At 42.0% G+C, this 288358-nt stretch overlaps 5 protein-coding genes and 3 long non-coding RNA genes across 12 annotated transcripts; 4 read left to right on the forward strand and 4 right to left on the reverse strand.

The window, feature by feature from the left end:
- Positions 1-1608: 1608 nt before the first annotated feature.
- LOC140507283 (uncharacterized) lies at positions 1609-14483 on the reverse strand. Of its 2 annotated transcripts, none has more exons than XR_011968276.1 (3): positions 11851-14483; positions 9690-9866; positions 1609-2245 (listed from the first exon to the last, which is right to left on the reverse strand). It is a non-coding gene; the product is annotated as an uncharacterized lncRNA (long non-coding RNA). The 2 variants fall into 2 exon arrangements; XR_011968275.1 differs by having other exon boundaries at positions 10879-14483.
- Positions 14484-20647: 6164 nt separating this feature from the next.
- On the reverse strand, positions 20648-47157 carry LOC140507280 (uncharacterized). Of its 4 annotated transcripts, none has more exons than XM_072615404.1 (4): positions 47060-47157; positions 40142-40217; positions 27343-27388; positions 20648-26867 (listed from the first exon to the last, which is right to left on the reverse strand). In XM_072615404.1, the coding sequence occupies exons 3-4, from the start codon at positions 27371-27373 to the stop codon at positions 20968-20970; spliced, it is 5931 nt and encodes a 1976-aa protein (XP_072471505.1). In that variant the 5' UTR covers positions 27374-27388; positions 40142-40217; positions 47060-47157; the 3' UTR covers positions 20648-20967. The 4 variants fall into 4 exon arrangements, with proteins under 4 accessions (XP_072471505.1, XP_072471503.1, XP_072471506.1 ...); XM_072615402.1 differs by having other exon boundaries at positions 38946-40217; XM_072615405.1 differs by lacking the exons at positions 40142-40217; positions 47060-47157 and adding exons at positions 30268-30335; positions 31040-31250.
- On the forward strand, positions 41110-46494 carry LOC140507281 (uncharacterized). The gene is made up of 3 exons (XM_072615406.1): positions 41110-41999; positions 42126-42175; positions 42887-46494. Exons 2-3 carry the CDS (start codon positions 42145-42147, stop codon positions 45781-45783), a joined length of 2928 nt encoding a protein of 975 aa, XP_072471507.1. The 5' UTR covers positions 41110-41999; positions 42126-42144; the 3' UTR covers positions 45784-46494.
- A 4351-nt stretch (positions 47158-51508) lies between the features above and the next one.
- Positions 51509-129320, forward strand: ADGRG7 (adhesion G protein-coupled receptor G7). The gene is made up of 19 exons (XM_072615782.1): positions 51509-51563; positions 54032-54236; positions 60156-60291; positions 65484-65490; positions 75169-75279; positions 79176-79280; positions 85402-85514; positions 90310-90459; positions 92902-92984; positions 96789-96928; positions 97055-97162; positions 101428-101612; positions 103925-104083; positions 105840-105952; positions 115234-115565; positions 116808-116889; positions 120151-120306; positions 124335-124491; positions 128515-129320. Exons 1-19 carry the CDS (start codon positions 51509-51511, stop codon positions 128767-128769), a joined length of 2652 nt encoding a protein of 883 aa, XP_072471883.1. The 3' UTR covers positions 128770-129320.
- Positions 129321-141888: 12568 nt separating this feature from the next.
- Positions 141889-159837, reverse strand: LOC140507284 (uncharacterized). The gene is made up of 4 exons (XR_011968277.1): positions 158573-159837; positions 155909-156104; positions 150109-150647; positions 141889-148560 (listed from the first exon to the last, which is right to left on the reverse strand). It is a non-coding gene; the product is annotated as an uncharacterized lncRNA (long non-coding RNA).
- Positions 159838-163261: 3424 nt separating this feature from the next.
- On the forward strand, positions 163262-167896 carry LOC140507285 (uncharacterized). Its single transcript, XR_011968278.1, has 2 exons — positions 163262-165337; positions 166439-167896. It is a non-coding gene; the product is annotated as an uncharacterized lncRNA (long non-coding RNA).
- A 49449-nt stretch (positions 167897-217345) lies between these two features.
- On the forward strand, positions 217346-221558 carry LOC140507286 (class I histocompatibility antigen, Gogo-A*0101 alpha chain-like). The gene is made up of 8 exons (XM_072615409.1): positions 217346-217712; positions 218489-218767; positions 219038-219313; positions 219682-219957; positions 220107-220214; positions 220727-220759; positions 220939-220983; positions 221169-221558. The coding sequence occupies exons 1-8, from the start codon at positions 217361-217363 to the stop codon at positions 221171-221173; spliced, it is 1374 nt and encodes a 457-aa protein (XP_072471510.1). The 5' UTR covers positions 217346-217360; the 3' UTR covers positions 221174-221558.
- Positions 221559-235849: 14291 nt separating this feature from the next.
- Positions 235850-255182, reverse strand: LOC140507287 (uncharacterized). Its single transcript, XM_072615410.1, has 7 exons — positions 253849-255182; positions 253350-253470; positions 252869-252945; positions 246833-246959; positions 245331-245429; positions 239873-240909; positions 235850-239272 (listed from the first exon to the last, which is right to left on the reverse strand). Exons 3-7 carry the CDS (start codon positions 252899-252901, stop codon positions 238181-238183), a joined length of 2388 nt encoding a protein of 795 aa, XP_072471511.1. The 5' UTR covers positions 252902-252945; positions 253350-253470; positions 253849-255182; the 3' UTR covers positions 235850-238180.
- Positions 255183-288358: the final 33176 nt, after the last annotated feature.

A 288358-nucleotide genomic window follows, 5' to 3' on the forward strand; every position in this document is an offset into this window, starting at 1 on the left:
ATTCCATAGTGATGAATGGAATGCCAGCTTCTGGATTCTGCACAGACTGAGTCTGGTATTAACTCCAGTCAGCTTCAGCCAAGAGATCACAAGTGGTTAAAAGTTTTGATCCTGAGGTTGCAAACTGGTAGAGGTGTGGTCTGCTGGGTGGGACTCTGCGGAAAAGCTGAATGGTATTTCAGGTTGGTAATAGGTCTTCTGCAGCCACATTGGTCAATTAGGGCCACAGGATTGTAGCAGTTTGAATGAGAACTCTTTCAAAAAGTTCTAGGACTTTTAAAATGAGATGATCAGTTTCTCCTACCCATTGCAATTCCTACTTTGGGCAGCAAAGAGAGATGATGGAATAAATGAATATTCACAGCAGGTTGGGAAAAAAGAATGAAAAACCATTATTTAGACCTTACTATGTACCTGTGTTAGGCACTGGGGATACTGACATAAGCAAGCAAGATAGTGCCTGCCTTTGAGCAACTTCTATTCTAATAAGGGAATCAGGGATTAATTTTTTTTCCTCATCTGAATAAGGAAGTATATTGAACTACAAGCTCCCTTACAATTCTAAATTTTATTTTATTGAGGGATCTCCAGTCACTAAGCCACAAGTGTCCTTAGATTCTATTCTCATGAAGTGAGAAACAGCTGCCTCCACCTCCGTCTTATCCCACTGCTACCCTAGGTATCGTCCTTTGTCTCTTCTTTCCACCTTTTAAGTAGATCGAATCAATTGCCAAATCTTATCAATTTCACTTCTATGACATCACTTGTATGCATCCTCTTTTCTGTATTTACACAACCTAATTGGATTCCCTGCTCCCAGTCTCTCCTGTCTCAAATCCATCCTCCAGATAGTTACTAAAATTGTTAAAGGTCCAATCATATCACTCATCTGCTCAAGAACTCTCAATCGATCCTTTTTGGCTTTAACACAAAATAACTCCCCTGTCTGATATTTTAAAGCCTTTCACAGCCTGGCTCTGTTCCATCATTCCAGGCTTATTGCATAGCAGCAAGGTTTTAGACCTTCTCCCTGACCCCTACTCACTCCAGAGTTGTTAGTGCTTTTTTCCTTCCCCCAAATTATATTTTATTTGTTCCTCTGTATAGAATCATATCTCCATGAGGTAGATGGTTTTATAAAGAAGAAATCTGCCTACACAACTTTTGTGGAAGAGGATAGGTAGGATTCTCGTTCTTCCTATGGCCTCCGCAGTTGTAATGTTGGGAGTTCACAGTCTTTTCCAGACTCTCCCCTCTCCTCCCACCAGGCGTGACTTACTCTCTATTGCTTGGTCTCACCCCCACCCAGGCTGGGGTGGAGACACGATTGGTGAACGTGCATGAAGCAGAACCATGGGGAAAGCCACATGACCCCACAGGTTAGCCCAGTCTCCCCAGCAGTGAGCAACTGTTTAATTAATCTGGCATTTTGCTTAGGGGAAAAGAGGAACCAGATTTATCCTTGTTACTGTCATTGTTGTTTTTAACCCTGCTTTGGGAAGTTTATAAAATAGAAATTATTAAAATTTTTTCTTATTGGGAGTATTTGAGTCTCCCATGAGGATGGCCTTGACAATTCCATCAAACTCTATCTTTTCTTTGCCTGTCTCTGACCTTCTCTCTGGTTTCTTATGATAAAGAAGCACACAAATCAGCTGTTATGACTCAGCAAAACTTTATCTTAAGCTGGCATTCCATATTAATTAAGCAAAAATATAAACAAATTTTAAAAAGGAGACTTGGGACCTAATATAAGCCCTTTAGGACAGGGCATGGGGAGAGAAGACACTGTTATAAAACATGACCATCTGCAATGGGCGTTCCTAGTGATGATCGCCCTACTCCAAAAATGCTTCTCATGCTGAAAAGGGTAGCAGCAATGGAAAGCTCTGATGGTTACTCAAAACAAGACATGCTCTGGCCTCTTCCCACTTCAGTCCCCCTGCTCTAATCTCTATCTCCCTCTCTTGTGAGTTCATTGTCTTCACTGGCCTCTGTGCTGTGTAGAGCCTCTTTTGAGATCTCTTCTCCCTCCTCCTTTCTAGATGAAAGAAGAAACAAACTCTTTTCAAAATCATCCAGCTTGAGTTTCCTAGAACCTCACATAAACTTGGAGATTTTTCTTCCATCACAAAAAGGAAAAAACCCCCAAAACCCAACTTGTCTCCAGAGACCCTGCTATATTTTTCTCCACGGTTAGGAATCTTGCAGTCCCTTGCAAAGACAGCTGTAGTATACTTGATATCTGAAATAATACATCAAAGGATCAAAATTACTTCAGTGCTTAATAGAATAAGGATAATTAACTCAGTAACCCAAGTAATCACCTTAGGATGCTCCTCACAGAAAATATACATCAGCAATCCATGCAATAGGCAAAATGGTGTAAAACATTGCTTTCCAAGCTACAGGTCTAAATTAATATAGGGCATATCATATGACTATATCACTGTAGCACATGCATATCCTTAGAACATAAGCAAATATACATAATATGAAGCAATAATATCAGTAAACTTACAAAATAACCAAATATCAAGAAACAACAACATAAGCTCAACATGTATGTGTTCGTCCTTCGTTGCTGAAGAAGACCATGCCATGAGAGAATAATGACATAACTTGCACTTGACTCTGTTTTGAGTGAGGGAGGGCTGTGCAGGTCACCAGCCTCACTTCTCCTCCAGAGCCATCTGAATCCAGTGACCTGATATTCATCAGGATGACTGGAGATGACCCAGGATGCAATGGGGGACCTTGGCCTTTTAGGCTAAGGCCTTTTCAGGTACTCACTTAGAGTTATGTAATGCCCATTCAGTGAATAGGCCTCTTTAAAAAGTAGTCAAAGGAAGGGGCCCTTTAATAGAAAAGAGATTACCAAAGGATCCATGAAAAAAGTTTAGTGACTTCTTATCTAAAACTATGAGATGCCAACCTGGTAGAAGTTTTATCAGCCAGGGAGTTCGCTCTACCAATGCCATTACAGATCCCTCCCATCCTCATTCCTACCTCTCCTCAAAGGACTGTTGTGAAACTCAAAAGATTAAGTACCGACCAGAAAAAGTGATTTCTCTGCATCCAATACTCATTATTCACACTGGTTGTTGGGTTACCGTATGCAGAGCCTTCATTGGAAATGCTTGTTTCTCCTCCCTTGTCTGTCTCAGATGGAATTTTCTTGACTGCAGGAGGTCTTTTTTGGTTAAAGTCCACTACAGTAAACATCTATCAGGTTCTACTAATGAATGAGGGAGTCCTGCTAACTTACCTCTAGGCAAAAAGAGATTGAAGTGCATTTATTGTCTTTATGAGTCCAAGACTGATCCCTGGGACTCAGTTGTAAATAGGAAAGTTTGCCTGGTCTCTATGCAAATAGTTGTTGTGTAGCTATCCCTCATTCTAAGAACTTGTATGTCTCACAAACACTAAGATAGCTCACTAAAACTCTGTCACCTTGTTGAAGGTCTTGACAATGAACTCAGGCTTTATTGTTTGTTTATGTCAGTGTCCCGATCTGAAATTGTAGCTATGTATTAACTTCTAATGGCTTCTTTAGTTTCTTGGAGATAGCTGATGGTACAGTGAATGAACACCAGGTCTGGAGTCGGAAAGACCTGAGTTCAAATCTGGCTTCAGAAAATTCCAAGATACGTAACCTTGGGCATGTATCTTAACCTTAAACCTCAGTTTCCTCAACTGTAAAATGGGGCTAATGGTAGTAGCCAATTCTCAGTGTTGTTATGAAGATCAAATGAGACAATATTTGTAAAAAGCACTTAGTACAGTGCCTGGCACATAGTAGGGCTATCTACATAAATGCTTTTTCCCTTCCTTTCCCCATGCATTCTTTCTTAACCTTGAGACATGATGGTTATGATTGCCCATGCTCAAACATCCATGCCTGGTGGAGATGTACATATGCATTAGAGATGACACATGTGGATTCTACTAGGGTTTTTGTTCTGGTTTCAGTGTCTTGAACATGTCCAACAAAGTGTAGTTGAAATGTTCAGGCTGAGGGTCCCTTTGAAAATAGTAATGTATAGTCCTAGACTTCTTAGTTCTAACCAAAGCCAACCTCTCCTTGGACCCTGGCAGAAAGTCCATACCCTGAAAAGTACGCCTCTCACAATACTCCCAACTGAGTACTGCTTATGTATTCCTTGTCAAGTGATCAGCCACCACCATTAGATGGCTTATATTATTACTATTGCCTTCTAGACATAGAAAGTCAGTGCAGATATATTCCAAAGGTTTGCTAATACTTATATTATCTAAATATGAATAATAAGATGGTCATACTTTGTGTACAATAAGAATGTGTTGTGGTTCTTGGTGATGTTTGCATGAAAATATATTCATCATTATTTTTGGGGTGCTTCTTTGACTGGTTTTTCAAAGATGATTGTAAAAAGCTTTCGTAGCCATAGAGTGATATGCTCTGGATAGCACTCTTGTTTCCAAATACTTTGTATAGGAGCAGTGACAATCTGGTTCAACATTTTGTGGCATATCCCCATCTCCTACCATTGTCTCAACAGTAAAGTGCCTTCCAGAGGACTATAACATTAGTCCTTGATATCACTGCCTTCTCACCTATCACTTCTCATAGTCCTTCATTAGCCATTGGCTCACATCGCTAGTCATTCACACGTGAAGATAAAGAGCATTGGTTCAAGGAAGCAAGGTTCACATTCATTGCTGGGTGGCTGTCTGATTGAAGGGTAAAACTCTCAGTTGTGCTAATATTTAATTGGATCCCAGCTCCCTAGGTGTTACATCTAACCTTTACTCTTTTCTTGGGTATCACTGTGGCTTTGGTGTTAGGTGGCCTTTGTGACAGAATCTGTATCCACATTCGTCTTCCCTCGCTGGTAGTGAATGTTGAATTCCTAGTTGGATGGTGTTACTACTCATGTCAGCAAACAGCATCTAACTTGGCACTATCAAGAATACAAGTCAGTGGCTTGTGTTACGTTTTGTTTTGTTTTATGGTTTCTCACATTCATTTTAATTTTTCTATTTAACATGACTAAGATGAAAATGTATTTGATAGGAACACATGTGTAGAACCTCTATAAGATGGCACACTGTCTCAGGGAGAGCGTGGGGAGGGAGGGGAGAAAGGGGAGGGAGGAGAAGAAATCTAAGGTATGTGAAAGTGATTGTAGAACACTGAAAACAAATAAAATAAAAAAAGAATACAAATCAGTGGATTCTTGTCAGTCCACACCTGTAACTGTTCTCTAAACATAGTCCTAAACTGTGCTCTAAACATAGTCCTTGAACTCTTCTCAGTGACAACCCACTTCAAAACCAAGAAATAGAACTTTGTGTGGGGTAATAGTCACCCAAGATTCTGCTGGCAAGTGGTTGGTTTCTGGTGGCCATTACCCACTCAGTACAATACTTCTCCTGAGTCCTCTAACTTGGCATTGGCATCTGTACATAAGATAAAATTCTTGCTTGGATTTGCATAGACCAGTTTGGATGACTGTGTGCGACAACTGACTGGATCTTTGAAGGCTTGCTCATATCTGTTTGTTCATCTGTTTCTAAAGGGCTTTATGGGTTTTAAGACAACTTTCTAAACCTTGCCTTTCTGATTCTGTGCCTCTTCTAAAGAATATGCCTATGTTTAACCAGTAGTTTAGAAATCTACTGCCATAATATTGTAAAATCCTAGAAGACTCCTTAGATCTCAATAGGTTTTTGGATGTGGCCAAGTCAGAAGAACTAATTTCTTTAGATCAATGCTCATATCTTTTTGAGATACCATGATCCACACGGAAGCTCTGTAAAAATGGCAGTTACCTAAATACTTCAGGCCATTCTCTTCCAGCCAATTCAATACTTTAGTTGGTCCGTTTTTATTTTCTTCTGGGGTCTTCTCAAGGACAATTATGTTATCAAGGGTTACCAACACTTGTTGATAGTCCATGTACCCAACAGTGTTCTCCATCAGTTTCTGGAAAGTGGCAGGTGTTCCCAAGATGCCTTGGGAGGGGGTATATGCTCAAGCTGATTAAAATCCAGCTCGGGAGATGAAAGCAGTCATCTTTATCTTCCTTCAACATAAGAATCTGGTAGGTGCCATGAATCCAGTACTAAAAATCACTAGCTGCCAAACAGACAGTCCAGGACACCTTAAATTCTTGGTCTTGTACACTGGCTCTCTTTGGTTCTTTCTTCCAAAGTAGGGCAGTCTACACATATTCATATATTTCCACTCTTCTTAAGTTCCACCACAACAGACAATGCATATGGGCCATCAGACTCTGGGATGGCACAACTGACCTGTAGGTTCTTGAGAAGGTTTCTGAGGTCATTCCAGACAAAGGCATTATCCTAGATCCTTCTCAGTACTGACAGAAGTCGCTGAGCTAGATCTTGTGTACTCTTCCTCAGGCATAACCCACATTCTACTCATGCAATGAAACCATGTCTGCCCTCTTACTGCGCTTTCACCTCAACTCTTCCTTCATTCTTCTGGTACCCCAGATCTACTTCAGGGGCCGGAGGGCTAGTACTCTTGTGATGGATGTGAATAACATGGCTTGATTGTCTTCCTGTGTGTCTATGCACAGGTCATGTGCAGGGTGGTCAAAGCATATAGGTATTAGGGCCCAGATTGCTCTTTTAAGTACTGCTATTATTATAAAAACAAATAATAAATAGTCATCATTATTGTTATTGCTAATAACAATGGCATTAATAACAGCTAGCATCTATATAGCACTTTAAGGTTTGTAAAAGACTTTACTTTGACTCTCACAACAATCCTGGGAGCTAGATGTAGTCGTTATCCTCAGAATAATGCTTACAATCTCATACTAATATGTGGACCAAAATGAAGTCAATGATAAGCACAGCTGATACTCTCCTGATAGGCTGTGGGTCTGGACACATGAGAACCAAGGTTTCCATGGCTTTGTTGAAACTAACTGCTTCCTTGGGTAATTCCAAAATTGTTTCAATGTACCCCAACAAAGGATACATTGTAGTGTCAGTCACTTAGTCCTTCTAGGTGTAATCATTCCAGTTGTTGGAAAAGTATTTTCCTCAAATGTCTTCTATAATGACAGGAACATATTTGTCACTTGTACTCCACTCTCCAGGACAGCGGTGCAATCTACATTGTCAGTCTTCACTGTTATCTCTCTGTGAGGTCCCATGAGTACAGGTGGAAAAGACCCACAAAAGGGTCACTTGACAAGGTCATGATCCTTGCTTATGAGAACTGGAATGATCACCTTCTTAGGCCTTATCTTCTTTTTCTGATGCTGGTATGGTAGACATTCACTCCTGAAGCAACAATGCTGCATTCTCCTTCCTGGTCCATAGGCCATCTTCTCTGCAGCTGCAATAGAAGATAATTCTGCCTTTCCGTTATTTTTCTGATGATGGTATTTATTTTTCAGGTTTGCATGACTTTTATTCCCTTACCATGCTACTTTTCTAGGTGGAGTGGTTTTGTCCATAGGTCTGTCTTTCACTACATTTTCCATTAGTCTCTTCTCAGCTGACTTTGCATCTTAAGAGCAGATCCCTTGTTTGATGGATTGTGGAAGAGAAAATGTTCCTGATGTAGTGGCAGTTGTATATTTGTGAGGATGGATATCTTGTCAGGCCTTCACCATTAACTCAAACAGTTTTGTGTGGTTTGCCAGCTTGTCACAGAGTCAGGATTATTATATCACTATGGCAATATTTAGGGATATCTGAAATCAAGCAAACCCTAAAGCTCTCTGGTGACTTGAATCATTCTGGTCAGGTCTGCTTTTTTTCTGGGGAGAATCAGTGCTTTCCTTATTAGTCTTGACAGGTGCCTGGTCACCCACACCAGGAATTAGCAACTCTTTGTGCTGAATGGAATTGCCACCCTCCCTAAGTCCTATTTCTTCTATGAGGCCAAAGACATAGCACACCTCAAAATCCTTTCTGTGTTACTTCATGGTTTCTTTGTCCCACAAGGATTTCAGAGAATACCCTCTGATACTTCACATCTAGCACCCACTCTTGTCCTTTCTTTATACCTGCTAGTTCTTTAGTGATTCTTTTGTATACCCAGCTTAGTACACAATGAGTCTTCTGGGAGTGTTGAGAAGCAGGGGAGACACAAAGTCCAGTCCTGAGAAATATCCTCTCTTGGATTTTTTTTCTTTGTGTAGTGAAATATTTTGCCTGGAAGCTGATGCCCACTGATACTTCTCTATGCAGCTTAGTTAGCCAGTAGGGGACATAGCCCTGGCTCTATTCAGAGGTGTAGTTCTGCTCCCTGACTTGAGGGAACCAGCCTTCTCTCTAGACACAGATAGTACTTTAATAAAGGATGTAAGATCAGTCTCATCCACACTGGAGGCATTTAACTCTGATGGCAAAAATCTTGCCTTGGTTTTCTGTTCAGGTGAGAAACCAAGTATATATTCAAGCTTGTGTGTTTGTCCTTCATTCTTGAAGAGGACCATGACCTCACGATGATGACATGATTTGTAGCTGACTTTGATTTGAGGGAGGGCTATGCAAGGTCACCAACTTACTTGTTTCTCTTGAGGCTGGCCCATAGCAGGCACTTAAAAAATAACTATTACTATGTTTTATTACCACTATTCATTAATATTGCACCTTTTCTATATCACTCCACTTTCAAGGGGGGGGGACTATAATTCATTTTGGGGCTACTGTCCCCATCTAAATTTTTCCAGGTACTTTTTTGAATCATCAGCTGGGTCTGGTAATTTACAGAGTACTTTAACAGATTAAAGTTAGTAGATTCTCCTGACCTTGTCCCAGTATAAAGAATCCCCTAGCTGGGTCCCTCAAGACCTTTATAATAGCCCCAAATGTAAGCTCATTGGCTCCAAATATCACTAATGTCCATGAAATGAGAGAGCTTTGAAAATGTAATACTTAAACCGTCAAAATACTGATTCGTAATGCCAATATTTGGCCAACTACAAAAGAAAAATGAATTAACCATGCAGTTATATTATTCAGAAACTATAAACAAGTGCTCCAAAACAATTAACATGTAACAATAAACAGTAAAACAAATTTGTAAACAGTAGCAACTGTATCCACTTGCATACATATAGGCAATTTAGTAACAATGTCACTGTGATAGTGGTTCATTTAAAAAGAAATTTATGGAAAGGCAGAAGATGAGCATAGTGAAAGCAACACACAGAGAGCCTGAAAACCCAAATACAAGACAAACTCACAGCAAAGCAAAACCACCAGATGGAACCAACATTAATAACAAAAACCACATTGAAAATGGCCAGAAGAATCATAAAGTAACATAAAAATAAAAAAGTATATTTCAAAAGGAAAACAAAATTGTGCATCAAAATCGTAAATCCAGCAAGCAGCATAGTGAACCTACAAAACTGGATAAAGAAGCTTTCCACAAAGCAACAAAATATTAAACTAAATTCAACTCAACACAAAGCAAGGGAGAGGGAAAAATCATAATTTAAATAATCATAGCACATGTATCTTTCATACTTACAGCAACAATATAGGAAATTCTACTTAAAAGGAAACAGGAAAAATGATTTAGCTGAGTATGCAAACTCTCAAAACAGAAAAATAACCCCCAAAGTTCAAAATACATGCTAAAGACAAGCTCCCTATATGTAATAGAGTGCTTGTAAGGTAGATGGTTTGTATAAAGTAGACATACTCACCTGCTGAATTGCCACAGTAAAGGAGGTGTAGGATCCTTATTTCTTCTCTGGTCTTGTTAGAAATCTCCATTCTTTCCAGCCTCTCTCCTCCTCCCAGGAGGCATTGTGTTCAAATTCTGCCTTAAAAGTATGGTCATAAGCAAGTCACTTAACTTGTCTCAGCCTCAGTTCCTTCATCTGTAAAATGAGAGGATTGAGCTAGATTGCCTTTTAAGGTGTCTTCTAACTCTAAATTTATGATCCTGTAGATCCTAAGTCTAAATCTATGATCCTTGGCTCTTCCCCAAGCGTGGGTGGGGGTAGGGATTATGAAAGTGCATAGAGTGGAAGAATGGAGAAGGTGACGTGACCCAAAACAATAGTCCAACCTCCTACCAGAGAGTATATAGTTTTAAGCTTTCATTTCTCTTTTTAAAAAAATTACCTTTTTTAGAAAGTTTATAAAATGTAAAAATCAGTAACTTTTTCTCATTTATAGCACAGTAGAAGTTCTGCTGGATTTGAAGTGAGGGGGCCCTGGGTTCACATCTCGATTCTTTTGGGTCCTAGCTGTGTGACTTGGGCAAGTCACTTAATCTCTCTGTGCCTCAATTTTCTCATCTTGAAAAAGGAAGGGGCTGAACTTGAGGGTTTCTACAACCCCTTCCAGCTTTAAATCTGATCCTCTGGCACTGACAGTTCTGACACAGAGAGACCCTGTCCTCTGTCCCACGTGTCTCCCGTCCATGTGCCTCGCTAGTCAATATTCTTCCCTTCCCATGCACGTTTATGAAGCACACAGATCTGAAAGGGCTATGAGCAGGCAAAGCTATATTAAACCTGTTTTCCATTCTAATTAAACAGAAATGTTATAGGAGAAGTTTGAGACATTATATATAACCCCCTCCAGGACAGGTGAAGGGAGGAGTGGGCAATAACAGAACAGGCCAAAAAATAGAAAGTAAAAAATCTCTGTCCTCTTTCAAATGGGTAGTTCAGCAAAGATCAGTCAGCCCCAGATATGCCAACCTTCAAGTTAGAGCTGCTGGCACCAAGGAGCTCCAACTGCTCAAAGCAAGCTATTACACTAGCCTCTCTCTATCTCCACCTGCACTCAACATCCTTTTGTCTGTCTGTCTGTTTGTCTGTTGGTCTGTCTGTCTGACTGTGGAATTTCTCCAATAGTGTGCTCAAGAATTCTGCTCACTACCTTGCTCCTGTTTACACACAGATTCTCAGAGATCTCTTTTTCCTTTAGGATAGGAGAAGAAACAAACTCTCTTTTCAGACCAATCTAGCCTTGCTGTTCCCAGGGGCTCCTGTGAGGGACTTTTCTTCTGTCAGGACACTTCTGTCTCTAAGGCCCTGCTACATGGATAAATGTATTTTCCTCTTCAGTTCCTTGAGGACAGGAACTATCGGTTTGGTTTTTGTACCCTCAGTTCCAAGGACAGTGTCTGATGTGTAGTAGATCCTTCACAAATGCTACTTGTATTGAACTGAAGGAGAGCTGTATCCCTCCCTGTGAATGTTGTTGACCTGTAGGCTTTTTAATTTGTACATCTCCCAGGACTAAGTGTAGGATGATTTTTCATCTGTCACAGAAAAATGAGTTCTCCATCATTTCATATATTCTCGTAGATGAGGGAACTAGTTATTTCATTAACAATTCCATTGGAAATAATCTTCCTTCATGCCCCTTGCTGAATGGATTAATACTATTTAAACCCTCTGGAGATTATGTTTTCTAAAGGTAAGAGAACAGATTGACCCTCATCCTAGCAGTCAACCTGAAGTTCAAAGTCTTTTGGGGCCTCATTGTGCTGGCGGGAACTACTTCTTGCACATCTAAACCTGTTGAAAATCCCTCTTACTAGGACTGATTGGGATCTGAAGTATTCCCAGTCTCATGACCAGCATTGTCCTGAGATTGAAGGCTCTGTGGGGCCTAGTATTCTCAGCCTAGTCTCCTGATGGCTTGTTGTCTAGAGGGTGAGGAAGACTTATTAATAACAGATCACACTAGACTCTGGCCCTCTTAGGAAGTCATGGCTAAGTAGAGATTTGATGTGGGGCTTTGGACTGGATAGAGATGTTGAGACCATGGATAACATAGTTGAGGTATATGTTCTGTGAATTTAGGTAGGTCCCATATAGATTTCACCTGAGGATTAGAACTTACAGCTGAGGCTGTAAGTAGCTGAGGGATCAATTTGTTTTAAGGAGGTGTGTGGCAGGTCAGGTTTGGAGACATTGCTGCTCAGCATTTCAAGCACATTAAAAATATTGTCTGTGGAATGGTGTCCTATGCAGTATCAACCTGATGATCAGGACACGTTGGAGGTATCACTTGACATTCTTTGTCAGATGTGGTCTGGAGAGTCGAGCTTGGTGCATGACCTCGCAGTAATTTGACCCAAAGGGTCAGGTGGAACTTAGGTCAAGTGGACCAGGAAGGGCAGAGATATGGTCTGAAGTTCAGAACCTCATGTACCCATTTTCCATTGGTCCAGGCTTGGAAGAGTGGCCAAGATATTGTGGTTCACTGTCACTTTGGTCAGGCAACTGGTACCCATTAGAGTGATGGCTCAATGGACAGGACCCAGTGTATCTTCACCCTGCTGGTCTAGGTCTGTTGAAGTGCATGTTCAGATGTTCAAGACCTCATAGAGTGTGGCCTGGTAGTCATGGCCCTATGACACTGCAGTCTAGTATCAAGGATTCTGTTGATCTCTAGTTGAATATTTGGGACAAAGACAAATGACCCAATGGTTCAGCTTGGTTAGAGGTACAACTTGAAGCATTGGACCAATACAGCCTTGGCCAGATGGTTCATAGTCTATGAAAGTGCAGCCAGTGGAGGTAAAGGCCAAAAGAGTTCTTTGCCCCATTGCTTAAACCTAGTGTATCTGTCTGCACCTATGTTTCTTCCTCTGTAAAATGAGAGTGGGACAAGATGACCTCTAGGGTTCCTTTCAGCTCCAAATATATGAACATATGATCTTGCCTGCATCAAGGAGCCTGTCGTACCTCTCATCTTTTGGTCCTGGCCCAATATAACCTCAGACTGATACTCCAGACTTAATGTAGGTTAAGTCTAGTAGGATAATTCCACTTGCTTGGCTCTTGCCTGGTAGACAGGGTTTAGTGCAGACTTGGTTCACTCCTCACGTCTTCATGCCTCTGATGTTTGACATTTGGGGTTCAGTAAATCTTCTTCCTGAAGTTCAGGCCACAGTGCTGAAGTTTTGATGCCAGGATCTATTGGAGTTGCCACTATGTGTGTGGTTCAATAGTCTAGGCTCAGTGAAGCCTCATTTCCTATATAGACTCAATTGAGTGATTGAGTCTCAGGGTTGCCATGGCCTTCACTTTAGGCCCAGGTGAACCTCAGATCAGAAGTCCAAATGCCATGGAATAATCACTTAGTGATTCATATTCAGGAAAAATAGAGCCTCAGCCCAAGGCATGGGCACCTGATTAGCTTTAGGAAGAATTTGCTCTGGTAGCAGCAATGGACAAGCCTCAACATGGTAGCTTGGATTGTTGGCCTGATGGTTAGGATAAGATTGAGGTATGAGCCATTAATTAAGGTAAAGTTAAAACTTTTGTGCTGTTACTAATGTCTAATAAAATTGTTACTCACAGATTTAGACCTGTGGAACTTCAAGGTTGTTGGTCTCGAGGTCTTAATGAACTCAAATGTATCCCTAGCTTTGTAATCAGAGCCCACTGGACTCTCAGATGGATAGCCAAGGCCTGGAAAATAAGCAAATGTTCTCCTGGCCCAGTGGTCCAGACATGGTGAAGGATTAGCTATGGCTCTGGTTTTAGGTCACTGGAATAGTTATCCAGGCCTAATGGTTTGGGTCAGTGATGGCACAGTTGGAGTTACAATCCAGAGGCTGGGGCGTAGGGACCTTGAAGTTGAAGTCCTGACCCCAAAATTGGGGGTGCCATGAAGTGGCAACCCAAGTTGTCAGTGGTCAAGGCATTGTAACAATGAAGCTGTCATCCTGGCACAGTAGTGTGAACAAAATAAAATGGCAGATGTGACTGTCTTTCACTAGTCATAGCTTTGTAACAGGAAAGTAGCCATGTTAGCCCTGTCCTAGCTCTGGCTTTGGTGGTGTCATCTGGTGACATGAATAAGTTAATGACACAGCAAGGGTCATGGACGTCTGGTATTTGAAGCCCCTGGGGCTTCCCTTAGTCTTCCTAGGACCTCAAGCTATCTAGATGACAGTATTGAAAATCTGTATTCCCAGGGTTGATCTGGAAAAGATATCTCTGGACAACCTGCAGTCAGTCTTCTGACAGACTTCTCCAGACAGGCATTAAAACCACTGGAGAACAGGAATGACAGTTAGTAGCTGGGTTCTATTTCTGTTGAAGCCTAGAGAATATTACAGATTCCTTTAGTAACACAACAAGCTAAAAGAACATTTAGTTCTCATTATGTGTGATTTTGTATCTAGGTCTTTTTGAGATAAAGGATCAGATTCCAGGCTTCTAAGACTTGCACTCCAAATTGAAGGAGTTTTTTTTAAAGGAATGATCATTCATGCTCATTTTTATGAAGAAGACGTGAGGAAAGATGTGGGAGAAAAGAAAGACTGATCAACACCTGAATATGAAAATGATACAGATATGAATATGAAATAGAAACGAAACAAAGCATTTCTAGGCACTTGGTTGGGATTTTGCATTTGTTCTGGCCTCAGAATTCTTTCTCCCTTTTTAGAAAGAGGCTGCCTGGCCCATCAAGAGCCTATTCTCTCATTTTGGAGAGTAAGGTGTACAAATTCTGTCCCTTATGGAACACATTTTAACCAAGAATAGGTCTAAGCCTATCCCTTGTCCTTGAACTCAAACTCTATTCTCTAAGTTAGGGACCCCTTCCCAAACTGAGTTTTTCTTCCTAAGTTTCCTTCAAAATGAAGACGCTGATAATTCCTTTTGCACCAAGGATGTCATACTGTTTGAATTGCAGTGGACAAGGAGAAAGGAATATAATTTGGAACTCAAAACTTTAAAAAAAAAGGGGGGGGTAATTCTTCTGAACATTCACTTTTACAAGATTTTCAGTTCCAATTTTTTTCCTTCTCTTCCCCCTTACCAAGACAGCGAGCAATCTAATATAAGCTATACATGTACAATCCTATTAAACAGATTTCCACATCCGTCATGTTGTGAAAGAATCAGAACAAAAGGGAAAAAGCACGAGAAAGAAAAAACACAAAGAAAATAGCATGCTTTAATCTGCATTCAGACTCCATAGTTCTTTCTCTGGATGACGACAGGATTTTCCATTATGAGTCTTTTTTCATTGTATTGCTAAGAGGAACTAAATCTATCACAGTTGATCACTGAACAACATTGCTGCTACTGTGCACAAAGTTCTTCTTGTTAAAAAAAAATGTTAAAAATTGTTTTAACATGTAACTGGGGAAAAAATAAACATTAAGTGTTTAAAAGAATCAATAAATAAAATGGAATAGAATAAAAGAATAGGTCATGGAAAATGAGTTGAAGATGTTTGAGAGATTATCACTGTGATAAATTCTCATTTCTGGCATTTCAAGGTCTTCACAGCCTGGTCTTTTTCTGCAATTTCAGCATTCTTACACATTATTCCCTTCCACAGACCCTATGGTCCAGATGAGGAAACAGAGGCTTAGAAAGGTTGAGTGACTTCCTTGAGGTCACACAGGTAGTATGCATCAGAGAAGATCATACTGAGACATCCCATTTCCTTCCTTTGTGGTCTCCAGTATTGTCATTGCTCCTCATACATATTCTCATTCCTCACACCCACTTCATGGAACCCCTGGTTTCCTTGAAAACTTAGGTCAATTACCACCTTCAAAGCTCTTTCCTCCTCCAAGTAGTCTGCCCTTCCCAAGACTGTTTAGTTGTGATTCAGTCATTTCAGTTGTGTCCAACTCTTCATGATCCCATTTGAGATTTTCTTGGCAAAGACACTGGAGTAGTCTGCTTTTTCCTTCTCTAGTTCATTTTACAGATAAGGAAACTGAGGAGAACAGGGTTAAGTAACTTGCCCAGGGCTACACAGCTAGTAGGAGTCTGAGGCCATATCTGAGCTTACATAGATGAGTCTTCCTGGCTCCAGGCCTGGCACTCTGTCCATCTACTTCATCACCTACTGCCCAAGCTGCCTTTTATTAATTTTGCACATATTCTGTATATACTTATCTGTGTACTTTTCCTCTCCCCTGTTAGAATGCATATTCCTTGAGGAAAAGGATTTCATTTTAGTGCTTAGCACAGTACTTGGCACAAGTTGATTGATTGATTCTTCCTTTTCATTATTTCTTTTGTCCCTCAAACTGATGATTTTGCCAGCTCTGCTTCACTTAAATGCAATTCACTTCCAAGTCAAGACACCCCCTGCTGATGTCCCTGGTCCTCTTCGAGAATGAAGGACAGACAGCAAGTCCCCCATACACAAGCAAGTTAGTTGGGTGCACAACAATTCATCATGGCTAGTAATGGGTTTCACAGCATGGTATATTTACTGAACTGATTAGTATCAACCCGTCCAGTGTACTCAGGTTTTCAATTTAGATTAAACATCCCAATAGAACCAGACACAATTTTTTTCTACTCCTTCTTTATTATAACTCCCTCTCTTGTCCTCTGGTCCAGAGTCACACCACATTTCCATAAGCCTCAGTTTAGTCTTTGAAGGAGCCTAGTCCACTCACCTCTGTCCTTAGCCTCCCTTGGGCTTCAGGCCAAAATCAGCCTGACCCTGTACCAGCCACTGCTTTCATCACTGCAGCAGTTGCTCTCAGACTTTGAGGTCTTAGAAATTATGGAGAACCCCAAATAACTTTGGTTTATGTTGACTATATCAGTATTTCCCTTTTTAGAAATTAGAGCTGATACAATGTTAAAATATTAACTTATTTAAAAATAACTAGCATAAACCAATTGCACAAGCACAACTAACAATGCTAAATGAGAAAAATAACTGTTTTCAAATCCTTTTATTAAGGGAATTTGTTCTGTGGGGTTTAGATTTGGTTGTGGGGGGCGCACTTGAGAACCTTGAAGTCACAGGTTCCCCACCCCTGTGAGGGACAGTGAGGCAGTGATTTGTCCTTTAAACATTAATAATAGAGAGGCTGGCTGTATTCTTGGGACATGAATCCAGGACAGAGAATTTCCACAGACTTACGAAAACCACAGGGTTGCGATGTACTTCTGGTCATTAACAGTAGGAATACATGATACCGTCAAAAGGAATTTGGAAAGCATTGGCAAGGAGTACAAAATCCTAGGGAAAAATTAAAAGTCTTTGGGGCAGAGCTGATGTTTTCATCACTGCTGCCAATCCAAAAGACAAAAGTAGATTTGAGAAATGAACAGCTGGTTAAGAAAATAGTGTCTTCACATGGAACCTCTATCAAATTGCTTCCCATCTTAGGAATGGGGGGAGGGAAGGGAGGGAGAAAAAATGTGGAACCCCCAATTTTATAAAAAATGAATGTCAAAAATTATCTTTACATATAACTGGAAAAAATAAAATGCTATTTAAAAAAAGAAAAAGTAACTGTTTTCTAAGAAAAAAACTGATGAGATGTTTTACATATTTGAGAAAATTCTTTAAAAACTTCATTTGAAATTCAGTCTCAGAAACTTCCTGGCTATATGACCCTGAGCTTCTGGTTTTTGCAACCATAAAGTGGGAGATAATGATAGCGCTTACCTCCCAGGGGATTGTGAGGTTCAAATGAGATAGTCTTAAAATGCTTAGCATGGCACTTAGTAGGTACGCATTCTCTTCTCTCCCTCCCCTTGCATTTGTGAGCTGATTTTACCTCATCCTTCCTTAGAGAGAACGGGGCTTGTTACATAGCTTACATCTTCCTGAGTCTATCGCATAGGGATACTGTGTATGCTCTATCTCCCTTTTTGGAAATTGGAAGTCCTAAAGAAGAAGAGTTGGAGACCCAGAGCTGCAAAATTGCATTGCACAAATACCATCATAAGGGAGGGCAGCTAAGTGTCACAATGGATAGGCACCAGGCCTGAAATCAGGAAGACTCATCTTTCTGAGTTCAAATCTGGTCTCAGAGACTTAATAGCTTTATGATCCTGGACAAGTTACTTAACCCTGTTTGCCTCAGTTTCCTTATCTGCAAAATGAGCTGGAGAAGGAAATGGCAAACCACTCCAGTATCTTTGCCATGAAAACCCCAAATGGGGTCATGAAAGAGTAGGACACAAAGCAACTGATCGATAACACAAGGAAGCATTGTCACCAATTGAAATCAGGCTGTAAATTCTTTTCTTTGCACTGTTGAATTAGGCCACTAAATTGGTCTTTACTTCTTCCAATTAACCTGTACTATTGTTGATAGATTAAGCTTCTTTATACCTATATTTGATCCTGCACCCTCCCTCCAATCTTCAATAGCTCCCCATTGCCTCCCAAATATGTGTCAAACTTCTTATTCTGGCTTAAATCTGGCTCTATCTTTTCACTATTCCCATGTCAATATCTTATGCTAAAATACTAGCTAAGAGATTCATTTCCAGTAATTTTCCTTAAGTAGAGAGCTGATCATGTCACTCACTTATTCAGTCAAATTCAGTGACTACCTGTTGCCTTGAGGGAAAAAAAATGTAAACTCTTGTTGAGCTTTTAAAGCCCTTTCTAACATGGGTCCATACTTTCTTTCCAAACGCTTGAATTGAACCTCTTCCAATCTCTCTATGGCTACCTTGTGTGATACAGCCAAATGGCTCTTTCTCTGTTCCTTACTCATGATATTCCATATCCCCATCTGCACTGGTCACCTCTGCCCTTCTGTACTATCAGGACTAGGTGATGTGAGTGCTCAAGAAACTGAATTGGCACGTGTTGTCAGACTAAAGGCGGCCACCCCTCATCTTTACTAGGATTAGCTGGTGGCAAAATTTGTATTCTTGCAGTACTGCAGAATAAAAGTGAAACTGAGGATGTATATGTATGTATGTAGGTGTGCATGTATAATGTGGATGTGTGTATATGCATGGTGTGAGTGTGCATATGCATGTGTATGCGTGTGTACGTGTGTGTGTGGGGTATTGTTTTCAAGCTAAGTGGATAGTGTTTTGCTACTGAGCAGATCTCCTGGGTGGCAGTCACCGATCACCCTGCTTACCTTGGCAAAGCTAGACTGGCACTTCACTTGGGTGCTAGGAAACTACTTTCACAATTTGAAAACGGACTTCAATGAGGAAGACATTTGTATACTAGTGACCTGAGTCATTAGTTGCAAATAATTGGGAAGTGCTCTTGAGGCCACACTAAGCAAGGTAAGTAGAATAATACTGTTTGAGCTGGGAACTGTTAATTATTGAGGGAACAAGACAAATTCATCTGACTGCCTTGGTAAACAATCTCTCCTCACTATTGTGCATTTACATGTAGTCTTGATATAACTGTCCAAATTATTTATAAGACTCACTGTGCTCTCTACCCAATTTTAATACCCACAGGGGATATATCATGGAGAGGCAGTAGTTACCAGTTTCCAGACCCACTGAGACCATGACTCAACATTAGTGAATGGTCCATAGTAAGGTTTGGGGTTTGGCAGCTGCCTTGGTTAGGTCAAGGTGTTAAACCCAGAAGGGTGAAACCAGAGGTCAAATCCTAGCAATCATTTTGATCGTTCAGGCCAGAAGAGTGAGGGATCTGCCATGCCCACTCATTGCCTGTGCCCTCAGTTTTGGGAATACCACTAGACCACAGGTTAAAGAGCAAACAAACCAGGAATAACCTGAGGGATTCCTAAGGGTTTTGACTAGCACTGAACCCAACACTTCCAAAGATAGCTCTGTTGTTCAAATATCCAAGAAAAAGATCTGAGAGCTGCTGCACTAGACAAGGTATGATGTAAGAGGGTGTGAATACCATGGTCACCTCAGAGCCTAGGATTCTGGGTCTATGGGTTCTGACCAGGAGGGGGTTGAATCAGGTGAGGTCCCTTTTAGTTCTAAACCCATGATCCTTTGACCTCCTCCAGAGCAAGGAACAAATATGCTATATAGGATAAATTAAGTAAGAAAGTGCATAAAGATGGGACACAATTGGAACTTGTTATTCTGGAATGGGTACTTACTGGGGGGACTGGGTGACCTTCTGGATGTTTCATAGTATTGAGTGGGATAGGCTTAGTGAAGACTTCTCAGATTTTAATTCTTCTCCCAGGGGTGAAGTAAGGCCTAAAGGCTTAAGGTTACAATATTTTTAGAATAGAATAGTTCCATATAAGGATATAAAACTGTGTAGTGTATTAGGGTCTCAATGATTGGACAAAACTCACATAATTTCTCGGTCTTCATTTCAAAAAGAATTGGTTAGATTTCGTGTCTAGAATGTAAGATCATATTCTCAGCTAATGAGGATAATGGTCAGTGGGGGAGGAGGGACTTGCGTTAGGGTCTATATAAATCACTGCCCTTTTCTTTGTCTTTGGCTTTCCTACTCCTACAGGTGAGCCCCGCTTCTCGAGAATCGAATAAATCTCTTTTCTGTCATCACTTTGAGAGGCCTCTGAGTAATTGATTTATGTAGGGACCTGAGCCATCCCACACAGTATCACTTAGGAATTAGGATTAGATACCAAATAAGAAACCTATCACCTACTACAGAGTTGCTGGTTTTGCCTGCACATAATCTATGTTGCCTAATAGCTTTCCCCTGAAGACAGGGGCTTTCCAGGACAAGGTCCTCTGCACCTGCATAGATTCATCACAAAAAGTTGTAAACCAGAAGACAACTTTGCTGTTTTGGTCAGTTTTTTTCCCCTGCCTAAGTAGAAGGCAATGGGAAGCTGCCACCATGGAAGTTTACCACATTTCTAATGTGTTGTTTGAAGAAATGAGGGTACTGATATCATGGATTTTGTGAATCTTTGAAATACTAAAATAGGGAATGATGAATTCTGTTACTCTGTGTGTAACCTTTACAGAGCTTTATTTTTGGGGGGGTAGAAGGGGAGAGGGACAGAGGGCAGAGAACCTGTCTTTTGTGCTGTGGAGCTTCCTTCAATCTGAATGTAATCTGTCTGACTGGATCCTAAAATATGGTATGAAAGGGAAGAAGGAGAAAATGGCATCTCTTCATTTGGCATGTGCAGGAACGGGCCCATGCTGGACTACATCAGGAAGAGAAAGACAGACTCAAGGTCTCCCTGTTTAACTGCATAAAATCTGAGACGCAAAATAAGACTTAAGTTTCAAAGGTGCACGCTCATTTCCGAAGAAAAAGACGGGTAATTTAATTTTGCCTTTGCTTTTGGAATTTCTCAAGCAGAGATTTGAAAGCCTTTCCATGTCCCTTTGACTTCTCCTTTTCATGACTCTCCTTCTTCATGGGGACTGATTCTCTTGGAAAGATCGAAAGATTCTCTTCTGTGAGTGGCTGGTGACCTTTAGATGTTTTAATTTTATGTGGGTAATTATCAGTTTCTGAATAATCCAACCACTTGTCCTTTGCAGGCACATGGGACACAGTGCGTTTGCGTGAGAATGATGGAACGTATGGTGCATAGTATGATGGCCATTGTATATTGAGCTCCGGAAAGAGCTGACGGAAGAAGGAGAAAGGCTTATAGGGTACTCTCAGGACAAATTTCAAGCCCATTTCCTCTTCAGAGTCTGGCAGAGGCATTGGTATGACCAACATCTCTGCTTCAAACTGATGTTTCTTTCTCTTGTCATGGAGACAGCCATTTGGGACCCAGGAGGCACACTCTAAGCAGATTGAATAACTGGTTGACATGCATTCACCAGGCCTCTGCTGAGGAGTTTCCTTCATCCGCCTAAAGAGAATTTGTTTACGTATGTCCCTTTTTATTTTCTCCTCAGGGATGGAATTGATGATGGCACGCACAGTTCTAGCAGAAATATTGTCTGTGCCCTCAATGGTGTATGATTTGATGTACTTCAAATGCCATGGAATTTCTCTCTTTTTTATAGTTTGATGCTGGAACCCAGACTGAGCCTCATCTCTGTGGGAAGAGGTCATTGAAGCCTTATCCTGGTCTTGGCCATGGCCTGTTGGAGCATCCTTCTGGTGGCTGAGAGTGGACAAAGGAATAGTCTTTTTTTTAGGTATGACAAAAGGTATAACTTGATTATCTTTGCCTGTTGGAAGTGCACTCTGGTTGTTGGTGGTGTCTGATCCAGTTTCAACCTGGTTGTTATGACCAAATGAAGTTGTATTTTGGGACTCCTGTCTCAATGACATGTTTGCTTCATGGTCTAGATCAGGTAGAGGTGTGACCTGCTTACTGGGTTCCAGTATACCCCCTAATTTGAGGTTTGGACTTGGTGTAGCTATGGTGAGGTGATCAGAGTCAGGTAGGGCTGTTACCTCATGGTCTATGCCTTGTGAAGGAACTGGACTATCATCTTGGCAGGGTGTTGTTGTGACCTGGTGGTCTATATCCAATGAAGGTGTCTCACTTTCATCTTGCCTTGGTGGCATCATGGCCTGCTTGTCTATGCCTGGGAAAGGTGTCTCACTGTTGTCATCCTGCCATGGTAGAGTTATGACCTGGAGGTTTATGCCCAGTGAAGGTGTTTTGGCGTCATCCTGCCCTGGTTGAGTTGTGACATAGTGGTCTCTGCCCAGTGAAGGTGTCTCACTGTCACCCTGCCCTGGTGGAGTTATGACCTGGTGGTTTACGCCCAGTGAAGGTGTTTTGGTGTCATTCTGCCCTGGTGGAGTTGTGACGTGGTGGTCTATGCACAGTGAAAGTGTCTTGGTGTCTTCCTTTCCTTGTGGAGTTATGACCTGGTAGTCTATGCCCAGTGAAAATGTCTCACTGTTGTCATCCTGCCATGGTGGGCTTATGATCAGGGGCTCTATGTCCAGTGAACTTATCTCACTGTTGTCATCTTGCCCTGATGGGCTTATGACCTGAGCATCTGTGCCCAGTGAAGGTGTTTCATTGTCATCCTGCCATGATGGAATTATGTTCTGGTGGTCTATGCCCAGTGTAGGTGTCTCACTGTTATCTTGCCCTGGTGGGCTTATGACCTGGTGGCCTATGCCCAGTGAAGGTGTCTCACTGTCATCTTGCCCTGGTGGGCTTATGACCTGGGCATCTGTGCCCAGTGAAAGGATCTTAATGTCATCCTGCCCTGGTGGGCTTATGACCTGATGGTCTATGCCCAGTGAAAGGGTCTTAATATCATATTGCCCTGGTGGGCTTATGACCTGGGGGTCTATGCCCAATGAAAGGGTCTTAATATCATCTTGCCCTGGTGGGCTTATGACCTGGTGGTCTAAGCCCAGTGAAAGGGTCTTAATATCATCTTGCCCTGGTGGGCTTATGACCTGGGGGTCTATGCCCAATGAAAGGGTCTCACTATCATCTTGCCCTGGTGGCCTTATGACCTGGTGGTCCACGCCCAGTGAAGGGGTCTCACTGTCATCTTGCCCTGGTGAGCTTATGACCTGGTGGCCCATGCCCAGTGAAGGTGTCTCACTGTCATCTTGCCCTGGTGGGCTTATGACCTGGTGGTCTACGCCCAGTGAAGGTGTCTCACTGTTATCTTGCCCTGGTGGGCTTATGACCTGGTGGCCTATGCCCAGTGAAGGTGTCTCACTGTCATCTTGCCCTGGTGGGCTTATGACCTGGTGGTCCATGCCCAGTGACGGTGTCTCACTGTCATCTTGTCCTGGTGGGCTTATGACCTGGTGGCCTATGCCCAGTGACGGTGTCTCACTGTCATCTTGCCCTGGTGGGTTTATGACCTGGTAGTCCATGCCCAGTGAAGATGTCTCACTGTCATCTTGCCCTGGTGAGCTTATGACTTGGTGGCCTATGCCCAGTGAAGGTGTCTCACTGTCATCTTGCCCTGGTGGGCTTATGACCTGGTGGCCTATGCCCAGTGAAGGTGTCTCACTGTCATCTTGCCCTGGTGGGTTTATGACCTGGTAGTCCATGCCCAGTGAAGATGTCTCGCTGTCATCTTGCCCTGGTGAGCTTATGACTTGGTGGCCTATGCCCAGTGAAGATGTCTCACTGTCATCTTGCCCTGGTGAGCTTATGACTTGGTGGCCTATGCCCAGTGAAGGTGTCTCACTGTCATCTCGTCCTGGTGGGCTTATGACCTGGTGGTCCATGCTCAGTGAAGGTGTCTCACTGTCATCTTGCCCTGGTGGGCTTATGACCTGGTGGTCCATGCCCAGTGAAGGTGTCTCACTGTCATCTTGCCCTGGTGGGCTTATGACCTGGTGGTCCATGCCCAGTGAAGGTGTCTCACTGTCATCTCGTCCTGGTGGGCTTATGACCTGGTGGTCCATGCTCAGTGAAGGTGTCTCACTGTCATCTTGCCCTGGTGGGCTTATGACCTGGGGGTCTATGCTCAGTGAAGGTGTCTCACTGTTATCTCGTCCTGGTGGGCTTATGACCTGGTGGTCCATGCCCAGTGAAGGTGTCTCACTGTCATCTTCCCCTGGTGGGCTTTTGACCTGGTGGTCTATACCCAGTGAAGGTGTCTCAGTGACATCAAGCTCTGGTGGGCTTATGACCTGGGGGTCTATGCTCAGTGAAGGTGTCTCACTGTCATCTTGCCCTGGTGGGCTTATGACCTGGTGGTCTATACCCAGTGAAGATGTCTCACTGTCATCTTGCCCTGGTGGGCTTATGACCTGGTGGTCTATGCCCAGTGAAGGTGTCTTACTATCATCTTGCCCTGGTGGGCTTATGACCTGATGGTCTATGCCCAGTGAAGGTGTCTCAGTGACATCAAGGTCTGGTGGGCTTATGACCTGAAGGTCTATACCTAATGAAGATGTCTCACTGTCATCTTGCCCTGGTGGGCTTATGACCTGGGGTTCTGTGCCCAGTGAAAGTGTTGTACTGTCATCTTTCCCTAGTGGAGTTATGACCTGGGGGTCTATGCCCAATGAAGGTATCTCATTGTCATCTTGTCCTGGTGCAGTTATGACTTGGTGGGCTATGTCCAGTGAAGATGTGTCAGTGTCTTCCTGATGTGGTAGATTTATTACCTGGTATTCTATACCCTGTGAAGGTGCTGCACCATCATCTTGGCATGGTGGAGTTGTGGTCTGATGGTCTGGATGCTGTGGCATTGTTTTCCTGAAGTCCACTTCTGTTTGATATGGGGTGACCTGGGCACTTGTGTCTAACATAGTCTCTCTTACTTGTTCCACAGTGGTTTGAGGGTAAATCATCCAATTCCCTGGGCATAATTGAGGTATTACTTGTTTAAGAGGGCTTGCTGGTTGAGTGGACTTCTTAGCCTGTGATTCAGGCTCTGTTGTGCAGTCATGACTGAGTGGAGGTATGGCCTTGGTATTATCACTTAGTGGAGGTATGATCTCATGTGGGCCTGGTATAGTCTGAGTCTGGTAGAGAGGGCCAACTAAGTCATGATTGACATGGGTATCTGGGGCCAGTGGTTCTTTCTCTTGGTGGTCAAAAATATTTAGAAATTGTACATGGTCACTGGGGCTTAGTGTCATTGAATTCTGGCAGCCTGGGCCTCTTATAGCCTGAGTTTGTTGTTCAGGGCAGAGTGATGGGGTGACCTGGTTATCAGGGTCTACTGGAGCCTCAGCTTGCTGCCCAACACCAGCTTGGCCTTGGGCTTCATACTCTAGTGTCGGTGAATCCTTACCCAAAAACCTAGGACAAGGTAGGGATTCAATCAGGTTGAAGGGAGGGAACAACGGTGTTTTGACTTGGGTCTTTGATCTAGATGCTGCTGTAGACCCACTGCTCAAGACTACTGAAGGTGAAGTTCTTTGTTCAAGGCCCACCATTGTCTGGTGGCTTAAATCTGGTGAGACCTCATTGGAGTGACCAACTCCTGGGGGAGGTATTTTAACATTTTGCTCAGAATGTAGTGGTGGTGCAGTGGTATCCTTGACCTTGTAAGCAGAGCCTAGTGAAGCCTCAGTTGCATCTTCAGGGCCTTGGGAGGGCCCAGAGGTCCCCCAGGTTCCCAGGGATAAGGAAGGATCAGAGGCTGCTCTGGTACTCGGTACGAAGCCTCGTGACTGTCTCATGGTTACCCTGGCCTGGTGGTTGGGATCTGGTGATGTAATATTTGTGAACAGAGCATTGAAATGAGGCCAGGAGACTTCTGTGCTTGTGCTCCTGTTGACGTATTTGGGCAAGGATGAAGATGAAGCCCAGGTTCCAGACTGCTGGTTGAGGCTGAGGAAAGGTAAAGCGGTTTCCCTGAAGGCAAGATCAGGATGTCTTGAAGCCTTGTTGACCAAATAATCAAGGTCTGATAATTTTTCCAAAATGATAGCAGTCTTAGAACTGTGGTCCTTACAAGGTGATTGTAAAAGTAGACATTTGGGTAAGAAGGTGGTTCCTCCCCCACCTAACATAAAAGTTAGAATTCTGACTTGGTGCTTACAATTCTGAGCTGCTTCTGTGGAGATACTAGAACTCACTGGAGCAGGTCTGGCACTGGCCTGAGAGTCAGAGAATGTGGATGGTTCACCCATTGCCTTGGTCTTACGTTCCATCACTGATGTTGCCTCCAGCTGGTAGTCGAGGATTGGTGGTGATGAAAGGAGCTTCTGTCTGTGCTGTGATAGTTCTTCAGCCTGGTAGTGAGGATTGAATTCGAGATGGGACGTCTGCTGTTTGAGGTGTGGCCACTCCTCAGATCTGTGCTCAGGGAATGGGACAGCTGGCTGCTTCTGTCTGAGATGTGGCAGCTCCTCCTTTTGACAGTGCCCACTCCGTGAGATTGTGGGAAAGTGCTCAAGGACGACAGGAGTCTCCACTTTGTGTTTTGGACGAAGTGGAGTTTTAACACATTTAGAAGATGTGACTATATTTGTCCTTTCCCTGGATTTGGGGTTAGGCAGAGATAAGACAGAGGAATCTGTATGGCATGGGCGCGGAGATGGTTTAGTTGTACCTTGGTATTTCAGGTACGGCAATGGCACAGCATTTGTATCTGGATGCTTAGGCCAAGGTAAGGTTGCAGGCTCGCTTCTTCTATAAGAATGATAGGACAATTGTGTGGAGCCAGAATGGTCACTGAATTTGGACATCTCAGCTCTGGGAGGGCGGTCTCTTTCCCACAGTGGTGCTATGCGGTGAGGTGGGCATGGCAATAGCACTGACTTGCTGTGGTGACAGAGGCCTTTCGGAGGGACCTGAACCAAGGATGCTGCAGGAAAGGAAAAACTATGTGAATGAGGATAAAAAAATACTACTCCCAGAGAGAATGACTAGGAAGGCCAATTATACCAAGAGTATGTGTTATTGTCACTTTACAGAAGATGAAATGAGGTATAGAGACAGTGACTTGACCAAGGTAATGAATACATGCTTGCATACAGCTACTATAAATACTGGACTTTGGACTCACACTTAAGGAGCCAAGATGAAAAGTAGTTAAGTGACTTGCCCAAGGGAACCACAAAACTGCTAAGTGATACAAGCAGGGCAAGAGTCCTAGTTTTCTGATTCCAGATTCCAGGTCTTTTCATTGGGTAAGGCTGGTTCTGAGGGTGGCAGGGTAGTCCTCATTTATGTGATCTTGTGTGACTGCCCTGGCATCTTCAGAAGGAAAGAAATAGCTCACAAAGAAAGATGTGAGAGGTTCCATTTGAAAAGCAAAAAGAAAAAAGCAAAATTCTCACCTTTTGGAAATAACCAGTGTCTTCTCCCCATCTGTCCAAGGATTTCCTTGAAAAAACAATATGTTAGTAAAGAAGTGCAAATGCTCTTAGTTCTAGTGACTCCTAAAAAGGCCCCTGGTTATGTGACTGTCTTTTAAAGGTTGTTCTACTCTGGGCCAGAAGATTTCTTCATCAGCCTACTTCCTATTATCTCCATTACAAGTCGCTACTAATTCATGTGGAGCTGTTATATTTTCTCTCCTTTGGAATAACCTTCAACATATTTTGAAAAATTCTTGATACTCCTTATTGCTCTCTGGGTCCTCCCGTTTCTCCATTCTCTATTTATTTTCTCCCTCTACTCCAAAATATAGTTTTACATCTTTATTAAAAACTGATTCAAGTTTTTAAAAACTGATCCCACCCTTGAACTAGTCTAAATAAAGAAAATGAAAAAATTCATTTACACAGAATTATGATCAACTACAAGAATATGACATGTCTCTCAGGACATTTTATTTATTTTTTAAAAATTCTATTTAATTTAATTTCTATTTCCAAATTTTTTCTCTTCATCCTCTTATCCCCTACTCATTGAGAAGGTGAGGAAAAAGAAAAACTGTTATAGATATGTATAGACATTCAAAACAAATGTTTGTATCAGTCATATTTCCAGAGGGGGGAAAAGCAATGAAAAAGAATGAAATAGAAGAAAATACGGTTCAATCCACACTGAGTCACGAGTACCTCATTTTTCTTTCTGGAGGTGGACAGCGTGTTTCATCCTAAGTCCTTTGGAAGTCTGGTTGGTCATTGTGTCAATCAGAGCTGCTAAGTCTTTCAGAGTTGAATATCTTTTCAATGTTACTGTTACTGTATAAGTCATTCTCTTCATTCTGCTCATTTTGCTTTATATCAGTCGTATAAATCTTCCTATGTCTTTCTGAAACCACCCTTTTTATCATTTTTTATAGAACAGTAGAATTCCATCACATTGTTCAGTTATTCCCCAAATGAAGGGCATTCGCTCAGTTTCCAATTCCTTGCTACCACAAAAAGAGCTGCTATAATTTTTGTGCATATGAGCCCTTTTCTTCTTTCATCTTTTTGGAGTACAGACCTAGTAGCAACATTTCATGGTCAAAGGATGTGTATAATTTCATAGTTTTTTGGATATGGTTCCAAATTGCTTTCCAGGACTAGTTCACAGTTCCAAAAGAGTGCATTAATGAAACTACTTTCCCACATCCCCTCCAGCATATGTCACTTTCCTTTCCTGTTATCTTAGCAAATCTGATGGTGGTTTTACAAAGTTGTTCTAGTTTGCATTTCTCTAATTATTTAGAGCATTGTTTTCATATGACAATTGACAGCTTTGACTTCTGAAGATTGCCTGTTCATATCCTTTGACCATTTATCAAATTTGGGAATGTCTTTTATTTTTACAAATTTGGCTTAGTTCCCTATATAGTTGTAAAATAGGACCTTTATCAGAATAACTTGCTATATAAAGTTTCCCCCCCTATTTTCCTACTTTTCTTCTAATTTTAGCTATATTCGTTTTGTTTAGGAAAACCTTTTCTATTTTTCACAATTAGTATTATTTATTGCATTTCCTACGAACATCTTTATTCTCATTTGGTCATGGACTCTTCCCTTATTCATAGATCTGATGGTTGATTGCTTCCATGATGCACTAATATGCTTGTGATATCACCTTCTATGTCTAAATCATACAACTATTTTGAACTTTATCTCAGTGTATAGTGTGAGATGTTGGTCTATGCTTTATTTCTGTCAGATTCTCAGTCCATTTGAGCAGAAATTGAAACCTTAACTTAAAAGAATGAAGCTCTCAGGGTGGGATTTTCAATCCCTCCCAGAACTTCTTAGATGAGAACATCTTCAGATTTTACAAGTTGTCCAAGCTCCATCTAGCAGTATTTGATTTTGGCAAAACAGTTCAACATTTTCAGACACATTTCTGCTCCATAAAATAATGTTCTTGTGCAGTGTTTTCAATTCAAAAACATTAAATTGAATTTTGAGAGTGGAGAGAATTTTCCTTAAACTGAAGCATCACAATAGGAAAGCTGAGAATCACAAGCTTTAATCACCTAGAACTCTCTTCTTAATTCCCTTTTCTCTAGTGACTCACCCCAAAGTTGCCTTTCACCAGAGTTTGAACAACAAGAAATGAAGGATTGGTGTAACAGTAAACACCCCAACATACACAGGGGGAGCTGCTATCACAAGTTTTTTGATCTGCATTCATAAAAGAACGGGCAACTTTTGAGGGACAACAATTACTTTGACCAAGCACATATATCATTCACCTATTTCAGGGGAGCAGCACCCCAACCTTCAATGAGAATACAGAGAAATTAAAGATAAACGGACATGGCTTCCTCTGCCTGAATTCAATAGATAGTTGAACCCCAACTATCTGACCACAGTTACCAGAGAGGGAAGCATGACATCTGGGCTCTCAAAGCTGCGGGGCTCCTTAGAGGCTTCCCAGAGTCCTCATCTGGCACTCAAACCTTATTACAAAACTAAGTCCCAAAGTAAAACCTCACCCTCAGAGTCTTTATACATTTTTTAGAGCCAGAGGGCATCACATCCCTAGAAGACTAGTGCCTCATTAACAAAAGGTGTGGACCTTCTTACAAATCTTCTCAGGCCCCACAATGGAGGGGAAAGCTCCTCCTCTATCACATTCAAATAGAGGCATTATACTTCTTGATTATACTAAAGCAACAAACTGCAAAGGATCCTATTTTGCTTGCCATTACAGTTGGAACCAGGCCATTTTAAATATCCTAAGATCAGGTAATAGACAATTTAATCCCCAGTGATCTTAGAATTTCTTCCCAAAGGGATGGAGATTGAGAGAATAAGTCACTCCCAGAGATACAAAGCAAGTAAAAAATTATCAATTTGTACCTTTGGAGAAACAAGGATACTCCTGAGACGACTATATATCCCGAAGTAGAGAGAAACTGGGTTCTTTCCTAGACACCAAGAACAGGATTGAACTCAATGGTCACAGCCCAAGTAGGAAAACTGAGATCAGAGAATACCAGTCTTCCTTTGTTACCTGGTATCACTTGGTATAAGGGAGGGAGGATTAATGTGAAGAATACATTGTCCTAGAAATGGGTTTTTCTGGTAAATCAGAACACACGTAAGTCTTGACTTGGAATTATGTGAAAAATGGAATTTCTGTCCTCCCTTCTGTCCTTTCCACACAAGATTCAGTATTAGGATCATAGATGTAGGGCTGAAAGAGATCTTAGGTATAAAGTATAGGTGCTCCTTCCCACTCCATCCTCACCATTTTATAGATTACAAAGGACAATGACCTACACAGGGAATGGTACAGCTGAGATTCCAAACCAGGCTCTTGAACGCAATGCTTTTTCCTCTATACCACTTGACAAAGCATGAAGTATGAGCTCTTTTGTTCCTCCTGAAGTCATATCTCTCTATAGCGAGCTCCAGGAGAATAGGAATATATATGTATTTTTTTAAAAACTATTTTAGCTGTTCTATAACCTCTAGCCCAGTGCCTTTGACCACTGAAGAAGTAGGTACCCAAGAGCTGCTGTTATTGAGAACTATTCTCACTTTTGAGAACAGACTGAAATTCGGCATGTCATTCTCTCACTCCTGCCCAGCTTCCCCTGGCTATGAGCTGATTACCAGAGCCACTCACCAGTGAGAAGAGCAGGGGATGGACCAGTCCAAACACAGTTTGTGGTTTTAGTGGCTACAAAGTCACCTAGGAGGGAAAGGCTAAGATAACCATTCCCCAGTAACAGAGTAGAATCAGTTCAAAAAAATCGCACCCTCTACTAAGAGGACTGTGTCCTGGGATGCAGAGAAAAGTAGTTGTGCTTCCTCAGGAGCATAGAGTTAAACTGAGCCTTGGATCACTCCCTCCTAGAGAGGGAATGTGAGGTGATGGTGACATCACAAAGCCCAGTTGTCTCTTTTTTTATCTCTTATTTTGGGGACCAGCCATTGGGATGGGTGGTTGGGGGCAAGGAATTCAGAGATCTTGAGTCCTTTGCACTGAACACAAGCAGCCCAGTCTGGAAGGTGTACTAAGCATTCAATTTCATATTGATTCTCACCAGTTATTCAATACTTCTACCCACCCCAAGCTTCACCTTAACTTTCCACTGACCTGACCATTCTGCTGAGTTCTTAGTAACTTCTGGCAAGCACAAAGTTGTAGTCTCAATGAACTTTACTCTTGAGAACAAGTGTCATGAGTGGACAAGAAGAATTTTATAGATATTCAAATGGTTTATAGAGCAGAGTTATTGGGAGTCTTTAAAGCGGAGGTGGTAGAAGATGAGGTGATATGAACCTGCCTCACTCAGTGTGACTTTTTTCAGAAAATGTTTTTTAATTATTTTTTTTGAAAAATGGCAAAATTTTTAATAGAATAATTGTAGTAAAGCAATAATAGCATACTAACAATAGAAGCTATTATTATCCCTATTACCATCCTCATCATTGTTTCTTATTTCTTGAGGATGTACAATTACAGGACCTTGTCAGCACTTTTTCACACTTAATTCCTTCATTCCTCTTTGGGGTCCACTCTTGACTCTCTGGACTCTGCCTATCTTTCTACAGCAGTCTCTTTACCTTGGAATTTCCCTCTGCCCTTGGACATCACAAACTAGAAATATGTGCCACTCTTGTAGTCCCTTCCATTGCTTAGTTATTTCCCCCTAGGACCTTCATTTTAAAGGAGGTGCTCATGCCAGCCATGTCTTTACTCCTCTCTGGGTTCCATTCTGGATCCTCCAGGTTTTTTCATCATGCCTCCTACCCCCAGGAAGCCCTCCCTCCCACTTTTCAACTTCCTTTTGTGTGTTGTCCTCTCCCTCTAGGATACAAATTCCTTGAAGGTAGAGACTGTCTTTTTGCTCATAAATGCCAATTAATTGGCATTTATTATGCCCCTACTATGTACCAGACACTATGCTAAGTAAGCATTGACATAGAAAAAAAGGCCAACAAAAGTCCCTGGCCCCACAAGGAGCTTACAGATTTTTTATTTGTATTACCAGTGCTGGGCATAGTGCCTGGACCATAGTAAGCAAGTAATAAATCCTTGTTGACTTGGTTTGTCTTTGAGACAAATGTCAGTACAAATAACACAAGATTCATAACGCTTAATATCAATTTATTGACTGTTACATTGCCTCAATTAGATGTGCAACAAGTCAATCCTAAAAATGAACCCAAAGTTATTTTTTCATACAGATGAGGAAAACCAAATTGGTTAAGAGCTAGTCACTGTTAAGTCCACAAAACCCTTTTCTATAAAGTCATAGCACTAAAAGAAAAGTTTGCAAGTGTTCATTATCTCTTGGATTTCTTGGAAGCCTGAGCCTAGTCATCAACTCTTTGGATATAGGAGGAATTTATTCTTGTTGAGAATACGTGGCCCTCTTTAGGTTAGAGGAGACTCACAGTTACTACGAGCATCTAATGACCTCATTACAATGTCAGAAGCTCCAAACCAGAAACTAATGTTTGCTAATTGCTAATATAATGACCATAAATATTCGGGTCTGAATTCATCTATGGTCTTCATTTCATGAGGATGATAGATATAACATGAACTGTGAAGGTCGGGACTTGGTGGTAGCTCTAAGAAGAGGTCATTTGCCTTCCAGATGTCATCCAGGAACTTGGTCTCTCCCCTTCTGTTGGGCAAGTTTCAGGCAGTGTGTTAAACCAGTGACTATCTAATAAGACTACTTAGAGGATGAAAGAGAAGGGTGGGGCTCTGTAGACCATGGTGAAATGTAGAGTGTTGGGAGATGAAAAGGGGATAGTGAAGATTGACGGTGTGTGTGTGTGTGTGTGTGTGTGTGTGTGTGTGTATGTGTGTGTGTCTGTGTGTGTGTCTGTGTGTGTGTGCATGTGCGTGTCTGTCTGTGTGCATGCATGTGTGTGCATGTGTGTGTATGTGCGTGTGTGTGCATGTGTGTGTATGTGCGTGTGTGTGTGTGTGTGTGTGTGTGATGTTTTGATTGTTCTGTTTTTGCTCCCTTTCAAGCTCATGAGATCCAGAGATTACATGTGGCTTCAAAGTCCTACCACAAGAGAAACTGGTGTGTTGTTTCTTGGATCAGCTTTGTTTTTTTCACCTAAAAGATGCCATTAAGCTCCAGAGAACACACCATATGCTTATATGCTTTTGACCTGAACATAAATGTTCTTCACTCAAGAAGTAAAGGAACAGAGACTAAACCTTTGTGTTTGGGGGAAAAATTACTGAGTTCTCTCTCTCATTTTTAAACATTTTATTTTAGACTCAAACACCAGAACATAAATACAGAAAAGAAAAAAAATACCGTAAACTTAAATATTGGAACTTAAATACAAAGTAAGAAAAGAAAAAAAAGACATGTCATGTGTATAGCAGAACATGAGAGGATTCAAAATATGTAATGATACATTTTCATTTCAAGAAAGCCTGTATAAAAAATACTACATGTTGTGTTGAGAGCTGTCCTTTTCTTTGCTTCCTTGTAAATTTTCTTTTGTTCTGTGCTGTGCACTTCTTACTTTGTTCTTTTTTCACCCTTCCTCCTTCCCTTCCCCAAGGGTGCAGTTAAATGTGGCTATATTGCTATATAAATATGTAATACATACATACATATATAGACACATACTTTCCCTAACAAATTTTACTCTTGATCTTTGTTTTTGTTTGTGTATCTCTTGTTTCCTCTATCACTCCTGACTCCTCTCCTTTACTTCTACCCTCTACCTTGCCCTCCTATTACTTAATTTACATCCCCCAACATCCCTCCCTTATCCTCCCAGTCCCAAAAATCTCAACACCCTTTTATATGCCCCTTTGACCTATTCCTTTACCCTCCCCTCAAGAGATCCCTCCCTTGTCCTTTCCCCTCTCCCTATCCCTTACTATTTTATTTCTTCTGAATTTGGAAGACTTTTGTTCTCTTCTAAATATATATGTATTGTTCCCTCTTAAACCCACTCCTGATGAAAGTATCTTACCAGAACTACCAGTCCTCTTCCCCCATCTAATTCCTCTGTGTTGATTCTTTGTCTTGCACCTCCTTTGTATAAAATAATTACTCTTTTTAGCTATTCCTAAAAGATTTTACTGGCTAGAGTCATATATTCAGGTCTCCCCCAATCTTTCTTAATAACTACCTAATTATTAATGACAATCTTAGACATACATTTTACATATATAAAAAGTAAAAAATCTGTCCTTTTTGTAATCAATCTTTGGTATGTTTCTCTTAGCTCTTGTATGTCAAATCTTCTATTAAGTTCAGTTTTTTAAAAAACAAAATCTTGAAAGTCTGACAGTTGATCAAATATCCATTTTTTTTCACTCAGGATTATGCTTAACTTTGCTAGGTATAATTTTTCTGCAGAGCCCCAGTTCTTTTGCTTTTTGATATATAGTGTTCCAAGACCTGCAGTCTTATAATATCTCCACTGCTAGATCTTGTGTAATTCTAATTGTAGCACCACCATATTTAAATTGATTTTTTCTTGTTGCTTTTAATATTTTGTCCTTGAGCTGCGAGTTTAGGAATTTGACTGTAATTTTCCTATGAGTTTTCCTCATAGGATCTCTTTCAAGTGGTGTTCGATGGATGTTTTTCTATTTCTACTTTCCCACCTTGTTATAATGCTTCAGGACAATTTTCTTTAATTCTTTTTCTTATATTATTGTATCAAGATTATTTTTTTGATCATAACTTTCAGGTAGTTGAATTATTCTTATAATTTCTTCAGATCAGTTGTTTTTCTTATAAGATATTTCACTATCTCTTCTATTTTTTCCTTCTTCATATTTTGTTTAATTATTTCTTGATCTTGTATAATTTCGCTGGTTTCACCTTGCCCAATTCTAATTTTCAAGGTGTCATTTTCTTCCTTAAGATACTGTATCTCCTTTTCTAATTGGCTGACTTGTCTTTCATAATCTTCTTTTTCTTGGATTATTCTTTTTTTTTTTTTTTTTTTAGTTTTTCCTCCATCCCTCTCATTTAATTTTTAAAGTCTTTTTTTAAGTTCTTCTATGAATTCTTTTTGGGAAGGTGATGTTACTCTTCGAGGTAGAAGAGGATTTCTTTGCTTCAATATCCTCTTCTGAAGATGAATACAGGTCTTCTCCATTCCAATAATAACTTTCTATGGTTGGATTCTCTCTCCTTTGCCTGTGCATTTTTTGTGGTAATAGCTTAATTTTTGTAATCACGTCTACCCCTGGGGTATGGGGAATGGTGCCTCTTGTCCCAGATCTTCAGTTCTCCCCTTTAGCCTGGAACCAGAGAAATCTCCAACTACTGTGAGTGTCTACAATCCGGGAATTTCTGTCGCATTGCTTCTGCACTCACCAAGCATGTGCTTGTTTCCTTTTGGGGGGGGTCCTCCCCCCAGCACAGCTGAGTCTGCCGTTCCTTATCAGCAGAGGTTCCCTTGATCCTCCCTATCCCAGAGATAGGGGCTGAGGCAGCCTCCCAACCCAGCTATCCTCAGTGCTTGACGCTTTCTGTTAACCAGGACCCTAGCCTGGTGGTGTTTCCTCTTCACTGGGACCCAACTTTGTCCTGAGATTTTTCTTCTGATATTCTCAAATTGTCCTAGGAAGACCCTGGTTGTGCTCCTATTCTCATTTATTTTTGCCCACACTTTGTTTGCCCTAAAGTGCTATTTTATCTCTTTTGTGGGGAAAATCTTGAAAGCTTAGTTTTCTGACTTACTCCACCATCTTCCTAGAATCCTCTAATGCGCCCTCTTTTAGAAAAAACTAACAGAAAACTGAGAAGTTCCAGCATGTAGGCAAGTAACAAGGATTTACTAAGTGTTTAGGAGCCCCAGGCATTGAGCTCAGCAAGATAGGAAGAAGAATATAGAATAAAAAAATGATCTAGATATAAAGACTGATACTAAAAACAAATTAGGGGAGGAAGGAATAGTGTATTTATCAGATTTATGGAGAATGGAGAAATTTTTGACCAAACAAGAGATAGAGAACATTGTGAAGTGCAAAATGGATAATTTTGATTACATTAAATTGAAAAGTTTTTGCACAAACAAAGCCAATACAACCAAGATTAGGAGGAAAACAGAAAACTGGGAAAGAATTTTTGCAACTAGTGTCTGTGATAAAGGCTTCACTTCTAAAATATATAGAGAACTGAGTCAAATGTACAAGAATACAAGTCATTCCTCAATTGATAAATGGTCAAGAGGAAGACTTCAGAAAGGTCTGGAAGGACTTAGATGAACTGATGCTGAGTGAAAGGAACAGAACCAGGAGAACTTTGTACACAGCAACAACCATAGTGTTCAAGGAATTTTTTTTGGTAGACTTAGTCCTTCACAGCAATGCAAGGACCTAAAAAAATTCCCAATGGACTCTTGAGATAAAATGTCTTCCACATCCAGAAAAAGAACTATGGAACTGGATGGCAGAATGAAGCAGACCATTTTCTCTTGTATTATGTTTTATTTTTTTTCTTGGTTTCTCCCATTCACTTTAATTCTTCTATGCATGATGACTAAGGTGAAAATGTATTTAATAAAAATGTATGTGTAGAAGATTGCATGCCATCTCAGGGAGGAAGAAAAATCTAAGTTATGTGGAAGTGATTTTAGAAAACTGAAAACAAACAAATTGATAATAGAAAGAGTCCTAGCCTCATGTGGGGTGAATTGCTAATTAATTTATGGAATTACTGTGACTAAGGTAATGGGACCACCAAAGGGTCCCTCCTCTGGGTCAAGTGGTGAGTGGGTGAGCTCAATTCTTTGGATACTCCCATCTGGTTTCCATGGAAATCTTGCTAATGATGAGTATCTGAAAAGATCCCTCCAATAAGAAGAGGCCTGGAAGTGGAAATACTCTGTTTTGAGAGGTTTCCCAATCTTTGCGTAACAAAAATAGCTTCAGGTATCTTAAAAGGGATGTCCAAGAAATTCTTAAAAATCTCTAATCCAAATGTTTTTTATATAAGAACAATAGTTTTATGTACTTTGAGAAAGTAAAGAGTTGACATGTTAGGTAAGGAATGGGGAGCACCGATCATGTCACCAAATAAAGCATAATTAGAGAGGGAAAGTCCTCCAAAACTGCAAAGGTGACATTAGCAACTGTGTTCTCACACAGTAAAATTATGGAAAGTTCATTTGTATATTCAATGGTAAATAATTTTTTTATTAATTTATTTTAAACAAATTCTAAAGCTTCAATACACAATAAGAAAAGAAAAAGAAACATAAACTTAAATACAAAATAAGAAAAGAAAAAGTATTGCCATGTGCCCAGCAGAATGTAAAAGAGGATTCAAAATACACAGCAATATACATTTCTAGAAAGCCTGTATATTCAATACCCTGCATTGTGCTCAGAGGTGTCCATCTTTTTTTTGCTTCTTTGTAAGCTTTCTTTTCTTCTCTGCTGTGCACTTTTTACTTTGTTCTTTTTTCCCCTTTTCTTCCCCCTCATTCCCACAAGAAGGCCAGAATTAAGCATGGATATACATACATACATATACATACAAAGATATTGTTACATAGAGACACATACATATATATTTAGATATGTATAATCATATTCACATATACACATGCACTCATGTGCATCTATGTAAGACTATACTATACTTATTGGTTCTCTCTTTCTCTCAGGGTAGATAACCTCTTCTTTCATAAGTCTGAGTCCATATTTTTCTAAGTCCACCAACTCTTTTCCTATACTACAGTAATATTCTGACCTTTTATACTATCTACTTTAAGTAGTCTAAAATAATATTGATTAATATGACTGACATATAGTGTAGTTTCCCTATTTTTCTCTTTTGATTAAATATATTTTAGCCTTAACTTTGTTTGAGATCATGATTACCACATCTACTCCTTTTCCCCTAACAAATTTTACTCTTGATCTTTATTTTATATTTGTATGTATATCTCTTATTTCCTGTTCCTCTTGACTCCTCTGCTTCTACCTGCTTTGACATCCTATTACTTAACATACTCCTACAAAGATCCCTTCCCTTTCCTCCCATTCTTGTTAATCTAAACACCCTTCTATATCCCCCATCCTCTTCTCTTACCCTCTTATTTCTTTATAGACTTAAAAGACTTTTATTCCCTTTTAAATGTGTGTATTCTCTCTTACACCCAGATCTGTTGTTAGTAAAGTTCCCTCTAAAAATCCCTCCTATATCCTCTCTCTATTTCCTATCCCTTTAGCCTTTTATTTCTTTCTGAATTTAGAAGATGTTTATGCTCTTTTAGATGTATATGTATCGTTCCTTCTTTAACCCATGCCCAATGAAAGTAGGGTTCCAGAAGCACCGACCCCACTATCTCACCTAATTCTTATTTCAGTTTTTCTTTTCACATCTCATTTGTGCAAGATAATTACTCTTTTTACTTTTTCCTAAATGGTTACTTTCTAGAATCACATCAAACTCAGGTCTTACTTACAGTTCTTAATAACAATCTTAGATATACATATTTTACTTTTCTTCATATAAAAAGTAAATGGTCTGTCCTTATTGAGTTCCTCGTAATTAGTCTTTGATATGTACCTTATATTTCTTTTGGATCTTGTATGTCAAATTTTCTGTTGAGTTCAGTTTTTTCTTTTTTTGCAACATAATTCTGAAAGTCTGGCAATTAATTGAATGTCCATGTTTTTCATTCTGGATCATGTTTAATTTTACTGGGAATGATATTTTCTGTCACAACTCTAATTCTTTTGCCCTTCAATACATAGTGTTCTAAGACCTGTGGTCTTTTAGTGTCACCACTACTAGGTCTTCTCTGATTCTGATGGTGTCTCTGTCATATTTGGATTGTTTTTTTCCCTTGTTCATAACATTTTCTTTTTGAACTGGGGGTTTTAGTATTTGATTATTATATTCCTATAGGTTTTCTCCATATAATCCTTTTCAGGTGGTCATTGGTAGATTTTTTTTTCTATTTCTATGTCCCCCTCTGTTCTGATGCTTCAGGACAATTTTTTTTAATTGTTGGTGTAATATCATATCAACATTCTTTTTTTATCATAGCTTTCAGGTAGTCTGATTATTCTTATATTTTCCCTTCTTGATCAGTTATTTTTCTTATGAGATGGTTCACATTCTCTTCTGCTTTTTCATTCTTCATATTTCACTATTTCTTGGTCTCTTATAACTTCACTGGTCTCCCCTTGCCCAATTCTAATTTTCAAGGCATTGTTTTCTTCAGATTCTGAATCTCTTTTTCCAATTGGTTGACTTTCTTTTCATAATCTTGTTCTTGCATTGTTCTTATTTTTTCTGTTATTACTGCTCTCACACAGTAAGATTATGAGGAGTTCATTTGCATATCCAATGGTAAGTAATTTTAAAGAGATTTCAAAGAATTACATAAGTTAACTTTTTGGAGTGGGCATTCCGGTTGGGGGTGGGGTGGTGATCTGATGATCTGATGGCCACAATCTTGGAGCTTACTGGATTTCTCTAAGGCTGCTTTCTTGATTACTTCTCAACCCCATGGACAGCATAAGCCAGAGTATATTCTGAAGCACTAACCTCACAGGGGTTCTGATTAATGACCATGCTGCATTTTCCAGTGTCAAGGAGTTCTTTATGTTAGAAACATTTAGACTGGGAGATAGTCAGGATGGCAGCTTATCTTAGTGTCAATGTTCTTGAATGTGACCTTTGGTCCCAGAAATTCACAAGTGTAGGTAGGGAAACGATATATTGTTTACTGAAGTTATTACTGCCTTTCTACTTACTCCGTCAGTCACTTTTATGATGAGTTCTGGATTCCTGCTGGACTTCCTGTAGTAATTGTGTATCAGCTAGACAAACCTAGGGAGACAGAGAAGTTCCTTTTAGTGTTCTCCCTTGGCATGCTGTTGAACTGATGTTTTGCAGGCTTGAAAGTGGAGATCTGGATTTTATTTGCCTGCAGAAAGGGTAACTGGCCCATACATTTATTTGTATACAAAATGCTTCATGCCTACTTATTAAATGTGCAAGGCACTGGGCTAGGCACTATGACAGATAAAATAATGAAAAAAGCATAGTGCCTGTCTTCACAGATTATGTATAGTAGATTGGGCATGAAGAGAGGCAGGATCTCATTCTCCAAGCCATCAAGACAGAGTGTGATATACAGGTATACCTTCAAGATTTTGTGGGTTCAGCTCCAAACCATTGCAATAAAGCAAATATCACAATAAAGTGAGTCACATATTTTTTTTTTGTTTCCCAGTTCATTTAAAAGTTATGTATATATACCTATAGTTTTAGATATACACATATAACACTGTACATATATATATATACATATATATATAAACTATATATGCATATAAAACTGCAGTTATATATTGTGTCAAAAGATTCTGGTTGGAATATATTTGGCCTCACTTTTCCCCATCTATAAAATGGGCTAAGGTAGGAAAGACTCTGCACTAAGTGATTTCTAAGATTCCTTCCAGATCTAAATCTATGATCCTAATACTGAGTCTTGTGTGGAAGAGAAAACTAATGGAGGGACAACTAATCAGTAAAGAAAATGGGAAATTCTGTTTTTCATATATAGCTCCACATCCAGGAATTTTGCGTGTATTGTTTACCAGGACAAGATGATCACCGAATTAAGTCTCTCTTACATCAAGTGATGCCAGGTGACAAAGGATAACTGTTGCACTGTGATGTCAGGATGACTTCAGATCCCCTGCCTAGCCTGGGACCACTGGCCTCAAGTCCACCTTTTGGTGTCTGGGGAAGATCTAGTTTTCTCTGTACCCCAGGATGTATTTAGTTCTCTTAGAAGGATCTTGATTTTTCCAAAGAGACAAATTTGGGATTTTCTAACTCTGTTTGGGGGGGGTGGGGGGGGAAAGGATTTATCCTTTTAATCTCCACCATTTGGGGAAGGTCTTGAGCCTCCAAGTTTATTAGGGATTGGACCTGCATAACGTCATGATCTTGGGACATTTCATATAGCTTGGTTTCTATCCTTCTTGTAATATTAACTGTGAGAGGCAACTTTGGAATGGGGTGGGCAGGTCTGTGTGGGTCATCAGGAATGTGGGTCACCTGAGAAGAAGGGATAAGGAAGAGAGTTCTAGGTGATTGAAGCTAGCAGCTCTTGGCTCTTTTTTTTTATGATGCTTCATTATGTTTTTAATTTGTAAGAGACTGATATAAAATCCTTCACACTCTCAAGATTCATTTTTTTGACCTAAGACGACAGAACCAAAAAACTCTCTGTTAGAGCAGCAGTGTATCTGAAGCTGTGGTACTATTTTACCAAAATTAATTAGAGCTGTTTTGTGTATTCCACTCTTGTCTAAGAAAGTGCCATGTGAGGTCCCTGGGTGATAACTGAAATTCCATCCTAAGAGTTTCATTCTTTTAGCTTTTGATTTCTATTTTTGCTCAGATGTCCTGAGGAGGATATGTTTTATTCATCTCTCAGTTGATCACATTTCATTCAAATAAGGTGGTTTTTTTAAAAAAGTTCCTTCATTTAGATTAGTTTTTAATAAAAAGTGTAAGGATTGTGTTTTGGAGTTGGGGGAGAAGGTAGGTGGGGAATGGAGAAATACAAGGACCCAGAGGGCAATGACTGACTAGGAGGTAAGTTCAACAAATTTTCTGGCCCATAGCTTTAAATATAGGCAGTCATTTGACTGGTGTCCTTTATTAAGAAGTCACTAGAACCTGGAATACTTTATACTTTTTTACTAACATTATTTTCTCAAGGAAATTCTTCAGAGGACCAATGGGGAAAAAACAGAGGTTATTTCCAAAAGGTGAGAACTTTGTTTATATTTCAAATGGACTGCTATTTGTGATAATCATTCCCACCTAGCTTGGCACAGTGAAAGGAATTAACTGGTCTGGAAATCTAAAGAATTGGGTTCTAGTCCTTCCTATGTCACATTCCAGTCATATACATAGCTTGGGCAAGTCACCTTAATTTCCCAGGTTTGATTCTTGGCTTCACCACTTTTACTAGTTGTATGACTCTTTCCAAGTACAAATAAAGACTTGGGATCTCTTTTTCTCATCTGTCAAATGGGAATGATCCTGTCTGTCTTCCATGCCTTGGTTCTTCTATGGACTCAATTGAACAGCAATACATATGGGAACTTTCATATGTGAAACTGTCAAGGTTCCATACAAATGCAAATGAGACTGTGGTTTGATCTTGGTCACTTCTTCTACTACTAGAAATCACGGGGTTATAGCAAATTTTGCACTGGAAAAGGACCTCAAAGTCCAGCCCCCTTATTTTCTAGTTGAGACTGAGACCGAGAGAGATTTAATGACTTTCTCAGAGTTGCACAAGTTGTACGTGTCAGAGGCAGGATTTAAATCCAAGTAGTCTAGACTCCCAAGTCTTTTACTCTGGGTGCTTTCCCAGGCTATTTCTCAGGGAGCTGCACATACCTTAGCTCTTCCCATTCATTCTTTCTGTGTAGTATTTTCATTAGCCTCATACATTTTTCCTTTTTCTTTAGCATCCTTGGTGCAGCCTTCTACAAAAGACTTCCAAAACCAGAACAATTCATTGCTGTTGCCATGTCCACCTCATCGGATAGCACCACCATGGGAAGAGGACTACCTTCCCAGAACTGGGAGTATGATCAGCCTCAATGGCCAGCTCAGCTCCATCCAATTACCACTTCATTATTCTCACAAAACTACATCTATGCCTGTACCCTTACTTTGGTATAAGAGTCAAGCCACAAATACTGGGCAATTACCTTACTTGAAACACCAGGGAATGATGAGAACATTTCTACCTAAAAAATACCACACCAAACCCTTTGGATTAACCTTTTCTTCCCCTGACTTTAGGACAAAAGTAACTACTGAACACCCAACATCCTCCAAGAAAGTTGTTATACCTCCTCTTGTGCCTGTCCATCAATCAAAGACTTCCATGAAACTCAAGCATCATCATTGGGCTACTTCAGGCACTGACTCACTCCCAAATATCTCACCAGGTCGAGATTATCAGGGTAAACAGAAGTTACCATGCCTCAAACGTCAGCCTCGATCTGTGGCATCCTCTAACCATCAGGTTGGAGGGGCTCCACTATCCATAAAACAAAAGAGCTCCAAGACAATGAATGAACTCTTACCACCTTTTCACTCCCAGACCAATTCCTCATCAATGTCAACAAATGAGAATCACAAAGCAGTTCATCGTAGTTCTACGCGCCAGCTCAAGATCGCAAATGCCTTGTTAGGAGGATTGGACCTTTGGCCCAAAGATGTTATTATTGAGCCAACTACTCCTAAAGACAATTCCAATGTCACAGAGTCAGAAAAAACATCAGACCAACTTGAACCAATAGTCCAACCCCACCCTGGAACCCCCCTACTATTAAAATCCCCACTTTCAAAGGAAGAACTACCTATTCTCACACCTTCAGAAACAGTTACATTTTCTCTAAACTCTAACAATAAGTCCAGACACATGCGTGTACCATCATCATTTGCCAAATTTGTCAGTAGAGGCACAAATACATACATACAATGGCCCCCAAATAAGAGTATATTACATCCCAATCACCAGACCAGGCTAAATGCTAGACCTTCACCAGACTTCATGCCCCAGGTCAGAGCAAAATCTGTTCCTTCTCTACCTCTGAAAATCTGGGAGACCTCCATGCCCCAGACCATATGGGCTGACTATGTAGCTGAGGCTTCAGCAGGCCCTGACTACAAGGTCAAGGACACATTTGGGCCATCACCACATCCTGTCCATCCAATCATAATACCTCTACCAGAATGTAATCAGAGTGGTGAGATTCCACCAGGCCTAAATAATCAGGCCACAGATCCCAGGGAACTCTATTATTGGTATGAAGTTTCCAGGGGTCAACGACACCAGGACTCAAGCTCAATGAGGCAGAGCAATGTGCTTGAGGCAGCATCTGTCTCCAAAACACCAGCTGTAACAGTATTGTCCCTCTTAACAGAGTCTACACCTAGTCCTGGCTTGTTGGATAAATCCTCATTAATAGCTGGCGATCATAGGTCCAGGGATCCATTTGGCTTTGACCAATATGTTAAAGCACCAATATATCCTCATTCCTGGCTCCCTCCATCAATCTTTTCTGAACAACCAGCTGAGTCTATTATTGGGCTAGACTTCCAGGCATTGTTGGAACTGGACAATCAGTCAACACATGAACTAAAACCTGACTCTCATGTCCTATCTCCAAATGACCAGGCCATATTTCTACCCATCCTGGACCACCAGTCTGAGCCTGCACCAGATGACAAGGCCTGGGTCACACTTCCTTCTGACTCAGACCATTGGGTTAAGATGTCATTGAGGCCAGATGACCAGGTCTCACATCCACCTAGCTTTAACAAACTGGCTGAGGTTGAATCAAAGTCCACCACCACCCAAGACTTGCCTCCTATAGATCTGGAGGATCAGATTAAACATATTTTACCTCAATTCAACCCCAAAGAGAGTGTTACTTCTTCATCTGATCCCAGGGACCAAAAATATAGTTCAACCAGCAATGACTACCGCCAGGCTAAGGAGGCATTGACCTTTGACTATCAAGATGAGGCTCAGTCTAGGCTCCAATATCAGAGACCGATTGTACAGAACAAAGAAATCTTATGGCGTTTGAAGTACATCAAACCATACACAACCAAGGGAGGCACGTTGCCTCCTGAAACTGTAAATGCCATCATCAATTCCATTCCTGAGAAGAAAATAAAAAGTGATATGTGCAAGCAGATTCTTTTGCGGAGGATGAAGGAAAGTCCCCCTCAGAGACCTGGGCAACCTATGTCATTAAGTTACACAGTCTGCTTAGAATGTGCCTCCTGGATCCCCAATGGCTGTCCTCATGCTGAGGGAATAAATCATCTTTCTGAAACAGAGTTGTTCGCCATACCTATGCCTTTGCCAGATTCTGAAGAAATGGGTGTGAAATTTGTCCTACAAGTGCCCAAGAAAAAACCCTTCTCCTTTTTCAGTATGTTATTCCCTGAGTATGAGATGTATTGGCCATCACGCCATTCAAAAGATGTACCATCATCTTCAGACACTGAGCCCTGTGGATGTCCCAAAGTCACCCGGATTTACCGTTCATCCTCATCCTTCGATGATGAGCCCAGTGAATGCCCCGAAGTTAGCCGGCTTCATCCTTCATCCTCATCCTCAGAGACTGAGCCCTGGGAATGCCCCAAAGTCTCCTTGTTTGACTTGATTCTTGACAAAGATTGGCAACCATCAGAGAAAAAATCACCCAGACATCAACTGCCACCATGCATAGATGAGATGCTCATGGAACACGAAGATGATGCAGAGAAGTTGAAGCCACTTGCAAAGGGTTTCAAATCTCTTCTTGAGAAATTTGAAAGTCAAATGAAAAATTGTTAACCATCCTTTTCTTTAAAAGTAATTAGTCCCTTGTGTGCATTTGAAACCGATGTCTGATTTCTTGTCTCACTTAATAGTTTATGTAGTTAAACAGGGAGCATTGAGCCTGTCCTTTTACTTGTGACATAGACCATTAGGAACCCCTTCCTGGGCATGCAGAGGGAAGGCACTCTATCTTCTCTTGATTCTCTCTCATAATCATGTTCTAGCTTTCAGTTAGATTGCATTCAGCCTGGAGAGAGCTACATGGGATGGAAAAGCCATGATCTCTACTTTCTCTTCCTCCCCTACTTCCCCCATAAGGTTTAGTAAAGGGGACACCCTTCCCTCTCCTATTTCTTTATTATGACCCTTTCTTTTCCCAAACCCACTCATAATACCCATCATTCTTTTAATATTTTGTAAGATCCATGATATCATCAGTGGCAGCATTTCCTCAAGCAACACATTACAAATTGGTAAACTTTAATGGTGGACGGTCCTCATTGCCTTCTATTTAGGTGAAAAAAAAAATACCAGCAACCCCAAACTGTCTTCTGGCTTAGAACTTTCTGATGATGAAGTTATCCAGACACTGAAGAGCTCTTCCTGGCATATGCCACATCTGTGGGTAAATCACACTGAAAATCTTTCCAGCCTGATGTAGGTCATGCCAGATCAGGCACAGTCTCTGAGAACTCTATGCTCATCTCTACCATAGAAATAAAATAAAAGAGTTGGAATTAGTGGAAGCATTTTTTAATGGGAAGTAGAATATAGAAAGGAATCTTTATTGTTGTATGGATCCTTATTGATGAATCATTTTTCTTACTGTTTTCTCCCCAAAATGGTGATACAACTACTTCCCTCTCTCAGACCTGGTACCATTAATTCTTATTATATAGAGAAAACCTGTTTACTTCATGAGATGCTACTTCCTGTCTACCTGCAGACCCTTAAAAGTCTAGTCCAGAAGTTCCTTTTAGGATTCTGAAGTCATCTGTAATTGATTGAGTACAACCTAAAAACAATTTTTTATTATCAGACATGGAACACCTCTTAGATACAGTGTCTAAATGGTTTTCAGAATGGTTTACAGGATGAAGCTAGAGATTATCAGATTTAAATGTGACATTCCTTCTAACTCCTCACCCCCTGGAGATATCCAACGAAAAAAGCAGCAGCTGGGAAAATATGGAATTCTTCAACTATTATGGTCCCAGAACACATAGAGGTTCTTTGCCATCTGGATCTTTGTCCCCTAACATATGTGAAATTTGTTTTCATGGAAACTTACCCATCACAGAATAAGCAGTGGTGATTTCATGATTTTGGTTGAGAGCAGGACCAAATCCTACTCTTGAGCAGCTAGCAGAGCAGTAAACTAGATAGGTGAGTAGGGAAGGAGATGATTATGACTCAGGCAGATGACAATAGAGAACAGGTCTCTGGGGAGATGAGGGAAATGGTTCACCCCCGGCCTCATATCACAGATCTCCTTTGGTAGAAATGGTCCTCTAAGTAAATTAATGCTTATCTTGTATGGTTTGCTCTGAATGACTTCTATGTGAATTGGATTAAGGTGGATTTTAATTAAATTTAATTAAATGTCATCTTTTGATTTGTGAGGCCTTCTTTTGTATTTGTCCAAAGACAGAAAGATGTGAAATGGGACCTCAAAAGAGGGATGTGGCAGTTGTGGAAGAGAAGGGACCGCTGAGAGAACTTGGAGCATCAAGGATCAAAAATGAGAATGGTGGAGATTTGAGAAATAGAGAAGTAGCATCATTCTGGACTAAATTCTGTGTCCTAATTTACTTCCTTTATCTAGTCTGTGTTCGGTCTGCTTTTCCAATCTATGGCTTGAACACTTTGTGTTAAGCAGATCTTAGAGAGAGATTCTTATGGATAGAGATGCAGTGGTCAAAGATCTAGCTAAGATGAAGGGTTCAAGTACCACTTCTGATACTGACAGAGTCTGTGACTTAGGCAAGTCATTCAAAATACCAATTTTCCAAGGCTGTAAATTGCAGAAAAGGTACAGATCTGCACTGACAGAAACCACTTTCTCAACTCGAGTTCCCCATACCAGTGAAGTCATAGGTCTAGTCTCGATTTTATAGATGTTTAAATCACTTAAGTTGCCATGAGAAAAAAGACGGAATTGAATTGTTTCTTTGACTTAAAAAGTAGTTGGTTAAAGTCATGGAACAATTACTTTAATAGAGTCTGCCCAACTAAGGAAGGGTAGAAAAAATGCTGGATTAGGTTGTGGTCCTGATCTCTTATAAATTCACCTTTGCAGGGGGTCCCAAAAGTTTTAGTGTAGCTGTAAGCTCTAATAACTTAAAATTGCAATTAGACTTTTGGGATGGGGGGGAGGATTTGGACTACACAATGATATGAGTCTGATTGATGTTTCATTTGTGAATATTTGGGATGGTGGGAATAAGTTTATGCTTGTGCTTTTCTACAGGACTGATCCTATTGTGGTACAACTTACTATATGCACCCCTACCATCTCATTTTTTTAAATCAGGAAGTATGGTTTTATTCATGTAGGGAACTCTTTCCACTGATAAAGACTGGCAAATTCATCTGTAAGGTAGAGTTAATGAGATTATGAGCTCATTATGAACTCTATGAGTTTATCTGGTAGTGAGTGAGTCTTTGGGACTTTGTATCTTCCTGTGGAAGGTGTGGAGAAGTCCATTGACAACTTCCTTGAAAGTACTGGATACATATACAAAGGATTACTCTATAAAACCTCATTGAGGCTGTGGGTATTTAAAGTCTCATCAAAGGGAGATTTTCTGCCAGGAGAAAAAGCAGAAGTTCTGGCAAGAAGGTTGCTCACTCTGTTCTCCTCTGAGAGGTGGCACTGGGTTAGAATTCTATCTGCTCCCTTAAGTATTGTTAGTATGGGAGATATGTTTTTCAGGTTCAAGTTAAAATTCTGGGTGCTATTTATTTATGGGGGAAGGAGGGTCCCCAGCTTTATATCCAAAAATCGAATCCCTTTCCATCAAATACTGGTTCCACAATGAATACACACAGAAAGTAGCAAAAAACAAATAAACAAACTCTCATTTACCCAAGTGAATCACCAAACAAAAATCAGATAATGTATGCATAAGAGAATATGTACGGAACAATAAAGAGTAAATGAACCCTCCCAGTGGGAGAGAGAGATTCCTGGATGTCACCAAAGGGGAAACTCCCTAAAGATTCTGGTGTAGCAAGCTAAAGATAGGGACATGATGGAGATTGACATCTGCTCCCATTTTGGCTTCTTCCTAGTCTTTTCCTTCAGTAACCTGAACTGAGGCTGGCATCATCCATCTTGTCTCTTAAAGATAGAAGCCAGAAGTGCCTGAAGCAACTTGAAGAAAACTTGAAGAGACTTTAAGCACTTTTAGATTTTGAAGAGACTGACTCTTTCTTCTCTCCAGCTCTTAACAACTCCAATAACTCTGCCACTTCTCTCATGCAGGCATGGGGCATTGATTTCTCCCAATGAACAGGCTTTGGGACATCAATATATCTGTATCTATAGATCTCTCTAAATAGTGCTCTGCAACCCTCAAAGCATATTACTGTGCAATGTTAATCAGAGTTAAAGATCTTCTCCACCCATTGATGGACCTATCTATTAAGAGAGGCTTGATTAGGGAAGGCCCACACCTTTTGTTAATTTATAATGAGGTATTGATTCTTGAGGGTCGTGATGCCCTCTGGCTCTGAAAACTGTATGTATACTCTGAGGTGAGGTTTTGCTTTGGGGCTTACTCATTGGAAGTGTTTGTCTGGCCAGATAACACTTTGTGTAGGTGCTAAGGAGCCCCCTGGCTTTGAAAACCCAGATGTTGGTGCTTCTCTCTCTGGTAACTATGTATATATATGATCAGACAGTTGGATCTGTCTGTTGATCTGTGCTGTATGTATTGCTTACAGTCAAACAGTTGGAAGCCCTGTCTGTTGATAATTATTTCTTTGTATTTTCTCTGAAGTTCAGGGTGTTGACTTTTTCTCCTGAACTAAGTGAATGATACATGTGCTTGGTTAAAGTGACTGTTGACCCCTCAAAAGTTGCCTTTCTTTTTAGAAAAAGCAGATCTAAGAACCTGTGAGAGCAGGCCATCCTGTGTATGTTGGGGTCCTTGCTTTTACAAAATGTTAACTTTGTCACCATCATCATCATCATCGCCACTGCCAATCATTATTTTCACCCCAAATGACCTAAGAGTTCCTGGAAGTTGAGTTCTTAGTCTACAGAGAGACAGTAGTTTAATCTCTCAGGATTAGAGATGGAAGCCTTGGAGGAGGGAAACAACTGTTGAGTTGTGGAAGCTCATTACTTAGTTTAGAAACACCAATAAGACAATAATAATAGCTTACATTTGTGTTATATTTTGAGGTTTATAAAGTGCTTTGCATCTATTATATCATTTGATCCTCATAACATGTGAGGTAGGTGTTAGTGTCATCCCCATTTTACAGATGAGGAAATTGAGGCTGAAAGAAGTCAAGTAACTTGCCAGGGGTCTCACAGTTAGTAACCACTAAATGTCCAGGTATGATTTGAGTTCAGGTTTTCCTGACTTCAAATTCAGCACTCTATAGTATATACAGTAGCACCACCTAGAAAATAGTCCAATCTTTAAATAAAAAATATTCATGTTTTTTTCTAAGTATGTGTGTATATACATATGTGAATATGTGTGTATATATGTATATATATGTATGCACACATACACACATGTTCCATTTTCTCCTCCTCCCATTGAAATATACATGTTTCTGGACCCAGGATCTTAGGGTCATATGTATGTGGGTATGCACATGTGTAAAAATGTATGTGTGTGTATAAATACATATGTGTTTTGTGTGTGTGTGTGCCTATATAGGCAGAAGGACAGCTCTAGTCCAGGGAGTGTAGGCCAAGGATGATGAAGTGTTTAAGAAGGTAAAGGAAAGAGAGATGAAGAGCTTGGCCTGGCCAGATGACTTCTCTGGAACAATTAGTTATGAACTACTGGGGAATGAAGGGGAGAGGATAAATATTGCTAGCTTAGAAAACACTATCAGAATATGAAGAAATTTTTGCCAGAAGATCTCCTCAAAGGAAAAGAAGTTCAGAAGACAAGCAAGAAAACCCCATACTTTAGTCAGTAAACAAAGCATTCATTTAGATTGCCTTTCAAAAGATGGTGGTGGTTTTGTTTTAATCACTCAAAAAACTATGTGGCACAGTTTGCAGGTAGACCAAGGGTCTAACTCTTTCTTCAGCTAGTTCATTCAGTGGTAGTTTGTGCAGTATGGTATATCAGTATTCCAGAAAGAAGTATTTAAAATATTGTTTTCATTCAATATGTTGGTTTCCTAAATTGAGGGAAAATTTACCATCTAGCCAATGTCTTTTCCTATTAGTTAAGTTGTCCTGAAAAGAAGCAAAGGTGGCACTTACAAAAGTGGTCATAATTAAAAGTTCATCTTAACTCCAGTAAGACATGGATCTAAAAAGAATAGAGCAGAATTGTTACATTGAAGGATAGAACTGAAAGGTCATAGGGTCATAGGTCTAGACCCGGAAGGGACATCCAAGTCCCCTTATTTTACTGAGGAGGAATGGGGAAGCCTGTTTGCCTCAATTTCCTCACCTGTAAAATGAGCTGAAGAAGGAAATGGCAAACCACTCCAGTGTCTTTGCCAAGACAGCCCCATATGGGGCCATGGAGAGTCAGACATGACTGAAGCAACAAGCACACATCCCCAGGGCCTGGCTCAGCACCTGATCCATAGTAGGTGATTAATAAACACTCATTGATTTGTTGAATGGGTTTTATTTATTTAGAATTAATTTATTTAACTTTTAACATTCATTTTCACAAAATTTTGGGTTCCAAATTTTCTCCCCATTTGTCCCCTCCCCCTACCCCAAAACACTGAGCATTCTAATTGCTCCTATCACCAATCTGCCCTCTCTTCTATCATCCCTCCCTTCCCTTGTCCCCATCTTCTCTTTTGTCCTGTAGGGCCAGATAACTTTCTATACCCCATTACCTGTATTTCTTATTTCCTAGCAGCAAGAACAGAACTTGACAGTTGTTCCTAAAACTTTGAGTTCCAACATCTCTTCATCCCTCCCTCCCCACCCATTCCCTTTGGAAGGCAAGCAATTCAATATAGGTCATATCTGTGTAGTTTTGCAAATGACTTCCATAATAGTCATGTTGTGTAAGACTAACTATGTTTCCCTCCATCCTATCCTGCCCCCCCATTGCTTCTAGTCTCTCTTTTGATCCTGTCCCTCCCCAAGAGTGTTGACTTCAAATTGCTCCCTTCTCCCATTGCCCTCCCTTCCATCGTCCCCCCCACACTGCTTATCCCCTTCTCCCCCACTTTTCTGTATTGTAAGATAAGTTTTCATACCAAAATTAGTGTGCATTTTATTCCTTCCTTTAGTGGAATGTGATGAGAGTAAACTTCATGTTTTTCTCTCACCTCCCCTCTTTTTCTCTCCACTAAAAAGTTTTTTGCTTACTTCTTTTATGAGAGATAATTTGCCCCATTCCATTTCTCCCTTTCTCTTCCCAATATAGTCCTCTCTCACTGCTTAATTTCATTTTTTTAAGATATGATCCCATCCTATTCCATTCACTCTGTGCTCTCTGCCTCTCTGTGTGTGAATGTGTGTGTGTGTGTGTGTGTGTGTGAGTGTGTAATCCCACCCACTACCCAGATACTGAAAAGTTTCAAGAGTTACAAATATTATCTTTCCATGTAGGAATGTAAACAGTTCAACTTTAGTAAGTCCCTTATGATTTCTCTTTGCTGTTTACCTTTTCATGCTTCTCTTCATTCTTGTGTTTGAAAGTCAAATTTTCTTTTCAGCTCTGGTCTTTTCATCAAGAATGCTTGAAAGTCCTCGATTTCATTGAAAGACCATTTTTTTCCCCTGAAGTATTATACTCAGTTTTGCTGGGTGGGTGATTCTTGGTTTTAGACCTAGTTCCTTTGACTTCTGGAATATCATTCCACCCCCTGCAATCCCTTAATGTAGCAGCTGCTAGATCTTGTGTTATCCTGATTGTATTTCCACAATACTTGAATTGTTTCTTTCTAGCTGCTTGAAATATTTTCTCCTTGATCAGGGGACTCTGGAATTTGGCCACAGTGTTCCTAGGAGTTTCTCTTTTTGGATCTCTTTCAGGAGGGGATTGGTGGATTCTTTCAATATTTATTTTGCCCTCTGGTTCTAGGATGTCAGGGCAGTTTTCCTTGATAATTTCTTGAAAGATGATGTCTAGGCTCTTTTTTTGGTCATGACTTTCAGGTAGTCCCATAATTTTTTAATTGTCTCTCCTGGATCTATTTTCCAGGTCAGTTGTTTTTCCAATGAGATATTTCACATTATCTTCCATTTTTTCATTCTTTTGGTTTTGTTTTGTGATTTCTTGATTTCTTATAAAGTCATTAGCCTCCATCTGTTCCATTCTAATTTTGAAAGAACGATTTTCTTCAGTAAGCTTTTGAACCTCCTTTTCCATTTGGCTAATTCTGCTTTTGAAAGCATTCTTGTCCTCATTGGCTTTTTGAACCTCTTTTGCCAATTGAGTTAGCCCATTTTTCAAGATGTTATTTTCTTCAGCATTTTTTTGGGTCTCCTTTAGCAAGCTGTTGACCTGCTTTTCATGCTTTTCTTGCATCTCTCTCATTCCTCTTCCAAATTTTTCCTCCACCTCTCTAACTTGATTTTCAAAATCCTTTTTGAGCTCTTCCATGGCCTGAACCCAATGAATATTTATTTTGGATGTCTGGGATACAGATTTTCTTTGTCTTGATTTCTATGTCTTTCCCTGATGGTAAGCATTGTTCTTCCTCATCAGAAAGGAAGGGAGGAGGAGATATCTGTTCACCAAGAAAGTAACCTTCTATGGTCTTATTTTTTCCCCCCTTTTCTGCCCATTTTTCCAGTCTGTAATTGACTTCTGAGTGTCCTCTCCACCCCCACCTTGCCTCCAGATCCACCCAGCCAGCTTTTGGGGTCTGAGATTCAAATGCTGCTTCCCAGTCTCAGGGCTTTGGGTGGGGGTGGGGCTGCTATTCAGTGTGAGATTAAGTTCAGGTGCTCAGGTGGGGGCAGGGCTGCCACACAGGCCTCAGATCCCTCAGGGGGTTTATGCAGAGACCTTCAACAATGGATCCAGGCTCCTGCTTGCTTTGGGAGCCCCTATCTGCCACTGCCTCTGCTGCTGCCTCCCAACAGGGCCCGAGTTACGGGGGACACTCCGCTCCCCTCTCAGCAAGCTAGAAAGAGCCTCTCACCAACCTTTGGCACCTGTGGATGAAGGGACTCATGTGGCCACTGGAGACTCTGTCCCTGAAGCCTGCTCCGATCTGCTCCTCTTGTGCAGCATGGCCAAGGCAGGGCTGGGCTCCGCTCCGAGTCCAGCGCATGATGGACCTTTCGTGTCAGTTCTTCAGGTCTCTCTGGAACAGAAACCTCCTCTGCTCTGTTGTTCTGTGGCCTCTGCTGCTCCTGAATCTGTTGGGAGTTCTTCTTTACAGGTATTTTATGGGCTGTGGGTTGGGAGCTAGCATATGTGTATCTTTCTACTCCGCCATCTTGGCTCCTCCTCTGAATGGGTTTCAAAAGCAAAAAAAGTGAGATAATGGATTCTTGCTACTTGATTTTCCTTGTCCGTGAAAAGTAAAACAGTTTAAACCTTTTGGTACAAGGGAATTGGAGGTCTAACGCAGTCAAGGAAACTTTTTTGCTTTAGGGCGACTAAGTGGCACAGCAGTGCTGGTCCTAGAGTCAGGAAGACCAGAGTTCAAATCCAGCTTCAGACACTTACTAGTTGTGTGATCCTGGGCAAGTCATTTAAACCTGTTTGCCTAAATTTCCTCATTTGTCAAATGAACTGGAGAAAAAAATGGCAAACCACTTCAATTTCTTTGCCAAGAAAATTCCCAAATGGGTCATTGTCAGACATGTCTGAAGAATGACTTAAAACAACAAAAACAATGAGCAGCTTCTTAATTTTGAAGGGAGTTTAGGAATAAGAATGAAGCTGGGGAAGGATCCAGTCTGTCATCAGTGGTGGGGAGTGGTAGGTCTGAATCTGTTCTAGGTCTACAATATGTACCAGAAAGATCAGAGATCATTAGGTCCTGGATCCAGTGAGACCTTGGAGGAATGGATTTCATCGTCTCAACGCAGAGGAAATTCTCTTGAGCATATAGACTGTTTCTATGATAGGATGTATACATAACTCTGAGATGGGAACAGAAGCAAAGCCCTGTGCTGTTTCTGAAGGATTTACTTTCTTGGCAAAGGTGTTGATACAAATTCTTTCCCTTCCTCGGCCCTTTCCAGAGCCACATTTAAAATTTGAAACTGGTTATCTTTCCTCAAGTAAGCTCCTTGAATTTGGGATGTCAAGTCTTTGCGAATTGAGAATCTGATGGTTATCTTTTTTATCTTAAAAGGTCTAAAGTGAAATAAAGAATAAAAGCCTTCCAGTTGGCTCCCATTTACATTTCAGATTCTGACTTTAACAGTCACATAACCCAGGTATCAACTGTCATGTTCTGTGATGGCTATGTTCCTCTTCAGTGATCCAATCATTGGACTTCATGCTCTTAAACTGGTCCTTTCTGGAGATTTAGATAGCTGATCAACTCCCAGGAGTACATATATGAAAGAATATCCACCAGATGGTGTGAAATTATGGTAAGAGAAAGAGTAGTTTAGAGGAATGAGATGTTGGATGGGGGTCAGTAAACCTGGGCTTCAAATACCAGGGCAGAAGTATAACTGTGCTGTTAATGTGCCCTAGTCAACAGATAGACTGAGACTTTATCAGAACCTAAGGACAGGTCCCTCAATTTCCCTATAATGATGCTTTAGCCAATATAACAAAGACACAATTACATCATCATCTTGTCCAGATCACTGATCTGGGGCCACAACAATGACATTAGATCTGGTCCACAGGGTCAAAGGTAAAGTTTCAAAGGTTTCCTTACCACAACAATCCTTACCACCATCCTTGGAAGGGGATGGAGGGGTGGGGACGGGACAGCCTCACTGCTATGATACCCTGATCCCTACAGAAGACCTGGATTGGAATGTCATCACATCCTATTCCTTGAACCAATGCTACAGTGTTAAGGTCACTGTGTTCCAATCTCTAGATTACAGCAAGAACTCTGTGACATCACTGGTCCCTGCCATTAGGCCAAGAGAATAGCTCCATGGCATCATCAGTCTAGAGCTACAACTGATCTTTTGGATCCCATGAAGGAGGTTGCTTTTGGCTACCTCCCATGTTTCTATTCACTCAGTTCAGATCCCATTGTGCTTTTATAAAGCTAAAAGACAAAACTGCATCCTAACTACCAAAAGATTCAGAGAATCCTGAATCTTTACCCAAATCAAGTAACGTCATTGGGGATGAGTTTATTGAAAACTAATCACAGGGAATCAGTCTTCTATCACTTTAACTTAGGGGTCACACCTCAATCATATCTGAACCATCATGCCATCTCAAACTCAAAACTCTCACTGGGTATTGTACACTATCCAACAGGATAAATCAAATTGCCCTCATCATTGACCACTGTGCAAAGCTACATTGAGTTCCAAGCCTTGAACTGAAGATCCTTTCCCCCTGAGCACAGGACCAATATTTCATTGGGATTTGACCATTAATCATAACTCCTCTGGAATTGGACTTCTGGTCAGTGGGTGCACCTAGACCCAACCTCTAGAATGAGTCTATACCAGGTCTCAAATGAAGGAAGAAAAATTCATTGAACTTAGACTATGGAATGAAGCACCCAGTAAACTCTTGCCTCCAGGAGTAAAACACCACTCTCTGACTTCTCTCTCCCTTAACTGAATAAATCTTAAAACACTGGGTTGAGGGCTTGTTAAGTTCTCCTTTCTCTCCGCCTTGTGCAATTTGTCACAGGAACTAAATTTGCTAACTAGACCTCTTGTCCTAGAAGACAATGGCCAGCTGGTACACAGAGATGTCAGCATGATCTCAGATTTCTTATCTAAACTCCTGCTGTATAAGGTGTCTGAGGAAGCATCTCTAATTTTCCCTATGTTATACATCACAGTTGTTTCAGAAGAAACTGTATCTCGGAAGAGACTAATAATATTTTCATTATTTTCTCAGTGATTTTGTTTCTACTAAGGACTAATTAGTTATTCTCTTAGTCTCCAACAATTAGGAAACAATAAGTTTCCAGGGCTACTGGGAAATGAGTTTGTCCAGTGCCTTGGTCTTGGGAAATATATGGCACTCTGGTTTATGTCCTTGTAGTCCTTGCTGACAAGAGAACTTTGGTATGAGGGTGAGCTATACAGTGTGGGATGACTGGGTGAGAAAAAAAGGAGAAAACATCAGGGAGGGGGTTAAAATATGATCAGGCAATCTAGAAACAGGGTTTTCTCTCTGCTTTTCATTTTATGACAACGTGAATATTTCCGATTTCTTAAAGGAAGTGATGCAAAAGTATGATATGAAATTAAATTAATTTGTGCTTGAATTAAGACATAAATGAACACATGAACATTCTGTTGGAGAGAAAAGTGATGGGGTTTGGACCTGGGAGCACTTTGTAGAATCAGACAATGTCAGACCTATTCAATGGCAGCTTGTGGTTCCTAAAGCTCGGGAAGAGACTCTTAATGTATCTGAATAAAGCTAAGTCATCTCCATGTTGTGACACCTAATTCCTCACCAATTCCTCAGCTTCACCCTTCCCTGCCTTTGATGATGATATCACCACTAGCCACCAGTTCTGGGCAATAATGACCGCATCATTAAAGTTCAAACGCTGGATTGGAGGAGGCTCATTTCTTTCTTTCTTTTTTTTTTTTTTTTTTTTTTTTTTTTTTACCATCCCTGGACACTGGTCTAAAGCCATTTTTCTGAGTACAGAGCAACTTTCTCCATATAGTGAACATATCATCCATCTCATGGGGCAGTGGATAGAGTTCCAGGCTTGGAGTCAGGAAGACTCATCTTCCTAAGTTCAAATCTGGCCTCAGACACTAGATATGTGACCCTGGTGAAATGGCTTAACCCTGTTTGCCTCAAATTCTTCATCTGTAAAGCAAGATGGAGAAGGAAATGACAAACCACTCCAATACTTGTGCCAAGAAAACCCCAAATGGGGTCACAAAGAATTGTACACAATTGAAATGACTGAACAACCACACAAACACCCTGCCAGTCCCTCCATCTTGCCTGATCTGCCTCTGACATTAGGTCAGTGACATTCCTTTAACATTAAAACAAAGGTCTACAAATCCACTAAACCCCAACCCCTAGAGGAAGGTTGAGTCAGGCCCTGATGTCTTTCCCAAGAGGAAAACTTGATTATAGAATCAGAGCTGAAAGGACTTGAGAGATATCTAGTTCCAGCCTCCCATTTTATTGATGAGAAAAGTGAGGCCCAGAGAAGTTGTGACTTGCCCAAGATGACATAAGTGGTAAAATCTCAACTCAAGACTTACAGCTACAAATTCAATACTTCAAGTTCATTACTCTTTCTTTCACTGTAATGAGAGACAGGTGAAAACTCAGAGGACATCTGTTTGAATCCCAGCTCTGTCTGTAAAATGAAGGGGCTCCTTCTATGCCTAGATTTGTTATCCTGTCCTCCTGTGACCATCTGACTAAGGAACTACCGTACCTCGACTAGACACTTCCACTTCCACCATTGCCTGACCTGAACTATTGCAAGAGACTCTTATTTAGTTCCCTTACTTCAAGCATCTCCCTTCTCCAGTCCTTCCTTCACACAACTGGCAAAGTGATTTTCCTAAAGGGCAGGTCTGAACATGTTATCTACTCAATAAGCTCTATGATCAAATACTATGACATCTTTATTTCATCCTTAGTTTAATTTCTATTTTTATGTTTTGTGATGTCTATAATTTTGTTAGTATAGTAGTACATGCAAATAATTAATACACAAGTAATATGTCCCCTTTGGGACTATGCCCTGCATATTTTTTTATTGATGGGATACAAGATCCAAAAATATTTGAAGACCATTGGCCTAGCTGACTGAAATTGATTAATCGGACATTTCTGTCTGGGTCCAGGGCCTCAGTCGCATTATCACTTTCTTGACATCTGATCTTGACCATTCAAAACTGTAGAGATAACACATCCTGACCTTTCTCTATTGGAAAGTGTTTCATGTTTTTAAGGGCATGACCACAAGTTAGGGGCCCAGGTTTCACCTCAATCATTCCTTAAATTCGATACCAGAGCCACAACTACATGAAACTATAGGTAAAGTGTTCTATAAACCTAACAGTATTTTAGAAATATCAGGTATTGTTATTTTACAACAAACATATAGGGCTATATATTTTTAATATGTGTTAGATTGCTCAGATACTTATTTAGACTATTGCCTGAAATTGTTTGCTCTGTGTTTTTTTTTTCTTAAAACCATAATTGAACTTCTTGGGGAGAAGGGAAATAGAACTCACAAGAGGGGGTGGGGTATGAGGGACGTCTATAACTACCCCTTTCTCTGACTTTATGTTCTTTCGGGCCAGAAGTTGGGGGGGGATGGGTAGGGAAGAGGCCCTGTATGACAGAAGCCAGATTTTTATGGCCCTAGAAAATCCTGAGTAGGGTCCAAACAATCCAGAGAGATTGTTATCAAAGTGAGTTCTTGTACACTGAATTCATTTGGGCTCTCAGAAATCAGGCTCTGACACACAGATTATAATGGCTAGATTTTTATTAACAAATTGTCTTCTTTTTATGATAAAAGGAATATAGTGTTTGGCACCTTCCAGTCTGTCTCAAAAGACCATAATGTAAGACAGGAGTGGTTTAGCCTTATGTCATCCTTTTATCAGCCTTGTATTATCAGCCTCCATGCTGATTTCTCCTTTTTCTTTTCCTTCTGTTTTTTCCCCTTCTGGTTCTTCCTTTAACTTTTTTTAGAACTCTGACCATTTCCCCTTTGTCCTTCCAGGTAATTCCCTCCCTTCTTTATGACCCCAAGCTCCCTCCCTGTCCTTACTTAGCCTAGTCCAATCCCATCACTTCTTTCTCCATATCCATAATTCCTTTCTCTGGGAGTGAGAAACTGAAACTAGTTCAGGTATTTTTAGCTCTTGTGCTCTGATTAAATTTGGGGATATTGGTAAAGTGAGGATCACTGATTGTATGTAAGAAGAGAAATACATGCACCACTGATAAAGACTTCTGGGAAGACTCCTGTTCACCTCTTGTACCTTCCAGTCTTTGTATTTTAGAATGGACTTTGCAAAGTTTAAACCCTCTGTTTAAGAGGAAAAGTAGCTGTGAATCAGATGGTATTTTGAAAAAACTACCCAGTGTGGACTCCTGCTCTGACACCAAGATGTCTTCCTGCTGTCGCAACTGTAACCCCAGGCAACTGGTGGCAATCATCTGCATACCCATAATTGTCATTCTTCTCGGGCTGAGCATTTGGAGGCTTGTGATCTTGCTAGCAGGTAATGTTGTCTTCATCTTGCTATACCTTTAAAAAGAGGAAGTTATTTCATATATATATATGTATGTAATGTATCTTATACAGGCACTAATGCTATGCCTATATAATCCATTAGACAAAGTAAGAATGAATCTAGTATTTGTGGAATTATAGTGGGATGACTTTTGTAATTGAAATGACTTAGGCAGATGAAAATAATAACCCTCTACCAAGATATAGAGAGGAACAACACACACACACACACACACACACACACACACACATACACACAGACAGATTGACAGACAGAGAGACAGATAGACACATACACAAAGATTTTAAGTCACAGGGGAGTTTGGGGAAATGCCTATTACCACAAGATTGCCACTTACTAATAGTGTGACCTTGGGCAAATCACTAAATCTCTTTTTCTCTGTAAAAGGAGAGGATTGAACTAGAATGATGATTCCCAAGATTGCTACTACTTCTAAAACTATGATTCTACTTCTAAAACATCTTGGGCAAGTCACAAGTTTTCTGGGCCTCACTTTTCTCATCAGTAAAATGGGAGGCTTGAACTAGATATCTCTCAAGTCCTTTCAGCTCTGATTCTATAATCAAGTTTTCCTCTTGGGAAAGACATCAGGGCCTGACTCAACCTTCCCTAGGGGTTGGGGTTTAGTGGATTTGTAGACCTTTGTTTTAAAGTTAAAGGAATGTCACTGACCTAATGTCAGAGGCAGATCAGGCAAGATGGAGGGACTGGCAGGGTGTTTGTGTGGTTGTTCAGTCATTTCAATTGTGTCCAATCACCTGGTCCTGGTTTAAATGGAAATTTAAGAAGTGTGAAATGACTTTGTGGTCTCTTTGGTTTTATTTAAAAAATGGTTATTTTGGAAGAATCCAACTAAAGGGGGGAGGGAATCTATGCTTTTATCATTTAATAATACTGTCTTTCATTTGCGTAACAGTTGAAGTTCATTGCTTTATGAGGTGGGGCAGCGTAAGACAGGTAGACACAGTGTAAGACACAGGAGGGCTGATAGCACAGGTTCACTCTTGATCTGGTCAGACAGGAAGACAGCTTCAGAAGGGTTAATAATCTTTATTCTGGTCTAGTATTCTCAAGAGGGAGTTGCTGGTAATGGGAGAACTGATTCCTGTAGCATTCCCTAATCCCTCTTCTTGCAGGGGTTGACAAGAAGGGGGGGCAACTACCCATATGTCTTGATGGGGTCAGTCGAGACAGACATAGCTTGTGCACTTCCCCAATTCCCCTCAAGCCTCAATGCAGGTCAGTTGAGGCAAATACAGATTTCTTGATAGGAGCTGATCAAGGCACACACAGAATTCCAGCTTGTATACTCAGCCCTAAGGGCTCCCCATTCACAGACCAGTGCCCACCTGCTTTATAGGGAAACAGACAAAGAAGGCATATTGCCAGTGACAGCCTCACAAGTTTATATTATCTCACCATTTTATCTCACTGTGCAGTAGCAGCGGATACACAACTGTTTATATTTTTTATCATTACATATAATGCTGCACAAGCGTGGTGGAGACGTTTACAAATCATGAGCTTAGGAAATAGAGATTGTTATGGCCATGGGTCCTGGGAGACTAAACTTTAAGAAAAAATGACAAAAATCCACCTTACTTATAGGCAGCTAGGTGGTACAGTAGAGTATAGGCCCTTGAATCTGGAATTTAAATGTGGCCTCAGACACTTACTAGCTACATGACCCTGGGCAAGTCATTTCACCCTGTTTGCCTCAGTTTCCTCATCTGTAAAATGAACTGGAGAAGGAAATGGCAAACTACTCCAGTATCTTGTCAAGAAAATCCCCCAGATGAAGTCATGGAAAGTCAGATATGGCTAAAATGATGACTTGGCAACAAAAAGGACTTCATGAGAGGGGCAATACAGAGATTATTTTTCCCATTTTACAGATGAAGAAAAGACTCATAGAGATAAAATGACTTGCTCAAGGCCACACAGCGAGTAACTGGACAAAAGTAGGATTAGAGCAAATGTCTTTTGTCTTTTTTTTTTTTTTTTGCATTTCAGTAGTTTTATTGAAAGATCACTTTCTTAGTACCAGGACATAGTGGTTACTTCAGTCAAGTGCAGTTTGCATAGATGAATTAGAAAGGAAATTCTTCAGTACACCAAGTGTTTAGGAGTAGCTGAAGAGTGTATGTGCAAATGCCTTATGAAATGAAGTGTAAGACAAATGATGTGGAATACTTCATGAATTTGCATGTCATCCTTATCTTCTCCGTGTGATTCCAGTTTTAGCACATGCTGAAGCATGCATGCAAGCAAATGTCTTTTGACTCCAAGTTCAGGTTTCTCTGTCTGTTTTGTATATTTGCAAAGGTACTTTTGTGCATACATATATGTATGTATATGTGTAGGTGTGCATACATATAATATGTATATGTGTAAGCACATAATATGTTTATGTGTGTGTGTATGGGGAACTCCCTTTTTCCTTTGGCCTATAGCTTTTCCTTATACTTTCCTAGGTGAAATTATACCCAAACCTTAAAATAACCTTTAAACATATACTCCTTTCCCACCAAAGTATGGGTATAGATAGATCAATCAGCTCCCTCAGTGTTTAGGGAACTCAGATTGATGCAAGACATTCAGGGCAAAGAGTGCCCAAGAGGGGGAACCCTTTGCAAATCTCACTTTGGAGTTCAGAATTTAAGCTCTTCCCTCTTCGCCTAAACAGATGTATGGTGTGAGTAGGTACCAGATGTTCCTTCCTGCTCCTGGAAAGCATTTAGGGAATACTTTTAAGATGACTGTGGTCACTGTATGATCTCCTCTGTAAAGAGTGAGACTGTTGGACAAAGCTCTCAAAAAGGGAGGAAATTGGCCACCTTCAGTGATGGAAAGGATTTTGGCTGTTTGCCATCTACTTGCTGCTTCCTCATCCTTTCTTGGATCAGGTGACTCTTCGGGGAGTGCTGTATCAGGCCAAGCTTGGGGTGATTTAAAAATTTAAACACCTCCAGCACAACATTTCAGGGAACCAATAGTACTTCATTTCAGTCTAACAAGCATCTATTAAGTGCCTGCTTTGTGCTAGGCAAGAGGTAACATGGTGTAGTGGACAGCAAGTCAGTTTATTAGACCAGAAGTTTAGGAGATCTCTGACATATACTAGCTGTGTGACTTGGGCAGCTTGTTTAATTTTCTAATGTTCCTGGTTAGCTCCAGGATCTTGAATTGTAGTATAATTGCTGATCTGAATTGGTAAACGGATTTTCCTTTCTAGCAATTCCAACATGGCATATTAGATGGGACACACAGGTTCAAACATCTCCTCCAACACTTCCTACCTGTGTATTTCTCAGGAAGCAACTTAACCTCTCTGTACCTCAGTGTATGAGGAAGTTGTATTTGATGGACTCTAAGGTTCTTTCTACCTCTACTTCTATGATTCTAAATCATATGTCTAGACAAAAACAGTGAAAAATATTATGTGAGATATGGTGCTTGGAGATTTTGTTCAGCAATTTTAAGTTCTTTGTGACTCTTTGTGATTCCATTTGAAGTTTTCTTGGCAAAGATACTGGAGTGGTATTGCAAAGTTTCTATGTAGTTCTAATCTTTTCATCGGGAATTCTTGGAAGGCATCTATTTCTTTAAAAATCCATTTCCCTCCTATAGAATTGAATTCAGTTTTGATGAGTAAACTATTTTTGGTTGTAAGTCCTTTTTTTTTTCCTTTTTTGGTTGTATGGAAGGTCATATTTCAAGATGTCCATTCCTTTTTTGACTGACTAACTCTGACTGGATGCTCAGTACTTGAATTCTTTCTTTGTGACTGTTTGAAGTATTTGTTTTTTGTTTTTGTTTTTGACATGAAAGTTCTAGATTTTGGCCATAATATTCCTAGTAGTTTTCATTTATGAGAACAGTTTCCTTTTATTATTTCATGAAATATGTCTAGTTTTCTTTTTATTTTGATCAGGACTTTCAGGTCATCCAATGAGTTTTAAATTATCTTTTCTCTACCTGTTTTTAGGTCAGTTGTTTTTGCCATGAGATCCCTGACATTTCCTTGATTTTTTTCAATCTTTTGACTTAAAAAAATATTTCTTGTTGTTTCATGAAGTCAATATTTTTTATTTGAACATTCTAAATTTCAGGGAGTTTGTTGCTTGGGTCAGGTTTTACACCTCACCAATCAACCCAATTAACCTTTATTAAATGTATACTATATGCCAGGAATTGTGATAAGTTTTAGGGACACAAAATGAGGGAAAAGATAGTCCCTGCTCCCAAGGAATTTACAAACTAATGAGGGAGAAAACATATAAATAAATATAGACAAACCAAACTATATACAGGATAGATAAGAAATAATTACCAGAGGAAAGCACTAGAATTAGAAGAGGTTGAGGAAAGCTTCCTATAGAAGGTGGGATTTGAGTTGGAACATAAGGAAGAAATCCAGGGAGGTCTGTAGTAAGAGTTGGGGAGGAAGAGTTCAGAGATATAGAGGATAGACAAAGAAAATGTCTGGAGCTAAGAGATGGACTGTCTAGTTCAAGGAATAGTCAGTAGGCCAATGTTACTGGAATGAAGAATACATGTTGGGGAGTAAAGAATAAGAAGACTGGAAAGGTAGGTAGAAGCTAGGCTATGAAGGGCTTTGAATGCCAAACAGAGCTTTTTGTATTTGCTTCTGGAGGAAATAGAAGGCTAATGGAGTTTATGGAGTAGGGAGATGATATAGTCAGAATTTGCTTTAGGAAAATTACTTTAGTGGCTTAATGGAGGATGGATTGGAGTGAGGAGAGACTTGAGGATGGCAGACCTGCCATCAGAGTATTGCAATAATCAAGGCATGAAAGGATGAGGGCCTGCATTAGAGTGGTGACCTTGTCAGAGGAAAGAAGGGAGAATATTTGAGAGATGTTGTAGAAGAGAAGTGACAGGCTCTGGCAAAATATTGGAGACAGAGTCAGAAGAGTGGGGAGAGAAAAAGGTGAGAGATAGGAGTCCAGGCTGATTCCTAGGTTGTGAACCTGAGGGTCTGGGAAGATGGTGTTGGCCTCTATAGAAACAGGGGAGGGTTTAGGGGGAAAGATAGTGAGTTCTATTTTGGACATAGTGAGTTTAGGATGTCTATTGGACATTCAGTTTGATATATCTGAAAGGCAGTTGGAAAGATAAGACTTGAGGTCAGCAGAGAGGTTGGGGTAGATTTGAGAATTTGTGATTTGAGAATTATAAGCATGGAAATGTTAATTAAATCCATAGGAGCGGGTGAGATTACCAAGTGAAGTATTACAGAGGAATGAGAGAAGAAGTCCCAGGACAGAACCCTAAGGCACAACTATAGTTAGAGGGTGTGATCTGGAGGAGAGTCAGCAAAGGATACAGAGAAGCAGCAGTCAGCTAGGTAGGAAAAGAACCAGGAGAGAGTGTTGTCTTAAAAGCCTAAAGAGAGGAGAATATCAAGGAGGGGAGTGTGATCAAGAGTATCAAAGGTTGCAGAGAGATCAAGGAGAACGAGGAGAAAAGGTCGTTTAATTTAGCAAATAAAAGATCACTGGCAACTTTGGAGAGAGGAGTTTGGTGGAATGGCAAGGGGTTAAGAAGAGAATGAGAGGAAAGAAAGTGAAGGCACCTATTGTAAACAGCTTTTTGGAGGAGTTTAGCTAAAAAAGGCAGAAGAGATATGGGAGGATAGTTCCCTGGGACAGAAGGATTAATGAGGGTTTTCTCAGGATGGGGGAGACATGGGCATGTTTGTAGGGTGGTATGAAATGAGACAGTAGAGAGGCAGAGATTGACAATATGTATCAAGCAGCTACTTGTATTTCTAGTTCTTTATTCCTTGGCTATTATTTCATTTCTAATCATTTTGTCTAGTGCTTTCATTTCACTAAAAAAATTTTTTTAAACTTTTAAAAAAACCTCTTGCTTTGGCTCTTTAAGGAATTCCAGTTGAACTTGTGTCCTACCTGTGCTTTTATTTGAGGCATCGTTGGTAGACATTTGAACAGCTAGGTGGTCCAGTGGAAAGAGTGCCAGGCCTGGAGTCAGGAAGACCTGAGTTCAAATGAAGCCTTAGACGCATGAAGCCTTAGCTGTGTGATCTTGGGCAAGTCACTGAACCCTGTTTTTCTCAGTTTCCTCATCTGTAGAATGAACTGGAGAAGGAAATGGCAAATCACTCCAGTATCTTTGCCAAGACAACCTTAAATGGGGTCACAGAGTTGGAAATGGCTGAACAAAAACAACCTAAGGTAGATATTTGGCAGTCATTCTCTTCTTCTCAGCTTGTGTCTGGAGCATCCCTATCATCATAATTGCTTTGTATGGTGAGACCATAGGCAATAGATTGATATAGCCCTTACAGAAAAAACTGCATAGTGCGCATTTAGTTTCAGAATAGGAGGGGAGAAGGAGGTTTGAACAACAGCAGGGCTGCTAATGAAGCTATCTATAAGACGGCCGGGGGGTAGGGAGAAAAGTGAAGCGTTATTGAAGTCAGCTTGAAATAGTGGGTCAGGTGAGACTATTACCAGTTAGTGCAGAGAGAGAGGTGTGGGGGTTTAGGGTGGGGAAGTAAATGGGCAGATACAAAAAGCCTCCAGAGCATGGTTTGTAATTCAGGGGGCCAGCATTTTGAGGAGTAGGAATTCACAGTGCTAATTGGTTGATAGAGGGAGCTTCCTCACCTGGGAATTTCCTCTTACAGGTTAATTTCCTATCCCTTGCCTAAACTGCAAGTGTCTCTTGTCTTCAGCAGTATTTAGGATATCAAAGTTAGCAACTGAGGTTCTGTGTAGTTCAAGCAATGTGCCATTATAATTTACATAGTTAAGCTAGAATCTGAGGTAAATGTATCCTTCTCATACTTAAAAGGGCCCTTGAGGCTATTTGGTCCAATTCCCTTATTTTACAACTGAGGAAACTGAGGCCCAAGTAGGTTAAGTGAATTGTCTCAAGGTCTTAGGGGTAAGATTTTGGAATCATTCATTTATAGCTGGAAGGTCCAAATTGGTAAAGTGACTGACTTTCTTGAGGTTTTACAGGTAAGTAGTAGAGCTGGGATTTGAATCCAGGTCCTTTGACTCCAAATCCAGTATGTTTTCCATGGGCCTCAGGTCCACATGCTAAATAAAACTAAGTTGAATTCTAACTCTGGGCAGTTGAGTGTCATGGTGGATAGCATGCCAGGTCTGGAGTCAGGAAGGACTCATCATCTTCATGAGTCCAAATCTGGCCTCAGATACTTAGTAGTTGTATGTCCCTAGGCAAGTCACTTACCTCTGTTTGCCTCAGTTTCTTCATTTGTAAAATGAGCTGAAGAAGGAAATGGCAAAGCACTTCAGTATCTTTGCTGCCCCCCCCCAAAAAAAACCCAAATGAGATCATGAAGAGTTGGACACAACTGAACAAAAAAACTCTGTCAGTTCTAATATTTCCAACATGATATTAAAACACATTATCAGAGCAAATTTGATGATTATTCTCTAAGAAATTCAAGAGATAGAGTATCTTCAGGAACAACCATTCCCTCCTTTCCCCTGAATTGCAGGTTATAAGATTAAAACTATTTACCTGAGCAAGACCTTTGGCTGGATCCTCATATTGCCAAGTTGAAACCCTGCAGGTAGTTTAATCATTAAATCAGTTTTACTGGCTCCAGGCAGAAATATTATCAATATTTCTAGCATTCTTTTTACAAATCACAGGGAAACATAGCTAAATTTCAAAGTTACCTCTTCCCAACTTTTAACTACTTAAAATTAAGGTTGATTGTTACCATATTATCATATACCCTTTGTGTATTAGACAGTTATGTATGTATTATGTAGAAACACTTTTCATTAGATAAAGCAAACTGTGCTATGAATTTTCCTCCACATAAGTTCAGTTAATAATTGAATATTAACCTTTATTGGGCTCAATTGCTTCATGCTCTCAATATGACAGAGGAAAAGAATGTAACTACTTTCCAGAAACACGTCCAGATGTCAATCTCTCCATTAATTTAAAAATGACTAAAATGGAAATGTTCTTGAGGTGACATGCCTAAGATGGTGGGGAATCTACCAAACCACACTTCAATTTGCAAAAATGATTTTTATTTTGAAACAGAAAACCTATAACTTCAACAGGATTCAGTTAAGTCAATAAGGATTTATTACATCCCCACAATGTGTCAGGCACTCAGCTAAACACAGAGGATACAAAGAAAGGCAAAAACAGTTCCTGCTTAAAGAGCTCACATTCTAACAGGAGAAAAAAACATGTAAACAACTCTGTATGTACAAGATATATACAGGACAACTGGAAGGTAATCTCAGAAGGAAGGTGCTATCATGGAGGGGGACTGGGAAAGGCTTCTGGCAGAAAGTTGTTACTTGAAAGAAATCAGGGAAGCTAAGAGAATGAAGGTCTAGAGCAAGAGTATTCCAGGCAAGGGCAACAGCCAATAAAACCAGTTAAAGCAGGAATCTCATGTTTTCATGAAGTTTGTCACATTGCAAACATAAGATTTTCTCAAACTGTAACACACTGTCAGAGTTCCATATTTGTTTTAAATTTAATTTTTTTAAACATGTGTAATAATAGGATTGCTGCACAGAAAGGTTATACTTGATTTTGACATTTCTGAAGAGCATAAAGAAAGGCATGGATTGGAGCAGGAAGAGATTTGAGGAAGGCAGACCCACCATCAGAGTATGGCAATAATCAAGGAATGAAGGGATGAGGGCCTGCATTAGAGTGGCAACATTGTTAGAGCAGGGGGATACATTCAGAAGAAATCCCATTTTGAGAGAGAGAGAGAGAGAGAGAGAGAGAGAGAGAGAGAGAGAGAGAGAGAGAGAGAGAGAGAGAGAGAGAGAGAGAAGGAGGGAGGGAGAGGGGGGGAGAAAGAGAGACAGACAGACAGACAGACAGAGAGAGGGAGAGAGACAGAGAGAGAGGGAGATTGAGAGAGAGATAAAGAGAGACAGAGACAGAGAGAGAGAGAGAGAGAGTCTGAATTAAGCAGAGTGATAACAAATATGTTACCTTAGCATTTTTGAGACATTTTAACTCTCCATTTTGTGAAAATTATTTATGAAAGTTATTTGTCTGTAATAAGATAAGCACTTGCATATGGTTTGGCAGGGACATGTGAGCACATCTCCCAAATCTTGTAAACAACCAATAAGCACTGGCTAATGTCATTGGGAAACAAGCTTTGATTGTCAGTTTCCTTTCATCTTTCATTTGGGCAATTACCAATCAGAACTTAGATATAACTTGGAAATGCCCTTAGCCAGAAACACAAAAACCCCCCTGGAGGCCCCAGACGTCAGCCTTCTCCTGAGTTACAACCAGAACGGATTCCTGTGTTTCCCAGACTCAGAAATCTGAGCATCCTGCATTCCCTTGAGAGCATTTCTGGAGACTTATCAGAACCCTACCTCTGAAGGAGACCAATGGCCTCTGGCTGGGGCTCAGAGAGGCGACCTTGCCAGGAGCACTAAGATAAGCATGTCTGGTAGGTATGAAACGGTTAAAAGGAAAATTCTTTGTTCGGTTTACACCCTGATGAATGAGGTAAAACTCAGGACAAAGGGAATTAAAGGGAGTTGATTAAATATGTCCAGGTAGCAACACATGGAAGGCTGATCCCTGAGGATAAGCAAGGGTTTCAAGAAGGGGCCAGCTTTTATTGACAACTTTTGTGATGAGATAAAAGCAATTCAATTCCATCCACGTCAATAAAAGAGGAGGGGCCATGGCACCTCAGTTCCTCCTCAAGGTAGCAAGTACATAGCAATTTGCTAGGGCCAGGGGGTGACTTGCTCTGTGATGAATATCAGGTGATACCAAGCTGCAGCCTGGGTGATAGCCTCCCCTCAATTCTGATTGACAAGCAGGTCTGGGACCAACGGACCATTGAATAAATATAATTTTCAATAAGACAAGCTTGCTTAGGCCTTTAGGAACAGGTTGGGGGTTTGAGCCTAGCGAGGCTGACATTTATATTGTGGAGTACATGAATTGCACATCGATGATTAATAAAGGGTGGTTACAAACAGGGAAGAGTCGAAGTCAGATTTACAGTTTTGTCGGGCTAGTTGGTAAATGCGTTAGGCATGACACCAGGTACAGGAAATGTGGTTTAGTGTGTCAACCTGAAAGTTTGGTTAAAAGAGGCAAACAGGCTGAATTCATATTGTATATTCCCTTAAAGCTAGCAGTTACATGATCATGGAGCCAGAAGGAAACTTCTGAATGTCTGATACAAGAATGACCAGATTTAAAGATGCTTTACCATGAGAAAGGAATTTTTGTAGTTGAACACGTTGCAAATGCAGTGAGACAAGACAATTAACAACGTAGCGTCAGTTGGGATTTACCATCCCAGGATATCTGAGTTTCCACTAGATAGCATATGTCTCTGTGAAACTAGGTAAAGAACCTCACCACTCTGCTTGAAGGAATCCTGCCATAAACAGGTCTTTGAAATTGCTGACACAGGAAAGGGCATTTTTAGAGCAAAGCAAAGCAGTCAGCTTGATTAGTTTAGGCTTTGGCCCTCATTAAAGTTCCAAAATAACATTACATATGATGTGTCACAAGCACTTACCTCATATTTAATTTTACGTATTAACGTGTGTATGTGTCTTAAGGGCATGCTCTGTTTCATTCCACCTCTGTGTCTCAAGCATTTGACAAACTGCCTGGCACATGGCAGGAGATTAACAAACGCTTGCTGGTTGATTAAGGGATTGCAATCCTTTGGCAAGAGCAAATTGCTTCATTTTTTTTGGCTTCCTTTACTTCACTTCAAAATGGGCCAGACAGCTTTTGTGGATAAATAGCCTAAGATCATCCCTTTTTGGAAGGGGGAAGTTTCCAACAGGCAACAAACATTTCTTAAGTGCTTATTACGGGCCAAACACTTGAGATACAAATGCACATAAATTGAAAGGCAGCTTACAAGGATGAAGGAACTTAAGCAGTACTGGGAGGCACCTGCTCTGCCAGTGCATAGAGTCAGAAGCACAGCTAGGAAGGTAATGAAATATGGCAGCCTAGGTCTATCCACAAAAGGGAAGGCCCAGAAAACACTCACCAATAGGAGAAGGAAGCTGGTATAGCAATGGGATAGTGAGATATTCCACGGTGAGAAGGCAACTGAGGTATGATGGCAAATTGTACTGTAGAGTTGTAAATTAATTATGCCTGATTTATACCAAAATAAATTAGGTGAACCCTGGGAACTGTAATTTTGCTGAGGAAGACTAAAGGGTGTGTGTGAGGGAGAGGCTGGGGTAGGGTGAGGTAGCCATGGAGGATCAGAGAGCAAAGAGTGTTCTTGAATTTTATTACTGAAATATTCTGTACGGGTGGGAAGAGGGAAGTAATTGTGAGAGAAAGGGTGTGACTGACTCTAGCAAGATCTGAAACAAAGGACAGTCACGCTCAGGAGGAACTGAGAGAGAATAGTATCTAGGTCTCCATGTATTTATGCATAAACTCCTTGTCACCTAGTAGATTATTGCTACTGTACTTTCCCCAGGAATGCCCATTTCTCTTCTACCTACTTCCTCAAAATGCGCAGTAGGCATTCTTTTTTAACAAACAATCCACGTATCACAAAGAAATATGTTGTGGCTATCGTTCAGTAGCGTCTGACTCTTCATGACTCCTTTTAGGGTTTTCTTGGCAAAGATACTGGAGTGGTTTGCTGTCTCCTCCAGCTCGTTTTACAGATGAAGAAACTGAGGCAAGCAGGGTTAAGTGATTTGCTCAGGGCCACACAGCTAGTGTCTGAGGCCAGATTTGAACTCATGAAGATGAGTCTTCCACTATGCAAATGTTAGCTATTATTATTGCCTTTTTCCTTTAGAATGTGACTTTCTGGCAGACAAAGGCCATGCTTTGGATTCTCTTTGTATCCTCAGCACTTAAATTAGTGCCTAGTATGTAGTAAGTGCTTCATAAATGCTCGATGATAGGCTTGATCTCATCCCTTCATTTTACTGAGGCTCAGAGAGGTAAGTCACTTTCCTAGAAATTAGGAAGCTAGGAAATGGCACAGCTGGGATTTGAACCTTAAGTCCTTGGATTCCAAATTCTGCATGCCAGCCCTCACACCATGTTGTAGGAGGGAAGACAAGGGAGTAGGGAAGTGAAGGTGGAGAGCATTTACATAGCACCTACTGTGTGCCTGGCCCTGTGCTAAGAACTTTATAAATATCTCATTTGATCCCCCCAACAACGCGGTGAGGTAGGTGCTGGGTTGGTTGGTTTGTTTTTTTGTCTTTTCCTGTATTGTTTCCTGCTGTTCTGTTTACCAGCTTTCTTGACAAAAATCTTCCAAGTACCAAAAGGATTCACAAGTTCAAGGGTGATTTAGACAGTTATGCTCAACTTGACACTGGTACTTCCTACGTTTCAAAATCTAAATCAGTAGTATGATCAGTACGTGATGTTCACATCACGGTGTGTAGGGACTTGCCCTAATCTCTTCTTTTTTTAACTTGCTGACTTATTTTTATTATGATTTGTTTATTTATTTTTACCATTCTTTTCCTTTTAAATTTTGAGTGCTAGATTCTTTCCCTCCGTCCTAGTCCTGTCCCTCCCACTGAGAATGCAAACAATAGATCAATTATACATATGAAACCATGCAAAACATATTCCCATTTTTGTCATATAAAAAAAGCAAGAAAATTATACTTCAATTTGCACTGAGAATTCATCAGTTCTCTATGTGCAGGTGGATAGCAATTAAAAAAACTACTTCTTTTGTTCTAAACTTAAGAAATAAAACAAGGATTTCCATAATACAGTAGAATAGAAAAAATGATTGTACATGAAACTACAAATCTATTATGTACTACTTGCTATTCCTTTAAAATATATAACAAAGTTATCATGTAGCTTTTTTCCTTTTTTCTTTCTTCCCTTGGTCTTGCCCTAGACATGGCTACCATTAGACACAAATATGTAAATATCATAAAATTATTCTATGCGTACTTCTATTTATTATTAGTTTCTCTAGATACAGGTGGGACCTTCCTTCATGTGTCCTTTGTAGTTCCTTTGAGTGTGTAGAACAGTCACAATGACTTAGTCACTCAAAGGTGTTTTTAAAACATTATTTCTGCTACTATATACAACACTCTTCTGGTTCTGCTTATTTTGGCCTTTGTTTTTCTTGCAAGTCTACCCATGTTTTTCTAGGATCATCAAGCTTACCAATTCTTATAGCATAGTAATATTCCATCACAATCATCCACCACAACTTGCTCAGCCATTCCCCAAGGGGTGGGCATCCCTGCAGTTTCCAGTTCTTTGCCACCACAAAGAGAGTTGCTACAAATATTTTAGAATATATGGGTTCTTTTCCTTTTTTCCTAATCATCTTGAGAAACAGACCTAGTAGTGGTATTGCTGAGTCAAATGGTATAGGCAGTTTAATTACTCTTTGGGCCTGATTCCAGATTGCTCTCTAAAATGTTTAGATCAGTTCACAATTCCACCAGCAGTGAATTAGTGTTTTAATTTTTCCACATCCCTTTCCACATTTTTTGTTTTCCCCTTTTTCCCATTTTAGCCAATCTGATAGGTATGAAATGATATCTCAAGGTTCTTTTTATTTGCATTTCTCTGATCAACAATGATTTGGGGTACTTTTTCGTAAGATTATAAATTATTTTGATTTTTTTCATCAGGAAGCTGTCTGTTCTTGCCCTTTGACCATTTGTCAACTGGGAAATGACTTGTATTCTTTATAGGTTTGACAGAGTTCTTTATATATTTGGTGTTAGACCTTAATCTGAGAATCTGTGTATACAATCCCCCTCCCCCCAATTTTCTGCTTTTGTTCTGATTTTGCTACATTTGTTTTATTTGTATAAACCCTTTTAAATTTAATGTAATTGAAATGATCAGTTTTACAACTCACACTGCTCTCTATTCTCTTGTTTATTAATAAATTGTTCACCTATCTATGTTTAATATGTAATATATTCCATGTTCATATTTTCTTGCAATATCTGTCTTTATAGCTAAACCATGTATTCATTTTGATCTTATCTTGGTAAATGGTATAAGATATTAAACTATGCCCAAATTTTGCCAGACTGCTTTTCAGTTTTCCCAACAATTTTCACCAAATAATAACTCTTATCACCAAAACTTAAGTCTTTAGACTTGTCAAATACAAGGTCACTATATTTATTTGCTGCTAAAAATTGTATGTCTGCTCTGTTCCACAGAAGTATATGAAAAAATTATAAAATTATTTTTATAGAGATTTTTTTACAGATTTAAATAACTGGAGAAATTTTAATCATCCAGTACTCAACAGTAATTGGCAGGCAAGGCCAACATAAAAATATAATAAAAATGACAATTTTATCTAAACTAGTTTATATTTTCAATGTCATCCCAATGAAATTACCAAAAAATTATTTTACTGAATTAGAAAAAAACAATAACAAAATTCATTTGGAAGAATAAAAAGTCAAGTATACCAAACGAACTAATGAAAAGGTCGGTGTTGCTGTTATTCCCGTTTTCTAGTTGAAGAAACTGAGGTAAATGGAGGTGAAATGACTTTCCTCAGGTCACACAGCTTGAAAGTATCTGAGGCAAGATTTGAGCTCAGGTCTTCTTGATGCAAAACTCAGCATTCTATCCACTGCATCCCCTAGCTGCCTCATTGAAGATTTTGTTACTCGTGATGTTGTCTATGGCCTGAGGAGGGCCCTAGGGCAAAAATCTGTTGTGATTACATTCCATTTGATTTTCAGTCTGGAGAAATTCCTCTGCCCAGAGCATTAAATAGAGCAGCAAACCAGCTTGTTTGGACGCCACACTTAGATGTATTGTTTTTCTAGGCACAGTAACATATCCAACCACCTCTTTGGATTTCTGTGAGAATGGGGGCACCTGGGAGAAGGATGGATGCGTTTGCCCAGAGCAATGGAAGGGATGGAGGTGTACTATAGGTAAGTTTTCTTGGGCTGAAGCTTTGATTTTTTACTAGTGTGGTCAGGCAGTGAAAAATTGCAGGTCTTCTCCACAGTTCTATAAGAGACCTTCTATGAGGATAACATCATTAGTCAATAGTCATTCAACAAGCATACGTAAAGCTCCTACTATGTGCCAGGCTCTGTGCTAAAGGGGATCCCCCAAAAGGCAAAAGACAGTCCCTGCTGTCAAGAATTGTACAGTTTAGTAGTTCAGGAAATACTTGTTCCACACTTACCATTTGCTAGACACAGTTGTAGGTGCTAGAGAAATGAAGCAATATCTGCCTTCAAGGAATTTATATTCTATTCAGGTGAAAAGTAAATTTTAAAAAAACCATACTAAGTAATTCCCAAGGAGTGGGCATGGATCTAAGATGAAAGACAATTTATTATCAAAGGGTAGGAGTCCCACAGGGCACAAAGGAAAGATAGAAAAGAGTAGGATAGATGATGGAATAGTATGAGAAAGTAAAGAATGGTGATCAGGAAGGGGAGCTTCAGCCTAGCCAGCCTATAACACAGAGAAATGTTGAGTAAAGCCATAGGACAATAGGTTGTTACACCCTTGACAGTAATAACAGTCATCAAGTCATCCTAAACATTCAGTTACCAATATGCCTAAAGGTCTTCAAAACTCTGCATAACCATTGACTCAGCAATACCACTTCTAGGGCTGTATCCCAAAGAGATCACAAAAATGGGAAAAGGACCCAGATGTACAATAATATTTATAGCAGCTCTTTTTGTGGTGGCAAAGAATTGGAAATTGAGGGGATATACCCATCAGTTGGGGAATGGTTGAACAAGTTATGGTATATGAATGTAATGGAATATGTTTGTTCCATAAGAAATGATGAGTAGGCAGACTTCGGGAAAACCTGGAAAGACTTCTACGAACTGATGCTGAGTGAAATGAGCAGAACCAGGAGCATATTGTATACAGTAACAACCACATTGTGGGATGACTGACTTTGAGAATGCTGTCCACAGCCAGAGAAAGAACTTTGGAGTCTGAATGCAGATGGAAGCAGACTGTTTGCTCTCCTTTTCTTTTATTGTTTTGCTTTCTTTCTTCTTTCTTGTGGTTTCTCCCATTAGTTTTAATTCTTCTTTATACCAGGACTAATGTGAAAATAGGTTTAATATGAATGTACTAGTAGAGCTTATCTCAGATTGCATGCAGTCTTGGAGATGGGGGAGGAGGAGAGGAAGGAAATTTGAAACTCAAAATCTTGAGTGAATGTTGAAAACTGAAAATAAACAAATTAATTCTATTCAAACCAAACCAAACCAAAGCAAACCAAAAAAAAACATTCAGTTAATAATTTGATAATATAAGTGGAAGTTTTTCTTAGGCTACTTTCCTGATCATTCCAGAAATATACTTTAGGAGTCAGGAAGACTTGAATTCAAATCCGACCACAGGCACTGCCTAGCTGTGTGATCCTGGGCAAGTAACTTGGCGCTGTTTGTCTCAGTTTTCTCATCTGTAAAAGGAAGTAGGAAATGACAAACCACTCTAGTATCTTTGCAAGAAAACCCCCAAATACAGAATTTGACTTGGAGGGTTTTTTTGTTTCTGTTTGGACCTATGATATAGGATCTTAGAACTGGAGGTAGTGGTAGAAAGGACCGTAGAGCCCATCAAGTCCAGCTCTCTCATACACAGAGACACAGAGATGTTGTCTGGTAGTAAGTGCTGGAGTAGGTATTTGAACCCAAGTGCCCTATCTACTACGTGCACAACTGAAATGACTAACCCCAGCAACATGTTAGGAGCCCATCAGCTGCATGTAGGAGGCGTGTGTGATCCCATGAGTGTATCATCTGCATAGTCACAGAGTTGACTTAAAAAAACAAAACAAAACATGGCAGCAGTCAATGGCTAGAAACACTTGCTCGAGCTGTCATGGGCAATGTGGGTGGTGTAGCCACTCCAACTGCCACTCAGAAAGGGATCAAATTCAGAGGCACTTCCTCACCTAAATATATGTTTCACAACCTTCCTCTGTGCCAGTCCTATGTGGTCTGCCAAAGCTTTCAGACAATTGGTCGAGCTATTCAGAGGCAAATGGGAGAGATGCCCCAGATCAAGGGGCCAGAGTCCAGGGCTCCTTTTTATTGGAGTGGCCATAGCTTTACCCCCACTCCCCACTCCAGACTTTGCCTGGTGAACTTAATTAGTTATTCTATAAAAACAGAGCAATTTAGACTTGAGAGAAACATTGAGATGAATGAATGTTCCAGGCACCAAACAGCATGGTGGGGACAGCAGAGAGACAGACCTTGTACTTTTCAAGCAGAAGAAGAAACTTGCTATTATTTGGCAGGGCCAGTATGAGACAAAGTCCTGAATTTTATGAGAGAGATTTTTCTTCATGGACCTTCCCTCTTTTTAAATGATGGCCTTCCTCTCTCCTTTCAGCTGCAGTAGTCCCTTTTCTTTGACTCCTGTAGACCTTCAGCTGATCAGCTTCCCCTGTATTATTTCATCTGGAAAGCCCTATCATACTACTAACACTCTACGTAGTCCATCTTTGGGCCAACATTCTACTGTGCCCCACATTCACATGTCATTCTGGGTCTCATCATCCTCTTCTCTGCTCCCATGGCATTGTATTTTATAACTCAAGCTCCAAGATATCAAAAAAAAATCTAATAAATTAATCTTTGCTCAAATGCTATCACCTTTCCCTGTCCCCCTTCCAAGTAACATATGTATGTTTTACACAGAAACCAGCTGACTTGCTATTAATCTCACTAGAAAATGATGAAATTTCAGGTTGTTAAGGGAAGAAAGAACACCTGCCTTAACAGTTAAACCTTAGTAAATACTTACAAACTGATTGCCTGGCACATAAAAGGATTCAATGCTTTGTTGAGTAGACAGTCTGGATATCTATCTATCTATCTACCCACACACACAAACACACACACATATATGTATATATAAACATTTAAGTGGCAATGACATTAAAGATGACGTATTACCATCTGCTTTGCCATTTCAATCTGACTAGTGACTGAAACCTTCTGTCATCTCTCCCATTAGAATGTGGGGTCCTTGAGAGCAGGGACTGTCTTATTGTTTTACTTACATTCCCAGCACTTGGGCAGCGAGGTGGTCCAGTGGATAGAGTGCTGGGCCTGAGGTCTGGAATAGTTGTCTTCCTAAGTTCAACTCTGGTGTCAGACACTTTACTCCCTGTATGACCCTGAGCAAGTCACTTAACCCTGTTTGCCTCAGTTTCCTCATTTGTAAAAATCAGCTGGAGAAAGAAGTGGCAAGCTACTCTAGTATCTTTATGAAGAAAACCTCTAATGAGGTCATGAAGACTCAGATATGACTGAACAACAACAAATTCTCAGAACTTAGCACAATATTTTGTCCATAGTAAGTGTTCAGTAACTGTTTTTTTTATTCATTCATTCATACTTCTAATAAGCTTATATTATCATGGGGGAGAAAAATACATATACCCTATATACAATATAAATATAGATTAATAAACAGCTTTTTCTATGAATTTAACTATGGAGCAAAGGAGGAGAGATATAGAATGATAGCGTGGGAAGTGGGATCTAATGGGGAGGGTTAAAAATAGAGAAGACTTGGGCGTGTTTGAAGGCAATAGGGAAGAAAATCAGTAGATAGTGAAAGGTTAAAGATTGGGGAGATGGTTTGAGGAGGCAATCTACTCTAGAGGATGGGAGAGGATGGGATTAAAAGTACACTGGGATTAGCCTCAATGGGCCTTTCATGACACTCGGCTCACACCATGTGGGCTATACCCTTTGACCTCTCAGTAATTTGAAATTTGAAAATGTCTGCTGTGTTAATGACCCCTAAATACATTTTCTTTCCCATACAGTTAATTTCTGTAAAATTAGCACCTATGGCAATTTCCATTTCGGCAACATCACAGTGGGCAAATATGGACCTTCCATAGAAAAATGTGAAAGCAACACCGCAAATGGTATGTCTTCTCTTTGTATAACTTAGGTATAAGAACTGTCAGGTTGTGTCAGAACCGTGGTTCGTGGTCCAGGTCTCTGACAGAGGACCAGTTTAAATGGCAGGAGGACATTTAAGCAATGCAAAAACAAGTGATAACAGCAAAGCTTATCTGTTAAAAATCCCTTCGCTGGACCCTGGAGGTCGTGTTAAATAGTTTTCTTCCACTTCACTGACAAAATCCTAGAATTATCTGTGCCAGTGGTCTCTACACAGCTTTGATAATGTGTTTCTATTATTTAAAAAAAAAAAAAAGAAAAACTGAGCAGTGCCTTCAATGTCTGTATATTTGCTTTAAAATAAATTTCTATGATGTGCTACCATGCTAATTTACGTACGTTATGGAACTTATGCAACCATAAAAATTTGAAAAGGATGAAATAAAGAATAAATAATACTTGACTCTAGAGTCAAAAGGGAACTTCTGGGGTTTATTGAGTGGGAGGGTAACAGGATCAAGCCTCAGCTTTAGGAAAATCAATTTTTAGTTGTGGGGAAGACGGAATGAAATTAGGAGGCTTTTATAATAGGTGATGATAACTAGGGTGAGGACAGTGAGAGCAAAGAGAAGGGAATTTATGCAGGAGGGGCTGTGAAGATGGAAACTGACAAGACGGGACATTTGACAACTGATTATATATGTGGGGAGATGGAGGGTGAACAGTTGAGGATTCCATTGAGGCTGACAATAGGTCTAACTGGAAGGATGGTGGAGTCCTTGAGAGGGGTGGATTTGCAGGAAAAGCTGATGTCATGAGACCTGCATTCTGTTGCAACCTAGTCAAGACTAATCAACCAATGGGACTCACTTTGTTCAACCGAAAATTAAAAGATGGGAAGTAGGATTCTTACTCACTCATCACTGCTCCAGAGTCAACCCTCTGAGGGGCACTTGTGCTGTGATGGGGGTAAAAGGGATAGGGGAAAGGTACCCCGGGGAGGCAATGATTATTCTATGGAGATTCTTTGGTGGGTTCCTAAGCAGGTACTCTTGGTAAAGAAGGGGGTAGGTTGGGAATTGGCACAGCTCCTCCAGGAGGAAAAGTGTTGGGGCAAACTGTTGGTGTAATTGTATTGGAGACAAGTCTCATGACTGGATTATCTTCTTTATCTTGGATTAGTTGATCATAAACTCCTTCAGGTTAGGCTTCAGCCTCTGCTTTGGAGAATACTGGATTCAAAAGGAAACACTATTAATATTAAGTATATGTAACTCATGTAGGCATTGGCCAGTCCTCTGTTACAGTCCCCTACAATCTATATTATCTCTATTTCCTTATCGCTTACTCCTCAAACTCTTGAAATCTGCCTTCCAACTTTCATGGCTCCCTCAGAGATTATTAATGATATCTTAAATCAGGGTTGCTCAGCATTTTTTGTGGGATGCTTTGAGAAGTCTGGTGAAGCCTATGGAACACTTCTCAGAGTAGTATTTTTAAATGTTTAAAATAAAATGCATAGGATTACAAAGGAAATAAAATTATACCAAAATGCAGTTACCAAATTTTAAAAGAAGTTCACAGATCTCAGGTTAAGAACCCTTGAGCCTCTCCCTTGATTATTTCATCAGCTGCCATGGGTTAAATGATCAGTGCTATACAAATGACTCCCCTAACTCTCCATCCAGTCTGCCTCTTTTCTCCTATACTCCAGTCTCACATTGTCAACTGCTTGCTGGACTTTTCCACCTGAATATTCTATAGAAACCTCAAATAGGTTCAAAGCAGAATTCATGCTCTTCCTCCTAACCCCTCTTCTTTTCCTCTAAACTTCCTTATTCCTAATGAGGGCATGACTATCCTCCCAGGTAGCCAGGTTCATTACCTTGGAGTTATTTTTGACTCTTCCCTTTCCTTCATTATCACCCCTACTCCCCATATCCATCCAATATGTTAAGCCCTATGGATTCTACCTCAAAATATCTCTCATGAGTGACCATTTTATTAGCTCAGAACTCTGCTACATTAGTTCAGGCCTTCATCATTTCTTTCCTGAACTATTTGTTATATTAGCTTACATTATATTAAATTTACTTTCCTGCTTCCAGCCTTTCTCTTTTCAAAATCATCCTCCATCCAACTGCCAAAATAATCTTCCCAATGATGGGAATTGTCTAAGCTCTTATCACCACCTAAAAACAGAAATAAGTTCATCAAATAAGTAAAGACAGAAAGAGAGAATGAGAGAGAGAGAGAGAGAGAGAGAGAGAGAGAGAGAGAGAAAGAGAGAGAGAAAGAAAAGAGGAATGTGGCAACAGTCAGACTTTCCTGTAGAAGAGAAAATGAACCAACTGTGAAGACCTTCAAAGTAGTTAAAAAAAAGTATTTATATTAAAAAAACCTCAACAAAAGACATAAAAAAGACCTGGTATCCATATACATAAGCCTAAGAATGTGGAAAGAAGGACAAAAAAAGACAAATAAGGAAACCTGGCAACCTGGGAGATTCAATGGAAAATCTCATGTTAACAGTAGGATACCTGAGGAAATAGAATGGCCCAGTTAGAATGCAAAAACTTGGACAAGGTAAAGTGAATAACAATGAATTTTTAAACAAGAAAACAACCCAAAATAAAAGAAAACTTGAGATCTCCACAAGCCAAAGTAATGGTTATTTAATACTATAAGAAAGTCTTATTCTTGCTCTCCAAGTTGCGTGGTGCTTTTGACTTCCTTTTCACAAGGCAAAGAAGATTCCAGTGCTTCGAATAATTTATGGTTCATTGTTTACATATTGTAAACATTATTATTTGAACTAATAAACAAAACAAAGGGATAGGTTTTGAAGACCAATAAAGTTAATAAGTATTAGCTAATTTGCTAAATTGGGAGAGATATATAGTGAGAGAGAATCAAATCACCAAAATAAAAAAGGGAAAAGGGGAAATTAATAATGAATAGAGAAGAAATCAAGGTAATTAACAAAAGTTACTGTGTCTAATCATACATTAACAAAACTGAAAACTCAGTTGTAATGGATGAATAACTACAAAAATATAAAATGCTCGATTTAATAAAATAGGAGATAAATGGCATAAAGAAACTAACTTCAGGAAAAATAAATCAAGTAGATCACAAATGAATGTCTTTATTTTTCAAGCTTCAAGACTAGATTTGCAAATAATTCCATTATACAGTCACCATTTTACATGAATTGTTTTTCAAAAGTGAGAATGAAGGTTATCACAAAACTCCTTCAGTGAGGCAGACATGGTACTGCTGCCCAAATCTACACTGGATAAAGCAGAGAAAGAAAACTGCAGAACAAAGTCAGTAAGGAATATTGATGCAAATATACTAAATAAAGTACTGCCACAGGTGGAACAACAATCTATCAAAAAATTCATTAAGAACAAGTTTTTAAATTAAAAAGATTTTGTATGAGTAAATATAAGTAAGATCAGAAGGAATGCAGAAAATTGGGAAAAACTTTTATAGACAAACTCTCAGATAAAGGCCTCAGATCTCAAATATATAAAGAACTTGGTCAAATCTGTAAGGACACAAGTCATTCCCCAATTGATAAATGGTCAAAGGACACAAACAAGCAGTTTTCTAATGAAGAAATCAAAATAATGTATCATCATATAAAAATTCTCTAAATCCTTATTGATCAGAGAAGTGAAAATTAAACCAACCTTGAAATATTTCACATCTACTTGATTGGCTAAAATGATAGAAGGGAAAAGTGATAAATGTTGAGAGGGATATCGAAAAATTGGGACACTAATTCATTGTTGGTAAAATTATGGACTGATCCAGCCATTTTGGAGAGCAATATGGAATTATGCCCACAGAGTTATTAAACTAACTGTACCCTTTGACCCAGTAATACCACTACTTGTCCCATTTCCAAAGATAATTAGGGAAAAATGAAAAGAACCTATATTTTCTAAAACGTTTATAATAGCTCTCTTTGTGATGGCAAAGAACTGGAAATTGCAGGGTTGCCCATCAATTAGGGAATGACTGAGCAAGTTGTTGCATATGATTGTGATGGAATATTACTATAAGAAATGAGGAGTTCAATGATTTTAGAAAAAAACCTATTTGATCCAGGGGCAATAGGAAGCCACTGCAATTGATTGATTAGAGGAGGCACATGGTTAGATCTGTGCTTGAGGAACTCATTTTGGCAAGTGTATAGGATAGACTGGAATGAGAAGAGACAGGAGGTCAGGAAGACCAATTAGGAGGCTGTTTCAATAATTTGAGTTCAGGCCTTCATCATCTCTTATTAGATTATTGAAACAGCTTTCCAATTGATCTGTCTGATCTCCTTTCTAGGTTAGAGCTGCAAGTGATACAGGTGTCCCTGTGGATCCTGGTATCTTCACATTTATAGAGGAGCTACTCCTGCGCCAGGCACTTACTACATACTTTATAAGCATTATCTCATTTGATCCTTACAATAGGCCTGGAAGATAGGTATAATGATCATCTCCATTTCATAGCTGAGGAAATTGGGGTAAACAGAGGTTAAGTGACTAGCCCTGAGTCATACAGGTAGTAAGTGTCCACGACCAAATTTGAATTCAGGACTTCTTGACTCCAGTGCTCTGTCCACTGAGCTGTCTCAGAGTGTGCCTCCATGCCCATTCTCTTCAGGTAGCAGCAGCAGCATCCAAGGGCTCATCTCTGTGGGCAGCCCACCTAACTCATGAGGTCTGGAGTCTTTAAAGAAGGGAGCAACACTGCCTGAAAGCCTAGGAGGATGTTTGACATAAGAGACTTCAAAGGTGATTGATGAAGTTCTTGGGACTGAGGGACTTCAAACATCCAGGGGATTTAGAAACTAGTGTAATAATAGCTAGACACCTCCTATTAACTGCTATAAGTGATTAGTTTGTGGTTTTACATGGAGGGGCAATGCCAAGACAGCTGGATTTGGAATAAGAGGACCTGAGTTCAAATGTTGAATCTGTTGTTTAACACCTGTGTGACCTGGGACATCCCCAGGCTTCTGTTTCCTCAACTATAAACTGAAGGAGTCAGACTAGATGCCTTAGAAGGTCCCTTTCATCTCTAAATCTGTCATCCTATGATCTTGCAAGAGAGAAGCATTTGTTCTTTCCAGAGATTTTTGAGGATCAAGGAATTGCTTGGCATTAGTGGACCCTATTGGGCCCTACTGAATTTGTTGCAGTCTCTATAAAATAAGCCATCTCCTGGTGGCCAATCTGTTGGTGAAAATCCTTTTTGAAATTAGCTAAGGTGACTGGATGTGGTGGCACATGCATACCATCTCAGCTAATGGGAAAGCTGAGGCTGGCAGACCTCCTGAGCTCAAGGAGTTCTGAGCTGTTGTGGGTTATGCTGATGATATTTCTGTACTTTGGAGCATTAATTTGGTGAGCCCCACGGGGCAGAGGGATCAAGATTGCCTATGAAGAGGCACAGTGGCCCAGGTTGGAGATGGAATGTGTCAAAAGTACTGTGTTGATCGGTAGGGGGATTGAGCCCATGAATAGCCTTTGTACCTCTGGCCTGGGCAAGATGGGGAGATGAAAGAAAGGAAGAAAAGAAGAAAGAAAGAAAGAAAGAAAGAAAGAAAGAAAGAAAGAAAGAAAGAAAGAAAGGAAGAAAGAAAGAAAGGAAGGAAGGAAAGAAGGAAGGAAGGAAAAGTAAAGAGAAGATAAAAGAGAAGGCAAAAAGTGAAGGAAGGAAAAGAAACAAGAAAGAAAGAAGAAAAGAAAGAAAGAGAAAGACAAAAGAAAGAGGGAAGTCAAGTGAGAAGGAAGGTAGGGAGTGTAGAAGGCAGAGAGAAAAAGGAAAGAAGTGAGAAAAAGAAAGGAAGGAAAAAACAGAGAAGAAAGAAGGCATAAAGAGAAAGAAGGAGGGCAGGAAAGAAGAGAAAAAGAAAGAAAAGAGAAATATGAAAAGGAAGAGAGAACTCAAGAAGGAAAGAAGGAAGGAAGGAACTAGGCTAGCCCTAATATGACAAGAGTTTCTTCATGTACCCTATCAAAGTTTGTGCTCTGCAGCAAAAATTTCAAGAATTCATGGTCATTTCTCAGCCTGCATGAGGGATTAGTATAGGATTTTAACAGGGGACTAATTATATTATTTTTCTTTTCATTAAAGCGGGCTTCTCAAAAGCAACTCGGTTTTGCAACGTGACCATTTATGGTGAAATAACCTTAGAAAATGCTACAGAAGTGAACTGTGATCAAAACCTGGAGACACTGGCAGCTCAGGTACATCTTATGCCATGTACGATGAGTACCTTGGAAGATAGTGGGAAGCTACCTCAGGCTCACAAAGAAGACAGTAAAGTTAGTCCACCCAGTCACTGAACCTAGGTCTGGAGAAGGACCTTTGGAATGAACACTTTTTGTTTTCTTTTGTGCGGATTTAACAGAGGCCTACTTAAAGGTTGTAGGACTGTGCATCCTCCACAATAACACACCCTTTATCATAGCTGAAAATGACATGTTGTAATGAATGTATCTAAAAATGATGGAATTGTAGATGCAGAGAGCTGGCAGGAACCTTTGGAGGCCCCTGATCTAACCTCCTCCTGCCATCGTGTGTGTCTATTAAGGGGTAAGTGTGACTCAGGCTGGCACTCTTTTAGTTAAGATTTGATGTTGGCACTGAAGCAGGCAGAAAACAAGTATTTATTAAGTGCTTGCTGTGTATCAGCCGCTGCACTCAGTGTTGGGGTTATAAAGAAAAGCCAAGCACATGCAGCCCCTGTGCCACTTAGCTGCCCCATTTAATGAACTGATTGACTGGCTTGTATGAGTATTCCCTCCATCAGTAGAAAGCCCAGCTTGCTTGTGTTTCCTTGTCCTCTGCCAACACTGTTCTAGTTCTTTCATATGGGGGGAGGGGTCCACCAAACATGTAGGAGACTTTCCTTTAGATATTGTTCTATTTCCTGAGCGCCAGCAGAGGACTTGGGCGTTGTGAGGTCCAAAATAATTCAATCCACAATAAAAGAAACGGAGGCAGAGCTCTGAGCCAATAGCACTTAAAGTGCCCATTTCCCCCTCTAATGAAGTGGATCTCATTCCTTTTCCATGATCTGAGATGCCTGCTTACTTTGAAGTCTTAGTTTTATAGTGCTTGCTACCCAGATGATACAGAAGAGGCAAAGCAAAACATATAATCTCCTTGGTTGACAGATCAATTTTTTGATCTTGTAGGAAATTACCTGATAGAGGATATCCAAATATGGTCAGAGCTGTTGGTCTTTCATTGGCCCCACATTGGCAATAGATTGAGGAATACATTTGAAGGCAACCCCTGTAATGTGAAGATAGGGTCATCCGTTGGTCAAGTCCACATAGGATGCGTTGGTGAAATTCCATAGGTTTTCCCCCGACAAAGGGATAATAAGGGTGAAGGTACAATCAAAAATAGTCAGGGAAATTTCCATGCCACCGAGTCAGCCGCATCACACCGGGCTTGGTCATTTACTTATCAGGCAATGGTTAAGCAAGTGGATTCACTAGACTAAGTGAATATCAGTAGACAAGCACCACAGAAATAATCACTGGCCCTATGGAATCAAGTCAACTGAATCACACTGACCAGTGGTCTAAATAAATCATTTCCCATACCATTCATCAGTTACCAAGTCTATCTCTGCAATATCTCCTGAATTTCTCCCCCTTTATCTGTTTGATATGCATTCTGCATGGGCAATTGTTGTTCAGTCATTTTGACTCACATCCAACTCTTTGGGACCCCATTTGTTTTTTGGGTTTTTTTTTTTTTTGGCAAAGACACTGGAGTAGTTTACCGTTTCCTTCTCCAGCTCATTTTAAAGACAGGGAAACTGAGGCAAACAGGGTTAAGTGACTTGCCCAGGGTCACAAAAATAGAAAGAGTCTGAGGCTAGATTTGAACTCAGGAAAATGAGTTTTCCTGACTCCAGGCCTGGCAGTCTATCCTCTGTTTCATTTAGCTGCCCCTGAAAAGGTCTACCTACTTCCATGCTTTTCGAGACTCTCCATAGTGGTCAGATTTACATGAGTTGGGCATGCCACTTATCTACTCAAAATCCCTCAGTGGCTCACTATTGCCCATTGAATAAAGTTCAGAATCCTTTGCCTGGCATTCAAAGCTTTCCACAATCTGTCAGCACAGTCTCCCATTGAGACATTAGGGCACTGTGCTGAGAGAACTAAGATGAATAGATTCCAACTAGCCACAAGGGCTGCCCTTGTGATTAGAATCTTAGAATCTCAGGTTAGCTAGTCTGGCTCCTACTTGAACAGGAACCCTTCTACTACACCCTCAATAGGCAGCCCTCCAGCATCTCCTAGGGTTGGGAAAATCACCACCTCCTAACACAGCAGTCTGTTCCACTGGGAATTGGGAGTGAAGGGAAAATATTTGTAATGCAGAATGGCCTTTGTGACTAAAAACATCTCCTCCATCCAGATGTATATCTTTGGATTAAACGTTACCCAATTTTATCTATGTCTTCCTACAAAATATAAATATGCGTGAAGTATTGAAACATGGCCTCAGAAGAAAGAGCATGTGACCTTCGGTTAGAATACTCAGGTTCCTGTCTCAGTTCTATCATTGGTGACCATGTGAAACTTGCTTCACCTTTGTCTCTTCATCTTTAAAAATAAAGAGATTACTTCAGACCACTGATTTAGCACTGGAAGGATCTTACGATCATCTAGTCCAAGGATGGGGAAGCTATGGCCTGTAGGCCACATGTGGCCTTCTAAGTCCCTGGGTACGGCCATTTGACTGAGTCCAAACTTTACAGGACAAATTCTTTTATTGAGGGGATTTGTTCTGTGAAGTTTGGATTTGGTCAAAGGGTTGCACTTGAGGACCTAGAAGGCCACAGGTTTCCCACCCATGATCTAGTCCAATAATTCATTTTGTTAATTGAGGAAATTGAGACCCAGAGAGAGAGTGACTACCCTAAGGTCTGAAAAGTAGTAAGTCATAGACCAGAATTCAAACTTAGGACCCAAATGTAGCATTTTTTTCACTATATCGTGGACCCTAACCCTAACCCTAAAGTTAGATAATCACAAATTTTGAGCTCAGAGGTAGGACTGGGAGTCATAATTCCTAAATTCTAAGACTTGGGGTCACTAACACCTTTAAGTCAAACTTCCAGTCTACAAGCATTCACTCAGCACTTACTTTGTGCTAGGCACTGTGCTAAGTGAAGGGAAAGTAAGTATCTGCCCTCCAAGAGTTTCCATTCTAATGGTAAAAGACAAATTGGGAGTACAGTCTGAAGAGGAAGGAAAACATGGTTGACCTAGGCCTCCTCCTTAAAATGGAGCTAGTCAATGAGAGGGAGAGTCCTCAGGGGCAGAGGGGGTCTCCAGCTTGTGAAGTTCCCGGTTGAAATGAGCTTCTAGAATAAAGAGCTTTCAGGCCTATTTAAAAAGACTGGAAGAATCTTGAGTGCAGCCTGGCGAGGAAAGAAGATTTTTGTGCCAGGTAGTTTTATCCCATTTTCTATTTCAGAGAGACAGGCCAGGGTACTCTGAAAATTCTCCTGCAGGTTTCTTTTTGTTGAAGGGAGGGAGTGAGCAGGTATGTGCAGGTGGTGAGAGATTATGGTAAAAAGGGGTCAAGGGTAAGAGATTAGGCAGATGACAAATTTTGCCTATTTAAAATATTCTTAGGGGTGGCTGGGCCCATGCCCCCTAAGCTACCCATCCTCTATGTAATTGCAATATAAGAACGCAGATGGTTTCATGTGTTAGTCTTATCTAGTCCTAGAAGCTATAACCTGGGGGAAAGAAAGGTTGTCCAATCTGGAATTCTGACTTGTTTTTTGAAAATGTGCTGCCTTCTAGCCACAATTAAAGAACATGAATGCTTCTATTCAACTTCCTCCAATAAACTATTGTATTGACTTCCTTTTATCTGCAGACCACAGGTTACAGAGCCACAGGGAGCTTTCAAAGGTCTTCAAGTCCATCTCCCCCCTTCCAACACTATCCTGTTTTTGGAAAGTCCCCAAATGCTGGGCCAAGCTTCTCATTTGTGTGTGTTTTACTGATTTTGACCTTTGGGAGGCAGTGTGGTATCAGAAAAAGATTGCTGGATTTGGAGAGGATATTGGGTTTAAATCCCAACTTTATCACTTATCACGTGTAACCTTGGACAGTCTTCACTACTTAACTTCTCTGGGCCTCAGTTTCCTTCTCTGTAATGAAGGGATTGAACTAGCTAATCTTTAAGGGTCTTCTCCAATTTAGAAATCCATTATCCCAGGACCAATCAATCAGCCAATAAGTATATATTGAACACTTGCTTTGTGCCAGATGAGGCAGTTAGGGGCTACAGAGGATAGAGTTCTGGACCTGGAGTCAGGAGGACCTGAGTTCAAATTCTAACTCAGACACTTCTTAGCTGTGTGATCCTGGGTAAGTCACTTAACCTTGTTCGTCTCAGTTTCCTCATCTGTAAAATGAGTTGGAGAAGGAAACAGCAAACCACTCCAGTATCTTTGCCAAGAAAACCCCAAATGGGGTCACCAGTTGGACATGACAGAAGAACAACTGAGCAACAACATGTGCTAGGCACTGTACATTGTAGACACAAAAGAGACCAAAGAGAGTCCTGGCTTCAAGGAGCTCACAAGCTAATGGGGGGAGGGAAAGGCAACAGATATACACAAACAAGTCACATAGATAACTGGAAAATAATTGAGAGAGGGGAGATACGAGACTTAAAGGGGGCTGGGAAAGGCTTCCTCTAGAAAATGGGATTTTATCTGGGATTTAAAGAAAGTCAGGGAAGCCAATAGGTAGAGATGAGGAGGGAGAGCATTCCAGGCTTGGGGAAGGGTCAGAGAAAATGCCAGGAGTGTCCTGCTTGTGCCTGGCACACAGTAGACGCTTACCAAGACTGATTGATTGATTAGTGAGTACTGGAGTGCTTGGTGGTAAAAGACAGCCTCAAGCAAACCCATTTTTCAAAAGATTGTGTGCTATGTATACATAACTGCATGAAATTAGGAAAAGTCTTGTTTCATTTTGTTTCAAATAGGTGGAAAATATCACAGAAAATTCTTTGGAGATTTCTTCCGAAACCCAGCGTTTAACTTCCGATGCAAACATGCTGACTGCTCAGAACATCTCATTTGCTACCATTGTGTTGCAACAGATTTTCAACGCTTCCAGGAACGCGACAGTTGACGTAAGACGCCCCCCACCCCAGGACTCCATACACAAAAATACAACCCATATCTTGTTCCGTGATCTAGGACTGGGGAAGGTTTATGTCACTGAAGATATGTTTTTATTTTGCTAAGTATGTGACCCAGCCCACATGTTTTCTCTTTGCCTTAACTATCAGAAAACAAAGCACTAAATACATTGCCCAGATACTGTAATTTCAATTCAGGTACTTAAGTGCAGTCCTCTCTCACTTGGCCTCTAGTGTTAGCATTCCCTGCCTTTTGAAGCTGCTTTCTCTTAATTACTATTACATGAGTTCGTGTGTATACATACATACATACATACACATATACACACATATATGTGTATACACACATATACACACACATAGTCAGTCAGTCAGTAAACATTTGTTAAGTACTTACTATATGACGGGCACTGTATTAAGAGCTGGGATACAAAGACAGTTCCTGATCTTGAGTAGCTCACCATCTAATAGGGGAGATAAAGCACCATCGATTATGTAAAAACAGGTCATATTCAGGACAAATAGGAAATAATCATCAGAGGCAAGGCCCTGGAATGAAGCGGGATCTGAAAATATTTCCTATCAAAGCTGAGATTTAATATGGAATTGGAAGGATCCTGGGAAGTCAGGAGGAAGAGGGGAGAAGGGAGAGAGTAAACTAGACATAGGGGACAGCAAATAAACATGTCAGATCTGGGAGGTGGAGTGTCTCATTCAAGGAACAGAAGCTGGATGGCAGAATGTGTGGGGGCAGGATAGGGTTGTAAAGTATTAGAAAACTGGAAAAGTAAAGATTTAATTTGGTCTAGAGGTGCTAAAAAGCCACTAGGCTTCATGTGCTTATACGTAGTATATATACATAGATATAGATATAGATATAGATATAGATAGATATAGATATGTATATAGCTAGCTTTTATATAGGACTTTAGGGCTTGCAAAATGCTTTACAAATACCATCTCATTTGATCCTCAGAACAACTGGGGGAGTTAAGTGCTATTATTATCTCTATTTTAAAGATGGGGAAACTGAGGCAGAGAGAGTTTAAGTGACTTGCCCAGGGTTACACAGCTAGTTAAGTGTCTGAGGCTGGAGTTGAACTCATGTGTCCTTGGCTCCAGGTCTAGCTCTCTATGCACTGTGAGACCTAGTTGGCTACACAGAGTTAGATAGATGATAGTTGATAAATGGCATATATGTTTATACTTGTATATATGAATGTATGTGTGTATGTATGTCCTTAAATAATCACCCTCCCTCCCTCCCCACCGAACTTACATGTATACCTTCCAAAGGAGTCTACAAACTGTGACTGAAAGCTGACAAAGGTGAAGGGCTCACTGCAGATTAAGAAATATACATAATCTTAGCCTTCCTTTTCTCTTCTCAGTTAAATAGATTCACCTTTCTTCTTTCTTCTTCAATTAGTTCTGTTTATTAGTTTTTTTAATTTCTTTTTTTCTCCTCTTTCCACAAAGGATTTGTCTCATTGTCTTCATAATTTATCCTCTGTCTGCTTTAGATGCTCATTCTCTGATTGATGACCCCTGTCATTATCTAGTCTCTTTTTAAATTCTGTATTCCTTATGCAATCAAAGCTTCCAAGAGATCCGTTCTTAGTTCTCCCTTCATGGCAATTTGTGCCACTGCCTTGTACAGGTTGATCAGTGGATGATTCTTTTCCATTGCGCTTCAATCCCGGAACATCACCAATTATTGTAGGTGTCAGAGAGGACACTGCACCATGGTAGGGTCCCTCCCCCACCACATCCCTGATTAGGCAGCCCATCAATCATCTGTTCCCTCCCCATTTGCCTCAAAATCTCTTCTCTGGGTTCACTCTCTCCCACTGCCCCAGGGGCAAGTTGTCCCCAGGAATTCCAAACAACTCCCTTCTGAGAGAATGAGCAGGTATTTCAAGCATCAAATCCCCCAGGCCCCATCCAGTGCAAGGTCTCCATTTCCCTTTCCAGACCACTTCTCTTCAGCCATAGGCATATTCATCAATTGAATCCCTTTCCACTTCCAAAAGCAAAGAGGTTTCTTATCCTTTCTAACCTCTTTCAAACCTTTCCCCTTCTTCCTTACTCTTGCCCCCATAGGCTTTTCTCTTACTGAGACCACAGGGGTCACCTTCCCCTCAATACTAGCCTTTGATTTAACCCTGGCATATCACAATTTCACCTGTTCCCCTTTTGCGCATCCTCCCACATTGTGTTATGCCCACAAAAGTCATTGATCCACCTGTGAGCAGAGTCGTGCTGGATTCTGTCCATAATGCTTCCTCTCTGCCTCTTTACTGTTACTTCTACCAGATTTCTGTATTCACACCAGTCTTTTTGTACACATTTAGAAGGAAATTTCTTAGTCTCTCTGATGTTCATGGAATGATTAGTTGATTCTCTGAACTTTTGATTCTTTCTCTTTATCAGGCAAAGAAAGTTGCAGTAACCACAGTAAACCAACTTCTAGATGCCAGAGAAGACATTTTACAAAATGCTAGCAGCTTTGGAAGGTAATCACAGTTATAATTTAGAAGTAAAACACAATGGAGCATAACTCATTCATTTATTTATTGCCAATATTAAAACATGAACAAAGGTTGCTTTATTTCTTCCGTAGATTCATGAACTTGGTTGGAGTAGTGAAGTATAGATTAGAAACCTTGGTTCCCAATTATCTGTTGTGTCCATTTGGTTTTGTGACCCAAGGGAGTTAACCTCTTTGCTTATAGAGGCAACCATAGTCCTTGCAGCTCTGGTAGTCTAGAGATTATGTAAATTTCTTCTGGTCCTGACCTTGCAAGCTCTACTAGACTTGCCCAATTGGAAGGATCAAAGACTGGAGAGGAGTGACCCCACCCCCTTTTTATTCCCCACTTTGTTACCATGACAGCAGCATCGTATCTATATCTGGAAAGTCCTCAGGAAGGACCGCTTATCCAAATCCTGTGTTTTACAGATGTGGAAACTGGTGTCCCCCCAGGTGACTTACCCAAGGTCATATATGTAGTCAACATCAGGAATGGGGTTTGAACCCAGTTCCTTTGACTCTAGATTCAGTGTTCTTTTCATTATGCTATGCTGCCTCCTAACCAAATCATTCACTGCAGTGGTGTTGGTTAGTCTGCAAGGTATTCCCCTCCCCCTAACTCCCTAACTCAAGCTTCAGGCCCCTGTATTGACCTTATGTTAGGGCTGTGTTCAGCACTTGCAAAAATCTCTAGGCTAATATGAAAAGGTATGATTCTTCCCCTATTCCTTCTGGGTACCTATATAAATCAATAGGTTTTATTAGTCCTGAATATATAGGATTATGGATCTTCAAGATATGTATCAGCTACATAACAGAATATATAACTCCATTTAGGGGATACCCATAAAATCATAGGATCATAGATATTGAGATGAAAGAGACCCAGAGCCCCCCTAGTCAAAAACCACAGTAGAATACCCCATGACCTTAGGGACTAAGTAGCCAGTAGACAATAAAACTCTAGGAAAACAATACAAATATCCATCCACAATTCCAAAGATTCACTTAATAAGTCTGTCTCTGGTTTAAGTATGTGACCTAGCTGTATGTGTCCTTAGATGGTATATGACATCTCTACACTTTGAGATAATGTCCAAATTTTAAGTTACATTATGCAGTTCATCACAAAATCTTTATAAGTTTTCATCTTTATTGTTTTCATGTGTTATTGTACTGCCATCCCTTTGAATAATTTGATCACAGTGTTTTATGGTAAAATTCCAGTTAAATTACCCAAGAATACCCAATGCTATTTTGGAGGTTTGAATGAAAAAGTTGGAAAGGAGGAGGAAAATGTTAGGTCTTCTTCCCTTTCCACTGCATCCCACCATCCCTTCCTCACAGAGGATATGGGTATGGAGGAGCCCAGGAAAACAGGGAGAAAGTTTCGATATGGAGATAAAACTGGCAGATAGCACTATTAACCTTAGGTTGACTAAGGTAAAGGGTACATTGCTGATCATGAAGATTCTAAGTTCAAGAATTGTGGGAAAACTTATTGGAGCCACAAAATTGTAGCACAAAACATGATAAGGCAATAGAAAAGGATAAGTAAGGGATACTTTATGCTTCTAACAGGGTGAGGTGATAAAATCTCTGGAGAGGGGTCTGGGGTCCTTTTCGCCATATGACTTTGATTTGAGTTGATGCCTCATAGACTCAGCCCAGAGCAGTGCTCTCTACAAGAAATTGAATTCTTCATCTGGAACTGGGAGAACCAAATCTTGCACAACATACAATACCCAATGATTCAGCACTTGGGTACCATCCAAAACTGAAATACAAATAAAGACATTCTACTGTCCAGGTTGAGACAGAGGGTGAATTTGACATCATGAGAGATCCTTTGTTCCATTGGCTTTTCCATATCAAACTCCTCCACAAAATTCCTGTCTCCCAACACAATGTCCAACAGTAGGGACTGGGAGAGCCTAGGTCTTGGGAGGGTGGGACCTCACATTTGGCTTTATCCAAAATGTCCAAAAATCACTTTCCATCATCCCTAATTATGCTCTTGCCACCCATTGGCTTCAGCACTGGTTCTTAAATGTTCAATTTGGGACATCAATCTAATAATAAGAGAGCCATTTCCAGGTCCGAGGAGACTGTTTGATTGGAGAGTGACTGAGTAGAGGTGAAATATGATATATTTAATCAGCAGTATTGTACAACTCTTCTATGTTCTGATGAAGTTTGAAATATTAGTAACTAACATTTATATAGTGTGTTAAGGACTATACATCTATTATTTCATTTGATCCTTACAGCAGCCCCATGAGGTAGGTACTCTTAATATCTCCATCTCATAGATCAGAAAGCTGAGGTACAGAGAGGTTAAATGGTTTACTCAGGGTTACACAGGTTAGGAAGTATCTGAGAGGGAATTTGAACTCAGGAGTTCCCTAACTCCTTTAGTACTCTAGAAACTTTAACTGATTTTAATTATTACATAACAGTATGTATTTTATAATTTATAAATTAAATTGCTGAATCCACGTTAATATAAACATTAAGATTCTTCCATGGTTAACATACTTTTTTTCAGTATAAGAACAACAATAATATGATACCTGGTATTTTTATATTATGGTTTGCAAAGCATTTTGCAATTATTATCTTATTTGATCTCCACAACAATCATGTGAGGTAGGCGCCATTATTATCCCCATTTTACAAATAAGCAAATTGAGGGAGGTCAGATGACTTGCCCTGAGTCACCTATCTAGCAAGGTCTTCCTGCTTCCAGGTCCAGGACTCCATCCACTTTTGAACCTATCGGACTAAAACTCTTGCCATTTCTCATTAGGGGAAGTGTTCAAGATTAGCACAAATCTTTCCCTGCTTCTTGGAAGAAAGTGCCAGGTCTTTCATTCCAAGTTGCCTATACAGCCAGCGATGCTCCTTAATGTCTTTCTTCTCTACCACTCTTTGGTCCTCAGAAGTTCGCTGGAAATGTCATGTTTGCAAGGCACCTTTCAAATCTGTACATCATTCACAGTCTCTTCTCGCTCCTATTTCTGAAGCACCTTGTTCTTTCTATGCACATTTCTTAGGGCAGGACCCAGTCTTCCATCAGTGGCTTTGATTGATTCGAGGAGATGCACCAGCCCAGTTCACACTCGTTTCTGATTGTTTGATTCAATAGAAAAGTGTCCTCACCTACATAAGGCACCAAAGCTAAAATGGGGGTGGTCCAACATCACTCTTAGAATGGTACTTACAATATCCTATACCAATAACTCTCCCCTTTAGTGAAGAAGACAGGGGGTGTGTGTACATTTTGCATCTCTTTTTTTAGGGTCAAACTTGGTCACTATAATTATTCAGTATTCAGTTTTTATTGTTTTGTTCGTTTATTTGACGATTTCTCCCTGCTTTGTGGTTGTCATTGGGTATGTAATTTTCCTAGTTCTGGTCGTTTAACTCTTCGACAGATCACATAAATGTTTCCATGTTTCTCTGAACTTTTCTTATTTGTTGTTTGTCACAGTACAACTATATTTTATTATATTCATGTACCACATTTTCTTCAGCTATCGCCTAATCAATGGGCATTGACTTTGTTTTCTCGTTCTACCATATAAAAGTGATGCTGAGAATATTCTGTTTTGTGGAACCTTTCTTTTTTTTTCCTTTGCACTGTCATATCTATTTAGCAGTGGGATCTCTGGGTCAAAAAGGCTATGGACATATCCCTAATATATTTCTATGGACGTTAGAGGAAAAGTCACATGGATAATTTCATGAGGAGATCTAAAGAACATTCTGTCTTCTATCAATGCAGCCTCACCACCGAATTGGAGACCTATTCTTTGTCTTTGATGAATGAGGCTCTGTTCCATCCCAACATTGCCATCCAGTCTGTTGACCTATCTACAGAAGATACTTCACAACCTGAAACTGTTCTTTTTTCTGTCCAAAGAGGTGAGTGATTTTTCTTTACTTATCAACACTAACATCATTTATCAACATAATTGTCAACAGCAGTGACTTATTTTCTCTTTATTAAAATTTTTTTGGGGGTGGGATGATTTCTTTCCTTTTCCATAGGAGTTAATGACATTTTGGATTCAGAGCAAACATCTGTAGATATAAATGAGAAGGAGCTGAAACCAGGGGACCAAACAGAGCTGCAGATCCTAATCAATAACACACAAAGTAGGTTTTTGACTCTTCCTTTTTTTTTAAAATAAAGTTACCTGAAATATGTTGAGAACAAAAAACCTCCTCTTGAGGATGATTTGACACTTCTTTGCCCACTGAGTAATTTGTGATTGACCATGACCAAGTTATGAAATATTTTGGAAATGAGAATTTTCAAAATCCTGAGGCTCAGAGAAATGGTATTCATCAATTTGGCTAACTTTGGAACAATTTCAAAAGTATGACAAGACAAGAAAAAGAAAATATAGTAAAGAAATCCAAGTCATAGGATCCAGTCTGCCCTCATCTCAAAAGGTGGCTAGTGCAGGCATAGATAGAGAGATAATAGACAGTACAAAAGAAAGAATAAAGGTAAAAAGGGAGGGAAGAAGGGAGGAAGGAGGGAGGTAGCAAAGAAGGGAAGGAGGAAGGAAGGAAAAAAGAGGAAGGGAAGAAGGGAGGAATAAAGGAAGGGAGAGAAGGAATAAGGAAGGAAAGAAAGGAGAAAGAAGAAGGGATGGAGTAAGAGAGAAAGAGAAGGCAGAAGAGAGGGAGGAAAGGAAGGGAAGAAGGAAGAAGGGAAGGAAAGAGGGAGGGCATTTATTTAGCATTTACTGTATGCCAGGCATCATACAACAAGTTAGGGATGCTAAACAAGACAGTCTCTACATTCCAAGAGTTTACATTCTTGTGGGGGAAGATGATACATGGAAGAGTTCTGGAAAGTGGGCAGCAGGTGGGGAAGGAAGAAGGGTAGCCAACAGTTGTAGATAAATTTTGAAATGATAAATTTGAAATAAAATAATAAACAAATCAATAAAATAATTATTAATAATAAAACTAATTAAAAGGCCCACCAAATGTTTGTTGGCTAACAGTGACATGACCCCTCATAATGCAGGTGGCCTTCAATGCTCTTCTATTTTGGGGTGCCCTCTTTACTTTGTGCTCTGCCCATGCCACTCTTTCACCCTGCTTAGGGTCCTTATGCTTCTCTGCTTGATGCCTAAGTCTATTGCTATCTTAGGCTGTTCGTACCCTCCAAAATGTCCAAGGTGACAATAATTGGCCTGATGAATTAATCTGTTTTGATATGAAAATAGGAAAGGCCAGAAAAGAAGCCTGTCCAGCAAGCTGGAAACTTTCTTCTCCCCCAGAAAATGTGCATTTTAACTATGTTTTTCTGAAGGTCTCATTTTCTGTCTTTGTTATACAATCCAAAGAAGTATCCCTAATAGTGGTACTTATGGTAAATGGGGAGCAGCTAGGTGTCACAGTGGATAGAGTGCTGGGCCTGGAGTCAGGAAGACTCATCTTCCTGAGTACCAATCTGGCCTCAGAATGTTACTAGTTGTGTGACCCCGGACAGGTCACATAACCCTGTTTGCCTCACTTTCCTCATCTGTAAAGCTTGGGCAGGATCATGACTGAACTGAAATGACTGAACAACAAATATGGCAGATGGGAAGATTAGGAAATAACAAGGCAAGTTGTCTGGGAAGGGAGATACTTTGGAATTTAAAGGACACTGTGAAGTAGAAAGAACTTTGGATTTGGAACCACAAGAACTATATCCAAACAATGACTACCTGTGTGACTCAAGGCAGTCACTTCTTTGGTCCTCAGTTTCCCCATCGGAGTAACAACTCATGTCTGTATAATGCTTTAAAAGGTTATAAAGAGTTCAATACAGCATAGCTTATTCAATTCTCACAACTAGGAGAGACAGATGCTACAGGTACTAAGTACTTCCATTGTACAGATGAGAAAACTTGTTTCCTGACAGTGGACACCCAACTGCTTCTGGGGAAGCTGTCTCTGAACCCTAAGAAATATGTGTTTGCCACCCTGAACCTCTCCACAGATATAATTAGCATCTTTCCTTGTCATCTTCAGCCAGGTTAAAGAGTAGCAATGATAGGATCCTGCCTGGCCACCCACCCCTTCCTTCCTTCTCTGTTTTATCCTCCCCACTTTTCTTCTAACATTCTCCCAACTCTCTTCCCTCTTCCCTTCTCCTTTCTCTCTCCTCAAGTCTGGGTGCTGCTGCCTCGTGGGCAAGGGGCAAGGCACTCTGTGTTCTTCCCCTTCTCCTTCCCTTGGGCTGAGGCTCAGGGAGCCCCTTCCCCCAGTATATAATTGTGTATGTATTTATGTTCAAACCATAGCCAAGACTGTGGTGGTCCTGTCCGTGTCCCCAGCACAGCCTCACCCAACTCCAGAACTTGAGGGGAAGGGACTGACTGAGCCAATCTCCCTCTCTCTTTACCAAGCTGGAGGGCAGTTAGGTGGTGCAGTGGATAGAGCACCAGTGCAGGCTTCAGGAGGACCTGAGTTCAAATCTCACCTCAGACACTTGACTCTCACTAGCTGTGTGACCTTGGGCAAGTCACTTAACCTGAATTGCCTTATCTTGGATCATGTCCAGTCATCCTGATGAGTATCTGGTCACTGGATTCAGATGGCTCTGGAGGAGAAGTGAGGCTGGTGACCTGCACAGTTCTACCTCATTCAAAACAAAGTCAAGTGCAAGTCATGTCATCGTTTTCTCTGATGGCATGGTCTTCTTTGGCAGCAAAGGATGAACACAGCATGCTGCATGAGCCCTGCCATCTGACCCTGCCCTTTCCCTTAACTGGGGCAGATTTCAGGCTTCAGGGAAGAGGAATGAGCCCAAGGTCTGAGGGTGCACATATTTCCTCAGCATTCCCATCCATTCACACTGTCAGCCTGGCTCAGGGCAGCCCCCTTCCTACTCTCTTGTCCCCCATCTTCCTTTGGAGGAGGGTAATGCCTCCTCCCCCTCCCCTCTGATCATTGAGGGGAGGGGTCACTGGATGTATTTCAGCTACTGTCAGTGAAGGTCTAATAAATGAGAAAGAAAGGGGGGCAACTAGGTGACACACTGAGCACTAGCCCAGGAGTACCTAAGTTCAAATCCAGCCTCAGATGCTTCCTAGCTGTGTAATCCTGGGCAAGTCACATCACCTCTGTTTGTCTCAGTTTCCTCATCTATCAAATGGAGATAATAATGGTACATACCTCCCAGGATTGTTGTAAAGATCACATGACATAATACTTGTAAAGTGCTTCGCAAACCTTAGGGTGCTATATAAATGCTAGCTGTTATTACTGTTCCATGTGGCAGCTCTTCAGATATTTGGAGGCAGCTTTCCCATCCTCCTCTTCCTCCTTTTGTTATCCTTGGTTTCTTTAATTTCCCCTGGCATGATCTTAAGGCCTTTTACCATTCTGTTCCCCTTCATATGGTTGAGCTTCAGCTTAGCCACGTTCTTTTATGGCTCAGGTAGAAATGTGCCATGAAAACGTGTCAAGAATTGTCTCAAAGTTTCTGCCCCATTCCACCTGAAAAAGGTCAGGAGTTCATTACGTGATTTGACTCACAGCAGGATACAACTTACTGATGACATCCTTCTGGAGATGGGTGAGCCCCAGTATTGGCAATCTGGCTCTCTGTGACCATTCCGCTTTATTAAAACATCTTACATTAACGTAGTTCCTCAGTGACCACATGAGCATTTGGAAAAGTGCCTCACCCTTTTCTTATTATCTTTTAGAATCATACATATGTATATACATGTATGTATATGTATATACATACATACATAAATACACACACCTATATGTATATATAGGTGTGTGTATACATATGTTTAATTTTACCCATTTCCCATTTTAAGGGTCCACAAATTTTTTTGTTTTGTTTTAAAAAGGCATATTACAGAGTGACTATAATTATATTGTCTTTTCACATGATGCTTTGATTTTGGGGGAGGGGAGAGGCAATGAGGTTGAAGTGACTTGCACAAGATCACACAGCTAGTAGTTGTCTGAGGCCACATTTGAACTCAGATCCTCTTGACTCCAGGGTTGTTGTTCTATCCACTGTGCTACCTAGCTACCTGTTTTGACATTATTCTTGAAATTTTTATTTTACTTTGATCTCTTCTGTAAGCAGTCAATGATCTGGCCACATATATGCAACTAATTCTGAGGGGAGGGAAAGCTATGCTTATAACCGGTTCTTCTCCTATATGTTGACATAGTTTCCTTTCTGTTTTTTTAAAAAATTAAAATGATGGCATTCAGTGTTTGCCATCTGACTTCTGTCCCATTTTTGAAGAAGGTGATCAGGATGTATAGGCATGAGGATTCTGAGTAGTCTGTAAATATGGCTGTGGCAGTTTTATTTCTTCATCCTCCTTCGTGTCCATTTTCACATTGATCTTATGTGTATTTTAACTTCTTCTTATCTGCAGGCACCTACAGGAAATTTGGCTTTGTCCTGTATCAGAATAGCAAATTTTTCCAGTCAAACACCTTCACCATGAGGTCAAATTTTAGTCAAAGAGTTGTCTCCTGCAAAGTTTCTGCTGACGATGCTAATCATTCGATGGGGAAGGAAATTTCAAATGTTTCTGTTGAAATGATCTTTAAACCAAGGGTGAGTTTTCCTGTAAGTCATAATAACAATTTGGGTCACTTGAAATTTCAGTCAAGAATAACACAAGTAATTAAAATTCAAGGGAACTTTCCTCTTCCAGGCTAAGTAATATGACAAGGAGCTAGGTTCTTTAATAGGAAGGAAGGAAGGAAGGAAGGAAGAAAAGGAAGGAAGGAAAAGGAAGGAAGGAAAGAAGGAAGGCTTTTAGGTAGCTAGGTGGAACAGTGGAGAGAAAGCCCTGGTCCTGGATCAGGAACATGTGGATTCCAATCTAGCTTCAGATACCTACTAGCTGTGTGACCCTAGATAAGTCACATACCCTCTCTGTGCCTCAGTTTCTTCACCTCTAAAATGGGGCTAATAATACCACCTATGCCAACCTGTAAGGTTGTTGTGAAGATAAGATAGGACATTTGTAAATTGCTTTGTAAACCTCAAAGCTCTGTAGCAATTATTATTAGTATTAAATAAGAGTTACCACCACTGTTACTGCTGCTGCTACTGCTGCCACTGGTATTGTTACTCAGTTATTTTAGTCATGTCTGACTCCACGACCCCATTTGAGATTTTCTTGGCAAAGATAATGTAGTGGTTTGCATTTCCTTCTCCAGCTTATTTTACAGATGAGGAAACTGAGGCAAGCAGGGTTAAGTGACTTGCCCAGGGTCACACAGCTAGTACATGTCTGAGGCCTGATTTGAACTCAGGAAGATGACTCTTCCTGATTTCAGACCCCACATTCTCTCCACTGTGCCACCTAGTTGTTCCATCATTCTAACAGAGGGAGGTAATACATACAAAGGGAGCGATGACCAGGAAGAGGTGTTTTGACAACATTCATGATTTTTGTTTTTAGAGCCTGATTTGGAAAGGGGGAAGGTGGGGCAGAGGGAGGGTTTAATGACTGGGGGGTAGGGTCTAGTAGGTCCAAGTCCAGGATAGCTGTGGTGCATGTTCACCAATCAGAAGCCCAAGGTCCCAGAACTGGAGGTCAGGAGTAACATGGCCAGGAAGAGAAAATCTATTCACAAACACAGAGGTAAATGAATAAGGAAAAATGTATAGAAAATATGTAATTGGCCCCCGTTGATGAGAGCAAGCCAGGAAAACCTGAGCTGTCAGTCTCCATCATGTTTTCCCACTCTGATGTGGGCTGACCTCTTCCACCTTTTCTCTTGAAGCTAGAAGCCAGAAGTAACCAAAGTGACTCACAGCTTGAAGAGTCCAGAAAAGGTCTAAAGTAGCCTGCATTTCTCTCATTCTCTACCAACTCTGCTCTACCCCTCACACAGGGCAAGGCGTTCATCTCCATCCATGAGGAGAGATTCCCATACCAATGGACTTTGGGACAGGGGTTGCAAACATATTAAAGTTAGAAATATTATTTTAAAATATCATTTAATATTTTATAAATATTATCTGAACCTCAAAACAACCCTCTGGAGGTAGATGCTATTATTATCCCCATTTTACAGATGTGGGAACTGAGGCAGGTTAAGTGATTTGCCTCGTATCACACAGCTAGCAAATGTCTAAGGCTGGATTTCAACTCAGGTCTTCCTGACACCAAGTCCAACACCACTGTATCACTTATGTGACGAGCTGCCTTTGAAAATCCATGGATAAATCCCTCAAACTTCTTGAAGCTATTTCTACCTTTTGATTTTCCCTACCCCCACTTCCCAAAGCCTTTGTCAAACTAGTCGGCAGCAAAACTGATTTAAGCCTCCTCTCTTTTTCCTTTCAGTGAAATGTTACTGGGTTGTCCATGCTCCATGTTCATTTATATTTATATGAAATTATAAATAAAAATAAATTTATACGAAATGCTTAGACTTAAAAAATTTCCAATGGACTCGAGGTAAAATGCCTTCCACATCCAGAGAAAGAGCTATGGAATTGTATCACAGATAGAAACAGACCATTTTCTTTTGTATTATGTTTTGTTTTGTTTTATGGGTTCTCCCTTCTTTTTAATTCTTCTATGAAACATGCATTTAATAGGAATGTATGTGTAGAACCTATATAAGATTGTACACCATCTCAGAGAAGGAGTGGGGAGAGAGGGGAGAATGAGGGGGAGGGAGTGGAAAAAAATCTAAGATATATGGAAGTGATTGTGAAACACTGAAAACAAAATAATTCAATTTAAAAAAGAAAAAATAAACTTGGTTTAAAAAAATAAAGGATCTTTAAAAAATACTTTTATAAAGACACTCCAGTTTGGTAGGTTTATTTTCTCTGTTCCTAATTCAAATGTCCTAATTTCCAAAGGTCTTCTTTTGCCATTGTGTTCCCCATTCCATTTGCAGTATGACGAGTCTCAATTCCAGCTGCACTCCTATGCATGTGTCTTTTGGAATGTTACAAAGGATGATTGGGATACTTATGGGTGTAAAAAAAAACCCAACAACAATTCTCAATTCCTTGGATGTCATTGCAACCACACCACTAGTTTTGCTGTATTAATGGTAAGAACTCCCCACCGCCCCTTTTAAAAATCACATCATAGTCTCCTAATTTTATTCACTGCGTATGGTTCACTGCCTTTGTGGAATCCAGTTCCTCATCATAGACTAATCCATGTCAGGAAATTAACATCATATATATCAGTAAATTGGGGCAGCTAGGTGGCTCAGTGGATGGAGTGCTGGCCCCAAAGTCAGAAGTACACCTCAGATATGGCCTCAGTTACTACTTGTGTGATCCTGGGCGAGTCACTTAACTCTGTTTGCCTCATTTTTTTCACCTGTAAAATGAGCTGGAGAAGGAAAAGGCAAACCACTCCAATATCTTTGCCAAGAAAGTTCCAAAAGGGGTTACAAAGAGTCCACCGTGATTGTATGACTAGACAACAACACCAGTAAATTAAAGAATGATGCGGCATTTTGTGTAGATAGAATGATGGGCTTGAAGTCAGGATCCCCTGGATTCTTAGGGTCTGACCCCCATGTGACCCTGGGCATGCCACTTCTCTAGTTTATGTCTTGGAGAGCTCACTAGGTCTTACCTATTAAGTCATAAGCAAGGTGCATCTGCTTTGGGGAAAGGGGGTATGCACACCTATGACATCACAGGTTATGGAAGTACTGAAACAAGTTTCTGCTGTCTCCTGGAAAAGTAACTTTGTATAGAATTGAGTAGGATGAATTTCTGCTTCTCATAGAATGCTGAACTTTCCCCTCACTGAAACCATATATCTAGGGACCTGATCTTTTCTAGTCCAGAATATCATAGGGTCTTAGAGACAGAGCTGGAAAAGACCTCACAGTACATCTAGTTCAACCCCCTCTTTTACATATGAGGAAACTGAGGCCCAGGGAGGCTAATTGACTTCCCTAAGATGAGCTATTTTAAGGGTTAAAAAATGGAGTAGCTTCAGAAGTGTTTGTTGAATTGCATCCTTAAATTTGGCAAAGAGAGAATCTGATGCCTTGATAAAGCATCCAGAGTGCTTGAGCCATTCTTCTGACAACCTTGTTCTCTCCCCCTCCAATTAACTGATCAAGAAAGTTGCTTTCAATTCTCCACTTCAAATTATGTGAATTCCATTAAGGAAGAGGTGTCTTATTTTTGAATGTCTATATGTCACAAAATGGAGATTTTGCAGGTTATTTTGTCCTAATAAATAACAATTGTCATTTATAGAAGGTGACCTCAAAGAGTTTAAAAACCACAGAAAGGCTTTTGGGACACCTTATGTAGCCCTCTGAAGGTCTGTAATTTGCTTTGCATACATTATCTCATTTAGTTCTCTCCAAAAACCTGTGAGTCAGATACTAAAGATATTACTATCTTCATTTACAGATGAGGAAACTGAGGTTCAGAGTTGCTAAGGAAGTGGTCAATAATCACAGTGAGCAGGTATCAGCAGGAGTGACCTTGGTCTTTCTGATTCCAAGTAGTCTGGTCCCTACTGTGCTGGGCAGCCTCATAGTTATCTGGGTTAAACTCAGACTAAAGGTATTTGGCAGAGAAAAGTCTGAATTAGTCACATTGGCTGCCTCCTTGGGTCAGAATAATTGGACAATTGAGGCTTGTAATAAAAACCTATCTTTAGCAGGTGAGACCTTGAGCAATGGTGTAGGGACAATAGAAGGGGAGAAGAAAGTGGAAATGCTCACCATTTATTCCCACAACTCAGAGTTCAATGCATTTGAAGTTAATTGATTTCTCATAAACATTACTTGGGAAAGTTTCTGACGAGATTTTCCTATTGTTTTCCAGAGTTTTGATATCAATTACAAGTACCCTGAATCTCTAGATATCATATCTAAAGTTGGCTGTGGATTATCCATTGCTGGTTTGGCTTTTACAATTATATTTCAGATTGTTACCAGGTAAGAGGGAAAAGGGGTTTCTCATAAGAAAATCTCTGTGTCCACCTGACTCATTCTGAACATATTCTAATTCTATATGGGTGGGGATAATATTCCCTCAATATATTTAGGAAATTATTCCAAATTAAGTTCTTGAAAACTATGCTCCCCCACCCCAGGTGAAATGGTAACCACACTGGCACATCCAGGAAGGCGGCACTCACAGGTTCTTAGATCTGCTTTACTAGACAAGATAGCTGTTTAAGGGGTCAACAATCTGTTGTTCTAAAATGTATACTTATTTATTTTTGTTTTCAACATTCATTTCCACAAAATTTTAAGTTTCAATTTTTCTCCCCATCTCTCCCCTCCCCCACCCCAAAACACAATGCATTCTGATTACTCCTTTCCCCAATCTGCCCTCCCTTCTATCACATCCCTCTCTTCCCTTATCCCCATCTTCTCTCTTTTCTTGTAGGGCAACATAGATTTCTATATCCCATTACCTATATTTCTTATGTCCCAGTTGCATGCAAAAACGATTCTCAATATTTGTTCCTAAAACTTTGAGTTCCAACTTCTCTGCCTTCTTCCCTCCCTACCCATTCCCACTGAGAAGGCAAGCAATTCAATATAGGCTATATATGTGTAGTTTTGCAAAAGACTTCCATAATAGTCATGCTGTGTAAGACTTGTCCCTCCCCAAAAGTGTTTACTTGTAATTACTCCCTTCTCCCATTTTCCTTCCTTTCTATCATCCCCCCACTTTTCCCCTTCTCCCTTACTTTCATGTAATGTAAAATAGATTTTCATACCAAATTGAGTGTGCATGTTATTCCTTCCTTAAACTAAATGTGATAAGAGTAAGCATCACTTTTTCCCTTTCACCTCCCCACTTTTTCCCTCCATTGAAAAAGCTTTTTCTTTCCTCTTTTATGAGAGATAATTTGCCCCATTCCATTTCTCCCTTTCTTCTCCCAATATATTCCTCTCTCACCCCTTAATTTTATTTTTTTAGATATCATCCCTTCCTATTCAACTCACTTTATGCTCTCTCTCTCTCTCTCTCTCTCTCTCTCTCTCTCTCTCTGTGTGTGTGTGTGTGTGTGTGTGTGTCTAATCCCTCCAACCACCCAAATACTGAGAAAAGTTTCAAGAGTTACAAATATTATCTTTCCATTTTGGAATGTAAACAGTTCAACTTTAGTAAGTCCCTTATGATTTCTCTTTCCTGTTTATCTTTTCATGCTTCTCTTGATTCTTATGTTTGAAAGTCAAATGTTCAGTTATGGTCTTTTCATCAAGAATGCTTGAAAGTGCTCTATTTCATTGAATAATCATCTTTTCCCCCTGAAATATTATACTCAGTTTTGCTGGGTAGTCGATTCTTGGTGGTAATCCTAGTTCCTTAGACTTCTGAAATATCATATTTCAAACCCTTCAGTCCCTTAAGGTAGAAGTTGCTAGATCTTGTGTTATCCTGATTGTATTTCCACAGTACTCTAATTGTTTCTTTCTAGCTGCTTACAGTATTTTCTCCTTGACCTGGGAACTCTGGAATTTAGATCTCTTTCAGGAGGTGATTGGTGGATTCTTGCAATATTTACTTTCCTCTCGGGTTCTAGAATACCAGAGCAGTTTTCCTTGATAATTTCATGAAAGATAATATCTAGGCTCTTCATTTGATCATGGCTTTCAGGTAGTCCCATAATTTTTAATTGTCTCTCCTGGATCTATTTTCCACTCATTTGTTTTTCCAATGAGATATTTGTCTTTGTCCATTTTTCCATTGTCCTCTATTTTTTCAATCTTTTGGTTTTGCTTTGTAATTTCTTGGTTTCTCATAAAGTCATTAGTTTTTATCTGTTGCATTCTCATTTTTAAAGAACTATTTTATTCAGTGAGCTTTTGAACTTCCTTTTCAATTTGACTAATTCTGATTTTTAAAGTATTCTCCTCACTGGCTTTTTGGACCTCTTTTGATGATTGAGTTAGCGTATTTTTGAAGGTGTTTTTTTCTTCAGCATTTTTTGACTCACTTTTCATGGTTGTCTTGCATCTCCCTCAGGCCTGCTGTAGTCCTGTTCCTGCTGCACTGCCACCCAGGTCAGGCTGTATTCTGCTCGGAAACTGGTGCGATAGACCTTTCCTCTCAGCCTTCTAGGCTTCCTTGGGCTTCACTCTGTCGTTTTGTAGCTTCTGCTGCTCTAGAATTTGTTTAGAGTCATTCTTTACAGGTATTTTATGGGATATGGGTGGGAGAGCTTCTACAGGTCCATCCTTCTACTCTGCCATCTTGGCTCCGCCCATCAACAATTTTTAAAAATTACATTCGCTAGTTGAGGGAAAAAGTCAGCAGCCTGAACTTCAGAAAAATACAAAGAAAGAAAATATAAGCAGAGAAATAAAGACCAACAGACAGGACTCTACTGCCTGAATCAAAGCAACATTGCTACATACTTTACATACATTCCTGCATCAAGAGAGCACATCTGTGAAGTTGGGGAGCTCTGAACTCAGAGTCTTGACCAGGGAATCACAAGATCCTTCTAATAAGTGAACCCCAAAAGTAAAATACCAACCTCCCAGTATATATGACAAAGACTTGGTTCCTGATTGACTCAGAGTCAGTAGGCATGAAACCTACATGACTCAGCACAGCTGTGAGCTCTCAGGGTTCAATGGAGATTGTGCTTTCAGATGGTCACAATTTAGCCCAATCCTAGAAAACTGAACTCCCAAAAGAAAACAACAAAAAAATTCCACTTTTTTGTTACACCAGGTTTCAGCTTAGGTAGGTTTTTGTAAACTGGAGGCTAAACATAGAAACTATGCAGCTAGGTGGTGCAGTGGATAGAAGGTTGGGCCTGGAGGTGAAAGATTTATCTTCCTGAGCTCAAATCAGGCCTCAGAGAGTTATGAGCTGTGCGACCATGAGTCAGTCACTTAACCCTGTTTGCCTCGTTTCCTCACCTGTAAAACGAACAGGAGAAGGAAATGGCAAACTGATCCAATATCTTTGCCTCCTCCCCCCCAAAAAATCAAACCCAAATGGGGTCCCAAAGAGTTAGGCATCTCTGAAATGACTGAACAACATTTTTTTTATTGTTTTCTTGGTTCTGCTTACTTCATTCTTCATCATTTCATGGATGTCTTTTCATATTTTTCTGTATTTATGTCATCAATCATTTCTACAAAAGCTAACTGAAGACAACCATTTGTTGCAAATTAGAATTGGGCAAGTGGAAGATAGTGACTCTATGAGGTAACAAGAATCGAATGAACAAAATCTAAAGAATGACAAAATGGAAGAAAACATAAAGTATCTCATTAGCAAACTGACCTACAAAGTAAATCCAGGAGAGAAAATCTAAGAATTATTTGTCTACCAGTAAGCCATGGTGAAAATCGGAGCCTGAACAGTATCATCCCAGAAATCATCAAGGAACACTGCCCTGGGGTCCTAGATTTAGAGGGCAAAATAATCATCAAAACGATCTGCTATTACTTCCCTGGAGGCTCCAAATTGAAAATACCAGGCAATATTGTTGGCAAATTCCAAAATTATCAGGTCGAGGAAAAAATACTTCCAGCAGCCAGAAAGAAACTATGTAAATATCAAGGGACTCTAGTCAGGATCACACAGAACCTTGCAGATTCTACATGAAAAAATCAGAGGGATTGGAATGGGATATTGCATAAGGCAAAGGAGGTTGGACTACAAGCAAGGATGAATTACTAAGCAAAATTGAGCATAATTTTTCAGAAAAGGAGAGAGACATTCAATGAAATAAGGAATTTCAGGGCTCATTAGAAAATTTCATTTTCAAATACAAGACTCAAGAGAGGCATAAAAAGATAAACAGGAAGAGAAAAGAAAACTTGTTATTTAATATGGGCAAACTATTTACATCCCTATATGGGTGTTACCTCCCTCTACATGAGCACCTGAAAAAAACAGCCTAAAAAGGCCAAGTTCTCCTACTGAATCCCGGGCCATCTCCAGTCATCCTGATGCATTGATGAATATCTGGTCACTGGACCCCAATGGCTCAGGAAGAGAATGTGAGGTTGGTGACCTTGTACAGTCCTCCTTCACTCAAAACGAAGTCAAGTGCAAGTCATGTCATCATTTTTCTGATGTCATGATCTTCTTCAAAAACAAAAGATGGATACAGACAGACAGCAATATTCCATTATATTTGTATCCCAAAATTTGTTTACCTATTCTAATTGATGGGCATCTACTTTGCTTCTAATTCTTTGTTATCACAAAAAGTGATGCTGTAAATATTTTGGTGTATGTGAGGACTTCCTTCTTATCAATCACACTCTTGGGGTCATAATTCTAGTAATAGAGTGTCTAGTCCAAAAGGTTATGTACATTTTAGTTACTTTACATGCATAATTTTAAATTGCCTTCCAAAATGGTTGTACTGTTTCACAGCTCCACCAACAATGTATTAATATGCCTATTATCCCACAACCACTTCCAAACTGGATTGTTTCCATTCTTTGCCATCCTGGACAATCTGCAGGATGTGAAGATAAAACCTCAGGGGTTTTTGATTTGCATTTCTCTTATTATTAATGATTTGGAGAATTCTTTCATGAGTTTGTGATTATTTTGTAATTCTTATTTTAAGAGCTGTTTATTTGTATCTTTTGACCATTTACCTATTGGGGAGTGGCTATTAGTTTTATCTACATCTATAATTTTATCTATATCTGTTTGGATATAATTGTATATCCACATATTTACATAAACATATGTGTATTTTTTATACGCCTTGGATACCAAGCCCTTATCAGAGAAGTTTGATACAAAAGGTTCTTCCCCCCTCATTCAGTCATTTCATTTCTTATCCTATGTGCATTAATTTTGTCTGTGCAGGAGCTTTTCAGTTACAAGTAGTCAAAGATATCTATTTTACCTTTTGTGATTATTTCTATCCCTTATTTTGTTAAGAATACCTCTTGAAGATATAATTATGAGAGGTATATGATCTGTTTCTTTTCTAATTTTTCTATAGTATGATCCTTAATATTAAGGTCATGTATCCATTTAAAATGTATTGTGAGATATGGTTTGCATAAGGTACTAAGTTAAGCCCAATTTTTACCAGACTACTTCCCAGCTAGGTGATGCAGTGTATGGACTGTGGGGTCTACAGGCAGGAGGACTCATCTTCCTTAGTCCAATCTGACCTTATATTAGTATGAGAATGTCAAGTTAAGCATTTTTTAAGGCCTTCTATGTATCAAACAGGGCAGCCAGGTGACACAGAGGATAGAGTGCCAACCTTGAAATCAGGAGGAGTTGAGTTCAAATATGACCTCAGATACTTACTGCTGTATGACCCTGGGCAAGTCACTTAACCCTACTTATCTTAGTTTCCTCATCTGCAAACTGGAGAAGGAAATGGCAAACTACTCCAATATCTTTGCCAAGAAAACCCCAAATAGAGTTACAATGAGTTAAACATGACTGAAAAGTGGCTAAACAGTAAAACTTCCCAGTTTTCTCAACAATTTTTATCAAAGAGGTTTTTCCTAAGTAATTTATGTTTTCTACTTTATCAAACACTGGGTTATTGAGCTCCATTGTTTCTGATTCTACCCGTTGTCTAGTCTGTTCCACTGACCCATCTCTCCATTTTTTGATATATATTAGATGGCTTTAATGACTGCTGCTTTATAACATAATTTGAGGCCTAGAAATCTATTCTCTCTGTCTGCATGTCTTTCAGCATTTCCTTTTATATCCCAGATTTTTTTCCCAAATGAATCGTGTTATTATTTTGTCAAGTTCTATAAAATCCTCCACTGGTCATTTGATTGGGACAATATTGGAAGTACAAATTAAGTTTGGTAGTATTGTCATTTTTGGTATATTGGCATGTCCTAGCAATGAGCACAGAATGTTCCTCCATCTCTTTAAGTTGTTCTTTAGTTCTTTAAGGAACACTTTGTAACTAAATGGATATGTCATTCATGTGCTTTAGTAGACTGACCCCAAGCATTTTGGGCATTTTATAGGTTTTTGGAATGGAGTTTTCCCTCTCTAATATTGCTTCTTGCATTTTCTTATTTTTTTTTAAATTTTATTTTCCCTCAACTACATGTAAAGACTATTTTAAAATTCACTTTTAAGTTTTAATTTCCAAATTCTATCCTTTCGTTCCTCCTCTCCCCCCACCCCAGATGGTAAGTAATCTGAGATAGATTATACATGTGTGATAATATAAAACAAGTCATTTTGTGGGAAAAAACTTGAACAAGTATTTTGTTATTATATAGAAAATGTAGTAGATTTTTGAGGGCTGATTTTGTTACCTGAAACTTTGCTGAAGCTATTAATTGTCTCGATTAGCTATTCTTGATGATTCTCTAGGATTTTCCAAGTATGCCAGCATACCATCAGCAAATAAAGATAGTTTTATCTGTTTTTTGCCTTTTTTTATGCCCTTAATTTCTTTTTCTCATCTTATTGCTGTTGCTAGCTTTTCCAGAACTATATCAAATAATAGTGCTTAAGGGGAGCATCTTTGCTTTATTTCCATATTTACTGGGAAAGGTTTCAGTGCATTCTACTGCACATGATGCTTGCTTTTGGTGGTAGATAGTTGCTTTTTTATGTTGTTAAATAAAGGTCTCCCTATGTCTGTACTTTGTAGGGTTTTTAGCATGGATACGTATTGTTGAAGATTTTTTTCTGCATCCGCTAATTTAATCATTTGGGTTTTGATGCTTTGTTTTTTAACATGATTAATTATGTTGATTGTTTTCTTTATGTTGAACCCTCCTTGTGTTCCTGATATAAATCCAACTTGGTTACAATGAATGATTTCTCAGATAAATCACTATAATATGCTTGATAGGATTTTGCTTAAAATTTTTAAATCACTAGCTATGAATGATTTTGGCTTACAGTTTTCCTTCTTTGTTTTATCCTTCCCTGGTTTAGACAGTAGTACTATACTTCTCTCATAAAAGGATTCTGATAGATCGGTTTCTTTTAGAATTTTTTTTAGAATAATTTGTAAGTATGAGTATTAATTGTTCTTTAAAAATTTGATATAATTCTCCTGTGAATATATCAAGACCAGGAGCTTTTTCCTCAGGAGTTCCTTTGCAATAGTCCTGTTTCCTTTTCTGACACTGGTTTGCTTAAGATCTCTATTTGGTCTTCTGACAGTTTGGGCATTTTATATTTTTGAATGTATTTCTCTGTTTATGTTTTTTTTAAAACAGTTGTTGGTTTTTTTTAAAAAAAGCATAAAAACTGCATAAAATGTTCTGATTATTCTTTATATTTCTTCTGTTTTTTTTTTGTTGCAATTTTACCTTGTTCATTTGCTATTTTGTTGACTTGATTTTCTGCCTCTTTTTTAATTAGATTAGCTAAAAATTTATCAATTTTGTTAGTCTTTTCAAAGAACTAGCTTTTAGTTTTACTTATAGCTTCTCTGATTTTTTTGTTTTCCACTTAGGTCAAAGTAATTTTTACAATAGTACTAATGTTTTTGTTTGTAATATAGTAAATATTGATAATATAATTCACATAAATAAAAGCTCTTTGGAGAGGAGACCCTCAAAATTTTTTAAGAATATAAAGAGATTTGTCCTGAGAACAAGAAGTTTGAGAACTCCTGCTCTAAAGGTTTTAGTCTAACTATCTACATAGGAAAAACCAAGTGGATAAAGAATATCCATTGCTCTGACTATGATATGCAGTTGAGTAAGTAAACTACCTTGAACATGGAGTTTGGACAATAAGTTCAGCCTAGAGTTAAATTGGAGAGAGCAAGCTAGATTTATTAGGGAAATCTTAAAGTCTTTTTTAATGACCACAAGTTTCTCCTTATAACAAATATCTTCTTTTAATTATTTTTTCAATTAAGAAGCAACTTATTTTCTCTCCCATCTTATCCCCAGAAAAACAACACTTTTGTAACAAATATTCATAGTTAAGCAAAACAAATTTCTGAATTGGCCATGTCCAAAAATTCATCTCACATTCTATACAGCTAGGTCTTAACTTCTTAGTCAGGAGGTGAGTACCCTACCTCATTGTCAATACTCTGGAATCATGGGTAGTCAAATGATCAAAGTTCTTAAAATGCGCTCTGGTTCTGCTTTTTTCACTCTGTATCAATTCATACAAGTCTCCACAGGTTTTTCTAGAATCATCCTTTTCATCATTTGTTTTGGTACAAGAATATTTCATTATAGTCATATACCATACTTTGTTTAGTCATTCCCAATTGATATATATTCTCTAAGTTTCCCAATATTTGCTACTACAAGAAGAGCTGCTATCCATTATTTATATTTATACATAGATGTGTATGTGAATGTGTGTGTCTAGGTACAGTTTAGAAACATTTGCAGTATATTTTCAAACTGCCTTCCTGAAGGGTCAGACCAATTCACAGTTCCACCAACAATGCAATGATACACTTATTTTCCCATAGTTCCTCTACCATTTGTCATTTTTATTTCTTGTCAACTCAGTAATCTGATGAGGATGAGATAGAACATCACAATGACTTGAATTTGCATTTTAAAAATCATTAGTGATTTGGAATATTATTTTTCTTGTGGTAATTGATACTTTGATTTCTTCACTTAAGAACTCCTTGCTTATTTCCTTTAACCACTGATGAATTGACGAATGGTTCTTGAATATAAATTTGAATCAATTCCTTATGTGTCTTGGAAACAAGACCTTTATTAGAGAAACTTGCTGCAAATGTTTTTCCCAGTTAACTTTTTTTTCCTTTGGTTTTGTGTGTGTATGTGTACATAGGCAAAAATGTTTTAGCACATTTTTTTCCACAATGGTATTCTTTCAATGATTCTGGAAAATAATCTTGGAGTCAGTTGTTCCTAAATGGCACCAAAAACATGCATTGTGGGCATGAGCAGGCTGCAACATATTATCAGCTAAGAATTATTCAGGACAATTGTCATAAAAATGTTATTTGAGAGATATGTTTACCAGGGGAAAAAAGATGGATTAGACATATAGCAAGTTTTTATACTCTATCCACTGGGCCACCTTGCTGCAGACTCAGTTTCCACTCCTTCCCCCTCAAAAAAACCCAACCTTAGTTTGGAGCTCTTCCTAAGAAAGGCTTTGTAAGCATAATGCAATTAGAATAAATCTATGATTAAATGTCTTTTGGAGAGGGAAGAAAAATGCAACATATTTTTTAAGGGTAAGAATTATAGGAAGAAAATACTTTTCTTATCATGTTTTGTTTCTCCATGATTTTACTGAGGTTCTCTCCCAACAGGAACCAAAGAAAGACTTCAATTACCTGGGTGTTTGTGAGTCTCTGCACGTCTATGCTGATTTTCAACATCCTCTTCCTCTTTGGAATAGAAAACTCTAATAAAAATAGTAATATCACTGTGAGCTCTGAAGATGACCTTGGGATCCCTCAGAATGATATTAATACTCCAGAAAATCATACATGTACCGTGATGGCTGCCTTACTGCATTATTTTCTGCTAGTCACGTTGACTTGGACAGCACTCAATGCTGTACAACTCTACTTTCTTCTGCTCAGAGCTATGAAGCCCCTCTCTCGACATTTCCTTCTCTTTCTGTCTCTAGTAGGATGGGGTAAGTGTTCAGCGCTGTTCAGAAGTTGCTTGTGTATATCACCATAAAAAGGACAACCACCCACTGACTTAAAGGATTTCGTGTTATCAAGCCATCTCTGCTAAGTTACAGTTTTGTTTTGTTAAAACAAATCTAGAATTAAAAAAAATCATTCTATTCTGCACAACACTTAAAAAGGACATTTCAAAACCAAACCAAACACAGATACTAAGAAAAAGAACTTAAAATATGCCAACAATAGAAAATTATTGTATTGACATCTGCATTTAAATTGAATAAAAAATACGTTGAAGGGCATCGTGGATAGAATGCCAGGAAGATTCATCTTCCTAAGTTCAAATCTGGTCTCAGATACTTGCTAGCTGTGTGACTCTGGGCAAGTCATTTAACTCTGCTTGCTTCCATTTCTTCATTTGTAAAATGAACTGGAGAAGAAAATAGCAAACCACTCTAGTACCTTTTACAAGAAAACCCCAACAGGGTTAACAAAGAGTCAGTTATGAGTGAAACAACTGAACAGCAAAATAAGAAGGTGTATTGGGACTTATTGAGTATTGACAAATGTAAAGATATGCTGAATTACAAAAAAGTCAAAAGAGCTGGACATATCCAAACCAAATATTAGGAAAATGGGGGTGGGGGGAGTGTAGATGGACAATCTTATAGTATTGTAAGAGCTTTAACTAGAGTGGGATGATAAAGATTTTGCCCAAGGATCCAAACATTTAGAGGAGTTTAACCATACTTTCCTTTAAAAGGCTGTCTAGAAATTGAACTTCATACCTATTCAGCAACAATTATAATTTAAACAACAAAGCCACCAGATATCAGGCTTCCTCCTCACAGTGCCTATAGAAGAAGTGAGTAACTCACTGGCTTGACCCTTCCATTTCTCCACACAGCTTTTCCAGAAGGAGTCTCATGGCTTTAGTGTTCAAAGGTTTCCCTCTTCCTGTACATGAATTTTCCTTTGGAAGCAAAAAAAAGTTTATATGAGGACATATTTTGTGTTATTTTTCTAGGACATTAAAATTACTAATTGCAACACTGGATATTCAATGCTAGAAGAAAGAAGACAGAACAATAAATCCTATGTTTCTAGTAGAGCATCGAATAAATACTGTGTGTATTCTGGCTGCCTAAAAAAGGTTCTGATGGAGTTAAAGAAGGATTTCTTATGGTGTATATGATGAATTCCTCCTCATATGTAATTAACTAATTCTTAGTATCTCTATCAAACAGGAGTGCCTGCTCTAATAGTGTGTTTAACAGTGGGAATTGTTTACCCGCTAAAAGGAGAATTAGGATACCGAGAAGAGATAATGTAAGTTGACAACTTATGTTTAACTGGTTTTTTTAGTGTTGAAATTGAAAGCATGGAACAAATATCTTACTAAATTTGTTTGGAATGGGATTGTATAAATCAAATTTTTGAAAATCATTCATTTTAAATTTATAGGGGATGCTTTTTTTAAAAAATGAATTCTACAACAATTTTTATATAAATTTGAACTTTTAAAGTAAGAGTAAACCAAGAAACTAGCATGAATTTAAAAGGATTGGAAAATAAACAAATTAGTAATGCTTAAAAAAGTACAAAAGAAGAATTCTTGGAAGCTAGAGAAGAAATAAAGACATTTGGAAATAGAAAATACTAAGCAATAGATAAAGGAAAAATTATGAAAATGCATAAAATAAAAAGATTAACAGAAATCAACAAACCATTTGTCAATCTGATCAGGGAAAAGATATGAAAGTCATATTATCAACCCCCGCCCCCCCCGCCATGGAGGGGGTGCCATGGACAAGATGAATTCACAATAGAGAGGAAATAAAAAAAGATATAAGCAATGATATGCCAGAAAATTAAGAATTCAAAGGAAATTGATGAGCATCTATAAAAATATAAAATATACAAAGTAATAAAAGCAGAAATATAGATTTATAAAAACTCAGAGAAACAAATATTAGCAAGTCATAAATGATATGTTATGGAGAGGGGAAAAATTGGCCAGATAATTTTAAAAGAGAAAGATGTTAAACCTTTAGTTGGAGAAATCCTTGCTTATGTCTGGGATATGTTAATATTGCAAAATGACAATACTATCTAAATTAATTACAGATTCAGTGCTACACTAATTCATTTTTCTGATTAAATACCTTATAAAACTCGACAAAATAAAAAGATTTGTTTGGAAGAAAAAGGTTTAGAATATCAAGGAAAACAACGAAAAAAGGATAAATGAGGGGAGTGTAGCATTATCAGACCTCAAATAATACTGCAAAGTGCCAGTCATCAAAAGCTGTTGATTAAAAAAAGAAAAATTCTAGATAAGCAAGAAAAGGAAGTACTTTAAAATGCAGACCAGCGTTTGATAAACCCAAGAACACGATTCACTGGCAGAACTTACTCCCTTTCTGATTAAAAAAAAAAAAACACTGGAAACACTGAAGAGCAATTTGCTGAATGTTCAGGTAAGATCCACACCTTGCAACATATGTGAACTCAAAGTGGTCACGTGACCTGATTATAAAAGATTGTACAAAAAAAAGAGAGAAATGAATGAAATCAGGGATCCTCTCTAATGATTGCTGGAGGAAGAGCTTTTAGTCAAAAAAGGGGTAGAGGAGCTCCACCTATCGATCAGTAAGAATTTTATTTCCCCACAAATTGGCAGGTACTGTGCTAGGCACTGGAGATACAAATATAAAGAATGAACCAATTCCTACTTTCAATGGGGTAGACAGGCACATATGTAAACATATAAAGCATAAATATAAAGTAAAAATATGCAAATACATGTGAAATAGTTAAATATGAGATAGTTTGGGAGCTTTCTGCAGAAGATGATGCTTGAGCTGCATCTTCAGGGAAGAGATGCATTCTATGAGGTAGAGGTATTTGTGTTCTGGACATTTGGAACAATGAAATGCAAGGGCATGGAGATGGGAAATTAAGTACTGTATATGAGGGAGAGAGAGAAGGCCAGTTTGGCTGGATCTTGAAGTTCTGGAGGAGAGGTAATGCCCAATGAAGCTAGAAAGGTTAATAGAGGAAAAAGAAGGCCCAGAATAGAACTGGAGAGAACACCTAGAGTTTGAGGGTGTGATATAGATAATGACCCAGTGAAGGAAACTGAGAAGAAGCAGCCAGATAGATAGGAGGGGAAGCAGGAGAGATGGGTATTATTAAAACTCAGAGAGAATATACAGGGAGTGGGGAGTGGACAACAGTGTCAAACACAGTAGCGATATGGAGAAGGATGTGGACTGAGAAAAGATCATTAGATTTGGCAAAAAAAAAAAAAAATTACCAACAGCTTTAGAGAGAATAGTTTTAGTTGAGTGATGCAATACATGAAGTGAATGAGATGCATATCAGCATGACAAAAATGAAATATAAATTTTAATAATATAAATAAATAGTATAAAGGTAATTAACTATTTTAAATAAAATTAGATGAGAAATAGAATGGGATGAGATATCAAATATCATTGATAAAAGTCTGATACACAAAATATACATCAGATCAATCTAAATATATACCAAGAACCATTCTCCAATAACTAGATGGTCAAAGGTATGAACAGTTTTCACAAGACTGGCAAAGTATAGAAGACCAGATGAAAATATATTCCACATCACCATTAATAAGGGAAATTAAAATTAAAATAGATTAGGAAAGATGAGAAAAAGGTGGTTTCTTCAAGCATTTGTGATTGTTGATAACTGTGGAATTCACTTTTTAAAAATGTGTGCACCTCTCCCCACCCATTCTGCCTCTTGCTCTAGAGTTCAAATATTGCACTCACCATATGGAATTTTCTTACACATGCTGTCTCTACCCTCCCTCACCCCCATAAATATTCATTTCCTTGAGGGCTTTTATATTTTTATCCTCAGCTCTTAGCACTGTGACTGAGGCATAGTTACATGTACCATAATTTTAAAAATTAATTAATTCAAAGTTTCCTGTCAGTTTAAACTTCCTATGTGTTTGTTATACTTTGTCCCAAGAATAGATTTGATAGAGGAAGAAGAACTGGGGAGAAGTAGAGGCTAGGGGTACCTAAGACAAACTTTTGCTTATTTCATAATTTTGTCCTATATTTCTCTATTGGATTCAAAACAATTCTTTTTGGAGAGGAGGGGGCACATCATTGGCTTTGTTGTCATGCAGTTCTTTTCATTTACTAAATAATTAGAATAAGATTGTACATCAACTTTGTTTCACTGACAGGTCAAACATACTTGAATGTGGTTTCTAGAGATATTTATTATTGCACAATTTTGTGATTTGGATGGAGATCTTATAGAGTCTGTTATAATAAGGTTTTACTTATGTTTGGAGAAATAACGTGGAAAAGGAGATTGACTAGTTTCATGTTTTTTGGATTACTAACTATAGAAAGCCAAATAACAATGTAAGAATCTCCAGCACCTAGAACAGAACCTGGCAAACAGTAAATGCTCAATAATTACTTGTTGATTGATAAGGCATGAGAAAGAGGCATTGACTTTTTAATGGCAAAAGGCAGCAATAAATGTGTCCCCTTGAGTAAAATAACTTCCTGTCTTTAATAGATGTTGGCTTGCAGTTCCAAAAGATGGCAATTATCTGGAGAGCCCATTGTTATGGTCATTCATTTTACCTGTCGTTATCATTCTCTTCAGTAATACTGTTGTGTTTATTTTCATCTCAGTGAAAGTTCTGTGGGGAAGAAATAACAACTTGCAGAGGTAAGAGGTAATGAGGAGAAGTCTTCAGGTATGATTTAATTCAGTGTGTCATAAAACTCATTTAAATCACCCTCTTTGTGGTAAGAGATGGGTTCTGCATTCTTAAGGCTATGCCAGGGAAATACAAGTTGTATAGGGCCTACCAAGGAGAAGAAAGAGCCCTGTGTGTCTTTCAATCACAGTACTGGCCTAATTGAAGATGGAGGAACGTTACTAGTTCAGCTATAAGCTTTCGGGTTCGAAAATTGTCCGCTCAGTGGTAGAACAGTTGCTTTCTGTGTCTATGGATGAAACCACTGTGTTGATGAAATTAGGGATCCCTTGAAATTCTGAACTATTCCTGGAACAGATTCTGGGTTGTTCGTTGGTTGTGTAGCATATTCCTTTCACTATAACACTCAGTTCTAACACATCAAACTAACAATAGTTTCATGATAAGATGTTTCTCTTTTGGTTATATGAGCCAAACTGAAAAACAAAATTCAAGAGAAAAAAAGCCCTTTAAAAACAATTTAGATATGTATATTATGTATAATGTACATTACACATAAATATGTATTTTTACATTTCATCAGTAGGAGATTTCAGTTAGTTAAAATCATTTGTTAAGTGACTATTATATGCCAGGATGGGGCAGCTAGGAGCCTCAGTGATAAAGCATTGGGCCTGGAGTTAGGAAGACCTGAGCTCAAAATCGGCCTCAGATACTTACTAGCTACATAACCCTAGGAAAATCATTTAATATTTGTTGACCTTGGAGGGAGCTAGGTGACTCAGTGGATACAGTCCTGGGTCTGGAGTCAGGAAGGATCCGAGTTCAAATCAAAATGAGTTCAAGCCTCCAACCCAGCCTGGAGCTGTGATATGTTCCACTATTCTTTATCTCAGTCTTTCTGCAAACTCATGTCATTGGTCACTCAAGGCATCAGGAGAGAGAGTATCGAGTGGAATTAGTAACGACATATTTCCTTTGTGCTTGATGGCTTTAAAGGACATTATATTTGAAATAGTCAACCCAGGTCTTTCTAAATTTAGTGCTTTTTCTACTACACTGTGCTACTTCCATGCAACACAGCTATTACTATTACAATTACTATTAATGTAGCTTGTCTACTTGGAAAGACCTGAATATAGTACAAATAAATAGAGAATCCTAAGGGCGCCGGGATTTTCGGGAGGTCAGCAGTGAAGTTTCATGGAAATTGCAAACAGGACATCTGGCTTCATATGCTCCTAGCCCTGCTCCTTGCCAGCCAACTGTGTGACCTCTGGCAAGTCAGTTAAGCTCTCTGGGGCTCAGTTTTCTTAATCTGCACAATGAAGGGGTTGGAATAGATGAAATCAAGCTCTAAAATTCTAGGATTCATCCTTCAGCCAAATATAACAAGAAGCAACTTAAAATGCCAAGTCATTAAGAGATAGTGAAACTTGGCAGATAACTTGCCAATGAGGAATGAGAAAGCATGGGGCTGACCCACCAAAAAAAGTCAGACAGGGAGTCCAGGGCAAAAAGTGAATGAGACAATGAAACAGGGTTATATTAGAAAAAGTTGCCTCCTGTTTTATTACCAGCAGATACTTTCCCCTTTCGTTTTCTTGGTTAATATAAAGATGGGAGGCTGGGAGGAAGTGAAGATGTTCCCAAACTGTTTCTTGCTTAGACACATATAATGGAATCCCCTGAGGCAAATTTTTGTGTTGTCCTCTGGAATGGTGTGAGTTTATTTGACATGGATTTCAGAGGCACCTGAAAAAATGTCTTGGTCAACTTTTAGCAATAGCAGAGCATCCTGGGACATCCTGGACCTGTTTGTTTCATTACCAAGGCAGAAAGTCAGATTTTTAATGAAACGTTTTCATTTTCTCATTGCCTTAATCTTTGGGAATTCACTCCCAGTACAACTATACCAGCTATGAATAAATCATGATGCACAAAAACCAAAAGGTAGATATTTCCAAGTGTGAGTTCCTTTTTTAACCTTGCTTTAGTCAGTGTTGGCAATGTAAGGACTTGAAATTCCCCATAAAGCCCATGAAAGGACAGGGAAATGTTCCCTTGCAAAGGAAGTCTGATTTAGATTCTTTAGGGTCTCTTTGGCTTAACAGGAATATGATTCAGTTTTCTGTCCTCACTCAGACTGGAATGGAGTTTTTGGTTTGATGTATTACTGGTGATAAAAGGCCTGATATTTCTGAGTTGTCTTCCATTGTGAGGCAGACAGAAATCCTGAAAGATTCATCGGTTTCCAGGGCAGGTCACCTACACTGCCCTTAGCAACAGAGAACATTGTTGTCATTCAATTTCAAATGATCATTGGTCTATTGGTCCATATTGCTTTTGACCAAAAGTGTCCATAAGGGCCAAAAAAGAAGTTTTCTTAGATTTTTAATGCAGTCTCTGAAGTACATGCAAAAGAACTCAGACTCTTACTACGTGTGTGACCTCAGAGGTCACTTGACCTCTCTGGACCTTATCTGTAAAATGATCTAGTGCAACTAGATCAACCATTCTCAAACTTTTTGGTTTTAGGTCACCTTTGGGGCAGCTAGGTGGTGCAGTGGATAGAGCACCAGTGCAGGAGTCAGGAGGACTTGAGTTCAGATCTCACCTCAGACACTTGATAGTCATTATCTGTGTGACCTTGGGCAAGTCACTTAACCCCAACTGCCTCATCCTGGGTCATCTCCAATCATCCTGATGAATATCTGGTCACTGCATTCAGTGGCTCTGGAGGAGAAGTGAGGCTGGTGACCTGCACAGCCCTCCCTCACTCAAAACAAAGTCAAGTGCAAGTCATGTCATCATTTTTCTCATGGCATGGTCTTCTTCTAAAATGAGGGATGAACACACACACTAAAGGTGGGAGGCTGGGAGGAAATGAGGATGTTCCCAAACCCAGACTACACACACACATACACACACACACACAGTCACACACACACACACAGACACACCACACACCACACACACACAGTCACACACACACCACACACTCACACATACACCACACACACACAAACACACACACACACACACAAAAGTAGTAACAATAGTGAGTTAATATTGACATGGTACTTTAAAGTTTGTAAAATGCTTTACGTACGTTGTCTCAGTTTTATCCTTACAATAACCTTGTGAGGCGAAAGCCATTATTATTCTCATTTTATAGAAGAGAAACTGATTCCAAGGTTCAGTCACTTGCTCAGGGCCATGTGGTTTATCTTTTGTCCTTGAAGAGGCTCATGACATCCGGGAGGTGATGTATAGACTTGCAAGTGAATTGGATTTAAATGAGGCAGGGCTGTGCAAAGTCACCCGTCTCACTTTCTCCTTGAGAGCCATATGGTAAGATACAGATCAGGATGACTTTAAAAATCAAGAGTCTCTTCCTGACCAATACTCTTATTATATTCACCACAATAAAATTTCATTATAATGTTTTTCAAAAAGTAATCCCCAATAGAATGCACTGTAACCACCACTGAGTTATCACAAGTGCAAGGTTAAGCTCAGATCCACAGCTGAGTCAGCATCATTTTATTTCTACATAGCTCCAATCTCCTTTCTAGTGACTTAGTTTATAGAATTATTTATTACACACTTACCCTTGCCTATGATTTTGATAAGGATTAATAGTTTTAATGTTCAATAGAAATGTATAATATTTATTTGGCACTGTTTTTGTTCTTACATTGCCTAGTTTTCCCCCTTAATCCCTTTCTTTCAACCTCCCAGAAAACAATCTCTGTAATGAAGAATTTTTTTAAGAAGAGGAAGCGAAAAAAAATCACCAAAATAGATCAACACATGAAAAGAATCTATAATAATATGCAGTGTTCCAAACCTGCAGACCCTACACCTCATGCAGTATAAATGAAAGTGGGCACCCAGGAGTTCACTATTCCAATAAATCACAAGTCCTATTCCTATCTCTATTTATGCAAAGTGATGATGGTAGTGGTGATCATGTTGCTGGTGCAAATGTGAACCATTTTTTCTTTTCTTTATTTTTATTTTTCTCCTCCAGCACAAAAAAGAGCTCAGTCATGAAGAATACTCTTAGCACATTATCCATTGCTGTGGTTTTTGGGCTTACTTGGACCCTGGGTTATCTGATGCTAATAAATGATCACAATATAAAAATCATCTTCGGTTATCTGTTCTGTATTTTCAACACGACACAGGTATGTAGAGAGAACAGTCCCCAAAATGACAAGACTCCCCCCATCACTGAGATTGAATCATCCTGGGTCAAGTAATTATCTTCTATAACTTTGAAACAGGGTTGAGATATTTGAATCTCTACTAGCCAATTGAGGATTTATTGGGTAATGTGACATTACAGAATCCCAGAATCTCCAAATTGGAAAGGACCTCAGAGGTCCTACATGCCAATCCATACTTGAACAGGAATCCCTGTTTTCAGTAGTGTCAAATTCAAGTAGAAAAAGGGGCACTAAACTGTATTTAAGGATCCCTGTAGGTTCCATATGGAAAACCACATATATCATTGTGTTCTATTGTATCTTAAATTATTTTGTTAAATACTCTCCAATTAAATCTTAATCTGGTTTAGGCAGCACTGGGAGTGCTGAGGGTAGCAGCTGCCCTTGTGTTTGACACCTGTGCTGTACAAAATCTGATTTATGCCTTTCTCTCTATTCACCTGAATTTAAACACTCATTCCTTCTTTGCTGTTTTATCTTTGTTGTTCTTGTTTAGTTGTTCAGTCATTCTGACCTCTTTGTGACCTTCTTTGGGATTTTCTTGGCAAAGACAGTGGAGTGGGTTGCCATTTCCTTCTCCAGCTCATTTTATAGTTGAGGAAACTAAGACAGGCAGGGTTAAGTGACTTGGTCCAGGATCACACAGCTCGTAAGTGTCTGAGGTCGTATTTGAACTCAGATTTTCTTGACTCTAGGGCCAGTACTCTCTCCACTACCTATCAGCCCCTCTTATATGTTACTCCCAGTCTATAATTGCCATTGCCCTCTCCTGATGGTTACTTTGGTCTGCTTTGTATGTGACAAGGAAGATCAAAATCACACCAGAAGAAAGCAACAAAATCAAAGATCCTACATCCAGAGCCTCCAAGAAGAAATATGAATTGGTCTCAGGCCAACAAAGAGCTCAAAAAGGATTTTGAAAATCAATTAAAAGAGGTAGAGGAAAAATTGGTAAGAGAAATGAGAGTGATGCAAGAAAATCATGAAAGATGAGTCAACAACTTGGTAAAGGAGACACAAAAAAATACTGAAGAAAATAACACCTTAAAAAACAGACTAGGCCAAATGGTAAAAGAAGTCCAAAAAGCTAGGGAGGAGGAGAATGTATTAAAAATACAGAATGGGCCAAATGGAAGGAGAGGTCCAAAAGTTCACTGAAGAACATAATTCCTTAAAAATTAGAATTGGCCAAATTGAATCTAATGACTTTATGAGAAATCAAGAAACAATAAAACAAAACCAAAAGAATGAAAAAATAGAAGACAATCTGAAACACACAGCAGAAAAAAAAAACTCACCTGAAAAATAATCCAGGATAAATCATTTTGAAAGTATTAGAATACCTGAAAGCCATGATCACAAAAAGAGCCTAGACATCATCTTTCAAGATATTATCAAGGAAAATTGCCCCGATATTCTAGAACTTGATGTAGAATACTGCAATTACCTACCTGACTGAGAACACTCATAAACTTCACGATTGGTTCGAAAGTGATGGGGAAATTCAAAAACTATGTAGTGAAAAAAAAAGTAAACTCTACAGGGTCTACCAGCATGATAGTTCATCTGTTTCTAAATAGCAGTTTGTTTATAACCTTCATCAATCTAACCAGTATCTTTGATATTGTTAGTTGTGAGGACCTGTGGAAGGTTATGGCAAAATCTGGTTGCTCACAGAAATTCACCAGTACCACATACCAGTTTTACGGTGGCATGTTTGCAGAGGTTTTGGATGATGGAGGATGCTGTCATGTTTCCCAGTCACGAATGGAGTGAAGCAGGACTGTGTACTCGCTCCCATGCTTTTTATCATGATGTTTGCAGTTAGGTTGTCAGACACCTTCAATAAGGATGAAAATGGCACCAAGGTCAACTACCTTGGTAGTTGGTAGATGGCAAATTATTTAGCTTGAAAAGGCTACAAGCCAAGAACAAAATGGAGGGAGAGTTGGTGCAAGACATTTTGTTCACAGATGGTTGTGTGTTCATTGCAACCTCTGAGACTGAGATGAAGCAAAGTATGGATTGATTCTCTGCTGCTTGTGTGTATTTTAAATAGAAGTTCTCTGCCAGCCAGCTCCAGACCATCCACACACATGGAACCACTGGTTACAACAAATGGAAAATTTTTGAACACTGCTGATAAGTTTATTTACTTTGGTAGTACGCTTTCCAGGGATGTACACACAGATGATGAGGTTGATGCACACATTGCCAGAACTAGTTCGGTGTTTGGGAGGCTCTGTAGGAAAGTGTGGGAGAGAAGAGGTATTGGAAGGCCTACCAAACTGAAGGTCTACAGAGCCATTATGCTGACTTCATTGTTGTATGCCTGTGAAACCTGGAGAATATTACCATAATGGCTTCCATTTGAATTGTTGTAGGAAGATTCTGAAGATGACTTGGCAAGATTAGGTACTGGACACTGAGGTCTTCTCTGAAGGTGAACTGTCAAGCATTCACTGTCTACTGCAGAGAGTGCAACTCCAATGTGCTGACCACATTATTCAAATGCCAAAAATATATTTCCTAAAAGACTGTTTTACAGAGAACTCACACAAGGCAGGTACTCACATGGTGGTCAGAAGAAGTGATAGAAGGACTCTCTCAGGGTTTCTCTGAAGAACTTTGGAATCAATAATGAGACATGGGAGACACTGGCACAGGATTGTCTAGAATGGCCTGCTCACATCAAAGAAGGCATTGTGCTCTGTGAGCAAAGCAGAATTGTGGTAGCTCAAAAGAAATGTGAGATGCATAAATTTAGAGACATCTCCCTCCCAAATGGTCATGCAGACTACTTGTACCCAAGTTGTGATAGAGCTTTCTGGCTCACATGGGTATGATCAGTCATTGCCAGACACAGTGCACATTGACCCTGACATTGTGATGCCATTTTGGCATCTTCAAGCACTAAGGTATGTGTATCCCCCTCTCCCCTCTCACACACAGATGTGCACACACACACACACACACACACACACAAACACACATACCCCTCATCTATTTATTATACCTCGAGAAGCAACTATTTGTCACTAGTTGAACTTTCATTTTTTTTTGTCATTTCAAGAGATGCATTTCAAGTAGAAGTGCATGTCTGTAAAGACCGAAATTAAAAATACAGCTACCATCCCAGAAGTCCCAGACATCCCATTTGAAAGTCACAATTCTACAAATGATAATTTATCATCTCATTCCATGAGGGATATTCTAGGAATCCTATTAGAATTTTTCTGGATTCTTAAAGCACTTGATTTAACTATAATGCCCTCTTTAGGTAATCTTTCTAAACTTCTACAAATTACCTAAACACAATCACAAAAAAATCTCAACATACTAGTTTATTTCTTTATCAGATTGTGGTCTAAATAAACTTTAAAATGTGATGGAGAGTAAGTTCCACTCAAAATATGGGAGACAGCTCTTCTTGGTTAATAAACTTTTCTTTCTTAATAGGAATAAATACTACCCAAACTGCTATCACATTTCACTTTGGGCAGGGAAAGTGAGTTAAAGGAGGTTTGAGAAACTTATTTATTTTTTTCATTTAGCAATAGCCATTTCAAATAAAAGTAACTAATAATAAATTGATAAATAATGGTTCATTTTGTAATTTTCTATTGGGACCCCTAAATTTCTGAATGATTACTTGATTCAGAATCTGTGATTTTACCAATGTAAGGAACTCCTAGTATATAACTCCTTCCTCTCACTATGAAGATCAACAACTTCTCCATAATTTATAGTTAGAGAATTGCCTGGAGCAGTGAGAAATTAAGTAATTTGTCCACGGTCACACAAAGCATATTAAATCAGATTAGGAGTTTACCTCTGTTAGGTAAGTTCATAAATCATAGTGGTAAACATGTAAATGGAAGAGGAAGATATAAGAATTGGAAAGAGTGGATGACTCCATTGAATGTTTCTTTGGTTTTTAATCTCTGAACTAATGAATCTAATTTTTCTTTCCATCTACAGGGATTGCAAATTTTCATCCTCTACACTGCTAGAACAAAAGTCTTCCAGAATAAAGTTTCTGATGTGTTCGAGTCAATATCATCTGTAATTGCAAGGATTAAAATGCCTTCTCTGAAAATTTCTCTACATGCACAGATGTATGAACTGGTTAGGTCCATTCCAAGCAGAATAGAACGCTTTAGGTTGCTGGAGCAATATCCCAATACTGAGGAGACATTCCTTTCTGAAAGTGGCCAAAGTACTTCATGCTCCTAAAATGTAAAGATATTATTATAACTTTGATGATCTATTTTTGATGCATCAGATATGAATTTTAAATGATTTCTCTCCTTCCCCTTAGTATTTAACCTTACCAGGCATCTCCTTTAACAACTTTTATCATGAGAGGAAAAGAGAAAGATATTGTCTCTCATACAGAATTATAGCTAGCATTTTCCATGTCCAGGTCAAGCTTCACATACAGAAAATGGGTTTGGGACAAGGACTGTGAAAAGTGCCTGAAAATCAGCTTTTTAAGACAAGTTCAGCTCAGGGGAGGTGCAGAGAGGAGACCAAGCCTCCACCATATGGTAGCTCCCTACTTTATTCAATTATTCTTGCTAAATAGGTGCTACCTCAGTTACCTTAACTTGGTTGTGCTGAAGTGCTGTCAGAGCCCTCAGACAGAACCCTGATCACCCTCGTCATAGCTCTATTCTCATAACAAGAAAAATAAATTTAGGGCTTTTTCTATTAGTTAGTCACCATATTGCTATAGGATTCAGATCGAACTAACTAGGATTAAAGATTTCTAATACGTATCATATCATGTAGGCTAAAAGATCAGTTGTGACTAAAAAATAAAAAAAATTACTTTATATTGTTTAATAGATGTTGTTCTTGACTTTTATTACCATTTCTGCAGATATGTACACACTTAGCTTTGGTTTTATTTACAGTTTTATTTGCAATGAAAAGTTTTACTCCACTTTGATTTTTATAAACACACACACACTTTTTTTTTTGCAAGAGAATCCTGTCTTATAGATAGGTAAAAAATAACTATTATTATAGTTAGCATATAACTATATAGGGGGCAGAGTCTATAAAACTCTATTGGATCCCTGACTTCATTAATTATTCTATCAAGTGACAAGAATTTATAACATGCCTACTACATGCCAGACACTATACTAGATGCTGAGTATATAATTAAAAAAATTGTCCCTGCTCTCAGAAAACCTATTAGTAGAAACAACATCAACATAGCAACAAAATATTTGCAACATAAATAAACATTACATTAGTGTAGGGCACTAACAGTTGGGATTATTAAGAAAGCTTTCATGTAAAATGTTTCTCTTGTGCAGAGTTTTGAAGGAAATGACATTCTAAGAGACAGAGGTGAAGTAGTATAGTCAAGGCATGGGGAACAGCTAGTACAAAGAAATGGAGGTGGGAAATGGAGTAGTGTTCTGTGTGAAATATAGTAAGAGATTTGATTGAAGCATAGAGTGAAGGAAGAAGAAGAATGTTAGGAAGGTAGGTTGAGGCCAGTTGCGAAGGTATTTTAAAACTAAACAGAGGGGCTTATATTTGATTTGTTAGAATGAAAGCTCCTTGACAGTACAAATTATTTCATTCTTTGTATCATCAGTGCCTTAACACAGTGCCTGAGACACAGTAGGTACTTAATAAATATTTATTGATTTATTGATCCCAAAGGCAATAGGGAACCATTGGTGTTTACTAAGTAGAGTACTGATATAGTCTTATACTTTAGGAAAATCGCTTTGGCATCTGTGTAGAGAGGGGACAAGAGAGGGAAGAGATCTGAGGTCATTTCAGTTAGGCTATAACAGTATTCCAAGTGAGACGTGATGAGCACCTGCACCAGGTGGTGGCTATGTGAACAGAGGGGAGGGGGGGAGGACACAAAAGATGTGGAGATTGAAACAAGATTTGACAACTGACTGGATATATAATGTGAAGGAGAGTGAGGAGTCAAGAATAACACAGAAATTTTAAAAATGCCTAACTGGAATGGTGTCCTTGATAGAAATATGGAAATTTAGAAAAGGTATAGGATTTGGGGAAAAGATACCTAGTCCATTTTGGACATGCTGAGTTTCAGATACCTATGGAACACAGCATTGAAAGTGTAGAAGAGGAAATTGGACTGGCAGAGTCAGAGCTTCATAGAGAAACTAGATATAGATATGGTGGTCATCTGCAGAGAGATTATAACTATACTACCTTGGGGATGGGGTTAGCAAGTGAAAAAGCATAGTGAGATAATAAAAGAGGATCCAGGACAATTCCTCAAAGAACATTTACAAGTTAGGGGGCATGATATGGAAGATGAACTAGAAAAGGAGACTGAAAAAGCATAGACAGACAGGTAGGAAGAAAATCAAGAGACAATAATGTCATTAAAAACCACCAAGAGTATCCAGGAGGAAAAAGTGGTCAATAGACTCAAATGCTTATTGCCCGGGGCGACTCCCGGGCCTTCGCCTTCTACTTACCTATCCCCGGTCTTCGGACGTCTCCGGCCCCTCTCCTGGTTGGGGGAGGGGAATTCCCTCTCCCTGTTGGGGAAGGGGAATAAACAGGCAGAGCACCCGAAAGGAGTTGCAGCCAGCAAGCTTTATTCCATTTCTCTACCCCAGCTCTCGTGGTCATCCCCTTTTATTATCCCCTGTCTCCTTCCCCGTACCTCCCATGGGTGGGCGAGCTCCTCCCAAGTGCCTCCCCGTGGGTGGAGCCAGCCTGTTACCAGGGCCATCCCAGTACCCCACAAGGGGGCAGGTTCGGACCCTCAGGCGTCTCACGGTCCTCACGGGGGACCCCGGTCCAGAGCTGTCCCCCAACATCTCCCCCTTTTTGTTTTACACGGGTAGGTTGGGCGATTCCCCCCATGGGGACCTGCCCTCGCGGTGTCTCAGAGACAAGACATCGCCTTTAAGACTCTCCAGTGCCCGTGTCAATAATTGCAGGAGGCACTTCAGGAGGCACGGCAGGACGAGACACATAAGGACAAGAACTGCAACGGAGGAGAGCACCCCTGGCAGCCAATGCAAGTCCAGGATTCATTGTAACCAATCGAAGATGGAACGCTCTTCTTGTTCACGCTTTTCCTCAAACGTTCTGGAAAGGTTATTCAGCTGATCAATAAGCAAGTCCAACTGATGGATGTCATCTGTGGTGTTGTAAGCCAGCATAGCCCCCTGGAGGGCTTTGCAGACCGCCGGCCATTGATTGGGGAAGGTTGAGGAATCAATTGGGAGGTTAAGCACGCAAAGCGGGTGATATTTGTAGTGGCACTGCAACATCTTGTAGCGTTGGTGTAAAGCCATCTGGTCTCCTAGCCAAATTACCGTGTCTTGCAGGGTGGTGATTTGGCTTTGGAGGAGATGGTCTATGTGGTCCTGACGGTGCCATGCCGCTACCTCTGATTTCATGAAAGATTGGAGAGTGGAAGCTAATAATTGTCCTTCCTCTATTAGTTGTTGAATCTGAAACTCTTCATAAGGCGGGGAGTCCCTGTGCTAATGCCCAGTAGGTGTCGCCCCTTTGATCCGCAGCTCGCTGCTCTGCGGGGGTGGCGTTGTACCATTTGGACTGGACAGCCTCGGACCCAGGAAGGAACTGTTGTAAGGCCATCAGAAGTGTGAGCATGGTTATCTCACGCTGTTTGCACACCCGCTTTGGACGGTGCCTTCCTCTCCGCCCTCGTCTCCTCCTTGCTTTCGGCTTTTCGCAGCTCAACTGCCCATCGTGTGGGGATCCAGATCTCCGTCCCTGGGTCGGCTCCATCTGGTTGGACGCAAAGATACCCCTGACCTCTCGCTATAACTACTCCAGGGCCATGCCATTTGCCTTCTTGGTCCCTCCACCAGATTCGAGCTCCGGTGAGGCAGGCAGTAGGGGCCTTTAACGGCCTTTCCCTTCTGCCTCCCATCTCGTGGAGATAAAATCTTTGTGCGGGGCATGTGCCATCGTCTCGGATTTGCAAAAAATTGTGAGTGAAGACGGCTTGTGCCAGATCACCTCGGGAGAGGCGCCCCGCCGCCCTTACTCCCCCTTTTTGTTTTAACAGAAGAGTTTTTATAGTGCGGTTAGCACGCTCAACAATGGCCTGACCTGTGGGATTATATGGGATGCCAGTAATATGAATAATAGAAAATTCTCTACAAAAGGCGGCAAAGGCAGAGGAAATATAAGCTGGCCCATTGTCTGTCTTTATGGCTCGAGGCACCCCAACCATGGCAAAGCAACCATAGAGGTGGTTGATCACTGCACGGGCTGTTTCCTTAGGCTGTATAGAGGCCATAATAAAATTGGAGGCCGTATCAATACAAACATGTATAAGAACTTTGCCAAAATGTGTTACATCCATTTGCCAAAGATCGTTAGGGAGATCACCACGGGGGTTAATTGCGGTGTCTCGGGCAAGAGGGCGAAATGGGGCACAATTGATACACTGTTTGACTATTTGGCGAGTGTTTTCTCTGGACAATCCATAAAGGCATCGCAAAGATCGGGCAGATAGGTGATACTTATCATGGGCTGCCTGTGCTTCTAAATGCAGAGGGAATATAAGGGCTTTATCTACAATATCATTACCCTGATAAATGGGTCCTATGGTGGACATATGTGAGCGAATATGCAATACATAAAGAGGAGTAGAGCGTTGTAACATGGACTCTTGAATATCATATAGGATTTGAGCTATAGTTGAAGCACGGGGATTAATGAGGGCAAAAGGTAAAGCAGCAATAGCATTTGCACAATACAAGCTATCAGTAACAAGATTAAAGCTCTCATTAGGTAATATGGAGAGAGCATATTGTATTGCCAGCAATTCATTTTTCTGGGCTGAGGAATGCTCGGTGGTGTACACCTTAAGGAATTGCCTGGAAGGGATATAAACCTCAGCCCTATGGTTTTTAGTAGCATCCGTAAAAACAGTGGGTCCCGTAACTGGCTGTAGAGATACAATAGTAAAAGGCATATGGATAGGAAGGACTTCCCATCCTCTAAGCGCTGGGGGGAGCGGAAGCTTTATGGTATTACACATACATAAAAGAGAGGCCCATTCTGGAATCTCATCGGAGAAGCACCTTAAGGCTTCCTCTGATGCCTCTAAATTCAAAATGGGAAATCTGCCAAAAGCCAATAGGCAGCACTCGGCACCTAAAAGAAAAAGTTGGGTGACCATTCGCCATTTATGTGGAAGGGCCTTTTTGTTGCGAGGGGGGTACAGCCACTCCAAAATGCCATGTGATTGATAGAGGCACCCAATAAAAGTACTGGCTTTTAATATAGTGGCATAAATGGGTTGGTTGGGTTCCTGCCGCACAACAACTGTGGAGCATCTGTTGAGGATGCTCTTGGCTGCCATTAAGGCCTCGGATGTCCAATGTCTGGGTGAAAGCAGAGCGGGATCCCCTTGCAGCAAATCATACAATGGGTATAATTCACCATCAAGGATAGGGGTAACTGCCCGCATCCACTGTATAGCGCCAATCAGCTTTTGAAAATCGTTGAGAGTGGTGAGCTGAGAAAGATCAATGCTCGGAGGACGGCGAGCAATCCGTCCTTGTTTCAATTCATGGCCAAGATACTGAAAAGGGGGTGTAGTCTGTACCTTGTCTGGAGCCACAGTTAGCCCGTGGGCAGCTAAGGTATCGACCATAAGTTGAGTAAGCGCCATCGTGGAATCCTGACTAGGTGTGGCAATAAGAATGTCATCCATATAATGAATGATAATGGCCTTGGGGAAGCACTGTCTGAGTGGGGAGAGGATGGCATGGACATACATTTGGCACATAGTAGGACTGTTTGCCATCCTTTGAGGGAGCACGGTAAAATGATACCTTTCATATGGCTGCTGGCGATTTTCCGAGGGAATGGAAAAGGCAAATTTGACTCTATCTTGTGGATGTAAGGGAATGCTATAGAAACAATCTTTGATGTCAATAATTGTCATACTAAAATCTCGGGGGATCGCAGCAGGGCTAGGGAGACCAGGTTGTAGCGCCCCCATAGGCAGCATGCATTTATTAATCTCTCTAAGGTCTATGAGCATGCGCCAAGATCCATTTTTCTTTTTTATAACAAAAACAGGAGAATTGTAAGGGCTTGTAGTGGGCTCAATGCGGCCCTGCTCCAAAAGGGAAGCAACTATAAAGCGTAAGGCGGTGAGCTTTTGAGGGGTTAGGGGCCACTGCTCAACCCACACAGGGGTCTCGGTTTTCCATGTTATAGGTGGGCTGCTCACCGTCATAGTGGCCCCGGAATGTTTAATTGAAGGTGTTCTGGGGTGGTAAGGTGTAACCCAAGTTGCTGAAGAAGGTCGCGCCCCCAAAGGGCATAGGCAAGGCCGGTCAATTTCAAAGGCCTAAAATACCCCTGATGATTCTCAAAGGTCCAATTCAAATGTTTAGCAGCCCGTAGTGCCAAACTGGTACCCCCTACTCCAGCAACCTGGGCAGCACCATCGTTCACCGCCCAACTGGGGTCCCACTGGGATGCATTGATGACTGAAATATCTGCTCCGGTGTCGAGCAGACCCATGATTGGGTGTCCTTCAACCAAAACTTGTACCATGGGGCGATCGCCCACAATGGGAGAGCACCAATTAACTTGATGGGTTTCCTGCCCGGACTCTTCAACCCAAGGCAGAGAGATACCCCTCCCAACGGGAGTTCCTGAGGCAATGTTTATGGGATAACAATGAGGATTGTTCAAATAAATGGTAGAGGATCCGCTAGCCAACAATTGAGTATGGACTATAAATGGCACATAGCCAGAGGGTCCCACCACCAGATGGGGGAAAGGAGCGGGGGGCACGTCGATCCCTTCAGTATGCCAAGGTCTTATAACTAAATTGGCATCGGGGGAATCCGTGGTAGACGTGCATATTAGGGTTGCAATTTTTGGAGAGCCTGTTGATACTGCTGTGGGAACGATAGGGATACAGAATTCCCGGGCTGGGGGGCAGGGACAGAGCCTACAGCCTCCACTGGGAAGATCTGTTTCTGGGGTCGGGGGTCCCCCCGAGGGAGGACCCCTTTCCCGTTTCCCGACCAAGGTGGTTGAGGCTGCTGCTTTAGACGGCAATGTTTGGCAATATGGCCCGGTTTCCCACAGCAAAAACAGGTGGGCAATGCTCCCATTTTAGCGACAGGGCACTGGCTCTTAAAGTGCCCCATTTGGCCACAGCGATAACATTGTTTCTGGGCCTTGGTACCTTGAAGGGCCTGAGTCACCCCTTGGGCCACCGCCGTCACCATGGCTTGGTGGGTGTCTTTAGGTGGAATGTCTAACAGCTTCTCTATTATCTCTTCGAGGGAGGCGAGAGATCCCAAGCCCACTAGGGCTTGGGAGCATTCTGGACGCAAGCCATCTCGGACCAGCTGAGCTATCAGGGAATCCGTTCCTGGTCCCGAGCCAAGAGACCGCCGGACCGCAAGCTGGACCGGACTCACAAAATCAGTGGGGGACTCGCTAGCCCTCTGCTTTAGCCCTACCAACTTGTCCCTCATAGTCCCCGGGGCGTCAATCTTGGCAAAACCCCTAATATGACAATACTGAACTGCAGCCATCACCCGAGGATCGAATTGGAGCTGGTCAATAAGCTGCGAGTATGGCCCCGCCCCTGTTATCATATTCACAGCATCCTCTGTCTCTGCAATATTGTGTTCCTTGACATATCTGAGCGCCTCTTGTCTAATGGCGGCGCCATAAGCCACTAACTGTCCTGGTGTAAGGATAGCCCCCGATACTTCCCTCCAATCAGCTGGGGCCCACGGCCAAGTGGCTGTGGCATTCGCAAGGAGATGTTTCACATAAGATGACGAAGGGCCGTATTTGGAGACGGCCTCCTTCAGTTCTTTCAATAATTTGAAGGGCACTGGTCGATGGAAATGGTTCTCGTTTCCCATCGGATCCCGCTCCACAATGACAGGGTAAGCGCCGCCCCCTCCCACTCCTCTAAATCTATCTCCTGTCCCTCCGCCAAAGCTGCGGATAGGCTCTGAGTGAGTACACTGAGAGGCTCTGAGGGCCCAGACCGCCCGTAGGTAAATGACCGCGCTCCTTGTGATGATTGTGACAAGGATGTGGCGGCTGGGGAGAAGGAGAGGGCATTCAGCCCGACCTCGGGAGGACTGGGAGTTCCCAAATTCCGTTGAAACTTCTTCCTGCGAGTTCCCCAGCCCTCTCTTGCTGTTTCAGGGACTTCCCATTCCTTCTTGAGTGTTCCTCCCTCATCAGACTTTCCCTTTGTCTTGGGAACTTTCCACTCCCTCTTGGGCGTTCCCTCCTCATCAGACTTTCTCTTTGTCTCGGGGGCTTTCCAGGGGACCTTCCACTCCCTCTTGGGTGTTCCCTCCTCATCAGACTTTCCCTTTGTCTCGGGGGCTTTCCACTCCCTCTTGGGCGTTCCCTCCTCATCAAACTTTCCCTTTGTTCTTCCCCTCGGGGCTCTAGAGTCCCGCCCCTTGCTCAGCCATGCGCCATCTGGAAGGGCGCAGTCCTGGTCCCTGCCTGCACATTCTCTTAACATACCCCATGGATATAAAGGCTTGGGGTTGGGATCATCCTCATTGGATTCCTCTTCTTCTTCTGTCGTCCCTTGAAGGGACTGCCCTGTCTGGGTCTCGCCGTTTGATTGCCAGGGGGGACGGGGATCCGAGCACAAAAGTGCGGCGACCACTTGAAAGAACGTAAAGTCCTCCTCTGTTAATACACCCAGGTTCACCCTCTCATAGGCAACCACCTGTTGTCCCACTATGTCCCATTTAGCTGGGCGTAACCCACAATGCTCTAGCCAAGGGGAGACATCCCAGATCTTTTCCACAAATGCTCTACAGTCCCGAATGTGGGGCTTAAGCCCATAGATCTTACAAAGCTTATACAGCTGACAAGCAAGTACTCCTTTATCTTCGGGCTTTAAACTGGGAAAACTATTTCCCTGACCCATCCTGGCCACTTCCCAATATTAAGACTGCCTGAATCTTCCCGCAGTAGCGAGGCAAGGCCACTTCTCAATACTGAGGCTGCCTGAATCTTCCCACAGTAGCGGAGCAAGGCTACTACTGCGGGGCAAGGCGGATTCTCCTCTCCCTACCAGATGCCCGGGGCGACTCCCGGGCCTTCGCCTTCTACTTACCTATCCCCGGTCTTCGGACGTCTCCGGCCCCTCTCCTGGTTGGGGGAGGGGAATTCCCTCTCCCTGTTGGGGAAGGGGAATAAACAGGCAGAGCACCCGAAAGGAGTTGCAGCCAGCAAGCTTTATTCCGTTTCTCTACCCCAGCTCTCGTGGTCATCCCCTTTTATTATCCCCTGTCTCCTCCCCCGTACCTCCCATGGGTGGGCGAGCTCCTCCCAAGTGCCTCCCCGTGGGTGGAGCCAGCCTGTTACCAGGGCCATCCCAGCACCCCACAAGGGGGCAGGTTCGGACCCTCAGGCGTCTCACGGTCTTCATGGGGGACCCTGGTCCAGAGCTGTCCCCCAACAGCTTATAAGGTCAAGAAGGCTGAAGGCTGAGAAAAAGTTATTAGATCTGGACATTTAAGAGGTTATTGGTAACTGTGGAGAAAGCAGTTTAAATTTATCAACATGGACAGGAACTAACCAATAATGTACCACAAAAGCCCACTGGACTCATTTTGCCTGGAGATTTAATACCATAAAATCTTAACCCTTATGTCTAATAGTGTTTTCATGGAAAATAGCAGCAACAGGAGCAACAAGTATTTATTAATCCCCTATTCTGATTACAATAAGCTAGACATTGGGGTGATACAAAGTTTAGAGAAGATACAGTTTTGTGCCCTTGGGAGACTAATGGTCTCCCATAAGACACAGACACAAATAACTGTAAACCTGTGGCTGAGAATCTCAAGTTCTAGATGGACATGAACCAGATTTAACCCTAAGGCCTCTTGAGAAATCATCTTTTTGCCTTATCCCAACCCAGAGTTTCACTCATGATTATTTCCAAGCCTTCCCCTTGAAGTGACACAGTATATTGGATACCAGACAGTGTTTCACTCCACAGAAATTGAGAAACAACACTAAGGACTTATAGTAGCTGCCCTCTCTCCACACTCTCAAAAACCTCAATTGATATAATTGATATCATTCTGCATTTTCAAATGAGTCCCACCTTTTGCATCGGGAACCTGTATAGATCTTCACACTAACAGTATTGCTGTAAAGAATTAGCTTCTCTCGGAAGCAAAATGAACCTGGAGTTGCTGGGGAGGTGGGATCTACATGGGTCTCTATACTTTTATAGTTCTAATTTAAGCCTTCCCTTCCAAGTCTGGAGTTACCCCTGTCTTCCACTGATACTCCTAATGCTATTGCTGCCGCTAGACTCTCTCCAAATCTCTCCCTGCCCATCTCCAGAAAAATTTTTCAACCTCCTGCTATATTAAAAACCTTGTCCTCTCATTTGAATCCTACAACAAGAGTCCTCTCTTCTCTGGCTAAGAAGAAACCTAGGTCCAGGGTCTTCAGTAATTTAGGTCCCCTCCTAGGCAATCTGTCTAGTCTCCAGAAGGGCTATTCTCTGCCTCCTGGGGGTTTGAAATATTGCAGTCCCTTGCAAAATCATCTTCAGTAAATTTGGCATCCAAAACTATACGGCATAGCATCAGAAGACATAGCAATCTCTCAGAAGAACAAAGATGGTTATCCATTGTCCCTGGGAACTGTTCCATCAACCATACATGCAATAGAAAGAGTGCAATGAAAAGTGTTTCAGTGATTATAGATCCAAATTACATGCAGGATCTATCACACGTGCCTGTCACAATAGTACATCTGTAGCCATTTTAACATATGAAAAGCATAAAAACAAACAAAATCAGTCAACAAGGAAAGGCAACACACATTTATTAAGCACTTTAATGTTTGGCAGACACTATGAAGTGCTAGGGATATAAATATTAGCAAAAAAGATAATCCCTGCTTTCTAAAGGGGATGACAACACCCAGGAGAGAGTGGGAAAAGGAGAGAATAGGGAGGAAGGAGGAAGGTGCCTGATGCAAGGGCATGGTGCTGAAATGCAGAAAGTCAAACTCACAATAAGGAGGAGAATGAAGATTGACTGGCTTGGACCCCTTTCAAAAATGGAGGACCCAGGAGCAATTCTTCAATGAGAGAAGGGGACTCATAACAGAGGCTTATTCCAGGGTGAGAAGGTTATAGGGATGGCTGGAGGTTCCAGGGCATGACTTCAAGTTGAGGCATAGTACTGAAGTCTAGGAAGTTAGAAGCACAGCCGGGCAGCAATAATAACTGGTAGACCCAGTAAATAACAAAATGGGCAAAATAACAGTAGATTCACACACTCAGCCATAAGCCAATATGCATCATTAACAGATTTTGAAGCTTCAGTAAAGAAATCAACATACACATGGAATTACATGTAACACACATTATTTGGGTAAACATTTATCATTATTTTTTGGCTGCATTTGTAACCATTTCACCAGTTTTACCTGGAACATTGTAAGTTATTCTCATTCACGAGTCTGATCATCCCACAACTTCTGACCTGTGTACCCCTATATCTGTGCTGGGAGATGGGGCAGGTTGATCATAATCTTCATCAGAGGTATATCCTGGTCTCCTTAAACCTCAAATTGTGGAGGGTCCAAGGTGTACTGGCAGCATTATTATGTTCTCAGAGTTGTGTCTGTGCTGCAGAAGTCTCTACTGTGGAAGGACTTCAGTAAGTCAAGAGCATTGCTCCTGGGGCTAATCTTCCATTATTTTGACTGGTTGTTGAGATACAGTATATACAGTCCTTTTCACTCTAAATTTCTACTTCAGAACCACCATCTTGATCAGGTATACAGTGAAGTCACCGTGGAATTTCCTGAAGAAATTGCATATATCAATAAGGCAACAGAAACCCTAACCTTGGTGTGTCCTGACCAAATGCGTGTCAGTGGAATAGATTTCTAATTGGAATTATTTCTAGTCTATTCAGGATACTAGTTAATATTGCAAGCAACAAGCTGGCAGTAAATATATGCACACTTTGACCATCAATGTAGCTTGTGCAAAAGTGTATAAATGGATAAAATAAAGTTGTGACAGAGAATGTCATAAGAGTTTTAGCTTTTCATCTTCAGAGGTGAATTCAAAGAAATATGACTTTGGAGATTTCCCCAACAGTAGGCAAATGGAAGACATTATTTAGGCAGCAACTCTGGCAAGAGGACAAGTATGTTTCTACTTGCATGAGTGAAATATGGAATGTGTTTGAAGTGTAGTTCACAAGATCCAGCTCATTAATATTCCATTTTTCTGTAAAGAATCTAGAAATAATGATATTGTAATATAATATAATATATATAGTTATAAAATAATTTAGGGTTAACCCTAACCCTAAATTATAAAATAATTATATATTTCTTATAATAAATATATTTTGTGTAATATATATATATATAATCATAATATGATAATAATTAGCATTTATATAATGCTTTAAAATTTGCAAAGCATATCACAAATAATATTGTATTTGATCCTTATAACAACTCTGCAAGGTAGATGCTATTATACCCTCATTTAAAAGATGAGGAAACTGAGACAGAGAGAGACTTTCCCAGGATCACACAGTTCCAAAGCCAGATTTGAACTCAGATGTTCTGGACCCTAAGTACAGCACTTTATGCATTGCCTCACCTAGCTTCCTCTTTTTGCTTTGGCCTGTGAGAATGACCTGAAAGATAATCTCAAGAATCTATTCATTGTGGCATCATCACAGAGTCCAACAGTCTATGTGAATTACCCATAGAGGTGGTACCCAAGAGGAATGGAGGGATATCTGTGTGTGTAGACTACTGGACTTCAAACAAAATAACCAAGGTGGAACCAGTATACCATGTCAATAACAATGAGTCATTGTAGGTATCATACTTCTTGTGACTATGTTGCCCCAGGGCCCCATGGATTTTTATTTTGTACTCAATCACAGGTAATTATTTGACAAGTGATATTGAAAAACTCACTTAATATTTTCTCTCTCTCTAAGGTCACATCTTGATACACTTGTAAGGGTAGATGGGGATAAACAGTAGTTTTCCCTGGTTTGCCCTAGCTTGAGTACACTCCATGGAAATCCTGCCCATTTCCAGAGAAATTTGTGGCTCAACATTGAAGGGTTTGTACTTTGAGATGATGTAGCAAAAACTAAGACAAAAAATTGTGGACTTTTAGTTCCTCATCCAGTGACAGTTGAAGGGGGAGAGGCTGCATCAAAATTAACAACTCAAGTCAATAAGCATTATTAACCACTTACTGTGTTCCAGACATTCTGCTAAGTTCTGGAAATTCAAACACAAAAACAAAGACAGTCCTTGCCTTCAAAGAGCTTTTATTCAAATGGAGGAAGGCAACACAGGTACCTGTATGGAGATGAGCTGGAAAGTCTGAAGAGTTAGGAGTAGAGCCTAGAGAGGAATGAAGACAGAGTTGGCCTGGGCATTTTCCTTAAAATGGAGATTCCGGGAGGAACTGATCCATCAGAAGCAGGTACTGAAGGGACAACAGAAGCTTCCAGGGAGAGAAGGCCAGGGGCAGAGTGGAGCATTAGAGTGGATTGACCTCTAAGCCAAGAGGCTTAGATAGACCTTCAAAAAAAGAACGAGAGCACTCTCTATTTCCCTCTCCCAACCCTCCACCTGCTAAGTGAATTGGAAGTATTTCAACCATTTGGGGGTAGAAAATTGATGCCATTTCCCACGTCTGGCAGTGTGGCCACTGCCAGCATTAGGCAGCCTGGGTCTAGGCTTTGGGCTGCCATTTCTATTTTCTTTCTTTTTTTGTTCTCTTTAAAAAAATTGTTTTAAGTTTTCTACAATCACTTCCATAAGTCTTAGATTTTCTTCCCCTCCCTCCTAATTCCCTCCCCAAGACAGCATGCAATCTTATATGGGGTCTACATATACATTCCTATTAAACATATTTTCACATTAATCATGTTGCATAGAAGAGGTGAAATGAGTGGGAGAAACCATGAAAAAAACTCAAACAAAACACAATGTAACGCAAGAGAAAATATTCTGCTTCATTCTGCTTTCCAATTCCAAAGTTGTTTCTCTGAATGTGGATGACATTTTGCCTCAAGAGTCTGTTGGGAATGTTCTAGGTCCTTGAACTGCTGTGAAGGGCTAAGTTTACCAGAAAAATTCTTTGTACACTGTGGTTGTTGTGGTGTACAATGATCTCCTTGTTCTGCTCTTTTCACTCAGTATCAGTTCATAGAAGTCCTTCCAGTCCTCTCCAAAGTCTTCTTGTTCATCATTTTTTATAGAATAATAGTATTCCATTACACTCATATGCCACAATTTATTCATCCATTCCCCAGTTGATGGGCATCCCCTTGATGTCTAGTTGTTGGCCACCACAGAGAGCTGCTATAAATATTTTTGTACATGTGAGACCTTTTCCTATTTTTATGATCTCTTTGGGATACAGTCCTAGAAGACATATTACTGGGTCATAGAGTAACAACATTTTTGTAGCCCTTTGGGTATAGTTCCAAATTGCTCTCCAGAATGGTTGGATCCGCTCACAGCTCCACCAACAATGAATTAGTGTTCCAACTCTCCCACATCTTATCCAACATTTATCATCTTCCTGTTTTGTCATGTTAGCCAGTCTGATAGGTGTGATGTGGTATCTCAGAGTTGTTTTGATTTGCATCTCACTAATCAATATTAATTTAGAGTATTTTTTTATATGATTATAGATAGCTTTGATTTCTCTGAAAACAGCCTGTTCCTATCCTTTGACCATTTATCAGTTGGGGAATGACTTGCACTGTTGTACATTTGATTCAGTTGTCTATATATTTTAGAAATGAGGCCTTTATCACAGACAATAGTTGCAAAAAATCTTTCCCAGTTTTTGGGTTCCCTTCTAATCTTGATTGCATTGGGTTTGTTTGGGCAAAAACTTTTCAAATTAATGTAATCAAAATTATCCATTTTGCACTTTGTAAAGTTTTCTATTTCTTTAGTCAAAAATTCTTCCCTTCTCCATAAATCTGATAAATACACTATTCTTTACTCCTCCAATTTGTCCATAGTATCAGTGTCAGGCAGTCTATATCTAGTTTCTGCCACACTGTTACCCAGTTTTCCCAGCAATTTTTGTTGAATAGTGGGTTCTTATCCCAGAAGCTGAGGTCCTTGGGTTTATCAAACAGTGGATTGCTATACTCATTGTCTACTGTGTCTTGAGTACCTAACATAACCCAGCAGTCTACCCTTCTGTTTCTTAGCCAATATCAAGTGGTCTTGATAATTGCTGCTTTATAATACAATTTGAGATCTGGTAGAGCTAGGCCACCTTCCCTAGCATTTCTTTTCATTAGTTCCCTTGATATTCTGGACTTTTTATTCTTCCAGATGAATTTTGATATTTTTTCTAGCTCTACAAAATAATTATCTGATAGTTTGATTGGTATGGCACTGAATAAGTAAATCAATTTAGTTGGAATTGTCATTTTTATCATAATGGCTTGGCCCAGTCACGAGCAACTGATGTTTTGTCACTTACTTAGATCTGACTTTATTTGTGCAAAGTGTTTTGTAATTGTGTTCATATAGTTCCTGGGTTTGTTTTGGCAGGTAGATACCCAAATATCTTATAGTGTCTATAGTAGCCTTAAATGGGATTTTCCTTTCTATTTCTTGCTGTTGGGCTTTGTTAGTAATATATAGAAATGCAGAAGATTTGTGGGATTTATTTTGTAACCTGCAACTTTGCCAAAGTTCTTTATTATTTCAAGTAGTTTTTTACTTGATTCTCTGGGATTCTCTAATATATCATCATATCATCTGCAAAGAGTGCTAAGTTAGTTTCTTCTTCGTCTATTCTAATTCCTTCAATTTCTTTTTCTTCTCTTATTGCTACAGCTAACATTTCTAGTACCATATTGAATAATAGCGGTGATAATGGTCATCCTTGTTTCACCCCTGTTCTTGCTGGAAATGCATCTAGCTTATCATCATTTCATATAATGCTTGCTCAAGGTTTTAGGTAAGTTCTACTTATTATTTTATGGAAAGTTCCATTTATTCCTATGCTCTCCAGTGTTTCCAATAGGAATGGGTGTTGTATTTTGTCAAAAGTTTTTTCTTCATATATTGAGATAATCATGTTATTTCTGTTAGTTTTGCTGTTTATATGATCAATAATTTTAATTAGTTTTCCTAATATTGAACCAGCCCTGCATGCTTGGTATGAATCCTACCTGATCATAATGCATTATTCTCATGATAAGTTGCTGTATTCTTTTTGCTAAAATCTTATTGAAAATTTTAGCATCTATATTCATTAGACAAATTGCTCTATAATTTCCTCTGTTTTGGTTCTTCCTACTTTAGGTATCAGAACCATATTTGTATCATAAAAAGAATTTGGGAGGACTCTTTCTTCCCCAATTTTCCCAAATAGTCTATATAGTATTGAAATGAACTGTTCTTTAAATGTTTGATAGAATTCTCTTGTGGATCCATCTGGCCCTGGAGATATTTTCCTAGGGAGTGCATTGATGGCTTGTTCAATTTCTTTTTCTGAGATGGGGTTATTTAAGTATTCAACTTCCTCTACTGTTAATCTGGGCAATTTATATCTTTTAAAATAAATATCCATCTCATTTGGATTGTCGAATTTATGGGTATACAATTGAAAGAAATTTCTTATTATTACTTTAATTTCTTCCTCATTGGTTAACTTGTCAAGTTCATTCTTTTAAATTTTATATTGGTAACTTGGTTTTCTTCTTTTTTTAAATCAAATTGATCAGAGGCTTATCAATTTTATTGTTTTTTTTTTTTCATAAAACCAACTCTTAGTTTTATTGTTTCTCTCCTTTGGTTTTCAGTATTTCTAATCTGGTATTTACTTGGGGATTTTCAATTTGTCTTTTTTCTAGCTTTTTCAACTGCATGCCCAATTCTTGACCTCCACTTTCACTATTTTTTTTCATGTAGGCATTCAAAGATATCAAATTTCCCCTAAGAACTGCTTTTTCAGTGTCCTATAAAATTTTGTAGGTTTTCTCGTTATTGTCATTCTCTTGAATGAAGTGGTTGATTGTTTCTATAATTTGTTGTTCAACTCACTCATTCTTCAGGATTAGATTGTTTAGGTTCCAATTAGTTTTTGCGTTGTATTTCCATGGCCTTTGATTACATATAAGTTTTATTGTATTATGGTCCGGAAGAATGCACCTACTATCTCTGCCTTTCTGCACTGGATTTTGAGGTTTTTATGCCCTAGTACATGGTCAGTTTTTGTGTATGTGCCATGTGCCTCCGAGAAATGGTATATTCCTTTCTATCCCCATTCACTTTTCTCCAGAGATATATCATATCTATCTTATCCAGAGTTCTATTCACTTCCTTACCTTCTTTCTTGTTTATTGTGAGGTTAGATTTATCAAGTTCAGAGAGGGGGAGGTTGAGGTCGCCAACTGGTATAGTTTTGCTTTCTATTTCTTCCTGTAACTCCCTTACCTTCTCCTCTAAGAAATTGGATTCAAGACCACTTGGAACATATATGTTTAGTAATGAAATTGCTTTGTTGTCTATGGTGCTTTTAGCAGGATATAGGTTCCTTCCTTATCTCTTTTCATTATATCTGTTTCTGCTTTTGCTTTGTCTGAGATTAGAATTGTTACCCCTGCTTTTTTTTACATCAGATGAAGTACAAAATATTCTGCTCCAACCCTTTACCTTTACCCTGTGTGTATGCCCCCATTTCAAATGTGTTTCTTGCAAACAAAATATTGTTGGATTATGGTTTTTAATCCATTGTGCTATCCAACTCTGTTTTATGGGAGGGTGCCTCCCATTCCCATTTACAGTTATGATTACTATCTGTGTCTTTCCCTCCATTCCTTTTCCCCTTGTTTATGCTTTTATTTCTCCCTTCTCCCTTCCCCTCCACAATAGTTTTAGTTGTTGACTAATGCCTCCCTCAATCTTCCCACCTTTCTTTTCACCCCCTCCATTTTTATCCCCTTTTCCCTTACTACATTTTTCCTCTCTTTTCTTTCCCCATACCCCTCCTACAGCCAATATAGCAATTGTATTTCTATACTTAACTGAGTTTGTTGTACCCTCCTTGAATCCAATCAGATGAGAATACCTCTCAAAAAATGCTCATCTGTCTCCCCTCTTTCCCTCTGCTGTAATTTATTTTTGTGCCTCTTTCTGTGATGGAATTTATTTTTTTCTGCCTCCTCCCTTTCACATCTCCCATTGCAATCCCTTCAGACCCTTAAATCACATTTTTATCATCACATCATTTAATTTATACCCACTCCCTCTATCTTATCTATATCCTTTTTACATTTCATCATAAATATACAGTACTCAAGATTAAGAAGTATCATCTTCCCTTATAGGGATGTAAACAGTTTGCTCATATTGTGTAAGAAATATTTTTCCCCCTGTTTACCTTTTATGCCTCTCTTGAGACTTGCATTTCAAGGTCAAATTTTCTATTGAGCTCTGGACTTTTCATCAGGAAGGTCTGGGAATCCCTTATTTCATTGAATGTCCATCTCCTTGCCTAAAATATCACACTCAACTTTGCTGGGTAATTGATCCTTGGTTGTAGTCCCAGCTCCTTTGCCTTATGGAATATTGTATTCCAATTCCTTTGGTCTTTTAATGTAGAAGCTGTAAGGTTTGACACCTGATTTGACAGTCTGGAGATTGAGTACTCAGGGCACTGCACAAAACACAGAATTCCATTGGTTGACTTATGGCCCATCAGCTCAAAGAAGCAAAAATGAGATATCATCAGGGTTAAGTGAAGCAAGGAAAATTGCCAAGACTAGGTGATCACAAGATGCATGGGGTCCTCCTATTCTAGATTCTGATGGGATCTAGAAAAGGGAAGGATTAACACATTGCTTCCTCTTATACCAATTACCATGTGAAGGATTACACATGGATTATTAACTATTGGATTCTAAGAATTACTAACAAACAATATCCTTTTAAAATCATCAAGTACTGACTCATACTGATTAGAGTTGGAGAAGGGGCCCTCAACGAATCATCTCTCTCCCACTGTATACAGGGACATCGATAGTATTGGAAGACCACCTGAGAATGATAAAGCTATTGAGAATAAGAAGAAAAGTCAGGTCAATTGATAGAGACTTAGCAATGAAAAAAACTATCTACCTCTGCATTCAGAACTCGCATATGTATGTACATACTATGTGGCACATTCTCCCCCCCCTCCCTCTCTCCCACATATATATGTATCTATGTAGGTATATGTAGATACACAGGCACATACCAACATACAAGATTGTGTTTATATAAAATGTTAGCCTCAAATTCAAGATTGTGATGAAGGAAAACCAGTGCGACCTCATAATGGAATGAAAAATCATCCAAATGTCCTAAAAATTCTGAGAATCTGCAGGGCTTTCCTTGTTGGGAAGGAGAATTTGTCTCTGCAAGAAAGGGGGGGCAGAAAATGTTAAATAATTAATAATAACTAACCTAGAAAATGCTGGCACAACCCCAGAGGAAATAATGAAGAAAATTGGGCATAATCAAATGGGGAAAAGCAAGAACAGTTTCTCCTCTTGAATCCCATGGAATGATAAAGTTAAGGCTGTTCAGGGCCACAACTAGAGCAGGCCATGCAGAACGTCATCTCAGGGCATTCACATTTAGAGTACACAAAAATTAGACAAGTAATGATACTGTGCAGTGGTTAGAAGGCTGATCTTGGAGTCAGGAAGATCTTGGTCCAAGTTATCCTTCTGGCTGTGTGACCATGGCTGAGTCACTACATCCCTCTGTGACTCAAACAGTTCTCTTGCATTAATACAGATGCACTGATACATATAATTGAATGGATGCAATGGAGGTAATTTTCAATCAATTAATAAAGATTTCTTGGGTGCCTACTATGTTCCAGGCACTGAACTGGTGCCAGGATGTGCAGGAAGAAGGAGAGGAGGGTCTTCCTCTCAAGGAGCTTGAAATCTAATGGGAGAGACAAGATGCAAACAAATATATACAGGAAGCAATATACAGGATAGACAGGAAATAATTCACAGTGGGAAGGCATTGCAATTAAGACCAGAAGTTCTCCCACAGCTCCATACCTTCCACAACTTCGTCCCCTAAATTATTTAGCACCTTCGTTGAGTAGCATAAAGCCACTGTGGTAACTGACTTCTCCTCGTCTCGCCTGTTTCATTTATCTTAATTACATTTTGGGCTATTTTATATTAGGAATTAGAAAACTGACTTGAAAGTATATGATTCTTACATGTCTCTGGCTCTAATTAGTACTGCTTACTACAAGCCTCAAATTTGCTAGTTACAGAAATGTTGATAGCCTGGACAATTAAGATGTTTTTAAAAAACTGCATAATTGCATTCTGTATTTAAACTTTTGTGTGTTTTTGGATGCTGGTGTTTTTCATTCCCAACGTCATGAGAATTTTGTGTAAGCTAACAAGAATCAGTAAACTATGTAAAGCAACTGTCCTTAAAAAAAAGGCGGGGGGGAGCAGAGCCTCAAGATGTCAAACCCAAATTAGCATGGAAAAGCATTTTGGGTAGCTGAGATTGTGGAGAAGGATTTTTCTAAAGGGGAGGGGAGAAAAAGCTGTGCACCCACACCCAAGAGTCTCTCCCCAGCAGGACCACGAGATGCTCCCATCGGTCCCAGCAACTTCTAACCTTTCCAGCCTTCAGTCCTCCCAGACAGAGCTAAGCATTTGCTGGAGGACAAAGATCAGCCAGGGAAGGCAAGGAACAGGCCTCAGCATCCCTTCCAGCCAGGGCAAGGGTGCGAATTGTTAGGAAGGGCTGGCAGAGGGGTGTGTAGGTTGTGTTTTCCCTGTGGCTTTTACCTATTCCAAGGCACCTGCAAACCTGCCCGCCCCATTGGGGTCTTCCTTTTTCTGTAGCAACTGCCGATGTAACTGTTCCAATCTGGGTGCCAGTGCCCCAAAGCCAGGGGGTGGGGTATTGAGAGGACAGCAGGGCAGCCCGACACAGTCCCAGGGCCAGGAAGCACGTAGGGTATGCTAAGATGGTCTGACTTCACTTAACTGGGTTGGCTTTAGAGCTAAGGAGCTGGGATTGCCAAGGCCAGTATAAGTTCTGTGGGCGTGGCTTCTAAGGGATGTGGGGAATGGGTTCCAGGGGTGCTGTTCCTCGATGGCGCTGAGCGCTGGCAGGGCTTGCCCCTCCACAGAGCTCTGCCTCCCAAAATACCCTGACACTTGACCCGAGTTAGAGGTCTTGTGGCGGGTAGGGGGGAAGAGGGGGATGAAGACTTGAGGAATCGATAGAATGGAGCATGGAACTCTACTTGGCTCAGAAAAAGCTGAGGAGAGGGGCAGAATTTGGTTGTCAGCTCTTGGGTGGCTCAACTAACTCCAAAACAAGGAATCCCTTCGGGACTCCAGACATGGTGGCCAGGTTGGGAGAAGAAAAGTCAGAGTCCCAGGAGTGCCACCCCCACCCCACCCCCTGCACTCAGTCTCACGGACCTTCTCTCACACCCTCTCACCGTACCTTATTTTTCTTTTTCCTTCTTAGGAGATCAGCTCACCTTCCTTTCACGGGGAGAGCAGCTACCAGCTTAGAGTCCTTCAACCCAGCTGCAGGGAACTGAGGTCAAATAAATGGGAGATGGAGACGTGGCCCCAGACCAAGGTCTGCCCTGAAGCCCCGTACCACAACTGCCTTCTGCCCAGATTCCACGGAGTTGGGGTTGGGGGCTGGAGCAGAATGCTGGACAAGGATGAGAAAAGAAGTGGTGTAGCCAGGGTCGAGGGCTACCTTTCCCTGAAAACAAGCGAGACCCTCGGGGAAAAAAAAAAAAAAAACTTTCCTGGACAGTCTCTCAAATGGACTGTCACTGGGTTGGAATACTGCTGCAAATGATGAGCTGGTTCATTTAGACAGTCGTGGAAACACTTCGACAGAAGGAGGAAAATGCTGTCCACCTTCAGAGGAACAGAAGCCACGTAGCAACAAAGAAAGTCGTCCAATATAGACAGGTTTGAATGTATCCGTGTAAGGTTACAATTATCTCCAAACACCGATGTTGCCTGTGGATGTATGTATGCACGGTCAATACCAGGCATGGTGTCGCAGCAGTGGGGGGCGGGGCGTAGAGAGAGCTAGAAAGTAGGAAGCTCACAACAGTGGAATAAAGGAAACCTCCAGGTTAGGAAAGAAAAGACTGACAGCTTTGAATATTATGCGTCTTATTTCATATATGGAAATTGACTTGATTACCCTTTATGTTCTGCTCTATACTTGTCTCTTTTTCTTCTTTTATTTTTATATTAAAGTTTCAAGTAAATTCAAAAACTTAAAGAAAAAAAAAGAGCCAGCAGACACATGCCAGTCCTCCCACAGCTCCTCAGGGGACTTTGCCCAGTCCCTGTGACTCTCCACCCCCAATGTGGAAAAGAAAAAGAGACTTGTTCTTTCTACTTTTCTTTTTGGATCTAAAGCCTCACCCTGAGGAGAAAGTGAGGCTGGTGACCTCGCGCAGCCCTCCGTCCCTCAAAACAATGCCAAGTGCCAGTCATGTCATCATCTCTGATGTCATGGTCTTCTTGGAACACGAAGGACAGACACAACAACAACAAATCCCCCCTGATATTCAGAAGGCAGAGAAGAAATAAGATAGCACACAGGGGAATCGGAGCTAAAGAGAAGTTCACCTTAGGCTTGTTACCAGGGGTGGGGGAGGGAGGGCGGAGGAGGGTGATCAGAACCAGAAAGACAAAATATTTCTTGTATCTCTTCTCATTGGGCTACATTGCACATGTCAAGCGCAAATCTCTTCCATTTCATAGAAACAGAATGATCTCTTTTCCCTCCCATGATCCTCTCTTTCTCTTGCTTGGGTAATTAGTGCCATATCATATATTTTAAGATCTGGTGCTGCTCAATCTCCTTCCCTTATATTTTTGTTCATTGTTTCCTTTCATGTCCCTGACTCTTTCATTCTCTAAATGAATTTTCTTAGGGAAACCTAATATGTAAATTAACATTTACATTCAAATTTATAATTACTACTTGTGAATTGAAATCCATCCTATATTTACTCACTATTTTCTTCCTCAGCTTACCTTATGAGGTTGCCTCGTCTTCTCCCCTTACCTGGGACAAATTCCTAATTTTGGCCAAACTTCTGAAAGTCCCTACCTTAGCTATTCACTCCCCAATCTTAATCTAGACACCCTTCTAAAAGTCGCTGCCTCACCCTGTCCCCAAGGTTTCTCCCTTCTCTACAAGTTCAGAAGTTTTCTCAGCCTCTTGACATGTATACATGGTTTTCTCTTCAACCTAAGGGAAAGATGGGTTAAAATATGAGAAGCCCTCCCCTCACACCTGCTTCCTCTATATTTTTTCTTCCTTTTGTGCCCTATTCTCATGAGATAGTTTCCCCTTTTATCTTTTTCCTAAGCAATTTTGTTTCTTAGAATCACTTCCTCATCCACAACTCAGCTCCAACCTTACTTGCAATGATAACAGTTTAGAAACGATAACAGTTTTCGGAAGTCCTCCTCCCTTACTCCTATTGTGTGTATATATTCATGTCTTCACTGCCCTTTGATCCTTTCTTTTCTGTCATTTTCTTTAAGTTTTCCCATGGTTGGAGATGACATGGGGCACACCGTGGAATCCTTGAAGTTCAGCATCAACGTGGATTAGCAGGATGAAGTTTCTAGGTCATGTTGGGTTTAGCTGTGGATGGTCTATAATCTTACATGTATCCAGAAGGGGAAGACATCCCATATTCAATTTGTGGGGCTGGAGGGGGAGTGAAAAAGAAGGGGGTGGGAAAGAAGACAGATATTGATGTCATCTCAAGGCAGTGACTTGGGTGACCAAATAGACAGCTGATGATTTTCCTCTCTTCTGCTAATCCGTACCAAGGGGGGAGGGTGAGGAAAAGAGGATGGAGGTGCCCCACTTGGAAGATCTGCAGTTCCACAGCTTTTTATCCCCTTTCCCACTTCCAGCCTCAGGGAAACCCCCAAGGACTTTAATGCCCCTCCACGCTAGTCCCCCTTTCCACTTTGGCCTCCCCTCCCAAGGCCAAGAAGAATAGACAGACAAGGGGGAGGAAAAGGGGGCAGCACTGGCAGCAGGGACACAGCAGACTAGTGAGAAAGTGTGAAGGTCTCTTGAGGACAGGCTGTGGTCTTAAGTAAAACAAACTTTGTAAGTGAGAGAACTGGAGGTGGGGAGACCAACAAGGAGACAGAGAGAGAATATGACAATAGCTGTGAGTGAAGTACATAGCAATCCTTATTGGGAATGAGAGAAAGAAAGTGGAATGCAAGAATGTATTGGTTCAGAGGGAGACATTTGAAAGCCGGAGGGATCCCCGAGGATGTTGGAGCAAATTGTCTTCTACTTCAGCTGCAGTAAAAAGACCAGCATAGCAGTCCTGACCAAATGGCATAGCATCCAGATTCTTGAAGGAAAAGGACCATGTGGTAGAGGAGGAAAGAACATGAAAGCAGAAAACTGGATAGTGAACACAAACAAGGAAACGAACCATCAAGGAATGCTGGGGAAATGATGCAGACTGCCAGTTACCTCCAGAGAAAGGGAGCCAAATGTAGATGGAAGGATAATATTTTTCTTCATCTTCTCTGCTCTCCACCTGCATGTGTTTCTTGGTTGTTGTTCTCAAGTCTTATGTTTCTGCTTTTTTTTTTTTTTTGTCTCTTACATATACTATACATGCTGGTTGTGGCAGTCAAGGAGAAGAAATGTAGATTTGATTGGAAGGAGGGAGGGAGGGAGAGAATGAAGCTGGAACTTCAAACCCATGAATGTTAAAATTTCCCTTCTACACAATAGGTAAAAGAAAATGAGAAAAAAAATAGTACATGTGGTGGAGGAAAAACAAAAAGATGAGGAGGAAAAAGAGAAGGTAGAAAGTCAAACACTCTCCTTTTTGCCATCCTTTCTCTCCCCTTTCCAAACAGAAAATGGGATACCCATTCCCTGGGGAGGTAAGGCAAAACATATTTTCACCTCAGACAAGTTGCCACAAAGAAACATTTCCTCCTTAAACTACCCCTTCATATCCTTTGGCCATTTATCAATAGGGGAATGTCTCATATTCTTAGAGATTTCACAAAGTTCTGTTTATATTTTGAATACAAGACCATTATCTGATCAATTCCATGTAAAATTTTTTTCATTTTCTTCTTTCCTCCTTCTCTTGGCAACATATATTTTTTTTCAAAACCTTTTTAATTTCAAGCACTTTATATTATCCCTTTCACACCTAGCTTTAGTCTGTATATCTTGTTTCTTCATAAATTGTTCACCTATCCATCCATAAGTCTGAGAGGTAATATGTTCTGTGTTCTCCTAATTTTCTTCTAAATTCTCCCTATGTTTAGACTTGTATGCATTTGGACTTTATCTTGGTATACAGTCTAAGATATTGGTCTCTGTCCAGTTTCTGCCACACTGACTTCCAGTTTTCCCACATTTTTTTTCAAATCAAATAATAAATTCTTCTCTCCAAATGTAAAGTATTTATACTTGTCAAATACAAGTTTATGATGTTGACTTCCTGATGTCAATTGTATGTCTTCTCTAGTCCATTGACCTACCTTTCTATTTCTTAGCTAATACCTGATAGTTTGGATACGCTATAAGATACATACACTATAAGATCTGCTACTGCTCAATCTGCTTCTATTATATTTTTGTTCATTATTTCCTTTCATACCCTTGACTCTTTCTTTCTCCAAATGAATTTTATTAGAATTCCCTCATTTACATTCAAAGTTATAATTACTCCATGGGAATTACAATCTGTCTTATTTTTACTCACTATTTTCCTCCTCAGCTTACCTTATTTTGCTGCCTTATCTTCTCCCCTTTCGCAGGAAAAAATCCCAATTTTAGCCAAACCTCTGAAAATCTCGATCTTATCTATTCACCCCCCCAAATCTTAATCTAGCTCCCCTTCTAAAATTCCTCCCTCACCCTATCTTCCAGTTTTCTCCCCTCTTTTTGGGTTCAGAAGTTTTCTCAACCTCTTGAGATGTATACATGGTTTCCTTTTCAACTCTAGTGAGGTTCCTAGATCATGTTTGGCTTGGCTGTGGATGGTTCATGATCTGATGTGTGTCTACAAGGCCAAGACATCCAATGTTGAATTTCTAGGGTTTGAGTGGAAAAGAAGGGGGTGGGAAAGAAGAGAGGGTTATGTCATCACCAGGTAGTGACTTGGGTGACCAACTTGGTGTCTAGAATGTTGGTGATTTCCTCTCTTATGTGCATCTGTACCAAGGGGAAGGGGGGAGGAAAAGATGATGGAGGTCCTTCACGTGGACGATCTGCAGTTCCACAGCTTGCTTTCTCCCCTTCCCCACATTCAGCCTCACAGAAACCCCCCAGGGCTTTAATGTCCTTCCTAGGCCCCTTTCCACTATGACCTGCCCTCCCAAGGCCAGTACAATTGCCTCCCCCATTAGGTCAGAATCCTTCTGATTGTTCTGATTTAGAAGAGGGCCTTCCTGAGGAAGCCATCCTTTCCTTCTAAGGGAGCCCCTTTCCAGTAAAGCCTCAGCTAGAAAAGGACAATTTCTTTATTCTCTCTCCTCTCTTCTTTAATCAATTGTTTCATTTCATTTCCCTAGCCCCAAGTTTCCTCCCTCCTGTCACCTGTCCCTGTAGTCATTAAGATCACAGCCCCTGAGCTATACAAAGGGACCTCAAGCCAAATGTAAGTAGGAACAGTCCTTTCCTTCAGGGACATGGGGCTGAGCTGCGATTGTGTCTAGAGGACAGGCTGCCACCATCCCCTCTGAAACATGTAGCTCCCAGCACCCAAGGGTGTTTAGCCAGGGGAACAATTTCAAACCCCTCCCAACCCAGCCAGCACACATTTAGGCTGAGCTCAACAGAGAAGAAAAGCCTAGGCCTGCCAACCACCATGTCTCTAGGCCCAAAGTCACTCAAGGAACCCTCTTTCTAGCCATTGATTCCAAGTAGCTGGGCCTCTCTCCCCCTCCCTGTCACTTAACCCAACATTCCCACGCTTAGCTTGGGCTCAAGGAATAGTGCTGGCAGAGAGGAGAACAGAAAGGGAAGAAGCCTGGGGGGATTATGTAATAAGGAAAGAAGAGGAGGAAAGTGAAAGGGAAGGAGAAAGAAAAGAATTCCAGAAGGAATGAGCAAAAAGGAAGGACAGAAAATAGGAAAGGAAAAAGAATTTCACACACACATATGCACACATGCGTGCATACATGCACACTCACACACACCCACACACACAAGGCAGAGGGTAAAAGAGAATTGCTTTGCTGCTACTGACCTCTGGATGGAGATTAAAGCAGGAGAGGAAGGAGCCCTAAAGGCCAGGGATGGGCCTTGGTTGGGCAGGCTATTCCCCAGCTTCCATAATCCATCTGTGCAGGGATGTGCTGCAATATATGGAGCCAAGCAGCTATACACCTACTGAACTCCGTGCCAGACCTGACTGGATCATAGTGAGGAGTGATACAGGAGATCTAGGGACAAAAAGAAAAGGAGATTGGTGAATGTCTGGATGAGGGGCAGAAGGCCAACTCCCAGTTGGCAAACCTTTCCTACTCTGGGTGGCTGGGAAGGGAAGCTGGGCAGTCAGTCAGGGAGGCAAGCAGACCATCCAGGATGGGATGAGGGAAATAGGGAGAAAGGAGGGAGGAGAGAGAAGGAAAATAAAGATAATACTCCAATTCCACAAAGGAATCTGGGGTCTCTTGTTCAAAGAATGAATGAGGAGGTGGAGATTAATCTTGAAAAGCCTGATATCCTCTGGATGTGGTCTCAGTGTACAGAAATGTTACCAAGGCCTCACCTTTTGTGTGCGTACATGTGTGCATGCATGTGTGTGAAGGGGGAAGAGGTTCCTTCAGCCTAAGTCCCTTAATGATGGAATGAGGGAAAAGGAAAGGAGCAATTGAAAAATCTTGGGGTGGGGGTGACAGGGAGAACAAGAAGAAAAGTAAAAGGAAGAAGAATTCAATGAAACCAATGATCTGTGTTTTCTGGCTGATTCTAACCATGGGAATGAGAGGTTGGACCCTGGAGATAGCCAGCAAGGACAGCCATGAAGGAAGGAATGAACCCAGAACAGAGGAAAGTTGGTAATGGGAAGAGAGAGAGGAAAAGCAGACATGAAAGAGGACCTGAAGTCCCTTCATCCTTCCTACCCACTTCCATCTAGGCATCCACAAACACTTTCCTTTGGCATAACAATCCTCAACAACTCAGTTACCATGCCAGGGTCTAGTCTATTCTAAGGAAAAGAGCAAACAACCATCATGAATGCCCAGTTCCAAGTCTAGTCATTTCCTAGAAGGCATCCTTTATACCTGATATGTGCATTGGTTTCCTGGGGGCAGGGCCCAGGGCCTCAGTTTACTTACTTCTGTAGTTCAGGAAGGGGGGGGGAGTGGCTGAATGAGGAACAGAGATGAGGAAGCCTAGCCTCCTGTGTACCTCCAGATGATCTCTCCCACGAAAACAGTAAACTTTGATTCTTGACTATTGAAATGAAAACTCTAGGGCAGGCATAGTAAAAGGAACAGGGCCAAGAGAATGTTCATGGGGATAAAAGTGTCCAATCTACAATCCAAGAGAAGGAGGCAGAGCTTTGAAACTATGGCACTTGCTTAAAGGGTCCTTGGTCCTTGATAAGCAAGTTGACCTCAGACCTTCCTCAGGATCTGAGATGGCCCCTGCCCTCCCAGGGGTCTATTGGTGGAACCTTGGATACTTGATTTGACAATCTGGAGATTGAGTACTTAGGCATTCTCAGGGCACTGTACAAAATATGGAATTCCATAGGTTGACATATGGCCCATAAGCTCAAAGATGGAAAAAGGAGATGTCAGCAGTGTTGGGTGAAGCAAGGAAAATCTCCAAGACTAGATGGTCAAAAGATTGCCAGGCTCCTCTTACAAGAACATAGATTCCTATGGGACCTAGGCAAGGGATGGATTAACACGTTGCTTCTTTTGATATGTATTGTCAGGTGATGGGCTCATTTAGGGTTAGGGTTATGAATCGATAAAAGTTTGGATCCAAAGAATTACGAACAATCAATAGCCCTTCTAAAATCATCAGGAACTGACTCATACTGATTAAAGATGGAGGAGGGGTCCTCTGAATCATCTTTCTGATGCTACATACAGGAACGGCAATTGTAGTGGAAGACTACCTGGGAATGAGAAGCTATTCAGAGTAACAGGAATATTCAGATCGATTGGCAAAGATTTAGGAAGGAAAAAGGCAATCTATCTCTACATTCAGAAGTCACATAGGGAAGTACGTACCATATGTCTATGGCTCTCTCCCTCTCCACACATATGCATATGGGTCTTGGTAGATATACAGGCACACACCAACACACAGGTCTACGTCTATATAAAATATTGGTATCGAACTTGAGATTGGGAGGGAGGAAGACCCGGACGAACTCAAAACGGAACGAAAAAATCATCAAAATTCCTAGAAAATCCTAAAAATTCCTAGAATCTGCAGGGCTTTTCTTCTTCCGAGGGACAATCTGCCTCTGCAAGAAAGGGGAGCAGAGCTGGAAGACGTCTAACCAAATGATCACTGAAAGTGGTTGGAGGGGGTAGCAGAGTTTGTTGAGGATTTTTCTAAAGAAGAGGGGAGAAAAATACTGCACACCTGCACCCCCAATCTCTCCCCAGCGGGACCATGGGACCCTTCCACCACCCCCACCCAGCCCTAGTCTTTCCAGGTTTCAGTCCCACCACTATCCAAGACAGAGCTCAGCATTTGCTTCCGCGGAATGGACACACACCGCCCCTACTCCGCTCAGGTCTCCCACTCGCGCGGCTCAGTTGGGGAACAAAAAAGGGGTAGGGGAGGTGAGGAAGAGAACCCTCCCAGCTTGGGCAAGGGGCAGATTATTAGAAAGGGCTGGCAGGGTATGTGTGGGTTGTGTTTTCCCGACCGCTCTTACCTATTCCAAGGCACCTGCAATCCTGAGCATCCCATCGGGGTCTTCCTTGTTCTGTAGCAACTCCCGATGAAACGGTTCCAGTCTGGGTGCCGGCGCCCCAAAGACAAGGTGGAGTGTTAGGGGACAGCAGGTTAGCCTAGGTTCTCTTCCTCTTCCCCCACAGTCCCACGGCCAGGAAGCACTTAGGGTGTGCTAAGATGGTCTGACCTCAGCTGTCCGGGCTTTATTGCTGAGGCTGCCAAGGCTCGTTTAGGTGCTGTGGGCGTGGTTCCTAGGGGATGAGGGGAGTGGGCTCCTGGGGTCCTGTTTCTCGGGGTGCGGCACCAGCTCAGAGCTGGCAGGGCTTGCCCCTCCTCGGGCCTCTGCCTCTCGGAATCCCCTGACACCTCATTTGGGTTAGAGGTCTCGTTGGAGGAGAGGGCGGGGTGGGGAACTCTAAGTGACTCCGGAAAATCAGGGCGCGGGGCGGAATTTGATTGTCAGCCATTGGACCGGGTCAACCACCTCCAAAATCAGGGATCCCTTCAGTACTCCAGGTGCGGTGGCCAGGCCGAGACAAGAAAGAGCCGCAGCACACCCACAGTCCCTGCACGCAGTCTCAGGGCCCTTTCCTCACACCCTCACACCACGCTTTCTTTATCTTTTTTCCTTCTTTATGAGTTCAGCTCATCTTCCTTCCAGGAAGAGAGCAGCTAGCACTGAAACACTTCCTGCTGAAAGGGAACTGAGGTCAATTAAAGAGGAGGCGCGGAGAAGGGGCAACCAGAAGGACCTGGAGAAAAAGACAGGACCCAGAAGCACAAAATCAGAACCACACCAAATCCGAGGAAAAGCACCATCCCCTCCCTTCCCCCTTGCCTTTGGATTTACTCCTGAGCAGATCTTTGTCCATGAGGTGGTCATGCAATCAGCAGGGGAGAAATCGAGTTTCCTCCGCGCCTTGGGAGAGAAAGACTTCTCTCGGTGCGGTCAAATGCTAGGCTTCCACACCTTCTAGTCCATCCCTCAAGTACCCTGCTGCGGCCCTTCCTGCCTGAGGAATGTTGGGTTTCTGGGATTTTTTTTCGTGTCTTCTAGTGTATGGAACGATGATAAAACGTAGGCTTGAAAGGGGAGCGCCATTGCGCTGGTGGAGATCGGATTCCTGAGGCAGCCAGAAGCAGGCTGAGAACTTGGCTTCAGGAGCTGAGGGAGCCCTGTCCGCCCTGCAGCCCCGTACCACACCAGCCTCCTGCCCAGATGCCACGGACGTGGGGGTGGGGGCGTGAGCAGAGAGTTGAGCAGGAGTCACTAAAGAAGTGGTCCAGGGCTACCTTTCCCTGAAAAGGAGCGAGACTTGGGAAAAAAGCTTCCCTGGACAATCTCCCAGACGGGTTGTCATTGAGTTGGCATATTGCTGCAGATGATGAGTTGGCTCATTTAGAGAAATGTGGCAAGACTTGCACAGGTGAAGTAAGCTGCTGTCCTTGAGAGAAGCAGAAGAGTAGTAATAAGGAGAGTAGGCTTACAGAGAGGTGTTTTCCATGTATCTGTGTTTATATGTGTAGCTTTAGAAATATCTATGTAGACTGATGGGTGCCTGTGGATGTCTGTGTCCGTGCTCAATATGTGCTGGACTGGGGAGAAACAAAGAACAAAGCACAGAACGATGGGAAAAACAAAAGCTCCAGGTTAGGAAAGAAAGTTGGAGGACGTTGAGCACAAAGTGAACTCTTTAAGAAACAGTTTTTCCTGAAATGGAAACGTATTGATTGAAGTTCATGTTCTGCTGTGTACATGTCCGTTTTTCTTCTCTTATTTTATATTGAAGTTTAAATAAATTCAAAAACTTAAAAAGAAAAAAGAGCCACAGACACAATTCAGTCCTCGGACAGCTCCTCAGGGGACTTTGGGCAATCTCTGTGAGTCTCCTCCCCATGTGGAAAAGTAAAAGTGACTTGTTCTTTATAGTTTTGTGTTAGGATCTAAACCCTGGCCTTACCTCTATTCCTCCCTTCCCCCACTTATTCAGAAAGCATAAAAGAAATAAAATACCCAGTATAAAGGAAAAGCAAAGACAAAAAACAAAGGCCAATGTAGGCTTGTTATCAGAGAGACAGAGACAGACACACAGAATGACAGAGACAGAGAATGAGAGAGAGACAGAGACAGAGAGACTTTGAATGAAGGGGACCTGGGACTCGTACCAAAGGTTTTGCTAGGTCTGCTCATAGTACAAGGTGCTCCAGGCCAAGGACAGCATAAATGGCAGCTGGGGGACAGCGCACTTGGGAGAAAGTGGGAAGGTCTCTTGAGGACAGACTTTAAAAGAAAGGAGTGCAATGGGAGGGCTCACAGACAGAAGAAGAGACATATGGATGGTGGGGTGGGGGAGAGAGACTTTGAAAGAAGGGGTTCTGGTCTGAGGCCCAAGTATCTGCTTGCTCTAGTCATAAGAGCTGGTGCTCTAGGCCAGGACAGAGTTCTGGGAAGAGGGAGGATGGGAGCAGTGAGCAGTGCTGGCCAGAAGTGAAGGCACTGAGACCCGGGCTATCCAAAGAAAGGCCTTGACATGTGGTTACAAAAGAATTCTTTGTCATATGCTCTCCACCCCCTCACCTCCATATAAAATACTTGAATCAAAGGGCTAGGGTGGTGTAATAGGTGGCGCAGGGATGTGGGCACTACGCCAGTCAGAGAAATGAGTGTCCAGGGGGAAATCGGTGGACTTTGGATTAGGGTGAATTGGAGTCACCTGAAGTCTGCATATTACCTATGACTGGGAACAGAAAGACCTGGCTTCTGGAGGGAGAGGCAAAATGTTGGACTTAGTCTCTGACAGACTCCCAAAAAGTAACTCCCACCACCAACACCTTGTGGGGTTCCCAGAGGGTTGCCCTTGCTCAGTGGGCTTGTTGGGACAGTCCTTGGTTTCCCCCCCAGCTCTTGTCTATGCATGTGGCTCCAGATCTTCCTGTTCAGCTGCTGAGATTTGGCCATACTTTCACATCTCCCCTGCAAAAGATTAGGATGCAGCCTTCTCAGCTCTTCTCTCCCTCTGTTGCTAACACTGATCCCTCTCAGAATCTCTCATGTTCTCTCCACCACCACCCCTACTCCTCTAAGCATTAGTTCTGCAAGACTCGGCCTTGGTCAGGCCCCATGAGGAAGATTATATTCATTCTGGGGCACCACGGAAAAACTGTGGACAGTGTGGCTAGAACAATGTGTTCAGAAGACAAGGCCCTGAATAGTAAGGGGACCAGAGACCTTGCTGCGGAGGACTGGGTGAAGGAATTGGGGATATTTCCCTAGAAGAAGAGAAAATGCTGAGGGGAGAAGATGGTTGTCTCCAAGTATTTGAAAGTTTGGAAACAGTCTCAGAGGAGTCCAAGTGGGCAGAACTAGGACCTGAGGGAACATTGCAGAGAGGCTGATTTTACCTGAGGATTAGGTCTGTCTAGATGTGCATAGGCACTCCCGTGGAAGTCATGGCTTCCCCCTCCTTGGAGATCCTCAAGCAGACACTAGATAACGATGTGGTTAAGATATAGAAGGAATTGTTGTTCAGAAAGGAGCTGGAGTGGATACCTATGTTCTGTTGTATACTGGGAGCTGTTAGTCTCTAATGCTAAGTTATCAGCTCGAACCATCAGTAGCCATGCTGGCAAATGAAAAGGCCATTTTCTCTCCACAGTCATTCAAATAGGAGAGAAAGAGAGAGAGAGCGAGAGAGTGGACCAAAGCCTCTGAAATACAATGAAACAGCTGGAAAACAACTACCTAAGGAAGGAAACCTGGGATTTTTATTGATTTGGCTTTGAGGAAAAGGACGGCAGGGATAGAGTTAAAAAACAAACCTAAAAGAGGCATCTTAGACTAGAGAAGTCGCTCTGCCAACTTCCAGCAGTTGAGGATTGGCAGGAAAGGCTGCTCTGTGGTGCGATCTACAAGGTTTAGAGAAGTGAAGGACTAGATTAAAGTGTTAAGAATCCTAGGCTGTCCAGAAAAGAAAATGACCAATGCTGAGGGTCTAGGGGGAAAGACCACTGGTGTCCTTTGGCAGAGGCTGTGAATGGAAGCAATCATTTTGGAAAGCACTTTGGGACTGTGCCTGCTAAGTGATTCTATTATCTGTGATACCCTTTTACTCAGCAGGACCATTTCAAGGTTTAGACCCCAAAGAGTGCAAATAAAGAGGAAAGGGTTTAACACACACACAAACACACACACACACATATATGTATATACATGTATATTTTAACTCTAACACCTTCTTAATGGCAAAGAACTGGAAACTAAAGCAGTGTGAACCCGTTTCAGACTGGCTAAACACATTTTGGTTTTGAAGTGGACATTATTTCCCCTCCCGCTCCCCCCCCCCCCCCCCGGGTTGAGAAATGTCTGTTGAGTTTCTAGGCAGGGTTGGGCCTAGTAGCCACTTTCTGTTGTGCCCCTTTGCCTAGCAGCTACTCTCTGTTGTGCCCCTTTGCCTAGCAGCCACTCTCTGTTGTACCCCTTTGCCTGGCAGCTGCTTGGGCCCCCCTCTCTGTTGTGCCCCCTTGCCTAGCAGCTCCTAGGAACCCCTGTCAAAACTGTTCTGTGAAAAATGTGTGCTATTGGAACCTCAAGGCTGTACTGGGAAGAGCTAAGATGCTTAAAAGGCACATATACCTTTGTTTAGGGCTACCTCCTCTGAGGACAGCTGCTGGGTAATAAAGACGCTCCCAAATTCTCAATTGACTTGCTTGTGCTTGTCTCGGTCTGTTCATTTCACTTGGAGGTCCCACCAAGATGGCCTTTGGCTCTGTGTGCACAGGCAAACCGTCTGTCCTGGAAGGCCGGACTGCGCTTTGACTTCAGGGGGTGGCCACCGGGATTGATGTTTCCCGCCCCCGATCTCAAAGCACAGCCATGCAAACCAGACTCCTGGTAGCACAATTCCTCTGATCTGGCCATTTTGAGCGCCCTGTCTGTGTAGGTGAGTACTCTTGTGGAGTAAGTGGCGAGGTTGGACGCAACAGGAAACGCCCTTACTGGCCTCCACAGGATGCTGCGTGGGGTCCTAATCTGACTCTCCTGTATTTTGGGTTTCTGAGAGTCCAGACTGCTTGACCAACTCTGCACTCTGTATCTGTCTCGTTCTCCTGTATTTTTGGTTTTCTGAGAGCCCCGACCGCTTGACTGAGTCTGCATTCTGCATTTTGTCTGTCTCCTGTTTTGTGTTTTTGTTTGACCCCCCAGGTTAATTGGACTTTGTATCTTACTCTCCTTTCCCGGTCTCATGGGCCAAAGACATTCAGGTCCTGAGACCCCGTTGCAGTTCATGATAAAGTGTTTTAAACAATTCCAACAAGCTGCAGCTGGTTATGGGTACACAGTCTCCAAGGAGAAATTAACTTTACTCTGTCAACAAGAGTGGCCCACCTTCGGGGTGGATTGGCCACCGGAGGGGACTTTTGATAAATCCATTGCAGGACTGGTGCGGAGAATAGTGAATGGGGATCCGGGCCATCCAGATCAGATCCCATATATCAGCATCTGGATAGATTTAATCCCTCATCCTAACCTTGAGGTCTCTCTAAAGCCTCCTCCTGTTAAGATTCAGGCACTGTGGTGTAACTATCAGCCAGAGTCCAAAATAAATAGGGTGGCATCCAGACCCCAGCATCGCTTTTACCCAGTGTTTCCTCCTGAACCTGAAGACCCCCTGGACCCTGAGAAACCCACTTACCCCAGTTTCCCTTCTCCCTACCCTCCAAATTCTCCGCCTTCTTCGGTGCCCTCCCTGGTGCCGCCCCAACAGGCCAGTCTCCCCCACACGTGGGGCGGATCAACATATGGCCCCCCTGATAGCTCCATTTACCCGGATTCTAGTACTTCACTCTTTCCCCTTCGACAGGTCCCACCACCACTGGGGTAGCCCCTTTATGGTGTACTAAGACAAATTGAGAAAATGCATAAAAATGCAAAAAAAAAAAAAAAGAAAGAAAGAAAGAAAGAAAAAAGAAAAAGACACCTCAGAGATAAAGCTTTGAAACTCCCAAGTGGAAAGGAGGAGACTAGGCACCACTGGACTTTGTTCCAGAGTCTCCCTCACTTCCACTTTCAGTTTCACAACTTTTTCTTTCAAAAACATTTTTAAGGAGTGGACACAGATGCGAAATTTTCTTGAGTAAAAGTTAGAACCATCACGATTTTTATTTTACTCTATAATCCTTAATGGTGTTAGAGAAAGCAATTTGCAATCTGAATTTTGTTGAAACTGAAGGATTTTGGAAAAATTGTGTAAAATAATTTGGTTATCATCTATAAAAGTTGTAAGATTGTTGACTAAGTTTTTGAAGTTGCTGTTTTAATGCTGAACCTAAAATTGTTAATGGATTACTATGTGTGGAAAGAAATGAATGGAGTAATAATTTATTTAGACTGGTTCTGCCCCTTCAGAACAGTCCTCCTATATGTTTGGGGTTGGCAGACAGGGGATCCATGCCAATTCCTTTTGTTTTGTAAAACTGCCAAGGCCCCTTTCCTGTGGACACGGTCATCAGTCCTAAGAAAATTGTTTGGCTTATATAATTCATTAACAATGAAAGTGACTTGCTCAAAAGTTGTAACAATTGGCTTTTATATCAGGACAAGTTTTAAATTTGAGAAAGAAGGATCTGAAATGAAATCTCTTATGTATGTGAGTCCTGTTAATCTTCATTGCTTATTTCAACTTCATGGGAATACAAATAACTGCATCTGGCTTTAAGTTGGGATTAGTGAAATTTGCTGTTTAAGGTAAAAGCATTTGGGACCATAAATATTTTTGTTTGAGTTTGAATTTGGGTATAGTTGTCTGCATTAAATCAGTATCTGAAAGAATATGCCACAAGTTACTCAGAGGGACTGTGATCCTGCATCCTGTACTGTTATCAGGTGAAATTTGTATCTGGAGAGGAAACACTGAGGGGACAATTCTAGACTCCATCTAGGATGGGATCCTCCTGGTCAGTTTCCCCACTGTGTCCTTTTATAAAGGAATCGTTCCCACCTGACTGTTCCTGAGTCTGGCTATAATACAGATACTGCATGATTGGAAAATTTTACTTCTACCTGAATTCAAACAGAATCAAAGATGTTCCTTAGCCAATGTGAAATTATAGTCATATCTGAAACCTGATTATTGGAACTTGCTATTCTAAGACTTCATGGGACTGTTAACTGACTGTTCTTCTGAGTCTAACTCCAGGTATGGATAGCAAGAAAGGTGGTCTGAGCCTCTGATCCATGATGTCAGTAAGCCTGTGAGATGCTGGTATAAAGTGCAAGAAGTGATCTCATGGTAAAGTTGGGAGAATGGCTGTTCAGCCTGGGCTGAGGTAGGATTCTCCTGACTCAATTTCCCCACTGACACGTGGTGGATTTTAAGCCTGGCTGAACGCCAGCTGACAATCTGCTCCTGCCTGGAATTGACACGAAGTTAGGGAGATGTTGTATCCCTGCAGTGTCCCTACTCTTAGTGGTAATTTCATATAGTCAAAAGGTTTGTAAGCTTAATACCAGATTTATGAAATAGCGGATTGTTGGTAGGGGAACATCTGAGGTTAAGTCTAAAATGAAGCTATCAGGTTTAGGACTTTAGATTTAACAACAATAAATTAGGGTTTTGTTTTTTTTTTTAATTTCTAACAATAGTGTGGAGACCATCAGGTTAATAAGGCTTGTGAGGTTAGCCTACGTAGTTAATCATTATTTTGTCTCAGTTTGTTAAAAGAAAAATGGTATGTGGCCTATGTTGTAAATGCTTTGAAAGATCTGAACGTAAAATGTAAATACTGGGTTCTAATGTGGATTTCTTAAATATGACAATTGGCCAAAGTCCCAATTTTGTTTTTGTAGAATGATAAAGAATGTATAAAGCTTAAGAATGGTCATCTAAAATGGTATTAAGGTCAGCTTTGTAGGAGAGTGGACATCCGGATTTCTACAAGAAGATAAAGAATGTGCAGAGATGCTGTGCTGAAGATGGACTGAAGGAGCATCCAGATCAGAAAACTGCATCAAATGATGTCCCTTCCCAGATGAGATGGAACCCCTGAATGGATAATTCATTGATCTACCTTTGTATCTTAAATCTCTGTATCTGTACTTATAACATGGGATAGTGGGGAGGTGGGATTCTCTGCATTAGGGTCTGTAAGTTGCCTCCCTCCACCAGGTTCCCTGACCTGATAGAGGGATGTCCCTTTCTTGAGAATTGTAATATCACCTATCACCCTCTGAATCGTCAAGTTCGTCATACTGGTTAAAGACCCAACCCCTCCAATGTTGGGACCCTGTGAGGCAGGGTCAGCTCTACATCCAGTCTTAGCAGGAAGCAGTTTCAGAAGCCAAGAACTTCATCCCTTATCCCAAAATATGTTGGGTCCCATCTGCTTAAAGGGGGACAAGGTGGGGTGCTTGAGTACACGTACTTGGGCCCCAGAGTTCAGGCCAAGTAGAAAGGATGAATAGGACCCTGAAGGAGCATATTGCTAAGCTTAAGGTTGAAACTGGTGAGACCTGGGTGAGTCTCTTTCCTTTTGCCCTGCTTCGGGCTAGGTGTACCCCCCCCCCCCAATCCCGTGGCTCTCTCTCTCTCTGTCCCCCTTCGAAATCATGTTCAGAGTAGCCCCCCGGTTGTTCCTTGAGTTGTTAATTCTGGGTGTTGGCTTCCCGACTTTTCTAATGTTGCCCTCCTTGAGTCCTTACAGGCTCTGCGTGAGGTCCAGAGTGCTCTCAAATCTTTATATCAAGCAACAACTACCCCAGGGATCCTCGCTTGAACCTCGGTGGACCAGGCCTTTTCAAGTGATTCTGTCAAATTCATCAGTGGTTAAGGTCGCAGGACGCAAGGCGTGGATACATCGTTCACACGTCAAGCCAGTTATACCCCTTTGAACTCTGATGAGTCCCTCATTTAAGTTAGTTACATGAAAAGGGGGGAGTGAAGTGGACATTATTCCCCCCCCCCCCGGAGCCCCTTGGGTTGAGAAATGTCTGTTGAGTTTCTAGTCAGGGTTGGGCCTAGCAGCCACTCTCTGTTGTACCCCTTTGCCTGGCAGCTGCTTGGGCCCCTCCCCTCTGTTGTACCCCTTTGCCTGGCAGCTGCTTGGGTCCCCCTCTCTGTTGTGCCCCCTTGCCTAGCAGCACCTAGGAACCCCTGTCAAAACTGTTCTGTGAAAAATGTGTGCTATTGGAAGCACAGCAAGGCTGTACCGGGAAGTGCTAAGATGCTTAAAAGGCACACATACCTTTGTTCAGGGCTGCCTCCTCTGAGGATAGCTGCCGGCTAATAAAGACGCTCCCAAATTCTCAGTTGACTCTTGCCTGTGCTTGTCTTGGTCCGTCCATTTCAGTTTGAATGTTGAAGGAGATGGTTTTAGAGAAACCAGGAAAGCCTTGTACGAATCAATGCAGACTGAAATGAACAGAACCAGGAGAACACTTTGTACAAGAATGTTATAAAAATAAGCGATTTTGAAACCCTTACAAACTGCGATAAACACAATGACCAAACCTGATTCCAGAAGACCATCAATGCAGGATGCTACCCACATCAGAAGATGGACTAAAGAATGAGACACATCTTCAGACATCTCCAAAATGGGAAATTGCTTTGCTCGACTTGTGTCTATTTATTGCAAGGGCTTTGGTTTTCTTCTTATTTGAGGGGGGATGAGTGAGGGGAGGTGGGAAGGAAAAAACAAATTCTTGATCATTGAAATGTTTTATTTTAGAATTTTAATTAAAAAGATAATTGAAATATAATTTATTTTCTAAAAGACAAAGTATCATTAATTAAGAAAGGGGGCACAAAGACTGGTACACCATGGCCTTGTGAGGTACATGAATCCCAGAATATAAAGAGAGACTCTGGGAAGCTTTATGTGGCTGACTAGGATATATTGGCAGAACTTTCTGAGAAAAAGAGATATGTATAGCACTGAAGACCTTCTCCATCTTGAGGAAGAGAAACATGAAATCTTCCTAAGCCCAGCAGTCAAGGACAGAAAGAACAAATAAGATAGGAAGGATGGTTGCCTTGCCTGGGCACCTCTACCCCTGGCTCTCCAGTGAGCATTTCACTCACTCCTCTGCATAGGAGGGCCAAATGTTACCTGGTGGCATTTTGCTTGACCTGGGAAACTCTCCAGGCTTTCCTGGAGAATTGGGGCAACATCACCCCATAGAAACAATGCAGACTTGTGAACAGTCTACTTGGGGGTGGGAGGAAGAGAGGCAATTAGAGTTAACTGACTTGGTTAGAGTCACACAGCTAGTAAGTGTCAAGTATCTAAGGCTGGATTTGAACTCAGGTCCTCCTGACTCCAGGGCTAGTGCTTTATTCACTTCATCACTTAGCTGCCCCAAACAGCTCACTTTTAAGTGAGCTTGAAGGATTTACACAACTTCTAAGATGTTTTGCTCCTTGGTCTGTACCCCTAATCTGTCATTTTTGTCTGCTTCATGTTTCTTTGGATCTTTAGCCATTTCATCATGATACTGTTCTGCTTTCTTCATTCCTGCTGCCAGGATGTCCTCCAGCAAAATCGCTCTACTTGGCATCAATCACACAATCACACCTGTGTTTCTATTTTCAACTCATGTTTCTACCTTAGTTTCTACATGACTTATGTCCTCATTTCCAGAGATTTCTCAGCTGTTCCTAGGACTCAGTGACTCTCTTATTCAAAGAGCCTTATTCAAGAACCAGTATAGAAGTCACCTGAATTTAGTCCAACCTGACCTGCCCCAACCTTTAGTTATTTTTTTTTTTACTGAATTCTATTTCTCTCATAAATTTCTTCAGTGATTTTTATTGTGTCTTGGGAAATACCGAGATTTCTTGGTTGGTGCCATTGCTTTGCAGTTCATTTTTCCCCTTGTTCTGACAGTCTGAGCTCTTCCTCTTACTCCTCTTCCTCCCATCTGAACTTCTGCAAGTTTTGGCCTTCCTAGTAGCTGCTACTCCAGACTGGGACTAGTAAGACTTGCATCCCAGCTCCTTTAATTCAGAAGAATAATGGTAGCCCAGCATGTTAGACCTCTTCTAGTGGTTCACATTTTCTCTCTTAAGAATTTCTGACATTTTTGCTTCTTTTGTCATTTTTATTGCTGTTTTTGATGACCATTTTGTGACATTGGATGAACTCACTTGTGACTTCTTCTGGTGCCATTTCCTTGCAGCCTCAATTATTAAACTCCTTCAAATGGAGGAAAATTCCCAAAGGATCAAAAAGTTCTGAGTATTTTACCACCACCATGCCAAGTAAATAAAGGCCATCAATGAAAAAGGGAGAAGTAATTATCAGCCACCCATCAGCCTGTTAGAGGTGCAGACGTAATTGAAAAGAGACAACAGCAGGGGGGCTGGGTGAGCTGTAAAATCTGTACATGACTGGTTTATTGTAGCTCAGCAAGACTTCATACAGTCAAACATATCAATACATTTTGTGTGAATTCAACAGTTCCCAGGGAAAGTTAGTCCCAAGACCAAACATTCTGCTGAGTTCCGTGTTCCCAAGACACAGAACATACACACCCTTTCCTAGATAATGCTGCAGCTGTCCTCAAGAAATAAGCAGTAAGAAAATATGAAGATGCCAGGGAGGAAGAGGCCATGCCAATCCCCCTTTCTCACCCTCTGAATGACCTTGCCCTGCTGCTTCAATCCTTCAGGTTAACTCTGGCTCTCCACATCTCCTCCCTTTTTATTTCTTGATCAGAATTCATGCAGCTCAACCAACAGGGTTTAATCATCCCCATCAGAAGTCTGAAGAAACCAGAAAGACAAAGAAATAAGCAGGCTAATGTAACAACATATGGCAAATAATGTAAAAACACTGAAACAATATTAAAAGGATAAAATCCATGTGATGTATCAATAATTATTTTTGCAACTCCCTCTGGGTCAATCCCAGGTGGAGGACTATTTTCTATTCGTTCTGTTATAGTGTGAAGACAATTAATATCTAGGGTGACATTCAAAAAATTGAGAGTGTAGATTACTTTTGCTAATCTCCATGCTGGGTCAGAGGTGACCAGGAAAACTCAAGTTTCTTTTGTCAATGACTTGTTAGACAAGATCAGCGTAAGGGAGTATAGGTATGTCCAAGTCTAGGATACATGTGATTGGTCAGTGCATAGTAAATGTCATGATGACCCAGTACACAGCCAGTTCAGTACATAGCTGGTTCAAACTACTGAGTTCTATAGGTGCAGCTGGCTACTATAAGAGGAAGGGAGATAATGGTTGTTGCTAGGGCAGGCTGTGTCCTTGAGGGAGAAACTGCCTGAGATGGTATTTTGAGACTAGGGAGAAATGTGATTTTTAAAGAGAAACGTGATTTTAGAATTGGGGCCCAAGTGCATGCACCCAAGCACCTCATCATTCCCCCCTTAAAACAGATGGGACCCAAAATCTTTTGGGGTAAGGGATGAAGGTCTCGGCTTCTGAACCTGCTTCATTCTGAGATTAGATAAAGAGGTGTCTCTGCCTCACAGAGTCCTGCCATTGGAGGAGTTGGGTCTGTAGCCAGTGTTGGGAAGTTGGCTGATGCCAGGTCCAGAGAATGATGGGTCATGGTCTTGGACAAAGAGGATGGTACCCAGCCTGAGCTGTCATCTGCAAGTGGAGGGTACTGAACCTAGAAGACACAAATCAGGCACAGAGATTAAACAAACAAGGGCCAAAAAGGAGTAGGAAGAAAATGACTAGAAGTGAGGTGGGTGTGAGAATACTGTCAAACTTCCTCACACTCTCTTGACATACCTAGTAACTATCTAGGAATAGGAGGGACTTGGATGACTCCCACTTGTCCGCAACCTTCTTATCTGCTTTCCTTATTTTTGATCAAGCTTTTATTTATCCAAATCTTTTGAATCCATCATTCAGACAGCTTCATTTTCCTTTGTATTTCTACCATAGACAAGATAGCTCACAAGTACTCTTCACTACTATAGCTGTATTGCCTTAAACAAAAGAGGTTTCTAACTTGAACCTTACAACTGAATAGATGTACATCATTGTTTCACAGGCTTGTTTATCCTTCTCTGATTATATTCACTCTGGAAGAAAAACTTTAGAAATTAAGTTGTTAATAAGTTCAAACACTAATTTTAACTCTTGCTTAGGCCATGGAATGACTACAAATTCAGATTAAAACAGCAAGATCTTTTTCTACTTTATAGATCATTACATATTAACTTAGCAATATATCATCTTGAAAATGAAAATTCAATAGTCCTTACAAGATATATTGTTTTTAAAATATTTCTTCTAGAAGTGTTTCCTTTTCTTTTAAAACAGATTAAATTTTATCCTGATGTTCAGAGTCACTAAATTTTATAAAAAACAGTAGTTAAAACCTTTTAAAATGATAGCTCTCTTTTCACTTTGAAGCAAAAATAAACCTTTTAAAATTGAAATTCATTAAAGCTGAGTTGTTACAAGAATGTCCTTAAGTAACATGAATTCTCAAAGTATTGTAACAAACTAAATTCTGAATTATTGCAGAATTCCTAGATATCACAAAATGTTTTAGTGAAAAAGGTGCAATGGAATCTCACGTTGGTAACAGTAGGAGACTGTTCACAGAAAAACACTACTGCTTTTAAAATCCTTTTAAACAATGGGGATATCTTAAGGTGAACCTTAAGTAGTTTACATAAATTTCTGAACATGTTCTAATTTCAGATAAAAATAATATTAAATTTCTCAGTAAGATTACACAGAATGGCTCACATGTTTTACTGACTACTTGCTATTGATCATGGAAATTTGCTACAGAAGGAAAAAAGCAGGGACATGTGACATACCAAATATGACAGGATAAAACATCCTTGACTCTGTTTGAATTCAGATAAGAGTGAAATTTTCCAATTATGCAGTATCTGTTTCATCTATTCATCAGGATTAGTTAGGTGAGAAATGTTTCTTTTTAAAGGAACACAATGAGGAAACTGACCAGGGGGATCCCATCCTAGATTGAGGCTAAAATTGTCCCCTTGGTATTTCCTTTCCAGATACAGACTTCACCTGTTAACAGTACAGGATCACATTCCCTCTGAATAACTTGTGGCATTTCTCTCAGATACTGATTTAATGCAGACAACTATACCCAAATTCAAACTCAAAACAAAAATAGCTGTGGTCCCAAATGCCTTTTACTTTAAACAGCAAATTTTACTAATCACAGCTTGGAGCCAGATACAGTTATTTCTATTCTCATGGAGTTGCAATAAGCAAGAAAGATTTACCAGGACTCACATATATAAGGGATTCCATTTAAGATCTTTCCTTCTCAAATTTAAAACTTGTCCTGATATAAAAGCCAATTGTTGAAAATCCTTTCTATTTATTACGACTTCTGAGCAAGTCATTTTCTGATGACCTTGCCCACATGGATGGCTTGCGGGGGCCTTACCAATTTTACAAAATAAAAGGAAATGTCATTGACCCCATGCCTGCCAACCCCCAAAAATACAGGAGTACTGTTCTGAATGGGCAGAACCAATCTAAATAAAGTTTTCCCTCAGTTTCTTTCCACACATAGTAATCAATTAACAATTTTAGGTTTGGCGTTAAAACAGTAACTCCAAATAACTTAGTTAACAACTTTTATAAATGATAGCTGAATTGTTTTAGCTTTAACCTCTTTAACAGGCAAAGGTGAAAATACCCGGTTTTCTAAATGACAATTACAAAACATTATAAGACAAGGTCAGCAGGACTGATAAAATTTAAAATAACATAACTGGTTTTACATAATTTTCCCAATATCTTTTAGTTTCAACAAAATTCAGATTAAAAATTTCTTTCTCTAACATCATTTCTGGATTACAGTGGTCATTCAATTTTTACAATTTTTTTAATATAAGATAATTTTACTACAATTTAGAAGCACAATAGTAACACAAACAGTGAACTTTAGGTCACATTAGTTGCATTTCCAAACCATCACATATAAAAATTATTAATAGAATACTGGGCTTACCAAATGTAGAGGCTGTTTGGCTTGTGATCTCATATTGCTGTGGCCCATCCCCTACTCTCAGGGAGAATAACTTAAATTTCCTACTTTTCTTTAGCACTCTCTTCTCTTGATCTAATGTGGGATGAGAGGAATGAACAGAATCTGCTAAAATGTTTTTAGCTGTCATAACTACTCACTGCAGCCCTAGCTTTATGGTTAGACTCAGGACTACAAGGTAAAAAGATCTTAATGGTTCTAACTTTTACTCAAGTAAACTTCACTTCTGTGTCCATTCCTTAAAAACTTCTTTGAAAGAGAGGGCTATGAACCTGCCAGTCTAGGTGGGGGGAGACTCTGGAAAAAGATCTAGTGGTGCGTAGTCCCCTCCTCTCTACTGGAGAGTTCAAAGCTTTGTGTCTGAGGTATCTCTTTCAGATCTATGCATTTTCTCAATATGCCTTAGTGCCAAATAATATAACAAGTTCTGACCTGTCTTAAACATTCAATTAGGAGTGACACATTTCACTTAAAATATGACCAGAATAATTACCTTTTGGTTGTTTCCCATTATACAAAAACTTTTCTCTTTTAGGTGAGGCATGAAATAATTAAATGCTAGTCAGTCTGCCTCTATCATATGAGGGGAAAAGTTCCCCTGATTTCTTCTTTTCTTTCTCCCCACCTTTACAACCTGACCAGGATTAGAAGGTAGAAAGAGAGAAAGAATTTTACCAACAACTTTCCAACAATTTCCAAAGCTTAAACTTTGTACTCATGTTGTTCTCCTAGTGTGCTTTGATTAAAATCCCTTTAAAACTGCACGTTATTTTTTTTTCTATTTCTGACCTGAAACTGCCTTTGGCAATCATATAAACTAAATAGTATAAGATTCATTTCTTTCTTTCTCTCTGCCATCCTCTTCTCTGATGCTACAGCAATCAGAGAGAGGGGAAGAGGGGGAGGGAAAGAGATAACTGCATTCCAAAGTCCAGCTGCAATGGAGCTGGCTACATTAACACACAGACACATGCACACAGAACACATAGAGACAGAACACATATACAGACAATGAAAAGAAGAATCCAAAAACTGAGAAAAGATTGTCAGAAATCCTCTGCATAAATCAGACCTTTGACTTGGCTCTCCAGACCAAATAGAGGCCAGAAAATACCTTCTTTACAGTCTTAAAGACCAAGTTAGAAAAGCTATGATAGGAAAGTAATCCCCGCAGAGAGCTTAGTGATTCACCAAAATTCCTCGGACTTTCCAAATTCTGGGTGAGATTCATGGGGACTGCCACTCCACTTTCACTTCTTTCCCTGTTCGTCAGGTCCCTGTTTGGGCACCAATTGCCAGCAACTGGCTGATCAGAGGCCCAGAAATGATTGAAAAGAAAGAGACAACAGGGTACTAGGTGAGCCTGTACAGTCTGTATATGACTAGTTTATTGCAGCTCAGCAAGACTTCATATAGTCAAACATATCTATATATCTTGTGTGAATTCAATAGTTCCCAGGAAAGTTAGTCCTAAGACAAAACATTCTTCCCAGTTCCGTGTTCCCAAGACACAGAATGTACACATCCTTTCCTAGATAATGCTGCAACTGTTCTCAAGAAATAAACAGTGAGAAAACATGAAGATGCCAGGGAGGAGGAGGCCCTGCCAATCCCCCTTTCTCATCCTCTGGATGACCTTGCCCTGCTGAAGCCAGTCCTTAAGGTTAACTCTGGCTCTCCACAAGGCCATCTTTGCAAAACCATTATAAGAATGGTCTCTGCACACCTAGAGGAAGAGTCTTTAGAAAGGGAGAATGCACTGATTGAGTGTCCTAGAGACTAGGTGTTGTCCTAAGCAGCTGGACCCGAGGGCCTTGAGGCCCCTTCTGACTCTAGATTGATGAGCCTGGAAAGTCCTTAAGCTCACCATGAAGTCTGGAGGCTTCAGGGGTTGTTTTGTCAGAGGACGGCACCCCCCTCCCCTCTTCACTCTCATCATTTCTGAAGGGAGGATACTCTAATTCTAAATCCTGTAATACCATGAATATCTACTGGGTGGAAGGAGGATCCTTGCTTAGGAGATAAATGACTGACTTCACAGTGGAAGGAATTCTTAGGGCTCTGAAGGATGAAAGTTATCGTTTCAGAGTATTATGATGATTGAATGACTGTTTGGAATCAGCAGAATCAGGAATTAGCGCTTGAAAGCAATAGTAACAGCCTTCATTTCTATCATAAACCTTGCTGAGTGCTTTGTATATGTTATCTCAGTTGATCTGGGAGGAGGGGCTAGTATGACTCCCCTACACCTCAGTTCTTGAGGTGAGAGGTTAAGTGACCTGCTCAGGGTCGCAAAACTATTAAGTGTCTGAAATAAGATTTGAACTCAGGCCTTCCTACCTCTAAGTCAGAGGCTACACTGACTGAGTCACCTTGAAATTTAGACCCATCTTCTGCTGCAAATGAGGAAAGTGAGTCCCCATGGAAGACCTGTCCTTTCTTCTCACAAGACTTCCTGTCCCCAGGACGAAAATACTGCTTTTATATCCCTGATGAAAATGACAAAACAGAGAGAACTGGACCTCTTTGAAGGTCGGTGCTGTGGGAAGGCCTGGGGGTGGGCAGCCTATGGGCTAGGGACCCAGCAGCCTGTCTGGGCATGGCTCCAGGCCCAGGAGGAGGGTGCAGCCTGGGCTCTGTCTGAAGCCTTAGAACAAGTCTCAATAGACCATGTCCACACATGTCCCAGAGGAGTACAAATCAAAGACAAACATCTGCTCCTCACCACATACAATATACTGCCCCCCCATCTCCAAACTTTCATTTCTTTTCCCCTTCACGTGGCCAGAACATCTCCACATGGTCATCCTGTCCCCTGTAATCCCCCACCCAATGGGAAGCTGAGCTGAGATTGTGGAGAAAAGCTGCAGACTCCAGAGCAGTGATTCATCAGGCTGTTTTAGCAGCCAGACAGAGACCCCAGAGGGCTTCAGAGTACACTGAGTAGACAAGCTACTCAGAGTTCCCTTGAAGAATCAACAGGTCCATTCACAAGCAAGCCCCCGAAGCAAAATGCCAACCTCCCAGTATATATAGGTTTCAACCAATAGGCTCAGTAAGAAGGCATCACAACCCGTAGACTCAGCATAGCTGTGAATCACCTTTCTGACATTTTGAATTTAGCTGGAGCCTAGCCAACTGAATTCCAAAAGAAGTCCTATTTTTCTTGCTCTTATAGGAGTGCAGTACCCCCACATCCCCCATGCACCCCTGTGGCCCTCTCCTCAGAGAGGGGATAAATTGAGCATTTGGGCTGCCTGTAATCAAGTGCAGTCAACCCCCTGTACTGCCGGTTTCCTCAGCAGAAAGACCCCATTGCATGGGGTGCCTAGAGCGGGGAACAGTTTGAAGAACCCTAACCCACCAATTCTAACCCTAAATGCACCCCAGTAGTCAAGAGCAGACACCTGCCTCAAACCCCGGTTTCCATTGGCCAGAGATGTCAGTTATGAGTTGCCTACAGTCTTGTACGTTCCCTCCTTTCAAACCTTGATTTCTTCTCCTCACTGGGACTGAGATCAGAGTTTGCTGGGCATTCTACTCTTTGAAGCCAGTTGTCTGGGTTGCTTGATTGTAACAGCCTTTTGCATTATGAGGGACAATGCTTACTACTGGTCACATGTCTGATTTTCCCATTTCAAGAGTGGCATAGGCTTGCAGACATCAAACTCTGACTAAGGAAGTTTGTAGGGGATTCCTGTAATCTCGATGGAGTGGATGCTTTCATCAGACGGTCTCTTCAGCCCCTGAAAGAGCCTGATTTAAATGCAGAGTCCACTCACCAAGAGTGGTATATTTACAGCACACATACGGGGGTATGGTAGCTGTAGACCCTTCTTTTAATGAAGCAACCAGATCCAGTGAGATGACCAGATCACCCAGATGATGGTGGTGATGACAAGGGCACAGGCTCTGTAGCTCCATTCAATCGTGTCATGGGAGATCCACCCACAAGGGCCTCAGCATCATAGGGGTGTAAATAACCAATGGTCTGGGGATGTCCAATATATGGCAGCTCAAGTCTCATGCTAACAACACCACAACCTCAGTCATCTGCCACTATTCCTAATATGGACACAAGTCATTAGTTACCTCCCAGTAATACCTAAGTATTGCTATAAAAAATGATTACTATCTTTGCTGTCATGGCTACAATTCAAACAACCCCCACTGGATGCCAGAGAAAGACAAAGTGAGTTGGGCTAGCAACCCTACAGAACAAAAGCCTCTGGGTCCCTCCAGAATTGCAGGATGAGAGGACATTCTAGGCCCCACATCCAGTCTCCTTTTTAGGAGTTGCCAGTTTCCAGATTAGGGTTGGGAGGGAGACAGAGTGATGATGACATCTCATCAGACAGGGGAAAAAAATGAGTTTGACAAGCAAAACTATGGAACAAAGGTGAACTGTTGAGTGTGGAACTTGGAGAGAACCATCTTAAAGAATTCAGAGTCACACCACTTCTAATCCAAGTATAGGCATTTATTGAGATTGACACCTCTCATAAAGTGGGCTAAGTTCCAAGAGGAAGCAGCAACTTCAGAGCAAGCAGGATGGATTTTTTATAGGGTAAAGACACAATTACATAACAGAAATTTGCATAGAATATAGGAATATGATTAATATCAAAAAGGCAGGAGGAGTTTGTTAGGGGATTAGATAATGGAGGAGGAGTCCCATATATGGTTTGGTGGTTAAACATTCTGGCCATACTGTCCTCCAATTGGCTACTATTGTGGTCCTGTCTGGTCAAGATAGATAGTTAGATATTGTGGTCCTGTCCTGGGCTAGATGGATGATGTGATTGTGTTTGGCTACAAGAACACATCTGTTTCTGTGGGAATGGGTCTGGGGGTCATGGCTTGGTAGAGGCAGTGGCTGAGTTCCAATGCCTGCTGTTTCTGTGAGAACTATGAGTTTCAGGGCCACATCTGTTATTCTAGTAAAATGAAATTAGGACACAGGGTGGGGTGGGGAGGTGGGGAAATGGCTGGGTAGGTACAGTGGACCTGTGATGAAGTTAGACTACTGGGGCTGAGGGCGGCTCTATTAGGAACTCCAAAAGGACATTCCTGGACTTTAAACGTGTTTTCTCTTTTTTTGCTTTGCACTTTCCAGGTTATAGCCAAGTATTGCAACAAAGAATTTCCACTTGTATGGTGGGAAAAGTGAGTTTGACAAGTAAAATGACAGAATTCTCCAAACTGCTGATGGAAGAGCTCACTGGGTCATCTCAGCAGCTCCCATGGATTTAATGACCCTCTCTATGGTGGTGATGCTCAGATTGACCTTTTCTGCCCTAGGCTCTCTGCTGACCTCCAACCTTGCCTGACAATTTCCTTTCATTCCTCTCAAACTGGACATCTGGGAGGCATCTTCATCTCAACACATCCAAACAGGGCATTCCTAAACCCTTCCTACCTTCTTTATTACAGTCCAAGGCAAAACCATTTTCCCAGTCCCTCAGGATTGCAACCTAGGGTACCATCCAAGCTGTTGCTGGAGCTTGTTGAACTCACCTTTGCAACATCTCCAGCACATACTCCTTTCTCTCCTTTGTAACTGCCACCAGCCTGGTGCAGACCCTCATCCCCTCACACCTGGATGATTTTCACAGCCTGCTTGTGGCTCTGCCTGGCTCATGCCTCTTCCTATCCCACTCAATCCTCCATTCTGCCACCCAAGTGCAAGTCTGACTATGTCAGCCCCCTGCTCAGCTAACTCCTGTGGCTCCCTATCTCCTCCAGGAGAAACAAAACTATTCAAAGCCCTTCCTAACCTGGCCCCTTCCTACCTTTCCAGTCTTCTTACACCTTGCATCTCCATCCCCTTCACCCCCTGACACACTACTCTTTAATGTAGTGACACCGGTATCCAGGCTGGCTCACAAACAAGACATTCCATTTCTTACCTCCAGGCATTTTTTCTGGCTCTCCCTCATGCCTGGAATGCCTGCCATCCTTTGCTTCTTTTAAGTCCCAGCTAAAATTCCACCTTATACAAGAAGTCTTCCCTAACCCCTCTTCATTCCAGGGCTTGTCCTCTTTTACTGTTCTGGTTCAGTTGTTTCAGTCATGTCTGACTCTCCATTACCCCATTTGGGGTTTTCTTGGCAAAGATGCTGGAGTAGTTTGTCATGTCATTCTCCAAGTCATTTTACAGATGAGGAAATTGGCCAACAGGGGGAAGTGACTTACCCAGAATCACACAGCTACCAAGTGTCTGAGGCCAGATTTGAATTCAGGTCTTCTTGGCTTCAAGTCCAGTGTGCTCTCTCCACTAGCTGGGCCACCTAACTGATCTTTCCCTCTTTCAGTGATTTCCTGTTTATCCTGTATATTCAGTTGCTTTGTATTATTTGTCTGTATGTTGCTTTCCCCATTAGATGGTAAGCCCCTTGAGGGAAAAGAGTGTCCTTTGTTCCTTTTTGTCTTCGCAGGATGAAACCTTCTGGCTTGTGTGGGAGAGAAAGTTATTCCCTTTAGGCAGTTTGCATCCAGAAATGGGGGAATTTACATTCATTGGTTGTTGAAAATACAACAGCTGCAAGGAAGTCCATTGAAGGAGATGAATGTTATTGTAGTTCCTCACTTCCCTCATTTCACATCCAGGAGAGATCTTCAGAATAATAGATAAATACAAGGTGTCAATCTGAAAGTTTGGTTAAGAAAAAGGCAAACAGACTAAACACATACAGTTTATTCCCTTTAAGCTAGTAGTTACATGATCATGGAGTCAGAAGAAACTTCTGACTGTCTGATAAAAGAATGATCAGACTTAAATCTGTTTTAGGACAATCCCAGATGTCTGTGTCCCTCAGATTTATGGTCTCCATATGTATTTAACTATACCATGAGAAAGGAATTTTCTTAGTGAGACAAGACAATTAACAAAGTAGTGTCAGTTGAATGTTATGATTCCAGGATGTGTGAATTTCCTTTATATAGCATATGTTGCTGTGACACAAGATAAGAAAAAATCCCACCACTCTGGTTGCAGATATCCTCTCGTAAACAGGGGTTTGAAGTTGCTGACAAAGGAAAGGGCATTTTTAGAACAAAGCAAAGCAGTCTGATTGATCAATTCAGGCTTGGGCCCATATTAAAGTTCAAAATTTATATTAAATGATTATCAAGTGTTAGAGGAGCCTTTGAGGCTGCCACACGTGGAATTAAAATTCCATCACCTCATGGCCTTAGAGAATCAGGGCTTTCCAAAGTTGGGAATTTCCTTCCTTTTTTTCTTTTCCCTTCCCCATCTTGTTCCTTTCCTTTTTCTTCTTTCTGTTCCTCTTCCTTTTCCTTTCTCCATCTTTCTTTCTTTCTGAGGAGGAAAAATAGAGAAGGAAGGTTGGAATTGAATAGATCCTTATTAAAACCACAGACTAAGATAAAAATAGAATTTATCCAAGGATTTTACTAGTTTAAGATTATGGGACTATGTCCCTGCTCCTAGAAATCCACCAAAGCATTTCTTCCTCTTGTGAGGAAGTAGGAGTACATGATCTTCTGATGAATGGTCTCTCCTTTCACAAGGATGTGTCAGTCTACTTGCTTCTCCCCACTTCTGGAGACTTCTCTCATCCTCAATGATTGTTACATAGATTCTGACATACACGAGAGGCTTTGGCGGCTTCTACCACTACCTCCCTTTTCCCACATGTCTGAGAGCCCTCCAACTTCTGCCAGAGCAGGGGCACTGAAGGGGATGGAGCCCATTGGCCCTTCTGTTGAATGGCCCTAACCTTGAGGAGGATTTCTGTTGCAAAGAGGAAAACAAGGCATTGCTTCCAACATTTCCCCACAGGTCCTAGTCATATCCTCTGGAGTCAGACAGAAATATTCCTCTCCCTCTTCCCCTGTGACATGTTCCAGATGGTTGAAAAGAACTATGGTGTTCCATCTCAGTCATCTTAATCTTCTTCATCCTAGCCAGACTCCATTGAATAAATCCCCATTCCAGCTCTCTTTGTGAGGTCTTTTTGACTCAAGATTCTTTGACCCAACATGTCAACGATCTCTCTATTTTAGATCATAAACAACTCAGAGGAGCATACTTCCTGACTCTTCATTCAAACAGTTGATTGAAAGAAGGGAAAGGTCTGCTCCAAGGATGAGGTCAGGGAGTTTTGAATCACATGGCATAAAGGAGTGAGGTGTTGAGTGTCATACATGTGGAATGGCTTTCATGTTCCTAAAGTTCTTTTAGGGTTAGAATCGAGTGCATTTAGAATCGAGGGTTAGGGTTAGAATCAAGGGTTAGGGTTAGGGTTAGAATCGAGTGCATTTAGATTTAGAATCAAGGGCACTTTTGGTAGAATCGAGCGCATTTTGGGTTAGGGTTAGAACTGATAGAATCGAGGGTTAGAATTGAATGCATTTAGGGTTAGTGTTAGAATCGAGCGCATTTAGGTTTAGAATAGAATTGAGGGTTAGAATCGAGGCATTTAGGGTTGGAATTGAAAGGGTTAGGGTTAGATTTGAGTTAGGCTTAGGGTTAGAATCGCATTTAGAATCGAGGGTTAGAACCACACACAAATGGGGACCAGGCAAACAGTGAATGTTCCAAGTTCCCCAAGCCACAGGCTCAACATGGGCACTGGAATGCCAGGCCCTACATGCCCTCCAGTCCCGCCCTCTCAGTCCTGGGAATGGAGCATGCTAACTGAGCTATCACTCCTCCCCCTTGAATGAATTGGAGACAGTCAATGGTTTCTACTGGACCCTCCCCAGCGTCCCCAGCCCACCACAACTACCAACCCTAGGAGCCTTGCCCTAAAGGAGCCTCTTTCCCCGCCCCAGGAATCCTCCGGTCAACTGAATGCCCAGCTGAATTCTCCAGGACCATCTGAGATGGGTCAGGTCTGACCAGATTTGCCCATGTCCTAACCCCCTTAAGGCATGATGATGATCTTTATACACCCCACTGGAGTCCAACCTGCTGATCCCATCACAGGAACACAGGCAGGATTCTGGAGCAGCCTCAGCATTCTCACCATAAACACCACCATCACTAGTCAAAGGTGTTGGAGGAAGATGGAAGAAGCTCACCTTTCTCAACTGGCGACGTCTGCAACCCAGAGCTTGATGTATTGTTGTTCATTAGATGGAAACAATGTACCCAATGTGCACTTCTAAAGTGTGTCCAGTGTGTGCACCCCAGAATGAAGCTGGGTTTTGGTTTTTGTCCATACCACTGTTTTCTTCTTAGTCGGGAAACTCCTATGAGAAGATCCTCCCTCTAGGAATGAAGATCAACCTGACTATGGAGACTTGGGGATGGTTCCCTGGCCAGACCTCTCTCAATCAGGGTGCTTCCTCTCTTAATTCCTAATTTATCCTGTACATAGCTTGCTTTATATATGGTTATTTGCACGTAGTCTCTTCTGTTAGAATGTGAGCTCCTTCCCGGGCAGGCAATGTCTTTTGCCTCTTTTTGTATTCCCACTGTCTCATATAGTGCCTGGTATATAGTAGGTGCTTTATAAATGTTGTTTGATTGATGAAATTCAGAAATCAATGAACCACAGTGTATCAGATTTGAAAGGAATCTCAGGTGAGGTGTACTTCCTTGGATTTGGAATGAAAGGGAGCTTAAAGATCATCAAATTCAACCTCCTCATTTTAGAGTAGAAATCTCAAGTCCATGGAGGCTGTGACTTGCCTAAGGTCTCACAAGGCAGTATGTATGGTAGAGCAAGGCTTTGAACACAGGCAATAAGACTCCAAATCCAGAGCTCTGTTCACTGCCCAAAATAAAAATACCCTCGACAATCTACCTGACAAGTATTCATCTACTTCTAGAAGTATGATTGAGGGTCAGATCAAAAGCTACAACTTATCTTTGTCCAGGCAGAAAAACCTGAACTGAGATCTTGTCTAGATTCTCTCCTACTATGTGACTCAGGGGAAGTCATTTCATCTGCCTGGGCCTCCAAAATCTAGAAAACAGGTGTAATTAATAATATGTATATGAATAATAACGCTTCATAGACCTGTGAAGTTTAAATGAGCTGCTGTATGTGCAGTGGAGATTCTGTTAAAATGGGGACAATAAATACCTATTAATAGTAATTAATTAAACTTAGGAAGTTTAAGTGAACTAATGTATAGACAATGGGTTTGTACAAAATGTCGTGTCGTGAAATCAATCAAAATCATGACCTGAAGAGAAAAGCATCTTTAACTGAAATCACAGGGTAGTACCACCAGCACCTTGGGGTTAGGGGATTACCCAACCAAAGAAACTCATGAAAAATTTATTTCTTATTTCCTTCCTTCCTTCTTTCCTTCTGTGTGGGATGGCTCAGGTCCCTACATAAATCAATTATTCAGAGGCCTCTCAAAGTGAGGAGAGAAAAGAGATTTATTCGATTCTCAAGAAGTGGGGCTAACCTGTAGGAGTAGGAAAGCTGAAGACAAAGAAAAGGGCAGTGATTTATATAGACCCTAACGCAAGTCCCTCCTTCCCCCATTGACCATTATCCTCATTAGATGAGAATATGATCTTACATTCTAGACACGAAATCTAACCAATTCTCTTTGAAATGAAGACATCGAGGAATTATGTGAGTTTTGTCCAATCAATGAGACCCTAATACACTACACAGTTTTATATCCTTATATGGAACTATTCTATTCTAAAAATATTGTAACCTTGAGCCTTTAGGCCTTACCTCACCCCTGGGAGAAGAATTACAATCTGAGAAATCTTCACTAAACCTATCCCACTCACTTCCTTCTTTCCTTCCTTCCTTCCTTCCTTCCTTCCTTCCTTCCTTCCTTCCTTCCTTCCTTCCTTCCTTCCTTCCTTCCTTCCTTCCTTCTTTCCTTCCTTCCTTCCTTCCCTCCCTTCCTTCTTTCCTTCCTTCCTTCTTAGGGTAAAAGTCCTGGGCCCGGCACCAAAGGGTCACCTCCCCACGGGGGGCAGTGTGGTGGGTCACTCTGGAAGAGGGTGGGTCTAGAGGCAAAGGTCAGAGGCAAAGGGCAGTTTTCCTTGATAATTTCCAGAAAATAATTCCCTGGGGTTGTAGGCATCTTGGAAGAGCCCTCGCTGGAAGGTGAGGTTGGAGGACAGCTCGCAGCTGAACATGCACTGGATGGTGTGGACGCCTGCGTCCCCAACCCGGGTCACTGTGGATGGACTCTGGCAGATCTCGGGCTCCGCCCCCCCAAGGGGCTCCTCCCCATCCTCAGGGGGCCTCGGGTGGGACCCCACTGCCCCTCCCCCATCACTCACCACCCACACTCTGTTTGAAGTAGCCTCGAAGGTTCTCCAGGCCCACTCGGAAAACCTGCCCTCAAGTTCCCCATGTTCCACTCCTAGTACTCTGGGTCCTCCTGCTCCATCGAACCCCAGGGTTTTTTGTTTGTTTGTTTTACCCAACATGATTGTCCAGGGTATCAACATTTGTGTAGCTGGCAAATTTGAGGCTTGTAATAAGCGGATCAGTTTTCTAATTCCTAATATGAAATAGCCCAAGGTCTAATTAGGATAAACTAAATAGGCAAGAAGAGGAGTCAGTTACCATAGTGACGTTATGCTACTGAAGTAATATGGTAAATAACTTTGGGCATGGGGCTGTGGAAGATGTGGAGCTGTGATGCATGAGTGGGAGAAATTCTGGTCTTAATTCCAGTGCCTTCCCTCTATTAATGATTTCCTATGTATCCTGTATATAGCTCACTTTGTATGTATTTGTTGCATGCTGTTTCTGCCATTAGATTGAGAGCTCCTTGGCAGCAAGACTGGCCTCTGCCTCTTCCTGCATCCCCAGGGCCCAGTTCAGTTCCTGGAACACAGTAGGCACCCAAGAAATCTTTATTAGTTGATTGAAAATTACCTCCATTGCATACGTACAATTATCTGTATCAATGCATCTGTACCATTACCCAAGAGAATTGAGTCACAGACAGGTCTAGTGACTTAGCCATGATCACACAGCCTGAAGTGTAACTTGGACCCAGATATTCCTGACTCCAGGATCAGTGCTGTAACCACTGCACTAATTTTTGTGTTGTGGAAATGTGAATGCCCTACAGTGAGGCTCTGTTGAGGCGGCTCTCATTGTGTCCCAGAATGCCATTAGCTTTATCATTGAGTTGGACTGAAGAAGGGACGCGTCCTTGCTTGCCACATTTAATTATGCCTAGTTTTCTTATTCACATTTTCCCCTGGAGGTTGGTCAGCATTTTCTGTGTTAGTGTTACTGGCATTATTTAACATTTTCTGCTCCCCATTCTTGCAGATGGAGATGGTTCTTCCCAACAAGAAAAGCCCTGCAGATTGTCAGAATTTTGAGAACATTTGTATGATTTTTTTTCATTCCATTTTGAGTAAGCACTGGTCTTCCTCTCTCCAAACCTCACATTGGCTTCCAACATTATGTATGGAAAGGGACCTGTGTGTTGCTATGCTTGTATGTCTACATAGACCCACACATGTGCATATATGTAGAGAAAGAGAGAAAGCCATATAGAATGTATAGGTGAATTCTGAATCTGGAGGTGGATGGCCTTTTGCATTCTCAAGTGTTTGCCAATCAATCTGAATTTTCCCATTATTCTGAATAGCTTTGTCATTTCCAGGTCATCTTCCAATATTATTGCTGTCTGTATACACAGTATGGAAGAGGTGATTCATTAAGGACCCCTTCTCCAACTCTAATCAGTACGAGTCAATTCCTGATGATTTTAAAAGGGTGTTGTTAGCAATTCTTAGAATCCAATCATTTAGTAATCCATATCTACTCAATCAGGTGATATTAAGGATAAGAGCAATTCATCCCTTGTCTAGGTCCCACCAGAATCGGAGTTGTTGTAGGAGCAGCCCATCAGTCTTGTGACCACCTAGTCTTGGAGATTTCCCGTGTTCTCCCAGTGCTGCTGACATCTTATTTTGGCTTCTTTGAGCTTATGGGGCATAGGTCAACTGAAGGAATTCTGTTTTTTGTACAGTGCCCTGAGTATGTCTAAGTACTCAATCTCCACATTGTCAAATCAGGTGTTCAAGGCTCCACCAATAGGGCCCTGGGAGGGCAGGGGGCATTTCAGATCCTGAGGAAAATGTGATGTCCACTTGCTTAGTGAGGACCAGGGTCCCTTTAAGCACTTGCCATTGGTCCTGATTGGAGGGGCGGGGCTCTTGGGACTAGGAAGCCTCTCCCAGAGTGGGCTGGTGGGAAGTCGGGAGCTGACATCACTGTTTCCCAAAAGCCAGTGCCCCTGGCTCTCCTCCTCTTCTGACCTCCTGGTGGGTCACTGTGGAGTCATAGACTGGACAAGTCCCCACCCACCTAGCACAGTGTGGATGTAATAACTAAATGGTCATTGTTTCTCTCTTACCCAGAAACCTTGAGGGTCTTCTCCTCCCAATTTGATTTTTTTTCATTAAAGGGGGCATCCCTTGAGTAACTTAAAGAAGCCTAGTCATTGAATGGGTGTATCTCACTCAGTGAGAATGTGATAAGACTGAAAGGTCCAGGGTCTCCCATTGCATTCTGGGCCATCTTCAGTCTTTCTGATAAATATCAGGATACTTGACTCAGATTGCTCAGGAGAAAGTGAAGCTGGTGACCTTGAACAGCCCTCCCTCCCACAAGTCAAAGTCAACTGCAAGTCATGTCATCATCCTGATGTCATGGTCCTCCTTGAGAATGAAGGACAAAACATAAGCCTCTTGGTAGGTTTTGGGAAGGTCTGCTAGGTGCATGCCTCTCCCTGGGCCTGGACCCTGGACTACCCCCCGCCCCCCATCCATGCCCGAGTCCTCTCTGGACCCTCAGTGATTCCCTCCAACCTTCCAACTTTGCCTCTGGGGACCCCAAAGTTCCACTTTCAGTCCCGCACCAGGCCTGGGTGTCACATTTCCCTAGCCCTCCCCCAACCCAAGGACCCACCCCAGTGACCAAACTTGGATATCAGTCAGAACTCTCCCTTCCCCTGCTGCAGCCCTGCATGGACCCACATGTCCCGTCTCCCTGCCCTGCCCCCTGGCAGCTCAGCCCCTCCCCCCACTCCAGGACCCCACTTAGGATGCTCCTGTCTGCCTCCTTTATCCAGACCCTGACTTTTGGACTGCTTTCCCCATTGGACCCCAGGCATTGGCTCCTCTGCTCTCCAGGGGTCTCAGAAGGTCTCCGGGCTCCTAGTTAGACCCAAGGACCCAGCTGCCTCTCCAGGGTCCCTGACTTCCCAGACCCTCCCTGCCCCTCCTCTTCTCAAGTGCCCAGTCTCTGGCTTTCCCTGGTCATTTCCTGGATCCCTGGCTTCCCTCCTTCCTACATCAGCCAGTCTGTTGTGTGTGTTGGGGAGTGGGGTACAGGTGGAGGCAGAGCTCTGACTCAGGGGTCACTGAGGCCTTGACTGCTCTCATCCCATCTGTGATCCCAGGAGGGGAGAAAGCAGAAGAGAGGGAGGGAAGTAGTCTCCCCATTTAGAGCCTGATCCTCCCTCTGTAGGTTAGAGTCTCTCTCCTGAGGGCAGGTCCTCACCTGTAAATTCCTGTAGACCAGCCTCCTGCCTAGAAAGGGGAAGGGAAGGACATTTACTCCCTGGGTCCTTCTCCCTCCCCAGCTCAGTCTGTAGAGGACGAAGGCCTGGCCCAAGCCTGGAGTCAGAGGGAATGGCCTCTGGGAGCCACAGGCCCCCCTCTCAGGTGAGTGCCTTCCCTCCACAAACTTGACCAGCCTCAGGTGTCCAGGTCATAGGATCAGGGGTTGGAAATTTTCTTTCTGTTTTTACTCTTTCTGGTTTAGACATCAATAGCATGTTTGTTTCATAAAAGGAATTTGGAGGATCCCTTCTTTGCTATCATTCCAAATAATATATTTATTATTGGAATTAGTTAATCTTTAATTGTTTTATAGAATTCACTTGTACATCCGTCTGGCCCTGGTGTTCTTTACTTAGGAAGCTCAACATATGGCTTGTTCAACTTCTTTTGCTAAAAATCAGTCAATTTAGATCTTCTAGTTTCTCTCCTGTCAATCCAGGCAATTTGGATTTTTGTAAATATTCTTCCATTTCACTTAAATTGTTAAATTTATTGATTTATAATTGGACAAAATAACTCCTTATACTTGGTTTAATTTCATCTTTGTTAGTGGTATATTCACCCTATTCATTTTTGATACTAGAAATTTTGTTCTCTCTTTTTTTAAAATCCAATATACAAATTGTTCATTTTATTTTTTAATAAAACCAGCTCCTAGCAGTATTTATTGATTCAGTGGTTTGTGCATGCAATTTTATTACTCTCTCCTTTAATTTTTAAGACTTCCAATTTTGGTTTGGTTTTAGTTTCTTCTTTTTCTAGTTTTTTTTAATTGCATCCCAATTCATTAGTCTGTTCTTTCTCTATTATTTTTTCAGGTTAAGTGCCAAGCATCTGAAAGTCTTCAGTTCTTCTGAGGTGGTGCAAGGCAGGGAGAGGTGTGCTTCCTCTCTTCTGGTCTTTACCTGAAGAAGACCATGCTCCCTTGCAGCTGTAAGTACTATTGATCCTCTTGACCACAGAAGGACCTAGACCAGATGGTTCGCTTCCCTAAGACTGTGAATTCTAGTGTTGCTTCCTGTTCTGTTACTGCCATGGCTCCTGCTCCTTGGTGAATGACCACAAGCACTCTTCTCTGCCCTTGAACTATGATCCAGAAATGCATATGAAAAAATACACTTGCAAATGCTGATCCTATGCCCAGTATCATCTCAGCATTCTCCTATAATTTCTTTTTACTTAGTTTTCTAATCCCTTTATTATTTCTGAGTTGAGAGCACCCAAAACTTCTGCTCCTGCTGTTTCATCCTCCTCTGGGGACTACCCTACTTGTTTTCACCCCCTAAGTCGTCTGGGACTATAACAAATATCTTACCCCCTTTGTAGCTAGGTTGTTCCAGAATTTGATTTGGTATATTAATTTAAAGATTTTTGGAGGAATATGTCAGTAAATTTCATTTAGGTGGAGGGTGCTGTCATCTTGTCTCTCACCTCGCCCCCAGTTGTCACTTTTTGAAGATAATGTGTTGATTTCTTAGAAAGCCAGAAAAAGTTTACTAAAAATTAAATCATTTGAAACAACTAACAACTCCAGCAAAGTTACAGGATATAAAATAAATGTACATAAATCAACGCCATGTTTATGCATTACCTACAAAACCCATTAGGGAGAAATAGAAAGTGAAGTTCTATGTAAAATAACTACACAATGGATAAAATATGAAGTAGTCTACTTACCAAAATACACCTGAGCATTATATAACTACAGCAAAAACCACTTGCTCACTGTCGTGGCTGAGAACCTTGCCTCATATTTCACAGAAAAAATTAAGGCCATTTGCCACCAATACATTCTTTTCCTCTCTTCCTCATCTCTTGTCACTTAGGTGCCTCTTGTAGCTAACTCCTCCTACACTCCTATCTCACATGATGCAGTAGTCTTACTCCTTGCCTGGGATAACCCACCTACTTATTCAAGTGATCCCATTCCATCCCACCTCCTCCAACAGATTATCCCCTCTGTCATCCCCACACTTTCACTTACTTTCTATCTCTGTTGGCTCATTTCCTATTTCCTATAAACATGCCTGTGCCTCCTCTAAGTTGAAAACTCTTTTCTTTATTCTTCCATCCTGTATCACCTTGGCTCCTTTGTAGCTGAACTCTTTGAAAAGGCCATCTAGAGTAGTCGCCTCTACTTGTGCTCCTCTCACTCTCTTCTAACCCCTTACAATGTGACTGCGGGCCTTATCATTGCACCAAAACTGTTCCAGGACACTCATGATGTCTTAGTTGCCAAACCCAATGGACTTTTCTTAACCCTCCTGCTCCTTGACCTCTATACAGCCTCTGACACGTGTTCACTCTTCTCCTTTGTACTCTCTTCTCTCTAGTCTCTCAGTACACCATTCTCTCCTGGATTTCCTCCTACCTTTGTGACCTTTCCTCTTTGCTAGATCCTCCTCCACATCATGCTCTCTAACTGTAGCTCTCCCTCAGGGTTCTGTCCTGGGTCCTCTTCTATACTACATTACTTGGCTATTTCATCAGTTCCCATGCATTTAAGGACCATCTCCATGCTGATGATTCTCAGTGTCCTAGTTCAATATCTCGGATGACCTCCAATCTCTCATCTCCTGCTGACTCTCAAACTGGATGGCCAGTAGGTATCTTAAATAGAACATATTATCTTTTCCCCTACACCTCCCCCCTTCTCCATTGCTATAAGGGACACCACCATCCTCCCATTCCCTCAGTGTCGCAACCTCAGAGTCATCCTGGGTGCCTCATTATCTCTCTTCTTCCCCTGCCTCATATCCAATATGGTGCCAAGGCCTATTGATTTCACCTCTGCAACATCCCTCTAATATTCCTCCTTCTTTCCTGAGACACTGCCACCACTTTGGAGTAGGCCCTCATTACCTCACACTTTGATTACTGTAGTAGCTGTTGATGGTGGATCTACCTGACTCAAGTCCCTTGCCATTCTCATCCATCCAGCCACTAAAGTGATTTTCCTAAATCACAGGTCTGACCATATCTCCCACCTACTCGATGAATGCTAGTGGCTCTCTAATGCCTCCATGAGCAAATATAAAATAGCATGTTTGGCAGTTGTAGCCACTCAGGACCTTGTTCCCTCTGACCTTTCCAGTTAGTCCCCAAGACAGACTTATGCCTTAGTCCCCAAGACAGACTCTTTGACCCCATGCACTGACCTCCTGGCAGCTCCACAATCTGAATGCTTCATCTTTCTACTCCAGGTCCTTTCTCTGGCTCTCCCCTAAGTCTGTAACACTCTCCTCCACTCTGACTGCTGACCTCCCTGGCTTCCTTGAATTCCTTTATTTCCCTTCTAACTCATATTTGACCTTCTGTAGAAAGCTTCTTTCTTACTTATCCATATATAGCTTACTTTGCATTGATTTGTCTGCCTATTGTTTCCTCCAATTGATCGGAACTTACCTGAGGCACTGACTGTCTTTTGCTTCCTTTGGTATCCCCAGTGCTTAGCACAGTGTCTGACACATAGTCGGTGCTTATTAGATGTTTATTCAGTGTATATTGGTTCAAAAACTGAAACAGATCTGAACAAATGGAGAAATATTATTTGTAAGAAAATTAAACTTGTACAAAATGAATGAAAATACAACAAAAATTCATTTACCTAACCAATGAAAATACCAAATGGTTATTTATGGATTGAGTACAATAAAATAAAATTCATCTGGAATCCCAAATGGTCAAGCATATCAAGGTAAAAATGAAAAAAAGAAGTGCAAAAGAGATCTAGCAGGACCAGATCTCAAACTATGCTACAAATCAGTAATCACTATGGCTATCTGATAACAGTTAAAGAAGTAGAGATATTGATCAGAGAAACAATAGTCAGGTATTCTAACAACCCAGACACAAGCTTCTATAATAAGGACACACTATTTTACAAAAAAAATAAAAACAAAAAATGCTAGCCAACTTGAAAGAATTGGGTAGAAGCCATTACCATGCACCATACAAAAACATAAGTTAAAAAAAAAAGCTATAGGATTTACATATAAAAGGTCACATCATAACTAAAGCAGAGGGGAGAAATGACCAATTGTATCTTAGAATTTAAGAATTTATAACCAAACAAGGTACAGAATGTATAACACAAGATGAAATGGGCAATTCTGATCCCAAATTTTGAAAAAAAATCATATGCTTTAGGAAATATGATATATAGAAGGTATTTGAAAATCTGCATAGTGGGGCAGGAAGGTGCACATTAGGATACTGAGATTATTCACTAGGATAATGGGAGTGAAAAATAAGAGGCAGATTTGGGAGAGGAATGAAGAATGGCTGGCCCAGAACCCTCCTCAAAGTAGAAGTTCTGGGAGGAACTAACCAATGGAAGGGACTGGGAAACAGAAGGAACTTCAAGGAGAAGAAGGCTTCTTGGGTGAGGAGAACTTTTGAAGTCCTAAGGCAGATGAGGCATGGTGATGGAGTCCAGAGAGTCCAGAGAAGAAGCAGCGGTCATCTTGGGGTCCTCCTCAAATGGAGGATTCAATGGGAGAAGGGGACCAAAGGGGCAGAGAGAATTTTCAGCATGAGAAGGCCACAGGAACTAAGAGGACTTAGAAGGTGAAAAGGCAGCAGGGGCATGGGGGTCAAGTCCAGGGAGGGATAATCAGAATCAAGAAAAGATTGGACAGAGGGCTACTGTGAGGCTTCCCCAAAATGGAGAATTAGGGAAGGAAATCATCACTTGTAGAAGGGGACCACAGGAGTGGAGACAGGAAAGTCTACAAAGGGAAGTTAACAAGCCATTGTGATATAAATGAAGATTATGTGAAGTGGGATAAAAATGAAAGAAGATAGGAAAGGGAATTGGAGGAATGATTGTAGACATATTCAGAGACCAAAGAGAGATGAGTGGCTTTTGTTTTACAACCATTAGAAGGTAGTGAAGGTTTTTTTAACAAGGAAGTGTCATGAAGTAGAGAGGGAAAAGACTTGAGGTGGGGAGTTCATTTGGAAAGCTATTGAAATGCTCCCTCTGTCTCAATCAAGATACAGAAAGAAATGTACATTTATGGACATGTCCAATGGTGAGTACTTGTCTTGTTTGACTATGCATATAGGGTACAAGGAGTTTGTTTATATTTTTTCAATGAGAGGAGGAGGATAAAGGGGGAAAACAAAATAAAAATTTTAGTTACAAATGTTGTTTGAGTATCCTACATGAAGGGCAATGAGGCTTTAAACTAAAGACAGTAGTTTAGGGAAAAGGGAGAAGGAAACAGATGATGATTTTCATTCTCTTTCTGTCCCCTCTTTCCTTTTACATGTGCAGAGATACATATGATATTTATTTCCATGCACCAAACATGTAAGATCTTATGAGGGCCAACTATTGGTAAGAACTTCTGATAGCTAGTGCATTTCCCAGAAAATCAAATACACATAAATATGCATAAAACAAACCCTGGTATTGTAAGAGACTTGAAGCCCCTTGTACCCTGATTCTGTAGGTGCTCCTGGCTGAAGGGGATCTCCCTGATGTAATGCAGCTGCCTGCGCAGGGATACCAGTTCATTTTATGTGTTTCCATAGTGACCCTTTGCTTGGTTAATTAGACTCCTTGAGGGCAGGGACGGTTCCCTTGTGTTCCACCCTCAGTGCTTAGCTCAATTCCTGGGACATAAGTAGCTTTATTAATATATATTAACTGCTTTATTAATACTGATTATTTGATTGATTCTCAGTGCTGGTTTAGAAAAGTGTCCTCACAGCTCCTCCAGGAAGTTGTGTCTGATGATCCTGACACCACAGGTCTCCCTCCTGTCCCTGAATGGTCACTGGGAGCCCTTATCTATGGTAAGACTGTAACTGTATAGATAATTAGTTCAATATGTCATGAACCATTTCCCAAATGAGTAGAGTTTAAAAGAACAACATCCTACCCCTAACACCAACCTTCCTGCCTTGTAGGGCAAAGGTATGGGAGAACATCTCTGTAAAGACCTGAAGGAGGCATTGCCAACAGGATCAAGTGAAATCAAGGGGGTGAGGAGAATACTTGAAAATGCTCACAGTCTGTGTTTTTCTACAGTTCCCTCTGACTCTAGTGTCATTTCTTCTCCTCAAGACAACCAGAACGTGAATATTAATGAGAAATTATGAGTATCATCTTCTCTTAGACAGGAATTGGGGTCCTAGGGAATTCCTTTCTTACTTCTCTCTTCATCTTCATATATCTCACTGGACAGTTTGAGACCCACGGACTAATCTCACTGAGATCACCTTGGCCAAATGCTTGGTACTTCTCCCTAAAGGAGTCCTTCAGATAATGCCAACCTTGGTTCTGAAGAATTTCCTTGATGATATTGAGTATAAAATCATCTTATGCCTTCAGAGAGTATCCTGGGATCTTTTCCTCACCATGACTTGCCTCCTGAGTGTCTTTCAGGCCATCATCATAACTCCTAGCAGTTTCAGTTTAACACAGTGTAAAGCCAGAGCTTCAAAGTACATAATTCCCTCCAGTCTCTTCTCTTAGACTTTCCACCTACTTTTAAATGTCTTCATTGCTTTGGGAATGAAAGGACCAAGGCATACAGGGAATAGCATTGAAATTCAACATTTCAAATATTGTTGTTATGTATCTGATTCAAGATATCAAGCTATCCTGCTTTCAATCATATTCTGTTTTCCTAATGCTGTGTGTTTGGGGCCCATGGCCTGTGGAAGTGGCTACATGATATTTCTTTGGCAGAGAAATTACAAGCCAGTCCAACAAAATCCCATTCGCTCCATTTCTTCCAGAACCTCCTTAAGATCAGGGCAATCCAAACCATCCTGCTGCTGGTGAGTGCCTTTGTCTCCATTCACTCACTCAACTCCATCTTTACAGCATATATGCATTTTAGAAAACTTCATTCTTGTGGACACAGACCTCTGCCTTCTTGACTTTGAGTTTCTCAGCTTTTAATCCTTATTTGCTAATCAGCAAGGATTCACAAGTTCCCAGGTACTGCTATGCTGTTTGCAGGAGGAAAAGATCACATTCAGCCCTAGCACCAGATTAACATCCTGTACTTAGGGTGACCCTATAAAAACTCCAAGCAGAGGAGTTATGAAACCTGAATCTGTCCCTTGATATTAAACTTGGCTCCCATATGCTAGAAGCAAGTAAAGCTTGAAGTGATTGATCATGGTGCAGGCTATTATTCCTAATGGAATCTCTAGAATTCCAGAATGTCATATGTGGAGGTACCTCCTTCTTGGCCTATACCCCACAGAAATCAGAGTAAGCGAAAGGACTCATATCTACAATAATATCTGTAGTTGTTTATTTCATGTAGCCTAAACTGGAATCTAACGTAGTGCCATTACTATTGGGGAATGGGCAAATTGTAGCTTAATATTGTAGTGGAATATTCTTATGCAAAAGGAATTGAGAAAAGGTACAATTTCAGAGAATATTGAGAAGATCTCAATGAAATGAGGAAACAGAAGAAAGGAAACAGAATCAGATCCATTTCCATAATGATAAAGTCATTATAGAGAAAATTGTTTTGAAAGACTTTACATCTCTAGTCAAATCAGTGAGCCATCACACATCCAGAAGACTGAAAATGAAACATGACACACTCCTCTTATCAAAAGATGAGGAATTTAAAATGAAGTAAGAAAAAGATATTTTTAGACATGGCCAGTAGGGGGATTTGTCTTGCTAGACGATGTATTCAAGTATTTAAGGCATTGGTTTCAGAGTTTGAAAAAAATTTGCTCATTGATGGTGAAGTTCATGGTAGGGATGGATAAAAGAAAAATGACCAAAATATGATTTGGAGAGGGTGAGGTCTACAGGGTGAGGGAATTTAATGATAATACAGAAAAATATACAAATAGAATTTTTCAAAGAACTGGATGTTCCTAAGAAAATTTACAATATTGTACATAAGAATGCCATGTACAACAGTCCTAACAATCTGTCACTCATACAGACTGAAAACCTTTTGAGACAGGAATCCTACTGGCTCATGGAGTAAATAGTTCCTTTTTGGAATGGATTCAATTGATAGACAGTGTTTGCGTATTCAACCACAAGGTGGCAGCATGAGCACATTTACTCATTCAACCAGAAAATTTCTTTTGGGATTCCCAACTCCTTCCTACCCCAGGTGCCCCCTGACTCTGTAGCTGTGCACTCCAACCCACTGGAGCAGGAAGTGCCAAGGTTTCCAAAAGAAAAGGGGTAACTCCAGGGTCTAGGCTGCCTGTAGTCAAGTGCAGTCATCCCCCCTCTACATACGGTTTCCTCTGCAGAGAGAGACCCCATTGTGTGGGTTGCCCAGGGTGGAGAACAGCTAGAAAGCTAACCCTAATCCTCCAATTCTAACCCTAAATGCAACCCAGTAGTCAAGAGCTGTCAACGGCCTCGAACCCTGGTTTCCACTGGCCAGAGACGCCAGTATATGGGTTGCCTACAGCTTTGTACGGTCGCTCCCTTAGAACCTTGATTTCTTCTCACTGGGATTGAGACCTGGGTTTTCTGGTCATTCCAATCGTTGAAGCCAGGTGTCTGACTCACTTGGAGACAACAGCCTTTTGGAAATGCAGACATCAAACTCTGACTAAGGAACTTGTAGGGGATCCCTGTAATATCAATGGAGTAGATGCTTTCTTTGGGGGCAGGGTCTCTTCAGCCACAGAAAGGGCCTGATTTATATGTGGAGCCCACTGATCAAGAGTAGGGTAGTTTTACAGCACACATATATGGTAGCTGTAGACCTTTCAAATACCAGAGTCTTTAAATAAAGCAACAAGATCCAGTGAGATGACCAGATCACCCAGATGATAGTGGTGATGGTAAGGGCACAGGCTCTGTAGCTACATTCAATGCAGTCATGGAAGATACTCTCACAAGGGCCTGAGCATCATAGGGGTGTAAATAACCAATGGTCTGGGGATGTTCAATGTATGGCAGTTCAAGCCTTATGTTAAGAGCACCACAACCTCAGTCATCTCCCACTATTCCTATATATTTTAGAAATGAGACCTTTATCACATACACTGGTTGCAAAAATTCTTTCCCAGTTTTCTGCTTCCCTCCTAATCTTGATTGCATTGGGTTTGGTTGTGCAAGAACTTTTCAATTTAATGTAATCAGAATTATCCATTTTGTACTTCCTAATATTTTCTCTCTCTTGTTTAGTCAAAAATTTTTCCATTCTCTATAAATCTGATAAATACATGATTCCTTGCTCCACTAATTGGTTTATAGTATCAATCTTTATACGTACATCATATATCCATTTGGACTTTACTTTTGTGTATGGTGTCAGGCATTGGTCTATGCCTAGTTTCCACCACACTGTTATCCAGTTTTCTCAGCAAATTTTTTCAAAAAGTGAGTTCTTATTGCAGAAGCTAAGGTCCTTGGGTTTATCAAACAGTAGATTGTTATATTCATTGCCTCCTGTGTCTAACCTTAACCCTAAACTAGCATATTCTACTTGTCTACTGTTCTGTTTCTTAGCCAGTACCAAGTGGTTTTGATGATTGCTGCTTTATAATACAATTTGAGATCTGGTAGTGCTAGGCCACCTTTCCTAGCATTTCTTTTCATTAGTCTCCTTGATATTCTGGACCTTTTGTTCTTCCAGATAAATTTAGTTTAATTGGTTTGGCACTGATAGTTTAATTGGTATGGCACTGAATAAGTAAATTACTTTAGGTAGAATTGTCACTTTTATTATATTGGCTCGGCCTACCCACAAACAGCTGATGTTTTTCCACTTATTCAGATCTGACTTTATTTGTGTGAAAAGTATTTTGTAATTGTGTTCATATAGTCCCTGAATTTGTTTTGGCAGGTAAACTCTCAAATATTTTATAGTGTCTACGCTAGCTTAAATGGGATTTCTCTTTCTATCTTTTGCTGTTGGGCTTTGTTAGTAATATATAGAAATGCAGACGATTTGTGTGGGTTGATTTTGTAACCTGCAACTTTGCCAAAGTTGTTTATTATTTCAAGTAGTTTTTTGCTTGAATCTCTGGGATTCTCTGAGTATATCATCATATCATCTGTAAAGAGTGATAACTTAGCTTCTTCTTTGCCTGTTCTTATTCCTTCAATTTCTTTTTCTTCTCTTATTGCTACAGCCAACATTTCTAGTATCATATTGAATAATAGTGGTGATAATGGACATCCTTGTTTTACCCCTGATCTTACTGGAAATGCATCTAGCTTATCTCCATTGCATATAATGCTTGCTGAAGTTTTAGGTAGATACTGCTTATTATTTTATGGAAAGTTCCATTTATTCCTAGGCTCTCCAGTGTTTTCAATAGGAATGTGTGTTGTATTTTGTTAGAAGCTTTTTCTGAATCTATTGAGATAATCGTGTGATTTCTGTTAGTTTTGTTGTTGATATGATCAATAATGCTAATAGTTTTCCTAATATTTAACCAGCCTGCATTACTGGTATAAGTCTCACCTGAACATAATGTATTATTCTGGTGATAAGTTGCTGCATTCTTTTTGCTAAAATCCTATTTAAAATTGATCTATAATTTTCTTTCTTTGTTTTGACTCTTCCTGGTTCAGGTGTCAAACCATATTTGTATCATAAAAAGAATTTGTGAGGACCGCTTTTACCCCAGTTTCCCCAAATATGCTGTATAGTATTGAAATGAACTATTCTTTAAATGTTTGATAGAATTCACTTGTTAATCCATCTGGCCCTGGAGATTTTTTCCTAGGGAGTCCATTGATTACTTGTTCCATTTCTTTTTCTGAGACAAGGCAATTTAAGTTTTCAACTTCCTCTTTTGTTAATCTGGGCAACTGATATATTTTTTAAAAATAATCATCCATCTCATTTATATTGTCGAATTTTTGGGCATATAGTTGGACGAAGTAATTTCTAATTATTGTGTTAATTTCCTCCTCATTGGAGGTGAGTTCACCCTTTTTATTTTTGATATTAGTTATTTGGTTTTCTTCTTTCTTTTTTTTAAATCAAATTGACCCAAGGTTTATCAATTTTATTGTTTTTTTTCATAAAACCAACTCTTAGTTTTATTTATTAGTTCAATAGTTTTCTTAATTTCTATTTTATTAATCTCTCCTTTGGTTTTCAGCATTTCTAATTTGATATTTACTTGGGGATTTTCAATTTGATCTTTTTCTAACTTTTTCAGTTACATGCCTAATTCATTGATCTCCTCTTTCTCTATTTTATTCATGTAAGCATTCAACGACATAAAACTTCTGCTAAGAGCTTCTTTTGCAGTATCCCTTAAGAGTTGGTAAGTTGTCTCATTATTGTCATTGTTGTGAATGAAATTGTTGATTGTTTCTATGATTTGTTGTTTAAGCCACTCATGTTTTAGGATTAGATTATTTAGTTTCCAATTAATTTTTGGTCTATCTTTCCATAACCTTTTATTACATGTAATTTTTATTGCATTATGATCTGAGAAGGATGCATTTACTATCTCTGCCTTTAATCACTGAATTGTGAAGTTTTTATGCCTCAGTACATGGTCAGTTTTTCTATATGTGCCATGTTCCACTGAGAAAATGTGGTACATGGAGCATATTTTCTCCAGAGATCTATCATATCTACCTTATACAGAGTTTTAGTCACCTCCTTATCTTCTTTCTTGTTTATTTTGAGATTAGATTTATCAAGCTCAGGAAGGGGAAAGTTGAGGTCCCCCACTAGTATAGTTTTGCTCTCTATTTCTTCCTGTATCTCCCTTAGCTTTTCCCTAAGAATTTGGATGCTATACCACTTGGAACACATATGTTCATTAATGTAATTTTTTCATTGTCTCTGATGCATTTTAGTAGGATATAGTTTCCTTCCTTATCTCTTTTGACTAGATCTATTTCTGCTTTTGTTTTGTCTGAGATTAGGCTTGCTACCTCCTGCTTTTTTTACATCAGCTGAAGCACAACATATTCAGCTCCCACCTTTTACCTTTACTCTGTGTATGCTCCTGTTTCAAATGTGTTTCTTGTGAACAACATATTGTTGGATTATCGTTTTTAATACATTTTGCTCTCCATCTCTGTTTGGAAGGGTTCATCCTGTTCACATTCACAGTTATGACTACTATCTGTGTCTTTCCCTCCATCCTCTTTCCCCTCATTTGTGCTTTTAGTTCTCTCTTCCCCTTCTATTCCACAATAGAGTTTTAAATTTTGACCACCACCTCCTTCAGTCTTCCCTTCCTTCTTTTAGCCCCCCTCCCTTTTACTCCCTTTTACCCTTACTACTTCTTCCCTCCCTTTTAGACTCCCCTCCCTTTTCTCTCCCCCTTTTCCTTCTACTGTCTATAAAGCTAGTTTAGCTTTATGTATTTAATTAAGTTTGTTGTTTCCTCCTTGAACCAAATCAGATGATAGTACCTCTCAAACAATGCTTATCTCCCTCCCCTCTTTCCCTCTACTGTAATATAATTTTGTACCTCTTCCTGTGATGTAATTTATCATTTTCTGCCTTCTCCTTTTCACATCTCCTGTTACCATCCCTTTGCACCCTTAAATAACATTTTTATCATCACATCATTTACTTTATTCCTGCTTCCTCTACCTACATATATCCCTTTTATATTTCATAATAAATATACAATCCTTAAGATTAATAAATATCCTGTTCCCTTATAGGGATATAAGCAGTTTGCTCATATTGAGTAACAAGTTTATTTTTTATCCCTTATACCTTTTTATGCCTCTTTTGAGGCCTGTATTTGAAGATCAAATTTTCTATTGAGTTCTGGCCTTCTCATCAGGCAGGTCTGGAAATCCCTTATTTCATGGAATGTCCATCTCCTTGCCTGAAATATTATGCTCAACTTTCCTGGGTAATTGATCCTTGGTTGAAGTCACAGCTCCTTTGCCTTATGGAATATCATCTTTCCATTCCTTTGATCTTTTAATGTAGAGGCTGCAGGGTCCTGTGTGATCCTGACTGTAGCTCCTTGATATTTGAATGGTTTCTTTCTGTCTGCCTGTAGTATTTTCTCCTTCTCTTGATAGTTCTGGAATTTGACAACAATATTCATTGTTGTTTTTAGTTTGGGATCCCTTTTGGGAGGTGAATGGTGGATTCTTTCTAAGATTATTCTGCCCTCTGGATCTAGGACTTCTGGGCAGTTTTCCTTGATGATTTGTTGGAAGATATTGTCCAAAATCTTTTTTTAATCATGGGTTTCTGGTAGGCATATAATTCTTAGATTTCTCTCTCCTGAATCTATTTTCCAGGTCAGTTGTTTTTCCAATGAGATATTTTACATTTTCTTCTGTCCTTTCATTCTTTAGATATTGTTTGACTGATTCTTTATATGTCATAGAGTCATTAGCTTGTACTTGCCCAATTCTAATTTTTATTGAATTATTTTCTTCAATTAACTTTTACATCTCCATTTCCATCTGTCCAATTATTCCTTTTAATTAGTTATTTTGTCCAGGTAGTTTTTGTACTTCCCTTTCCATTTGTCCAATTTTCCTTTTTAAGGAGCTGTTCTCTTCTGTGAATTCTTTTTTCATGCTTCTAAAATCCTTGGCCAGTTTTTCTTCTATTTCTCTAATTTGGTTTTAAAAATCCTTCTTCAGCTCTTCCAAGAGTGCTCTTTGTGCTTGCAACCAGTTCATAGGCCTTTCTGAATTTTCAGATAGGAGTACAGTCTCAATGCTGACCTCTTTGATATTCATGTTTTGTTCCTTGTCCCCATAGAAAAATTGTATGGTCTTTTCTTTTCTGCTTTGCTTATTACTCATGATGATGATAATCACCCTTTTCCTGGCTTTTAAAGAAGATCTCTGCTTCTAGGGTACAAGGGGCTCTGTCCCACAGTTCTTATGCTTTGAACTTGAGGGTTTGTGTGTTGTGACCTCTGGTTGTTTCAGCTGAACGCTAAAGTCCTGCAGCTTACCTGGTGTTGAGCTGGCTGATGTGAGAAAACAGAAGCCAGGTGAAATCTTTTTGTGTTTCCCTGGATTAACCCTGGAGCTAGCTTGATAAGTGTTGGAGAGGGGTGATCTGGCCACAGAAGGTCTCCTCTACTGAACTGGAGCATAGGCAGGCTCAGTTGTTGGTGATCCTGGCTGCCCCAGTGTCTTCCCAATTCCCCTGGGGTGCTGAGGCATGCCTGGGGTCCTGGTGTTGGTGGTTGCAGGGCTCCACCACCCTGGGGCTCCTGATCTTCTCTCAGGTTGGTGAGGTGGGGCTGTCTGGGATAGCTCCCATACTGCACTGGTCAGTCACAGCAAGAATGACCCTCCTTAGCAATTTTCCCAGCCTCACATGCTAAAACACTCTTTGCTCCTCTTGCTGATCCCAGTGTTCCAGGATTTTTCTGGGGAAATATTTTATGGTTCTTTCAAGGTCAACAAGTTGAGGGGGAGAGAGCATTTACAAATCACTCCACCATTTTGGCTTCTGGAAGTTCAAGTAGGTGACTTACAGACATTTAATCTGTGGGCTGATAGTCTCAGGACCAGCTGCTATATATCCCTGGGGCTCCTTGGTTTTCACTTGCTCTGTTTTGTTGGACTCATGTCCTGGGCTGATATGCCCAAGATTCCTCAGTACAGATGCTGCCTCAGACCACCTGGCGCTTCCTGCTCAGCTCTACTTCCACAGGGATGTGCTGGTACAGCCTGTGCACTGTGCGTTCTGTGGTCCTCCAGCCCCATGGGATGAATCCTTCCCATCAACCTTCCAGTCTGTCCTGGGCTGTGAATCTACCATGTTCTGCCCCTTCAGAATCTGCTCAGATTCTCTTTTTAGAGGTATCTGAAGGAGTTTGTGTAAGAGTTTAAGTGAGTAGTTGCTCTCACTCTTCCATCTTGGCTCCACCCTAAGGCATTGCTTCTAACATTTCCCCACAGATCCTAGTCACATCCTCTGGAGTCAGACAGAAACATTCCTTCTCCCTCTTCCCCTGTGACATTTCCCAGGTGGTTGAAAAGAATCATGATGTTCCATCTCAGTCTTCTCAATCTTCTTCATCCTAGCCAGCCTCCTTTAAACCAATCCCCATTCCAGCCTTCTGGGAGGTCTTTTTGACTCAGGATTCTTTGATCCAGCATGTCAATGCGCTCTCTATTTTAGATCACCAACAACTGAGAAGAGTGTTCTTTCTCTCTTCACTCAAATAGTTCATTAAAAGAAGGGAGAAGTCTGCTCCAAGGACCAGGTCAGAGAGTTTTTGAACCAAATGGTATAAAGGAGTGAGGTGTTGAGGGTCATATATGTGGAATGGCTTTCACATTCCTAAAGGTGTTTAACTAAAGGATATTTCAACAGATAGGATTCAATTTTCAATGCCAGAGAGATCTATTCTTCAGATCACCCTCAGGAAATAGAGTACTGGGGGCAGATGATAACACCTGAGCTGAGAACTGACTCTGGCCCAGCGACAGAAAGAGCCTTACAGAGCTGCCTGAAAGGGATGGAGGCTCTCCAAAAGAAAGGAGAGGCTTACCAACCACAGCAATCCAAGAGGAGCTTGAGGATGGCTGCAAGAGCTGGGAAAAGAACTGAAACCATAAGATCCTTGGTGTATGATGTAGAAGCAATCAGGTGACAATCAAAATAGCCAGAGTTGAGGAATGTCTAGGATGGAGAATAACTCTTGGCTTCAGTGGAGAGCAATCCTAGGCAAAGAGCATTACAAAGACCTAGAGAGCAGTGGCTACAAAGCCCACAGTGGAGCCAATGCCAAAGAGAACAGGGGAAGTTATCTGTAGAGAACAGCAACAGTTTTCAAGCATCCGAAGTATGAGTTACCCCAGCATGCTTGTGTTTTTCATGAACATCTCTTCACACAGATGCTTTGCCACAAAATGCCCCCTATGCCCACATGCCCCTTACATCATTCCTCCCCATGTACCCTCCTCCCAATGAGTGGATGTGTGGATACTCACCAACTCAGTTCATGGCAAGTGTTAGAAGTAGAATGAAAAGTATAAAGCAGAGACTAGCAGTGTATTTCATTTTGAGAACTTCTTTGCCATGTCTACCCCATGTGCCACAAACTCACAAAACTGAGACTTTTAAATAAATCCTTTCCTGAGACTACCATATTAATTATGAAAAGTACAAGTTACTCAGATAATTCCAAGCCAAATATCTGAATTTCAGCATTATCAAATAGAATATGCTATCTCTTGCAGATTTAGAAATATCCTGTCACTTACCTACCTTGGCTCAAAATGAAACCTTTTTCAATAGGTGGATGGAAAGTGTTAGAAAGAACAACTGAAACCTGCAAAGATCACATGGGATCCACCCTGCTAATGTGGCCATTTGGTTAAGAAATGCTGGGCATCACTATGAAATTGAAAAGCATGCTTCTGTCCACGAAAGGAAAACTGCTCCTACTTCCCTCCTCCATCCTACACAAACTGGGCTGGTATTTGATTTATGTTTCTTTTTTTTCTTTTACAATGATCAACTTGCTAGGTAGTTAAAGAACAAAAACCCCTCATTTTCCTGAAATTAATCTTCAAACATGAGTTTTCCAAGTGTGGACATTGATGGGTAGTTACACTATTCCTCTGGAAGGATCTCTGCTGTTCATACTCAGTAAAAGAAATGACATCTTCAATTGTTCCTATTTCACATTGTTAAAGAAATATAGATTTGCAACCAATTAGTGTATTGAAAGACTTGCATGGAAAATGAATAGTACAATGTGTGACATAACAGTCTATGTCCTTCTCCAAACTTTCTTACTTTTGGGAGTTTTATGAAAATCCTTCACTGAACATATTTTTAAAAGATTTTCCCTAAGAATCACCAAGATTTTCATCTGTATCCATCAAAGTCTTGTGTCTTTTAATGATTCTTCAAAGGAGATATTAGGGCCTCATCATTAAAATATTTGCCTCATCAACTGGAGGAGCTTGCTCAGCATGCTGTCATGTTTAACTCACTAAGAAAGAAGACAAATTGTTCTGAAAATCCTAAGTCTTCACTTCAATCTAACCTTTCCTGAATTTTGTGTATGTATGGAGGTGATCACAGAAACTTTCTCCACTTTTCTTTTTCAGGCTAGGTAAGCTCTCCAATACTCGCCATTACTAAATCTCTGGCACTATAGGAAGCCACAGCTTATTACCAGAAAATTTGGACTTATATGTTTGCAGTGTGATTGTCTTTATGTGAAGGTGCTTTTTTTGTACAGGCTTAAATGCAGAACATGAGAACACCATTGGTGTATGTGCACATTAAGTGCTATACAATGTGTGTTGTGTTATCATCTAGGCTTTGGATTGTGTAAGAATTGTGTGTTGAAAGTGATAGAATTCAGGGATGCTAGGAGGTATCACAGTGTATACAGCACTAGGCCTGGAGTCTGGAAGACCTGAGTTCAAATCCAGCCTCAGATACTACTTACTAGCAAGTGTGTCCACCTCTATTTGCCTTGTTTTCCTCCTTTGTAAAGTGGAGATCATAATAGTGCATCCCTCCCAGGGTGGCTGTCAGGATCAAATGAGATAAGAATTGTAAATCACTTAGCCCAGTTCATGGCACACAGTAGGTGCTTAATACATGTTAGCCATTATTTGGTTGTTTACTGCAGACTGGGATGAGGTTCTCTTTGACAATTGGAGGACCTACACTTGCACATCAGTGAATGTCATCACAGTCACTTGTGGGTCCCTAACCTCTGAGGTCGAGCAGGAGAATACATTAGAAAATGTGGCTGGGGGAGATGGGATCCTCCTGGGATAAACCCAAAACCTATGGATGGGCAGAGCAGTGAGGGTCTACCTCCCTCCACCTCACAAGTGCCAGAAGATTAAGGAGAAGGCTAAAAAATCTCTTTTGAGATGAAACGTTAAAAATAGGTGTGGTGGTTTGGGTTGGGGGAGAGGGGATGGTTCTTAGCCAGCAATGGAGCTCCAGGTTGCAAAGTCAAGTGCAAGCCATGTTATCATCTTGATGTCATGGTCCTCTTTGAAAAAAAGGACAAACACAATGACAACCACAAGGCCCCTGGAAGGTGCCTTACCTGCACTCCACAAAGGGAGGTCCTCAACCATTGTAGACTTACTCATTGCTTCTCCTCATGTTTCTGATTAGCTTTTTAAAAAAATACTTAGCTGCTAAGACAGTCAGTGCCTGTATACTGAGTTCACATAATTTCACTGTCTATGATACCTTTATGCCTAATGCAGTCTTCCTGCTGATCTCTTCTTGTGGTCGGGTCTATTTTTGCTCTTTGCTTGCCCGACATGATTTATAGTCCTCACTTCTGCATTCCCCCGAGGCACCAGAAATTCCCACCCAGGTATCAAAGGGCCTGTGGGTGCTCTGAGCTGGGATGCTCCAGGGACTGGGATACCACCTGATGTCTCATGGATTCTGAAATGTGCCATGCTCTTGACAGCTGGAATAAGCCAGCAAAGGCAGCAGTCAGTTGGGTATTGTTCCAGCCTACTTCCAGTACTGGCCTTCATGTGGGTTCATGTGCCCTGACACACCCTTGCTCACAGAGCACAGGCTTCAGACCTCTTAGTAGAGCTGCCACTGTTCTCTGTGGGCCTGGGATGCACGGAGAAGCTCACAGCTCTTCCTTTTGGGTCCTCTTGAGCTCTGTCCTCTTGAGTTCCTTGTCATATTACTTCTGAAATGGATTTGAGGGTACTGGGCTCCTCTGTCACCTTTAGTGGAACACAAAGGCTCCCAGTGGGTGCCAGTGTCTCAACTGCAAATGGAAGAGCCCTGGGGACATGGACTTCCTCTAGGTGATTCAATGGAAGAGTGGAAATTGGTTTGTTGTCTTAGATCCACAGGACACAGCAGAGGGTCTCAGAGTTGCTTGGTCCAGTAAAAAGATCAGATTCACTTAGGAAAAGAATTCTGAGAGACGCGAGTTCAGCCTAGAACCTCTATCCTTCTCAGACAAGCAAGCCCAAAGGGAAGGGAGTTTTCCTGATGTCTCATTAGCCTTAAAGCTCAGCATGGTAGCCTGGCAGAGGAGAGAGAAGAAACTTCACACCTTCTGACTGTGGAGACTAAAGAGGGTTTCACAGCTGAGGGGTCATGCTGGGGAGACTGAAAACCCTCCCCCTCCTCTGGGCTCACAGAATCAACTTCCTTTAGTGGGGGCTGAGATGTGGGTTTCCCTTGACTAAGGAGGTCTAGAGATGGGGGTCAAAAAGCCCTGCTTAGAGCTGGGTTATAGAGTAGGCCACAAGGGAAGGAGTTTCTCCTTGATGGGGGACCTGGTGAATAATGTGGGTGGCTGAGATCTTGGGAGACAGCTGCCACCTCAGTTATACCCTTAGTGGTTGAATTGTCCAGGACATCAGATAACCCTGCAAAGACTTGGCTTGAGGAACAACTACACTGGAGAATAACATCTGATGAAGGCAGTGGAGGCCAGCACGGACAACTGGATGTAGACAATCATGCTTGACTGGCAGCAGTTCCTGCAGAGGAGAAGGGGGACATCACTCAGAGAAGGTCACAACTTTACAAGAACCAAACCCAAGTCAAACTCCCTGTTCAGTCTGTTCTTCTGGAATGGGACACATGTATTCCTAAGGATCACTGGCTACACAAAATCACACAATAAAAGTCACAAAGGTGATGGGAAAATGAGGGCAGGATCACAACACTCAATCTGTATCAGTGACATCAAAAAAAAGATTGGAGTGAAAGGAAGGTGGTAGTATGGTCTTAGGCATTTAAATGGCTAAGAAATGCTCAAACATTGTAGTAAACAATGGCTGAGGGCTGCTACTCAGCTTGTTCCCCAGGATGCACCAGCCTCAGCTGGCATGGAGCTGTTCTGGGTGGGAGGGTGGTCTCAGTTGACCACAGCTGCAGACCATAGTGAAAGGTGGGTAAGGGGGATAGGCAGATCAGCATTCTTCAGCCCTCAGCTCCAAATGACCCAAAGATTCTATGATAAATGTGGTGCTTTGCCCTTACAAAGTCCCAAAGTTGGCTTGTGGATGTGGGCATAAGGATGAAGATTGCAGCTTGGGAGTTGATGGGAAGTGGCTCTTTCTTCTCAGTTTCTCCAAAGTGAAAGTGTTCACATAAGCAAACACAAAATTCAAGTGTGTTCAGTCATTCTCTATCAGTCACACTGGAACAAGTTCACATCCTCAGAATGAGTGTTAGAGCAGAACTGACTATGCCCCTTTCTCCCCTCTGGTGTCTCAGTCACTTGACTCCACATGAGCAGAATTCCTGCCCAGAATCTTCATGAATGTTCACTCTTCCACTGCCTACAGAGTGTGTAAGAAAGTGTGTTGAGACTCATGGGGTGGGGGGGCTGGGATGACTTCATTTGTTTCACTGTTTCATTAAAATGCCTCTACTTTGATCTAAACATGATCAACTGTGAACTGGCCAAAGCAAAACCTATGGGTAAAGGCTGAGGACATACGGTTTGAAGAGGATTCTGACCTACCCTGTGTTTGTGGTCTGAGGTGGTCTACTGAAGGCCAGGGAGGTGTGTGTGTGTGTATGTGTGTGTGTGTGTGTGTGTGTGTGTGTTTACATATATGGAGAGGTTTTACACACACACACACTGTCCTTTACAAACCAGGTGGCATTTCATCATTTCTTGGTGTTTACTGTTTCTGATCTTCCCAATATAGGACTGGAGGTGAGGGATGGACATAGAAAAAGAAAAGGTATCCAAGCAAGAAGTCCCTTTCACCCCACGTGGCTTTGGCTGCCCACTGACAGACAGCCCTATCATGTCGCATGTCTGTTGCGAGACTGGTGACTTCTGACTGGTGGAAAGAATGGTGTAAGAAGATGCCAGATGGGTTTCATGTGGGAAAGCACAGGGGCCGCCCCACTCCCCACCCCTCAGGTGAGGAGAAGCCAACACATTCCCATTTCCCTTCATTCCTGGGGCATGCACCCTTTGACATGGCTGAATGGACTCCCTGGGGGGATCAGAGTGTTGTTGCCTAAACTAATCTGTGGAGTCCCCAGGGACTGTATTGTTCCTAGTTATTCCTGATTTCCTTTCATGTAATTATTAATGGGAGTGGGATTCAACTGTCAGAATAAGTTAACTAATGCTGGGGCAGAACTACTGCTCTTCTCCCCACTGTGGAAGGGGACTTTTATCCTGAATCATAAAAATAGTCTGAGTCTTAGGTATCAAATATTTGATGGGTAATACATGGGTATGATTCCAGCCTGGTACTCTTGGCAAGGGAGTAAGCAGCCATTATCTCTTCTTACTACCCAACAGAGGTGGACCTTTTGAGATGAGGTGTTCAGATCTACCCACAGATCCATTTATCAAGCCACCTACCCAGTCTTTGATGTACTGTCTTTACTGCAAGTGGGAATATGTCCAACAGAATAATTTTTTAAGATTTCCTGGTTTATCAAGAATTTCACATATATATGCATGTGCCTGCACACACACATGCACACACACACGTGCGTGCACACACACACACACACACACACACACATACAGATTTGGTATTTTAGCGATGATCCACTGGATCCTGCCTCAGGATTTCCCATTTTCTTTCTCTAAAACTTGGTGTTCAGGAGTGATTTTAATTTTAACCAACTGGAGCTACTCTCTCTGACTCTCTCTGTATCTCTGCTCTTCTCCTCAGTTCTCTCATCTGCAAAATGAAGCAGAGAAGGAAATGACAAACCACCCCAGAGTGTTTGCCAAGAAAACCCCGTCAGGTCACAAAGAGTCGGACCTACTGCAATGACTGAACAACAGCAGGGGCAACAATATGCTGGCACATTGGCACACTTTGGCTCATAACCATTTTGCAACAAGAAGACGAGGTTTTTCTTCCCGGTTTGAGGCGACCATAAAAAGAATGATGACAACTTTAATTGAACATAAGGTTCCTTTTCCTCTTCATTTATTAAATGCCTACTAGGCACCAGGCACATGCTAAGGACTTTACAAGTGTTGTCTCATTTGATTCTCACAAAAACCCTGTGAGGTAGATGCTGTTATGGTCCCCATTTTACAGATGAGGAAACTGAGGCAGAAAGTGAGGAAGTAACGTGTCCAAGGTCACACAGCTAGGAAGTGTCTGAGGCCAGATTTGAACTCAGAGTATAAACCCAGTCATTGAATAGCTGGGACAAAGGGATTTGGAGCATTTCATGAGGTTTTGAGTCAGTTTTTTGCTTAAGAATTGGTTGTATATATCCTCTGAGTTTGTATATCTTGGATATCAAACCCTTATCAGAGAAATTTGATACAAAGAATTTTCGCCCCATTTGACCACTTTCCTTCTTATTCTACAAGCATTAATGCTGTCTGTAAATAAGCTTTTTAGTTTCATCTAGTCAAAAATTTGTATTTTATCTTTTAAAAGTGCCTCTATCTCTGGTTAAAAAACACATTCCCTACCCAAAGATAGCAATATGATGTACTCACCTAATGGGGGTGTAGGGTGTGTTCAGGGAGGACCAGTACCTTTGGTGTGATGACTGCCAAGCCCTTTTCAGGGCTCTTTCCACCTTTGGTGTCCACCTGTTCCACCTGTGGTTCCAAGAAGCTGCAGCATGTGCAGCAGCCACAATCCGGTAAACCATTTTGGCAGATGGGTCAAACCAGGCTGAGGGTAACCAAGGGGTCTCAAACCCATTGGTGAGTTAGGGGGGTGTCTACGTCAAGCATGTGAAGACTTCCTCTGGTGGAATGGGTGGATGAGAACTACTTATTCCAATGGCCATGAAGGCAGATGCCAAGGTCATTCACTGCATTCTGAGCCATCGTCAACCGTCTATAATCTGTCCTGCCAGTGGACAATGATGACTCTGGAAGAGACAGTGAGGCAGACAACTTTGTGCCACTCTGCCTCACTTAAATTCAATTTACGCCTGAATCAAAAGGCATTTTATCATGGTGATGTTATTCTGGTCCTCTTCGAAGATGAAGGACAACAACCAACCAACTCACCTAATCTGTTTGCCTCCGATTCCTCATCTGTGATGATAATGACACCACCTATCTCTCAGGGTTGTTGTAGGGATCAGCTGAGAACATAATTGTAAAGTCCTCAACCCAGTGCCTGGAACATAGTAAACACTACAGAAGTGCTAGTTATTATTATTTATGTATTATTATTAATTTTTTTTTATAATTACACCCTTAGTATTAAGATTGCTTATCTATTGAGAACGTGTCATGGAATACAATGTAAGGTGTTTTCCCAGAAGTTGTTTTAATCAAACAAAGAGCATTTTCCTAGATAATTTATGTTTTCCCTTTATCACACTCTGGGCTACTGAGTTCCATTGTTTCTGATTCCTGTCTAGTCTCCCACCAATTTTTCTATTTTTTAACCAATACTAGGTGGTTTGGATGATTGCTGCTTTATAATAGAGTTTGAGGTCTGGAACTTCTCTTCCCCCTGAAGAAGAAGTTTTGATTACCATTACATTCGCTCCTTTTGTGTGGCAAAGTACTTGGTGCTGATTCTATTCCAGCTGAGATTTACAAAAGCTGACTGAAATTTTCTGGGTTATATGGCAAGAAGAGGTTATCCCCCAGGAGTTAAAGGACATTTCCATTGTCCATCTCTATAAAGGTGAAGGAAAGAGACTGTCCTGTGACAATCACAGGGAGGTCTCTCTCTTATTCATTGCTGGTGAGAATCTTGCCAGAGTCCTCCTTAATAGGCTGATCCTTCAACTGGAAGACGAGCATCTACCAGAGATCCAGTGTGGCTTCAGAAAGGGTCTCTATGTGGTGTTTGCTGCCCGACAACTGAAGGAGAAATGCCAGGAGCAGAACAGATATCTGCATACAACATTTGTCCCTCTGTCACTCACAAGTGCTTATGGAAAATTATGTCAAATTTTTTTTCCCGGGAAAGTTTAATAGTACTGTATGTCAGTTGTGTAACATCATGCTTGCCCAGGTTCTAGGTAACTGACAATGTTCTCACGCTTTACCAGTCACCAATCGAGTGAAACAAGGCTGTGTTGTTGCTCCCATGCTTTTTAGCATGATGTTTTCAGCCATGTTGTCAAAGGCTATCAATGAGGGCAAGCATGGCATCAAGGTCAGCTACCGATGGTACTGATGGCAAACTATATAACGTGAAAAGATGACAAGCCAAAATTAAAGTGGAGGGAGAGTTGGTCCAAGATGTTTTTGTTCATGGATGACTGTGCACTAAATTCAGCCTCTGAAACTGAGATGTAACAAAGTAGGAATCAATTTTCTGTTGCTTGTATTAATTTTGGCCTAACCATTAACACCTAGAAAACACAGGTGCTCCATCAGTCAGCACCACAGTTATGGCAAGTGGAGAAGTTTGGAATAGTGTTGATAAGTTCACTTACCTTGGTAGTGTACTTTCTGGGGATGTACACAGTGACAATGAGGTCAATACACGCATTGAGAGCTAGCTCGGTGTTTGAGAGGCTCCAAAGGAAAGTATGGGAGAGAAGAGAGAGAAGAGACTGTCAAACTGAAGGTCTACAGAGCCACTGTGCTGACCTCACTGTTGTGTGCTGGCCTACCAGTGCCATGCCAGGAAACTGAATGGCTTACATCTGAATTGTCTTAGGAAGATTCTGAAGACCACCTGGCAGGATTAGTACCAGGCACTGAGGTCATTTCTCACACTAAATGCCAAGCATTCAAACTGTACTGCAGAGAGTGCAACTATGAAGGGCTGGCCACCTTATTTAAATGCCAAATATATGCTTGCCCAAAAGACTCTTTTATGGAGAACTCACACAGGGCAAGGGATCACATGGGGGTCAGAAGAAGTGATACAAGGACAGAGAAAGGGCTGTGCTTTACCAACAAAGCAGAATTGAAATAGTTCAAAAGAAAAGCTAGATGAACAGATTTAGAGAATGCACCCCAAATGCTCACATGGATTATTTGTGTGCAGCCTGGGGTCGAGCCTTTCAGGCTTGTACTGGTCTGATCAGCCACACTTGGACACACTGTAACTCTACCCTAATGCAGTGATGTCATTTTGGTCCTCTTCTAGAATGAAGGACAACAGACATAATATACACTGTATGTGTTCTTGAGGTTCTACTCATTTTTCTATGCATCATTTCATACAAGAAGAAGGGGCACAAACTAGATAAGAAAAGCCAAAACAACTGAAGGTAGTGGACCAGCATTGGCTAAACTCACTGCCACAAATGGGCAGGTGAAGGATTCCCCTTTTAGACAAGCACTTCAGAGAAAATCGGAAAGTCATTTGGGATCAGTTGGGTTAAGACTCCCAGCTTCCACCTCCTACTACATTGCGCTCAAAATGGAGACTGTACCTGGCCATAAAAATCACTGATTAAAAGATGTAGAAGAAAGATGGAGGAGAAGGAAAGAGAACGTCCAGCTTGGCACCTCCACGCCTTCTAAAAGCAGATGCAGAACATGGCCCAGCCTGAATCCTGGGTGGGAAATCCAAGAAACCACACAGAGAGGCATTGTTCCAGACAGAGAGGGTTCTATGGACCTTAGGTCTTAACCCTAACCATATCCTAAATGCGTGCTATGGAAGCGGTCCAGCCAGCAAAGGTGTGGCTGAGCATATCAGCTCAGGGAAAGAATGTTCATCAGGCCAAGAAGGGGTCCCAGATCCGGCATAAAGGGATAGGAACAGGTGTACCTGGAAAACCCTATCTCTTATTGCCCAACTTGGGGTTAGACATCTAGGGCAGACTGAGGGGATCTACTCCTGGAAGAGGCAGATCCCGGATGAGGGGTAGGTGCCAGGACCTAGGCTGGATCTTAAGCAGGAAACACATTCAAGGCAAGCCAGCAGCTCGTGGTTCCAGTCCCAGGAGCAGAGTGAGGTCTCAGGTCTCTTCCAGTCCAGTCTGAAGCCTACAGAAAAATAACCATGGAAGGAGTCATAGATGAAAGGGGACTCTAAAGTTCTGTCACTTTCTAGCAGCATAGCTTTCCAGCTGGCTTATAGTGGCTGAATTCATCAGTAATCTCCACATGGGCCCAGCCCACAGATGTATTGCTTAGACTTAAACATAGTTCAGGAATTTGCAGATCTATGATGGCGGAGTGGTGGATAGGGAATCAGACCATCCTGGGAGCACTAAAAACTTACAGGTCCCTGGAGTGAGCTTTCCCTGAGTTCCTGGAATAACATACAACTCAGAACCTCAAGAAAGCTGCAACAAGGTTATTCTGGACATGCCCTTCAGAATGTAGAAAGAGCCTGGCTCTGATATCAGGTCCATGATAAGGAAGAAGACTGAAAGAATTAGCAGACAAGAAAGGATCCCACCACCAATTTTACCTTGGGGACAGGGATGCTCAAGACACAAACCCAGAGGAAGAAAATGACTTCAAAACATCAACACACAAAGCCTCAAAGAAAAACACAGAGTGGGCAGAATTCAACTAGGATTTCTGGAAGAGAGCAAATAGGGAAAAGAGTAAAAAGAAGCTAGTGATAATATTTTTCACTGAGGAAAGAACTGGAATTTAAATGACTGCTGTGGAAGAAAGAATTAGAATTGGAATTAAGGGCTTGTCACAACTGAATTTTAACAGAAGGGTAAGCTGAGGCAGATATCTGAGCAAGTTAACATCTATTAGGATCCCTATCAATAAATGAGCCAGAGGCCCGGAGTAAAAAGACACTTCCCCTTCGGTGGGTTTTGGGGAGCACAGAAGAAAGAGCAGAATAGGGTAGGTGACACCTTGGGATTAAGGCCTAGTTACAGTGCTGAAGTCAGGGAACAACCTGACTGGTTGAAAGTTTGATAATGGAGGCGAGTAACAACCCTCCTTCTCCTCCTGTGAGACTAAAAGATGCTCATGGCCTGAGTCTAGGTGCAGGATAGCGGCCCGGACATTGGGACAGCAAACCAGACATCTTGGAAGGACAACTTGGTGGCATAAAGATGTCGGACCCCAACCCCCTTGCTTTCTCACCCATTTCCCAAGGTTAGTAAAATTCCTTGAGCAGGACAGCTGGCCTTTTCAGCTTAACGTATTACAGACCAGCTGAATTTTGAACCGAATTTAGAGACAAAGAACTGTAACTCAGGCAATTACAGGACGAACGTAGTTTCAGAACCAAATCAATAAACTGTAAATATGATCAATAAGAAATGATACAGGATTCATCTCAATCTTTGCAGGCTTGCCCGAAGAGCTGCAGAACCTTGTCCAAGCAACAAATGTATGGAAAACTAGAATGACTCTGTGACACAACGAGCAAGATCCAAATGAAATCAAAAGACTGAAAAACAGAAGAAACTGTAAAGAAAACTTATAGTCCTGAAAATCGTATTAAGGAGAGAGAATTTAAGAGTTATTGAAACCATGACCCTAAATCTTAATTCAAGGAAACATTAAAAAAATACTACTGGATGTCTTTAGAACTAGAGGTCAAAATGGAAAGAAAAAGAACCCAAAAGAACCCATCTCTGGAAAGAACCCCAAGTGAAAACTCCCAGAATCCTCCTAGCTCAAATCCAAAGATTAAGGTCAAAGAAAACAAGGAGCAGAAAGTTGAGAACATTCCAGAAGACAAAGGCTTCCGAGGAGGGGGAAGGTGAGAGACAAGCATCTCCCATAAACCAGATGAAGCAGAAATCTGTGCAACAGAGGAGGGTCTGGTGGGGTAAGAATCTGACAACAGAACAGCAATCTCATTGGAACAGATCAAAGGAGGGACTGCAGAGGGCAAGGGATGAGAGAGGCTCCCCACTTCCCCACTTAGGTTTTGTTTTCCTTTATCTCTCCATTTAGGAAGGCTGAGCAGGGTAAGTGGAGTTTTTCCTGAGTGAAAAAAATATTTATTTGAAAAAATCAGAAGAAAATCCATTCATTCAACATCTACAACTGTGTCAAAGAGAATTCTTAATCCAAGATATTATTTTTAAAAAACAGATAATCCTAACCACATAAAATCTAAAAGATTTCACTAAAATAAATGAAGATCGAACATGAAACATTGTCAGTAGCACATACGTCAAATGGACACATCAAGTCTGACCAAAATAAGTCCTTTGTATCCAGATGGGGACCTGACACCAATGTGAACCAAGAGCCACTCCTGATAGATAAGCGCTGAAAGGATGAATATTTCTAAAGTCCTGGAAACCACAAACAACCTGAAAACAGGTCTCCAAGCCACACTAAGAGAAAGTTATGGCAAAATAATCTTGCCATTTCTTGTAAAATTTGTGCATGACAATAACCGAGTGCTGAAATAAGAGGACACAATTCTTTGGGCCCCAAACCGAAAAAGGAGGCAGTAGAGTTGCTGATAGACGGTAAGGAAGGAGATGTCTGGACTTTCTCAGAAGTAGGATGAGGCTCCTGACTAGGGTCTATATTATGGCTACTACATTTGGTAAAGAGAAGAACCAGAGCTGGGTGTTCAAGGCTATGTAAGTGTGCACTGTTGGTCTTCAGTTTCTCAATCTGGAAAATAAAGGAGATTATCTCTAAGCTCCTCTCCAGGGAAACTTGATCCTCTCTGTGAAATCTTTAGTTTCATGGTTTCCCAGTTGGGAGAATGAGACAAGAAAGAGAGAAAATCCTACCAAATGTGCCTAGGTTTATTGTTTCTGAAAAAAGAAGCTACCAGGCATTCACACCTTCACATTTCAGGCAGCTCAGACCAGCCTTAGGCTGAAATGGCACTCCTCTCCATTTTAATAATTGAGCTCTTTCCTTTATGTTACTGAGCTGGGTCTGACTCATTGTGACCTCTTTTGTGATTTTCTAATCAAAGAAATTGCAATAGCTTGCCCTTTCCTTCTCCAGATCATTTTCCAGATGGGGAAACCGAGGTAAACAGGGTAAAGTGACTTTCCCAGGGTCACACAGCTAGTAAATGTCTGAGGCCTGCTTTGGAAGTCAGTTCTTCCTGACTACAGTCCCATGGCTCCATCCCCTGGGCCACATCCCTGCCCCTCTGCTACTCGGATTCCCAGTTCCATTCCCTGGACTCTGATTTCCTCTGCATTCTTGGGTCCTGGCTTTTTTATCTACAGGGCCTGGGGAGGTTACAAGACTTGCCCAGTCACAGCTGGGATGGCCGTCGTTAAATCTGAGGGGGCAGCTCTTGGTCTCATCAGCCTGCAGATTTCCGCAGTCCTCAGACCCCCTCAATCTGGGGGGGGGGCATTTTCTCCCCAACTTCTAAGGAGGGGAAAGGGTGGCACTGAGGAGGGCTGGAGGGAAGGGCGGACTCTAGCCCTAACCCTTCTTTTCCTCTGGTTCAAGCTGGGAGCACAAGAACCCTGAGCTCCTGGAGTGATGACAGGAGGGAGGGAGCCTGGGCTGCTGCACAGAATCCGAGGCTGTTCTGGGAATGACAAAGACAGAGCCAAGGTCTATGAGGGGGATTTCCTCAGGGTCAGTTTCAGTTTTGGTCTCCCAACCTGTGCGGGCTCCTTCTGCCCAGTTACTATTGACGTTAGTTGTCTCCCACCCGCTATTGGCTGGCAGAGCCTCCGGGGAGCCAATCAGAAGCGAGGGATTCGTCTCTTTATTAACCCAGCGCCCACAGGTCTCCGTGAACTTCAGCTCCTGTTCCTGCCGACCATGGAGCGCTCCCTGGGCGCTCTCCTTCTGTTGGGGACCCTGGCCCTGCCGGACACCTGGGCGGGTAAGGAGAGACTGGACGCAGCACCCGGGGGTAGCCCTGGGGTCGGGATGGGGTTCCCTACTCGGAGCTCCTCGGACCCCAGCCCAGGGGTTTCCTCGGACCGGCTCCTTCTGGTCAGTGCGGTCCGGGCGGGGTGAGAGGGGGGAGCCGGGAATCAGCCTGGACCGGGAGCCGACGCCCCTGAGCAGGGCTTTGGGGGGGTTGGTGTCTTAGTGTCGGTCCCTTAGTTTGGGGGGGGTGAGTGGATCGGTAGGGGTGGGAGGTCATGGGGAGGGAGAATGGGGGCCACAGTCCTGGGGGCGTTAAGGAGCAGAGCTGTCCGGGGTCCCCCCGATACCCCCCCGGAGCCCCACAAGGGCGAACCAGGGGCAGCTTTGTTAAAGAGCTTCCCGGAGGATGGGAGGAGCAGGGGGCAGGTGAGGACACGAAGTGGGGGGCCGGGGGTGAGCAGTGTGGGAGACCCCGAACCCGGACCGGAGGTGGGGGAGGGGAGAGGGAGGCAGCGTCCGGGTTCTGGGGGCTCGGACCTGCCGGGGCTGTTGTCGGGGAAGGCGCGGTGTGGATGGGGGGGAGGGGAGGGTAAGGGGCGGGGTTACGGGGGGGGCGCATCTCGGGATAGCGGGCTTGGGGCACGGGGTCGAGGGTCACTCCCAGGGCGTGGCGGGGTCAAGGGTCACTCCCAGGGCGTGGCGGGGTCAGGGGTCGCTCCGGGCGGGGCGGGGTGCAGGTCTCCCCAGGCGCCCCCCGCCCTGACCCGGCCCGTCCCCACATCCCAGGCTCTCACTCCATGAGGTATTTCAGCACCGCCCTGACCCGGCCCGGGTTCGGGGAGCCGCGGTATCTTGAAGTGGGCTACGTGGACGATCAGCAGTTCGTGCGCTTCGACTCCGACAGCCCGAGTCAGAGGATGGAGCCGCGGGCGGCGTGGATCGAGGGCGTGGGGCAGGAGGACCCGGGGTACTGGGAGCGGGAGACGCGGAGAGCCAGGGGGAACGCACAGACTGACCGAGTGGACCTGGAGACCCTGCGCGGCTACTTCAACCAGAGCGCGGGGGGTGCGTGACGGGGGAGGGGCGGGGGCGGGGAAGCGGGGTGCGCCCGGGGCCCCTGGGGATGGGGGGAGGAGCCCCCGGGGTGTGGGGGGCGGGGGAGTGGGATGCGCCCGGGGCCCCCTGGGGAGGGGGGAGGAGCCCCCGGGGTGTGGGGGGCGGGGGAGTGGGATGCGCCCGGGGCCCCCTGGGGAGGGGGGAGGAGCCCCCGGGGTGTGGGGGGCGGGGGCGGGGCAGCCAGAGTCCGGCCACACTGACCCAGGCCGGGCCGGGCAGGCGTCCACACCATCCAGCTCATGTACGGCTGCGAGGTGTCCCCCGAGCTCACCTTCCAGCGCGGGTTTTACCAAGACGCCTACGACGGGCGGGACTACATCTCTCTGGACACGGAGACCATGACCTGGACGGCGGCCGTGCCCCCCGCTGTGAGCACCAAGCGCAAGTGGGAGGCGGCGAGCGAAGCGGAGAGATGGAAGGCCTACCTGGAGGAGACGTGCGTGACGTGGGTGAAGAAGCACCTGGAGATGGGGAAGGAGACACTGATGAGGACGGGTACGGCGGGCCCGCCCCAGTGTGTGCGGCCCTTCTCTCCCTCCCCTCAGCCCCGGGACCCCTTGTACCCCAGGGCGTATTGTGGGGTGTTCCCCTCCCCCCACCAGTCCTCGTGCCCCTGGAGGGGAGGGGGAAGGGGAGCCTGGAAATGCCCCTGCCCTTTGCTGCAGACCCCCCCAAGGGTGCTCGGCGCTCAAGGCCCCAACTCATCCTTCTCAGCCACTCCTCAGCTCCAGCCCCGGGTCCCCCAACCCCAGGAACCCCTCGTACCCCATGGCTCGAATTGTGGGGTGTTCCTCCTGGTTCATGTGCCCTTGGAGGGGAAGGGGGAAAGGGAGCCTGGTGATGCCTCTGACCTTTGCCTCCAGACCTGCCCTCTGCCAGAGTGACCCGCCACACTGACCCCCATGGGGAGGTGACCCTGCAGTGCCGGGCTCAGGACTTTTACCCTAAGGAGATCTCCCTGACTTGGCTGAGGGATGGGGTGGAACAGCTTCAGGACACAGCGTTCATTGAGACCAGGCCTGCAGGGGATGGCACCTTCCAGAAGTGGGCAGCTGTGGAGGTGACCTCTGGCCAGGAAGGGAGATACACCTGCCGAGTTCAGCACGAGGGGCTGCCTGAGCCCCTCACCCTGCAGTGGGGTAAGGACAGTGAGGAGGGGCTGGGAAAAGGCCATATGCCACCCCACAGGACCAGAGGGAGGGGGAGTTACTGGGGGAGTTGGTGGAGGAGTTAGTGACTCTCAGGCTAGTCAGGGATCAGAGCTTCTCACTTCCCTTTTCCATTTCAGAGCCACAGTCTTCATCCACCTGGCTCATTGTGGGGGCCATCGCTGCTGCCCTCCTCATCCTCATTGCAGTCATTGCTGGAGTTGGGATATGGAGAAAGAAGCATTCAGGTAGGCAGGACTGGGAGGGGTCATTAGGGATCAGGCCCCATGGAGATCTGGGCTTCCCCTGACCCGGCAGCTTGTCTTTCTGTCCCCAAGTCCTCTCTGTCCCACCTAAGGGACAGTCACACAGGCCTTAAGACTCTAGAAGAGCAAATTTGTAATTGGAAGCCATTTCCCTGGAGGATACCTGGCAGGGTGTAACAGGCTGGCTGAGTGGGAAATCTGCTTCAGACTCAGCTCAGACATGAACACGGGGATCTCTGCCCAAGGGCCTAGGTGTCTCCCTAGCTGGGGACTGTAGACCAGCCGTGGGAACCCCTGGAGGAGGGGCCTGAAGCTGGGGAAGTGCCCAAATGGGGGCCTTTTCTCTCTTCCTCTTGGATCTAGAGGCTGCAGTGGTGTGGGGTATGGGAGTGCAGTCCTGGTTATTTGCCTCCAAGACAAATTTTTGAACTTCTGAGACCCTAGTGTGGTCTCCTCTCCTCGATTCCTTGCTGGAAATTTGTTTTCTTTTCCAGGTGGAAAAGGAGGTGATTACGTTCCAGCTGCAGGTAAGTGAAGGGTAGACATGGAGGGTAGAAAGAAGGGGCCAGCCCATGGTGCTCTGGGACCTGAGCACTGAGAAGCAGAGGGGAGGCCTAGCCCGGTAGCCTTCCCTTGGTGTCTGGTTTCCTTCTCATACTCTGGGATGTATGTTCCTGATTGGGTTGTTTCCCTTCTTTGTCTCCAGGCAATGACAGTGCACAGGGGTCAGATGTCTCTCTCACAGCCAAAGGTGAGACTCTGGGGGCCTGGAAGGAGGGAGGGGCTGGGGTCAAGGGGGCCAAGCAAAGAGGAGGAGGATCTGTGGGAGATTGGGCTGAGGATGGGCTGGGTGGGAAGGCAGGCCCTTCAGAATGATGACAGGCTGGAGGCCAGAGGGCACTTGGAGGATCCCCATGAATCTGTCTCCTTTTTCAGCTTGAGAGAATTGCCTGGCATGGACCTGAGATGGAAAACCAGTCTGCAGTCCCCCTACTGTCCCTGTTGACCCCTGGCCTCTCTCCCCTGCGTTGACCCCTTCGATCCTCCCTGGACTTCACTGGCCCAAGCCCAGGGCAGCCTCATCAGGGCCTTCATCCTGTTCTCTAAGGCCTCCCTCCTGTCTTTGTGTCTGCTTTGGGAATGAGCGTCTGATGTCTGATCGATAAAACAACCTGATGAATCACTGATCTGCAGTCTTCAGCTTTTCTCCACAATCTCAGCTGAGCATCCCATGGAGTGGGGGATTACAGGGAACAGGATGACCATGTGGAGGGTTCTGGACACGTGAAGGGGAAAATAAATGAAAGTTTGGAGGTACCTGAGAAACCTTTTGTTTGTTCTCCTGAGTCTGGAAGTGCAGGTTGGGGCTGGGCCCAGAGGGGAAGGAGCCTGGGGGGTGGGCAGCGTGTTGTACATGGAGAGGAGGCAGACACTTGTCTTTGATTTGTACTTCTCTGGGGTGTGTGTGGACAAGGTCTATTGGGACTTGTTTCGGGGCTTCACACAGAGCCCAGGCTGCATACTCCTCCTGGGCCTGGAGCCATGCCCAGACAGGATGCTGGGTCACTAACCCATAGGCTGCCTGCCCATAAGCTGCCCCTCAGCACTGACCTTCACAGAGGTCCAGTTCTCTCTATTTTTGTCATTGTCATCAGAAATATAAAAGCAGTATTTTCATCTTGCTCCTTGTAAACTACTGGGGTCAGGAAGTCTTGTGAGAGGAGGGGACATGTCTTCCATGGGGGCTCACTTTCATCATTTGCATTAGAAAATGGGTCTAAATTTCAAGGTGGCTCAGTCAGTGCAGCCCCTGACTTAGAGGCAGGAAGGCCTGGGTTCAAATCCTGTCTCAGAGAATAGTTTTGTGACCTTGAGCAGGTCACTTAACCTCTCACCTCAGGAATCAGGGTAGGGGGGTCATATTAACTCCTCCTCCAGATCAAGTAAGATCATCTGTACAAAGTACTTAACAAGGCTTGTTATAGAAATGAACACTGCTATTATTGCTTTCAAGCGCTAATTCCTATGATTCTGCGGATTCCAAACAGTCATCATGACACTCATTGAAAGATAACTTTCATCCTTCAGAGCCGTAAGAATTCCTCCCAGTGTGAAGCCAGACCTTTATCTCCTAAGCAGGGACCCTCCTTCCACCCTGTGCCTATTCGTGGTATTACAGGATTTAGAATGAGAGTATCTTGCCTTCAGAAATGATGAGCCTGAAGAGGGGAGTGGGAAGAGGGTGCATCCTCTGACAAACCAGCCCCTGAAGCCTCCAGACTTCCAGGTGAGCTTGGACACTTCCAAGGCTCATCAGTCTAGAGCCTAAAGGGGCCTCCAAGGCCCTGGGGTCCAGCTGCTTAGGACAGCACCTAGTCCATAGGAGACTCAGTCAAGGCTGTTGGCCTGCCTGGCTCCAATCCCCAAATCCATTCCTCTGATCTCTAGGACTTTACTATGAAAGGAAAATCTGCTTGATAATGTTTAGATGCAGCTTCTGAAGTCCAGGCTAGGTCAGCCATGGGTGTTCAGAGAAGCCAGTCTGGGACACCCAGGGAAGGTTCCAGTGAGAAGGGGACTTCAGCTTCCAAGTAGAAGATATATTTATCTGTATCAGATAAGCTGTGTACACTGACCCCCGTGCAATCTGATGAGAGTTTTCAGGGGATCTGTGAACTTGGATGGGAAGAAATACATCTTTATTTTGACTAACTTTTGATTGAAATGTCATCATTCCTTTGACTATTAAATTTTCAAAAACTGCACTAAGTGTTCTGAGGAGACATTTATTAAAAGCTTCACCAGATGACACAAAAAATTTAAGATGCCTGGATCTAGGTTATGTCAGAATGATGAGGGAAATGCAATTATATTTAGGTACCTTTTGGTACTTTCTGTACTTGTGAGTGTGTGTATACGTGCACCCATACCTATGAATACATATATGTACATGAGAGATAGTAACTACTAACCAATTAATTCACTGGTAAGAGTTATGGAATTGCCATGCCTTTTGACCCAGCAATACCGCTGCTAGGCCTATTTGTAAGGATGATTGGGGAAAAAGGAAAAGAACCTATATGTTCTATAATATTTATAGCCACTGTATGTGTGGCAGCAACAAACTGGAAATAGTGGGGATGACCATCAATTGGGGAATGACTGAGCAAGTTGTGTTACATGACGAAGATAAAATCCTACTGTGCTATAAGACATGAAAACATGGAAAGACTGTCAGGACATAATAAGTGAAATGGGCAGAACCAAGAGAACATCACATAGATTCTCAGCAATTCTGTCTTAAGAACAACTTTGAGTAACTAAGTCACGTTGACTACTGTAAGTACCCAGATGAACTACAAGGGATCTATGAAGCTGTATGCATCCAGAGAAAAAAAGGATAAATGGAAGCATTCAAAGAATGATTTTACACACACACACTCACACACACACACACACACACACACACGTACCCACACACCTGTCTCTAGTGGTATCCATCTCTAGGGCAGGGGGAAGGGAAGAAAAAGAAAAGGGGAAAATTACATGGTAACTCTATTATATATTTACTAGGAATACCACGTTGTACATAATAGATGTGCAGTTTCATGGGCAGTCTCTTTTTCTTCTAAGTTATAAATATTATTTTATTTCACAAATTCAAACTAAAATACAGAAAATTACAGAAACATCAGAGCTACAACTGGTTCCTGTAGTCTGCAGGCTGGGCATCAGTGACTATGCCAGATGCGAGGCCACAGCTTTGGTGGTGGTGGGTTGTTCAGCTTGTCAGGAGCCCAGGTCACCAGGACCACTGAGGGAGGACAAAGGGAAGAGATGAGAGGACAAAGAGATCATGGGAAAAGACCTGGGTCAAGAGGCCTGGCCTTTTCAGTGATTCGCTGCACTCTCCTGGGGTCCTTGTTTTCAAAGATATTCAGGATCTGGTCCCCTCCTTTTATTAGGGACATGCTTAGCCACAGCTAGCTCAGGTTTAAGTTCAATGTTGGGATGAAATGAGGCTCTCAGAAACCATTGAACATTAAAGAAAGGAGGTTGACTTGGCACTAAGACAGCAATGATGTGCACCAAGGACATGGTGACACTTTTCTGAATAGAGCTCCTCTCATGTCCAGGTGGAAACTTCTCTGGTCAACCAGATAGGCCATGGTGACTTCAAAGAAGCCATCATGTGGAAGGAGCCACAGCTCCCTATGGATGGTACTGTAGGTGCCCTTAGGTCACCAGGTCCTACTTCATGGGAGACAAAGGCCAATTAGATCCTAGTGACAGCTTTGTTGCCTTTTAGGGAAAACTAATCTTTTGTTTGGGGAAACCAGAAACCCCTGGTCCCATCCCACACCACTCCCCCCAAAACCCAGCGATCTTCTAAAAGACCTTCCACCATTTCCTAATTTTCAGGATTTGATTGGACAATTATCCTGGCCCAGGAAATACAAGACGTGAAGAAAAAATACCTTGCCTCAATAAAGAGTAACCAAAAGAAAAAAAAATGAGGAGGATGGAAAAAAGCAGAAATTCTAGACTTTCCCTTTCTCCTTTGGATGAACTGAGCCTCAGATCTTAATCATCTAGTACTGGTGTCAAATACAACTGGAACCACTTAAAAATGTAATTTGGGAATAGTTTACAAAATGAAGATGCAATAAAACATAAATAATGTTGATATGAGGTTTTCTAATGTGCTCCAGGAGAGGTGATCTTTAGGATGTGGAGATTGTGGTGGGGCAGGGTGACAGTGGTTGTGGTTTTCCGGTATTTGAAGGGGCTCTTATGGAAAAGAGGGAATTTCATATTCACAGTGGCTTGTGACTACTTAAAATGTGAGAACGTCAGAGCTGTAAGGATCCTTAGAGATGGAACCAACTGTCATTCCTTAATGGATAAACTGAGGCTCAGAGTAACAGGAAGACAATGAAGGAGTCAGAGACCAAGGCAGAGACACACATGGAATGATGGCGTCCCAGATGTTCCAGCTGGAAAGAGCTGCAGAGATCCAGTCTAACTCACTTGTTTCGTGATGAAGAACTTGTGTCCCAAGAGAGGGAAAGTCATGGGTCTGAGGTCACCCAGCAGGTCAGGAACAGAGCTGGGACTGGAGCCTGGGCCTTTGGATTCCTAAGTCAGACCTTTTCTATCATCCTGCATTGGGACATGAAGATATTGAGGAAGAAAAAAAAATCAAACAATTTGGGGTTTGGGGGACAGAGCTGGAGGGTTAAAGAGACAGAGAGGCAGGGGTGGAGGGGACCTAAATCTCCCTTTCCTTCTCCAGCTAGTGGCAGGCACCAGTGTAAGCCTGCACTACTATCAGCTGGGAGGAAGCAGCTTTACTCTTTAGCCTGTGAGCTTCCTAGGACTCCTTTCAGTCCCTCAGCTCTGCCCAGTCCAGGGCTGATTTTGCCCTTCAGGACCCCTCAGTCTGGCACCTCCAGGTGCTGCCACCATATCACCTCCTGTGTCAGAAAAGTGACCCTTTGCTCATCAGCTAGTCAGGTGAGGGGTCCCAGGAACTTGAATGCTATCCCTCTTAACCCTTCATGAAGCTATATTTCCTGTTCCACAGAGTTCTCAGGGTCTTCAGCACCCTATCCCCTTGTCTTTGACCTCTTTTGATATCTAGGCATCTTAGCCTCTACCTCTTCTTGTCTGTTACAATCCCTCCTATATCCAGGTGTCCTAGCCCACACTGTTTTGGGAACTTGGAATGCTTTCTCACTCCCAATATTTAAAAAATATCGCATTTGATTTTCTCCTTTAATAAAATTGAAACACAGTCAGGAATCTACCCTCTCCTTCTCCCAGTTGCCTATATCTTTAGATTCATGTAGCCAGCCTCCCAGTTTCCCATGTACCCAGTTAGCTATACTCATGGATCTGAGCAGTCTTTTCTGTCCCTCTAGGGTTCACTCCCCAGGATTCCACCAAACTACTTCATTTAAATGGGCTTGGCTGGATTGGTGCTCCTCACACTGGGGATGTTGGTATTTCTAGACTGGCATAGATTCAAATGTTGCCAAGACAGAACCTGGAGGCCCCTGCATGAGCAGGAGATGGACTTAAAATAAACACATTGAGTCATGAAGTGTGTGGTCTTTGTCATCAATGACATTGACATGGGAGGACATGGCTGGGAGTCATGGAGGTTTCCTTGCAGAGGGGTGAAGGAGTGGAGGAATTACTCTGCCTCAGTTCTCAGCCTCTGCCAGAGGCTGTCTCTTCTAAAGTACCTGGATGCCATTTTTCTTAAGAAAAGAAGCCTGTCTGGGAAGCTTTAGTCTTGGATTGAAAGTGGGAGAGGACATTCTAGGTGGGGAGGACTGTGCATGACCATGGACTTGGGGAAGCCATCTTGGAATGGAGAGGACATTAACCCAGCTAGAGGTAGGGGTCTCAATGCTTAATCTTAAGAGGAAGCACCTGTGTGAAGTAAGAGACTCAAAAAGGTAATGGGATTTCAGGTTTAAAAGTCAGGTTAGAGACAGCTTGGTAGTTGTGGTGGCACAGTAGTAGAAACTGAGGACATGCCCTGGAGAAATGAAAGCATCCCAAAGCAAACATCCTTTCATGCTTGGGCTTCTGACTCCCTCCTTATCACAGAAGAGTTGGGGAACAGCAGGAGAATATTATGTCCAATACTATTCTTTGTGAGTCCTATTACTTGAACTTCCGGATCAAATCCCAGCTCCATGTCTTTCTCCCCTAAGGTACTTCCTAGGAAATGGTGTCAAAGATCAGATGGCTAAGTCATATGATCTCTCCCTATTTCACTGGAAAACTCTGATTCTGAAACCTGTCTCTATCCTCTACCCTGGTCCACACTTAGGGAATTTGAATATGTAACACTGTCTATAGTGTTAATAATGGGAAGAAACATTGAAATGGCTTCCATCTAGTAGAAATGCCTCCCATGTCCCTTGTAAGCCCCTATGCCTAATATAGTACCATTCTGTTTGAACTTGGCTGGGCAAACTTTAGCAGAAGCTCAAAGTTTCTCCCTTTATCTCTCAATTTGTGTATTTTGGATCTTCTGTCTAGTTAAGACAACAAAGCAACCATTCTTTTAGATAAAGTAGACCCTTTAGAACAGGAAATTTTATATCGCTTGTTCTAGAGAAGTTGAGAGCATCTGAAATTATCTAGAGAGAACGTTGGTGGTTTCTATGAGGATCTCCTACTTCCCCGATTTTCTGGGTTGCAATAAGTTGATAAGGGCTCCCCCAAACACAAAATCTAATTCTTACTGGGAAGCCCCTGTCCAAGAATGTCGACCTAATCTCCTTAATCTCCTCTAATTCCTGACCCAGACTTATCTCTTTAGGGAGTTTGGTCCCACTTCTGGAATTGAGAGACTTTCAACTGTTCTGATGCACTGGGGGATAGTAGTTGTGTTGAGGGAGACCAAGCAAGACCATTATATGTAATACTCTTTCCAGGGGCTGGGACAAAATGTTTAAGGATTGGTTCAACATAGTATCACACCTAACTTTTTAGGTCTTACAACAAGTAAACGTGCGAATGCAAGGTCTTTTTCCCACATTGACAAAAAATAGGTATTTGTATAGGGAAACAACGCAAGAACAAGAGAGGCAGCAATTCATGTGGTCAGGCCCAGGAGAATACATAGTGAATATATAGTTTCATGAACTACGAGGTCACACTTGGCTGAGGAATTTATTTTTGTCTTACAAATTTACCTGTTTAGGTCAAAAATTTGTCAGGTATAAGAGATATATGGAATGATTGTATAAGTTGATGCCATGAAGCAATGAGAATCAGCCTAACGATCTGTCTGTCTAGCTGTCTATCTATCTACCTATCAATCTGTCTGTCTATGCATATATATCTATGTATATACATATATATATATATATAATGTGATACAGATAGTCATAAGCATGTTTACTGTCCTAAATATGGGGGGGGGGGGTTGATCCATGAATGCCTGGACATTCGGTTGCACTTCACTTTGTCCTTTTGTGCAAAACTATTTTTTCCCCTTAAAAATATTTTGCTTTCTTCCTCCAAAGGCATGTTTTTGCTACAGTATGATTTGATCCACTGAATCTCTTTGTAGTAATTCCTGTTGCTCAACAATCACAGACTTGGTTGTTCTGTGAAAGGACTGGAGCATAGAATCAAACTTCGTCATTTTGAACAATTAGAAAAGTAACTAGGTACAAACCAGAAATAGTTAAAATGATCCTTGGTTAGATTCAGCTGTCCTGGAATAAAGCAGATCCAAGCAATCAGTCTTGGGAGAAGAACAGGACAATGCAGATCACAAGCAATATCATTCTCTTTTCTTATGGTTGAAATTTGATACATATTTATTGAATTTATAAGAGGAGGCAGGCATCAAGTACTGGAAAGCAAAGGCTATGTCATTTGGTACTTGTGAGACTTTGGCTAAGTCACTTAATCTCTCTGGACCTCCGTTTACTTATGTTCAAGATGATGAGTTGGATTGGGTAACCTTCCAGATCCCTTCCAATCTAGGATCCTGCTTATTGCCTTGATTATAAATTGCTGGTTACATCTATCCTTGTGTAGCATCAACTCAGGGAAATTCAAACAAGATAAGCTTGTCAGGGTCTTCTGCCAGATGTTCTGCTGGCCTGAGTTCCCTGCTGGGCACATAATTTTTATTGAGCATAATGAGAGTGATTAGTCTTTACTCACTGCTGCTAAGCCCAGCATGTGTTTGTGCAACTTCTCTCTGCTTCCAAGGTGTTACTGTAGGGCTGTGTGTTCCTCATGAGAAGAATGGGTTCTGCTCCATGTGTTGAAGTTAGGAGTACTCAGGGCCCCAAAACACTGACATGCTGGATCCTGCCCAAGTGAATTCAATCAAAGCCTTCTTTCAGCCAAAGAAACACAATATTTGTTTAATCTCCTCCATATTGGGTAGTCTTTTAAAGAGCCCAAGCATTTGTGATACTTGTATTGACAAGTGGGCCAGACTGAATCTCAGCTAGATTGAATCTGAGCCAGTATCATTCCCTTAATTTCATTCCCAAGGAAGAATATAACAATACACATGACTCAGTGTCCTAGGCACTGCTTCCCTCTAAACTTCTTTGATCTTTTAGTCCTACCCTGAGTAGCTGAGCTCCACCTCACAATAGTTCTTATCCAAGGGACAGTTTTTTCCAACTTCCATTCAAAAGATGGTGTCTATTTCAAGGTATTGTAGATGTTGACCTAAAAAGAACAAGGGCCATTTCCTCTATTCAGATTAGGATTTAAGGTTAGAATAGGGTTAAGACTACAGGTTCTGCTGTGCATATGGAGAGTTTTCATCATCATCCTCCTCCTCCTCCTCAAAAATAATAAAAACAACAGCTAGCTTTTATATAAGGTTTTCTTTTTTTTTTTATTTAACTTTTAACATTTATTTTCACACAATTTTGGGTTATAAATTTTCTCCCCTTTTCTCCCCTCCCCCCCCCAAACCCGAGCTTTCTAATTGCCCCTGTGACCTATCTGCTCTCTCCTCTATCCCCCCTCCCTGCCCTTGTCTCCATCTTCTCTTTTGTCCTGTAGAGCCAGATAGCTTTCTTGACCCCTTAACCTGTATTTCTTGTTACCCAGTGGTAAGAACATTACATTTGGTCCTAACACTTTGAGTTCCAACTTCTTTAGCTCCCTCCCTCTCCACCCCTTCCCCTTGGAAGACAGGCAATTCAATATAGGCCATATCTGTTTAGTTTTGCAAATGATTTCCATACTAGTTGTGTTGTAAAGGACTAACTATATTTCCCTCCATCCTATCCTGTCCCCCTTTACTTCTGTTTTCTTATGGTCCTTTCCCTCCCCATGAGTGTCGACCTCGTATTGCATTCTCCTCCCCATGCCCTCCCCTCCATCCTCCCCCCCCACCCTGCTTGTGCCCCTGTCCCCCACTCTCCTGTATTATGAGATAGGTTTTCCTATCAAAATGAGTGTGCATTATATTCTTTCCTTTAGTGGAATGTGATGAGAGTAGACCTCATGTTTTTCTCTTGCCTCCCCTCTTTATCCCACCACTAATAAGTCTTTTGCTTGCCTCTTTTATGAGAGATAATTTGCCCCATATAACTTCTCCCTTTCTCTTCCCAATATTTCTCTCTCACTGCTTGATTTCATTTTTTTTTTTTAAGATATGATCCCATCCTCTTCAATTCACTCTGTTCACTCTGTCTCTATGTATGTGTGCGTGTGTGCATGTGTGTGTGTGTGTACTCCCACATAGTACCCAGATACTGAAATGTTTCAAGAGTTACAAATATTGTCTTTCCATGTAGGAATGTAAACAGTTCAACTTTAGTAAGTCCCTTATGACTTCTCTTTGATGTTCACCTTTTCATGGTTCTCTTCATTCTTGTGTTAGAAAGTCAAATTTTCTTTCCAGCTCTGGTCTTTTCATCAGGAAAATTTGAAAGTCCTCTATTTCACTGAAAGACCATTTTTTCTCCTGAAGTATTATACTCAGTTTTGCTGGGTAGGTGATTCTTGGCTTCAGTCCTAGTTCCTTTGACTTCTGGAATATCCTATTCCAATCCCTTCTATCCCTTAATGTAGAGGGTGCCAGATCTTGTGCTATCCTGATTGTATTTCCACAATACTTGAATTGTTTCTTTCTAGCTGCTTGCAATATTTTCTCTTTCACCTGGGAATTCTGGAATTTGGCCACAATGCTCCTAGGAGTTTCTCTTTTTGGATCTCTTTCATGCGGTGTTCTGCGGATTCCTTGAATATTTATTTTGCCTTCTGGTTCTAGAATCTCAGGGCAGTTTTCCTTGATAATTTCATGGAAGATGATGTCTAGGCTCTTCTTTTGATCATGGTTTTCAGGTAGTCCCAGAATTTTTACATTGTCTCTCCTGATTCTATTTTCTATATAAGGTTTTAAAGTTTGCAAAGCCCTTTAGGCAAAGTATAATGTATAGTGTAAGAAGACTAGAAAGGTTGAAAGGACTCAAGTTCTAAAGAGTATTAAATGACAAATGACTTCATATTTGATCCTGGAGGGAATAGTTCCACAGTATTGGAGTTTATGAAATTTGTTGTTGCTATTCAGTCCAACTCCTTGTGACCCCATGTGGAGTTCTCTTGGCAGTGATACTTGACTGGTTTGCCATGTCCTTCTCCACTCTCATTCCTCCTGGATTTCTCTACCCCATTTGCTGCTCTTGACCCCAATACTCTTTTCTTTCTGGGGTTCTGTGGCACTCCCTTAACTTAGTTTTTCTCCTTTGTGACTGACTGAATCTCAGTGACCTTTGCCAGAACATATCCCATCTCATGACTTTTAATTTATTGATATCTTGTGATACAGACTAACTCTTCTTTCTTTTTTTATTCTTTTTGTTTACTGCTTTCTATGCCTGCAGGAAGTTGCTCACCAAGGGACCCAACTTGCCCCACCTTGATTTTCTCTGAAGTAATTGGTGCTATTATTTTCCCAACAACTACCAAACATCTCTGTATTCAGTGTTCCCCAGCTTTCAGACTCTAAGTCCCTTTCATGTAGATGAATGAGAGATAATCAAGAATGGGACCCTGAGATCCAGGGGTAGAAGAGGTAGGAGAAAATTGAAGAGGGAGAGAAGGGTCACATGAACCCAGAAAGAAGGAGAATTGGCAGAGGTCATTCCTGGTCTCTTTATATGCCAGAGTGGATTTGCAGCACTCACAAATATTTGAGGAAATCCACCCACTGTGCCCTTTCCTCATATATGTATTGAGATGGTAGAGGCCAAATGTGGTGGTTCTGTTGCAAGGATGAGAAGAGAGTGGAATTGAAAAGCTGAAAATGTGTTTCATTTCAAATGGATTTGTTGTTTTCCACTTCTAAATAAGCATGGGAGGGTCTGCTCTCCCCTCCACTCCTCTTCTTTGTACATTGTAGTAGATTCTGCTTGCCTTTTAAAAACTTGAACATTTCCTTAATCTCAATTTTGGTCTCAAGCAAAAAGAGGTTAGGTAAAGATGAACATAAAATGCAATTACATCAGAGCGCCAAACCTCAGGCCTTAAGGGTGAGAATTTTCCTAACTGGGAACTAATAGCTATTGTATTAACATTCCTAAGTTTACATCTGATCTTGCCATTTTTCAGTTGTTTCTCACTCCCCATGACACCATTTGGGGTTTTCCTGACAGAAATACTGGAGTGATTTGCCATTTTCTTTTCCATCTCACTTTACAGATGAGGAAACTGAAGCAAACAGGGTTAAGTGTTTTGCCCAATAAGTATCTGAGGTCAAGTATAACTCATGAAGATGAGTCTATCTGGTTCCAAGCCCTGTGCTCTATCCACTGCAGCACCCGCTGCCCCACTTTCATCTGATATAAACTCCACAAGTCAGTAGAGGAGGTACTGCCTAGACCTGGGGATTCATGATAGTGAGCTAGATAACCCCAAGAGAGCTAGTTGTGACAGGATATGGCTGAAGACACACAGAAGGGTGGACAGGGAGGAAAGATCTGTTCCCTCTACAGTGAAAACCACCCCCCACAGATGTCATGTTTTAATATCATGTTTCTTCCTGGTACTCTATAAACAACTGTTGTATTAGCTACTGAACAACACCAACAAACTAAGTAAAACTGACATTTGTCATTTGAGGAAGGAGGGTGCAGCAAAGATGGCAGAGACTTTTTCACATGCTTCTGTTATGGGGGCCTGCATGTCATCAGTGTTTCCAAAGTGGTGCAGTTCACTGGGAAGTCTGTTCCTTGCCCTCCTGTTCAGAGTTCTGCAAGTGTGTGATGCAAATTTTTGTTTCTTGGATAATGTATGGGAAAGTTTCAGAAGATTTATTGGAAGAATCTTTAGGTTTAAAGAGACTGAACCATTGTCTTGCTCTCCTTTGGTCCTGGTGCACTGGCCTGGTAGTGACCACTGCACATTTATGTGCAGAGTTGAAGGTTCAAATTACCCCTTGATCTCGGCCTTTGAGCCAAAGAGTTGGAGTTTGGGAAACCTGTATTGTGCTCATGAACAACTGAAGCTCCCTCTTGCTCATGGCTGCTCCTCCTCCCCCTGGAACGGTGACCAGAAACTAGGAAATAGGTGACAGAGCTGGGGGCTGGCTCCCACTGCTGATATCCTGATAATTTGCCCAGTTCTGTGAGAAAAAACTAAACAATTTAAATCAAATGAAAGAATACTTAGAAAATCAGAAACAGCCCAGATTAACAGAAAAGGAAACTGCATATCTAAATAAACCTGTTTTAGAAAAAGAAATTGAATAGGTCATAAACAAACTTTGCAAGAAGAAAAAAACACCAGGACCAGATGGATTCAGTAGTGAATTCTGCCAAACATTTAAAGATCAACGAATAACAATATTAAATAAATTATTCAGAATAATAAGTCCTACCATATACTCCTTTTGTTAAAGAAATATGTTGCTGATACCCAAAGCAGGAAGAGCAAGAACAGTGAATGAAAAATGCAGAACAATTTCAGTGATGGATATCAAGGCAAAAATGCTAAATAAAATAGCATCCAGGAGATTACAGCAGTATATCACAAAGATTATACATTGTGTGCAAGTAGGATTTATATCAGGAACTCTGGGGTGTTCAATACAAGGAAAATCCCACACAACTGATTATATTGATATCAAAAGTAACAAAAATCGTATGATTACAGCAATAGATGCAGAACAAGCTGTTAACAAAATACAACATTAATTTCTATTAATGAATCACTTGAACATATAAGTATAAATGGATTACATTCCTAAAATGATAGGAAGCATCCCCTGAGCATCCCCTTGATTTCCAGTTTTTGGTCACCACAAAGAATGCTGATATAAATATTTTTGTACATGTGGGACCCTTTCCCATTTTTATGATCTCTTGGGGATACAGTCCTAGAAGTGATATTGCTGGGTCAAAGGGTATGCACATTTTTGTAGCCTTTTGGGCACAGTTCCATATTGCTCTCCAGAATGTTTGAATCAGCTCACAGCTCCACCAACAATGAATTAGTGTCCCAGTTCTCCCACATCTTCTCCAACATTTATTATCTTCCTGTTCTGTCATGTTAGCCAGTCTGATAGGTGTGATGTGGTACCTCCAAGTCGTTTTGATTTGCATCTCTCTAATCAAAAGTGATTTAGAGCATTTTTTCATGACTATAGATATCTGTAATTTCTTCCTCTGAAAACTGCCTGTTCATATCCTTTGACCATTTATCAACTGGGGAAAGACTTGTATTTTTGTACATTTGACTTAGTTCTCTATATATTTTAGAAATGAGGCCTTTATCACAGACACTAGTTGCAAAAATTCTTTCCCCGTTTTCTGCTTCCTTCCTAATCTTAGTTGCATTGGACTTGGTTGTGCAAAAACTTTTCAGTTTAATGTAATCAAAATTATCTAATTTGCACTTCATAATGCTTTCTATCTCTTCTTTAGTCAAAAATTCTTCCCTTCTCCATAAATCTGAAAAATACACTACTCCTTGCTTCACTTATTTCTTTATAGTATCACTCTTCATACCTAGATCATGTACCCATTTGGATTTTATTCTTGTGTATGGTGTCAGGCCTTGGTCTATGCCTAGTTTCTGCCACACTTTCATCCAGTTTTCCCAGCAATTTTTGTTGAATAGTGAGTTCTTATCCCAGAAGCTGGGGTCCTACTGTGTCTTGAGTACCTAGCATATTCTTTAATGTTCACGACAAAAGCCTTGCCATCATGCTTACACTCATGAAGTTTTCTCTTCAGTAGGAACAATCTGACGCTAGCTAAACCCTTAACAGAAGGCTTCCCATAATCACTGTATTTATGAAATTTCTCAAATCTGAATTTTAAATGTTCAATAAGCTGCCCTCTCTTGCTGAAGGCCTTCAGTTCATAACTTTTCAGCCAGTCTGCATTTCTGATGTTGTTTGTCCTTTGTTCTTGAAGAGGACCATGACATCAAGGAATGTGATGCCAGGACTTGCAAGTGAATTTGGATTTAAGTGAGGGAGGGCTGTGCAATGCCACCAGCTTCACCTTCCCCTTTGGAGTCATCTGGCTCCTGGCAAGGTATAGATCAGGACTACTTCAGATGGCCCCTGAGAAATATGTACACTCAGGCTAAAGAACAGCCTAAATCCATTACTTATAAAGCCTTTCTCCATTAGGAATTCTCTAGTGAAGAAAAAGTTGTGAACTCGGGAGGAAAACATTCCCATCTTCATTACATTGATAAAGTTTCCTCTCAGGAAAAATTTATCCTCTCAGGATAAATCCTATTATAAGAAAGAGGTTCTGGTTGAAAGGCTCCAATATGAACTTGTTGATTTTCATTTAATTCTATGGTTTGGAGGAAGCTTTCCCAGACTGATGACATTTATGAGTTTCCTTTCTATTCAGTTTAGGAAGATGGGTTTCCCACATTCATTAGGCTCATTAGGTTTCTCTGCAGAATAAAGTTTATGATATTCGGTAGAGTCTGGTTTAGATGTAGAAACTATCTCTCTACAGCAAATTTTATGACCTTTCCTTGGTTCTGAAGATAAAATGAAGCTCCCTGGTCCTGCACTGTATTTGGGAAGATCCTTTTCTATACATACTCTGTATTATAGAAAAAGCTTTGGTTCCAAACTGACACTTTGAACAGATTTATCACCTGCACAGTCCATCACTTTACTAGGAGTTTTCCTTTGGGTGGCATTTCCTTGCTGAGAATTTTTGTTCTCCAAGCTCTGCTGCCTTTCTCACCTGGCATCACAGTCCCAGCCTTCTCTCCAGCTGGAGACACAGAGACCATCTGAATGAATATTTCATATCCCTTGAATAAAGTAAGTTCACTCTGTCCTTTTGGTGACCTCTCAAGGAACATAACATGTGCGAGTTGGCCATGTATTAATGTTTTCGGAACTAGCCACTCCCAGAACACATAGATAATACTTGGAGGATCTGGCTAGTCCTCCCAGTACATGATTAATTAACTTATATCTTGTGGCCCCCGTATGATACATCTTTGACGAACAAACACCTGCACTCCCGTGGCCATGTGCCTGACCAGCTTGGAACAGTGTGCGGAGCCGTTGGCAAAAAACCTTCTTTGTCTAAGATCCCTATAAAGTCTCCCCGCCTAGTGTAAGTCCTCGGAATCTCACCCATGGAGAGGACGCTCTGCCTGGGACCCTTTGTTCCCCATTCGGACCTTGAACGCTGTATCCCGGGATTCCCCAGCTGATGAAACTCAGGTGTTGGTGCCTCCCCGAATTGGTGATATTTTTCTATTTCCTCTTATGTCTATATTAATATTGCTAAAATTATATTAGTATTAGGCTATATTTCTGCTATACCTCTAAACTGTTCATGCATTTGCCTTTTCTGTAAATCAATAAAATATCCAGCTTCTTCTCAAATGTGTCTTATTGTGGGTGCGAATCTGAACCATAAATTTCCTTAATCACAAAACACCATCCTTTGGGAATCTGTCCTGGAAGAACTGCTTCACAGAAATGTGCAGTTTGGGAGGTGACTCCTTGTTTTCACACCTAGTCTCCCAATCTGAAAAAAAGAAAGAAGATGGAAATGTCCTACTTCTTGTACACTTGGTCCTGCTTGTGTGACTCTTTCAGAATTATTGTTCAATTTTAAAGAAAAGAATGAATCAGCCTTGTTGGTATAGTCACTTCCAGTCTAAACAAGATTTCCCATGGACATTCATTACCATCTTGTGAGGAAAGATAGACAGCAATTATAGTTTATAAGAGAAAACTGAGGCTTAGAACAAGCTCTGTGATTTGCTCAAAGATAACCAAATAAGTAATACATGAAACACAACACAATCTCAACTGTCATTTCTGTCCCTCTGGTCTTTCTGCCACACAGTGCTGCTTCCACACAATGGAGGGGGCATTTAAGTAGAAGCTGGGAGAACTTTGAGAGGATTCTGGCATTAAGTGGAAGGCTGATTGGACAGTCTCTGTTTCACTGCCAATTTCAGATTCTGATTCCCAATCTTCCTTATGTTTAGGATAATGAAAACAAGAACATTTGATTCTGAATAACTCATTTTCTTTTCCATGTGTCTGCACACTAGGGAACTCAGTGTGTGACATTTAAAGACATAAGGGACTTAAGTACCTACATGTCTTATGAGACAAAGATTAAAATTTAACTTTGTCCTAAACAATATAAGGATAATGAATGGGGCAACAACCAAAACTTTAAGTATGACTGGGAATCCTGATCTTTCCCCTTTATGGCCACCCTCCCTAATTAGCTTGTAATGAACAATTTGCATTTATTTTGGATTTACTATGACATATCTATCTATAGACATGCAATATATTGGCAGCTAGGTGGCACAGTGGATAGAGCATGGGACCTGGAGTCAGGAAGACCTGAGTTCAAACCTAGCCTCAGACACTTACTAGTGTGTGATTTGGGTAAATCACCTGTTTGCCTCAGTTTCCTCAACTTTTGGATAATAGAGTTCAAATGAGATAACTGCAAAGTGCTTAGCACAGTACCTGGCTCCCAACAGATGTTACTACATAAATGCTATAACATCTCATCTCTCTCAATAGACTGTCAAATTTCTGAGGGCAAAAACAGCTTCAAATATTTTCTTTGTATGTTCAGCACAGAGAATGCTTAGCACATAGACTCTTTCTAAATACTTAAGTAATCAATCAGCATGTTTAAAATTTGGTGTTCCAGTCTAATTCTGGCCTGTTTGTTTCACTATATAATTGCTTTTTTTAATATAACTGTATCTATTCCTATGGGGAAAAAAGAACTCTTTGGAATTTTGGTGTTACGTTTCATAAATTAATTTCATTAGAATTATCCTTCATATTATGCTAATCTGACAAATCTACAAAAGTTAAATATGTTCCAGTTATTTAGTTGTTTTATTTCTGATCTCCACAATATGGCTGTCTTTATACAAGCCCCAAGAGGCCCAGGTAGGTCAGTTTAGAAGGAAGGGATGCCTTTTGTTACTCTGATGTGTCCTTTCAGGCTAAAAGCTTTCCCACATTCATTACATTCATAAGGGCTTTCTCCAGTATGGATTATCTGATGTTTACTGAGAAGTCCTCTGAGGCGAAAAACCTTCCCACAGTCATTACATTCAAAAGGCTTTTCCCCAGTATGAATTCTCTGATGTACAGTAAGATGTCCTCTCTGGCTAAAGGCTTTTCCGCACTCATTACATTTATGAGGCTTCTCTCCAGTATGAATCCTTTGATGTAGAGTAAGGAGTTCTCTTAGGCGAAAGGACTTTCCACATTCTTTGCATTCATAAGGTTTCTCTCCAGTATGAATCCTCTGATGCCGAGTAAGGCATTCTCTTTGGTGGAAGGCCTTCCCACAGTCATTACATTCATAAGGCTTCTCTCCAGTATGGATCCTCTGATGTCGAGTAAGATCTGTACTCAGTAGGAAAGCCTTCCCACATTCCTTACATTCATAAGGTTTCTCTCCAGTATGAATCCTCTGATGTCGAGTAAGATCTGAGCTCAGGTGGAAGGCCTTTCCACATTCACTACATTCATAAGACCTCTTTCCAGTATGGATTCTTTGATGTCGAGAAAGGTGTGTTCTCAGATGGAAGGCCTTCCCACATTCTTTACATTCATAAGGCTTCTCCCCAGTATGAATCCTCTGATGTCCAATTAGGTCTGTATTCAAGTGGAAGGTCTTCCCACATTCCTTACATCCATAAGGCTTCTCTCCAGTATGAATCCTCTGATGTTGAGTAAGCTCTGTGCTCAGGTAGAAGGCCTTTCCACGTTCCTTACATTCATAAGGCTTCTCTCTAGTATGAATACCCTGATGTCGAGTAAGCTGTTCTCTCAGATGGAAGGCCTTCCCACATACATTACATTCATAAGGTTTTTCTCCAGTATGGATTGTCTGATGTTTAGTGAGAAGACCTCTGAGGCGAAATACTTTCCCACAGTCATTACATTCATAAGGTTTTTCCCCAGTATGAATCGTCTGATGTACAGTAAGATGTCCTCTCTGGCTAAAGGCCTTTGCACATTCACTACATCTATGAGGTTTCTTGCCAGGCCTAGAGGCCTGAGGGCTACCCGAGTCTTACCTTACCTATCACAGGTCTTCGGCTGGCCAAACCGGATAAACGTATGAGAGAAGAGACTTTCCAGAGTCGAGCAAGGATTAGGCTTTATTCAGGGTCTTGGTTACATGTGCAGGGGGAGCTCTTCCTTAGGAGAGAGAGAAATCTCCCAAGGAGGCAAAGATCTTACAGTAAGAGAATGAAAGCAGAAGTGGAAGTGGGGAGAGAGGGGAGAGGGAAGAGCGAAAAGAGAAGGAAGAGGGGCCTTCTGTCCTGTAAGGGCCCCTCAGCGCTAAGAGCGCCTTCAGACTTTCCTGACCCTACTTGAGCTCTCCTGCCGCATAGTTTGCACCTGAATACCATGCCTGTTAGATAACAATAGGTGTGCCCAGATCTGGGCCAATCTCGAGGGCGGGGATGCTCTCTCCCAGCCTTTTCTCAGGGAAGAGGCGGAAATGCACGAGATAGCCCGGTCTCACACCTCAATTCCCTGCTGTTCCCTGGGGGGCCTCATGAGAACTCTAAGGTTTAGAAGTTCTCACCTTTACCTGCCCGAGACTGTCCACATGGAACTGAGCTTACACCCCCAACAGTTTCTCTCCAGTATGAATCCTCTGATGTCGAGTAAGATCTGTGCTGAGGTGGAAGGCCTTGTTACATTCATTACATTTGTGAGGTTTCTCTCCAGTATGAATCCTCTGATGTAGAGTAAGGTGTTTTCTTAGGCAGAAGACCTTCCCACATTCCTTACAGTCATAAGGCTTCTCTCCAGTATGAATTCTCTGATGTCCAGGAAGGTATCCTCTCTGGCTGAAGGTCTTCCCACATTCATTACATTGATAATGCTTTTCTCCATTATGAATTTTCTGGTGACAAGAAAGCTGTGAATCCTGGAGGAAGGACTTCAAAAACTGATAAGATTTCTTCTCAGGGTGAATTTTTGGATGGAAAGGAAGGGGTGACTTGTGGTTAAAAGGTTTCCCATGTTCACTATATTCAGAAGGTGTCTCTCCTTTGTGAACTTGCTGAATTTCATTTAATTTGATGGTTTTGGAGGAAACCTTTCCAGATTGATGACATCTGGGAGTCTTCCCTCCAATAACAATTTTCTGATGTGAACTGATGGTTGGGCTTAGGAAGATGGGTTTCCCACGTTCATGAGGCTCATTAGGTTTCTCTCCAGAATAAAGTCTATGATATGCAATGAAGTCTGATTTAGATGCAGAAACTATCTCCCTAGAGTTAAGTTTATGACCTTTTCTTGGTTTTGAAGATAAAATGAAGCTCCCTGTGCCTGCATTGTATTTGGGAAGATCCTTTTCTAGAGATACTCTGTGTTGTACAAAAAGTTTTGGTTCCAAACTGATACAGACAGATTGGACAGATTTATCACCTGCACAGTCCATCACTTTACTAGGAGTTTTCCTTTGGGTGGCATTTCCTTGCTGAGAATTTTTATTCTGCAAGCTCTGCTGCCTTTCTAATCTGGCATCACAGTCCCAGCCTTCTCTCCAGCTGGAGACACAGAGACCATCCTTTGGGAATCTGTCCTGGAAGAACTGCTTCACAGAAATGTGCAGTTTGGGAGGTGACTCCTTGTTTTCACACCTAGTCTCCCAATCTGAAAAAAAGAAAGAAGATGGAAATGTCCTACTTCTTGTACACTTGGTCCTGCTTGTGTGACTCTTCCAGAATTATTGTTCAATTTTAAAGAAGAGAATGAATCAGCCTTGTTGGCACAGTCACTTCCAGTCTAAACGAGGTTTCCCATTGACACTATCATATTGTGAGGGAGGATGGATAGCAGTAGTTTATAAGAGAAAACTAAGGCTCAGAACAAGTTCTGTGATTTGCTCAAAGGTAACTAAATAACTAATACCTGAAACCCAACACATTCTCAATTGTCATTTCTGTCCCTCTGGTCTTTTTGCCACACACTGCTGCCACACAATGGAGGGGACATTTAGGTAGATGCCGGGTGGTTATCAGTTTGGGAGTACTTCGAGAAGATTCTGGCATTAAGTGGAAGGCTGACTGGACAGTCACTGTTTCACTGCCAATTTCAGATTCTGATTCCCAATCTTCCTTATGTTTAGGATAATGGAAACAAGAACAATTGAGTCTGAATAACCCATTTTCTTTTCCATGTGTCTGCACAATAGGGGAACTCAGTGTGTGACATTTAAAGACATAAGGCACTTGGGTACCTACTTGTTTTACGAGACAAAGATTAAAATTTAACTTAGCTCTAAAAGGCAGGATGTAAGGATGGAGACTGGGGTAAGTCAATGTGCATTTTTAAGCATTTATTACCTGCCAGGCATTGTGCTAAGCGCTAGGGATGCAAAGAAAGGCAAAAGATAGCTCCTGCCCTCCAGAAGGTCACAACTGAATAATGGGGGCTCCAACAAGCAAAGCACAAACTGAATAAACAAGATTCTGGTTAAGAGACGGACGACACTAGAATGAAGATGAGTTGGGGAAATGTTTCCTGTAGGAGACACAATCTTAGGGTTAGTTGGAAAGAATCCAGGAGATGAAGACGGAGAGGACTCCAAGGATGGGAGACAGCCAGAGAAAATACCCGAACCTAATAGATGGAAGGTTTTGTTTGTGGAACATTAAAGAGATCATAGTCACTGGATCTGAGAGTGTGTGTGTGGAGAAGTATAAAAGTGTGAGAAGACTGAAAAGGTATGTTTAGGGAGTAAGGTGGGAAGAGCTTTACCAATCAAAAAAGAGGATTTCGGATCTGACCCTATCATGCCAACCTAATCTGTGTGAGGTACCACCTCTGAGCATCTTCCCCTCCCAGACTGAATATTTTTTGGAACGCAAACTAGGCCATCTTCTGACTCAATTCTACCCTAGCCTTTAATCACCAAATGGGCACTGCCTCAGACAAAGACCTGGAAAAGACTTTAGCTTAAAGAGACCAAGTTCTCCCACTGCCTCTCATGCCACTGCTTGTAGTCTTAACTTATGTCTTGCCCCTGTACTCTGAGGACTCTGGAAGAGTGAGGCTGATGACTTTGCACAGCTCTGTGTCACTTGAATCCAGTCACCCTCTTGATGTTAATGGTGGGGGAGGTAAAGAAGGGTGCAATGTACTGGAGCAGGAGAGGATGGGATTGAGTGAGGAGGGGAATGGAATAAAGGAAGAGATCATGGCGGAGGATGTTAGAGAGATGTGAGATTCACAGATGGGGAGAAGAGGTAGCTTGTGGTGAATGGCCTTGACTGCTAGGAGGGAGGCCCGAGGAAGAGTTGCTGGGGTGAGTGGTGTGGAGAATCAATTAGGCACAAGTAGGACTGCGCTGATGCAGTGTGGGTCGATCAACATTGATGAAGCACCTACTCTGTGCCAGGCACTGTGCTAAGCTTTGGGGATACAAAAAGAGGCCAAAGACAATCCCTGCCCCTGAGGAGCTTCCCATCTAATGGGGGAGGCAACGTACAAACAAGTCCAGATAAAGTCAGCTGTGGACAGGATAATGGGGAATGACCAAGAGGGAGGGCACTGAAAGGAAGAGGAGCCCAATAGAACATAGTGGGCCCAATCACAATGGCTGCACACCTTCCTGAAATCCCATTAGTAACACATGAAGAACAGCAAAGGATTCAGATGAAGGGAGTCATCCAGGACTGTGGTTGGACCAGAAGGAAAGGGATTTGAGAGAAGAAGAAAGTGCTGAACTAGGTCAACAAGGGATCAGGATCAAGAAGGAAGGAGAGGGGAGTCAGACCATTGACAATAGCTCTGGAAAGTCCAGGGGGCAGAGTTCAAAAGTGAGGATGGAGAACAGGTTCAGGAGCAGTAAGGCCCAGGAAAAATTGGAAGGAGACATGATTTGGAATGACCTTGAAAGTCCTTGAATAAGCATGCATAAGACTTGTGAGGGTGAAATGAAGGGTGTGACCAACCCTAGAGATAGTGGAGGAGCTGAGGGAGGAACTGAGGAAGACTGGACCAGCATATGCACTGTCATTCTTGGAAAGAGGGCAGGAGCAGGCAGAGGAGGAGACCATGAGGCAGGCATGAAAGTCACTGAGGAAGAGGGGAGAATGCTGGGGGTGGCAATGGGGGGAAATATATAGCACTAAGATCTGGTTTGGGTGATAAGTTTGGCTCAAAAGAAGAAGGTACTGATGATGGGAGAGAGGGAGAAAGTCGGAAGGAGGGGAGAGAGAGAGGAGAGAGAGAAAGAGAGAGGCAGAGAGGCAGACAGACAGGCAGACAGACAGAAGACTAGATTGTGAAAGTGTTAAGGGAGATACAGAATACTGATTCATTTACCAGTGAGTGAGTCAGCAGTTATGAAAGAAAGTACATTATAAAGTAATAATTATCAAAAGTGATTGGTGTTGGTGAAAAAAATATGAATTAGAGAAATATATTAGAACCCACACAAGGTAACACAGTGCATAGAGTGCTAGGTCTGGAGCCAGGAAGACCTGAGTTCAAATCTAGCCTCAGATGCTTACTAGCTGTGTGACCCTGGGCATGTCACTTCACCCTGTTTGCCTCAGTTTCCTCATCTATAAAATAAACCGCTCCAGTGTCTCTGCCAGGAAAACCCTAAAATGAGGTCAGACACAACTTGAAATTACTGGACGATGACCACGACAACAACAAAGAGAACTAGTTGTTAAGACCACAAACTCCTAGGGCAGCAGCTTTGAATCAGGAGGAACTGCTGGGAAATGAGAAAGCATCCCAGCAGAAAATAGGCTTTGACCAGTAGCTTACAACATACAGCACAACAATTTGTAAAGTAATAAAACAATCTAAACATAAAAGTTCTCATCCTTTACAAAATATAAGAGGAAAACTAATTAGGCACAGAGAAGAGATTATAAAAGACAGATGATTTTGAGTGTATGAAATCTGAATTTGAAAATGGTGGCTTGAATAAAAATGTAGCCAGACTCAAGAAAACTTATGGACTTTGCACCAAGTAACTCTGAAAGAAGTCCAATATTCAAAATCTACAGGGAATTCATTTTAGACTGAGTCATTCCCCATGAGGTAAATGGTCAATGGTTTTAAACAAACTCTGCTGAAGTGAAAACAAATGTTCCAAACCTCTACTATGGGAGGTACAATGAGAACAAAACTAGGGCTTATCCCCTCCCCCTCACCAAGATGGCAAGATAGTAGAAGGTGGATAGAAAGAGCCAAGGGAGGGCAAAGACACTTAGGATCCCTCTAGAAAACATTTCATATTAGGAAAGCGAGACAAGCTACTGTTGAGACCTTGGATCAGGCAAACCCATTGCTGGGCACAAGAGACAGATGAATCAAAAGGTTGGCCCCAGAATTATCTGCAGAGGCAGAAAGTTGCCTTCTGAATGGGGAGAATGGCAGACCAAATCTGGACACCAAACACCAAATATGATGGAGTCAGACAAATGCAGAAAGGCCGGCAGAAACAACAGCGAAGGGCGGGCTGAGGGGGCAGTGCACGAAAGGAGGGGCAGTGCACGAAAGGAGGCCCAGGCCCAGGTGACTTTTCTGTTATGAAAGGGAGACTCTAAAAAAGGAATGGGAGGTTCCAGGTGCTGTCCATCTGTCCATCACAGTTCCTCCAGGAGGGGGCGCTGCTTCTCGGGTCACTTGGGAAGAGGCTGTTTATTGGGAAGGGACTGTGACTTCAAGACAAAACATCAACCCAAAAGATGTAAAGGACGTTACCTTTTCTTGGGGTTTTTAAAAGAAAAAGGTAACTCATATAATTCTAGGAAAACACACAGAGAAGAGATAAAAAGGTAGTGAGGCAGGCTGAGGATGTGCTATCACAGAAAGGAGGGACAGAAGGAGCACAGGGTCAAGGGTCAACAGCCTCTCCAGAGGGCTGCCTGGGTGACCTTGGCTAAGTCACTACACTGTGTGAGGGGGCAGGAACAGATGACCCCTGAGGGTCTTAAGAACCGCACCAACTTCTGAATGGGCCTCCATTTTCTTTCTCCCAGAGGCCTGGGTCCCAGGACTGAATCCCAGACACATGGACTGCCCTGCCTGGGGGTCAGTCAGTCACTCACCTGCACAGCTGCTTGCTGGGACTTCCCTCCTCTCTGGCCTCCAAGGTGCCTCCCCTTGCTCCAGCTGGTGGATCACCTCGGGCTTGGATGTGGCCAGTCCTGTTCAAAGGGAAGGGGAGTCTTGGGATAAAGAGGGAAAAGTGGAAGCTTCCAAATGAGCTCAGATCCCCAAGAATCCCCCCCTCTCCCCCCCCAGAAAAGATGCAAAAGAGCCAAGGATAAAGGAGAGATTCAGGGAAAATCAAGAGAAAGTCCAGGAAGTCCCTGCACTTGACCCAGGACCACAAAAGGAGACAGCTCCAACAGGCCCTCCTTGGGCCTTTTCAGCTCTTCCTGGCCCTGGCCCCTGGCCCCTGCCTTCATGCTCCTGGCTACATCCTGCACAGCCTCATCAGGCTGTCCACCTTGCCTTGACCCTCTGACTAAGAACAGTTCTGACCTTCCACCTACTATGCATGGACCCTGTATCTTGCAACATCTCTTCCTCCCTGGCACAGCAGGTCTCTCACCAAGACTTGCTGAACTGTTCCCTGGGAAGAGGAAGCCCCTGTGTTCACCAGTCATGCCCAGGGTCCCTCCATTTGACCCCCATCAGTTCCAGCTATTATCTACTCTCAAAATGTCCTTTTCACAGTCAGCCCTTTGCAATTTGACTTCTCTCTCTTGACTGTGCACCCAATTCTAACCCTAAATGCGGCCCTTCTCTGCCCTCATCCAAGATGATACATTCCCTAATGTCTATGACCCTGCTGTCCTCAACATCTGGATTTTCCATGACAGACATCTTTCCTCTGGACTGATTTCCACCCCTGCACCACTACATAATGCCTGGCTCTTCCCCAATGGACGTCCTGTCGGCCTCTCAAACTCCACATGTCCAGAATGAAACATGCTGCTGTCCCCCTCAGACCTTCCCTTCTCCTCAGACTCTCCTCTTGACAGGCTGATTCCTGCCACACCTTTTTGATTCTACCTGATCTCCACTCTCTCTGTAGTCACCACCCTGGGCCAGATGTTTGCCTCTCACCTGGCCCCTGGCCACAACTTCTGCCTGATGCATTCCTAATGCACTGCTCTGACTGTCTGGCTCCAGCTTCCCCCTCTCCATATAGAATGGACTCCTGGCAGAATCCTCAGGTCCATTCTCATCCTACAAAAGGGCCAACACAGTGTCCTCAAAGGCGCCGATGCCTTTCCCCAGCCCCCCAGGGATTACTGGGATTGACTTAACTGTGATCATGCTGGTTCCCCCCCCCCCATCTTCTGTTCTCCCCTCCCCACCCAACAGAACATAAGCTCCTAGGGGCAGGGACTACTCCTTCTGTCTCTGTGCTCCTAGTACCTAGCACAGGGCCTGTCCCACATCCAAGAGAATGAGGACTCTCTGGTCTCTGTAGGCAAACAGTCACCTCAAAGCTTTGTACCAAGGAAAGACCCACAGATCCCTCTGGGGGCTGGGGCTGGGGAAGCAGAGCCAGAGTCCCAGGGAAAGCTGTCCTCACCCAGGCACAGCAGGTTCTGGTAGGTCTTCAGCATCACACTATGATACAGATCCTTCTGAGAAGGGTCCAGGTAAGCCCACTGCTCCCATATGAAGACCACTGCCACATCTTGAAAGGTCACTGGCTCCTAAAACACCACATGCCTTTGTTTGTGCTTGTTTCAAATGGATGTGGGAGCATGTGGGGTGCAGTTCTTGGGGTTCTGGCCTCACTGAGATCCATCCAAATATCAATGCTTTGGCTGGTAATAACATCTGGATCATGTAATTAAAGCATTACCTTTCTGAGGGAAACAGCATGGGGAGGGAGGAAGCAGGTTGGACTGGAGGTCACAAGACCCGGGTTCAAATCTACTGACTGTGACCTGGGACAAACCACCAGGCCTGCTGGGAGTGTTTCTTCACCTAGAAAATGAGGGGGACTGAGGGGATGGGACCTCATCCACTGGGGAACAGCTGAACAGGTTGTGGTGTATGATTGTGATGGAATATTATTGTGCCATAAGAAAAGATGAGCAGGAGGCTCTCAGAAAAACTGGGAGGTTTCACATGAACTGATGCAAAGTGAAGTAAGGACTGCACACAGTAACAGCAAGGACGTAATGACGATGAGCTGGGAATGACTTAGAATGCTACAAGACAAGTGCAGAGGACTTGTGATGAAGAATGTCCTCAGACTCCAGATAATGAACTGATGGACTCTGAGGCAGAGTGGGGCAGAATTTAAACCTTTTTTCTTGCTGTTTTTAAAAATTTACAACATGGCTAAGAGGGAAATGTTCTGTATGACTTCGCATGCGTGATGGTATCACACTGTTTGGTGGTTTTAAAATTCTTTTGATTTTAAAAAATAAAAAGTGCTTCAACCAGTGCGTTGGTACACAGCAGGTGCTTAATAGTGACTAATTTTAAAAAAGAGAATGGAGTCGGTTAAACTAAATGATCTTTAGGGTCTATCCTGACCCCGGACTCCTGTGATACCCACATTGTGCTTCCCATTTTGCCAACCCTGACTCTGCCTTACAGCTATTTAATATCTCTATTATACAGAGGGGAAAACTGAGTTTAGCAAAGCCTCACTGACAAGGGAGCAGCTCACATCCAGTTCTTTGCTCTCTCTCCATGACTCCATCTTCCTTCTTGGGTCAAAGGCCAAGATCTCCCCTTTATTCTGATACTCCCTACACTGGCTTTTACCAAATCACATCCCACAGTAAGGAACATAATGTTACCATCAGTTGTCACGCTCCAAAAAGAGGAGGTGGTCCCCAAGGCTCTTGTTTGCAGACGGCACCAAGGTTTAAGCCATCCACACTGGTCAAACAATCAAGAGGTCTGGTCCACTGACATGGCTGTCCTGCAGTCAGATCCAAAGCTCTCAATTCAACGCTGGCTCATCTTTTTAAATAGCGATACTCTTGTGGTGAGGCAGAGAGGGCTGTGAGACACCCAACCCTGAAGGTGAACATCCCCATGGGGAGACAGAAGGGCATGGGATGGGCATGAGAAGAGGAGGAGGATGTCATCAGACAAAAATGTGTGCTACAAACAGCAGGGGGGCCTGGTCACATGGCCAGAAGTGACGGACTGTCTGGGCACTCCCATGATGGGCTCTGCATTCCAACACAACGGGAGGAAGGCTTCAAGCACACTGGGTGCATCTTGTGGTAGTCAGCGTAGAAGCAATGTGGAGGTAATTCCAAATACTTCTACTAAGTAACCAAAGCCATGCCTTCCCATCTTCCTAACTGCTTAATTAGAGCAAACGGGCTCATTAAAATGGGTTTCCTGCAGCAGCTCCCACAGGGCAAATCCCTTTTTACCCAAAAACGTGAACTTCAAAACACATAGTTCGGTCTGAGGCCAGAAAAATGCTCTGAAATTAAGCCACTGCCCCTGACCAGGAGCCATGTTTACATTCCTGTGATAACAGATATTTATCCTGAGGCTTTGTGTTCCCAAAGCACCTTCACAGCATAACAAGGACAACAGCTCATACACATTGGCCAGCTTTAAGCTTTACCTGTGGTTGTCTAGTTCGATCCTTGCCACAACCTGGAGATGTGGGAATGTGACTTGTTCAGGGTCACACGGCCAATAAGGCACAAAGGCAGGATTCACACTCAGGTCCACAGCCCTTCCACTGTCTCTGCCCTCTGATCTGCCTAACAACCAGGCAGGGCAGACAGCGTAGGGAGGTGGAAGGTGACCAACAACTAGTAAGTGAAGGAGCCAAGACAGAGCTCCAGACACCTTGGTCCTCTCGAAACCCAAACGTACCCTCCAAGGACCACGGCTGGATGGCCCTGGAATGTCACACTCGGCAGGCCCAGCCTCCAACACCCCAAAGGGGACCCTTGGCTCCCTTTGTCAGGTTTGCCGGATCTCTCACCTGCTCCAGCTGACACAACACAGGCAAACACAAGATACAAATATTCAGCCTTTATTGATTCCTGATCTCCTCTCCTCTTGGCTTGGAATAGAGAGGACCTGCCGGCCAGAAGAAGCCCAGAGCCTGTTCTACCAAGAAATCTGAACCTCAGAGCTCAGTGATAAGAAAGTTCAGTTGGAGGAACAGGCCTCGAGTTCAAGTCTGGCATTCCAGACTTCCACACTGTGTGACCTTGGCTAAGTCCTGACCTCTCTAGACCCATTTCCTCACCTGTAAAATGAGGAAGATGGACTAGATGACTTGGGAGGTCCCTTCCAGGGGCAGACCTAGGTCCTAGGAATGAAATCTCTACAGCTTCCTAACAACGGGTAGGCCCAGCTCCAGTGGAAGCCCGCCAGGGCTGGGGAACTCACTACCTGATAAAACCCACAGCACTTCCGGATGGCTCTAATTCTTGGACCTAACTCTGACACCAAATCCAAACAGAACCTGTCAGACCCTCCTCCACAAGATGCCTTACAAATACTCAGTAACAGTTATCATGGCCTCCCCGACTCTCAGCCTCTCCAGGAAAAGCACACCCGTCTCCTTTGATGCTCCCCCCATGACAAGAGCCCCAGGTCCTGCCCCTTCCCCCTTCCTCCACTGGACAGCTGCCAGGTGCTGTGCCGTACGCTGGGCCTGAGACCTCACTGGTTTGGGGACTGATCTCCTTCCTGGGTTCCCTCCCCTCCCAGCCTTCTCTCACCCACCCCCACCCAGAGCATCCAACAGGACAGGAAGGAGGCTCCTCTAAGTCCTTGTCCTCATCAGGCTCTGAGGCCATCCATCCCCTTCCCTCATTCTGCCCACCGGAGGAGCCCACCATCTGTCCAGGTCCTATGGGTCTTTCCCAACACCCCTTAAATCTTGTAGGTCATCACTGCACTAGGAGTCTCTCTGCTGCTGCCCTGGGTAACCCACACCTCTGGAGCCTCAGAAGGAGGTGTGTGACCACAGTGTGCCTGAAAAGATGCATCTGAAAGCAACAAGAAGTCTCTGGTAATGATGTCTCTACGATGGGAAATTTAACACAACCTTCCCAAAAGAAATTCAGTTTCACGTAATTCCTTTTTTCTGTTTATTTGTTGTATTTTGTCATGTTTGCATTTATCAGTGATGAAGCTATAATAAGTAAATTTATCTTTAAAAAAGTTGGATTGTTTTTACCTTAATTAGGAAAAAATTAATTACTTTATAAAATATTTAGAAAAAGAAGGATCTTTGCTTCATCTCATCACAGTCACATATAACCTCCCAAATCCCCTCTGGCTCATTTCCTCCCTCTCAATTCCGGTACCAACAGTCAAGGTCTGTCTCTGAGAGCTCTCCTGAGGCACATGCTCAGGGGCTGCCCCCCCAGCCCCACATCCCAGACTCTAGTATCTTCTCCCCTTTAGGTGTGGAGGCCATTTGGGGAGACTTCCTGAGGCTCAGCACATCATCAGGGGTCCCCAGGGCTTCTGCAGGAGCCCATCAGCCTCAGAGAATCCCTCATGCAAGAAGTTAGCTTTCCTGTGGTTCACCTGGCATTAATGGTCACAGAGGAACAGGATTTCCTCTGAGGATGCACAGATAGACAAATGCACATAACCCAAACCTGGGCAGGATGCCCTTCTTACAGGTGGAGAGCCCTTAATACAGGGCTTACCTCTACCAAGGCAACTTCATCTTTGGAACTGACAAACAACTACTTATCAATATCCTTCTGAAAAGGGTGCTCCCTCAATCCAAATAAGCACCAAGGACTTCTCCCTCCCTGGCCCTGGGCATCTCAGCTAGACTGGTCAATTCTGTGGCACTGTGACTCTGGTACTCCCAGATTCAGGCTTAACCAGGTGGGTGCATCAGTGGGGAGGACGTATCATTGTCCTCACCCTCTGACTAAGACTGGCAGAAATCTGTCTCAAGCTGCTCAGGCACCTCCCAGGCAATGCAGAGAACTAGATCCTCTCCACTTTTCCTCTCCCTTCCAGGCAGACACATATGCTTAAGCTCCCAAGCACAAGACCCACTCTGCAGACATTGAGCTCCTCCTCCTTTTCTCTCCCCTGCAGGACCTCAAAACAAGAAGCATCCTTCTAACTTAGGGCAGGCAGTGGAATCCTTATCTCCAACACTGAGATCTGAACAGGGGCTACACACTGGCCCAATCATCCTAAAGCACTTCTCAGTTTCAGGGCTCCCCAAAGAACTCCAAAGTTCTCCAATCTGACACATGCAAATGAGCACCTGTAACAGAATTTGGAAACCCAGTCTGCCCTGGACAAGCTAATCTTGTCTACAACTACCTTTATAAGTATTCTTTTAAAAAAATAGAGTTCCAAATTCTCTCCCTTCCTTCAACCTCTCCCCCACCCATGGAAAAGGTGAAAGAAATAATTCCTACTCTAGTTAGTATTGATGTTCCTGATGGAGCTCCTGTGAGACCTGACAGCTTTTGGATGGAGAGATCTGCTAGTGCAGGAGCTGGGTGGCCCTGTTGGTCAACCAGGGTAAGCTCCTGCTTTGGCACAGACCCATCCTAGCTTTCCTAGTTAGTGTCTCTCTCACTACACTCCAGACCACCTGGACCTCAGCTGTAACTTTCCAGCTGGAGCAGGCTGATGGATGGAGATCTCCCCCCCAATAGAATAGTGAATCTAGAGTATGTCCCCCCCACCCCAAGCTCTCCATGCCCCAAATGCTGGCAGTAATGACAAGTTGTACCCAGACTACTCCAGGATGTGCTCAGCTCAGCCACAGGTCAAGTGACTTGCCTGATCAGAATAGTCAAGTCTTTCACAATGGATCATCATTACAATGTACTATGCACAAAGTTCTCTGGGTCTGCTCACTTCACCCTGCATCAGATCACACAAGTCCTCCTGGATTTTTCTAAAAGCATCCTGCTTGTCATTTCTTATACAGCACCACATTATGCCATCACCATCATATACCATAACTTTTTCAGCCATTCCTCATATGATGAGAACCCCCTCAATTTCCAATTCTTTGCAACCCCAAAAAGAACTGCTACAAATATTTCTGTACAAATAGGTTCTTTTCCCTCTTTCTCTCTCTTTCAATTTCTTTGAGATATAGCAGAGTTATGGTTAGGGTTAGTGGCAAATCAGTTGGATCAGTTTACAACTCCACCAACAATGCATCAGTGCACCAATTTTCCCTTATCCCCTCCAGCATTTATCACTTCTAAAAGGTGTGAGGTGGTACCTCAGAGTTGCTTTAATTTGTGTTTCTCTAATAGACATCATTTAAAGCATTTTTTCATATGGTTATTAATAGCTGTGACCTCTTCAGAAAACTGCCTGTATGCATCCCTTGATCACTAGGGAATGACTCTTATTTTTATAAATTTGGCTCAGTTCCTTATATATTTGAGAAATGAGACCTTTATCAGCAAAATTTTCTGTATAAAAAGGAGTTTTCTCCAGTTTTTTGCTTTCACTCTAATTCTGGATGCATTGGCTCTGTGTGCGCACACAGTATTCTTCATAGGAAGATCTCAGGTTTGTTTTAATCCTTGCTCTGTTCAATCATGAAAGTCACCACCATCTGAAAGGGGGTTCTTCCCACCTCCACAAGGAACAGGAACCTCCCACTTACCTGCTGGGCCCTGGCCGTCAGCACAGGGGCCATTCCTTCATTTTCAAAAGTCACTCCTCTTGAAGAAGAACGGAGAGCTGGGAAGGAAGAACAGGGAAGGAAAAGCAAATCATGAGAGGTGCTAATCTTACCTGTAATGCTGAAAACAACCCGAGGAGCCACAGAGAGATTATTTTGGCAGCTAAATAGAAAACAGATGGGACAGAGCAGAGACCTCTAGCAGGAGGATTAATTAGGAGTCTACTCGAAGAGTCTAGGTGAGGTGATCAGGACCAAACTAGAGGGCTGATGCCCACAGGGATGAGAATAAGGCAACAAGAGACTTTGGACCCCCAAAATAGGAAGGGCTGGACAACTGGATCAGAAAGACAAGGGGGCAACATCTCTGCAGTCATTCAACTGCATGGGGAGGGGATGGGAAGAGAGCAGGAGACAGAAGGGGAGGGAGGAGACAGACAGGGCTTCTGGGCAAGACGGTTACCTGAATGAAGGCAGATGACCCGGCTTCCCTACACCTTCTCTGGCCAAACTCTTAAGTTCAGACCAGAATGAAGAGGATTCGGGAAATCCATAGAGAAACGAGAACAAATGACTTCTTCCACCTGAGAAGTGCACAAGAGGTCAGCTTGAGGGCAACAGGAAAGGGGGACACCAGCAAGCTAGTGACATGCAGGACAAGCAGCCTGTAGTCTCCCAGTGGGACCAGAAGGCCGGAGACACATGTCACCTGAAGGAAGGCTCTGATTCTGGAGTCAGGAAGAGCAGAAGGTGCCCCCAAAGAAGGCCCACAATGGTGATAAAAATGGGGGGAGGGAGTGTCTGGGAAGCCTTAGACTAAGACACCCTGGGTATTTGAGTTCCCTAGAATCCTGTCCTAAGACGTCATAGGGGAACCTTAAAATCCAGTAATGTGAATTTTAAAGGTCCTGAGGGGTTCGATTCTGGGAGGAGGTAAGTACAGGAGCCCAGGTAACCCAGACCTAAAAGCTCATCCAAAGGCAAAGCAAGTGTTGGAGCCTGATCGGAAACAAAGTTGCAATTCAGGAAGGAAGACCAGAGTAAAGCAAAGGGGAGCCAGACAGGATCAGAAACCGCTGCCCAGCTGCAGATTCTCCAGAGGCTGGGAGAGCCCACCTTGCACAGATGGCCAGCCTCAAGGGCAGGGAATGGCTTTCCTTAAGGTCTACACGAACACCTGGGAGAAACGAGAGAAGAGAAGGCGGCGAGCCCAGCCCAAGCAAGGCAGACAGACCAAAGAGACCAGGCCTGTGGGACAGCAAGACACTGGGACAACGTCCAAGGACAGACGCGGAAGGAAAAGGGGTCCGGACCTCGAGCCACGAGAGGCAGGGGGTGAAGGCCCCTCCGAAGGGTCTCGGCCCCCCAAAAGCGGACAGGCTGCTCCAGGGGGCAAACCGAGGCTTGCAGCCAGAGACCTCCCTCTACGAAGGGGAGCCCCAGGAGGGTTGCGCGGTCCTTGGGGAGCCCACGGATGGGGGGAAGGGCACCAAGCCTTAAAGGGGTGGGTGGAGTTTCCCAGCCCTTTGGGGGAGGGGGCGTCCCAGGGTGGGAAGGGGCCTCCTCAACGCCGGCCAAGGGGGCAGATACGACCCCAACAGGAGAAAGCAGGGACGGGGGTGGGGGTGGGGGTGGGGGTGGGGGTGGGGTCTATGTGGGCTCAACTGATTGGCTACAAAGGTTCTAAATGGGGGGGGGCGCAGAACTTTACTGGCATCGCAGGCAACCTCCCCGCCCCTCCCCGGGGGGTTCGAAGGGAAGACCCTCGGCCGCTAATTACCCACATAATTAAAGGGGGTGGGGGTCGCAAGGTAAAGCAGGCCAGGCTCGGGGAAGGGTCGTGGGTTCCAGAGGCGACTCCTTCCCGGGGCTGCTGGACCCAGGCCGGACCAGACGCGGGGAGGGGGAAGGGGAGGAAAAACTCGGCGAGGGCGAAGCTGAAGTCACGCGACAATAACCGAGGCATCTGGCGCGGTTTCCATGACAGCCCAGGGAGGGGCGGATGTGGCTGCCGGGTGCGCACTGCTTCCTGGGAAACGTAGTTTGTAGGCTTGACTGGGCTGTGCGCATGCGCCCGGCCCTTTTAGGTGACTGGTACTCCCCCTGCCTCCTCCCTTGGGAGCCCTTCTCCTCTCACTCTCCCTCCCTTAGCCGTGCAGGCCTGGGAGGGGGGCTCCACCAGGGAACGGAGGCGGGAGACAGTGTCCCCCTCAAAGAACCAGCCCCTAGGGCGGGCCATAGGCGGCGTGTGAAGGGCTTTGAACGCCCAGCACAGAGCACTGGGAGGAGGCCCTGGAGCAGGGGACGCGTGTGATGACGTCACTGCCTTGTGACCGCGGTGGGGGAGGGGGGAGGGTTAGACCAGGACACCGCCCCCCCTTCAGAACTAGGAGATGGGCTGGCGGGGAAGGAAAGGCCGAGGGCGGCCCAGAGCCCAAGGACAGCCTCCGCGCTCAGCCGCTCTCTGGTCAGCTCCGCGCCCATCCCTGTGTGCCCGGCATGTGTTGATGAGCCGGGCTTAGGCGAAGGAGAGAGTGAGCCTGGGCACCGCGTGGTCTAGGACCCGGTGCTGGGGCTGGGGGGCTGGGAAGGAAGAGACCCTGCCGGTGGTGTAGACACGCTTCCCCAGTGTGTGTGTGGGGGGGGTTTGCCGTTGTCCCAGTGCTGAGGAGAGGTCTTCAGTGGGGGGGGGGGGGGTCCGTGCCTCCCTCCCCAGGACTCTGACCCCTCTTCCTGGAGGACGGGTTGGGGGAAAGGGGGCTAAGCCGGACCTTGGTTGGCATCCTCCTCCCCAGGGGGCAGTCGGGAGATAGAGGCCTTTGGTTGGGGGTATGTGGAGACCTGCCAGATTTGGAGGGGAGTGAGCATGGAGGCGGCTGCTGGGGGCACCGTGTGGGTGGGCGGCAGGGGGCAGCCTGTGGGTGGGTGGCATGGGGCACCCTGTGGGTGGGTGGCAGGGGGCACCCTGTGGGTGGGCGGCGGGGGCAGCCTGTGGGTGGGTGGCACGGGGCACCCCGTGGGTGGGCGGCAGGGGGCGCCATGTGGGTGGGCGGCAGGGGCAGCCCGTGGGTGGGTGGCACAGGGCAGCCACAGGGCAGCAGTGGAGAGAGAGAAGGGTAGCGGGCTTGCAGGACACTGACGTTTCTGTAGACAGCAGGAAATGAGCCTGGAGAGACTGAAAATAAGTGGTGGTGGGGGGGCAGAAAGGGCAGTCTCTGGAGGCCATGGCCACCTCATCTCGGGAAAGGAAGAGGGGCAGGAGGCACCGAGAGATGCAAGGTGATGGAGAGGGGAGATGAAGCAGCTTATAGTGAATGACCTTCATCTTTCTTTTTTTATTTTATTTTATTTTTTTGCTTTTTTTTTTTATTTAGCTTTTAACATTTATTTTCACACAATTTTGGGTTACAAATTTTCTCCCCTTTTATCCCTCCCCCCCCAGACCCAAGCTTTCTAATTGCCCCTGTGACCTATCTGCTCTCTCCTCTATCCTCCCTCCCTGCCCTTGTCTCCGTCTTCTCTTTTGTCCTGTAGGGCCAGATAGCTTTCTTGACCCCTTAACCTGTATTTCTTATTTCCTAGTGGTAAGAACATTACAGTTGATCCTAACACTTTGAGTTCCAACTTCTTTAGCTCCCTCCGTCTCCACCCCTTCCCCTTGGAAGACAAGCAATTCAATAGAGGCCAAATCTGTGTAGATTTGCAAATGACTTCCATAATAGTTGTGTTGTATAGGACTAACTATATTTCCCTCCATCCTATCCTGACCCCCATTACTTCTATTCTCTTAAGATCCTTTCCCTCCCCATGAGTGTCGACCTCAGATTGCACTCTCCTCCCCATGCCCTCCCCTCTATCCTCCCCCCCACCCTGCTTGTGCCCCTGTCCCCCACTCTCCTGTATTATGAGATAGGTTTTCCTATCAAAATGAGTGTGCATTTTATTCTTTCCTTTAGTGGAATGTGATGGGATAGACCTCATGTTTTTCTCTTGCCTCCCCTCTTTATCCCATCACTAATAAGTCTTTTGCTTGCCTCTTTTATGAGAGATAATTTGCCCCATTCAACTTCTCCCTTTCTCCTCCCATTATTTCTCTCTCACTGCTTGATTTCATTTTTTTTTTTAAGATATGATCCCATCCTCTTCAATTCACTCTGTGCACTCTGTCTCTATGTATGTGTGCCTGTGTGTGTGTACTCCCACCCAGTACCCAGATACTGAAATGTTTCAAGAGTTCCAAATATTGTCTTTCCATGTAGGAATGTAAACAGTTCAACTTTAGTAAGTCCCTTATGACTTCTCTTTGATGTTCACCTTTTCATGGTTCTCTTCATTCTTGTGTTAGAAAGTTAAATTTTCTTTCCAGCTCTGGTCTTTTCATCAAGAAAATTTGAAAATCCTCTATTTCATTGAAAGACCATTTTTTCTCCTGAAGTATTATACTCAGTTTTGCTGGGTAGGTGATTCTTGGTTTTAGTCCTAGTTCCTTTGACTTCTGGAATATCCTATTCCATTCCCTTCGATCCCTTAATGTAGAGGGTGCTAGATCTTGTGTTATCCTGATTGTATTTCCACAATACTTGAATTGTTTCTTTCTAGCTGCTTGCAATATTTTCTCTTTCACCTGGGAATTCTGGAATTTGGCCACAATGTTCCTAGGAGTTTCTCTTTTTGGATCTCTTTCATGCAGTGTTCTGCAGATTTCTTGAATATATATTTTGCCCTCTGGTTCTAGAATCTCAGGGCAGTTTTCCTTGATAATTTTGTGGAAGATGATGTCTAGGCTTTTCTTTTGATCATGGTTTTCAGGTAGTCCCAGAATTTTTACATTGTCTCTCCTGATTCTATTTTCCAGGTCAGTTGTTTTTCCAATAAGATATTTCACATTATCTTCCATTTTTCGAATCTTCTCGCTATGTTCTGTGATATCTGTCTTTCTCATAAAGTCCTTAACGTCCATCTGTACCATTCCAGTTTTGAAAGATCTATTTTCTTCAGTGAGCTTTTGAATCTCCTTTTCCATTTGGCTAATCCTGTTTTTGAAAGCATTCTTCTCCTCATTGGCCTTTTGAACCTCTTTTGCCAATTGAGTTAGGCTAGTTTTCAAGGTGTTAATTTCTTCAACATTTTTTTTGGTTCTCCTTGAGCAGGGAGCTGATCTGCTTTTCATGCTTCTCTTTCATCCCTCTCATTTCTCTTTCCAGTTTTTCCTCCACCTCTCTAACTTGATTTTCAAAATTCTTTTTGAGCTCTTCCATGGCCTGAGCCCATTGGGTGGGCTGGGACACAGAATCCTTGATTTCTGTGTCTTTGCCTGATGGTAAGCATTGTTCTTCCTCGTCAGAAAGGAAGGGAGGAAGTGTCTTTTCTCCGAGAAAGTACCCTTCAACCTTCATCTTTCTTTAAAAAACTTTTTTTTTGCATTCATTAAAGTGAATCTTAGATATGCTGATTAGCAGTCACCCAGCATCCCCCGCTGCCCTCCACTATGATCAATTTGCCATCAGTATGACTTCTTAGGTTTCACAAATTATGTTTCTTATAATTTCTGTGGAAGCAAAATGTGATCATCCTTGACAATCTGTGCAGATAAAAGATTAAGAAAGGTGGTCCTGACTGTCAGGAAGTTGGTCAATAAGTATTTATTCATCTTTACTAGGTGCCAGGCACTGTGTTAAACACTGAAGACAGAAATGCAGAGAAGGAAGGTTGTCCCTGCTCTCTAATGGGGGAGGCTGAAAAGTGGGGGTGGGGTGGGAAGAAGGTACCCTGCATGGAGGAACTCAGGGTGCACAGGTCCAAAAGCAGTCAACCTGCCCATGAGCAACTGATACTTTTCTAATTGTTTAGATCTGACTTTACTTGTGTGAGAAGTGTTTTGTGTAGTTCCTGGGTTTGTTTTGGCAGGTAGACTCCCAGATATTGTATAGTGTCTACAGTACCTTTAAATGGGATTTCTCTTTCTGTCTCTTGCTGTTGGACTTTGTTAGTAGCATGTAGAAATGCAGATGATTTATGTGGGTTTATTTTGTATCCTACGGCTTTTCTAAAGTTGTTTATTATTTCAAGTAGTTTTTTACTTGATTCTCTAGGATTCTCTATATCATCATGTCATCTGCAGAGAGCACATTTAGGGTTAGTTTCTTCTCTGCCCATTCTAATTCCTTCAATTTATTTTTCTCCTCTTATTGTTAAATCTGACAGGTCTAGCCCCATATTGAGCAACAGTGGTGATAATGGACATCCTTGTTCCAGATCTTATTGGAAATGCAGCTGGCTTATCCCCATTACATGTAATTTTGTAATACATGATGATTTTAGGTAGATGTTACTTGTTATTTTTAGGAAGGGTCCATTTATTCCTATGCTCTCCAGTGTTTTCAATAGGAATGGATGTTGTATTTTGTCAAAAGCTTTTTTTGCATCTATTGAGATTATCATATGGTTTCTGTTAGTCTTGTTGATATGATCACATATGCTGATAGTTTCCCCAATATTGTACCAGCTCTGCATTCCTGTTATGAGTCCTGCCTGATCAGAATGTATTATTCACACGATAAGTTGCTGTAATCTTTTTGTTAATATGTCATTTAAAATGTAAAATGTGTATTCATTAGGGAAATTGGTCTGTTATTTTCTTTCTCTGTTTTGGCTCTCCCTGGTTTAGATATCATTTCTCTTATAATAAACCAATGTTGTGATTGCCTATTGATACCCCAGACTGAGGAGGCCTGGTCCTGATTTGTTGTACATTTGACATGCATAGCTTACTAAACCAGCAGGCTTTGTTTCCTCAGTCATTTTAATCTCTTCTGCTCCACATTTGATCCTCACAACAATACATGAAGGCAGGTGCCGTTAGTATTCCCATTTTGAAGTTGAGGAAATGGAAGCAGACAAAAGTTAACTAACTTGCCCTGGGTCACACAGCTAACAAGTGTCTCAGGCCACATTTGAACTGGGGTCTTCCCAATTCCAGGCTCAGTGTTCTATATACTGGGCCACTGTAATGGTAATTTAAATGGGAAAATCTTAATTTAGAGTTATGGTTAGCCTAAGTTACACATGGTGGGAGGAGCTTCCTGAATGGGTGGACCAGGAAGGGTGGAGCAGAGCTGGGAGGAAATTGGTCAGACTAGTTGGAGCTGGGAAGGGCACAGACAGGTAGGCAAAGCTTAGACGCCTGAGTATGTGTTTGTGGGAAGGTTCCAGCAGGGGGCAGAGAGGCTTGGGAATGACTTTGCCCCCTGTGGTGATAAACTCTATTGACTTCTTGGTCATTATGACTGATTTTGCTTTCTCATTCTGGGATTTGACTTTTTGGTCTAAATAAGTTTTCTTCTGCATTCTATACAGAAAGTCTGTTATACTTTGCAATTGAGAACTATGGCAGCATATTCATAGTCACCACCAGTGCTATGTGCCTTGGATACAGCCAAGTAGCTTCATCATTGCCATTGACCTCTTAGTCATTCACTATAAATACTTATTCCTATGTGCAAATCTATCTAGTAATCAGTTGTATGATGTTACATTTGGCAAGTAAGTTAAGCTGAAAGACAATGGTCTAAGCATGATCACTTTATTAGTTAGACTAGCAATAACCAACAAATTGGGTCAATGGCTTCTCTCAGCAACCAAGGGAGAACTCACCAGCCATGATAGAGTTTTGGGGAATACAGAGTTGGGTAAATGGGGAAACTGATATAATTGTTACAGTGTAGACAGCATTGGGGTAGGGACAATCGGGCTGATGTGGGAGCCTAGTGACCATTAAGGAGCATTAATTATTCTGTAGTACCCAGTAGCACCTTGCAGGTCTTGGTAGCAGACCTGCTACCTGGCACCTAGAAGGGTTTGTTGGGGACATAGGAATCTTACAAGGAAGGACACTATCTTTTGGGGATTCTAACAAGTGAACTTATAACTAACTCAGAGGAAAAGCTGACTCAGATGGAAGAACGTGGACTGAGCAATTATACAAAATGGAGCATCAGTGCAGAACAGGGTTAATTTAGAATTGAATCAATTGTTGAAGGATGCAGAATGATCTAAATTTTCTCAGTGGCCAAAAATCTATAGTTCTTACTTATCTTTGTATCATGGATCTCTTTGGCAGTCTGGGGGAGCCTCAGGACCCTCATGCAAAATGATGTTTTTAAGTACATGAAATAAACAGCATCATCCTGGAAACCAATTGTATGGAAATGCAATCATACAAATATTTCTACAAAAAGTTCCTGGATGCCAGGAAAAGATCTCCTCACTTAGACTGTCTAAATGAACGTCAGATGGTCCTGATACTGTCAGCGTCCTTAGGAGTCTGAGAGCGGCATTCTTTCTTCTCTTCTAAGCCTTGGCATCTGTCCTGTCTCTTTCTGTTTTCCTTACGGTCGGACATTCATCACAGTCTACAAAGCACAACTGCTTGTTTTGTTGCACAGTTCTACAAGGAGGCTGACCCTAACACAAGTTTGTTCTTTTTCCTTTGTCACGTTCCTCTACTTTGTGTAATTCCAGATCAGAGAAACGTTTTCATGAAGAGCATGCATTCTATCATGGCATCATGTCATTGGTAATTAAACTAAGCTGTATTTCTTTGGAGAGATAGAATACTTCCCAAATCCACCAATGGAGGGGAGTTTTGACACCTAATAAATTGTTACATCTTATTATTGTAGGTCTCACATCCCACTTTAAAGTTCAGGGTCTATGATTAAGCAAACAAAATGTAAAACAAATTACAATCTAACATTGCATCTCTCAGGAACTTTTTCTTTATCATGGAGAAGTGTTTCTTTTTGATTCATGGGTTTTGCTATTTTAATCATGCAGGACAACAGGAGATACCATCATATTCCCTTAATAAGCTACCAGATTTTCAGTTTGTATTCTAGTGTTTGAAAGTCAAATTTTCTTTTCAGCTCTGGTCTTTTCATCAAGAATGCTTGAAAGTCCTCTATTTCATTGAAAGACCAATTTTTCCCCTGAAGTATTATACTCAGTTTTGCTGGGTAGGTGATTCTTGGTTTTAGTCCTAGTTCCTTTGACTTCTGGAATATCATATTCCATGCCCTTCAATCCCTTAATGTAGAAGCTGCTAGATCTTGTGTTATCCTGATTGTATTTCCACAATACTTGAATTGTTTCTTTCTAGCTGCTTGCAATATTTTCTCCTTGACCTGGGAACTCTGGAATTTGGCCACAATGTTCCTAGGAGTTTCTCTTTTTGGATCTCTTTCAGGCGGTGTTCTGTGGATTCCCTGAATATTTATTTTGCCCTCTGGTTCTAGAATCTCAGGGCAGTTTTCCTTGATAATTTCATGAAAGATGATGTCTAGGCTCTTTTTTTGATCAAGGCTTTCAGGTAGTCCCATAATTTTTAAATTGTCTCTCCTGGATCTATTTTCCAGGTCAGTTGTTTTTCCAGTGAGATATTTCACATTATCTTCCATTTTTCCATTCTTTTGGTTTTGTTCTGTGATTTCTTGGTTTCTCATAAAGTCATTAGCCTCCATCTGTTCCATTCTCATTTTGAAAGAACTATTTTCTTCAGTGAGCTTTTGAATCTCCTTTTCCATCTGGCTAATTCTGCTTTTGAAAGCATTCTTCTCCTCATTGGCTTCTTGAACCTCTTTTGCCAATTGAGTTAGCCTATTTTTCAAGGTGTTATTTTCTTCAACATTTTTTTGGGTCTCCTTTAGCAGGGGGCTGACCTGCTGTTCATGCTTTGACTTCATGTCTCTCATTTCTCTTCCCAGCTTTTCCTCCACCTCTCTAACTTGATTTTCAAAATTCTTTTTGAGCTCTTCCATGGCCTGAGCCCATTGGGTGGGCTGGGACACAGAAGCCTTGCCTTCTGTGTCTTTGCCTGATGGTAAGCATTGTTCTTCCTCATCAGAAAGGCAGGAAGGAAATGCCTGTTCACCAAGAAAGTAACCTTCTACAGTCTTATTTCTTTTCCCTTTTCTGGGCATTTTCCCAGCCAGTGACTTGACCTCTGAATATTCTCTTCACACCCACTTTGCCTCCTGATCCTCCCATCCAGTGTTTGGGGTCTGAGATTCAAATGCTGCTTCCAGCCTCAGGGCTTTTGGCGGGTGCAGGGCTGCTATTCAGTGTGAGATTAAGTTCAGGTGGTCAGGTTGGGGCAGGGCCGCCTCTCAGGCTCAGTTCCCTCGGGGGGTTTATGCACAGACCTTCAACAATGGATCCAGGCTCCTGCCTGCTTGGGGAGCCCTGGTCTGCTGCTGCCTCTCAGCTTCTGCCTCCCGAGGGGGCCTGAGTTATGGGGCCACCCCACTCCCCTCTAGACCCGCCAAAGAGACCTTCTCACCGTTCCCCGTCACCTGTGGGTGGAGGGACCCGCGTGGCCACTGGAGATCCCGTCCCTGAAGTCCGCTCGGATCTTCTCCTCTCGGGGCTGGGGCCGTGTCAGGGCTGGGCTGGGCTCCACATCTGCAGCATGATGGACCTTTTGCGAGAGGTTTGCAGGTCCCTCTGGAACAGAAATCTCCTTCGCTCCGCTGTTCTGTGGCCTCACTGCTCCAGAATTCGCTGTGGGTTACTTTATACTGATGTTGTATGGGTTGTGGGTTCGGAGCTATGTGTATTTGCGTCTTTCTACTCCGCCATCTTGGCTCCGCCCCCCCAGTTTGTATTCTAGTAGCCCAGTTTGTGTTCTAATTTGTGTTCGATACATTTTTTTCTCACTACATTCCAGTGCGTTCAGTTCAAACTCTCAATAGTAGATATAATCCAATGACTAAGTATCTAGATTTTTGTCTTCACTTCCTCTGAAAACCAGATCTATCATGGTTTCCATGAATGGGGCTTGACGTAAGAGAGTTGGGGGGATTGAGGAGAAAAGGAAACCCAGCTCAGCAGATCACAAGAGACCTGGTATAGAGAGGAAGACAAGAGAGATTTCTCAGGACCAAATCATCCAATGACTTAGAATCCAGATTGCAAGCAGCCTCTTCACACACCCTTGCACATGCACTCCTTGGAAATACATGGGGTTGTTTCCATACCATTGCCATAAAGCGAATATCACAATAAAGCTAGTCACATGACATTTTTGTTTCCCAGTTCTTATGAAGGTTATGCTTATATTATACTACTGCCTATTGAGTGTGCAATAGTATTTTGTCTAAAAACCAATAGACACACCTCAAAATTACTTTACTGCTAAAAAATGCTAACTATCATCTGAGTCCTCAGGGAGTTGTAATCTTTTTGTGGATGGAGGGTCTTGCCATGATGTTGGTGGCTGCTGGCTGATCAGGGTGGTGATTATTGAAGTCTGGGGTGACTATAACAGTTTATTAGAAGAAGGCTTCACCAATAACTGGTCAGTGTAACAGACAGAACATGCATACATCTATCACTTAAGGTTGCCATCTTTTATGGGAATGGTTCATGGCACCCCAAAACAGTTTCAAAAGCAACATCAAAGCTCACAGGTCAGAGATCACTTTAACAGATGTGATAATAATGAAAAGGTTTGAAATATGAGAATTACCAACATGCGACACAGAGACATGATTTGAGCACGTGCTATTGGAAAAATGGCACTGATAGACTTGCTCAATGCAGGGTTGCCAATAACTTTCCATTTGTAGAAATTCAAAATCTTCAGAGCACAAGATAGCCAAGTGCAATAAGATGAGGTAACTCCTGCTTATGCTGTCAGTCAGGGGGTCAAACTCAATCTGAAACCAGACTGCAGATTGACTTAAAAAACTCCAAATCAACTTTATCTAGGTTGTATCATTTTATTTACTTTGTTAAACATTTCCAAGTTACATCTTAGTTGGGCTGGGCTGGGCATTGGGTACCTCTGTTCTAATTGACCAATAGGTGGCCTCTCCATCAATATGGAAATTATTTTTCAAGTTATAATCTTGATGCAGTGTTTAAATTGACCTGATTTTAAAATCTCAAACTTTCCAAACCCATTGTAGAGACTCAAAGATTTCGGAGTAAACATAATGGCATTTGTGATTTCCACTCCTTCCCAGCTGACAGTTTATCTAGCACTCAGCTTATACAAGGAGGCCACATTCTCAAAATTTAATGTGATTCCACAGCTTGAGGAGCTTTTGCCTTCTAGAGTTGGATCCTACGTATGGAGGTCTTCCTAACTGTACCAAGGTTTTTAATTCTCCTCTCCTCTTGTTCTGAAGGAACACGTACTCTGATTTCAAAATTATAGAGTGGTGTTTCTTTTTTGTTGTTCATTAATAGCATTTAAATCATTCTACGGCAAATCATATTCAGCTTTACATTCTTGTAGGGTGAAAAACCGAGCCTTTTCATAACTTCCATTTTCATGCACATTTGAAACATCATGCTAGATACATGCTTAAGGGACAAAATACCATGAAATGCTTCTGTGGCAATAAAATATGCCTTGTTCACAATCAGGAAAAGTTAACTCAATGGAAACAAACAAAGCATTGCCCTGGCAAAACCTGTGTGAGGAAGGGGGACTAATCAACCTGTTCACAAAACTTTTTCTAAGTAGCAAGATAATCAAAGATGACAACTTTTTATTTCAAGAATCTTTTCGTACAGTTAAAAACAATCTACAAGTCTAGTTTCCAAAAGCAAAACAAAAAACCTTTCCTCATTCTCAAATAGCATAATATAGGAACACATATCTATAACCTAGAAGATGATTAGAGAAACTTCCACTGTCTATATTTTTGCCTCTGTGACAGCCATGTCAACAAATATTAGTCATAACAAGCAATGACTTCAAATTTCCAATTATTTCAGTAATTCCAGTTATTCCCAAATAATTCCAAAATATTCCAATTGTTTTCAATAAAATAATTAATGGTAAAATTATTGAGAAGTTCCCCATATATAATACCAATGAATATTGTACACATTATCTAGACCTCATTTCATTTAGACCTATTTAATTTTCTCACATTTATTTTCTACTTTTCACCGAGTGGGTTTTATTATATGTAACATTTCTTACTCCCTTTTTAAAATCTTATTTTTTGAGGCAATCATATCTCAGAAGAAAAGGGAAGACAGAATTTGCTCTTCATTCCGAATTTTTCCATTTCCCACTCGTTTCACCCAAAGGGATCAAATTTAGAACAGGAAGAAGTTAAGTGTTACCCTAAGAAAGCATCAAACCCTCGACATTTCAAAGACTTTGAACACCTTTCTACCTAAAGCACAAAACAGACAGAAGCCCTTTTGCCCCTTCCAATGCTATGTCCTCACAAGAAAGTCACAGACAAGGAAAACATTTTTAAAAAATGTGTATGAGTTGATCAGGACAAGATAAGATAGATTTTTGCTTAGATAAGACTTGTATATAAATGAGAACACTTAAAACAGCACCCTGTCCCAGCTTCCCACACACACTCACAGATTCAACAAGATGAAAGAAATAATTCCTTACCTTTACAAACAAGCTCACCCATCCAACAAAAGTAAATCTAGAATGAATTATAGGTAGTAGGCTGTCAGTTTGGGGTAGCTAGGTGGCACAGTGGATAGAGCACCAGTCTCGCAGTCAGGACCACCTGAGGTGAAATCCAGCTTCAGACACTTGACACTAGCTGTGTGACCCTGGGCAAGTCACTTAATGCCGATTGTCTCAGGGGAAAAACCCTAACCAGTTTATATCTCAAGGGATAAAAGAAATTCTAATAGTACTAGAATTCTTTCCTGATAGTGCTCACTTAAACCTACCTATCCCCATTCACAGACATGCACAAAGGCAGGGAGAGTTCTCTCCCCAAGACAAAAATACTCAGCTAAGACTGGAAGCAAATACCTGATGAAGGATCAACAATCGGAGATGAGAAGGAGCAGAGCAAACAGACAAAGAACAGTCCCATTCTCATGGGGAAGGTTGTAGTAGCCTACAAAGACAGACACATACTCTCGGGATTGGCACAGACCTACAGAAAGTGGTCTTCAGAGCATTTATCTTCACCTAAAATGATGATTTCCCAAACTTTTGCATGTGGACACCAGGAAGGAATAGTTCGAGAACTTTACACAGAGAGACCACATCCTTTAATGTCTCCTCCAATTCTAAAACTCTGATTCTCCCAGTGCTACAATGGAAACCAAATGTGCCATGTGCAGATTAAAAATAGAAAATGCACTTTGACAATTTTAGAAGGAACAATTGGGTTCCCTATTTTAGAAGAGCCATGAAAGAGAAAATATATCTAGAAAATTAACTTATCATAAAAGAAGACCCAACAGTCTGCTCATAATCATGGGACTTCTAGTGCTTTAAAGAATTTCAAAACTATAAAATGAAATATGTTACTTCATGCAGACTTAGAAACATCTTATATCCCCGCCTAAAATTAGAAGCTGGCCCAAGAGGGAGGTGAAAGGTATTGGAGTGAACAGTTTTTTACCAGGGCAGACTCTGTAGGGACTACTCCGTGTCTTTGATCATCCTTTGCTAACCCATCCTGGCAGCAATGAAAAGTTCTGTCTAGACACAAGGAAAAATCAAGACCCTGTTCCTTCCTCTGTGATGTCAGATTGGTGCTGGAGGACTTCCCATGTTGAATGTCCTTGAAGTCCTCAAATTAAGTGACTTAAGGAGAAATTCCAAATTGGATGCTAAACATTACATGAAGAAGCTTCATGATTTGGGGGATTTAATGTCAGAGTTCCCCTGGGCTTTTCAGATGATAGTCAAGGCCTTGCCACACTTGTGTAGAGCACAGGGATGCTCTTAGTGAATTTGCTAAGGACTAATATGGAATGATAACCCACTGTTCCCTCTCTCCTGCTTGCCTCTCCTTCTGTTTTTAATGGCAACTGAATTTGGAGGCAGTTAGGAAAGCAGTTACTTTGATAAGTAAAACAACAGAAATGTACTGTCCAACACAGGGAAGCATGTGACCCCATTTTGGCCTCATTTTGCCTCATAATTCTCCCTCACTAATATTTGCTGACATTGTAGGGTCTTAAGAACAACCCAGTCTTACTCTGACAGTCTTCAGATAATGGATAAGAAAGCCTCCTGTGACTGCTTGGTCAAACGACCAAACAGCATTACTATTGGCCAGGAAAACAAAGAACTCAGAGTCATTGGAAAAATGGTTGGGCCTGAGGCCATCCTCTGCAATGGCCTTCTCCTTCCCTCCTCAAAGAATAGACTTGGTGGATTTGGGTTCATGAAGAGCCTTGAATGAAAACAGTACAACAGAGGAGAAGAATGTGTTTTCCCAGCTTGTCTTCCTACAGATGGACCCAGCTCAGTATAGGGATGAGAGGTGGTAGAGAGAGCAGCCCTTCCCAAGTTCCATAAACCTGAAATGTCTGGCTCCATATAGAGTGGTGAAACAGCCTCTCATGCTTCCTTCATCTTTCCCTATCCTTTTTCGACCTGGCAGTTTCTGATCTCTGCACTGCATCTGTAAGGCAAACACATGCTAATGGCTGCAAGAGGAAAACTTATTTTGGTTACGACAGACCACAGAAGGGTCCCGTCAAATATGGTGCTGGGAGCAAACTACCTCAGGCCCCTCCCACCTCAGACAATCTGGGCTTCTTTCAAGCTTGTCCTTGCATTCCCATCACACAACACAGTACCTGACCTAAAGGACACCTTGCCTCTCATTGCTGAGGCTGTAACGCATCGTGCTATCGACATCAGTGGCCTCCTGCACCTGTAGGATGCACCACCAGACGCTCAGGACAGCAGCCAATAGTGGAAATGTTAGCACCTTTCTTCCCAGAAGTTAATCCTTCTTGAAGCTCAAACCTGGGAAATGTTCGTCCTTAAAGACAGTAGCGCGATCCAAAACATCGACAACACCGCACGCAGCGAACCAACCTGACCAGGCTCAAATCCTCAATGGAGATACTCTAGTCCAGGGTCCTGGGCAGCCCAAGTCACTCTCACTCAGAAACTAGAGGTTGTGTGAAACTTGTCAGACCCTGGCTTCTATGTCCCTTGACACTTTGGCTTAGGGGAGAGATATCACGGCTAAATGAACACACCTTCAGCAAAACCCGGGGTGGCTGATAACCAACATCACTGAGCAGTGATAGTGCCTCATGGGGTGCGGCTTTGGTCATCTAATCCATGATGATAACAGTGTCTCTATTATCTGCCCTTGGCCCCAGCATGACCAACACCAGCAATACCAAACTGCCTTTGTAGGACTCCCTAGTCCGGATGTGATAGCCTGGGCTCTATCTGAGCATGGCATCTGTTCCAAAGGAGTGGGGAAATGCGGTTAACAGCCTTTTGTATCGTTGAGGACAATTCTTACTACTGGTTACATGTCAGATCCACCCATTTCAAGAGTAGTATAGGCATCCAGACATCAAACTCTGACTAAGGAAGTTTCTAAGGAATTCCTGTAATCTCAATGGAGCCAATTCCTTCACCAGGCAGTCTTTTTAGTAACAGAAAGGGCCTGATTTAGATGCAGAGCCCACTGATCAATAGTAAGGTAGTTTTACAGCACACATATATGGGTTTGGTAGCTGTAGACCCAATGAATACTGGGGTCTTTTAATAAAGTAACAAGACCCAATTTGATAGCAGATCACTAAGGTGATGGTGGTAATGATCATGGCAGGAAATCCATCCCACAAAGGCCTCAACACTATAGGGGTGAAAATAACCAGTGGTCTGGTTATTTACAGGCAATTCAAGTCTTATGCTAATAGCATGCCAACCTCAGCCATCTCCCGGTATTCCTAAAATGGAAACAAACCATTAATTTCCTCTCATTAACACTTAAGTATTGGTATAAAAATTGATTAGTGCCTTTGCTGCCGTGTCTGCAAGTCAAACAACCAGAGTGAATGCCAAAGGAAGAAAAAGTGAGCTGGGTTAGGACCAGCAACCCTACAGAACAAAAGCCTTTGGGTCCCTGGAGGATTCCAGGATCAGAGAACATTCCAGTATCTATATCCAGTCTCCCTTTCAAGGGTTTCTGGTTTCCAGCTGAGGTTTGGGGAGGAGACAGAATGATGATGACATCTCAACAGATAGGGAAAAAATAAGTTTGACAGGCAAAACTATAGAACAAAAGCAAACTGTTGAGTGTGGAGTTTGGAGTGAATGACCCACTAAGGCCCTTTCTAGCCCTGTCATTATGAGACTGTAGGATCAATGGGCATTCCAGGGTTTTAAGTGTGTTATCTCTTTTTTGGCTCTGCAGTGTCCAGGTTACAGCCAAGTATTCCAGCAAAGAATTTCCACTTGTATGCTGAGAAAGGCGAGTTTGACAAGTAAAATGACAGAATTCTCTGAGGTGCCAATGGGGGGGCTTGTTGGGTCATCTCAGCAGTTCCCATGCATTTAATGACTTTCTCTATGCTGATGCTGCTCAGGTTGACCTTTCCTGCCTCAGACTCTGCTGACTCCCAACCTTGCCTGACAACTGCCTTTCATTCCTCTCAAAATGGACATCTAGGACACATCTTTAGCTCAACACATCCCAGACAAAGCTGGTGATCATTCCTAAACCTTCTTACTTTCTGTCCAGGGCAAAACCATCTTCTTAGTCCCTCAGGATGCCAATTAGGGCACTATCCAAGCTGCTGCAGGAGCTTGTGGAGTTTACCTTTGACAGCATCTCTAGAACATACTCCCTTCTCTCCTCTGTTACTGCCACCAGCCTTGCACAGACTCTTATGCCCTCATATCTGGACAATTGTAATAACCTGGAATGACCGCCATTCTTTGCTTCTTTTAAGTCCCAGTAAAAATCCCACCTTCTACAGAAAGCCTTCCTTAACCCCTGTAATTCTTTTCCTCTTTTGCTAAGGTGGTTCAGCTGTTTAAGTCATACCTGATTCTCCATGGCCCCATTTGGGGTTTTCTTGGCAAAGGTACTAAAGTGGTTTGCCACTTTCTTCTCCAGTTCATCAAATAGAAGAGAAAACTGAGACTTACTCAGAGTCACATAGCTAGGAAGTGTCTAAGGCCAGATTTGAACTTAGGTCTTCCTGACTCCAGGCCTACCACCCTATGCATTGCACCACCTTGCAATTATTTCTGATTGATCCTGTACATCACTTACTTTGTATGTGTTTGCATGTTTTGTACCTCATTAGATTGTAAGCTCCATGAGGGTGAGGACTATCTTTTATCCTATTTTGTATCCCCAAAAGGAAATCTTCCAGGTCAAATGACAAGAGGAGGCTGTCCCCCAGGAGCCCAAGGAAACTTCCATGGTCCATATCTAAGAAGGTAAAGGAGAGAGATTTTCTTGCCACAATCACAGGGGGGTCTCTCTCAGTCATTGCTGGCAAGATTCTTGTGAGAGTCCTCCTTATGAGGCTGATCCTTTGTCTGGAAGGTGGTCATCTGCCTAAGAGCCAGTGTGGTTTCAGAAAGGGCCAACGAACAGTCAGTATGGTGTTTCCTGCCCAACAACTCCAGGAGAAATGCCAGGAGCAGAACAGGTCTGTACACAATGTGTGTAGATCTGACCAAGGCCTTTGACCAACTGTCAGTTGTGAGGGCTTATGGAAAACTATGTCAAAATTTGGTTGCCTGGAGAAGTTTGTCAGAATCGTACAGCATGCTTGCCTGGGTTTGGATTTATGGACGATGCTCTTGTGCCTTCTTGGTCACCAATGGAGTGAAGCAAGGCTATGTGCTTGCTTCCATGCTTTTTAGCATGATGTTTTCAGCAATGGTGTTGGTTACCTTTGAGGACAAAAATGGCATCAATGTCAGCTGTTGCATTAATGGCACATTATTTAGCTTGAAGAGGCTACAAGCCAAGACAAGCCAAAGTGGAGGGAGAATGGGTGTGTGAATTTTTGCTTGCAGGTGATTATACACTCAATGCAGCTTCTGAAACTGAATTACAACCAAGTACTGATCCCTTCTCTGCTGCCTGTGCTTATTTTAGCCTGACAATTAACATTAAGAAAACCAGCCAGCACCACACCAGCCATACATGGAACCATTGGTTACAGCCAATGGAGAAGTTTTAAATCCTGTGGATAAGGTCATTTACCTTAATAGTAAGCTTTCCAGAGATGTACACATTGAGAATGAGGTTGACATATGCGTTTCCAGAGCTAGCTCAGTGAGGTTCCAAAGGAAAGTACAGGAGAGAAGAGGTATTAGACTGACTACCAAACTGAAGGTCTATAGAGCTCTTGTGCTGACCTCATTGTTGTATGCTTGTGAAACCTGGATAGTCTATAAGTGCAACACCAGGAAATGGAACTGATTCCATCTGAATTATCTTAGGAAGATGTTGAAGATCTCCTGGCAGGATAAGACACCAGACACTAAGGTCCTTTCTGAAATTGCCAAGCATTTAAACTTCTGAAGAGAGTGCTACTCCAATGGACTGGCCATGTTATTTGGGTGCCAAATGTATGCTTGCCTAAAAGACCATTTTGTGGAGAACTCATACAAGGCAAACACTCACATGGAGGTAAGAAGAAACCATACAAACTCTCAAGGTCTCTCTGAAGAGCTTTGGGAAACCCTGGCACAGGATCACCCAGCATGGCATGCCCTCATCAAAGAAGGCATCGTGCTCTATGCATGAAGCAGAACTACAATAGTTCAAAAGAAACACAAGCTGCACACACTGAAAGAGATATTGCCACCCAAATATTCACATGGACTATTGGTGCCAAGATGTGGTAGAACCTTCTGAGTGCGTATTGGTCTGATCAGCCACAGCTGGACGGACACACTGTACCTTGACCCTGACATAGTGGTGTTATTGGGTCCTCTCTGAGCATAAAGGACAAAAACCAACCAAACCCCAGAACTTATCACAGTGCCTGGCACGTAGGAGATACTGAATAAATGTTTATTGATTGATTGAATGGATGGAAAAATCACCTATTAAGTACTTACTATGTGCCTGGATAGAGTGATGGGTCTGAAGTCAGGAAAAACTGAGTTCAAATAACTCTTCAGACACTTACCAGCTGTGTGACCCTGGGCAAGTTAATCTTTGTTTGTCTTAATCCATTGGAGAAGGAAATGGAAAACCACTATCGTATTTTTGCCAAGGAAAATCTAAGGACAGTATTGGTGTGCTATGACCTATGGGGTCACAAAAAATTTGACATGACTGAACATGAAATGTGGATATAAGTCTCCAAGCAGTTTTAACATTCTAACACTCTAAGATTGTATAATATTCTACACATTGAAGTGTATTTTCTCTTTCTTGACTTGGCAATTTTCAGATATTGATGGGGCAAGAAAATAGACCATTGTGAAGAAATCAGATAAAGAAGTCAGGCTATAGTTCTGAAGTGTGAACATGGCTTGTTACTTCACAAATTGACCCACAGATAGATATCTGCCACTGAAGAAAATATACCACACAAGCTTCAGCATAGGCTATTAAAGAACAATGATGGAAATTTAAAAATATGTATATAAGGCACAGGATAGCAGTGTAAGTGTGTTTAACAGAACCAGTGTTCTGTCATTTCTCCCTAAGATAAATCAGAAAAATCATTCCTTCCTTATCTTTGTCTCTGAATTCTGATTCCTGTTATGACCTTACATATTACTGTCTGCAGATTAAAAATGAAAAAAATGCATTGAAGCTTCAATAAATGAGTCATAGGGTCCCCATTTAAAAAATAAATTTTCTGCAATGGAAAAAAATAGTCACAAGTTTATATCAAAAGATAAGGAACCCCAAAAGTGTTTCTATAGCCTTGTCCTTAGTCCCAGTTCCTTAGGCCATTAAGCAACACACTGTGGATTATTCCATTTCATGAAAATATGGAAACATCTAATTATCTCCCTGCCTTGGTGAACTGCAAATGGTGCCTGGTCAAACAGGCTGATAAGAGATGATGGGGCAGCAGTCTTGCCCTAGATGTCTTGAAGTCTGCTGATCCAGTTATAAAGCTCTGAGATGGGGGGGGGGGTGTCTCTACAAAGATAAAGGGCTTCCTAGAGCTAGGAAGGGAAAGATGGATTTTTTTCCTTCCATTTTGCTACACAACTGGGTTTGGGTGTGGGTCTTCTGCCCTCTGTATTCCTGTCCCAAAATGACTAGGTTCATAAGGAGAGAGTTTCAAAGACTTTCTGTTGAATTTTCCCATGCCAGATCAGTTTGTACTCTGTGATTTTGTTTGGAGCCATTTTGTATAATACCTTTGTGAGTTAACTTGGAACAACAAGCCTGGGCTTCTCCTGTGGTGGATAGTATCACTCCCCACAGCTGGCCACACTGTTCCCAGAGCATGGGAGGGTTTTCACCCTACCATTACTTAATGATTAGTGGCGAAGTCTGTTGAACCAATTCTCCAACTTCCTCCCATTTTTCACAGCGACTGTCTTTGAAACGCACTCAGGTAAGGAGCTGACTTGACAAACAAAGCCCCAGCCAGGGGCTGACTGCCTTTAAAGTCACCTTCTGCCCAGACATTCTCTTGTCCTAAGACTGCGTCACTTCACAGACTCATAAAAATCATGTCCCTTTTCTTGATCTGGCAACTTCCAGACAGTTACTGGATAAGAAAGCCTTCTATGTACTTGCCCACGTGGGCCAGAGGGTGTGGACTGCTACAACCCAAAGTTGTGCATCAGTTCAACAAAGTGCTGCTCTTGCTGAAGAGTGATTGGGTAGATGGTCATTTTCAATAATGGTTTTCTACTTCACACCATCAAAGAATTACAAGATGAAAACAGCTCGGCAAATGGAGAGTATTAGATGCAAAAGGAAAGATGTAAAGCAGGGAATTTTGTGTCCTCAACACTTCTTTACCAAGCTGACCCCATGTGGGCAGATTCTTACCAACCCTCAAAACTGGGACTGTTTTTCATCCTTTCCTGAAATTTCTAGCAGTCATGAAGAATTCCAAAATAGTCTGATTTGTCCAAGCTCACTATCAGAGCTTCAGTGCTAAGATAGAATATGATTCCTCAACCAGAATGAGAAATATCTAATCATCTCCTTACCATGGCCACCTAAAATCAGAGCCTGCTGAGATCGACCCTGCCCAAAGAAGACCATGTTCCTGAACTCTGATCATCAGGTTATTCAGTGATGGAAGTCTGCAAATTTCCAAGCCCTATCTTTTTCCCCAAAGGGAAAGCAGTTCTCTTTTCCTCCACTGCTCATAAAGTAGGTTTGGCTTGGTTCCCTCTGCCCATCTTCCATGCCACAAAACTACCAAGGAACTTTCAAGTTCTCATGCTCCCACAACCCACCTCAACTCCTCAGAAAAGTCTGGTCTTTATTTGAGGATTTGGATTGTTTATTTTTGATAGTTCCTTTATCATCTATTTCCTTTTCTGAGATTGGGTCAAGGAGGATCTCTAACTGGTCTTCTGATAGCTTGAGTATTTCCTTGAAAATGTTCCTCTGTTTGTGTTCTCAATTTTGTTAGCGTATAACTAACTGTACCTAATTTGTTCTACTTTAAAAAATTTTTTTTTCTGGTTTTGCTGTGATTTTACCTTCTTACTCCTTTGCTATTTTATTGATCTGATTTTTGGCTCTCTTCTTTTTAGTCACATTAGCTAGGGGTTTATCTGTTTGATTATCTTTTTAAAGAACCAGCTTTTCATTTTATTTATGATGTCTCTGTTTCCTTTAGGAATTTGGATTCTAAGGCATTTGGAACATACAGGTTTCTGATTGATATTGGTTAGTGTCTCCAGTTTCTTTCAGCACAATGCCCTTTCCTTATTTACCCCTTTTTCTTTTTGGAATGTTGTTTTGGAATGTTATTGTTGCTTTGTCTGACAGCACAATGAAAACTTCTGCTTTTTTGGATACTCTCAATGGAGACTAAAGCATTTTTCTTTTCCTATCCCCATCCCCTCATTTTTGTTCTATGTACATTTTTGGTTTTTAAATGTGCTTCTTTTAAGCAACAGATTGTAGGGTTATGTTTTCTCATCCATTCATTCATTTTTTATTTAAATCCATTCACAATTAAAGTTATAAGAATTAGGTTTATATTTTCCTCCATCTTTATCTAAAATTTTAAAGAAACAATTTTTCCCCTTTTCTGCTGTAAACACAGTCGTTTGCCCCTTCTGTTACTTTACTTTGAATCTTTTTAAAGCTGGTCTTGTTCCCATTGGCTCTCTTTACCTCCCTCATCCTTTCTTCCCTTTTGGTACCTCTTTCCCTTTAGGATTTACTTTATGAATTCCTCTGTCTTATTTTCACTGGGGTATATAGTTCTTCTCCATCTTTTGTCCTGTTCATTAGCCAAGATGCTTCCACCTTCCTTTCTCTTCCTTCAGCACATCTTGTTCACAAGTTTAAAATTTCATTTTTGTGCCCCTTCACAAAAGGATTTTTTCACTCTTCATTATCCATCTTCTCTTTCGATTTCTGCTAGAAACTCATTCTCTGATTCACTACCCCATGATCCCTGCTTTGTGTGCTTTACCTATTTTTCAAATTGTGCCTCCCCTCAGGACCAGATCAGTGTTTGCAAATATCAGAGAGGACACACCACTAAGTCCCTCCCCCACCACAGGTCCATGCCCTCTCTTGTTGACTCTTTCCCACCATTTGTCTGGATATCTCTTGTGTTCATGCTCTCCTACTTTTCCAAGTGTTAATCACCCTTCAAGTTTCCAACTCCCTTCTCCCAGGACAATAGGCTTCTCAGGACCACAATCCCCATGGCCTCATCCAGTTTTAGGTCCTCATCTCCCTTTACCCATAGAAGCTTTCTGTCCAGAATGCCCCCTGTCCACTTGACCAATGTTACCCCTGCCAGATTTCTGCCATCACCACTGTCTCTGTGCACTTTTAGAAAGAAGTCTCTTTTCTGCTTCCTCTGTTGCCATTCCTGTCCTTGCCTGTTGGATTTGTTCACTCCTCTGGCATTTCTGGTGTTTGAGAAGCAAAGAATCTCCTCATTTCTGTTTTTCTTTCTAAACATGCTTCAAATCCTTCTTTCTTATTGAATGTGGATCTTTTGTCCCATGTGGCTAAGCTCAGACTTGCAGGATGCTTCCTCCTGGGATGCAGAAAGGTCTTTTCCTCTGCATGTGAGGGTCTTTCTCCTGATGGCTGCAGAACATGTGCTTTCCGAATTTGTTCAGTTGAACCACTCTGTGTCTGGAGTTTGTAGTCAGGTTTGGTTCTGGAGGCAATCTGGGAATTCTTTGGAGTTTTGTGTTCGAAGCTGAGAAGTTCTCCAGAGCTGTCTCCATCATCATATTTCCCTGGTTATGACATTATGGTCTTGTCCTGTTATATTCTGGAAAACCCACCATCCTGTCTTTGAGATCTGTATTTTATACGCTAATGTTCTTGGCCTTTGCTTCTCTTCTGCTGGCTTGTCCTTCCCTACTTTGGATTCACTTTCCCCATCAATGGTTCTCTCTTGTTTCTTTGGAGACTTGCCATGACAGATTCAAGTGTTTCTGTTCTGCTTGTCATTATATTTGCTTTGGAGGACATTAGTTCTGCTCTCACAATTCTCCTTGCTTGTTTTAACCACTCAGGAGCCATGTACTCCTCAAATTCCCCAGAATTCTCTTTCTCAAGAGCTCAGTCTTCAGTATTTGTTCATTGATGCCTGAACTCATTTACTAGATCTGGAGGTCACATTTCCTTCAGTTGTTACTGGTTTTCCTACTGATTAATATTTGTATGTTCTGGGCCTTTGATATTCTTTCTTCCTGGTACTTTCTTTGGTCCATTCAATCTTGATTCCCCATCCATTTTTCTTGGCTTTTACTTCTGACTTTCCCCTCCTTTGATTGTAATTTCCTTGGGGGCTGGATCTCAAAGCTTCTTCCCACCCTGGACAATTCACAGTTCACTAGACTCTCCCCCAATTGACTTTTGGGTGGTCAAAACTGGCCCCAGTTGGGTACTGGGTTCTTCTTTCAGGCTTTCTGATGTGCTGCACAGCAACCCCTCCCCCTGCCCATGGGCAGTGTCCTGCCCTGGTGACTTGTCCTGTTCCCTGAGTTCCTCAGCTCTCTGGCCCAACATTGCCAGCCCTGAGGCTGCAGGTTAGAGCATTGCAGCATTGCTGCTTCTGGGATACAGCCTGCTCCTGAAGGGCTGTAACCAAGCTGGGTAACACGGCCTCAGTATTTCTATGGCACCAGAAAGACAGAAGGGGAAGCTGCAGGGGTGGTTCTGATGCAAGCCTGTGTTGTGTCCTTGGGTCTCCTAGTGTAGGAGGTGGAAGAGGGGTGCTGAGTGAGCTCAAGGTCAGTGTCTGTGTTTTTTTCCCCCTGTTTTTGGATTCTGAGTGTCCTGGATCATGGTAACAGCTGCAGTTGCTTTAACTTTGGTGCATAATTTCTGTTTTGGAGAAGTGTTGCTCATGTGACCTGGAAGGCTCTAAACATCGAAGTATAGATCTAGGCTGGAAGGAGCCTCTCCACAATTTGGGGATTCAGTTGGTCATTCAGTAAGGACCTTATGGAAAGCAGAGACTGGTTTTCTCAGGGCGCTGTTTTAACAGGAACACTGACCCCACCTTCAGGGTTAATGTGATAAAGTCCAATGTCCTGTTTCTCCCACCTTAACTCTCCCCCTGCCAGCCTCCCCTTTTAAACAGAAATAATAATGATGGTGATTTGGGGAATAAAAGTTGTTTTCTTGTCAGTTTCTCAGTCACCAACAAAATAAAGCTTTGGTTTTGATTTTGGTTTTTCATTAAGAGAAGTGCAGCATCTCCCTTGATACTGATTTTGTCAATTAATTTAATGTGTTGCTTTTGTTTTCTTTAGAGGTGACTAAGTCACACAGTGGCTAGAGCACTGAGCCTGGATGCAGGAAGATGAGTTCAAATTGGCCTCAGACGCTTTTTAGATGTGAGATCCTGGGCAACTCATTTTGCCTCTATTTACTTTAATTTCCTCAACTATAAAATGGAGATTATATTAGCATAATAATTATTATCTAGACAATGTTAACAACCTTGTAGGGCTCTTATGAAGGTGAATTGAGATAACATTTGTACAGGCACTGAACATAGGGAGTGCATGGCACACAGTAGTTACTCTATAAATGCTTATTCCCTTCCCTTTTCAGCAGAAGCATTCTTCCCTTTGGACATCATCTGAATGTGAACAGATGAGGGTAGACTTACATACTTTCTTCTGTCAGTAATTAGTCTTTACAATAAATCATTCCTGATTTTCCGCATCTCTTTTTTTTCAGCATCAGTCACTGGGTGTGCTCTCTCTTGGAACACTTTCCTGATGTGGGTCTTGAGTTCTCAGAAAATGACCCTTAGGAAGTTTCCTTTTCTCCATCAGGGCTGAGGACCACCTCAAGCATCCGTGTGTTACCAAGGTCTTTGGAGTCTCCAACTGGAAGACACAAGAGAAGAGAAATAGCCTCTTTAAAGGCGCAAATGCCTTCCTCCAGACATGGAAATGGAAAAAAAAAAGTCATCATGGACATTTTACCAATGGATCTCTCAGAGTGACAACAATCATGCAAAAATTGTGACCAGACACCACCCCCTGCTTGGGGTGTCCTCACTGGGGAGCAAGAGAACAAGCATCTTTACAGTCTGCTCACCTCTTTAAACAAGGACAACCCTCTTTAGCAGTGACAATCATGGCACCTTAGGGTTTACATGTTACACGTTTCCATGACCTCACTGGATCCTCACAACAACCCTGCCCAGCAGGTGTTATTATGTGGAGGACAGCCATGAAGTGACTTGCCCAGGGTCACCTCACTAGGAAGTGTCTTAGGCAGGATTTAAACTCAGGTCTTTCCGACTACAGGGCCAGCTCTTTCTCCATGGCATCCCCAGCTTCCTGAGATGGTGTGAGGAAGAAGATGCAGATGATGAACAGCCAGAGTGCTTGTCCCCAGAAAAGGGCCAAGATCTCACCCCAAAATGCCCCAATCCAGTGAGCCTTTGTTTACGTGGACGTGGGGAGGTCTGTTTATTTCCTAATGTTCTAGGTGAGGAGGCTCTGAGGAGCAGAGGTGACTCACAGAGGTGCTGCCATCCTTACAGTCACCAGAGAACTGTCCCCAGGTTTAGAAAGCCGGAGACAGGGCCTGTCTATTTAGGCTGTTGCCAGAAAACTGAACAAGGGGTGATCAAGGAGACCACACAACACCAATTAATGATGTGCAGCGAGGGAGGCGGTATAGGAAGCTGCAGCTTATTCTGTGAAAATTTGGACTTCTATGTTTGCTGTGTGCTTGTCTTTGTACTAAGGTGCTTGTTTGTACAGGTTAAAATGTGGGATATGAGAGCACCACTGGTGTATATGCACGTTAAGTGAATTATGTGCATTGTGTCACCATCTAGGCTTTGGGCTGAGTAAGAATTGTTTGTTGTAAGTGATGGAATTCAGGGTTCCTAGGGGCATCACAGTGCAAAGATCACTAGGCCTGGATTCTGGAAGACCTGAGTTCAAATCTAGTCTCAGACACTATTTACTAGTTGTGTGACCCTGGGCAAGTGTGTTCACCTGTTTGCCTTAGTTTCCTCCTCTGTACGATGGAGACCATAATAGCATGTCCCTCCCAGGGTGGCAGTGAGGATGAAATGACACAAGAAATGTAGAGCCTTTAGCCCAGTGCTTGGCACACAGTAGGTGCTTAACACGTTAGCCCTTATTTTGTTGTATACTGCAGACTGGGATGAGATTCTCTTTGACACTTGGAGGGCCTTCACTTGTAAATCAGTGAATGTCATCACAGTCATTTGTGGGTCTCCAACCCCTGGGGCAGAGCAGGAGAACACACTGGAAGATGTGGCTGGGGTAGAGGGGATCAAGGTCAGCGTCATGGTCTCTGGCCAGCTCAGTAGTTGGTATTTTCACTTTGTGTCTTCCCCATTTTCTTCCTATGACAAACATCCGTTCAGTCGAGCTTTTCCAGATACAAAGAATTACACAAAAGAAAGTCCTGTATGGCACCATGAATCCTATTATAGGTAGATTTAAGAGAGACAGAGGGAAGCTGGATATGGCTGATCCAACCTATGCTTTCACATGTACACTTGTGGAATGTACACTTACATGTAACCATACATATAAATAAACATATTTACATAGATGTGAATATATGTTTGTATACATGTATGCACAGCCATGTATTCATGTATTTGTGTGTATGCTGGTGAAAGTTGGTTTGTATAGAGAGTGGCCTGTCCCTACGTGTTACATCAATAATGGTGATGGGTATGGGGAGAGGGGAATTCCTCCCCCAGTAATCCTGCTCTACTCTTTAGTTAGAGGGAAGCCAGTACCTGGGAGAGCCTGGGTGTGTATTCATAATGGATTCAAAAGAGGAGTAGCTCAGCCCCTTGGTGATGCTCCTCCTTTCCTTAGTCACAGGCTGTCTTGAGAAATTCCCTGTACTTCTCCTAGGGGCTGGAGGTCATTACTCTCCCGGGCCTGCCCACCTCTCATGCACATCATATGATCTGACTAAGGAATATTTTTGGAGACTGACTTCAAAGTGTTTGTAATTCAGGTGGGATGGAGGATAAGGGGGGAATACAAGATCACTTGAGATGTGATGTGTCTTCTGCTTTTTCTACCCACCTTTGCCCAAATCTTTTTTGATGCAGCTAACAGAAAGCACACAACCAGGATAAATTGTGTCTTTGTAGGGCAGAACAGAGAGCAAAGGTCACAGTGTATTATTAGTTCTAGATGGATGGATGGATAGATGGGTGGATGCATGGATGGATGGCCTACTTCCTCTCTTGCTCTCTTGCTCTTGCCTCCATCCATGCCTGGAAGGCAGAGAGAGGAGGGACAATAACACCATGTTGCTGCTGCCTTTACAAGGAGGAAGACGAGATGCTTTGGAAGTACCTAGAGAGCCCACAAGATGACAAGAAGTGTAAGAGAAAAGACAATCCAACCAACCAACCATCCAACTATCCATCCAACTGCCCACCCATCCACCCATCATTCCATCTTTTCAATTATCATCTATCCCTTTTGGTCATCACTTGTCCACTTACCCTCCCTTATCCTCAGCTTTGGAGGCCTGGTCTGTGCTGGGGAAGAGCTAAGATAAACATGAGGATGTAAACAGATCAAAGAAATCAGTGGATCCTCAAATTTAGACCTATTCTTCTCCAATAAGAAATCCTTGGCTGCCTCCACTCATGAGTGGAAGGAAGACAGCCATGGGAGCAGCAGCACCACCAGGTTGGCCTTCCCAGGGGGCAAGGTCAGACTTTATGTCAGGAGTCAGCTCATGGTCTATAGGGACCAGGCTGGAGGCTGGCTGCCAGGCTGCTGCTCTGTTCCCTGGGGAGGAGCAAGAGAAGAGGAGCCAGGCCACCCACCCATCCTCTCCTGCCTTCTCCCATGTCTGGAAGGAAAAGAAGCAGGAGAGAAGCTAAGACATCAGTCTGCTGCTTCTGCTTTCCCAGGAGTACCTCGGGGCAGGGGAGGAGCAGGAGAGGCCCCAGGCTCAGGCTGCTTCCTCCTGAGATAAATCCATAGGATGGGCAGAGCAGGGAAGGTCTGTGTCCCTCAGCCTCACAAAGGCCAGAGGATTAAGGTGAAGGCTAAAAAAAAATCTCTTGTGTGATGAAACTTTAAAAACAGGTGTGATGGGTTGGGCTGGGGGGCAGGGGATGGTGCTCAGCCAATAATGCGGCTCCAGGTTGGAATCAGGTCCCTGGGAGATGCCTTAGCTAAGTTTCCCAAGTGGAAGTTCCTCTCCATTATAGATTTGCTCATTGATTCTCTCCGTGTTTTTGATTAGTTTTTTCTTTAAATATTTACCTGCTAAGCCAGCCAGTACATGTAGAATGAGTTCACATAACTTCATTATCATTTATATATTTTTATAATATATATGTACACACACACATACACACATATAGATATGATTATACCTTTAAGTCTTCCTGCCGATGTCTTCTTGTGACCAGGTCTACTTTTAGTCTTGGCTTGCCTGACATCATTTATACACCTACTTTTTGCATTCCCCTGAGGCATCAGAAATTCCCACCCAGGTATCAATGGGCTAGTGCGTGCTCTGAGCAAGGATGCTCTGAGGGGGCTGGACCCCACTTGATGTCTCATGGATTCTGAAATGTATCATGCTCTAGGCAGCTGGAATGAGCCAGCAAAGGCAGAAGCCAGTTGGGTGTTATTCCAGTCTACTTCCAGTACTGGCCCTTCAGTACCCAGGTGGGTTCAGGTGCCCCAACACACCCTTGCTCACAGAGCATGGGCTTCAAACTTTTTACTGGAACCTCCATTGGTCTTTGCAGGCCTCAGATGCATGGTGGAGATGACAATGCTTCCTTCTGGGTCTTCCTGAGCCCTGTTACATCACTTCTGAAATGGACTTGGGGGTGCTAGGCTCCTCTGCTACCTTTAATGTAAAACAAAGGCTCCCAGTGAATGAGATGTGTCAACTGGAAGCAGAAGATCCCTGGGCAGATGGATTCCCTCTAGGTGTTTCCATCGAAGAGTGGAAATGGGTTTGTTGGCATCAATTTGGTGCCTTTGGATGGAGAGACTCATAGGACACAACAGAGGGTGTCAGAGCTGCTTTGTCCAGTAAAAAAAGTTCAGAGATTCAGTTAGGAAAAGAATTCTGAGAAGACCCGAGTTCAGCCTAGAACCTCCAGCCTTCTTGGGCAAGTGAGTCCAAGGAGAATGGAATTTTTCTGATATGTGATTTTCCATGAAGCTAGGTGTAGAAGCCTGGCAGAGGAGAGAGAGGAAGCTTGATTGGAGAGACTGAAAACAGTTTCACATCGGTTATCTGAGGTGGCATGCTTGCAGAGACTGAAGGTCCTTCCCCTCTGCTGGGCTCACAGAACCAACTTCCATCAGTGGGAGCTGAGATGCAGGTTTCCCTTGACTAAGGAGATCTAGAGCTTGGAGACAAAAGGTCTTACTTAGAGCTGGTTTGCAGAGTAGGCCAGAAGGGAAACCAGTGGGTGACCCAGTGCATAACATGGGTAACTGAGATTTGGGGAGAGATCTGCCACCTCAGTTACATCCATAGCGGAAGGATTGTCCAGGACATCAGGTAACCTTGTGAAACCCTGGGTTCAGGAACAGCTACATTGGAGAAGAACACCTGGGGAAGGCAGTGGAGGCCAGAATGGACAATTGGCTATAGAGAGTCATGCTTGGCTGGCAGTAGGTAGGTTGGCAGAGAAGACATTGCTCCAACTCCATCTGCCCCAAAGATTCTACAATAAATGTGCTGCTTTACCCCAACAAAGTCATGAAGTTTGCTTGTGGATGTGGCCATCAGAATGAAGGTTGCAGCTTGGGAATTATTGGGAAATGGTTCTTTCTTCTGTTTTCTTGGTTTCTACAAAATGGAAGTGCCCACATAAGCAAACACAAGATTCAAGTGTGTTCAGTCATTGTCTTTCAGTCACACTAAACAAATTCACATCCTCAGAATGAGTGCTAGAGCAGAACTGACCATGGTCCTTTCTTACCTCTGGTGTCTCAGCCACTTGGTTTCACATGAGCAGGGCCCCTGCCCAGAATCTTCATGAATGTTCACTCTTCCACTGCTTGGTGATCTGTGTGTGAGAAAGTGTGTTGAGACTTATGAGGGGTGATTGATGGGATAGCTTCATCTTGCTATTTCATTAAAATGGCTTCATTTTGATTTAAGCATGATCAGCTGTGGGCTGGCCAAAGCAAAACCCATGGGTAGAGGCTGAGGACATATGGTTTGGGGAGGATTCTGAGATGCCCTGTGTTTGAGCTCTGAGGTAGTCTGCTGAAGACCAAGGAGGGTGTGTATGTGGGTGCCATGACCTACAGATGGCTTTGATTTAACCTCTATATACATTCATGCATATGCACACACACACACACACACACACACACACACACACACACATCTCCATGCCATTCCTATCCTCTCTCTCACACCTTTAGTGTCCAGACTGTTCAGCACCTAAATCAGGGCTCTCCAAAGGGAGATAGATGTGCAATCCCTTAAGGAAGATAATGTCTAAACTTGTAAAAATATTTTACTGCAAAACATCAATAGAAAATGAAACTTCCCTATTATGAGACTATGGATTCACACAGTTCAGTGAGTCAGTATCTGACTCTGGTCTGGTGCTTGTGAAAGTGGGAGAAGTGGACTATTGTAGACTGTAATTTCTTGGTAACTGACTACAAGATTAAGCATGCTCATAAACCAGGTCCAGTATGGTCTGTGTATAGGAAGCCTTTAGGCAATACCACTGACCTTCTCATCTGGACAATCAGATATTCTGGGTGGTTCAGGTCTGTTAATCCAATATCCTGGGCCCCTCAAGGAGCCAGAGAGAGGAGACTGTTCCTAAGAGACCCCTGAGGTAGACTCTGCCTTTTCCCCCACTCTCAGCAGCATCTTTTATCTCATCACTCCCCAATTCTTCATCTCTGGGGTAATTCCCAGGGTGGGAGTTGGCATTTCAGAATGCAGCCAGTCAGGCCTGAGGTGGGAATATTCTGAACTGGACTGGTTTGCCCAGGTAACAACAACCCCTGAGTAGAGGCACACTGAGTGCTTTGGCCCAGAAGTGTAGACATAAGGTGAATTTGTAGCAAATTGTCATAAGTTTCTTGTTTGTAACAGCTGAAGTAAGGTAAACTGAGACACAAAGTTCCAAGCATGATCAGTTAATTAGTAAAGCATGAATTCAGCAATAAATTGAATCTCAGCCTCCACAGAAAAACTAAGTCCCTGAATGAGGACAGTTTTCTTTAATAGGTTTTGGGGGAGTACAGAAAAACAATAAGGCATGAGATGTCATGGCACTGAGGACAATATGACCGATTAAACGAGCTGAGGAGTGGGGAATAGTATGGTTGTTTGGAAGTTTGGTCATAAGAGGCCCGTAAGAACCCCCTGCCTTTCTTCCTGTGACCAAGAGATGTTCCTTGTTTTCGTCTACCTGCCAGAGAGTGACCCAGACTTCTTGGGAGAACAAACCAGACATCCTCGAAGGAGAGCTCCCTGATGTCCACCCAAATCTCCCAAGGACAGCAGAATCCCTTGAGACAACAATGGAATAGTGATTACCAAGAGAACAGGATTTCAGAACTTAACCCATCACAGGTCAGCTGAATGAAACTCAGAGACAGAGAAGCATGATGTGAGCAGTTTCAGGACACAATCGATTGTCAATAGTGTCAATAAGAAAATGATAGAGGATCCACTGAAATCTTCTCCCATTGGAAGAGAGACGGGGAAGCTCGAGACAGTCACAGATGTAAGTGGAGCCTTCCTCCCTTGAAGGGGTGAGATTGGGAGTGAGACAGAGCAGAGGAATAGTCATGAACTCTGGTGGACAGAAAGCAGGAAAGTTCTGTGTATGGAGCAGAGTTCAGACTGTGGGGTGGTTTGCTTATTTGTCCCTGTTGGCTCTCTCTCTCTCACTGACACATACACAAACACACACACACATGCACACTCATACAGAGCACTGTCCTTTACAATCCAGATGGTATCCCATCATTTCTTTGTGTTTATTGTTTTTGATCTTCCCAATATATGACTGGAGATGAGGGATGGACATAAAAAAAGAAAATATGTGCAAGGGCTAAGAAGCACCCCCCTCCCCCCACAATACACCTTGGCTGCCAGCTGACAGACAATCCTGTCATGTAGAATATCTGTTGGGAGACATGACTGCTGATGTGTGGGGAAAGAAGGGTGCAAGAAGAGAAGAGGTAGGTTTTGTATGGTGAAGTGCAGGGGCTGCCCAGCTCCTCACCACCCATTTGGGGAAGAGCTGACACATTCTCATTTCCCTGAATTTCTGGGGCATGTGCCCTGAGAGATGTGGACTCCCTGGAGGAATCAGGGTGTTGTGGCCTAAATTATTCTGTGGTGATGTCCTCAGTGACTGCATTTTTCCCAGTTATTCTTGATTTTCTTTCATGTAATAAGCTCTTGAGGGGGGCAGATAATTCAACTGTCAGATTAAGTTAACTGGGGCTGGGGCAGAACTACTCCTCTTCTCCCCACTATGGAAGGGGGCTTTTATCCTGAATCATAAAAAGATTGCTAGCTCTAGATGTCAAATATTTGGTGAATAATACGTAGATGTAGTCTCAGTCTGATACCTTTGGCAAGAAGTAAGCAGCTACTGCCTCTTCTTACTACCCAACAAAGGTGGACCTCAAGTCTCTATTGAGATGAGATCTCCAGATATATCCATAGATCCATTTATCAAGCTAGCTACCTAGTCTTTGATGTACAGTCTTTACTGCAAGTGGGAATTTGTCTAGCAGAATAATTTTATAAGATTTCTTCATTGTTTATCAAGAATTTCATACACACAAAAAATACACTCATACATATGTAATATAAATGAACATATAACACACACATGAATATATCCACATGCACATATAGCACACACAACACATACACATATATATTATAATGCATAATGCACACATATATGTAATATATACATATATGCATGCATATATACATATACACACATATGTGTATAATGAGCCATTTTGAGTTCCCCTTCACCTGAGAAAGGCCTAAAACCTGGATTGTCCAGTCAGGGGAAAAACACTTTCAGTCCACTCTGAGCTTAACATACCATCATGCCTTATGTGCTCTGGCAGAACAGACATACTTTGCTCTGTTCTCTGAATGAACTCAAAGTGCCCCTTCCTGTGTCACAAGCTCCAAGTCTGGCTGAAGATGGTCAGGATCATTCTTCTGTTTATGACTGTCCAGGCCAGGGCACCAGTAACTGGACACTATCTTGACTAATGGGACTTCTTATCTCAACCTTTTGATGCTTCTTTTATCTTTTTGCATTTACAATCTATCCTATTAAGAAATTCCTTTGTCATGTTATGATTGACATATATGGAGATTATAATTTTGGATGACACAGGAATCCTAAGTTGGGATTGCTGTAAGTGTATAAAAGGTCTCCTTCAGCTTGTTAACCTCTGAGTCAGAATTGTTTTCTGACTTCCTCATGCAATGCATGATTCTTTGGCTTAATGAGAACAAATAAGCATGTTATAGCGTGTATACAGCCTGATTTTGTTTGTTCCTTGGTCAAATCTTTGGTAAGGTGAATCCCATTCTCTTTGATCTTAGGACAAAACTTCAATTAAGGGGTATCCTGCTATTCAACCATATACCAAAGGTTTGGTCCAAAGTATCAAACAGAATCAGTTTTATACACACACACACACACACACACACACACACACACACACACACACACGTAATAATTAAAGCATTGGGATTTTAATCATGATTCTGAAGACCCACTGGGTCCTGCCTGTAAAGTTTCCATTTTCTTTTTCTAAAACCTGGTGTTCAGGAGTGATTTTAATTTTAATCAGCCTGAGCTTCTCCCTTTCCCTCCCGTCCCCTTTTTCTCTCCCATCCCCCTCTCCTCTTCCTGCCACTCTCCCTTCTTCTCTCTATCTTTCTCTCTCTTCTCTCTCTCCCCTCTTTTTGTCTACCTCTTCCTTTTTCTTAGTAATTTATAGAATTTATTACAATTTATCCATTGTCATACTTCATCCTGCTCATACTCCAT

Source organism: Notamacropus eugenii, chromosome 5 (assembly GCF_028372415.1).
Source record: "Notamacropus eugenii isolate mMacEug1 chromosome 5, mMacEug1.pri_v2, whole genome shotgun sequence".
Lineage (NCBI taxonomy): Eukaryota > Metazoa > Chordata > Mammalia > Diprotodontia > Macropodidae > Notamacropus > Notamacropus eugenii.

Excerpts from the sequence above, each read along its gene's own strand:
- LOC140507280 (XM_072615402.1), bottom strand. The coding sequence starts at position 39,068 with ATGATCCAGAATGAAAAACATGGACATTCAATTAATTGCCAGACTTTC. Across the intron at positions 27,389-38,945 it reads AGATCCAAAAGAAATATAAG|GAAATCCTTGGACAGATGGG; the intron begins GTACATATCAAA and ends TGTTTTTTCAAG. Across the intron at positions 26,868-27,342 it reads ACACTGGTTATTTCCAAAAG|CATCCTTGGTTCAGGTCCCT; the intron begins GTGAGAATTTTG and ends CCTTTCCTGCAG.
- LOC140507281 (XM_072615406.1), top strand. The coding sequence starts at position 42,145 with ATGGGGAAAAAACAGAGGTTATTTCCAAAAG. Across the intron at positions 42,176-42,886 it reads ACAGAGGTTATTTCCAAAAG|CATCCTTGGTGCAGCCTTCT; the intron begins GTGAGAACTTTG and ends CTTTTTCTTTAG.
- ADGRG7 (XM_072615782.1), top strand. The coding sequence starts at position 51,509 with ATGACTGAAGCAACAAGCACACATCCCCAGGGCCTGGCTCAGCACCTG. Across the intron at positions 96,929-97,054 it reads TCTTTTTTCTGTCCAAAGAG|GAGTTAATGACATTTTGGAT; the intron begins GTGAGTGATTTT and ends CCTTTTCCATAG. Across the intron at positions 120,307-124,334 it reads AGAAATAACAACTTGCAGAG|CACAAAAAAGAGCTCAGTCA; the intron begins GTAAGAGGTAAT and ends TTTCTCCTCCAG.
- LOC140507286 (XM_072615409.1), top strand. The coding sequence starts at position 217,361 with ATGACAGGAGGGAGGGAGCCTGGGCTGCTGCACAGAATCCGAGGCTGT. Across the intron at positions 220,215-220,726 it reads ATGGAGAAAGAAGCATTCAG|GTGGAAAAGGAGGTGATTAC; the intron begins GTAGGCAGGACT and ends TTTCTTTTCCAG. Across the intron at positions 220,760-220,938 it reads TGATTACGTTCCAGCTGCAG|GCAATGACAGTGCACAGGGG; the intron begins GTAAGTGAAGGG and ends CTTTGTCTCCAG.
- LOC140507287 (XM_072615410.1), bottom strand. The coding sequence starts at position 252,901 with ATGGCCCCTGTGCTGACGGCCAGGGCCCAGCAG. Across the intron at positions 246,960-252,868 it reads TGACGGCCAGGGCCCAGCAG|GAGCCAGTGACCTTTCAAGA; the intron begins GTAAGTGGGAGG and ends GTGGTGTTTTAG. Across the intron at positions 245,430-246,832 it reads CCAGAACCTGCTGTGCCTGG|GACTGGCCACATCCAAGCCC; the intron begins GTGAGGACAGCT and ends CCCTTTGAACAG.